This window comes from Heloderma suspectum, chromosome 1, assembly GCF_057233095.1.
Source record: "Heloderma suspectum isolate Gila_16-S chromosome 1, 16-S_ref, whole genome shotgun sequence".
NCBI lineage: Eukaryota > Metazoa > Chordata > Lepidosauria > Squamata > Helodermatidae > Heloderma > Heloderma suspectum.
Window position 1 is genome coordinate 435,703,969 of NC_139458.1, and position 235,096 is coordinate 435,939,064.

The 235,096-nt window shown below is 47.0% G+C and overlaps 2 protein-coding genes across 7 annotated transcripts; one reads left to right on the forward strand and one right to left on the reverse strand.

The window, feature by feature from the left end:
• Window positions 1-3,024: 3,024 nt before the first annotated feature.
• On the reverse strand, window positions 3,025-157,585 carry EXTL3 (exostosin like glycosyltransferase 3). 6 transcript variants are annotated; one of them, XM_084829461.1, is made up of 8 exons: window positions 156,915-157,585; window positions 131,881-132,000; window positions 122,614-122,745; window positions 68,126-70,686; window positions 23,785-23,912; window positions 18,218-18,362; window positions 17,145-17,273; window positions 3,025-12,368 (listed from the first exon to the last, which is right to left on the reverse strand). In XM_084829461.1, exons 4-8 carry the CDS (start codon window positions 70,271-70,273, stop codon window positions 12,159-12,161), a joined length of 2,760 nt encoding a protein of 919 aa, XP_084685587.1. In that variant the 5' UTR covers window positions 70,274-70,686; window positions 122,614-122,745; window positions 131,881-132,000; window positions 156,915-157,585; the 3' UTR covers window positions 3,025-12,158. The 6 variants fall into 6 exon arrangements, with proteins under 6 accessions (XP_084685587.1, XP_084685590.1, XP_084685586.1 ...); XM_084829464.1 differs by lacking the exon at window positions 131,881-132,000 and having other exon boundaries at window positions 122,692-122,745; XM_084829460.1 differs by lacking the exon at window positions 131,881-132,000.
• Window positions 157,586-196,479: 38,894 nt separating this feature from the next.
• Window positions 196,480-225,433, forward strand: LOC146360351 (uncharacterized). The gene is made up of 4 exons (XM_084824312.1): window positions 196,480-196,596; window positions 196,745-196,901; window positions 213,931-214,156; window positions 223,984-225,433. Exons 1-4 carry the CDS (start codon window positions 196,480-196,482, stop codon window positions 224,051-224,053), a joined length of 570 nt encoding a protein of 189 aa, XP_084680438.1. The 3' UTR covers window positions 224,054-225,433.
• Window positions 225,434-235,096: the final 9,663 nt, after the last annotated feature.

The following is a 235,096-nucleotide window of genomic DNA, read 5'->3' on the forward strand; positions in this document are numbered from 1 at the left end:
CCTGGCAGATGGCTGTCCAGCCTCGTCTTGAATGCCTCCAGTATGGGAGAGCCCACCGCCTCCCTAGGTCATGGGTTCCACTGTCATATTGCTCTAACAGGACGTTTCTCCTGATGTTCAGCCGGAATCTGGCTTCCTGTCACTTGAGCCCATTCTTCCGTGTCCTGCACTCTGGGATGTTCAAGAAGAGATCTTGGCCTTCCTCTCTGTGACAACCTTTCAAGGACTTGAAGAGCACTATCCTATCTCCCCTCAGTCTTCTCTTCTCAAGGCTAAACAGGCCCAGTTCTTTCAGTCTCTCCTCACAGGGCTTTGATTCCAGGACATCCTAGGTCTGAACCTATCATTTTTTTCTCCCTGGAGACAGAAATGAGAGCTGCCTATAGAAAACAACAGACAAATCTAGGACTTTTGCATATCTGTGATTGAGCAGCTACATGCTCTCTCACCAAACAAAAGGGAGCAACAGAGACAGAAGTATATGCTCATCCTAACTCCAGTCTTATGTTGATTTTTTTCCTTCTGTTTTTTTTACACTTCAAACGTTGTTTAAAATGGCCCTGCAAATGCCAATACAATCGATTCTCACCATTCTACAGATCAGGAGGAATAAAGTCACAGTACTTACCGGGAAGAGATGATCCAGATGCTGGATTAGATGGACCTTGGTCTGATCCACCACGGCATATTGTATGTTCACTATTGGGGGCTGTGCCTGGAAAAGCATGGTTTGCAACAGCCCTGCAATGTAGCACACTATTAGTAGTAGAGATTAGAGGTGGGTCTGAGGCTGGTTTGGATTTTCAGCCCAAACTCCCCTATACAGAAGATACCTCAGGTTGCAGCAACACTCAGTCTAGTTCAATTGCCCCACTCACACGCCCTCCCATCCCAAATCCAGTGCTCAATTGTATGCAAGTCAGTTGAGAACAAGTCACTTTTACATTTTAAAAAACTTTTTAAAAATTATGCAAAATTAGTATAAAAATTGTTTAACTAACAAATAATTTGCACATTGTGTTGCCTGGATTTCTACACTTGAAATATGGCACCCCTACTGTGCGGTGGATTGGGCCCTTTGTTTGTCAGTTGCTCATCTCTGTACTATTTGTCACCAAAGAGAGAGACATGCAGGAATATTGCCCCTGAGGCTCTTATACAGTCTAGGCACAATTAGATAGTACCGAAATGCCGCAAGCCCCATAGAGAGAAGTTCAAGGGCCCTGCAGCCCGGGCATGGCAATTGCTTTACAGGGCATGAGAAGAAAAGCCATTATTCCTTGCAACAGCTGGCGACGCAAGTTACTTGTCCATCACATTTATGCTAAATTGAAGTAACACAGATGCAAACAAATTGGAACAGCAAGGGGCCAGAGACCTTCCCTGTGGAGAAGCGACGCACAAAAGCCGATGTCTGAAATCAGGAACAAATTTCCCACTGGGGCCCACAGCAAGAACCTGCAATGAGTTGGTAAGCACGGCACACAGTGAGTGAGCAGAGGCGAGGGGCAGAGAGGCTCCCTTGACAGTCACCTCTTTCCCCACCCCAGTCCCCTGGCCACACCGTTCCAAACTTTCCTGGGTCTGCGCTTCCTCCAGAATCTTACTCCAAATACTAAACATGTTTTTCCTCACTTTTCATCGAGTCCAGCCCCCTGCTGAATGCAGGAATCCAGTTCAAAGCATCCCTGACAGGTGCTTTCCAGCTTCATCTTGAATGCCTCCAGCATGGGAGAGACCACCACCTGAGCCCATTATTCCATGCACAGAAATGCAGTATTTAGTTTCCTGGCAATCTCAGCTTGTTATGAGAAACAAGATTCTAGCCCTCATGAGCACAGTGTGGGGATGCTGTCATGCCTCAGAAACCAGAGGCAGCGCTGAATAGGATCCCCAGTGCTTGGGGAGGTTTTCATCGAATCATTGAATCATCGAATAGTAGGGTTGGAAGGGGCCTACAAGGCCATCAAGTCCAACCCCCTGCTCAATGCAGGAATCCAAGTCAGAGGATCCCTGACAGATGGCTGTCCAGCCTCGACTTGAATGCCTCGGGTGTGGGAGAGCCCACCACCTCCCTAGGTCATGGGTTCCATTGTCGTATTGCTCTAACAGTCAGGAAGTTTTTCCTGATGTTCAGCCGGAATCTGGCTTCCTGTCACTTGAGCCCATTCTTCCATGTCCTGCACTCTGGGATGATCGAGAAGAGATCCTGGCCTTCCTCTCTGTGACAACCTTTCAAGGACTTGCAGAGCGCTATCATATCTCCCCTCAGTCTTCTCTTCTTAAGGCTAAACAGGCCCAGTTCCTTCAGTCTTTCTTCACAGGGCTTTGTTTCCAGTCCCCTGATCATCTTTGTTGCCCTTCTCTAAACCTTCTCGAGTTTGTCTGCATCCTTCTTAAAGTGTGGTGCCCAGAACTGGACACAGTACTCCAGATGAGGTCTAACCAGTGCTGAGTAGAGGGGAACTAGTACTTCCTGGGATTTGGAAGCTATGCTTCTATTAATGCAGCCCAAAATAGCATTGGCCTTTTTTGCAGCCATATCACATTGTTGGCTCATATTCAGCTTGTGATCTACCACAATTCCAAGATCCTTCTCGCTTGTAGTGTTGTTGAGCCACGTATCCCCCATCTTGTAACTGTGCATTTGGTTTCTTTTTCCTAGGTGCAGAACTTGGCATTTATCCCTATGAAATGTCATTCTGTTGTTTTCTGCCCAGCGCTCCGGTCTATCCAGATCACTTTGAATTTTGTTTCTGTCTTCCAAAGTATTAGCTAACACCTGCCCAATTTGGTGTCACTTGCAAATGTGATCAGCATTCCCTGCACCTCCTCCTCCAAGTCATTAATACAAATGTGGAAGAGCACTGGGCCCAGGACTGAGCCCTGCGGTACCCCACTCGTTACCTCTCCCCAGTTGGAGAAGATCCCATTGATAAGCGCTCTTGGAGTCCGATCCTGTAGCCAACTGTGGATCCAGGGGATCGTTGTTTCATCTAGCCCACTTTGAGCTAGTTTGCTCATCAGGAGATCATGGGGCACTTTGTCGAAAGCTTTGCTGAAGTCGAGGTATATGATGTCCACAGCATTCCCACAGTCCAGAAGGGAGGTTACTTGATCAAAAAATGAGATCCGATTCGTCTGGCAGGATTTGTTCTTGACAAATCCATGTTTTGGTGCCCTGCTCCTCTACATGACAAGCAGAAGCAGGAAAATATATATCCAAATTATGCAATTGCATGGCATAACACAGAGCACAGGGTTCTGCTACAGTTTTGATTTAGTTTTTCTTTTATTTTTTTTAGGGCAAAGTACACCACATCCTGCTTTAGGGCCATACCTTATTCCCTTAGGAAACTATTGCATGCCTTACAGAGAGTCCACAATCCTTTTGATTCACAAAATGCTTTACAACCTCCTTGACCTTTTCAGGTGAAGTCACCACCACACCACTACAGATGAGGAACTGAGGCTTAGAGGGGACAAAGGCCACCCAGCGAGTCCATGGCCAAGGGAATGTTGGGTGCTTGAACCTTGGTCTCCAAGATGAACAGTGCCCATTTAAGCTTGCAGGACAGACGCATCCAAACTAACAGGCTGCCTTTACATTAAAGAAGAAATCCGCAGTCCTCCCGTCGTGGAGCCTTTCCGTGTTTACTGCGGGCTCCCAGACAGCGACCACGGGATTGCTGGGACCAGAAGCGCTTAATTTCAAGCTTCCACAGAACTCAATGACACAGCGCCATCTAGTGGCTGCTTTAGAAGCATAACAATCCGAGATCTTTTGATACCTCATTTCCTCATTTCTCATTTCCTCCGGTTGTTTTTAACATGGAATAACCAGGAAATACCCCTGGATGTGCCCTGGAGGTTGACGACGTCATGAACAGGACCCGCAAACTTCCGTGAGTGAGCAATCTCAACAGCAGGATAAAAGCTCTGTCTGAAGAAGCCCACAGTGACATAAGAGTATGAAGGACTGTTGTTCTACTCAAAACGGAATGACAGGATTAGGCCTGGTGCCCCCAAGGCAGGACCTGCAGGTGCCACTGCATCCATGAGGCTGTGCTGAGGCACCTGCCAGCTCTCACTGCCTCCTGCTGCCCCCCCCCCCAGAATGCAAGTGAATGGACCTACTTCTCCATTCAATTGGATTGGGGGGGGGGGAGGCAGGTCAGCTGTGCTGTCAAGAAACAGTGGGGGGGGGGAGAAGCCCCATAGAGTACCATTGGGGCAACAGGGCTCTTGGCAGGCATGAGCTTCTCCCAAGCCATTTTCCAGAAATGCAGCTTCCCCTCTCCCATGCAAGTGAATGGAGAAATGACTCCAGTCACTTGATGGGGAGAGGGGCAGGGAGCTGCACTGCTGAAAAATGGCTGGGAGGGGGGGATTCCACCCGCTGCCAAGGAAGTGTGTGTGTGTTTTCTCTGCATCTGTGTTTTTTTCCCTTCAGCCCTCCCCTCTCTCTCACACACAGACACAACACCCAGCAGTTTGTGCCCTACCACAACCCCATTCTGAGCATTCACAAATATGCAGCAGAAGCTTCTGCCAGGCTTCGTCTCGCAGGGCTTGGCCACGCCGAACATGAGTGTGTCTGTGCCATTTTAAGCCCTGCTCCAGTGGGAAGGGTCGACCCCTCCCAATCGGTCCTTTAGATGACGCAGAGAACTCCTCTCCAGCGATGTCGACCTTATTTGGAATATAACCATCTGGTCTTTATTTAAAAGAACAAAGGATGCTTAGCTGGCAAATAAACTTGCTTAAAATAAACAATGTGATTGCAAACCAGCGTAATCTCAGCCTGCATTGCTCAGCCCCCTCTTGCCTGAGTTGCCTGCAAAGCATCCGTGTGGATGTCAAAGATTATATTAACTGAGAGCATTACATTAAATGCCAGCTTCACTCCAAGGAGGTAATTTATGATCCATTTTTAATTTAAGGTCTGTTTTTCCCTACCCCATCCCCTTTTCTTTGGAGCTCGAAAGGAGGGTGGGTTGCGTGGATGCATGCAGCAGGCAGCTAGAACCGCATGTACACCATGAGTGGACCCTGTTGTCTTTGTCACGGACCGAGGCTAGCTTCAGACCTTGGAGGAAGACTCACCATCTGCACAATTATGTCAACAGAGCTACTCGATCATGTTCATGTTTTACAAGGCCCGCTGACTGCCGACCATGCTCTCTACACCAGCTTTCCTCAACCTGGCACCCTCCAGTTGTGTTGGACTACAGCTCCCATAATCCCCACCAACATGTTTTTGCCTGGTTGGTGTAGAGCAGATATTAATGAAGTACTATGAAGATTAGAAAAGGCCATATCAATGTTAAATAGCATTACTGTCTCCTTTTGAACCATTGTGCCCTAAAAGTAACTGTGAGGTCTCTTGGGTATCCTGCTTCTGTAAAAAATTAAAATAACCTCCATGGACCCAACAGACACAACCCTCTTTTGCCATGACTGTTGATCTACAATGAACACTTGCAATGTGGTCAATTGATTCACATTTTTGAAAACCCTGATACTACTATCAGAGGATGCTTCAATTACGCGCAAAAGACCATTGTATCTATAGAGAAATCTAGATTAGGTGGGTCACGGAATAATGGTAACTGATTGACCCTCCTCATAGATATTACAACCATGAAGGGCACAATCCTGTGTGTGTTTGGACAGAAAAAAGTCCTACAGCTCCCAGCATTCCCCAGCCAGCATAGCTGGATTATAGGACTTTTTTCTGTCTAAACGCGCATAGGATTGCACCCTAAAAAGATGGTTTTCAGAGTTGTGTGCTTCATTTGATGTAGCTGGTGTCTAAAAAGGGGTGGTGTCTCCCCCCCCCCTCCCTGGCAATCTTGAGAGAGGATCAGAGTCAGATGTCTGTGGAGATACCTATCATTGTGCAGGCAGATACAAATCAAGAAAACCTTTAAAAAACTGTTAGACCAAAGAATTGCAGGGGGCTGGGGAACAGAGAATAATGTACATGCTTTCGAACGTATGAAAGTAGATGACCAGTTAAAAGCAGTTTAGGTGAACAGAAATATAACCCTTCCAGTGTGGTGTAGTGGTGAGAGTGCTGGACTGGGAGCTGGGAGATCTGGGTTCTAGTCCCCACTCAACCATGGAAGCTCATTGGGTGGCTTTGGGCCCGTCAGAGACTCTCAGCCCAACCTACCTCACAGGGTTGTTGTTGTGAGGATAAAACAGAGAGGAGGAGGATAATGTAAGCCGCCTTGGGTTCCTTGCAAGAGGAAAAAAGGCGGGATATAAATGCAATCAATCAATCAATCAATATAACCCTTCTTCAAATGTAACAAATAAGGTATTGCAAAAACAATGTTTCCACTATGAATATACAACTTTGGTTCCTTCGCCCCAGGATTACTTCATAGAATGGTTCTCAATACAAGTGATGAATCCACTCTAAATTCCTTAAGCCTTTATCCTCCAAACCATTCAATGGCCATGCTGACTGGGTGTGATGGGAGTTGTAGTCTGACATATCTGGAGGGCACCAGATTGGGAGAAGGCTGGAGTACGGATTGCAATGTGAATTACGTAAAGCTTGTCCTTTCTCCAAAATTAGGTCTGGTTGTAGAGGAATATATTTATTTGAAATTACTTTTAGGTCACCCTTAAAGACGGAAGACTAAAAGCTCCCCTGCCTTCTTGATTATTTCAGCAACACCGGAAACCATCCCTACTGATGCAAAGATGGGTTAATCAGGATACATCCGTCCCATTTGCTAACACTTCTTCACTCCCACACAGCATTGTGAATCGCCTTGCTGTTTTCTTGCAAAGGCATCTCCTGCTGAACAGAACCATTTGACACTTTGCACCGAGACTCTGCAGTTGCAAAAAAAATCTCTTTGAGGGCTGGTTTGATCCTCTCCCCCTCCCCTCTCCGTAGTGCTGGAGAAGTTCCATCGCTACAGACAAATGCAGCAACCACTCATGTTTAATACTCCTCTCTCTTAAAAATTGGCTGTCTTGTTTTCAGGTTCCAGGATATGCACTTGGACTGGAATTTTTTTTTCTTCTCTGTAGAGATTAACCACGAAACAAACAAACCATAAGTAGCTGTGTTGGACCATTAGAAAACCCCCCAAAGCCAAAGTGGAATACCTTCCACAAAGTGGAAAATATCACAAAATCCCAGACATGGACCCACCTCCTGGCAAGACAGAACTACTTACCTTGACAGAAAAGGGGCCGATGACATCAGACCTTACAACCCATAACTCTCTAGACGAGGTGTGAAACAGCCTCTTTCGTTATCCAACGTTTTATTTTTTGGTCCTGTGCACTGTTCTTCTGATGGCAGAAATTCTGATGGTGGATTTGTCGTTTCTCACCTCAATCTAGAAAATGCCATCATTTCTGCAGCCGAACACCTCTTTCCCCATTCCATCCCCAGCTCAAAACTCCGCATGTGCGTGTGCGCGCACATACTCGTCTCCTCCAGGTCCTGTTGGGAAACCTTCAGAGGGGTGTCTGTGTTCACCTGTTCCAGCAAAACCTGCTGTTTGGAATTGCTGCAACGGTTAAAGCCACCCATCCTGGGAGTCTTGGAATGTTTTCTTTAAGGGGCTGCCTTGGGCATTTAATGAAAAGCTGAATCCAAGAGCATCTCTCTAGAGTTCTTTCCTATGAAACGTGCCTTTGCAAAAACTCCTGTGAACTGCATTCGCTCTGCCAGCGACAGATGAGTCTGTTTATCAGTAATCGGAGTTCTTTTGCTGCCTGCTTGGTGTAATTTATTTCTTGCAGTCTCACTCTCCATGTCCCTGACCAATAAGCAATTGCAGAGATATGGGTACAACGGAAGGTAGCATCCTCTTAGGTACACTGCAACACACTTCAGGGACTCCTGGGAGGCGGCCGAAATTGCAAAGGGCAGAACAATATTTTCTACCGACATGAAAGCAGATAGACAGATGTACTGTGGCGAACTGCAAGAGACACTTGGATGTATTCTAGCCATTGCCAGTCAGATGGTAGACAATACCAAGCAAGACAATCTGACTCTGTATAAGGCAGTTCCCTATGTTACTTCCCAAAAGTCTATAGTAGACTTTTAGGCCGCTGCCAGCGAGATCACATCACTCCAGTGCTGAAGGAGTTGCACTGGTTACCAGTTGTTTTCTGGGCCAAATTCAAGGTGTTGGTTTTGACCTTTAAAACCCTACATGGTTCCAGCCCAGCCTACCTCAAGGAGCACCTCCAGCAGCACCAGAGAGGCCGCTTAACAAGATCAGCCTCGGATGGCCTTCTCTCTGTCCCATCAGCCAGGACAGCTAGGCTGGTGAGGACGAGGGAGAGGGCCTTCTCTGTGGTGTCCCCCACTCTGTGGAACTCTCTCCCTAGGGAACTCTGCCATGCCCCCTCTTTAATGAGCTTCTGCCACGCATTAAAAACGTGGTTGTTCAGGGAGGCATTTGGGGTGGGTAAGGGTATTCTTAGAAATACGTTTTTAATGTAGAATTTTATTGTTTTAAACTGTTTCTATTGTTGTACATCACCCAGAGTGGCCGGGTGACCAGCCAGATGGACAATAAATAAATAAATAAATAAATAAATGTATCCTTTTAACTTGGTATCTGAGAATTTTCACAATTACTATTGCTATTACCACTGCTACCACCCCCACCACCACTGTAGTAGTAGAAGTCGTAGTCGTAATAAATAAATAAATAGATAGAATAAAGAGAGAACTGCAATGGCTCAACGATGTTCTGAGACCATTTCGGATTAAGCAGCACGGTCAATGTTGGGCAGATGTGGCACCACCGGCACGAGCCTGGCGGTAAGGTCTCGTCCAGCACGATGCGCATGGGCCCAGCACTCCTGGCCTCGCCTCCATAGAGAGCTTCCTTCCACCACAGGAGGCAAACAGTGGGACAGACATGTTCAAGTTAACCTCCGAGTTTATTTTGTCCTTTTACAAAACTCAACATATGAATATTGTGCTCGTGTCAGGGTTGTCGATCCCTCCCTCCCACTCTTTGTTTTTTAAACCACCATTTAAAATTTGGTGCTCACAGAGCTTTTAAACATGTCCCTCGCGGCAGGGGATGCAGGGCCAGTGACGGATGTTGGGAGCTGGGGGTGGCGGGGAACAGAGATAAAATGGGAGGTGAGCACCACACACTGTCAGCTGTTGGGATTCCAGAATGCACTGGAACAGGAGCCCCCCCCCTTGACACAGCCCCCACATCTTCCCATCATCTCCAAGAGACAAAAAGCAGAACTGCCATTTTGACAGAGAATAAAGAATATGGCAGAATTGCGGGTGGAATGTTATTAATATGGATGTTGCAGGTGTGGGGAAACCCAGCGGTTTGCTTCAAGCACAGGGGAAAGGGAGATTCGCACAACCACTTCCTTCTCCTCTTGTCATGATCACTGGAAACACCTTCTAGCGAGGACTGTGGAACGACCAGCCCGAAGGAAGGCTCTGATCATCAACAGGACCGTTTCCCCTGGCAGAAGAACGAGCAGGGGACGGCCTAGCCAGACTCCACCTTAGCCTGCAAACATATTTGGTAAAAGTCATGATTTGGACTAGTCATAAAATCAAGGTGATGAGGAACACAATCCCAGTAGATACTTTAAAAATCTCAAATGCACCCATTTTTAAGGTAGCTGATACCATTTGAAAGGGCATGCGTGCCCATGCGCTTGAACTGTACACTCATCAAGCGAAAAGTGGAGCCTCCGCTCGGTGAGCACCAAGAGGGAAAGAGCGTGGCTGGATCCACGCCTGTATCTACTGCGGGCCCAAACTGGCTTTGCTGCAACCAGCACAGCAAAGGCAGAGCAGGATGAGGAATCGCTGTGGCAGCAGAAACACAGTACCGTTAGAGTAGGCATGAGCTCAACATGTAACAGAGGTGAAAATGCATTAGGGAAACAAGTGGCAGTGCTCGGCCCAGCAGGCAGGTGAGTAACTCAGGATGCAATGCTATGCATGTTTAGACAGAAAAAAGGCCTACAACTCCCAGCATTCCCCAGCCAACGTGCTGGCTGGGGAATGCTGGGAGTTGCAGGACTTTTTTCTGCCTAAACATACATAGGATTGTGCCCTTATGGAAGTACCTTGATGCTGGCGGAGGCTGGTGACTCCAATGTCAGTGGGGTAGTGCATCCGCTCTGGGTTTCAGTCAGAACCAGTCAGAACTGGTTCTGCTTGATGCTTTTTCCCAGCTAGAGTGAAGCAAGATGCCAGATGAGGATGCTAAGAGTTGCAGTCCAAGGCATCTGGTGGGAACCAGGCTGGAGAAGGCGGGTGTGGTGACTGTAGAATGGGACTGTTAGCTTTGATGGATGGCAAGCGAATGCGGGTATTTTATCATCCCCTTTCTCACGGAGAAAAAGAAGAACTGAAGTGAAGCAGGAGGGGAGGGGGAAATCAGCAAACAGCTGCACTTGGTTTTCTAGTTTGGCAAAGACTTCATTGGTGGCCTGTGAACACATGCTGGAGGGAGCACCTTTGAGAAGCGGCACCCCGTGGGCTGAAAGCACGATGGGGTAAATGTTCTCAAGGACGGTGGCAAGCCGTGTCCCATGCTGGGTGCCTAGCAGCTCCCCAAAGGCATTTTTTGTGTGTGTATCTTGGGGAGAGATGTCCCGAGGACAGGCGTGGTCTGCAGGGCTGCTGACAGAGAATGGATTTCGGGCACCTTTCATCAGCAAGCGAAGGACACCTTTTGCCTGAAAGACAGCACAGACCCCTGAGCCCATAAAGGAGGACAAGAAAGCTGTGTGTGTGCACGTGTGCGTGCACACATGCTTGTGTCAGAGAGAATTGTGACAGAATCACTAAGAGGCCACATCAAAAGGATTAAAGCAGCAACACCCCCACATACCCCTTTTGCAGTAAACCTCCTTTTAAAGGGTTGCGGAGTGCAGCCCCGTCGCATCACCATTGCTTTCACACACAAGACAAACATTTTCCACAAGGCTGGCGGATGTGTAGTCCAGCTGCTGGACTGCAACTCACAAGAGTCCCTGCCAGCATAGCCAACAGTGAGGGACGACAGGAGTTGCAGTCCCACAAGGACCGGAGAACAGCACGCTCCCCTTCCCAGGGCTAAGTAACGCGAAGTCTTTTGAGCCAAGACTTCCAGAGGGCAGCAAAGTTTCACCAAGGTTCACATGGGCTGGGAAAGAAGAAACAGCGTTGGGGAGGAGAGAGCAGGAGAAGGGGCTCCAGGCGTTTTCACGCACACACCCCCGCAAGGCATCGGCAGTCGGAAAAGCACCACTGGGCTGGAACGGGGTGTGCAGATGAGCCTTCCCCAACCTAGCGTGCTCCAGATGTGCTGTACTGCACAACTCCCAGAATTCCCGGAATTATGGGAGTTGCAGTACGAAGCATCTGGAGGAAGCTATTTGGGGGAAAGCTGCTGTACACCGACTGTGAAGTCACCATGGAAGGGGGCTGCAGTGTAATCCATCAGCAGGCACGTGGGACAGGCAGGCGGCTGGTCCTGGAGGAGGGACTCTGCTCCACCACGGTACAGGCGGATGCTTGCCAGCAGCAGCGAGCGCCTTAGCAGCCACAGCATGGGGAAAGGAGCAGAGGAGTTTTCCAAAGGAAGAATCCACCATTTCCTCCGTGAAATCCCAATCAAATCTTAAGCATGACAGACCAAGTAGCAAGCATCTAAGGGCCTCTGGGGGCCACCCCCCACCCTCCCAGAGCACACGGGGTCATCCAGGAGTATGGGGCTTCCTTGGGTCTCTCCTTCTCCCCAAGCAAAATATGGGCCGGGTACAAAACAAAAATAACCCCCCCTCCCCGCCCTGTCGAAAAAAATAGAAAGCCTTGCAAGGCATATCTAAAACACTTCCATTTTAAATAATTAATATTTTAAAAACCCCAGCTCTGCCCTTGGATAGCTCACTAGCTGGGGAACTAAGCAAAGTCTCTGTTTCCCACCCACCCCCAGTATGCGATTCCCGGCAGAGTCTGTAAATGGGACCCCGCGCCATACAGGTCCGGTGGGGCTCGCGCGGATGAGGAATCCATGACTGCGTCCCTACTTGGGCAGAGAGAAAGAAGCGCCTGTTCCGGGGAGGGGGGGTCTCGAAGGCACCTTCCTTGCCCCCTGGCACATTCTGGACGTCTGCAGCCAAGGCCTCCAAGACTAGATGAACTTGAAACATTTCGTCTTGTCGTGGGGCAGCCGGGTCTTGAAGAGGACCGAGTCCACACGGAACTGGGTGTACAGCAAGGGCATGTAGCCGTAGACTCTGACAAAGAAGTTGATGCACTTGTGCCGCTCGTGGAAGTGGGAGTCGTCGTGGGAAAGGGCCTGAGGGCAGCCAGGGCAACGGAAAGTCCAGCGGGAAGTCACCTGGGCACAAGGGAGCAGGAAAGAGGGTCAACCAGGAGGAGGACGGAGTCCCTGAGCGCACCCCAACCGAGCTAAGCAGCAGCTCACGCAAGCAGATTCAGTGGCCCAAAGTTTAAAGCTGAGGAAAGGACCCTCCCGTTGTGATCTTCCAGACAACGAATTTCCCCGCCATTCGCTCTAAGCGAAGAAGTCCTGAGCAGGTCAGGCACAAGAGCCAGGATTCAAAGAACTACTCCAGGCCCCACTCAAAGGCTCGTGATGAGTGCCTGGTGGGACGCTTCTGACTTTAGGGCTATGAAAAGCAAATGCACCCCCCTCCCATGAGTGGTGTCCCAGCCTCCTTTGGAAAGTCACAAAAGCAAAAACAAAGGGAGCCGTGCTGGGCCACGAGAAAGAAATCCAACATCCACAGTTGAGCAATACTTTTATTAGGACCAATCCGAATTCCACAAAATGGTGCAGGCTTTTGAGTTCTTCAGAACTTTCAGTCAGGCTAGGTGGTACAAGAGGAATTGTTCTGGAGAACTCAGAAGTTTGCACCATTTTGTGGACTTTGAACCGGTCCTAATAAAGGTTATGCCCAACTCTGGGTTTTGGATCCTTTGGAAATGGTTTACCTCTAGGGTGCGGGGCGGGTGAGAAAGGGCTGATGGCTCTACGGTCTCCTCCATCTCCAGAGCAGCTCCAGAATTCTTTTAAGAGTGTGGACCAGGCCTACATGGGCAACCTTGGATGTGATGAATGGAAAAGGCAGCCAGGCTCCGAGCTGGCCACAGACCAACTGAATCAGCTAAGCGGCCGGCTTTGCTGACATGCCAGCCTCGATGCTGCCGCCCCGGCACCCAGGGCCTCCCCACCCCTGTGCATGTATCAACCAAGCTCTCCCAAGCTGGCTGCCTGCTGCTGCAGCTCTGCTGGGGAGAATGGGATGGTCCTGTTTCTCAAAAGCTTCTGGCTTCTCTTGCCCCTCCTCAGGAGTGTACGTGGGCACACACATACTGAAGCTGTGGCGGGGGGGAGATGCATTGCCCTGATGGTGACTCCCGGAAGCCAAGGGATCGCCTCCCCCTGCCCGGTAATTGCCCTTTCCCGAGAAGACTCGTGTTTAGCGAAGGGAGACAACACGCCTGGCGGTGACCTCACAGACACTCCAGTGCGCCCAGCTCCAGTGCCAAGCCTCTTCTTCTTGCCCGCTCAGGCTGCAGAGCAGCCCTCAAAGGTCAAAGCAGTTACCCAAGCTGACCGAAAGACTTTGCTGGAGAGGAAGGTCAGCGATGACACTGTTGAATGAAAAGGGTTCTGAAGATGCAGCCTGACCCCATGCTTTGGGGACCCTGACCCCCACACCAAGGGCAGCGTGTACCCTGACCAATTCCCCTCCCTGTCCCCAGTCCAAATAAGACTCCAAGGAAGCTCGGGGCTGTTCTCAGGATTGTGCAAATTAACAACATCTACCCGTTCTGGTAATTTTAGAAATATGATGTTTTTAATGTAGAATTTTATTGTTTTAAACTGTTTTTTATTGTTGTACATCGCCCAGAGTGGCTGGGTGACCAGCCAGATGGGCGATTAATAAATAAATAAATAAATAAATAAATAAAACAAAGCTGCATGAAAGGTCAGTATAATTACACCCATATTGCAGATGGAGGGGGAGTGAGCTCAATAGAGAGCAGCTTGCTTAAGGCCAGCCAGTGAGTTAGTTCATGGCAGGGCTGAGATTTGAATCAGGGACATCTTAATGCGTAGCTCAGTCTCTTAGCCACTATCACCAGAGGTGATGCGCAAAGAGATCAAAGATAGGTAAGATGAAGAAGAAGGCAAGGAAAAGCTGTCGCCAGGAAACTAGAGGCATGGAACTGTGCAGGGCAGAGGAGCCACTTACTAGTCTTGCTCAGACAACCTGGGAGGTTGAGAGGGGAGGCAAAGTTGATGAATTTGCTACTAGAAAAGGGAGGAGGAGGAGGAGGAGGAGGAGGAGAAGCTGTAATACCAAAGAGCTAATGGTCCATCATTGTTGACAGGAAGGTTGAAGAATTCCTGCCCCTATGAGTAGTGTCCCAAATTGTTATCCATTTGTCCCACTGAATCCAATGGGAGACACTGAGAACCATATGCAAATGTATGTACATACACCCTTTATTCTATTATTTATATACTTACTATCTACATTTCTATACCACCCAAAAGCCAGAACTCTCTGGGCAGTTCACAAAATAGAGGTAAAAAATGATGTTTTTATATAATGGAGGAATTAAAATGCCTGGGGGAATCAATCACTGTTCTTTGTATTGCGTTCTTTCTATGGAGAGCTCGGGGCAGCTCCCTGTGGCCTTCCATTTCAAGGTGCATCCCTGTTTAATGATGCTGCTCCTACAGAATTAGGTACTCCCAACATCTGCTGAGAAAGAGGGAGGGAAGATGGGATGCAAAGAAGAAATATGTATGCACAGCAGAAGGCTTCATCTGTAGCCAGAGGGGTCTTTCCCAACTATTTTGCAGCTGTGGCTCCCATAGCTGGAGAGGCAAGATGCAAATTGGGAAGAGTTATAGCAAAATTGGGAAGCAACACTCCACGGCTCCCCTGTGTGTGCACACTCCTCCTTTGGATCCTGGCCAAAGTCAGGGATGAAGTGTCAAAAGATGTTTTAACAGGTGTGAACTGGGAGTGAGAATCTGAAACCAATGACGTTGGTTTTCAGTCCCCCTGCCCTGCATTCCTCCTGGCTTTTCAGTCTTAAAACCTTTTAGCAGTTAATGGATCCTTTGGATATTTGTGAAGTTTTAAGATGTGTGGAACTTCGGGTGCTGCTCTGTTGCATAGATGTTCTCTTCTGTTTCAGGATGGTGGTTGTTTTGCTGTACTGGAATTTATGGTCTTATTCGTTATTATTTATTCATTCATTTATGTTATTAAATTCATATCCAGCCTGATGCTAAAAATAGCACTCAAGGCACTTTTGCATTTAACTGTTTTTAACTTTTATTGCAAGCCACCCAGATAACATTTGTTACTGGACTGGAAACAAACACATTAAATAAATAAATGTCCTTTATCTGGGGCTGCCTTTGAACATGGTTCATAAGCTGCAATTAGTCCAGAATAAGGCTGCCAGAGTTTAACTGGAGCCCGGCAGTTGGACCATGTAACTCTGATCCTTTGTCCTCTGCATTCAGGGCCGCCGCCAAGGGTAGGCATGGTTGGGCACTTGCCAAGGGCCCACCCCCAGCAAGGGCCCACTGGCAAGAGCCCCCTGGAGTTGCTCCTCCTCCTCACTATTGCAACCTGCCTGTTCACCTGCCTCTTGCTCTGGCCCAGACAATGGAGGTGGTGAGAAGGACGAGCAGGAGATGCCACTTCCTACCTGCTCCCTGGCTCTCTGCCTCTCAACCATGCAAGTGACGAGAAAGAGGAGAAGCAGCAGCAGCAGCTGGGGACAACGGTGGTGAGAAGGGAGGCTCACTGAGGGAGGGGGCCCACTGACGATGTCTTGCCCGAGGGCCCTCCAAAACCGGGAGCCCGAACTGTGTACACTATTTGTTTCTGGGCTCAGATTAAAGTGCTGGTACTAACCAGCTGGTGGTGGTGCTCAAGGGCTGTCTTCTACCCTGTGAGCCTGTCCCCAGCCAAAGTCCGCTTCAAAGGCTCTACATCCCGTCACTGTTAGAGAGACGGGGCCTTTTTGGTGATGTTGCCAGAACGGTGGAACGCACTTCCTAGGGAGTGTCGCCGGGCGACCTCTCTTCCTGCACCTAGATGGGCTTGGAAAGCTTCTTTTGTTTAAGTGGGGGTTTTAATGCTTGGTGATTTCCTGCTTCTTAAACTGTCATAATAGTTTCTAATGAGCTGCTGCTATTACCATGCTTTTTCCCTCCTTGCATTTGTCTGTCTGAACTTTCTGATAATGTTTTACTATATACATTTGAAAGCCGCTTTGAATATTAATGTCACAGATAAATGGGGTAAAATTGATTAAATAAATAGATAGATAATATCAGCAGATTCAGATCGAAGTGGACTTCTGGGGTTTGCATTACACACAACACGCGCACACAAACACGCACGTGGCTCTAAAAAGTTAACTGTCCGCTAGCGAATCCTGATCACCTGAGCTTCCGTGCACACATTTTGAAGCTTGGGGAAAGTGCAGAAAAGAAGTAGGTCATTCCATCTGCTTCAGGGGAGGCTTTTGTTACACAAACCCTATTTATCTCCTTGTGCTTAGGCTGAGGTTTCAGAGCCTAAACACTTTCTTTTAATAAAAGGCAGAAGCTAAGGGAATTTGGCTTTGACAGATGACTGAATTTCCTTGCCTAAGCTATTCTTACTGGCCTTGACTATTTAGGGTATGTCAGGACTGCGACGCATGTAGCAAGCTGATCCAACTAGTTCAGCCAGCCACACCTAAAAGTATCCCCCAACCCCACCCTGCTTGAAGGACCATTTCAATAAATGTAACTCCCCCCACCCCTCCTTTGGTGTTTGGAGGGGAACCTTACTGGGAGCGCTGAGTGATGGGAGTGTTACAACCAGGGTATCTTTTTAGTCAAGGGTTTTTAGAGCCAATTAATCAAACTCTTTACTGGATTAAATGTTCCACTCCTCTTGGCCGCGTACGTTCAGATGATCACCATTTATTAACATTTCTATACCATCGACTAGCCAAAGTGCTCTGGGAGGTCTACAAAAGATTAAAGACATTAAAATACAAATTCAAAAAAATAGCCTTTTCTTCCAGAAAAACTGAACCTCCAGGTATTCTGCCAGGCACTTACCTTGATAGGTGGCTTCCTAGTGATATGGGAGACCAGGAAGTTCATGGCAATATCCTCACAGTTGATGTATTCGTCTACCATGTCACGGATGGCCTGTGGCATCACGTAGGAATACAGATAGGCATAGTACTGCAAGTGGAAGAAGGAAACATTGGGCACATGTCAAAGGAGGGGCCCAAGACTGTTCCAAATGCTACTGGGGACACTGGACAGTGGACACACTGGAAAAAAGCTCTGTGATTCACCGAATTTAAGATCATTCTGGGCTCAGGGATCATAAGCAGTTTCCTGAGCCCAGTTACGTATGCACTGGGAAAAGGAAGCACAATGGTGCTTCAGGGAACTCAAGAATGTGATTGCCTCAGGAAATGGAAGTTACACTTTGGTTTTTCCTCTAGAGAAGCCTTCCATAACCTGGTGCCTTCAGGTGTGTTGGATTACAGTTCCCATACTCCCACAGCTCACTAACAGCACAAAATATACTACGATTCCTGCAAGTACATTTACTTGCAGGAACACGAAATCTAATGAAAATCACAAACCACTAGAGAGAATTTAAAGGCAGCTTTCAGCAGCATATCTCATATTCATTACAGAAACTGCCATTTCTGGGACCCAATATTCAGGCTTTGAACTCAAAGTCTCAGGTTCACTAAGGAGCCGCTGGCACCGATCCTAACTGGATCCGCATTTCAGACCACACAGAAAATGTGATTCCTGTTTGAGGGCAGCAACAAATATATTACTAGTGGGTGCCTTTGCTTCACCTCCAGCACATGGTGCAACAAGGCAAAACATTCCAACTTGCAAAGCAATACACAGCCCAGAGAAATGCTGAAATTGCAATGGTCACGCTCAGTCTCCCTGGTTGCCCTCTGCCATCTCCTGAGATGCCGAGATCAACCTGCAGACAGCAGCATTTCAGTTTTATGCTGCACTTAGCTTGGCAAACTCAAGACAGAGGGAGCTTTGCTTGTGCAGCTGCTTTTCTTGCAACTTCCCTTATTATTAAAAAAAATTGAGCTAAGCGCCATTCCAAGGGATTGGGTTGTCCCCCACCACTCGCCCCTTACTTTGTGAAAGAAGGCAGCACCCGTCAGCACCATAGACAGTTCACAGGAATAATTGGAGTTGTAGAGCCAGGACTGGTGAGGGATGTCCCATGCGTGGTATCGCCCAGGGAATCCAACAATGCGGTCCCTAGCCTCTCTCCAGACCCTGCAGATGCGAAGATAAGAACTTCAGTGGGCAGGAAAGAGAGGGAGCATGTTGGATAGGCAGGAGACAACGAGCACCGCCCAGCCCCCAAACAGCATGGTCGCCAAGTCAATGACAGCTGCTTCATAAATAGGTGGACATCATGGGGGTTCACCCTCATCAGGCCAGAAAAGCAGCCGTTGGCAGGAGGACTAGGCTACATACGGACCAGAGGCCAAATGCAAAAGTTACCCCATCCAAACATCCCAGCACCTCTCGCTTTCAGCTATAATTAAAGAAATACAAACAGTTCTTTTTCTTTTGGTTTACAATAGTGATGGAAGAAACAGCCCATTAATTCTAAAGCCGCATGCTAAGGCAGGCAGGAGGACTGGGAATCACAATCGCTTCCTTGGAGGGAAGAGGACTTGTGGGTGTAGGAAGGGAGAAAAGAACTGCGGAGAACATCGATATTCACAATTTAACGAATGTTCCTACTACTCACTTTGTTTCTTGATCACAGAATCACAGAATCATAGAATACTAGAATAGTAGGGTTGGAAGGGGCCTACAAGACCATCGAGTCCAACCCCCTGCTCAATGCAGGAATCCAAGTCAGAGCATCCCTGACAGATGGCTATCCAGCCTTGTCTTAAACGCCTCCAGTGTGGGAGAGCCCACTACCACCCTAGGTAATCTATTTACTGATCTATTTACTGTCTCAAAGGCGCGTTCCCGGGATTGTGTGCAGGTTTTTTATGTGTTGTCAATACAAGTTTATCCCTCCAGCAATTTTGGGGTGGAGAAACTGCCTAGTGAATGCTTATGCAAGTATCCAGACTATAATTTGGACATTTCTTGAAAAGTAGATTGAACTGGCCTCAATATTAAATACATTATATATCAGCCTTCCTCAATGTGGTGCCCTTCAAATATTTTGGACTTCAACTCCCATCAGGCTAAGGCAGCATGGCCAATGGTCAGGAATGCTGGGAGTTGTTATCCAAAACATCTGGAGAGCACCAGGTTGGGGAAGGCTATTATATATAGCCTATTACATATAATCATGATAATTCTCACACACACACACACACCTTTCCCTGGGAGAAAGACTTGTTGTTGTTCAGTCGTGTCCGACTCTTCGTGACCCCATGGACCATAGCACGCCAGGCCTTCCTGTCCTGCACTCTCTCCCGGAGTGTGCTCAAGTTCATATTCATTGCATTGGTGATGCTATCTAGCCATCTCATCCTCTGCCGTCCCCTTCTCCTTTTGCCTTCAGTCTTTCCCAGCATCAGGGTCTTTTCCAGAGAGTTTTCTCTTCGCATTAGGTGGCCAAAATATTTCAGCTTCAGTATCTGTCCTTCCAATGAGCACTCAGGGTTGATTTCCTTTAGGATGGACTGATTTGACCTCCTTGCAGTCCAGGGGACTCGTAAGAGTCTTCTCCAGCACCACAGTTCGAAAGCATCAATTCTTTGGCGCTCAGCCTTCCTTACAGTCCAGCTCTCACAGCCATACGTTGCTACTGGGAAAACCATAGCTCTGATTATACGAACCTTTGTCGGCAAGGTGATGTCTCTGCTTCTTACTATGCTGTCTAGGTTTGCCATAGCTTTCCTCCCAAGGAGCAAGCATCTTTTAATTTCATGGCTACAGTCACTGTCAGCGGTGATCTTAGAGCCCAAGAAAATAAAATCTGTCACTGCTTCCATTTCTTCCCCTTCTATATGCCAGGAAGTGATGGGGCCAGATGCCATGATCTTAGTTTTTTTAATGTTGAGTTTCAAACCAGCTTTTGCACTCTCCTCTTTCACCTTCAACAAGAGCCTCTTGAGATCCTCTTCGCTTTCTGCCATTAGGGTGGTATCGTCTGCATATCGGAGGTTGTTGATAATTCTCCTGGCAATCTTAATTCCGACCTGTGATTCATCCAACCCAGCGTTTCTCATGATGTACTCTGCATATAAGTTAAATAAGCAGGGTGACAATATGCAGCTTTGCCGTACTCCTTTCCCAATTTTGAACCACTCGGTTGTTCCATGTCTGGTTCTTACTGTTGCTTCTTGTCCCTCATACAGGTTTCTCAGGAGACAGGTAAGGTGGTCTGGTACTCCCATCACTTTAAGAATTTGCCACAGTTTGTTGTGATCCACACAATCAAAGGCTTTAGCGTAGTCAATGAAGCAGAAATAGACGTTTTTCTGGAATTCTCTTGCTTTCTCCACGATCCAGCAAACGTTGGCGATTTGATCTCTAGTTCCTCTGCCTCTTCGAAACCCAGCTTGTACTTCCGGTAGTTCTCGGTTCGCATACTGCTGAAGCCTAGCTTGTAGGATTTTGAGCATCACCTTGCTGGAATGTGAAATGAGCGCAATTGTGTGGTAGTTTGAACACTCTTTGGCGTTGCCCTTCTTTGGAATTGGAATGTAAACTGACCTTTTCCAGTCTTGCGGCCACTGTTGAGTGTTCCAGATTTGTTGGCATATCGAATGCAGCACTTTAACAGCATCATCTTTTAGGATTTTAAATAACTCAGCAGGAATACTGTCATTGCTAGCTTTGTTGCTACTAATGCTTCCTAAGGCCCACTTGACTTCACTCTCGAGGATGTCCGGCTCAAGTTCAGTGACCGCACTATCATGGCTATCAGGGACATTCAGATCTTTCCTGTATAGTTCTTCTGTGTATTCTTGCCACCTCTTCTTAATCTCATCTGCTTCTGTTAGGTCCCTGCCTTCTTTGTCCTTTATCATGCCCGTCTTTGCACAAAACGTTCCCTTCAGATCTCCGATTTTCTTGAAGAGATCTCTAGTCTTTCCCATTCTGTTGTTTTCCTCGATTTCTTTGCATTGTTCATTTAAGGCCTTCTTGTCTCTCCTTGCTATTCTCTGGAATGCTGCATTCAGTTGGATATATCTTCCCTTTTCTCCCTTGCTTTTCGCTTCCCTTCTTTCTTCAGCTACTTGTCAAGCCTCACCAGACAGCCACTTTGCTTTCTTGCATTTCTTTTTTTTTGGGATGGATTGAGTTGCTGCCTCCTGAACAATGTTACGGACCTCCGTCCATAGTTCCTCAGGCACTCTGTCTATCAGGTCTAATCCCTGAAATCTATTCCTCACCTCCACTGTATATTCATCAGGGATATGACTGAGGTCATACCTGAATGGTTTAGTGGTTTTCCCTACGTTCTTCAATTTAAGCCGAAATTTTGCAACAAGAAGCTCATGATCTGAGCCACAGTCAGCTCCAGGTCTTGTTTTTACTGCCTGTATAGAGCTTCTCCATCTTTGACTGCAAAGGACATAATCAATCTGATTTCGATATTGACCATCTGGTGATGTCCATGTGTAGAGTCGTCTCTTGTGCTGTTGGAAAAGAGTGTTTGCTATGGTCAGCGTGTTCTCTTGGCAAAACTCTATTAGCTTTTGTCCTGCTTCATTTTGTACACCAAGGCCATGCTTGCCTGTTATCCCGGTGATTTCTTGACTTCCTACTTTGGCATTCCAATCCCCTATGATAAAGAGGACATCTTTTTTTGGTGTTAGTTCTAGAAGGTGTTGTAGGTCTTCATAGAACCGATCAACCTCAGCTTCTTCAGCATCAGTGGTTGGGGCATAGACTTGAATTACTGTGATGTTGAATGGTTTGCCTTGGATTCGTACTGAGATCATTCTATCATTTTTAAGATTGTACCCCAGTACTGCTTTTCCCACCCTTTTGTTGACTATGAGTGCTACTCCATTTCTTCTAAGGGATTCTTGCCCACAGTAGTAGATATGATGGTTACCTGAATTAAATTCGCCCATGCCTGTCCATTTTAGTTCGTTGATTCCCAAGATGTCGATGTTCAGTCTTGCCATCTCATGTTTGACCACCTCCAGCTTACCTTGATTCATTGATCTGACATTCCAGGTTCTTAAACAATATTGTTCTTTACAGCATCGGATTTTCTTTTCACCACCAGACACATCCACAGCTGAGTGTCCTTTCGGCTTTGGCCCAGCCGCTTCACTCTTTCTGGCGCTACTTGGAAATACCCTCTGCTCTTCCCCAGTAGTATATTGGACACCTTCCGACCTGAGGGGCTCATCTTCCGGCGTCATCTCTTTTCGCCTTGTGATACGTTCCATGGGGTTTTCTTGGCAAGAATACTGGAGTGGGTTGCCATTTCCTTCTCCAGTGGACCACATTGTGTCCGAACTCTCCGCCATGACCTGTCCGTCTTGGGTGGCCCTGCACGGCATAGCTTATGGCTTCACTGAGTTACGCAAGCCCCTTCGCCACAACAAGCCAGTGATCCATGAAGGGGGGGATAAAGGCTACCCAGCCAAATTTGTCAGGGGGTGGGGGCTGAGTTGCCCTCCATGACAAGACCATGCTGACTTCAATTGTGGGAGCCACAATACCCAAAGGGAAAGAGGGGGAATATGATACACCTCCTTGGCCCTCTTTCCCCAAAATGGCGGCTTTATGCACGTCATTTGGGCTTATTTCCCTCCCTGCAGGGCACTCCTATGACTCATGTCATGCCAGCAAAGAGCAGTCCCTCTCTACCGGAGCTAAAAATAGAGACGTTACTAAAAATAAAAGGGCTGCTGCAGATGAGCTTCTCCATGTGGTGGGAATTAAGAGCAAATGCAAAGATATGAGTTCATGCAGCTAATTTTCTGGAAAATATCCTCTCTTACAGCTGGGGATCATCACACGGGCTAACAGGAAATGCTTTTCCTTGGGAGGCAGGGTGGGGGAGGCAATGGGATACCCAAGCCTGGAAGACAGCTGAGAAGCCCTGCCCCCTGGTCCTTTGCTCTAAACAAACAGTCTTTATTGTCTGCAAATTCAAAGTGATGGGTAAGTTAGGAATGAAAACAGCAATACAGGAGAAAGCTACATTGGGAAGGAAGGAGTTTGGTGCTTCTGTCTGTGGCCACGAACTCGTTGGTTTAAGCCAGGCTTCTCCAACCTGGCAGGCTCCAGATGTGTTTGACTATAACTTCCATCACCCCCAGCCACATGGCCAATGGGAGGGGCCACAGCTCAGTGTGACAGAGCCCTTGCTTTGCATGCAGTCAGTCCCAGGTTCGATCCCCAACTTCTCCAGGTAGGACAAGGAAAGAATCTTGCCTGAAACCCCAGAGAGCTGCTGCTGCCCGTCAGTGTCAACAATATTGGGCTAATGGACCTAGGGTCTGACTCAATACAAGGCAGCCTCCTATGTTCCTACATCTGGAGCCCGCCGGGTTGGAGAAGCCTGGCATTAAAAAACAGGACTTGACTGAAAGAGGCTACCGTGAACAGCACACGGGGAATGGCAAGTGAGGGGGCAGAGCTAGAGAAGATGCCAAGGTCAGGGGGCTGGGAGCTGCTGGGCGAAGACATTAGGCCACATGTGATCCCACTGGTTACCCATGAAAGAGCAGTCCTGCAGGGTTTCACTCACCGGAATCCAAACATGATCTCGTCATGACGAAGGTGAGCATCATCGTCGATGGACAAGATGGCCTCGGTCTCGATCTCATCCCAGGGGAGGAAGCGGTTGTTCAAACTGTTCTTCTCTGTGCGCACAACCTAAGAAACCGAAGTAATAACCTGTCATTTTAATGCTAGCAAGAGCTTATGATGGCTGTAATGGGGCAGGTTTCTCCATTCCAAAGATCTTTTAAAGCAGCCTTCCCCAACCTGGTGCACTCCAGTTGTTTTGAACTACAACTCCCATCAGCCACAACCAGCATGGCTAATGGTCAGGAATTTTAGGAGTTGTAGTCCAAACGATCTGGAAGGCACCAGTTTGGGGAAGATTGTTTTAAAGTATTGTACAAGAATGGAGACACAGAGCCCTGCTACACGTTATGTGGGATACAACAGAACCCTGGTAGCTGCTTTTCCTAGGGAAAACCCCCTACATCCAGTTCCCACTCCAAGTGTAAATTCTTCTCTTCCCCCAATCCCCAAGTTTTTTAAAGCGAGCAAACTCTGCAAATGAGCATAGAGAAATGCAGCATTAGAGCAATAAAATGCCATTAAATAAGATTACATTTGGGTCATATATTAAAAAGGAATCCTGCACTGAAACCATTAACGATGGAAAATATTTGTCGGAAGGAACCGGGTGACAGCTGGTATGATCAAATTCCCACATTAAGCCAACATTAGTACTTTCCCCTGTCAATAGCTAACGGGACAGACAGAGAAAAAATTACGAAACATTCCACAGGCAAGTATTAGAATGTTTCATGAAAGACCAATCAAAAGCAGGAACAAAATTTATGGCAGGAAAACACAGTAAATGCCTTTAGCGTACCAAAGACTCTTTCCATCATTGCTGCAAGGAGACGAAGCCCTTCAGTGTTGCAAGGCAGGTGGGATCCGGTGCTCCTGCTGCTGCCTTGCTGGAGCTCTACCTCCACCTGGGGGACTTCTACTCTGCCTCCCTGCAGACCCAGGTCCAGCCAAGCACCACCCCACTCCCAGCTGCAACACCTGTGGGAGCTAGGGCATAAAACCCAGGCCCCGGTGGGGGCGGGACCGCCACCGGTGGGTGTCGCCATCGAAGGGGGCGACACCAAAGGGGGCCACCCCTTTGGGGGAGCCACTTCTGGGGAACACGAAGGCGAGGGCCTGTCCCCCTGCTTGAAAGGAGGGAAGGGGAGTGTTTGTCTCACTGTGGCCTCCTAGACTGCCTGCACGAGACATGTGTTTTTTAAAGAAGGGGGGGGTCTTGGGAGCCCGGGAACGGCCACTGCGGTTCTACAGGGCAGAGGGAGATACGGAGGGGAAAGACTGTCATGCTCTAAAGGCAGAGTGTGTAACAATAGGGTGCTGACTGTCCCTAAACTGTCCCCCAACTCAAATAACCTGGATGGCCCTGGCAACAGACCCCCTGGGTTGAAACTGCTGCTGAATGCCAGGTCAGTGCTTGATAAAACAACGGCTATCCGGGCCTTGATCCTGCATGAGTGCACTCACCTGGCCTGTATTACAGGGACCTGGCTGGATGAAGCGGGGGGGGGGGGATCTCTCTCAGCTCTGCCCTCCGGGGTTCTCTGTCCAGCAGCAGGCAAGACCTGGGGGGTGGGGAGGTGGAGTGGCAGTGTCTATCGGGATTCGATCCCCCTCACCAGATGCCCTATCCCGCAGTCTGCTGGGTTCGAGTGTGTGTATTTGAAGGTGGGTGCCTGGGACAGAATAGGGATTCTGTTGGTGTACCACCCACCCCGCTGCTCAGCAGTTTCCCTTCCTGAGCTAGCCGGGGTAGTCTCAGGGTTGGTGTTGGAGCCCCCTCAGCTTGTTGTGCTGGGGGATTTCAACATCCATGCTGAGGCTGCCCTGTCGGGAGCAGCTCAGGACTTCATATCCACTATTACAACCATGGGTCTACCCCAGGAGATATCTGGCCCCACCCATGCTGCTGGGCACACTCTGGACCTCGTTTTCTGTGCTGGATGGGGTGATAGTGATCTGAGAGTGGAGAAACTCTCAATAGCTCTGTTGTCATGGACAGATCACTACCAGGGGGAGTTTAGACTTGCTGGCACGCGGAACCTCTGCAGGGGTGGAGGGCCGATTAAGATGGTCTGCCCCAGGAGGCTGATGGATGCGAATGGTTTCCTGATGGCTCTTGGGGATTTTCCTGTTGCCTCAGCAGGCGATTCTGTCGAAGCCCTGGCCGATCTCTGGAACGGAGAAATGACCAGGGCTGTGGACACAATCGCTCCTGAGCGTCCTCTCATGAAGTGGAGCTGCACCAGCACCCTGGTTTTCTAGGGAGCTGGCGGGGATGAAATGGGTAAGAAGACGACTAGAGTGATGTTGGCAGAAAACTCGGAGTGAATCCGATCGAACACGGCTAGAGCCTGTTTGAAGGCCTACTCTGTGGCAACATGGGCAACAAAGAAAATATATTTTTCTGCCACTATTGCATCTGCAAAGAGCCATCCAGCGGAGCTGTTTCAAGTGGTTAGGGGTCTTTTACACACCAGCCCGCAAGAGGATAATTTAAACCTCTCGACAGCCCGTGAACAATTTGCTCAGTACTTTGCAGACAAAATCGCTCGGATCCGCTCTGACGTGGACGCTATAGTTGATACAGACCCAGTGGAAGTAACTTTGTCCCCTGCTTGTCCAGTATTGTTTGATATTTTTCAATTTGTACAGCCTGAAGATGTGGACAGGATCCTGGGAGGGGTGAGAGCCACCATGTGTGTTCCAGATCCTGGCCCTTCCTGGCTCATAGAAGCAGCTGGAGGTGGACTGGCCGAGTGGGTAAGTAGAGTGGTTATGCCTCCCTTAGGCAAGGCAGAATTCCAGCCTGCTTGAAGGAGGCGGTGGTGAGACCTTTGTTAAAAAAGCCCTCCCTGAACCCCACCACATTGGATAATTATCGGCCAGTCTCCAATATTCCATTTCTGGGCAAGATATTGGAGCACGTGGTGGTCTCCCTACTCCAGGGATTCCTGGATGAGACAGATTATCTAGATCCATTTCAATCTGGCTTCAGACCCGATTATGGGACAGAAACAGCTTTGGTCGCCTTGGTGGATGACCTATGCCGGGAACTAGACAGGGGGAGTGTGTCCATGATGGTTCTGCTGGACCTCTCAGCGGCTTTCGATACCATCGACCATGGTATCCTTCTGGGCCGCCTCGCTGGGACAGGACTTGGAGGCACTGTTTTGCAGTGGTTCCATTCCTTCTTGGAGGGGCGGACCCAGAAGGTGGTGCTGGGGGACTCCTGTTCGACTCCCTGGCCATTGGCTTGCAGAGTCCCTCAGGGTTCTGTTTTGTCCCCCATGCTAATTAACATATACATGAAACCACTGGGGGAGGTTGTCCAGAGTTTTGGGGTTTGGTCTCACCAGTACGCTGATGACACCCAACTCTACTTTTCCTTTCCATCTAATTCCAAGGAAGCTGTTGGGGTGCTGAACCGGTGTCTGTCGGCAGTAATGGACCGGATGAGGGCAAACAAACTGAAGCTTAATCCGGACAAGACAGAGGTGCTCCTGGTCAGTCGAAAGCTAGATCAGGGAATAGGGATACAGCTTGTGCTAGATGGGGTTACGCTCCCCCTGAAGACACAGGTTCGCAGCTTGGGTGTACTTCTGGATTCAGCCCTGAGCCTGGATGCCCAGGTTTCAGCGGTGGCCAGGAGTGCATTTGCACAGTTAAAGCTAGTGCGCCAGCTGCACCCGTTCCTTGAGATGTCTGACTTGGCCACAGGAACACATGCCTTAGTTACATCCCGTTTGGATTACTGTAACGCACTCTACGTGGGGCTGCCTCAGAAGAGTGTTTGGAAACTTCAGCTGGTCCAAAGAGCTGCTGCCAGACTGCTGACTGGGGCTGGTTACAGGGAGCATACAACTCCCCTGTTAAAACAGCTTCACTGGCTCCCAGTCGGTTTCTGTGCACAATTCAAAGTGCTGATCATGACCTATAAAGCCCTATACGGCTCGGGTCCAGGTTATCTGAAAGACCGTATTCCTCCCTATGAGCCTACTCATGCCTTGAGAGCTTCAGGGGAAGCCCTTCTCGCCGTCCCACCACCATCACAGGCACGCCTGGTGGGAACATGGGAGAAGGCCTTCTCGGTGGCTGCCCCAAGGCTCTGGAACTCCCTTCCCAGGGAGGCGAGAATGGCACTCTCCTTGATATGCTTCCGTAGGCATGTAAAAACTTTTTTGTTCCAGCAGGCCTTTGGGGATAACTAGTTGGGACCTGTGAAAATATGATGAATGGATACTATTTTTCTTGTTGTCTTTTAATGTTTTGATACTTTTACAATTTTAATATTGGTGATTTAATTATATTTTAAATTTTGCACACTTGTATTTATATTTCTATTTATAGGTTTTAATTGTATAAGTTTTAATGTCATAAAGTCGCCTTGAGTCCCAGTATTGGGGAAAAGGCAGGATATAAATAAAAATAATAATAATAAGACAGACTCAGCAATGGCCATGAACACCCAGAGCAGCCCATGTTGGGTGCTGCTGACCGTGCCTCAAGCGGCGGTTTGCAAAAGGTATGGGATGCGCACCTGGGACTCTCCCTTTCCTTCGCAGCTGCTCTGCAAAACCTGCTAGTAAACACACAAGCCCTCAACCTCCAACTGCCATCTGGCTTTTGTTACCAAGGCACACACACACTCCACGGATCTTAGGATCCTGCTAGCGGCTTCTGCATAAGCTACTGCCATTCACCAAAGTGGAGAGAGCAACACAGTCAAGGATGATGAGAGCTGGATCCAGTAGACAGAATGTACGTCAGGCGTTTAATGGACGCAGAGATTTCTGCATCATCCTTGATTTAGGTAATGATCCAAAGATGCGATAAGGATGCACAGGTGAAGTATTCCCTGACACTAGAAAGCTCTGTGTGTGCATGTCCTGGAGCCTCACTCCTCTTTGGATCATGGCTTTGGATCACAGCTACAACATGTGCATGATATATACCTGAATTACTGGCATCTAGCGTCTGTCTTTGGCAAGGAAAACGGTGATAATGTAGGAACAGAAACATAACCCAACAGTACTCAGCAGTTGTTATTAATCTCAAATCGTCAAGAGGGAATAATTAAGGTTTATATATACAACTAAATTAGCCTTTGTATTTCCTGGATCTTAAATATTAAGCTGTCGAGACTTCACAGCGCATTAAGATAGCTTTTAAGTTCTCGTTCCATGAAGCTTTGATAGTAATCAATAATAATAGAAGCACTAACAATAATGCATCTGTACACATATATAGATTTCTGCATAATGAGCCAATATTTATTTGGAGATATTTAAGATGCAAACACCCTTTGAATCAATATATTCAAAGGAAGTAACTCAAACAGCCACATCGATTCAACTTGCTATTTTCCTGTAACTGTGCTGAAGACCGTAATGCAAATTGCCTCCTGAGGAAAATCATGAGCAAATTCTCTCTTAGAGTATCTCAAATGGACAATGTTGCTGGGAGGAGCAGATTAACTAACACCACAATCCAGAATACATTAACTGAAAAAAAGGTTCCATGCAAATCCATGGGATTTCCTCAGAAGTAATGTTTTTAGGATTTGTGTGTTAGAGGCTGGATGGATAAGGCTGGTCAAAAAGCTTTTGGGACACAATTTTAACTACACTTAACAATTCGGTTGTTTTTGAGATGGAAATCTCACCAACCGATGGATTTTCTCCTTGACTTCCAGGTAGCAAAAGCACCTTGTGAAAGGCTCTCCTTAACTAGAGATGCCAGCAACGCTCGCCACACTTGGGCTTGCACACTCACCTCAGAGAAGAGGTGGGCTTTATGAGGCCACTGAATTCTTCTCTGGATTGGATGAAGACCCAAGCCAGAGAAGACTTCCCAGCTTACATACCCCGCAAACATCCAGCCCTCCACCAAACCCCCTTATTGGGGCTGGGAATGGCAGCTGCAGTAGTTCTCCATCTATGGTGATGGGGAAGAAGGGGGCCTTCTCCCTCCCTCTGTCCATCTCTCTGGAATCCAGCAATAGCGCACTGCCTTGCTGCTGGTTGACCTTGGAGAATATAGTTTTTCCAGGGGCTGCTGCAATGTCAGTAGCCCACAGAACAACTACATTTCCCAAGGGGTTAACAGGGCTTAAATAGTTTGCCAGCACAAGGTGCTGTCCAGACGGGGGAGGGAGACACTTCTGCTTTCTCCTTCACCATGCATAAGGTGCTGTGGCTACCACTGGTCCCAGTAAGTGTGGTTTAATGGGAAGGGAGAGAGGGCACCATCAGGTAAGATTTGGCTTCATTTTTTATTTTTTTGAGTGGGGAGCTGGAACCCTGCAATCTTCCAACTTGGGGGTAAACTTTACTAATCCGATTTACAGTGTGGATATCAAGGGAGGAAAATGTCACCATCACATCAAAGCAACATTTTGCCCTGTTGGTCCCAAGCAATGGCAAGCTGCCAATTTCAGCGAACAAACCAAGCCGCCTGCAATCAGCTATAAGTGATGGAAAATGCGGGGAGCGAGGGGGAGAGAAATGAAGATCCCTCTGCGTGGGCTGGATTTTTCCTATGTGGGAACTGTTTCCCTTTGGAAGCATGGAAAAAAGCTGCCAAGCGAGATGAAATAATTTACTTCTAACTAATGAAAGTGTTTTTTCTAAGATAAGACCTAAAAACCTCAACAGTGATCTGGCTATGCAACTCTTGATCATCTGAGAAGCTTACAAAACTATAATAAGGGGGGAAACTATGGTTGAAAGTAATATAACTCTGAGATGAAACATCTGCAAGAAATTAAAGATTTAGAGACAGAGGTTAATAGATTAGAAGAGCTTCATAAAAATATCTTGTCCAAATGAATTTTTAATGTAATGCAAATGGTACAGAAACAGCTGGATTTAAAAAGCATGGGCAAGGTGGAAATGTATTATTTTATTTTATCTTTCTTGTTGTTGTTGTTGTTCAGTCGTTCAGTCGTGTCCGACTCTTCGTGACCCCATGGACCATAGCACGCCAGGCCTTCCTGTCCTGCGCTCTCTCCCGGAGCGTGTGAAATTTTATCTTTAATCTTTCCCAAAACAAAAGTTATCTGGGTGGATCAAAACAATTGCTTTTCAAAACAATTTATTTCAGAAATTTAAACAGCTGACCACCTATTGCTGAATAGGATTAAAGGAAGAGCAACATAAAAACTTTATTGAACCTATAAGGAAGCAAGAAGTTCTTGCCTCCCCTTGAGATATTGTGCAGGGTGTTGTACAGTTTTATAAGACATTATATACCTCCAAGGAGCCCTGTATGGATAACGTGAAAGGGGTTTTACGAGCTAATAATCTACCTAAATTCATACCAGAATGACATTTAGATCCTGCAATCTCCTGTAACAAAGGAATTGTTGTCACCCAACAATATTTTGTGAATTGCAACTGTTAATCTAATCATCACTGTCTGTACTTTTTGCATTTCGATTCCCTCTGACAACACTATCTCTCTCACTCCCACACCCCCAGCATTTGTGTATCTGATGATTTGAGGTTAACACTTCATGCGGAGTGCGACCGGAGTGTCTGCCAAAGCCTGTGCAGAATAAATTCGTTAGTCTTTAAGATACCACAAGACTCTGTGTTGTTTTTGTGAAAAAGACAGTATCTCAAATTAAGAGTAAAAAAAAGCCTCCAGTCAGGATAATTCCACAGCAGAGTTGGAAGGAAGCAAATGTCTCCCCTTTCTTTTTAATTTGTTTTTAGAACTACTTGTTATGGCCATGAGAATAAATCCCAATATTCATGGGATTACTATCTGGCTACTGCACGTGTTCAGTCTTAATTGGACCGGTTTTTATGCTGCCAGAGGTTTTTTAGTAGTAGCTACTTGTTTTGGACTTCTGTAAGCCTCAAAGTTCATAGAATCATAGAATAGTAGGGTTGGAAGGGGCCTTCAAGGCCAGCAGGTTCTCCTGAGCATGCTGATACCGCCCTCCTATTTCTCAGCAGCCCCATTTTTGCTATAAACAATCTTGGAAGCACTCACCACCTGCATTCACTGTTAAGAGTGATCAGGCCACATGCATTGTTTTCACAGGTATGATGGCCTCTTAGTATTTCTTAATCTAATATTGTTTTTGTTGATTTTATCATTTATCTATGTGTGCATGCGTGTGTGTGAATACATGCACATGCGCACACACACTATGCGTAACTAACTTAGGGTGTAATCCTATGCATGTTTAGAGAGGAAAAAGTCCTACAACTCCCAGCATGCCCCAGCCAGCATGGCTGACTGGGGCAAACTGGGAATTGTAGGACTTTTTCCTGTCTAAACATGCATAGGATTGCGCCCTTATAGAATCTGCTGCTGCGAGATGTGGCAATTGACACTAGTTTAGGTGGCTTTTTAAAAGGTTCCAGTTTACAGAGGATAGCTGTTAGCTGCAGGGCAAGATGCAACCTCAGTGTCCAGAGATGGTCTCTCTCTAAGATCCTGATGTTGGGGACACACAGGGGATGGTGATTACTTTTGTGCCTTTCTTGTCTGATTGCCTCAGGCATCTGACTGGGTACTGTTAGAAACAGATTCCTGGACTAGATAGCTCTCAAATAAGGTAGAGCCTGGCCTTGGAACTACCACGATGACTCCCACAACTCCTCGATCACAACAGGCAAGCGTTGTTGATTCAAACTAGCAGCCCAGAGATTTGCGGCCATGGAAAAAAACACAAGCACCCACCCACACGCTCAACTCTCTTTCCCCCTGGTGACTTGAATGCACTAGGAACAAAGAATATAAGCAAGCCCAGATGCACAATGGTAGGGAAGGCCTCACCCCTTGAAAGAGGTCATGGAGTTCGTGTTCTTCCCGGAGGGTGAAAAAGGAGATGGAGAGAAAGTTCAATGCAAGACCAAGGCCCTCAAGAGTCATTGCTGTGCTGCAAATATGCCCATTGTTCCTGGAGCCGGCAACAAAGATTGTACTGTGGAGCACAGAGTCCATGCTTACAACATCTATGGCTTTGTGCCATGTGCTCCTGTAAGTTGCAATGAGGCAGCAATCTATGCCACAGTGATGTACTTCAAAGAGGTATCCTTGCATTTCGCTTTAGCCTTGCCCTTGGTTAAACTGGCTAGCTGGCTGCCAATAGAATCATAGAATAGTAGGGTTGGAAGGGGCCTACAAGGCCATCAAGTCCAACCCCCTGCTCAATGCAGGAATCCAAGTCAGAGCATCCCTGACAGATGGCTGTCCAGCCTCGTCTTGAACGCCTCCAGTGTGGGAGAGCCCACTGCCTCCCTAGGTAATTGGTTCCATTGTCGTATTGCTCTAACAGTCAGGACGTTTTTCTGTGAACGGTGAATTGTCACTAGCCAGAAACAACCGCCTGCAGATCTTGACAGCTGAGAAGCCCTAGGGAATGGGAAAAATGTATTTCTCTGCTCTGAATATGGAGAACACGCAAGTTGTCTCATAAGTTGTAGCAGATGGCTTAAGATAACAAATACATCTTCTAGTTCTGGGGTGACTAGTCCTGGATTAGGGTGCCAGAGAGAGGGCAATGCAGCTTCATTGCCCTTAGTGGCATCACTGCGAAAACAAACCTGATTGGCTCGGGCACTGTGACATAATCACATTCATTATGTGATCTCTGAATGGCTGGGATTATGTAGTGAAGGAAAATAGTACGATTCCAGAGCACCAGCAGGTCGTGGGAACAATGGGTTGCATCCACTGTTAGTCCTTCTTAGAGCAGACCCATTAAAATGAATGGGACTTAAGCTAGGCAACACTGGATACAACCCAATGGCTGCCAGCAGCAATGAAAACACCACAAAATGTGGAGGACTGGGAGATTTGGGTGTGTGTACTTTTTCAACCCTCAGAAGTGCCTCAAAAATGTTTGAGGACAAGAATTTTCCCCTCTACTCAGCACTAGTTAGGCCTCATCTTGAGTACTATGTCCAGTTCTGGGCACCACACTTTAAGAAGGATGCAGACAAGCTGGAGAGGGTTCAGAGGTGGGCAACGAAGATGATCAGGGGACTGGAAACAAAGCCCTATGAAGAAAGACTGAAAGAACTGGGCATGTTTAGCCTTGAGAAGACTGAGGGGAGATAGGATAGCGCTCTTCCAGTACCTGAAAGGTTGTCCCAGACAGGAAGGCCAGGTTCGATTCTCAATCATCCCAGAGTGCAGGACACGGAATAATGGGCTCAACTTACAGGAAGCCAGATTCCGGCTGAACATCAGGAAAAACTTCCTGATTGTTAGAGCAATACGACAATGGTACCAATTACCGAGGGAGGTGGTGGGCTCTCCCACACTGGAGGCATTCAAGACGAGGCTGGACAGCCATCTGTCAGGGATGCTCTGACTTGGATTCCTGCACTGAGCTGGGGGTTGGACTCGATGGTTTTATAGGCCCCTTCCAACCCTACTATTCTATAATTCTATGAATTTTGTACAACTATGCTTGTATCTGTTTAATTTTAGGTCTTCAATTCAAATTTTATAATTGTATTCACGTTTTTGCAGTGGTCTTGTTCTATGTACATGGTTTTGTGACTGATTTTTGCTACTCTTTTGTTGCAGCTAATGGCCAATTAAAAAAACACACATTACTGACAAACGTGAATCAGGTTATGGCAAATTTTAAAAATGTGTAAAAATATACAATGCTACCAAAGAATAGATATGTTATTGTTGCACCTGTCATTTACTCAAGAGCCTGAGCTATGCCTAGCTGCAACTCTGGGAGGAAAAAACCAGCAGTGGCAGTTAAACAAAAATACATCCGGCCAATTCAATGCCCTGCTCCAGCTGGCTCCATTACCACAGCGAGGGTTTACCCTCATGTTTCAAATTAAATGTCAAATATAATTTGCTCCCAGAAACATGGAGTGTGGCTGTACCCTTGGAGGAATGCAGACAGCACAGCTTCTGTGTGCTGCATTTAACGTCTGACAAAAGGAGAATGGATGCCATGGGCCTCTCCCATCGACACATGAGGGCACCTCGAGCAGAAACACAGGACTGCGAGTATCACCTGGTTAAGAAATCAAGGCAGGCAGGGGTTTACGACCAAAGTTCTAATTCTCCCCATCCTCCTCCCATTGGAACAGGGGTCATGTGGCAAAAGCCTCATGCCTGCCAATGGTTCCAATACGAACACTGTTTTCAGGGAAATGGTGATACGTCGGAGATGCACCAAATATCAAGTACAAGATCCTGAAATGAATTGCTAGGTGGGACTGGGATGCAATACAATAATATTCTTCTAGGACAGTCTTCGTCCAACCTGGAGCCCTCCAGATGTGTTAGACTACAAGTCCCAGCATCCCCCAGCCAGCTATGTTCAGTTGGTGTGGGCGACAGCCTCCCAGGTCATTAAATCAGCTTCCTCACCAGCCCCATATTGTCTCTTGGGAGAGTTTCCATGCAGAAGGCCCCAGGTTTGATCCCTGGCATCTTCAATTAAAAAAAATATATATCAGGGGAAGGAACTTTCCCTGCCTGAGAACCAGAGGACTGTTCGTGTAGACTAACCTTCGCCATGGCCTAGCTATGCTGGCTAGGAATTACGGGAGTTATAGTCCCAACACATCCGGAGGGCACAAGGATGGGGAAGGCTGGTGTAGGCAACACTGGGCAAGGTGGTAGAAAGCAGCTCCCTATGTCCACCAGACACAAAGGTCATGGTATGTCAAGCTACAGAACAAAAAGGAAACCCATGTCCAGAACCAGAGCCTGGAAAGATCGCCACTGCCTAGGCAAAGTCTCAACCTAATAGGAACACTAGCAAAAATATTATTTATTTATACAAAAAAGAAATATGTATGTTTTGTTTTATTATACACATACACACTCCATGACAGCATACACTGGGGGCACAGATAAGTGGAAGTTCAATCCCTGGCATCTCCTGGTAGGGCTAGACAAGGTCTGGCCTGAAACCCTGGAGAGCCATTGTTGCCAATCAGCATCGACAATACTGAGCTAGAGGGATCCATGGTCTCACTTGGTATAAAGTAGCTTCCTATGTTCTTATACTTATTCAAAATCAGAAACCAGAAAAAGAAATGTAAGAAAAATGTTAGAAAAATGCTTTACAATCATTGGACCATACAAAATGACGCTTAAAATGGTAAAACTTTAAAATGAAAGAAAAGAGAATGGGTGTACATCATCTTGATAATTATTATTCCAATAATTGATATAAAACGCGCTTTTCCACAGATTTACCCATCATTATTTCTTCTTTTTTTTTTGTCCTACACTAGCTTGCACATACAATTATCCATAATTTACTGAGCCAATCAAACATGGAAGGCGTGTGTGTGATTTTCCATTGTGCAACACAAATTCTGGCAGCTGTTAAAAAACCTGCAGCCGTTTCTGTGTCCAAAGACAAAAATCAGATTTTTCATGTAGCTGAACAAGTACAATTTTAGGGTTTTACAGTGTTCCACATCTGGTGATACCTTTAATTTCTACAATAATTTTCTTCCAAAACTGAGTAATCACTGGACATTTCCAGAACACATGAAAAATATCAGCTGCTTGCGCCTGACACCTCCGAAACCACCTTGAAAGTTACAAATATGCCTTAATCGCTTGGGAGGTAAATATAACATGAACTGTAATTTGTAAAAACTCTCTCAAAGGAAAATACTTCTTTCTAGTGTTTCGCCACACTCCTCCCCCATTCCTCAAGTATGACTAGTTCTCCCAGATCACTTACCCATTTTATTGTATAACTTAAGATGCTACCTTGCAGAAAATGGTGCCATTTATTTAGGAGATCCTTCTGATTTATATGATCTTATGGAACATTCTGCTTTTGTCAGTCTAACTCCTAAACCATACTTCCAGCTCAAGGCGAACATGATGTCTCCATTCTGAAATTGTTTATACAGCCGTGGTCTAAACCCACCCGTTTATCCACGTGTCTTTCATATGACAGAATGTTGCCTGGATACATCAAATCTGAAACCATAAGGATAAACAGAACCAAGAGGGTACTTCTCCCAATAAATCCTAGGCCAGAAACAGGAAGCCTCTCTAGCCCTCCTTCTTAAGGATAGCCAATGGCCAGCCTGGGTGGGCTGAATCAGTCTACTACCTGGGAATTCTTTGAGGCCTGGGGAGAGGCTCCCACCAGCTGCCTTGGTGACTCACCTCCCAAGGCAGCTGAGCACAGAGCTGTGGGTTCCCAACTGTAGCCTTGGAAGCTCTGGACAATGACCCCCCCAACTGAATGGAGCTCAACAAGCCACCTGTTTTGCTGTCTGCTGGGGGGCGGAGGGGGATTGAGCACCAGACAGACCATAGTCCATGGTGGAAAGCCTGCATTCAGCTTGATGGGTCACGAACTGTGGAGGCCGGTGCTAAATGAACATTAAACGGAGGGTGACAAGGAGCAGCAATTGCTGCCAACCCTGCCACGGTTTTTTTTAATGCAGAGTTCCCAAAAAGGAAGAGAGGCGCCCCCTACATTTGCAGTCAAGATGCATCTGGTGGCAGCAGCAGAGGAAGCCAGCACTCCCCCTTGCGAGAGCTCATCCATATTCTACAAGGAAGCGGGGTTGCAGACAGACTAGAGCATAGTTAGTAACTTCCTATAAAAGGTTCTGCCAAATTGGGAAAGCCTTCTGTAAACGCCTCCACGTCTCTGTGGGTGTTTGCAGCAGTGATGGAAAGGAGCATATTTAGACAGTGTTTTGACACTGTTACTTAAAGCAAGGCTAATGCTGCAGAACAATCATTCATTACAGCTCGTCTTCCAGGAGCCCCACAAGGAGGAACCTCTGCTTCACACACTCAGCCACAGGGATGGGGAGAGGAGGCCCGCACCAACAGAGGCTTCAAGCTCAGAAGGCCCAACAGCCAGTGCATCTCCATGTTTTTTGGCATATTTGGCTTTGCATTGTTGGCTTGGGGATTTTCCCACCTTGCAGAGAACAGGTTCTGCCTTTACAGCAGGGGTGTTGACCTTCAGGCCCCTGAGCCAAATCCGGCCCTCTGGGGCTCCCCAGAGGGATGTGCCTCCTTCATTTCGCCCCCTTTTCCCACCACCACCAATTATTTGGTGGTTTCCTGGCTTTTGCACAGATTTTTCCTCATTCTCAAAAGTTGAAATGCTTCTCCTAAGCCTTAATTACTGGCAAGAGGAGCTTTAAGCTACAACAGGCTGGTATTTTTGGTATTTCTGGTATTTTTGGCCCTGCCCCCTTTTACCTTTGTCCCCACCCACCCCTGGAATGCAGCCCCAAGAGTCCTCGGACTGAAAGAGGTTTCATCCCCCTGCCTTACATGGAGCTTGGAGGAGGCCCATGAGCCACATCGTGCTGGAGGTTGCTGGGGAAAGGCAATTGGAAGGTGACTCTGAGATGGTCTTCTTGCAAAAGCAATGGGGGACGCAGGTCATTTCCCAGAGGTGCTGTGGCAGCACATGAGCAAGGAGAAAGAAAGAGGAAGTAGGGACAGCATGGAATGTGCAGATAAAAGGTTGAGGAACAGTACGGCCAGGAAGGAACCCCGCAGCAGTTCTGCCCTAAACAGAAGGGAGGGTCACAGAAGAGAACAGTAAAGGATGCTTGACAATTTCCTTCTCTTGTCTGAGGCCCCTGTGGTAAACAGAGAGCAAAATAAGACCTGGCAGACCCCCAAATTGAAGATTCCTTCCCCATTCAACCGAAATACATTGGGTCTTACAGACTTCAGAGTCCACCTCCACCCTTCTAGGCTGTAATAAGTCCAGCCTCTAAGATCCAAGGCTTATTTATGCTACCTACAAGCATCATAAGCTACATCATATGGGGTAAGAGCAGGCACATCCCCTCTGAAAAGTTACTTTGCCCCCTCTGCCCCCTCACATAACGTTTCCCTAACTTCTAGCCTGGTGGCGGCAAATGTGTGTCCTACTTGTGGACTTCCCACAGGCAGCTGGTTGGCAGCTGTGTGTACAGAATGCTGGACTAGAAAGGCCTTTGGCCCAATCCAGCATGGCTCTTCTTATATTGTTGGACTGCAACTCCCATCAGCCCTAGCCGACATAGCCAATGGTGAGGTACGCTGGGAGCTCAGGTGCTGATGCTGCCTCCATCACCTGAGGTCCAGCTATCAACACTGAAATCAGCTCACTCTCAATTCAGCAGCCTCTTCTCTTGTTCTCCTCCCCTTCCTTCTGCTTGGTTCGTCAGTCCATCCTAGCACAAGGAGAAAAGCCCTTGATATAAGCAAAAAAGGGAGACAGATACTGCTGCAAAGCTACCACGATTTGTGCAGCCCTGTGAAAGTGGGTAGGGTCAACACTAGCACCCAAGTGCCACCTCTCATTCCACCAAAGGGGTGAAGAATGAGGGAGGTTCAAAAATAAAGCACTCCAGCCCTTCTTCTCCTTGTCAGCTCTTCACCTCTTGAAAACCACTTCCCTATCAGGCATGTCTACAAAACCAAAACCCTCTCAAAAAGACACCAAGAATCCAGGGTGGTTCTGTCACTTCTCATCTGCGTAAGAGAGCACTCCAAATTCCACAGCACCCTCCGACGTGCCCTGGTGCTAGTTCGCTGAGCTGACTTTGGCAAAGCGAGCAACTTCCAAATGCCACTCAAGCAGCACTTATGGAGGAGACTTGCAAAAAATGCTCCATTTGAGACATGACAGCAGTTTTAAGCTTGCTAGGAGGCCAAAGCAGCTGCATGAAAGGAAGTTGTGCGGAGATTTCTCTGTGAAAATACTGCCCTCATTTTCAGGAGGCCCGTTTTGCAACAGACTCTGTGACCGGTCGCTCCACTGTTTTCATGTACACGGGCTTCTGCAGTGCTTTGGTACTGCACCTTCAAGCAGAATTTCTGCTTGGTTGCTGGATATCTAATCAGGCACAATTTCTACAGCAGGAGTAAAGCAAATCTCTGGCATATGCATATATATATATATATATATATATATATATATGCATGCATGCATGCATGCATGCAATTTTCAGTGTGCGAAATGGGTACCACTTCCACCGACTTAAACACATCAAACGTATTCACTCAGCAAGGCAAAATCTAAAAACAGGTATAACCAATGCGTTTTGTTCTTTCTTCAAAATTGCAAGCTAAGAAAATCCCAACTGGCTCGCAGAGAAGTAAGTTGGTGAAACTGGGAACCCTAGATTTTAAATTCCAGATTCCAAGTTCCCACCTAACTTTGGACTACATTCTTCTTTGTGCACAAACTTTGCTTGTGCATTTGAGGGACATGATCAAAGACCCACTGAAAAATTGAGCACACAAGTAGCTCTAGGTAAACCTAACACAATTCAGAAGGCTGTTCTAAAGATACAATGCAGCCTTCCCCAACTGGGTGTCCTTCAGATGGGTTGGACTGCAACTCCCAGCATTCCCAGCCAGGAATAAGGATCGCTATAAGGACCATCAAGGTGTACACTGTACAAATGCTGTGCCGATGAGTGCCTAGAGTCAAGTGGCGTGCTGAAGGTTCAAACACACTTGAGACATAAGCTTTAGTATTATGCAGTGCACCGATGAAAATGAGATAGTCAAAACTGTAGAGCACCATTTCCTTGGTAGAAAGGCGGGGTGTAAATCAAATAAAAAATAAGATCCAATCAGAGAGGATGTGACCCTACCAAGTGGTGCTGGACTGGCAAAGCAAGAACACCTAAAGAGTGAAGTGAGCAAGCCGCTCCCACTCTCTACTTGGCCTGATTGTGTTGAATATGTCAATGAATTTCAAGTACGCAGATGTAAGAGTACAACAAAACAAGAACATAAGCCTAGTAGCCACGGATAGCCTTCTCCTCCGGGAATTTGTCTAACCCCCTTTTAAAGCCATCCAAGTTGGTCACCATCACGACATGTTGTGGTAGCGAATTCCATAATTGTACTCTGCGCTGTGTGAAGAAGTCCTGCCTTTTATCCGTCCTGAATCTCCCACCAGTCACCTTCATAGGATGACCCCTTTGGGTTCCAGTATTATGAGAGAGAGAAAAATGTCTCCCTACCCATCTTCTCCACACTATACAGAATTTTGTACACCTCTGTCATGTCTCCCCTCACCTTCCTTTCTTCCAAGCTAAGCAATCCCAGCTGTTGTAACCTTCCCTCATAAGAGAGACGCTCCGGATCCTTGATCATTGTACTTGCCGTTTTCTGCATTTTCCAGCAGACGGGCATATGGGACTGGGCTCCAGCCTCTCTCCAGCCACATGTCAAGTGTGGATGACATGCATATCTTGAGACACACATGTGAAGCAAGCCAGTGTGACAGAGTGGAGAGGGTGTTGGGCAAGGAGACCCAGTTTCAAATCCCACTTGGTTTGGCATGAAGTTCACTGTATGAACGTGGGCTAGACACTGTCAGCCTAACCTACACACAGGGTCATTGTGAGGCTAAAACAAAGGGAGGTGGAGGTGGAAACCGTGTCCACCACCTTGAGCTCTTTGAGGAAGGGCCAGATAAAGTGAAAGGAAATTGCACATAGCATACAAACTGTAAGGTGTACACACAAGTTAGCATGAGCTCAAACCGGTTGCCCAGATATATGTTCACCACCCCTTGAGAGGGGAAAAAACAGCACACCTATGTAGCCATTGCGTTTGCAACATGAGATGCTGGCCAAACCAAATATTGTAGTCGTCAGCACCCCCTCCCCAAGCCTGCGAAGCTGCCACTCCTCTTCAGGCAAGCCCCCTGCCCTGCCAACATGTGCCAAGGGAAAGGAGACTCAACAAGGAGCATGCCAGTGCGGGTGCTGCGGCATGAAAGCGATCTGGGTGCCTTCAGATAACAGCATCCAACAACCCCTCCCCAAGGAGCGTGTATTGTTAGGTGCTGCTGCCTCAAGACCTCATGTTCCCACCACTCTACTTTTCCTCTCTGGAGCACAAAAGCTGGGGCAGGCAGCCTCTTTGCCATTTTGGCCCTGTGTAGTGAAGGCTCTTTGGGTGACTTGGCCAAGCAGATGCCAAAAAATTCCCCAACCTTTCGCACAACTTTGGAGTAGGGATGGGAGAACCTGGGATGCTTGAGTTCACCGACATTCTCTGCACTACACTTCATAGCTCAGTTCGCCTCTTTCCCATTCTCATTTGCAACCTGTTTTTCTTTTCATTGGAACAGAAAAGGTGTGCATTTATGTGACCTTTCACCCCACTGACAGAAGCGTGAAAATGTGTATTTTTTTTTTAATGCATTCTGAAGTGCACATTCTTCAAAATATGCAGTTTTTGAACCTGATTGCAAGTTTGGGAACTTGCAAACATTTTCTGAAAAAATATGCTCCCATTCACACTGGTGTTCATGTTCAGATGTACATGCAGGGCAAGTCTGAATGATTTGAGAACTGAAATGAAATTCTTGCATGTTCCTACTTTGGAGCTGGGCAGGTAGTGGAGATCAAAGTTGGGAGGAGCAGATTTGTTGACGCCCGCAGTTGAACACCGAGAATCCCATTATAGCATGTACTCCTAATACATGCAACTGGATTTTATTGACCAAAAAAGAAAACAAACATCCCGCAGTGTTATTTAACATGGGCAGTAAAATGGCTTGTATGCTACTCAAGTTTCCAGTGGGCACGGAGGAAGTTACCAAAGTTTTCAATATGGGATTGCACCATTTTGTAGACAGCTCGCTGGGCCTTTTCAAATTCAGAACAGTCTCATATAATTACCTAAAGATATTGTTTAAAGCACCCATCTTGGACTCGGCAAAATAATCCCATAATAATGATCCCATAATAATGATCCCATATTATGATCCCATAATAAGTGGGATCCCAACTTAATACAGGGTTTGGACTAAAGCTAGGTTCTAGGTCTGAAAAGGTGGAAGATGACACTGACAGGCAGAAGCTCTGCAGGGTTTCAGACAGAGGTCTTTCCCAGGCCTACCTGGAGATGCTGGGGATTGAACCTGGAACCTTTTGCATGCAAAGCAAATGTTCTGCCAATGAGCTACAGCCCTTCCCCTACAAATGAAAATCCTATGGCTGTTTCTCCCAAGGAATACCATCTTCCATACAGGTTTTCCAATTCAGAGTGATCCACATTTTCCAATCAGAGGAACATTTCCATGAATGTCTGCATTGTCACTGAAGCAGATGGTAGATCTTGCATTTTCACAGGGGACACAGAAAGCTTCCTCTATCACCAGCTTATTAACCCCATGCTCTCATTCAGAAACATCTTTCTCTCTCTCCCAATCCTCCCCCCCCCACCTTCATTTTAACATTTAGCATGGAGAAGAATTCTATGCAGCCCAAATGGTTGCTCACTATTTTATTAGGGCCAACTGCTCACAAAAGGGATTGTTTTCCCCGTTTTGCATTTTCAGAATTATCAACACAGAATTTGGCAACAAACACAAATTTGCTACTCTGCAAATGAAGTGCTCAAGAAAGACACGGAGGAGTCAAGAGGGGAAATGCGAATTCTTTTCCAGGTGAGCCAGCGTGGTGCTCGCTTGAGCAGTCCTAGCAAGACTGCTAATGGCTTGGGCACACTCAACCTGGCAATCCCACAAACATAATACACAAATGCAACAAATACAGTAACAGCTCTCTAAAAACTGTGGGAACCAACCTGTTCTAACTGCAAAGCTCTTTGGAATCCTTCCAGACTTAAAAGTGCTACAAAATAACCATTCCCCCAAAAGAAATCCTTTTGAAACGGAGCTGCAAGATAAACACACAAAATGTATGCCAGCACTCCAGTCCTCCCCAGAGAATCCTACTGATGTTAGACTGTGGAGTAAAACCATCAAGCGACGTGGACATGCCAGCATTTACCAAGCTACCTTAAATCAGCATTTAATTTGTGTTTTTGGAAGGCTCAAAAGGAAATAAGTGGAGAAAGCTATCTGGGGGGTGGGGAGACGGCAGAGCCTCTCTGCAGAACTTGCTCCAAGGAACAAGGCAGGCATTTTCTCCAATCATCCATCTTCGCCCTGGCAAACAGCCTGTATAAACCAGTCATCTTGGCAGCATCATGGAACAGTTTCTTCTTCTTCAAGAAACATAGCTTGAGATTCCAGTGCATTCAAATAGCTTTCCCTCCTTTCTGCCTAGACCCAAGAGTTTCACTACCTTTTCAAAGCAGATTTGTTCCATATCTAGCACTTGCTAATTACAAGGTGGTTGACCATCAAATCTAACAGATTGGATCTGCCCACTGAAGCTGGCCCCTTCCCATCCACAGACCACAAGGGTGTTTCACTCACGTAGGAGAGGTTGCAGACACCGACATTTTTTTCTCCCCCCGCCCCCCAATCACTGGAGAGAGGAGATTGGCTCCTTCCAATCTGATCCTATGTATCTGAACGATTCTTCCAGGCTAAAATGGGCAGTGTAGAAGCAAATTAAAAAATAACATGCAAGCTTCAGAAATGATAAAAGGGCCAGTCGACCCAGTGTGTTGCAGTACACACGACTGCAGTACTCAGCCTATAAATTATAGACATGGTCATGTTGGCCGTTCACTGCTGAACAAATTGCTCCCTGCTAGTCCCAAAGTGCTTTGATTCAATAATCCACAGTCCCCTGAGATAGGTTTGACAGACCAGTGTGAAGGCACAGGCAGAAGGTCTGACACCACTGATTACTAATAACGTACGTGACACACTCTGAAACCGTAATATACAGCGCTTCAGAAAGTGTCCAAACTCTAAATCTGGCTGGAGTTCATAGAATCATAAAATAGTAGGGTTGGAAGGGGCCTACAAGACATCGAGTCCAACCCCCTGCTCAATGCAGGAATCCAAGTCAGAGCATCCCTGACAGATGGCTGTCCAGCCTCGTCTTGAACACCTCAAGTGTGGGAGAGCCCACCACCTCCCTAGGTCATGGGTTCCACTGTCGTATTGCTCTAACAGTCAGGAAGTTTTTCCTGATGTTCAGCCGGAATCTGGCTTCCTGCAACTTGAGCCCATTATTCCGTGTCCTGCACTCTGGGATGTTCAAGAAGAGAACCTGGCCTTCCTCTCTGGGACAACCTTTCAAGGACTTGAAGAGCGCTATCATATCTCCCCTCAGTCTTCTCTTCTCAAGGCTAAACAGGCCCAGTTCTTTCAGTCTCTCTTCACAGGGCTTTGTTTCCAGTCCCTGATCATCTTTGTTGCCCTCCTCTGAACCCTCTCCAGCTTATCTGCATCCTTCTTAAAGTGTGGTGCCCAGAACTGGACACAGTACTCCAGATGAGGCCTAACCAGTGCTGAGTAGAGGGGAACTAGTACTTCCTAGGATTTGGAAGCTATACTTTTATTAATGCAGCCCAAAATAGCATTTGCCTTTTTTGCAGCCACATCACATTGTTGGCTCATCTTCAGCTTGTGATAGACAACAATTCCAAGATCCTTCTCGCTTGTAGTGTTGTTGAGCCACGTATCGCCCATCTTGTACCTGTGCATTTGGTTTCTTTTTCCTAGGTGCAGAACTTGGCATTTATCCCTATTCAATGTCATTCTGTTGTTTTCTGCCCAGCGCTCCAGTCTATCCAGATCACTTGGAATTTTGTTTCTGTCTTCCAAAGTATTAGCTATCCCTCCCAATTTTGTGTCATCTGCAAATTTGATAAGCATTCCCTGCACCTCCTCCTCCAAGTCATTAATAAAAACGTTGAAGAGCACTGGGCCCAGGACTGAGCCCTGTGGTACCCCACTCGTTACCTCTCCCCAGTTTGAGAAGGTCCCATTGAGAAGCACTCCTTGAGTCCGATTCTGTAGCGAACTGTGGATCCACCAGATCGTTGTTTCATCTAGCCCACTTTGAGCTAGTTTGCTCATCAGGATATCATGGGGCACTTTGTCGAAAGCTTTGCTGAAGTCGAGGTATATGATGTCTACAGCATTCCCACGGTCCACAAGGGAGGTGACTTGATCAAAAAATGAGATCAGATTAATTTCTAAGATTACCTCAGTTAAGTAGGTATGGGGAAAATATTACATTTATTTTAGAATATACTGCTTTATATTTGAATGGCTTTTTTATAGGAACATGAGAAAAGCCCTGATGGATCACAGCAAAGGGCTATCTAGTCCAGCATCCTCTGAGAAGCGTACGAACAGGACACAGAGGCAGCAACTCTTTGGTTTTATCGCACTGCTGGTTTTGCATGTTATTAAGAGAGCTGTGGGAAGGTATATTTGGTAATTTGCTATAGTTTTAATCTACTCAATAACAAATAGTCTCTGGGTGGGTTACAAACAAATTAAGGACTAAAATGCAGCACAAATAGTTAAAAGAAAGAAATATGATGCAAAATGACAAACAGGATAGGAATAGAAAAATATAACTATATATAAAAACAGCCCTAACATCTAAAAACTAAGTCTCTAAAATGCCTGGGGAAAAAGAAAGGTCTTGCCTGGCGCAAAAAAGATAACAATGTAGGTGCCAGGCGAGCCTCCTTCAGGAGAGTATTTCATAAACAGGGTGCCACAACTGAGAAGCCCCCCTTTCTTGTAGCACCCCCCGCCCCCAGGGCAACATTCATCGCGAGAGCAGATGGAGTAAGGCCTCCAAAGATGACCTAAGGTTCTGGGCAGGTTCATATGGGAGGAGTCATTCCTTTAGATACTCTGGTCTAAAGCTGTTTAGGGCTTTAAAGGTCGACCTCAACACTCGGAATTGGGCTTGGAAATGGATTGTAAGCTAATTAAACAGTAAGGAACTGAAATATATTCATATATGTTTTATTTATTTACAATATTTGTATACTGCTCCACTTCCAAAACCCCTTCATGGATCACTGCCTTCTTGTGGCGAAGGGGCTTGTGTTACTCAGTGAAGCCATAAGCTATGCCGTGCAGGGCCACCCAAGATGGACAGGTCATGGCAGAGAGTTCTGACAAAATGTGGTCCACTGGAGAAGGAAATGGCAACCCACTCCAGTATTCTTGCCAAGAAAACCCCATGGAACGTATCACAAGGCGAAAAGAGATGACGCCGGAAGATGAGACCCTCAGGTCGGAAGGTGTCCAATATACTACTGGGGAAGAGCAGAGGGTATTTCCAAGTAGCGCCAGAAAGAGTGAAGTGGCTGGGCCAAAGCCGAAAGGACACTCAGCTGTGGATGTGTCTGGTGGTGAAAAGAAAATCCGATGCTGTAAAGAACAATATTGTTTAGGAACCTGGAATGTCAGATCAATGAATCAAGGTAAGCTGGAGGTGGTCAAACATGAGATGGCAAGATTGAACATCGACATCTTGGGAATCAGCAAACTAAAATGGACAAGCATGGGCGAATTTAAGTCAGGTGACCATCATATCTACTACTGTGGGCAAGAATCCCTTAGAAGAAATGGAGTAGCACTCATAGTCAACAAAAGGGTGGGGAAAGCAGTACTGGGGTACAATCTTAAAAATGATAGAATGATCTCAGTACGAATCCAAGGCAAACCATTCAACATCACAGTAATTCAAGTCTATGCCCCAACCACTGAGGACGAAGAAGCTGAGGTTGATCGGTTCTATGAAGACCTACAACACCTTCTAGAACTAACACCAAAAGAAGATGTCCTCTTTATCATAGGGGATTGGAATGCTAAAGTAGGAAGTCAAGAAATCACCAGGATAACAGGCAAGCATGGCCTTGGTGTACAAAATGAAGCAGGACAAAAGCTAATAGAGTTTTGCCAAGAGAACACGCTGATCATAGCAAACATTTTTTCCCAACAGCACAAGAGATGACTCTACACATGGACATCACCAGATGGTCAATATCGAAATCAGATTGATTATGTCCTTTGCAGTCAAAGATGGAGAAGCTCTATACAGGCAGAAAAAACAAGACCTGGAGCTGACTGTGGCTCAGATCATGAGCTTCTTATTGCAAAATTTCAGCTTAAATTGAAGAACGTAGGGAAAACCACTAAACCATACAGGTATGACCTCAATCATATCCCTGATGAATATACAGTGGAGGTGAGGAATAGATTTCAGGGATTACACCTGATAGACAGAGTGCCTGAGGAACTATGGACGGAGGTCCGTAACATTGTTCAGGAGGCTGCAACTCAATCCATCCCAAAGAAAAAGAAATGCAAGAAAGCCAAGTGGCTGTCTGATGAGGCTTTACAAGTAGCTGAAGAAAGAAGGGAAGCGAAAAGCAAGGGAGAAAGGGGAAGATATATCCAACTGAATGCAGAGTTCCACAGAATAGCAAGGAGAGACAAGAAGGCCTTCTTAAATGAACAATGCAAAGAAATCGAGGAAAACAACAGAATGGGAAAGACTAGAGATCTCTTCAAGAAAATTGGAAATCTCAAGGGAACGTTTTGTGCAAAGACGGGCATGATAAAGGACAAAGAAGGCAGGGACCTCACAGAAGCAGATGAGATTAAGAAGAGGTGGCAAGAATACACAGAAGAACTATACAGGAAAGATCTGAATGTCCCTGATAGCCATGATAGTGCGGTCACTGAACTTGAGCCAGACATCCTCAAGAGTGAAGTCAAGTGGGCCTTAGGAAGCATTAGTAGCAACAAAGCTAGCGGAGATGACAGTATTCCAGCTGAGTTATTTAAAATCCTAAAAGATGATGCTGTTAAAGTGCTGCATTCAATATGCCAACAAATTTGGAACACTCAACAATGGCCGCAAGACTGGAAAAGGTCAGTTTACATTCCAATTCCAAAGAAGGGCAACGCCAAAGAGTGTTCAAACTACTGCACAATTGCGCTCATTTCACATGCCAGCAAGGTGATGCTCAAAATCCTACAAGCTAGGCTTCAGCAGTATGCGAACCGAGAACTACTGGAAGTACAAGCTGGTTTTCGAAGAGGCAGAGGAACTAGAGATCAAATCGCCAACGTTCGCTGGATCATGGAGAAAGCAAGAGAATTCCAGAAAAACGTCTATTTCTGCTTCATTGACTACGCTAAAGCCTTTGATTGTGTGGATCACAACAAACTGTGGCAAATTCTGAAAGTGATGGGAGTACCAGATCACCTTACCTGTCTCCTGAGAAACCTGAACGAGGGTCAAGAAGCAACAGTAAGAACCAGACATGGAACAACTGAGTGGTTCAAAATTGGGAAAGGAGTACGGCAAAGCTGCATATTGTCACCCTGCTTATTTAACTTATATGGAGAGTACATCATGAGAAACGCTGGGTTGGATGAATCACAGGTCGAAATTAAGATTGCCGGGAGAATTATCAACAACCTCCAATATGCAGACGATACCACCCTAATGGCAGAAAGCGAAGAGGATCTAAAGAACCTCTTGTTGAGGGTGAAAGAGGACAGTGCAAAAGCTGGTTTGAAACTCAACATTAAAAAAACTAAGATCATGGCATCTGGCCCTATCACTTCCTGGCATATAGAAGGGGAAGAAATGGAAGCAGTGACAGATTTTACTTTCTTGGGCTCCATGATCACCGCTGACGGTGACTGTAGCCATGGAATTAAAAGACGCTTGCTCCTTGGGAGGAAAGCTATGGGAAACCTAGACAGCATAGTCAGAAGCAGAGACATCACCTTGCCGACAAAGGTCCGTCTAATCAAAGCTATGGTTTCCCAGTAGTAATGTATGGCTGTGAGAGCTGGACTATAAGGAAGGCTGAGCGCCGAAGAATTGATGCTTTCGAACTGTGGTGCTGGAGAAGACTGTTACGAGTCCCGTAGACTGCAAGGAGGTCAAATCAGTCCATCCTAAAGGAAATCAACCCTGATGCTGGGAAGGACAGATACTGAAGCTGAGACTCAAATATTTTGGCCACCTAATGCGAAGAGAAAACTCTATTTGCTGTTCACTGAGAAAACTATTAATGCGAAGAGAAAACTCTATTTGCTGTTCACTGCAGAGGATGAGATGGCTAGATAGCATCACGGATGCAATGAATATGAACTTGAGCACGCTCCGGGAGAGAACGCAGGACAGGAAGGCCTGGCGTGCTATGGTCCATGGGGTCACAAAGAGTCGGACACGACTGAACGACTGAACAACAACAACAACAACAACCACAGCATCCTATGGCAATGAATTCCGCCGGTGCACAAGCTGAAGAGTCACTTTAACAGATCCATTGCTGAGGTTTCTCTGCAACAAGCAGGGAGGTAACATTTTGAATTTTTGTTCCCTTGGCAACTTGGGCTTTTTTGTACTTACCTGCAAGGCGGAATTACATGCATACAAACGTAGATCTCTTTGCATAATATCCGCAAGCATCTTGCACCCTCCAGTGTGTTTGTACAATAGGATGCAGATTAGCATACACATATACACCCCTGAGATTCACAGAGACAGAGACGAAAAACTCCTGGCTTGGATGACAAGGGTAGTTTATCCCTTAGCAATGATGGAAACCCTCCATCCTGCTATGCCTTGTAGCAACTGCAACAGGCTGCTCAAGAATGGAGAATGTTTTTAAAATGTGAAAACCTGCAGCAGCAGGCTGAATATTCATGGCCATGGGATTTAACAAGAAATGCAAGACTGACTTTCTCCTACAGGGACACACTCTTTGCTTGAGTGCAAGCTCCAGGATTCTGCAGGTGGGAGCATCAATCCAAATTTTACATACAACATTCCCAGAGGAACAGCTGCTTTATGTGCGCATGTGTACATATTCATCCTTTGCATAAAAAGACAGTTCCATCTCTGTCACGCCCTAACATCACCAAAAAATCCAATCTAGTGTGAGGTTAAGCAGATGGGACCAGCTTGGTTCGCAATGGCTCCCATTCAGCTCTGGGGGGCAAAGTAAAGCGAAGGCAGAGGGTTCTTAGCCCAGGGGTAGAGCACAAAAACCGCAGGAGGCCCTGAGTTCAATTCATGTTATCTGATGTTAAAAATTATTAGGGGTGCAACCTTAGGCATGCTTAGACAGAAAAAAAGTCCTACAACTTCCAGCATTCCCCAACCAGCATGGCTGGCTGGGGAATGCTGGGAGGTGTAGGACATTTTCCTGTGGTAGAAAGTGGGAAAGGCCTCTGCTAAGCCTCCCGAGAGTCACTGCTGCTCCGAATAGGCAATACTGGGGTATACGGACAAACAGGCTGACCTGATATAAGGTACCTTCCTATGTTCCTAACAAGCCACATTGGGTAATGGGTAACATCTTTTCCTGCCAAGAAACTGGGGTCACCGGTATAGCCCCACCTCATCAGTGTCCCCAAGCACTCTCTTTTATTTTCTCCCATAGAGTTCAACAGGTTCCATTAATTCCAACAGGAAAAAATAGCACTTTGGGCCACTTTTGTGACGAGGGCAAACTCCGCTCTGCAGAAACTGCCTGGTTTCTACAAGCAGGGCGGGGCAGGCAATCATGGCAGGTTGTTTTTCTCATTATATAGAAAATCATGTGACTGTATAAGTCTTCCCTAACTTGGTATCCCCAGTACATTTTGGAATTTAATTCCCATCAGCCCCAGCTAGAATGGCCAATGGTCAGAATGCTGGAAGTTGTAGTCCAAAACATCTAGAGGGCGCCGGATTCAGGGAGGCTAGTATATTTAGTGCTAATAGCTTGCTGGACATTACATCTGACTTTCAGATGTTTTGGACTACACCTTCCATAATCTCTCACAACTGGCTACGCTGGTTGGGGCTGATAGGAATTGCAGTCCAAAGATCTGGAGGGGTCCAGGTTGCCTGTTCTGCATTCAAACACACAATCTCACCTGCATTTTGAAGGGATTCAGTCCAGGAAGGAATGTTTCTCTGCATTTCTAAATGTTTGACTCAGCCCCAAGCTGAGAGAGCAGAGAGAAAATATCTGCATGTCCAGATTGCTCCCCCATCACAGACAACATTGTGAATAAAAATGGATGCCTTGGGGGGGGGGGGGCAAAAAGCCATTTTTAATGCCCCGATTTAGCACATGTGTGCACAGGCAAATGAATAGTTCCAATTACGTTCAGTGGGATTACTTTCCTGGAGAAACCTGGCACAGTCTTTTCCATAATCAGGAGATGCCAAAGCTGGTAACTCTGCAAAGTTCCAAATAAGACTCCGTCATGACTTTATATAGCATCATAAACATACATGGCACTTTACTGAGTATGGCAAGCAGAGACGACTCAGGTCCCCATCCCAAGAAGCTTACAATCTAGATCTTGATCGCGTGGGACGCAACAACTAAGGGAAGGGTATGAAGGGGAGTAGGTGAGCTTGGCTTCATTTTGGTTGGGGATGGAAATGAAGGGCCATATGCAGCCCGCACCGCCACCCAGTGGGGCCACCACCGCACAATGTGACCCCTGCTACTGCCCCAAAACCAGGTTTAAAAAAATTATGGAAAAAACAGCATCCAAGGCTCTACGAAGTCCCAGAAAGGTTAAACCTAGGTTGTTTGCAAGTGGTCCATGGGGCGAAAATGGCCCCCGGACCACCTGAATTGCCCATCCATGACGTAGCATTCCGGCAGTCATAAGGAGCAGCCCTAAGGGAGAATGGTGGAGTCTTTTTAAGAAAGCAGGAAACTTTGGGATGTTGAGGCTGGCAGAACTGGAGAAGGAGAAGTCACAGGGCAAGGGTACGCTGGGAAGAGACGAGCAGAATGGGGCAAGGCCACTGAGAGCACTAAAGATACGAACAAGGAGTTTGCAAGAGGGGCTGGGAAGCCAGTGTGGGATTTGAGTCAGGGTACCACATGGCTTGAGCCAAGAGAAAAATGAATGATTTCTGCAGCAGCATTTTGGATAGGATTGAGGTGCGGCAGGGGAAGGCCTGAGAGAAGGAAGTTGCAGTCGTCAACGCAGGAAATGACCAGCGCGTTATTGGACCTAGGGCATAGTCCTATGTATGTTTAGACAGAAAAAAGTCCTATGACTCCCAGCTTTCCCAGGCCAGTGCCCAATTAGGACTTTTGGTGGTCCGTTCTCCAATGTATGCTTCCAGCTCACTAAGGTAAGGTGCATACTGCAACGTGAATTCCACTGAACAACCTCTTTCTTCTCCACCTCCTTGGAATACTTCACTGTCCAGGACTTTAACTGGCAACTAGATTGGTTTGCATGCCAATCTAGACATGGCCTACACATGCTGCAGAATGGGCAGCACCATTTCAAACCGCGGGGGTGTATGTGTGGAGAGAACTGCACTTTTGCACTGGCTTAATTTATTTTAAAAAGGGATTAGACCAATTCATAGAGCAGAGGTCTGTCAATGGCTATCAATCTTGGCAGCTTAATGGAACCTCCATGATCTGAGACAGTGTACCTCTGAATACCGGTGCTTGGGGCTAACACTTTGTGCCAGACTTATAGGATGTCCCAAAGGCATCTGGCTTACTGCCGTTGGAAACATGAGTATTCAAGAAGATGGCCCTTTGGTCTAACCCACCAGGGCTCTCCTAATATTGCCATAGACCTGAGCAGTGTAATGGTTAAGATACGAGATGCGAGTCGGGAAATCTGTGGTTCAAACGGCACCTCACTGGATGGCCTGGGGCAAGATGCTCGCTCTCAGCATCCCGTGACCAGCCCACCTGAAATATGGGGACAGCAACAACGGGGTTGTGAGGATTGCTGGTGCAACGTGAAGGGTTTCAAGCACTCAAGGAAAGCGTTGTATAAATGGGAAGAAATGTCATCATTACTATTATTATCTACTACACACAGAAAATGTGGTGCGAGGATTGAGAACTAAAATCTTGGGGACCATCTTTCCCTTAGGAAAGAAGAGCACAACAGGAGACCCCAGAAATCTAGCATCTTTGCTGAAGACTCAATCTTGAAAAAGCCATATTGGTGTTTTGGTTCAGGTCTTCTAAGGCAGGGGTGTTGAACCTCCTTCAGCTCGAAGATCGAAGCTCTCAGGGGGTGCATTCCAGAGGTGGGTGGGCAAAATGGGGCATGGCCAAAATACCCCCAATTCCAGCAAAGTTTAGCTTTCAGCTCTTACTGCCAGTCACAAAGCCTTAGGGGAGGCATTTATACCTTTTAGAATGGGAGGGGAATTCACACAGTTGGGAAACCCCCAATAGTCTGGGGAAGGTGCATGGCCTTCAGGGAACCCCGAAGGGCCAGGCCAACCCACAGTCCTCAGGTTTTGCACTCCTGTCCTAAGGGAACCATTCCTGAAAGTACAACTGACTCTCTGAAGGAAGGAGATTGGATTTCACTCCGACACTCCGTGTTAGATCCCACAAGATAGTGATGGCCACCAATTTGGATGGCTTTAAAAGGGGGTTGGACGAATTCCTGGAGAAGGCTATCAATGGCTACTAGTCCTATTGGCTATGTGCTACCTCCAGTCCCAGAGGCAGTGAGCCTATGTACACCAGTTGCTGGGGAACATGGGTAGGAGGGTGCTATTGATCTCATGCCCTTCTTGTGGGTTCCTGGTCGACAGCTGGTGGGCCACTGTGTGAACAGACTGCTAGACTGGATGGACCCTTGGTCTGATCCAGCAGGGCTCTTCTTATGTTCTTAAGATTGTCAAGTAAATGCAAATCTCATCCTAAGACACGGTCTGGGGATCTTCTTCCACAGAGCTAGTTGGCCTGTGCCATTCTGCAAGTCTGAGAGGGTTCATTGCTCACAATGACCTCACAGTGAAGCCATTCTTAGGAGATCATTTCAATAAATAAATAAACAAACAAACAAATAAACAAATAAGATGGGCATCCACGCTGAACAAGCTTCCCAGGTGGGCCTCCGAACTAGCAGCCTGCCACACAGATCAAAAGCTAGCCGAAGGAAAGGATTAGTGACCATACGGAACCAAGTTTGCTGCCCCTGGCCACAAAACCAGCTAACCGGCTCAAAAATGCCTGTGACTGCATCCCCACAGACGTTCACAATTGCACGAGAGAGAGGGGAGGAAGCTGACTCCTGCAGCCGCTATACAGCTGGTGCTCCTGGCCAGTCCATAGCAACTCCCCTCATGTTTTGGTCAAGGGGTCAAATAACAGTTTAGCCGAACAAATAAATAGCGTCTTGTAAAAGATTCCAGACTCTACTCTGTCCTAGAAGCTTTACATTTATCACTAGGCCAGATCCCAGGGAGGCGCCTTTTCCTCACAGCAAACGCAGTTAACTCAGAGAAAGCCCTGATTCCTGGGCGCTTGCAGCCCTGAGCAGCTGTGACGACTGCTTGTGCATGTATCCTTCTGAATCATGTGCATTCAGAGATGCCTGCAGTTACAGCATATAGCCAGGGCCACGCGCTTCATTGGAAGTGGAGAGGGCCGAAGTTCTCTGGAGAGAACCGTGGGGCAGGGGGTGCCTGTCCCTAAATGCACTAAAGTACTTAGAGATATTAGTAAATATGTTTAGCAGTGTATAAACCTATTACATAAATAAATTAAATAAATAAAAGTGCACGAGAGACTCTTGACTTTTGCAGGGCTCAGAGAAAGGTGGCTTTCCTTCCACCATTACTGGCAGATGACCCCATGACCCAGCTAAGAACAGAGTCTGCCATTTACAAGCGGGTGATACAGATTTTATGGAATGCTTGGCCATTATTCGTGCAGAATTAATAGGGTCTCTTGATTCTGCAGAAAAATAGCAGGGGGTATGGGAAAGCAACCTCCTGGTACCCTTCAAATCCATAGCAGGTGAGGATGGTGTATGTACGCTTATGGCCAGGTTAACCCCTGGGAGAAGAGGGTGGCACAGAGTTATTAGCACTCACCCACTGGGGTATGGAAACATTGGGGTATAGGAACAGAGGCAGAATTTGTCTATGAAAATCCCCTTTGTTGCCAAAATGATTCTATAGGGCAGTCTTCCCTAAACTGGCATCCTCCAGATGTGAGGGACTAAAGCTCCCATCATCCCCAGCTAGCATGTCCATGGGCACTCTGGCTGGGGATGATAGGAAGTGCATTCTGACACATCTGGACAGCACCAAGCTGGGGAGGATTGGGTTCCCTCAGAAGCCAAACGCCGTTTTCCAGCACAGTCACCAAAGAAAGGATCACAAAAGGACCCAACTTCTACCTTAAGCATTACCACTTGCATCATTAAATGTGAGTAAACTCACAATAAAATGCAAAAAGAAAAACCAAAATGCTTGCGGCTTCACTCTGTAAATGATATGACACTTTTAAATTTTTGGATTAGCAGGAAAAGCAAGCAGTTTCTGACGTTAGTGCTTCCATTTGGAAGTACCACACTGTGACTTGGACTAAATTAAAGAAAAGGGGCTAATTGGCAGAACAAGCGTGAGGAGGGGGTGGGGGTGGAAAAGGCAATTTGCAACATGTGGCATGGGCCACTGTGTTTGCCACATGTCTTTTCTAAGGCCCAGTAATTACCTCATTCCAATTCTTGGAACTTGCTCCTTGGCAGAGAAGATCCTTTTAGTAGGCTAAGTGCGATGCATGAAATGGATGTGGCTTTTGCGCTCCCTCATATGCGCAAATGCTAAATCCACCCACGTTTTGCCACTAGGAAACCCACATCTTACAAACAAACAGAATGTTACACAATTTCTATCTTAGAGAGAGCTGGTGCAGGATAAGGAGTGTGAGCTGAACCAAGTCTTGCACTCACAAGTTGGCTTTGGGTAAGCCACTCTTGACCTCCCATCTGCAATGTTGGGATCGCAACAACGTACCCTTCAAGATGGTTGTGCTGATGAGTGAGGTAATGCATGTCCCGGTCATGAACTAGTTTGCTGGAGACAGGAAGGCAGGACTGGGGTTGGCTCAGCATGATAGAGTAGAAGGAGCAACGGTGACAGGCAGAGACAGCATAAGAAGGAAGACCAAAGGATTTGGGGCAAGAATTGTGGAGGCAAAGCTAAGGGCCCTTAATTTATTTATTTAAAATATGTATTTATTTAAAAATAAGCCCTCCCACTCTACCATGCTGAGCCAACCCCAACCCTCCCGCTTTCTTAACAGTGACTACCCATTCTTCCTTGGCTGCTCCTTACACCTGAAACCCCCACCCAGAACCCCGGGGTGGCAAAAGGGCTGACCCTTCCCCCAAGCCCAATATTTCCAAGGCAGCTTTGGCTTACCCCATTAGCCCCCATGCCCAACAAAAAGGAAGCAGGCCTCAGAACCCAATGGTCATGTCTCAGCATTGTTGATGTTGCACTAGATGGGCCTTGGTGTCATCCAGCAGGCCTCTTCTTACGACTGAATGATCCTCTGTACAACACACACACACACACACACACACATCTTCCATGTGCACACACACCCTTCCATGGTACGTATGGATAGACCACATTGGGATGATCAGCAGGGGAAACAATGCAGTATGGGCTGCTTCCCCTGTCCCCATGTGTGGCGGTCATACAGCCAGCATTTTCCTAATTACCCGTGCCGCATTGCAGCCTCCATGCTGTCTGAACCGCAAGTGGTGCGGCAGGGGTGGCTTCTCACCTACCCCACAACTGCTACTCCAAGCCATGGTTGTAGGATGATGAGAAGTGACCCCTGCCACACGACACGCTGGGTTCAAATGACAAGGCAATGGGTAATTACCTGACGTGGCGCAGGTAATTAGGGAAATGCCGGTCATGCAACTAGCATGTGGTTGTTTCCCCTGCTGATTGTCCGAAGCCAGTCATTACCTAGACCAAGGGTGTTGAATCTCTGTCAGTCCACAGGCTGAATTCCATTTCTGAGAAGCTCTCAGGGCCGCATTCCAGTGGTGGGTGGGGCCAAAGGCAAAAGGGGGCAGGGCCAAAGTAACAGCATATTTTAGATGAAAGCTCTTCCTGCCAGTCACTAACCCTTAGCAGAGGCATTCCAACCTTTTAGAATGAGGAAAAAACTGTGCAAAAGCCAGGAAAACACTGAACAATAGATGGTTTGGGGAAGGGGGTGGAGCTAGGGGAAAGGGGGTATGGTCATCTGGGAATCTTGGAGGGTTGGATTTGTCCCCCAGGCCTGAAGTGCTGCACCTCCAACCTGGACACAGGGTGGGACCTCAGTGAAAAGTCAGCCCTGCGATCCCTAGAGATCCTTTAAAAGTTGCCGCATGACAACCGACTTGTTTTCACGCTGCATGTATGTTTCTCCTCTCTAAAAAACTAGTCCTGCTCATTTCCCGAGAGCGCAGAAAATATATTTTTAAAAAATTAAATTGCTACTGTTATGATTTTGCAGCTGTTTGGCATCCTTTGCTTTTGAGGCTGCGTCATAATTGCCATTTCCAAAACAAGCATTTTGTGTTCTCTGCAGAAGTATTCCGAGTATGAGCAAAGCTGGCCCTTTTGCTTCCCTTGCCTTTTTTTTTAAAGCAAAATTGTTTCTTCAGAAAACGCTCTCATATGAACAAATCCAACCTGCCGCTTTCTCCCTAGTTTTGATCATTAAAACCAGGCTGGAGAAGGAAAGGCGCAACAGCACAGCCACGCTGGAGCACCAGGTGAGCCAAAGAGCCCCGCACCCTTTTGGAGGCTTGGAGATGGCGCTGGATTGCAACAAGGCCCGAGAGGCTCCAGGTGTTAACCCTTCCATCCCACAAGGCCGGTTTATTTATTTATTTATTTATTTATTTATTTTTATTTATTTATTTCATTTCTATACCGCCCAATAGCCGAAGCTCTCTGGGCGGTTCACAAAAATTAAATCCAAACAACACACAATAAAACAATTTAAAATATACAGAACATTAAAACCACAATATAACAATACAACCACAATAAAACTTAGCAGCAGTGCAGAAGTTTAAAATACAGATTTAAAACAGCAAAGATAAAAATTTAGAAGGCTAAAATGCCTGGGAAAATAAAAAGGTCTTCACCTGGCGCCGAAAGGAATACAATGTAGGTGCCAGGCGAACCTCACTAGGGAGCTCATTCCAGAGCCGGGGTGCCACAACAGAAAAAGCCCTCCTCCTAGTAGCCACCCGCCTCACTTCCTTTGGCAGGGGCTCACAGAGAAGGGCCGCTGACGATGATCTTAAGGTCCGGGCAGGCACATATGGGAGGAGGCGATCCTTCAGGTAACCTGGCCCCAAGCCATTAAGGGCTTTGAATGTTAACACCAGCACTTTGAATCGGGCCCGGAAATGGACTGGCAGCCAGTGCAGCTGGAAAAGTACTGGCGTAATATGAGCTCGCAGGCCAGTCCCTGTTAACAATCTTGCTGCCCTATTTTGGACCAGCTGAAGTTTCCGGACCATTTTCAAAGGCAGCCCCACGTATAACGCATTGCAGTAATCCAGACGAGAAGTTATCAGAGCATGGATAACTGTAGCTAGGCTATCTCTGTCCAGATAAGGGCGTAGTTGGTATACCAGCCTAAGCTGATAAAAAGTGCTCCATGCCACTGAGTTCACCTGTGCCTCAAGTGACAGTTCTGGATCCAAGAGCACCCCCAAATTACGAACCTGATCCTTTAGGGGGAGTGCAACCCCCTCCAGAACAGGTTGAATATCACCTAGCCGGGCAGACGAACCACCCACTAACAGTACCTCCGTCTTGTCTGGATTGAGTTTCAGTTTATTAGCCCTCATCCAGTCCATTACCGTGCCCAGGCACTGGTTCAGAACAGCCACTGCCTCACCTTGTTTTGATGTAAAAGAGAGGTAGATCTGGGTGTCATCTGCATATTGATGGCACCTCAGCCCACACCTCTGGATAACCTCCCCCAGCGGTTTCATGTAGATGTTAAACAGCATGGGGGATAAAATAGAGCCCTGTGGAACCCCATGGCACAATTGCCATGGCACAGAGCAGTAATCCCCCAGCACCACCTTCTGGAATCGGCCATCCAGGTAGGAGCGGAACCACTGTAGTGCAGTGCCTCCAACTCCTAACCCAGACAACCTATCCAGAAGGATACCATGGTCGATGGTATCGAAAGCCGCTGAGAGGTCCAGGAGAATCAACAGGGTCGCACTCCCCCTGTCCCTCTCCCGGCAGAGGTCATCCCACAGGGCGACCAAGGCAGTTTCCGTTCCAAAACCAGGCCTGAAGCCCGATTGAAATGGATCTAGATAATCCGTTTCATTCAACAGTGCCTGGAGCTGTCCTACAACCACCCGCTCAAGCACCTTGCCCAGGAAGGGGATGTTGGCCACTGGCCTATAATTGTTAACATCCTCTGGGTCCAGGTTAGGCTTTTTCAGGAGTGGTCTAATTACTGCCTCTTTTAAAGCGGCAGGCACCACTCCCTCTCTCAAGGAGGAATTTACAACCTCCTGGACCCAGCCAGACAACCCCTCCTTGTTTGATTTAATAAGCCATGAAGGGCAAGGGTCAAGCACACAAGTGGTCGATCGGACTTGGCCAAGCACCTTGTCCGCATCCTCAGGCCTCAGTAACTGAAACTCATCCAATAAAACTGGACCAGACGGTGCTCTGAACGCCTCTACCAATGGAACTGCATTAATGGTGGAGTCCAATTCATGACGAATCTGAGTGACTTTATCCTCAAAGTGCCGTGCAAACTCGTCACAGCGTGCTACCGAGGGTTCCACCGTCTCTCTCCCTGGCCCAGAATGTAACAGGCCGCGAACCACTCGGAAAAGCTCCGCTGGACGACACTGAGGAGACGCAATGCTGGTGGAAAAGAACTGTCTCTTTGCCACCCTCACCGCCACAGAGTAGGCTCGATAGTGGGCTCTTACCTGTGTTCGGTCAGACTCAGCATGAGTTTTCCTCCACCTGCGTTCTAGCCGTCTCCCCTCTTGCTTCATTGCCCTCAGCTCAGGTGTATACCAAGGAGCTGGCCGGGCTCTGCTCAGAGGGAGAGGGCGCTTGGGCGCGATCGTGTCAACCGCCCGAGTCATCTCTGCATTCCACAGAGCGACCTGGGCTTCGACAGGAGCACCAGCCATACCAGCAGGAAAATCCCCCAGAGCCCTCTGGAATCCATCGGAATCCATTAATCTCCGGGGGCGGACCATTTTAATAGGTCCCCCACCCTTGCAGAGGGGAAAGGCCGCCAGGATTCTAAACCTCAGCAGGAAGTGATCTGACCATGATAAAGGGACAGATGTTAATTCCTCCACTTTCAGATCACCATCCTCCTGCCCAGTCGAGAAAACCAGATCAAGCGTGTGTCCTTTTGTATGCGTTGGGCCCATGACATGTTGGGACAGCCCCATGGTTGTCATGGTGGCCATGAAGTCCTGAGCCGCCCCGGATACAACGGCCTCGGCATGGAAGTTGAGATCCCCCAGGACCATCATCCTAGGGGTCTTCAACACCAAGTCCGAGACCACGGTTCGCACATGTAAATTCACCACGTGGGTTTTCATCGCCAGATTACTCGTCCGAGGGCTGGCTGCTCGATTTGCGAACTGACGAGGCCACTGGCCAAAGCACGGTGCCTGGAAGCAATGCAAGGTGAAATGGACACGCGCTCTCTCTGGTGGTGTACGTGCCGCGCTCATTCACTTGTGCAGGGTGTCAAGGGATGTCGCAGTCATCCAGGGTCCTCATATGCATTGTGAATCAGGCTGACGGTATCACCCTCGGCTGCAGCTACAAATAGCCCTTTTGCCACAGGGATTTCTGCACCCCCTCGGCCCCTTGGAACTAGATCTCATGTTCGCCTCTGCCATCTCTCCTCTCCTGATCACCCCTCTCCTATCTCTGGCATTTCTCACCACTGCTCCTCTCATTTTCCTTTTTCAACCATAGCTTCTGCACCCCTAAAGTCCTGTGTCCCCCCCCCAATTTATAGTCCTCTTTCAAGTAGTCCAGCCTGCCTTCTCACACCAGCAACCTTAGGGAGCGCCTTCTCCTACGTCCCAGGCCGCCACCTAAGGTCCTCTGAGGGCTCTCTGCTGTGGCTGCCTAATGTGAGGCTGGCAGCCACGTGCAAGAGGACCTTCTCCTTTGCCGCCCCGCAGTTCTGGAACAACCTGCTGGTTGAAATGCGCCTGCTGACGTCCTTGAAGGTTCTTAAGCAGGCAGTAAAGACTCTTGTTATTCCGGCAGGCCTTCCCTGCAGTGTGATTCCTTTTTGACCAACTGGTTTTACTTGTGACATGAATACCCTGCCTCTTCTCCAAGGAGCCTGGAGCACCAGCAGATGTGGGGTCATTTAATTTTGGCTTCTGAACGACCCTGTTAGATACACCTTCCAGAAAAGCAAACTAAGCTATTGTCCCAGTTCAAACACTCACCAGTACTGAAACAACAGGGTGGAAGAGCAACATGAATCTCCACCACTGCCATACAGACAACCCCCAACCACAGGGCGGGCATTCCCACCAACCCTTGATCGCATGGAGGTTCCACACAACTGGTGTTCCTCAAAAAGGGGGGAGAAATTGAGCAAACCGGCCCTCTGTGTAATCTGGCATTCATGTAAGGACCCCAACTCACACAGGTAATTAATTACATGAGGGAAGAGGCAGAAGAGCCTTGGGGCGCCCAGCCGCTTTGCTATTCCCACACCAGATCCTGAGGGGAATGTATGATCCGGGGCTATGATTTGCCCAAGGGCCAGACAGTGAGTGGGGATTTCAAACTGGGTGTCCTGCATTCAAAGCCAACACTGAAGTAGTGATGTTGGTTTTCCAAAAAAAAAATTGAATTGGATGCAAAAATGTTCTGATGCAACCTGAAAAATTCCCCATACAAGTTAGGGTCATTTGCATAGGGTAATTTGCATCAGAATTTTTTTCTTTTTGCATTGGAAAAATTTCTGATGCCCTAAAGAGTGCTTGAATTTAGCATATTTATTTTAGGGCGCAATCCTATGCAGAACTCGGAGGCGACTGCCTATCCAATGCAGGGCAGGAGAAACACAGAGGGGATCGTTCCCTCCGTGCTTCTCCTGCCCTGCATTTTTGGCTAGACAGCCAATTTCGGCTGCCTAGCCACAGGAGGGCGGAGCGAGGGAGGAGGCTGCCACACGACACATAGGATGTGTCATACCGGTATTTCCACCCTCCCCGCCCCAGAACGCCCTGTTTTGGCCACTTCGTGCTCCTCTTGTGAGCGCAGGGCGCAGGGCTGTTCTGCGCTGCCTGCGAGGCAGCACAGGAAGGGGAGGAAGGTCAGTTCTCCAGGAACCGACCTCGGAGTGCAGGCTCCGAGGCTGGTTCCTGGAAAACCAGATATCCTATGGCTGTGTAGCAGCTTAGCGGCCATAGGATGCTCCCTTACTTGTAATTAGTAAACAAAACAAAAGAAACCTACCCCGTGCTGCTGTTGTTTTGTCGCAGTACACCACAACTATTTGAAATATTTGAGGGGGGAAATTAAAGCCCACTTAGGCTGCAATGCTATACGTGCTTACTTGGGAGTAAGCCCCACTGAACTCAACTGGACTTACTTCTGAGTAGATATGTATCGGGTTGCACTGTCAAGGTGATTTAAAGCTTATATTGTGTAGTCATTTTAACTGGAGTTCTTGTAAAAATGTACTATAGCAATTATTCCCCTTACATTGTTTAAATTTAAGGGAGAAAAATGAAGGTGCTAAAAATTGTTGAAACACTAATACATTTCAGCAAACCAAAAACTATGCATAATGTGCTGATAGCCACTCATCTATTTCAACAGAGTTCGACTCTCCTCCACTAAGGTTGTTGGGGCACCTTCAGTTTTGCTGTCATTAGCTCAATTTCACACTGCAACATAGATGTATTTCATTGACCTATCTGTATTCTCACACAGATCTACTCAGGATAATCACCCGAAAAATATTAATTATAACTTTGAAAATGCCAGGCTCACCTAATATTTCATTTCCAATTGGCATCCGTTTTTACTAACAACATGGAAAAATTTCCACAGAAAAATAAAGCACTGGGAAATTTCCTGTGCAAAATTTTCTGTCCCACTACACTGCACTCAAGTCACTATATCACACTGGCTTGCCTCCCCACTCCACCCTAGTCTGTAGCTTCCGTGTATTGACTGCTACGGCTTTGGTGGCTGCACCTATTCAGAATGCACGACATACTCCATCTCATTACACTTGTAATTTGTTGGAGTTCATTAGCCGGCTGCTTTAGGTGCTTTGATCAGTAATCACTTTGTCACAGTGGCATTATCACTGTTCTGCACCTGGTGGTCCTTATGATGCTTGAAATTGTTTTGGTGCTAATAGAAAAAGCAATTTTTGAATGACGCTGGCTCTCCCCTACCTCCCCCACCCTCAATTAGAGAAAAACCTTGTTTCCCTAACCCTCACACCTCGTACTAAATAGCTTAAAATAAACTAATACCAGGGAAAGGAAGAAAGGCACACATGCGTTGGCAGCCCATGTTATACATAGGGAAATAGTTCATTCCCAGGCTCAGCATCAGGCTTAAAAGCTCATGGGCAATCAGACACCTGGAATCTTCTAGTTTAATTTGTTCAGGATCAATGAACAGGAAGAACAAGCAGGGCTGTGTGTACAAGAAAAGGGGGGAAAAAACCCTCCGCACCATAGAATCATAGAATAGTAGAGTTGGAAGGGGCCTATAAGACCATCAAGTCCAACCCCCTGCTCAATGCAGGAATCTAAGTCAGAGCATCCCTGACAGATGGCTGTCCAGCCTCATCTTGAATGCCTCCAGTGTGGGAGAGCTCACCACCTCCCTAGGTAATTGGACTGTTGGCAAGGGATGGGTTGTACCTCAAAAGGGCTGGGAAGAATGTGTTTGGCCACAGCATGAAGAACTTTATCAGGAGGGCTTTAAACTGAATCCTACCGGGGAGGGAGACGTAAAGTTGGGGTAACAATGGACGAAAGCTCATGCACCACAGCGGACACAACAACAGCTCTAATAGTGTCCAATAATAGCCTTCAGAAACATGTAGGAAGAAAAGCCAGACTATAAAGCACATGGTCTTCAATGTCTATCTACTAATGCCCAGAGTATGGGAAACAAACAGAACAAACTTGAACTCTTAATACGCGAAGGAAATTATGACTTGATAGGTGTAACTGAAACTTGGTGGGATGACTCCCATGACTGGAATACAGCAATTGAAGGATATAACTTGTTCAGAAAGAACAGATGGAACAGAAAGGGAGGTGAAGTTGCACTATATGTTAAAAATACATATCTCTGCACAGAAATATAGGAGGAGGAGCTTGGTAGGCCCATCAAGAGCATCTGGGGTAAGATAAATGGAGCAAAGAATAAAAGGAACATGGTGGTTGGAGTCTACCACTGCCCACCCAATCAAGGAGAAGACAAAGATGAAACTTTTGAAAAGCAAACAGCCAATGTTTCAAGGAAGCATGATGTCGTAGTAATGGGGGACTTCAATTTTCCCGATATTTTCTGGGAGACCAATTCTGCAAAACATGGCCCCTCCAGGAAATTCCTGACTTGTGTTGCTGATAACTTCCTCCTACAGAAAGTGGAGGAAGGAACTAGAGGATCGGCTATCCTTGACTTTATCCTAACCAACAGTAATGATTTAGTGGATAAAGTAGCAGTTACAGGAACTCTGGGGGAAAGTGACCATGTTGTACTTGAGTTCTTGGTTCTAAAAGAAGCAAAAAACAAGTGTAGGCAAACGCGTACCCTGGATTTTAGGAAAGCCAATTTTAATGGCCTGTATATAATTATGCAAGTTAAACAAATTTGCATCTGTAGTGTGTACAACTTCCTGGTGTAGTGCAGTGCTAAGACAGACTGGAGCAACAAATCAGGAAGCCCCAGTTTGAAACTCAGCTCTGTCATGAACCCACTAGTGAGCCGTAGGCTTAGCAACTATTCACTCAGACCTAGTTCACCCACGTGCACTGTGGGGATAATAATGCTGACCTCCCTCATAAGATTGTTGTAAAGGCTTTAAAACAACTCTGTAATGTAAGTCAGCATTATGGGACAAGGAGCTATGCAGAGAACTGAAACTCTATCTTCAAACCACTGGAAATCTGACTCAGCCAACTGCCTGGCTTCAAAGGTTTCACCTGCCATTATTCACACACTCTCAAGCGTACCTGCATAACCATCAAGGACTAGAAAGCTGCTTTTTAAAATCACTGAGGGCCACTACTGAGGGCTGCTGAGGGTTGCTGCTGTAGTTTAAAAGTGAACTGGTATCATTAGAGCGACGTCAGATACGAATCCTGGAAGCCAACAACGACATCATTGTTTTTTGTTGAAAAAATGCAGTCGGGCCCATTTTCACTGGGTATTTTATACTGCCGGCTTTATTGCACACTGCTTTTAATGGGTTCCTGCCAATTAAAATGAGGCAAGCTAAAACTTGCAAATAAATAAAAACAAGTTTCCAGCAACATTCCCCTAATTACAGCAAATTCCAGGTTGGAGGAAGAGCGGGAGTAGTTTGGGTGAAATCAGCTGGCCTCATTAAGAGGCTTGCTCATTTTTATGTAGGCACAGGAGAAGCCGCTTTGCAGCCACCATTCTGGAAGAGAAGGAATAGTTAAGATTTTAAGTGGGCCTTATTTCAAGGACTTTTGTTGTTCTCTTTAAAAACAAAAACAAAACAAAGACTCAATGGAGTTAATGTAACATTCGTTTTACAGTGACATGAGAAATAATAACTCACTTTATTGCTTCAGGGAGGCAAAAATGTTTGTATTCACTTCTGCCTGTGAACAGTTTGATTTACTAGCCAGAAACAGTAAGATGAAATATTAAGAATAAATTATTTTCATCCAGGGCTAAGCTCCTAGATACAAAATGGCAGTAGGCACCTTTCCAGCCTCATGTAAACACTGTACTCTCTTTCTAAACTGTTATCCTTTAAGATGCTCTCTGTTTTAAAGCTTTAACCTTCCATATGCATAAGACTTTGGACAGGCTGAGGTGGGATGAACCTAGGTTCACACCCCATAACTCTTCTCCCCCCACCCCCAACCTGAATTGGAGCCAGGATAAATAAGATGCTTGTCAAAATACACATAAGATGTAGATGCTCTGTACCTGAGTTGCATTATTTTGATGTGCATCCAAATGCCAACAGATTATCTACTCTGGGATGTGTGCCTTTGGATGTGCAGCGCCCCTACGCAAACCACAAAATGTTTTCACAGAGCTACACTTGTACAACATCCAGAGCTAAACCAGCATCTACAGCAGGGATGCTGAATCTCTTTCAGACGAATTCTGTTTTGGAAGCTCTCAGGGGTCACATTCCCGGGGAGGGGGGGGGTTGAAGGCAGAGGAGGCTAAAATAACCAACCTATCAGCATATGTTATCATAAAGCTCTTACTTTAAGTAAGAGTACATGTAGTAAGGCAGTAACAAAGCCTTAGGAGAGGCAGTTCACCCTTTTAGAAACCTTTTAGAATGGAGACAATCTGCACAAAAGCTGGGAAACCACTAGATGATTGGTGGTAGAGGGAAAGGGGGGCGGGGATGGGGGAATGGGGCATGGCCCTCTGGGGAACCGCAGGGGGCCAGAGTGGAACCCTGGCCTGAGGTTCTGTACCCCTGATCTACACTAATCCAGCTCAAATTGCAAAACCCAGGCTTCAGATTTAAACCATACAAACTGCCACCAAAAGGTGAGGGTAGAGAATACCACACTCAAAGAAGAAACAACTGACCTGCTCAAACAGCAAAAACAACCCCACTAGGATTAAACTGCCCAAGCTAATAAGCTACTCAAGTGAAGCAACGAGACACTAACTATATTGCAGAAACTGGATCTGATTCATCTCTTGTGCTACGTCAGTGTTGCAAAGGGCCATTGGTTGATGTGCCTCTCAAGGGCTCTCTTTTAGGAATTCCTTCCTAAGGGAGGTTAAGACTAGCTGTATTTCTGATGACTTCTAAGCTGGAGGCAAAAACAAATTTATCCTACCTGGCTTTTAATGCTTTTTAATTTAGGATTGAGGGTTTTAACGCTGCTCTTCTTGGTTTTGACGCTCCATTTGAATTCTGTTATTTTTTACATTGGGGGGGTTGTAGTTTGTTTTGTAAATTGCGTAGGGGGCACGTGCTAGGGCTAAAAGGCAGTACAAAGATATCTTTACATGTAAATAAGAGCCTACTTGAACCAGCAGGCACATTCATTCCTCAACACCTCCCCTGCTCCCCAGCCAACAACTTCATCCCACACAATTGTGGAGGCCCTATTACAGCAAAGATCTTTCTTCTCAGAAGCAGGAACTCTATTACAGGGGTTGTTCCATGGATAAAGAGATTTGGAGACCTATTTGATCCTGCAATCCGCTTTGCTCCAAACCTTGCAAAGACTCCCACTGGTCCGTTCTAAGGGTTCTACAACACCTCTGTACAGAGCTGGACTGGACTGTCAGAGGGGCAGTGTTGGGGGAAGTTCGATAACACAATTGTTGGTCTTGTTCTCACTTGCATACATATACCCCAAAGGCTGGTACAGCCCCCTTACATCCACCCTGTCTACTGCAAGTACTGGGAGAATCTTACTGAACAGTGAAAGATATAATACATAATATTAAAAATTCACAGCATTTTGTAAGAAAAAATATGAAGCCTGCCCATCTCTCTCCTAGGAGTAAAACAGTAAATATATGAATTGCTCTTACCACAATTGGGACCCCAATGTCTGGCCACAGGAGGTCTTCTGATGGAAGCTTGGGGGAATTCCAGACCACCACCACTTTATTTAAGTAAGGGAGACCATTCAGCCTCTCCAAGGAGTTCATTAATACTTCCTCTCGCTCATAGGTCAACATTACCACTGTAAACTGCTCCCTGGGGACATTGCCACCCAAGGCGGCTTGGAACTCCTTCCCAGAGCCACCAGCTCCTCCTCCAATCGGGCGAAATCCAGTCCCAGACCCTAGAAACTTCGCTTCGGATGGGAGCACAGGATCAAAGGGAGTGTGAGGGAAGAGGTGGAAGGGCCCAGGAGCTGAGTTCCAGTTTCTGTAAATATCCATTGCTGTCAGGGTAAAATTGCGTAGGTATTTGGGAGAGGAGTAAGGGGGCTCTGTTTCAACTGGCCCCAAGTCTAAGTCCCCATTGTCGGCCATGTTGGGATCTGTCCCGGCAGCTTTGCCAGACCGATGGGGAATCTCCACTGCCGTTTCCTCTTGGATGGGGACGGCTGGGATTTGGATTCGAGTCCTTATGATGGCCAAGACTGTGCTGAAGACACTGTCCGAGGTGGAAAAGTAGGTCTCCCACAAGAAGCGGCCCTGCCTCCTCATGGCCAAGAGGTCATTGTCAGAAATGCTCCTCAGAAGGAAGTGCACTTCTGTGATACGTGGCTTTGGTATGATTAAGGCTGCCTCGTTCCACCGGATCACATCATGATAGGGCAGCTGGACTTGCTCTCCAAGAACGACTGGGATAGCTCCAACTTCCAGAGCCTCAAACAGTCTCATTGCACACCCAGCGGAGATCACAAGGTGTGTGTCCCCTGGGGTGATTATCAGTGCAAAAGTAGATCGTTTCAGTAGCTCTAGCCTGTCTTCCCTTTCTCCACAAAGAGCCCACTCAGTGGGCAGGCTTGCCTTCGGCTGGTTCTTACAAGTGAATTCCACCAAGACAAAGTCCAGCTTGCTGTCTTGGACAGCCTTCAGGGTGGTAATGATCCTATCGTCATAGTCCGCTGGGGCGTTACCTTCCATTTCTTCTTCAAACGAACGTACTTCTTGCAAGCTGGATCGGAGAGACTCAACCTTCTCCCCTTGGAAACTGAATAAGTATTTCCGCTTGACTGGCACCTGGGGTGGGATCTCTAGGAAGTTGGGTTCAGACATGGCGTGCACAAGAGGAGACACCACAATGTCAAAACCTGGACGATATTGTACATCATAAAAGGTGGACTGGGCGATCATGGCCCGCCCCGTGCTGACATTATAAAGGAAGTTCTGAGTTTCCGACTTCCGGGATAAGTTAATAATGAGGTGGTTGTGTCCATCAGTCCTCCAGTATGGCAGAGTGTGCAACTGTTGCTCTATTTCAGTAGGTTTTGGCATTACAGGCTCCTGCATTTCCCCCACTAGGACTATGTATACGCAGGCGATGTTTGCATTTTCAGTAACATACACATTAGTTCTGACGGTGGATTCAAAAGCTTGCTTAATTAAAGGGTCCAATGAGTTCCCAAAGTTGAATTGGTCACTGTTGTAGACATACACCGGGAAACCAGAGGTTAATGGGCAACGTGAATAGTCAAAGCAGTTGTGTAGCCGGCAGTGCCTGTTGGATTTTGGCAAGGGGAAGCTGGAGTCGTCTTTCTCTGGTAGCAGCCGGATTGGCAGAGAGAGCTTGGGCTGGTTCTGAGCCATCAGTTCTTTGTACGAATGCTCTGTCTGGCTGATGACGTTTTTCAGCTGCAAGAGATCCTGCTTGGCGTTCTCAATGCTTTTCTTGCAGGCTTCGATCTTGAGGTTCAGCTTGGCAATTTCACTGTTCAGCTCCTGCCTCTTGGCTTCCAACTGAAGCAGCTCTTCACTCACTGACTCTCGGATGCGACACAAGTCCTGGACATGCTTCACTTCGCACAGCTCATTGCCTGTGCGGGGCCCGAAGATGCGCTTGCCCGCATCATCGGCATCATCGATGGTGGTTAAGTAGTAATGGGCGATAAGGGGAAAGAAGACCAGGATGATGAACAACGTGAAACTCAGCCAAGTGAGCCGAATCCGACTGGACCATCGTAACATCCAGGGTTGGCCTCCGTTCCCTACGCCCCCATTCCGCAACATGGTATACCCAGTCATGAGTCCAAGAGTTGGTGCCGCACCCTATCACGTTGGATCAGTAGCCATAACCAAAACAGTTTTTATCGGCAAGTTGCCAGAAGGAAATGTTATTGTGCCAGACAACAAGGCCAATAGAATGGAAATTTCATTTTCTCCTTGGGGTGACGGATACAACTTTTGATCCGACTAGAACCAATCATCAAACTCTTCTCCTTGACCTTCAGTTAACTGGGTGTTGCTAGGAGAGCAGGAACAGTGTCACCATGGCAATCAGATGCCTCCTCTGGGCCAGAAAACGACAAAAGGAGCAAGCCAACCTTTCCTGTCACTTCACACATTCTATATCAGCATCCAGTGAACAAGGCAAGCAGGAAGAGGTTCGCAGTATCAGTATCCCTCGTTGCCATTGTGCTGCTGGTATTCCACTGTTCCTAAAAGACAACAATAATACATCATACAGTGCAAGCAGTGCGTGTTTCATTAAGCCACAAAAACGGAGCCATCTTTTAGATCAGCTACACGCATTAATAAGACCACACCGTTCTACCTTTTGCCTAGATCTCCACCATGGCTTTCAAAGCCAAGCTAACTAGATCCTGCTTGGGAAGTGGTCAGATGTTACTTTTCAAACCTGGTTCAAGATGGAGAAAGTCTCTGGATGCCTCCTGTGCACCCTCGCTATCACCCTTCTTTCCACATAAAAAATATAGCTGCCCTGAACACACTATCCATTCCCGGATCTGGGAAGGGTGACATGTGGGCCCTCTCACAAAAAGTGCAGAACAGAATATTTGCCCAGGCCATGATTTAATACAACTTTAGCCATCTTTTGCAAAAAGTTAAGCTTCCAAATGATTAGAACAGAAGAACAGCTGCAAACCTTTCAGCTTCTGAACTGTATTTTGACAAACAATTTTGACCTTCATGCGCCTCAGTTCCTGCATCTTTATAAACAAGACTAACACTGATGTAGATTTCTGCCAGCTTAGATTCAAGTGATATGAAGAAAGTGAACCGGGGGGGGGGGGATATTTACTCTTCCTCTCTCAATTTAACAGAAATATAAAGAAAATGTCAGGATGATCCACTCAAAGACAGTAGATTTAAGGGGTAGAAAAGTGATTCTTCACATAAGACATAAATAGCTTATGGAATTTATTGCAAGTCAAACAGTTTTTTAAAAGAATAAAAATAACAAATACAGGGAGGAGAGAGTATATCTGGATTGTGCCATCGCAGTGTCCAGTTTAGATAGCAAGGGCACATCAGAGAGCCATTCTTGGGTGGCTGCCCCTCAGTGGCAAAAGTATGGAAATCCTGAACTTACGCAGGGAATTTCTGTTCTCTTTGAGTGAAAGAGGCCAGCTAGTCCACCAGCCCTGGAGTCCCGGGCTAGCTGGCCTCCCTCCCCTTGAAGGGAGAACCCTTCCTTTAGAACAGGGGTGCACAACCTTTCTGGCCTCGAGGGCCGCATGTGATGCTGGCTTGGGGGTCGGGGGGCCGCACATGTGCATGCACACACGCACAACCCCAGCGATCCTGATCCACATGACCATTTCCTTGCCACTGGCAGTGATCTGTATGAAGATTCCTGGAGGCTAGAGTGGAGTGTTTTCTCTCCACTCCATTGCCCAGCATTTTTGAGACAGAGTCCTCTTTCCTCCCTGCTGCTACCAGCAAGGAAAGAACGATCTGGATCAGGATCACTGGGGGGGGGGGGAATACTTGGTGGCTGGGGATTTGGAACACCTTTGGGAGCTGCAATTAAGGTCTTGGGGGGCCCATGTGCCCTCTAGGCTGTGTAGCCCTACTTTAAAAGTTCACCAAAATCTCAGCCTGTGTGCCTTTCGGAAGTATCTGTTTGGGCTGGCTTTTAAATAGCCAGGGTTCAGGCATGCGCTTTTGCTTTAAAAAAAAAAAAAAGATCTTTCCTGCTCTGGCTAATACGAGAGTGGACAATTAAGAAGAGAGCCCTCATCACTGCAGATCATGCTGGAATGAACACCAGCACTGGCAAGCACATTGCCCCATTCATGCACAATGCCACCCAGGAAAGGGCATCAGTGCACATTTCACAAGCTGTCTAGAAGGAAGAACAGACGTGCTACGGAGTCCCAGGAGAAAACAGCAACACAATTAGCTTTCTTGATTCCTGGCAGTGCAAATTGTCTATGTGAGTAGGAAAGGGAAAATAATCTTCACCTCTGTTGAAGGAGCATCTTTCCCCGTAAGCTGGGGAAGGAAGCTGTCAGTCAAACTCAGTTAAGCCTTCAAATTAACGCGTTACTATCATTGTGCCCCCAGGTCCCAGGGCCATCACAACGCCTTCTGGAACAGATGGGGGTTTATCGGATGCAAAATATGTGTGGTGGCTAATTGACTGATGTAACAGAAAGCTTCCAGAGTGTACTTAAAAGCTTGTTGTCATTTTAATGCCCAGCAACTCCTGCAGAGGAGGGCATACCCAACTTCCATTCTGGAATGTGTGTCCATTTTCTCTCCCAGCTGCAGGACGCACTCTCCCACTGGCCTCTCTTCTGCTGTTACTACTTTCAGGTAAAACGCTTCCTAAAGACATATTTCTCTCGCTGCCACCACCGCAACTTTGGTTGGGGGACTGTCCCTTTCTCCTTCCTTATGTGTCCTCTCCAACTAGATCATAAACCTGCTTTTAACTTTTAATTGCTGTACTGCATCCCTAGCCATTTTATAGTTGTTTGAAGAATAATAACTCCAATAAAACAAATCTTCAATCATGTGAGTTTTAGATTAATATTTTAAAATGTGAATAGGACTTTAAAAAAAGTTCCAAATCAAAACGCATAAACTGGCACACCTTTCTTGTAATTCTAGATAATACTACAATCCGGCATCAAACTGAATAGGGATAAATGCCAAGTTCTGCACCTAGGAAAAAGAAACCAAATTACAAGGTGGGGGATACTTGGCTCAACAAGACTACAAGCGAGAAGGATCCTGGAATTGGTGTAGATCACAAGCTGGATATGAGCCAACAATGGGATGTGGCTGCAAAAAAGGCAAATGCTATTTGGGGCTGCATTTATAGAGGTATAGCTTCCAAATCCTGGGAAGTACTAGTTCCCCTCTACTCAGCACTGGTTAGGCCTTATCTGGAGTACTGTGTCCTGTTCCGAGCACCGCACTTTAAGAAGGATGCAGACAAACTGGAGAGAGTTCAGAGGAGGGCAACAAAGATGATCAGGGGACTGGAAACAAAGCCCTATGAGGACAGACTGAAACAACTGGGCATGTTTAGCCTCGAGAAGAGAAGACTGAGGGGAGATATGATAGCACTCTTCAAGTCCTTGAAAGGTTGTCACAGAGAGGAAGGCCAGGATCTCTTCTCAATCATCCCAGAGTACAGGACACAGAATACTGGGCTCAAGTTACAGGAAGCCAGATTCCGGCTGAATATCAGGAAAAACATCCTGTCAGAGCACTACAACTATAGAACCAATCACCTAGGGAGGTGGTGGGCTCTCCCACAGTGGAGGCCTTCAAGACAAGGCTGGACAGCCATCTGTCAGGGATGCTTTGACTTGTACTCCTGCATTGAGCAGGAGGTTGGACTCGATGGTCTTATAGGCCCCTTCCAACCCTACTATTCTATGATTATATAATCCTATGAAGCTGGATGGTGGGAGAGGCAAGACAGATAAATGGAAGGACTTCTTCACATAGCGCATAGTTAAAACTATGGAAGTTGCTCCCCAAAGTGTCGTGATAGCCACCAATCAGGATGGATTTAAAGGAGTATTATGCAAATTCATGGAGGATAAGGCTATCAATGGCTACTAGTCATGATGGCTATGTATTAACTCCAGTATCTGTGGCGGTATGCCTCTGAAAACCAGTTGCTGGGGAACAACATCAGGAGAGGGCTATTGCACTCTTATCCTGCTTGTGGGCTTCCCAGATGCACATGGTTGGACACTGTGGGAACAGAATGCTGGACTAGATAGGACAAGCCTTCCTCAATCTGATGCCCTCCAGATGTGTTGGACGACAACCCCCATCACTCCCCAGCCAGCCCTGCTGACTGGGGGGAGGATGCTGGGAGTTGTTGTCTAACACATCTGGAGGGCACTACATTGGGAAGGGCTTAGAAAGACCTTTGGTCTGAATCAGAACAGCTCTTCTTATGTCCTTGTCTTAGGACAGCCATTCCCCCCTCTGTGAAAAAAAGGAGGGAACTCCTCTCCCAAGCTGCCAGATGTAATTGTTTAACGTGTGTTGAAAGTAATACAATCAAATGAATCAGGCCCACAATTGGGGTGCCATTTTGGATGGCTACCAGTAGGCAGGTCCTGGTCAGTGGTGATACCTCAGTAATGGAATTCCCTCACCTTATATGTCTGCCTGACACCGGATTCTATGATCTTGAGGTTAAAATGATTGCATTTTCTTGGGCTTTTAATGCTTTTTCAAATCTGCTTTTAGTGGCTCTCCATGACTTGTTGTTTTTAAGTGGCTTTTGAAGACTCCACTGCAGTTGAAACGTAGTGCTGTTATATTGTGGTCATTTTAAATTAAATTTGGTATGCTGCTTTGCATGGAAATACTATAATCAAAAGATGGAGGAAAAATATTTTAAATCAAGAGGTGCTTTGTACAAGAGTTTCAATATATATCCCTTTACCTGCTTGAAGCATTTTGCCTACATCGTCAATCTCTTTTTGCTATCTGTGTCTACACCCAGGATTGGGACAAACAAGCATCTTTTTATGTTTGCATCACTGCAGGCTGAAACAGCTTTTGGACATGAAATTGTTTTACACGACTAATCTCCAGCAGGAAACCACACAGCAGAGATTTAGAAGGAGCCCCGGGAGAATTTAACAGTTGCGAGATGCCAGATTTTATAATGCTGTGACATATTTCATGCTACAAAGATGCGCCAAGATTTGCAGAGTGCCTTGGAAACGACAGCCACAGGGAGAAGTCTGTTTGGTTCTCAGCAGGTACAACCCTGGCTAGTAAAAGCTTCCTTAAGATCATGAAAGGAGTAATTTTTGGTCAGGCAAGGGGGAAAAACTCTGACCAAAAAAAGCCTCCCAGATACATAGTGATAATATCATCTTAAACGAGGAACGTACAGAAAGAGAGGGAGAGCTTGAGCAGCACCCTTTTTAAAATCCTTTCTTGGATCCAATCTGGAATTTGTCTGCTAATACACGCTTATGTTGGGTTGGTGGGAACGGTTGCTGACTGGGAATTCTCTCTGTGTTTGGTGCATTAGGACCGCTCACCCAGCATCCTCATCCCACCATGCGCACAACAGCAAGTGTGACCCACGACATACACACATCAGTCCAAAAGCACATATAAATAATGCCCATGAGCCTTCCCTCTTAAAAACAGGAACAGGGGCAGGGGGCAGAAAATGCAGTTAACAAATGTACACAGATATAACCCCTGTCACATGTCACCATGTATGCGCTGCTCAATGTATGCCCACAATCCCATTAGCCAACAACTGTGTGAACCAACCCTTTGATGTCTGTATCTGAACATATATCACCACCCCATTCCCCAAACGTTCAGGGCAGGTGAAGGATAGGCTGAAAACAGAAAATATACTGTTAAAATACCAAGTTAAACTAAAATGGTGGATCATAACAAATTGTGGCAAGTTCTTGGTGGTATGGGGATACCAAGTCATCTTGTCTGCCTCCTGAGGAATCTGTATAACGACCAAGTAGCAACGGTAAGAACAGACCATGGAACAACGGACTGGTTTAAGATTGGGAAAGGAGTACGGCAGGGTTGTATACTCTCACCCTACCTATTCAACTTGTACGCAGAACACATCATGCGACGTGCTGGGCTTGATGAAGCCAAGGCTGGAGTTAAAATCGCTGGAAGAAACATTAACAATCTCCGATATGCAGATGCTACCACTTTGATGGCTGAAAGCAAGGAGGAGCTGAGGAACTACATGACGAAGGTGAAAGAAGTAAGTGCAAAAGCTGGGTTGCAGTTCAACCTCAAAAAAACCAAGATTATGGCAACCAGCTTGATTGAGAACTGGCAAATAGAGGGAGAAAACATGGAGGCAGTAACAGACTTTGTCTTTCTAGGCGCAAAGATTACTGCAGATGCTGACTGCAGCCAGGAAATCAGAAGACATTTACTTCTTGGGAGGACAGCAATGACAAATCTTGAGAAAATAGTGAACAGCAGAGACATCACACTGACAACAAAGGTCCGCATAGTGAAAGCAATGGTATTCCCCGTAGTAACCTATGGCTGTGAGAGCTGGACCATAAGGAAGGCTGAGCGAAGGAAGATAGATGCTTTTGAACTGTGGTGCTGGAGGAAAATTCTGAGAGTGCCTTGGACTGCAAGAAGATCAAACCAATCCATACTCCAGGAAATAAAGCCAGACTGCTCACTTGAGGGAATGATATTAAAGGCAAAACTGAAGTACTTTGGCCACATCATGAGAAGACAGGAGACCCTGGAGAAGATGCTGATGCTAGGGAAAGTGGAAGGCCAAAGGAAGAGGGGCCGACCAAGGGCAAGATGGATGGATGATATTCTGGAAGTGACGGACTCGATCTTGGGGGAGCTGGGGGTGGCGACGGCCGACAGGAAGCTCTGGCGTGGGCTGGTCCATGAAGTCACGAAGAGTCGGAAGCGACTGATCAAATAAACAACAAAACTAAACTCTCAGTGTTTTATCAGCTTAAGTCCATGCCCCCAAAACTCTTGCAGGGCTCCCAAGAGAGTGGTCGCAGTTGGAGAAGCACCAGCAAATTCTATAGTTATGGGGTAACTTCCAAGAACGCCCCTATCCAATCTTCTTACCTTGGAGTCTGTGATAGGCTTCTCCTTCTGGGGAGCAAGCTCCTTCCTCCCCAATCTGCCAAACGTATACAAAAACCTTGAAACCAGGGGTTGGAAACATGCAGCTTGCACGCCATATGCAGCTGCTGCAGTTCCCAAAATTCAGGAGCACCCCACCCCCAAAGAATCTTTAAAACAAACAAACAAAATGGTGTCCAGTGCTACTATGGAGTGCCAAAGGGGGCAAATTAGCTTGTCTGCAAGCTAATTTTGACCCTTTTGATGCTTCGTAGCTACTATGGAGTCCCGAAAGACCCGAAGTTAGCTTGCAAACAAGCTACTTTTGACCCTTTGGGAGCTCTGTAGCAACTCTGGATACCATTTTTGCCTCCCATTTTCAGCACCCACACAGGGGAGGGGGGGGGTTCTAGGGAGGTGAAAATGCCCCCCTGAAGTTGCCCACCCCTGCTCTAAATCTAGATTTTGCACATGACTAGACTTGGATTAGGAGGTGAAATATAGACAGTAGACCTGCTCTTCTTAACCATTGGTATAACACTGTAGCCCCACTTCTCTGTGGCTGAAGACACTAATGGAGCAATTCCCTACTTTTTACTGGAAGATTTACCTCCACTGTAGTCCCTCCATTGGGGAACGCTTCCATAGAACTAGCTGCTCCCAAACCTGAAAGCAACTTTACCAAGCAGCTGGGCTTTGATCTGCAATTGTTAAAATCAAACACTGCTTCTTAAACTGGGGGAATCTGGTTTGGAAATCCGATCCAGCAAAATGACCAGCAAAGCTTTCCTCAGGATGGAAATGAAAAGGAATATAGAAATCTACCTTATATCACGTCAGACTACTTGTCCATCCAGCCTGGTATCGTCTATTGGGACTGGCAGTGGCTCTCCATTAGGGGTTCCCAATGAAGAACCCGCGAAGCCCTCAAATGGCACTGCAAAGCTCTCCACTCCCTGCCCCCTTCAAAAATTTATTTTAATTTTTTTAAAAAACTTGGACTATGGTAGGGTACCAGGTTCTCCTTCCTGTTCCTGAACCTGCTGGTGATCAACTGTTCTGTGGGCAGGAAGAGGGGGCGAGAGTTGCTTTTTGGCCCCACTCAATCTTCTTCTATCCAGGCAGACCTTTCCCCGTTGCCTGCTCTGTCTTTCTAATCCCACCCTCTAGCCTTGCTTTTTCTCTCCACACAACTCCTTTCCTCTCTACTTCTCTCCCTTGCCTTCCCTGTCCCTTGCCATCATCATCATCATCATCATCATCATCTAATTTATATGCCACTTTTCCACAAAAAGTGCCCAAAGCGGCTAACAAAACAGCAACACAACAACAAAAAAGCATACCAGTACATCATTATAATAGGACCTCATTACAATCATAAATAACTAATTTCACTGATACTAACATAATAACATTTCAGTTAATTACAAAATAGGCAAAATCAAACATTGCAACACAATATCAATTATTATCTTTCAGTAGTGTGTAAACCAGAGCCCAATAAACTAATCTTTCCTATGCATTAAGGCTTTAATAAACACTACAAACTGCAACAGCTACACCAGGAAAACAAAATTCAGAAAATAGCAGCCAGGTTTCTTACAGCCTGCAGCAGATCTCTCCCCTATGCTCCACTCTTTCATGCTGGTGAAATTCGCAAGGCTTCAACAGAGATGGGGGGGGGGGTGTTCAGTCTCTTCCCCTCTACTTTCTTTCCCTTCCTAGCCACTAGCCTTGCTTTTTCTCTCCCACTCACTCTGTTATCTTGCTGTTTCTCCCCACTCCCAGCTTCTAGCCTCGTTCCCTCTCTCCCTTCTACCTCTTTGCCCTGTTATTTTCCCCTCCTTCTCAGCCTCTACCCTTGCTATTTCTCCCTCCCACTTCTTTTACTAGCAAGGCCCCCCTGGCAGCTATTATGTGGCCTGCCACATCCTCCATGAGAGCCATTTTGTGGGGGTGCCCACATCAGTTTCTCAAATTCCCAAATGTGCCCACAGGTCCAAAAAGGTTGTGGATGCCTGCTCTCTAGGGTCTTGGGCAGAGAAGAGTCTTTCCCAAGGCCTGCTTGCTGAACCTTCTAAGTGGAGATGCCAGGGATTGAACCTGGGCACTTCTCTATGAAAAGTAGGGGCTCTACCACTGAGCCAAAAGGAACCAAAAGGTGAGCCCCTCCACTGCTCTTCAACTCAAGCCAAACCGAGACTCTAAATGACGGTGCTACGTTTTGCAGCTCGCTCTGCTGCACCACACAGCAGATGTGACGCGCTCGAAATGTCATTGCCACTTACAGCTGTGTCAGGTTTCACTTTTCGGAAAACTCCCCATGGCACAAGCAGAACTGGTAACAAGCATCTGCAGGACACAAGAATTGCCACATTTCCAAGATGTGGGAAGGAGATGGATTGCTCCACTGAACACCTGGCAGACTTTGTCTGGAGCACGACATTCCAGCAACACAACACAACACAACAGGGCAACACAAACTCCACGGAGCAGGCTGGAAATAAATTCGGAGGAGCACTTCGATGATGGCAAAAGGGTCTCAAATCCAAATGCTACGAAAAGTGAAGGAACTGGGAATACTGCCCGAGAGGAATGGACATGAAGGGAGAGAGTTGCTGACAGCTTTCTCATATCTGAAAGTTCTTAGGTAGAACCCAGAACCCAGCAGCAATGGGTGTATACCACCACTGTTCAGCACTAAGCCAGGCAGCTTGAGGAAGCTAGTTTGGAGGTTTGCAAGCAAATTTGGGACACATTACCTCACAGGGATGCAATGTCCCACTTTAGAATAGTGGGACCAGATAATCCCTCAGGATCCTCATGGCCATACAAGGCTATAATTCTACCCATGCAAGAGAAAAGATTGGCAAAGAGTGGCCATCTCACTAAGGAGGGTCCCATAGCATTTGGTTTAAGCTTTCCATCATATTTTGCCATTCTGTCCCTTTACTTTTTAACCATGTCACCCACTTGATTCCACCAACTGCCCTGCTTTGCTTTTACGTTGGAACGAGTCTAGGACACACAAGGAACAGAAGGGCCCACCATTGCTATGTTCCTGTTCCCAGGCCTTCTGAAAAAGAACTTGTGGAATTTAAATGTAAAAGTGGATTCCATAACTGCAGCCTTCCAACTCCACCAGGTCTTTTCCCACAAGTGGTGTCAAGCGCTGTGGGACCAAGAAGTGCAAATCACATTCTCCTTCCCCCATCCTTCCTCAAAACATGCAGGAGTCAAGAGCAGTGGGGTCCTTCGAAACAAGCTCTCCATAAACATGCAAGAAAAGCTCTATCCAGGGCTCTGGATAGGGGTGAATGCTCCTTCCTTGTTCTCCTCGACCTCTCAGCAGCTTTTGATACCATTGGCCACGGTATCCTCCTGGACCGCCTGGAGGGGTTGGGCATTGGAGACACTGTATTGCGGTGGTTCCGGTCCTTCCTCTCCGGCAGGTACCAGAGGGTAGCACTGGGAGAGGAGGTTTCGGACCCGTGGCCACTTACTTGTGGGGTGCCACAGGGTTCCATCCTCTCCCCGATGCTATTTAACATCTATGTGAAGCCGCTGGGGGCTATCATCAGGAGGTTTGGGGTGCAGTGTCATCAATATGCGGATGACACGCAGCTCTACCTCTCATTCAAATCTTCACCAAGGTTGGCCGTAGAATCCCTGTCCAAATGTCTGGAGACGGTGAGTGGCTGGATGGGGAGGAATAAGCTGAAGCTGAACCCTGACAAGACCGAGGTACTTTTGGTGGGAGACAAGAGGAGGCTAGGGGATGTTGACCTGGTGTTGAATGGGGTACGGCTACCCTTGAAAGACCAGGTCCACAGCCTGGGGGTCATTTTGGATTCCCAGCCGGACAGCGCTGTATCAACTCCATCTGATACGGCGGCTGCGCCCCTTCCTTCCCGACCATCTGCTCCCATCGGTAGTACATGCCCTGGTCTCCTCTCGTTTAGACTATTGTAATGTGCTCTACATGGGGTTACCCTTGAAGACGGTTCGGAAGCTGCAGCTGGTACAGAACGCGGTGGCTCACCTGATTAAAGGCAGCCACTGGCGAGATCACATCACTCCAGTGCTGAAGGAGTTGCACTGGTTACCAGTTGTTTTCCAGGCCAAATTCAAGGTGTTGGTTTTGACCTTTAAAACCCTATATGGTTCCGGCCCAGCCTATCTTAAGGAGCGCCTCCAGCAGCACCAGACAGGCCGCTTAACAAGATCAGCCTCGGATGGCCTTCTCTCTGTCCCATCAGCCCGGACAGCTAGACTGGTGGGGACGAGGGAGAGGGCCTTTTCTGTGGTGGCCCCCACTCTGTGGAACTCCCTCCCTAGGGAACTCCGTCATGCCCCCTCTTTAATGAGCTTCCGTCGTGCATTAAAAACGTGGTTGTTCAGGCAGGCATTTGGGGTGGGTTAGGGTATTTTAGAAAATGTTTTTATGGTAGAATTTTATTGTTTTAAACTGTTTTATTGTATGTTGTACATCGCCCAGAGTGGCTGGGTGACCAACCAGATGGGCGATTAATAAATTTAATAATAATAATAATAATAATAATAATAATAATGAAAAGTCATCCTTCACAAGTTCTTCTTGGGCCAAATTTTGGTGACTAAGGTTAAGCCAGCTTCAATTAAATTTAAAGACTGTATATTATATTTTACTGTTCTTTAATTCTTCATCCTCCCAGAGACCTTGGGATAGGCCCATTCAACATCTTCTGAACTAATAAAACATGTGTAAGTGTATCGTTTCTCTCTCCCTTCATGGCCATACACCAAGTGAAGAAATACGACAGCACCAAGCATAATGGATGCAATACACACCATCTACGCCAAGCACAGATGGGCCAGCATTGTGGACAGCAAGCAAGACAACAGATAGGCTTGCCTCCTTACACGTTTTATCCCCAGGAATCAAAAGCGCCCTACCAGCAGACCTAAAACACACAGGGCTGATCCACTGATGAAACTTTTTGTTCAGCAATGGCAACAACATGCTAGATACAGAATGGTCAAGGTTAACGTAAGAAGAGCTGTGCTGGATCAGACTAAGGGTCCATCTAGTCCAGCATTCTGTTCTCACAGTGGCCAACCAGATGGCGATAGGACCAGAAGCATGGCATGAGCAGCGATGTGCAAATCTGCAAAGCTCAAGCTTGTCAAGGCTCTCCCAATTCCACCTTGAAGCTCGTACCGACTCATGTCCATACCATACCAGATGGGAAGTTTTGCTTTTGTTATTTTCGCATGAACATTTGTGTGTATTTCCATGCAAATTTTTCCAAATGCATGCATCAGCTGCGTGTATTTTTGAAACAGATGCATTTTCTCCCATTGATTGAAGGGCTGGTGTGCATTTTTCAAGCAATGCATTTTTCAAATGTATGAATTTTTCAAACACTTTGAATCGCATCGCAAGTTCAAAAATATACAGATTTTGACCACAGGCCATGTTAGGGTTCATGTTAGGTTCTAGGAGATGCAAATTGGATCAGTTCTGGCTACAAACTAATTGAAATGAATTTATCATACTTCCCTAAAAAACAGCACCTTCCCACTCGTGTTCCCCAGCAACTGGTATACATAGTCATACCACCTTTGATGCTGGAACTAAATTGTAACTGTCATCATTAACAGCCTCCGAAGATCTTACTTGTGGACATGGAGAAAATGGGTGAGGACAAGTTGGATACAGATGATGTTTTAAAATTTTATTTTTATCCCTCTGCATTTTAAAATGTCTGCTGGGTGATACTTTTTAGGAGGGGCAGAGGAAGGAGCTTATACCTGCATTAAAAAAAACTATTAGCCCTCAAAAGGGGGGCGAACCACAGTATAACAAAATAAAATAAAGAGCAGGAGAGATTTAAGGACCACACATTTGGAGCCAGGAAAGCTGCCAAAGGGCTTGGCTAATTTTGCTGCTCCTTCTAGTAGCTATCTGAGCCCATTAGCCTTTCATTTTCTGCCTCCCACCTCAGACTTTAAGTAAGAGCCCATCAGCAAATCATTAAAGGGCTTTATACAGAGTTCTTCTAATAGCCTGCAAATACCAGCTGGCTCTGAAGAGCAAGCTAATTTTATATAATGGCCTTCAAAAACTAGGCACAAAAGACATGTAATACTCAGGTGACAAGATGTTCTTGCCTTTTAAAATTAGACCCACGTATTCTCCTGCTACAGAGTCGGGTGGAGAAAGATGTGTCAGCTCACTCATACACAGTGTGTTCTGCTTCAGCTTTTAAAAACACACAAATCCATTCCATCTTTCCCCATGAATCTCAGACATTAAAGAACTGTCCTTGTTTTCATAATAATATGGCAAATGAAATGAAAAAGGGAGTCATACATCTGGGCCAATTGGTAAAGAACTACAGGATGCTTGGTCTGGGACACTCACTACAGCCCCGGATCCAATTGGCCTGGGGAAATCAGGTGACATCGGAGGGCCAATCTGGGAAATAATATAAAGTTCCCAAATCGGCTGCCTTTCATTACTGTGAACAAACTCCCTCTCCACCAAACTGCTAGATCGTTGGTCCTGGACCTGCCCAACACGGAAGGGTTTGGTGAACTGGCCCATAGCCCATGTCTGCCGTTGCCTCCCAAAGCTAACAATCAAAACAGACAAACCAATAGCAGGAAAATATCAGTGCTGTTCTCCCAGTCCCCCCCCCACACACACACACTTTGTTTAAATACACAGAGGGGTACAGAAGGGTAATCTTCATTAACAGATTAAACCTGATTACGCACCTTAAGCTGTGGGCCCCAGCCACCTTCCCTCCTCAACCACCAAGACTTGAACATGCATCAAACACAATACTGCTGCTACCACTTTTACTGCTTATTATTGTGATAGCCAGGTCTTCTTCTGAGTCAGGGCTTAGCCCAGGGGTGTTAAACTTCAGGGCCATGAGCCAAATCTGGCCCACCTCATGTTCCACAGATGGCCACACACCTTCTGGACTCATCTCCATTCCCCCCAACCACCGATTGTTTCATGGTTTCCTGGCTTTTGCATGTTTTTTCCCATTCTAAAAGGCTGAAATGCCTCTCCTAAGGCTTAGTTACTGGCAGTAACAGCTTTGAGCTAAAATATGTAAGTAGTTTTTGGTATTCTGGCTGCACCCCTTCTGCTTTCACAGCCTCACTCTCGTCTGGAATATAGACTCCGAGAACATCTCTGAAACTGAATTCGCTCCTCGGGCTGAAATAGGCTTGACACCCCTGGCTTAGCACTGGGACCTATTTTTCATAATCAGCCCTTTGACATAGGTATGAAATAGTAATGAAGAAGAGTGCCTTTGGCGATGTAATTCGCGTGGCTTTTCCTTCCCAAAGGATAACTACTGTTGGTTCCCCCCTCACTTTGGAGGATTCAGGGACAGGACTCCCAGACAGCCGTGAGTCTCAGGACTCTTGCTTTAAAACTCAAGGACTTTGCTTAGCCACAGCCGGTCAGCACTGCAGCAAGCAGCACACTTCCATTCACCCAGAAGCATTGTGCTGAATTACGTATCGGCCTGGGAATTGTGTGGCGCTGGTAATTAAGAAATTTTGATAAGCGTCTGTTTTATAGAGGTAATCGTAAAAACCTGCTGCAACGGAGGAAAGCCATCATGAGTTGTGCTGAAGCAGCAGCAAGGCACACTTGGGAGTATAGGGGGCTCTTTTCAAAGGTAGTGAGCCCTTTTTGTAACCTGTGTGGTAGCAGGCCTCCATGGAGAAGGCAGTGTGCTGCTTGTTCTGGCAGGGCCCATCTTGAGGACTGGGTCAGGGAGCGCTTTGCAGGCTTTGGTTTTCGACAAAGAAGCTAGAAGGTCAGCCTCAGCCATTAGCATCAATGGACAATGGAACCCATGATCTAGGGAGGTGGTGGGCTCTCCCACACTGGAGGCATTCAAGACGAGGCTGGACAGCCATCTGTCAGGGATGCTCTGACTTGGATTCCTGCGTTGAGCAGGGGGTTGGACTCGATGGTCTTGTAGGCCCCTTCCAACTCCACTATTCTATGATTCTACGATCTCTGCTTTTTGGGGAGCCAGTCATTCAAAACTCTGTATAGCAGCCTGTAACATCACAGGCCTGTGGTATTCAGCCTTTTTAGCAAGTGAGGCACAAGTCAAGTCCAAAGCTGGTCTTTAAGGGAGAGCGAGACCCCCATCCAGACAGGAAAAAGTCTAGGTTTGGGGCCACCAGAAGTTCTCTCCATCCCCTGCACCAGAAGATGTGGTGATGGCCAGTGATTTAGATGGCTTCAAAATGGGATTACACAAATTCATGGAGGATCAGGTTATCAATGGCTTCTAGTCACGATGGCTATATGCTACCTTCAGGATAGTATTCTCTGAATACCAGTTGCTGGGCAACAGCGAAAGGAGAGGGCTATCACCATCATGTCTTCCTTGTGGGCTTCTCACCGGCATCTGGGAGGGGCTGTAGCTCAGTGGCAGAGCACATACTTTGCACGCAGAAGGTCCGAAGTCCAGTGCGTGTGGGCTTTCCACTGGCATCTGGTTGGCTACTGTGAGAACAGAATGCTAGACTAGATAGGGCTTTGGTGTGATCCAGCACAGGTCTTCTTATGTGCTTATGAATTTCAGTTTGTTAGGCTTCATCTAGTCCATCGCTAACTCCAGTCACCACTAAGACAGTCAGTAGAACTGTACTGAGGACACGTAAGAACATCAGAAGAGCCATGCTGGATCAGACCAAGGGTCCATCTAGTCCAGCACAGTGGCCAATCAGCTGCCCATAGGAAACCCACAAGCAGGACACGAGTGCAACAGCACCCTCCCACCCATGTTCCCCAGCCACTGGTGTACATAGTCATACTCCCTCTGGAGGCAGCACATAGCCATCAGGACTAGTAGCCATTGATAGCCTTCTCCTCCAGGAATGTGTCCAACCCCCTTTTAAAGCCATCTAAATTAGTAGCCATCACTACGTCTTGTGGTAGCAAATTCCATCGTTTAACTGTGTGCTGTGTGAAGAAGTACTTCTACGGATCACCTGCTACAGCTTGCCATACTGACAGATTATTACCGCTTCATAGCAGTCCTTGCTGATGCAAACACGAGGGCTAAAAGCTTGCTCGTTTCTGAACCAAATTCTGCATTTGCATGATGGAATGACATGGACGGCACCTATATGCCCTTGCCCTGGGTAAAGGGCCAATCTCTACAAAGCCACTTCGATCCAGCAGAGGGCAGTGACAGGCATACAACTATTGGCACACCACATGCCGAAAGCTACGTTCCAGAGCTTGAGAAGTAATGCAGGTTATTAACTTTATACAAGCTTCACAGGGCAACAATCTAAATCACATAATGTTCTAGTAACAGGCAATTCAATCGTTCCAAACAAGCAGTCACCTGAACAATTGCAGCATTATGGGAAAACACGGACAGGGGAAAATAAAAATCGATAGTCTCCAATTATGAAGTCTAGTAAAAGTAGAGTTTAAAAGGGAGAGCACTATATGGCGTAAAAACAACTCTGCCCCTAATAGCTTCATGGACCTTGCAGAATCCTCTCCTGCAGCCAAAATATGCTGATGGCTTCGTCGGCTGCTGCCTCTGTAACTCTTCCAAACCATGATCAAGTCGCAACTGTGCTCCAGGGTGCAGCGCTAACTTCTCAGATTGAAGTGATAACCCAGACACACCCAATACAAGGCTGTTTGGTGGATTTATTTTAAAGTTGTTGTACATTGAAAAGGTGGCAAGAATATACGGAAGATTTGTATACGAAGGATAATAATATTGGGGATAGATTTGATGGTGTGGTCAGTGAGCTAGAGCCAGACATCCTGAAGAGTGAGGTTGAATGGGCCTTAAGAAGCATTGCTAATAACAAGGTAGCAGGAGATGACGGTATCCCAGCTGAACTGTTTAAATTCTTGCAAGAGGATGCTGTCAAGGTGATGCATGCCATATGCCAGCGAATTTGGAAAACACAAGAATGGCCAACAGATTGGAAAAAATCAACTTATATCCCCATACCAAAAAAGGGAAGCACCAAAGAATGCTCCAACTATCAAACAGTGGCACTTATTTCACATGCCAGTAAGCTCATGCTCAAGATCTTGCAAGGTAGACTCCAGCAATTCATGGAACGAGAATTGCCAGATGTACAAGCTGGGTTTCGAAAAGGAAGAGGAACTAGAGACCAAATTGCCAATATCCGCTGGATAATGGAGAAAGCCAGGGAGTTTCAGAAAAACATCACTTTCTGTTTTATTCACTATTCTAAAGCCTTTGACTGTGTGGATCATCACAAATTGTGGCAAGTTCTTGGTGGTATGGGGATACCAAGTCATCTTGTCTGCCTCCTGAGGAATCTGTATAACGAGCAAGTAGCAGCAGTAAGAACAGACCACGGAACAACGGACTGGTTTAAGATTGGGAAAGGAGTACGGCAGGGTTGTATACTCTCACCCTACCTATTCAACTTGTACGCAGAACACATCATGCGACGTGCTGGGCTTGATGAAGCCAAGGCTGGAGTTAAAATCGCTGGAAGAAACATTAACAATCTCCGATATGCAGATGATACCACTTTGATGGCTGAAAGCAAGGAGGAGCTGAGGAACCTCATGACGAAGGTGAAAGAAGAAAGTGCAAAAGCTGGGTTGCAGTTCAACCTCAAAAAAACCAAGATTATGGCAACCAGCTTGATTGAGAACTGGCAAATAGAGGGAGAAAACATGGAGGCAGTGACAGACTTTGTCTTTCTAGGCGCAAAGATTACTGCAGATGCTGACTGCAGCCAGGAAATGAGAAGACGTTTACTTCTTGGGAGGACGGCAATGACAAATCGTGATAAAATAGTGAAGAGCAGAGACATCACACTGACAACAAAGGTCCGCATAGTGAAAGCAATGGTATTCCCCGTAGTAACCTATGGCTGTGAGAGCTGGACCATAAGGAAGGCTGAGCGAAGGAAGATAGATGCTTTTGAACGGTGGTGCTGGAGGAAAATTCTGAGAATGCCTTGGACTGCAAGAAGATCAAACCAGTCCATACTCCAGGAAATAAAGCCAGACTGCTCACTTGAGGGAATGATATTAAAGGCAAAACTGAAGTACTTTGGCCACATCATGAGAAGACCGGAGACCCTGGAGAAGATGCTGATGCTAGGGAAAGTGGAAGGCCAAAGGAAGAGGGGCCGACCAAGGGCAAGATATTCTGGAGGTGACGGACTCGACCTTGGGGGAGCTGGGGGTGGCGACGGCCGACAGGAAGCTCTGGCATGGGCTGGTCCATGAAGTCACGAAGAGTCGGAAGCGACTGACCGAATAAACAACAACAACAACATTAAAAGAGTTAGCAAGTCCTGTCAAGCTGACTAGTTATTAAAATACACAGAATCCCCATAGAGAAGTCTCCATGACAATTGGGCCAATATGGTGCCATTAGGAGATGGAGACTTGGATCATGGTTGAAGGCTCCCCATGGCTATAGACGCCCCGCATGGCCGTGAGTGTATGAGGTTTCCACATCACAAAGACTTTTGAGGCTGAATTTCATAAGAGCCTGACTGCGGGATCAGACCTTAAGGGCATGATTCTATACATGTTTTGACAGGGAAAAGGCCTACAATTCCCAGCATTCCCCAGCCACCCTAAGTCCATCTAGTCCGACATCCATTTCTGACAGTGTCCAACAAGATAGAAACATCAGAAGATGTCTTATACTAAGTCAGACCCTTGGTCCATCTAGCCCTGTATTGTCAACACTGACTGATAGCAACTCTCCGGGGTTTCGGGCAAGAGTCTTTCCAGCCCTACCTGGAGATCTAACGTGCTAGGATTGACTTCTAAACCCTTAAGGGCACAATCCTATGCATGTTTAGACAGAAAAAGTCCTACAATTCCCAGCATGCCCCAGCCAGCATGGCTAGCAGGAGGGATGCTGGGAGTTCTAAGCCTTTTTTTCTGTCTAAACATGCATAGGATTACACTTGAAGTGGTTTGGGATCAGCCTTGCCTGTACCTTGAAATCAGCAATAGATCACTCACCCACCTTTGAGGGATGTAGTGATGGCCACCAACCTGGATGGATTTAAAAGGGGGTTGGGCAAATTCCTGGAGGAAAAGGCTATCAATGGCTACTAGTCCCGATGGCTATGTGCTCCCTCCAGTACCATGGCAGTGAGCCTATGTACACCAGTTGCTGGGGAACATGGGTGGAGGGAGCTGTTGCACTGCAGCAGAGGTTTACTTGCAGCAGTGCCAGGTTGCAGCAGGGGTTTACTTGGAAGCAGAGGGGCTCCTCATGAGTGGAGGGCCTCCTCATGAGGAGGACTCTCTGCAATCAAAGAACACAACTGCAGCTGGGACTCAGGTGCGGCTCTGGCAGCTCTAGGATAAAATGCCCAGTAGAAGCTTACAGGAACTGCTGGAAATAATATCTGTGTTTGTCTCTGGCTCCAGCCTGCCATCTGCTTGAACCCCTCTCTCTAAGTGACCTTGGCCTGGGTTTGAGTATTCTCTTTGCATAACCCCTTTTTTCCTGTACTGCCTGGCTTTCTATTTGTTACTCTGAATCTGACTTGGACTGTTTGTGGACTCTGGCTCTGCTTGCCCCTCTGCTGTACGTTCAGCCACTGATTTGCCAGGCCCAAGACCCACCTGAGCATTGGGGGAATTAGGACACTGCCTTGAGTGGGGGACAGACTAGATGACCTCCAATTTACCATCCAACTCAATGATTCTATAATCACAGTTTGAATGGAGATGGAGAGGTTAAGGATAGAAGTCATGGTATCTGATCTTTGAGAGTTTTGCCCTCAAGTTTTACTGCAGTGCAACTAATAGAGAATAGGGAAGTCTGCCTCACTTCAGCCCAGTAGACATCCAGTGCAGTCTTATGTTAACTTCCATACGCTGCTCATGTAGACAAGACAAACCCTCCAGGCTGGCTCTTAATTAGGAAGCTGGTTAAGATTTTGCTATATAGAAAACCATTTGCTGCTGACAATGTCTGGCCCGCTTTTAGTTATCTGCTGTTTTGCTGGGTTGCTTTACTGCATTTATTATAGTTTTTATTGTGTTTTGTAAGCAGCTCTGAGAGCCTTTCGGCTGTGAACATAGGGTAGAAAATTTAAGATAAGCAAAACAAAGCTTTTTTTAAAGAAGTTACCAGCCTTACAGTGAACACCAACCTATGTCATTTATTTCGGTTTAAATCCATCAGTAATAGAAGTTACGTCAGTCATTTGTGGCCTTAAAGTGACAAAGTGAAAAAAGGGAGTGGCAGCTTTCGGTTTGCTCGGTGGCTTCGCAGCTGGGAGGCAGCTGTCCTCACCACAGACAACGAAGTGTGGCGCTACCTGCAAGCCCAAGTTAGAAGCGCCGTGCAGTTCAGCTCTGGACAACAGGAGTGTGGTCCAAATAATATGAGTGAGTCCTACATGAAGATGGTTAGGAGAGCAGTGAAGTGAGAGGAGGTTTGCCAAAGGTGAAAGAAAACTAATGATAGGGAAGGGGTAAGTAACTTGGGGCTGACACTACAAAATAGAAATCCCCCCCCCCCGCAAGAAATGGATTTTGAAGAACAATTTAAACAAACATAGAGGACATAGGCTTAATGAATGGGGGAGGAGGGCTGTCCTAAAGATGCCCATGGGGGAGAGGACAGAGAAGGGATCACACAGACCCGAAACTGAGGCAGAAAGCCAAACAGGAAACCAGAGCAAAGCCAATATCTTTCCACACCAAGCCCCTTCCAGCAGCCCTTTTCCTTCAAGGAGCTTTTGCTGTTTCCTCTAGACCAGCAGTTTGCACCCGGTGAAGGTGAAAATTGGTGGTTTGGCCCCACTCTCTTTACACACAGTTTCCAAAGTGCACATTTCAACAGCTTGGCAGGTGCTTGACTTTTCCTCCAGCAGGTAGTTTATCAGCTTGGCCACAAGACAGTTTCGAAGCGGAGGTCAGAACCCCTCTCAAAGGAAGAGGGAAAAAACCCTCACTGGCTGAATTTATGAAATAAATATGAAACTAGTCATACCGCAGGGACAGTATCTCCCCCTCCCCAGAGCTTTTCATTTTAAGGCTTTTAATGCCAGATCCACTAATAATGTCTCTCCCCGGCCCCAACCCCGTACTTGTCTCGTTTTGCCCCTTGCCTCTCCCATCTGCCACTCCACTGATGCTTCCCACCCTTCCCATTTCAATCCATCTTTTTGTTTGTTTGCTTATATTCTTTTATAAACCACTTTGGGATTTGTTTCAAATGTTAATAAATGAATAAGTCAAGAAAAAGGATGGGGGAGGAAAGAGGTTTAGGTGGGACTTGTTGGGCACAGGTGTATAGAACAAAAGTCATTATGAGGGACTCTGGCTAAATTTCAGAGCTGTTGACAATGGCTCAAAGAGCTGCATTCCCCATTCGTTTTTCGGTTTCAAGTGGCTGAGTCCGAAATTCACACGGCACATATTCTCATTCAGCATCATCCCTGGCATTTCTCAGTGGACCAGAAGTGTTTGGAAGGATAGTATCTTTCAACACAGTAATGTCTCTCAGTTTAACTTTGGAATAAAGGGTACCTTAATCCTTTGGCTGTTTGCCTTAAAATCAAACTCACATAAAGGTTTTCAGAGCGGGGGAGAAGAGAACTAGTGACTTCAAGTCCCACGGGTTACATCCAGCCCTCTTGGATTACCAACCCAGCCCCACAGCTACCAGCTTAGAGGTGAAAGACGGGTGTAAAACCGCTCAAGTGGCTTCTTTGGCAAAGGAACTTGCTGGCGGACCTCTTGTATGAGAAAGCAGAAGAGTCTGGCATGTCATTATGGACCTCTGAAGCTGTCTCATGGCTGGGGATTCTGGGCGTTGTACTCCAACACAACTGGAGAACATCAGGTTGAGTAAGGCTGCCCTGCTGGATCAGACTGAGGGTCTGTTAAAGGCCAGCATCTGTTGTTAACATGAGCAGGATAGAAGCCCACAAGTAGCACATAAAGGAGACAGCTACTCCCTGATTTGTCTGACATTCCCAGTGCAACCCAACTAGCCACTGAAACTACTGGGAGCTTCTTAAAAACTCTTTCATGTCAATGAGATTGAATTTTGATTTCCAGCTCCTCCGTACCCCTCCCTGTTATGATTGACACAGTGCTAAATGTTTTCTCCTCTACCCCCAACTCCCAGATTAACTTCTCTCCTCCCCACAACCACAAATGGCTCAACAGAGGCCTTTGGATGCACGACTTTAAGCCTAGCCCCTGGGAGGTCAGAGAGATGGCCAACACCATCCACTCTGCAAGGGTAATTTCCCCAAAGAGCGGTAAACTAGCAGATAAAGAGCAACAGAGAGAAATTAACCAGCACACCTAGCCTGGGAGAGCTATAAAATGTGCTAATGCATGGGAGCAGGGGGCTAAATTATGTACAGAGGCTCCTGCCAAGTGCAAGCAGAAAGGGTTTTTTTACCACAAAGCAAAAGAGGGTTTAAAAGAGGTCCCGTCGCAGCATGTTCCAAGCAGACCCAGGGAATGAAGGGCACCCTGGCAGGCGTTTTGTTTCCCTGTCCTTGCAAGGTAACCTTGTCGTGGATCATGTCCAATTCCCTTTGCCACCAGTTTTCCTTGAATCTCAACTCTGATTTATTTCTTAATTCTCTGGCTACAAGATCCTGACAACGAAGCTTATGAATGACGACGACAGGATCAGAAAGCTGACAGAGCAACCCACCGCTGTGATATGGGACCACCCAACTACCAGCCTACTCCCCCTTACCCAATTCACCTACACAACAAAGACCACTATTGCCAGCCCAAGATCCTGTTAAGTTAGGACACAAGCTAAGGAGAAGCAGAGATAATCTCTCAAAAGGAACCCAGAACAGAGACCCTTTAATAATCAGACCAGTGAGTAAGCCTGACCTAAAAGCTTTAATGGGAATCAGGGCCACATGACCTGTTAAGAGACTCTCTGGCTGTTATCACTGGTTTTGCTATAGCTCCACTTATTGAACAGAGATAGGTGGGAGCGGTTAGGCTGGATCCCCCCACCCCAACATCCAGACTATATAAAGCTGCCTCATATAATGTCAGACTACTGGCCCATGTAGCCTTCCCTTGCCTACTCTGAGTGGTAGCAGTTCAGTTTTTCCCAGCCCTGCTGTCTGGAGGTGTTGAGGGTTGAACTCAAATCATCCTGAAGGTAAGCCTATGCTCTACCTCTGAGCTATACCCTCCCCCTGCCCCCCGCCCATTGGTATAGGTTCCACGGTGGACTTGAGTTCCAGTAACCTCCAACATGCCACAAGCAGAGAGAAGCAAGATTGCCGAAAGGATCTTGGCAAGGAAAACAGCTCCGGGGGGGGGGGGGACTCACTCGGTATCACATTTGTTTGTTCCATCATGGAATGTGGCATTTGAACCATTTTATCATTTCTCTTATCTTGGTTGTGCAACCCTGCACAGCCAAACACATGGGTCCACACCGGTACTCCAAGGAGAGTGGTCATAATGTGGTAGGGCAGAACATCTGCTTTACACATATAAAGGCCCTAGGTTTGAATCCCCCATATCTCCAGTTAAAAGGCAGTAAGGCTGGAAAAAGCTCTGCCCGACTCGCTAGGGAGCTGAGCCAATCAAGGTAGGCAGTACTGGGCCAGGTGAAACATTGTCCAGCAGTAGGCAGTGTAAATCTAAACAAACAGAGCTACGGTGGGGGAAAATGGCATATAGAAGAGCTGGTATTGCAGGGGGAGGCCCATGTGCAAAGTGCCAAAATCCGGGCACCCCGGTAGGCACTGGAATCACTAAAATTGGACCTGGCGCATCACTGTCACTCAGATTGCTGCAGGGGTCAGAAAGAAGATCACACTGGCACCTCATTTTACAAAAATGTCCACCCCCTCTCCATATGTACGCAAAGCCCCAAATCAGGGGTGGGCAGCCAATCTTGGGGTTCCTGCCCCACCTCTGCTTTGGACTTTGCCTTTCTTTTCCTTGTGCCTGGGCCCTATTCTCCCCTAAACCTGATTCTGCAAGGTTCTACAGTCAGAACCTATAAATGCACCTGCAGTTTAAGATGCCAGACCAATTCCTGACCATCCAAGCCGCTTCAGCATAAGGACTGTTATATGTACTGACTGTGTAACCACACTGGTAAAATAGGAAGGGAAGCAACACATATGTCCAGGTTATCTGAAAGACCATATTCTCCCTTATGAACCTACTCGTGCCCTGAGATCTTCAGGCGAAGCCCTTCTCGCCATCCCGCCATCATCACAGGCACGCCTGGTGGGAACGCAGGAGAGGGCCTTCTCAGTGGCTGCCCCAAGGCTCTGAACTCCCTTCCCAGGGAGGCGAAAGTGGCACCTTCCTTGATATGTTTTCACAGGCATGCAAAACCTTTTTTGTTCCAGCAGGCCTTTGGGGATAACTAGTCTGGACCTGGGAAAATGCGATGTATGGATACCATTTTTATTGTTCTGGCTGTCTTTTAATGTTTTAATATCTTTACAATTTTAATACTGATGATTTAATTATATTTTTAACTTTTATACAGTTGTATTTATATTTCTATTCATAGGTTTTAATTGTAGCAGTTTTAACGTTGTAAGGCCGCCTTGAGTCCCAGTATTGGGGAAAAGGCGGGATATAAATACAAGAAGAAGAAGAAGAAGAAGAAGAAGAAGAAGAAGAAGAAGTAGTAGTAGTAGTAGTAGTAGTAGTAGTGAACCTGATGGGAAATGTACTGGGGTGCTGCAACCAGTCTAGGGTTCCCTGGCAAACCACTGGAGCACGCTGAGGAACTGGTGCCTGCCTTCCACATTTGATGCATTTACTGCAGGAAACATTAGTGCAGCCACAACTGACATGTACACTGTGGCAGGTTTACGTGGCAAGGCCAGGCACAGGACAGCTCCTGGCAAGCACACAACTTATTCATTTTTGGTCCCCCTCTGTGGCCAAATCACTTGGAATTTAAAACACGGGAGAGTGGGGGAGAGAGACAGGCTCAAGGTGGCCAAAGCAGCAGTTCCTGGGCTCCAGCTCTGTGCTTCTGCTGCATGTCTTTTGTCCTTCCCAATATAACCACGTTATAAAATGCTTACTTCAGGGCAGATCAGCTGCTGGAGCTCAGCCAGTTGGCAATGCCAGCTCAAAAGCAAGAAGGAGCATTTATCTCTATGCAACACCTCCCACAGCAACACATTAAATGCTTAAACATAAAACCCCAGCCAAGGCAGCAGCGGCAGCAGACTTAAAAATCCAGAATGCTGTGCACAACTCACCTCCATAGCCAAAGCCGCATTTCTCTTCTCGCTTTACAAACCGTACTTGTTTGCCTCCCCCCCCCCCTCCTTTCAGCAGACCGCAACCTGGCCTCAAAGCAGCAAAATCTTTTAAACCAAGAGCGTGCCAGGACCTCTTGCGAACCAAGCTTCAAGGCTTCTTCAGAATAAAAAAGAAGAAAAGGATGTACTATTTTGGTGGGGAAAGCAGAAGATGCAAGGACCTGAGTACAAAATGGCTCATGAGGATTGCAGTGGAACTTATATAACGCTTAATGCCTCTGGGATGGAGGGGGATGCTGCTCATCAGACCTGGGCTTGCACGCAAAACAGAACTACCAATCTCCTGCCTATGAGACACCTAGACGTACCCTGTCAATTAAGTTGGCACCACTTGAAGACTTGGCTCAAACATGCAAGCGCATCACCGGATTGTCCAGGGAGAAGATCTGAAAGCTCTGCCTGTGGTGACTCATTCAGACATGCAAGCCATCAACTGATGTTGCAGTCATCCATGTGATGAACCATACATGTGTGAACCAGACCCAAGACGCTCTTCCTTCTGCAGGGAGGAGAATATGACTAGGTCCGATTAATCACTAGGCTAAGCAGTCTGTGGGGCTCGCACGTGTCGGCCAAACCAAGATCTTTGCTACGGTGCAATTACCCGGGATGCTTCCCCAGTGGAGTGGAAATGTGGACCCACAAATCCCTACCTGTACTTAGAACCTTTAAAACAGAGGTGCTGAACCTCTTTCAGCTTGAGGGCCAAATTACATTTCAGAGAAGCTCTCTGGGGCCACATTCCAGTGCTGGCAGGGCTGCAGGCACAATGTGCCAAAGGCAAACAGGGCAGGGCCAAATTACCAAAAAGACCAGCATGTTTTAGCTTAAAGCTCTTACTGCCAGTAAATAAACCTCAGGAGGGGCATTTAGAACTTTTAGAAGGGGCAGGGGGGAAGACACAGGAAAGATGGGAAACAACCAAATGATTAGCAGTCAGGGGGAAGGGGGCACAAGAACATAAGAAGAGCCCTGCTGGATCAGACCAAGGGTCCATCCAGTCCAGCATTCTGTTCACACAGCGGCCAACCAGTTGCCAACCAGGAACCCACAAGCAGGTCATGAGCACAACAGCACCCTCCCACCCATGTCCCCCAGAAACTGGTGTACCCAGGCTCACTGCCTCTGGTGCTGGAGGCAGCACACAGCCATCAAGACTAGTAGCCATTGATAGCCTTTTCCTCCAGGAATTTGTCCAATCCCCTTTTCAAGACATCCAAACTGGTGGCCGTCACTACATCCTGTGGTAGAGAATTCCATAGTTTAACTATATGCTGTGTGAAGAAGTACTCCCTTTTATCTGTCCTGAATTTCCCATCAATCAGCTTCATGGGATCACCCTTTGGGTTCTAGTATTTTGAGAGAGGGAGAAAATATCTCTGTAGCCACATTCTCCACACCAGGGATAATTTTGTACATAACCATCTGGGAAATGCCAGAGGGATGGACTGGGACCGCAGGACCTGAGGTTTTGCACCCCTGCTTTAAGAACTATTATGGGAAGGGTTGGAGACTTGACCTGTCACTGGTCCCTCACCCATCCATGTAGCAGATGAGGAGGATCACAGGACCAGAGCAGTCTGTATGGTCCACGTAGAGTTCTCTCCCAACAAAAGGTCCCTGCCTTCTTCAGAGATGAAGTTGGCACAGCTGGAAAGTGAAGAACCAGACTGAGCGCAAGCCGCTACAGTGCAGAGACATCCTGAGCCGAGCCTTGGAATACACACTGGATATATGTTTGCTAATGAAAAGGGCGTCATCATTGCAGTTGCTAGGCAGACCAGCTACCCCCATCCCAAACACCTGCTGCTCACCATGGCTGCCAGTCCCAGCTGTCATGCTCCTGTACAATGCTGCGCATACTTACATGCACATTTGTGCAATCTGTAGCAACATGGCATATGGGTGATGGCAGCCACTGCAAAAAGCAGAGAGAAAACCTCATGGGAGTCTGGGGGTTACTGCCTCGTTCCCACTATCATCCATACATTTCCATTCTGAGTCGCTATGTGCCCACCATGCGGTCCTGAGAGCTCCAACTGAATTGAAAGGGCGTAGTCTGAGTACTTCTAGCAGCTGTATGGGCAGGGAGTTTCAGTCTGTTTCCTGTCCCCTAGCAGAGCAGAGGAAGCTGCTCCAGCTGGTCTAGGGGCTATACAAGCAAGCAAGCTCCCAGAGAGCAAGCGATCAGAGTGAGCAAACAGAGGCAGCAAACAGGAGTTTGGCAGGGGAGGTCAAGGGGGAGGCCCCTAACAATATTTTTTTTACTTTTTTCTTTTTTATGTTTTTAATTTCTTTTTCTTGTAACACACACTTCTACACCAGCGGGACTCTGTTGTTAACCTCCAGTGAATAGAGGACAAAGCACAGGCTATCCCACTACAACCAGAAAGCTAGAAACATAAAAACGAGCAAAGGGCTGGATATGCCTGATCTCGTCTGATCTCAGAAGCAAAGCAGGATCAGCCCTGGTTAGTACTTGGATGGGAGACCGCCTAGGAATCAGGCTTCCTACACTGAGCAGGGGGTTGGACTCGATGGTCTTGTAGGCCGCTTCCAACCCTATGTTTCTATTATTCTATAAAGTGAATACAGACTATGGAAGGAAAAGACTCTCCAGTGGTGGTGACCTGCAAGGTCTGTGCAACGTTTGTTTTCTTGCCTGAGATCAACATGGCCTACACCTGCAACAGGTGCAAGTTGATCATATTGCTGGAAGAAAAAGTAAGAGGACTGGAGCGGCGAGTATCAACCCCCCAAGGAATAAGAGAAGACAAGGAGTTCTTAGACAAAACGGTGAAACTACAGCAGCAAAGTGAAGTACAGAAGCCAGAAGAGCAACAGCGAGCTGAGGCAGAAAAGGAAAATGCTGTGGTGAGGAAAAATGGAGTAGAGGATACTCCTTGGAAAAGGGTGACAGTTAGAAGCCACTCCACACCAGTGGAAGCAGTGGAACTATGGAACTGTTTCCAGGTAGTTGAGGACGAGACTGGAGGACAGCCTGCAGAAGAAGAATTACAGGGGAACCTGCATGAGAGTGACCAAGAGGCTGAAGGTCAGTCAAGCAGAGACAGTGAAACCAAGGCCTACAACAACAAGAAGAGAAGAGTAGTAGTAGTGGGAGACTCTGTGCTGCATGGGATTGAAACCCAGGTATGTCGCGAAGACCCATGGACTCACCAAGTATGCTGTCTCCCAGAAGGATGGATAAGAGACGTGACTGAAGGGTTGCCTACACTCATAAAGCCCACTGACAGGTATCCCTTTCTTCTCATCCATGTGGGAACAAATGATACCTCCAAACGCAGCTATGAAGAAATCACATCAGACTTTGAAGCTTCGGAAAGGAAACTCAGGAACTTTGGGGCCCAGATAGTTTTCTCATCCATCCTTCCAGTAGTTAGAAGAGGGATAGAAAAGGAAAGAAAAATACTCCGGGTGAATGACTGGCTACGAAGGTGGTGCCGGCAAGAGAGATTTGGATTCTGGGACCATGGGCTATACTTCCTGGAAGATGGACTGTTGGCAAGGGACGGGTTGCACCTCACAAAGGCTGGGAAGAATGTGTTTGGCCACAGCATGAAGAACTTCATCAGGAGGGTTTTAAATTGAATCCTATGGGGGAGGGAGACGTGAATTTAGGGGTAACAATGGACGAAGGCTCATGCACCACAACAGAGAGAACAGTTCTAGTAGCGCCCAATAATAGTCTTCAGAAACATGTAGGAAGAAGGCCAGAATATAAAGCACATGGTCTTCAATGTCTATATACTAATGCCCAGAGTATGGGAAACAAACAGAACGAACTTGAACTCTTAATACGGGAGGGGATAGGTGTATGACTTGATAGGTGTTACTGAAACTTGGTGGGATGACTCCCATGACTGGAAATTAGCAATTGAAGGATATAACATGTTCAAAAAGAGCAGAAGGAACAGAAAGGGAGGTGGGGTTGCACTGTATGTTAAAAATACATATCTCTGCAAAGAAATACAGGTGGATGAGCTTGGTAGCCCCATCGAGAGCATCTGGGTTGAAATAAATGGAGCAAAGAATAAGAGGAACATGGTGGTTGGAGTCTACTACCACCCACCCAATTAAGGAGAAGACCAGGATGAAACTTTTGAAAAGCAAATAGCCATTGTTTCAAAGAAGCATAATGTAGTAGTAATGGAGGGCTTCAATATCCCCAATAGTTCTTGGGAGATAAATTCTGCAAAACATGGCCCCTCCAAGAAATGCTTGACTTGTGTTGCTGATAACTGCCTCCTACAGAAAGTGGAGGAAGGAACGAGAGGATCAGCTGTCCTTGACTTGATCCTAACCAACAGTAATGACTTAGTGGATAAAGTAGCAGTTACAGGAACTCTGGGGGAAAGCAACCATGTTGTACTTCAGTTCTTGGTTCTAAAGGAAGCAAAAGCCAAGTGTGGCCAAACGCGTACCCTAGATTCTAGGAAAGCCACTTTTCAATAAACTCAGAACAATGATCAGGAAGGTCCCATGGCAAGCGACGCTAACGAGAAAAGGAGTCCAAGATGGGTGGGAGCTTTTAAAAAAGGACATTCTCAAGGCACAATTACAAACAATTCCAACAAGAAAAAAAGGTGGAAGACAACAGAAGAAGCCAATGTGGCGTCACAGAAAGCTTAGAGATGACCTGAAAACAAAAAAGGACACATATAGGAAGTGGAAAGAAGGCCAAGCAACAACGGAAGAGTACAGGCAGGTAGCACAGAATTGCAGGGATGGCGTCAGGAAGGCTAAAGCTGAGAACGAGCTGAGGTTAGCGAGGGATGCTAAAAGCAACACAAAGGCTTTCTTCAGATACGTGCATAGTAAAAGGCAGAGGAAAGAAATGATGGTTCAACTGTTAAACAAGGATGGCAAAATGATAACAGATGACAAAGAAAAGGCAGAGGTGCTCAATTCCTACTTCGGCTCGGTGTTCTCCCAAAAGAGGGTCTATGATCCTCCCTGGCAAAGGCGAAGTACAGGCAGAAGGGGCAGGATTGCAGCTTGAGATCAACAGGCATATGGTCAAGGAACACCTAATTACTTTGAATGAGTTTAAATCGTCAGGGCCAGATTAACTGCATCCTAGAGTAATAAAGGAACTGGCAGAAGAACTCTCAGAACCGCTTTCTTGAGAAATCACAGAGGAGGGGGGAAGTGCCAGATGAATGGAGGAGGGCTAAAGTTGTCCCTATCTACAAAAAGGGCAAAGGGAGGAACCTGGGAACTGACATCAATCCCTGGGAAAATTCTGGAGCAGATTATAAAGCAATCAATCCGTAAGCACCTTGAAAACAATGCAATGATTACTCAAAGCCAACATAGTTTTGTCAAGAACAAGTCCTGCCAGACGAACCTGATCTCAGTTTTTCATCAGGTAAGCCTTTGATTGTGTGGATCACAACAAACTGTGGCAAATTCTTAAAGTGATGGGAGTACCAGACCACCATACCTGTCTCCTGAGAAACCTGTACGAGGGTCAAGAAGCAACAGTAAGAACCAGACATGGAAAAACCAATTGGTTCAAAATTGGGAAAGGAGTACGACAAGGCTGCATATTGTCACCCTGCTTATTTAACTGATATGGAGAGTACATCATGAGAAATGCCGGGTTGGATGAATCAGAGGTCGGAATTAAGATTGCTGGGAGAATTATCAACAACCTCCGATATGCAGACGATACCACCCTAATGGCAGAAAGCGAAGAGGATCTCAAGAGCCTCTTGTTGAGGGTGAAAGAGGAGAGTGCAAAAGCTGGTTTGAAACTCAACATTAAAAAAAAAACTAAGATCATGGCATCTGGCCCCATCACTTCCTGGCATATAGAAGGGGAAGAAATGGAAGCAGTGACAGATTTTACTTTCTTGGGCTCCAAGATCACCGCAGACGGTGACTGTAGCCATGAAATTAAAAGACGCTTGCTCCTTGGGAGGAAAGCTATGGCCAACCTAGACAGCATAGTAAGAAGCAGAGACATCACCTTGCCGACAAAGGTCCGTCTAATCAAAGCTATGGTTTTCCCAGTAGTAATGTATGGCTGTGAGAGCTGGACTATAAGGAAGGCTGAGTGCCGAAGAATTGATGCTTTCGAACTGTGGTGCTGGAGAAGACTCTTACGAGTCCCCTGGACTGCAAGGAGGTCAAATCAGTCCATCCTAAAGGAAATCAACCCTGAGTGCTCATTGGAAGGACAGATAATGAAGCTGAAGCTCCAATATTTTGGCCACCTAATGCGAAGAGAAAACTCCCTGGAAAAGACCCTGATGCTGGGAAAGACTGAAGGCAAAAGGAGAAGGGGACGGCAGAGGATGAGATGGCTAGATAGCATCACGGATGCAATGAATATGAACTTGAGCACGCTCCGGGAGAGAGCGCAGGACAGGAAGGCCTGGCGTGCTATGGTCCATGGGGTCACGAAGAGTCGGACACGACTGAACGACTGAACAACAACAAACCTCCCTTATGGACTGTGGCAATGCTGTGGACATAATATACCTCGACTTCAGCAAAGCTTTCGACAAAGTGCCTCATGATATCCTGATGAGCAAACTAGCTCAAAGTGGGCTAGATGAAACAATGATCAGGTGGATCCACCGTTGGCTACACAATCAGACTCCAAGAGTGCATATCAATGGGATCTTCTCAAACTGGGGAGAGGTAATGAATGGGGTACTGCAGGACTCAGTCCTGGGCTCAATGGTCTTCAACATTTTTATTAATGACTTGGAGGAGGAGGTGCAGGGAATGCTGATCAAATTTGCAGATGACACAAAATTGGGTGGGATAGCTAATACCTTGGAAGACAGAAACAAACTTCAAAGTGATCTGGATAGACTGGAGCGCTGGGCAGAAAACAACAGAATGACATTTAATAGGGGTAAATGCCAAGTTCTGCACCTAGGAAAAAGAAACCAAATGCACAGTTACAAGTTGGGGGATACGTGGCTCAACAACACTACAAGCGAGAAGAATCTTGGAATTGTTGTCAATCACAAGCTGAATATGAGCCAACAATGTGATGTGGCTGCAAAAAAGGCAAATGCTATTTTGGGCTGCATTAATAGAAGCATAGCTTCCAAATCCCAGGAAGTACTAGTTCCCCTCTACTCAGCACTGGTTAGGCCTCTTCTGGAGTACTGTGTCCAGTTCTGGGCACCGCACTCCAAGAAGGATGCAGACAAGCTAGAGAGGGTTCAGAGGAGGGCAACGAAGATGATTAGGGGACTGGAAATAAAGCCCTATGAGGAGGGACTGAAAGAACTGGGCCTGTTTAACCTTGAGAACAGAAGACTGAGGGGAGATATGATAGCGCTCTTCAAGTCCTTGAAAGGTTGTCACAGAGGGGAAGGCCAGCATCTCTTCTCTGTTGGACTCGATGGCCTTGTAGGCCCCTTCCAACCCTACTATTCTATGATATGATACTCGATTCTGGCTGAACATCAGGAAAAACATCCTGTTAGAGCAATACAATGGAACCAATGACCTAGGGCGGTGGTGGGCTCTCCCACACTGGTGGCATTCAAGACGAGGCTGGACAGCCACCTGTCAGGGATACTTTGACTTGGATTCCTGCACTGAGGGTTGGACTTGATGGTCTTATAGGCCCCTTCCAACCCTACTGTTCTATGATTCTATGACTCTACCTATGCTCAAGGTCTCTGCACAACCAACATTGCTGCCACCATTTTGTTGGGCCCACAACCCCAACAGATCCCCGCTGTACCTTTTCACATCCTGCTCTTGGGCTCAGGCCCACAGAGCATCATTATCACAGGTGCAGGTTTCCCTTGTCACTCAACAACTCTGTTGTCAGAATGCCAGTTGCCAGGGCTTCGCCTCCTGTTTACCACACCAACAAAATGACACTTGCTTAGTTGCAGACCGGAGGCTTTCTGCAAGGAAAGCTGTGCCTCAGCACACTGGATGGAAAGAAGCCTGGCAGTCGTCCCATCAGTAAAGGGCGAAGGGGGTGGGAAGAGAGGAGGTTGAGACACAGAGGCCTTCCTTCAGGGACTGAACTTATCCAATGACACAGAGGCTAAATAAATTCAGAAGATCACGTGGTATCTTGGAGGGAAACACGTTTCCCCCTTCCCATATCTGACTGTGTCCTGTGCCATGTACTGTGGGCACTCACCCGTTCCGGCAACACTGGAGGGCATCTTGCAAGTGATTAAAAACAAAACTGCACCATCTTAATCAGTTCGAACTGCAGGGGGGTGGGAGTGGCATGTTTGAATGCTCTTCACTTAATAAAAACAAAATCACACACGGAAAGCTAAAACAACTGGGCCACCAACTTAGATGGCTTTAAAACAGGATTAGGCAAAGTCATGGAGCCAGAAGCCTATCAATGGCTACTAGTCATGGCAGCTTTAAATTACCTCCAGGCACCATACCTCTAAATACCAGTCGACAGCAGGAGAGAACTATTGACCTCACATTCTGCTTGTGGGCTTCCCAGAGGAATCTAACTGGCCACTGTGGGAAAAACAAGGCTGGACCAAATAGGACTTTGGTCTGATCCAGTGCAGCTCTTCTTATGTTCTTAGGGAGAACATAAGAAGAGAACATAAGAATGTGAAAGGTTTTCACAGAGAGGAAGGCCAGGATCTCTTCTCGATCATCCCAGAATGCAGGACACGGAATGATGGGCTCAAATTATAGGAAGCCTGATTCCGGCTGAACGTCAGGAAAAACATCCTGACTGTTAGAGCAATATGACAATGGAACCCATTACCTGGGGAGGTGGTGGGCTCTCCCACACTGGAGGCATTCAAGACAATGGGGGGTGGGCTCAATGGTCTCATAGGCCCCTTCCAACCCTATGATTCTATGATTCTATGAAAGTTTGTAGCTTTCACCCTGAAATGCTAGCTTTCTATAAGCAGGGAAGCTTCTAATATTGGGGAACATTCAAACACGCAATCCTGCAGCTTGCATGATAGAACCAGCAAGAGCGGCAGCCTTTAGTGCTCTTGGCCTGGAAGACAGTAACAGTGGGCTCAGCATGGCATCTTCAAAGGCAGCCCCACACAGAGCTTACCCAGCTTAAGTAAGCTTACCCAGGTGTGGATGCCTGTCTAGTTCTCAGTTCCCCAGCCTCCCTATTGGGAGGATGCGTAGCTCAGGGGCAGAGAACATGTTTTCCACACAGAGGATCCCAAGTTCTAATGCATCATCTCCAGTTAAAAGGACCGCAGAGAGCTAAGCAGGACACTGCACCACTTCCAGCCAAAGAGAGCCGACCAAGAGCAAAGTGGACCAACGGCCCAGCACATGAACAAGAGCAGATTCTCTCCCAGAATTGATGGGAGGATGGAGATGAGAAGCCTCACGTGGGCTGCCCAGAGATCACCTTCCAAAGCAAGGCTCCCTAAGCAAGGGCTGCCCAGAGATCGTCTTCCAAAACAAGGCTCCTTTTCCTTCCATCGCCGATAGTCAGAGCTCTGCAGCAGCAGGTACCATCTCTTGGATCACTATCAGTGGCTGCAAACGCAAGGATCTTCAGTGCTCCCCATCTGATTCACACTCTCCTGAGTGCATCACATTTAAGAACAAGACATCAAACATTCCAGCCCCAACATGCTAATCCAAGTGCAGCTGATGAAGCACGTTTGGTTGCAGACTATTTTCCCCTGTGGCTTTACTGCTCTGATTGTAAAGAAAGTGCAGCACCGGTAGCATGCCCTGCTTTGAACAGGCACTGCACACATAGCTGGGGATCAAACTGGGGCTACTCATCTTCTCTGGACAGGCAATGAGACTGGATGACCACCCGGCATTCCTCACTGGTTGTCCCTGTGATCACACCTGATCAAGTGAAAGGAAGTTGGATGTGTTGCCACTACTGCAAGAATGGGCAACCTGTGGCCCTGAGCCTAATTCCAAAAGCCATCTGCTTGCAATCAGTTCAGACCTCTGGCAAGAGTGGTCTGTCCCTTCCTTGGCAGCCTGCAGGAAGGAAGAGGGAGAGAGAAATGGGGGTGGCAGAAAGAGAGAGGGAAAGACAGAAATGGGGGTGGCAGGAAGAGAGAGAGAAGTGGTGGTAGAGAGAGAGAAAAAAGAGGTGGCAGAAAGAGGGAGAGAGAGAAAAGTGGGTAGCAGAAAGAGGGAGAGAGACAGGGGTGGCAGAAAGAAAGGAAAAGAGAGAAATGGGGGTGGCAAGAAGAGAGAGAAAAAAGGTGGCAGAGAGAAAAAAGGGGTGGCAGAAAGAGGGAGAGGTGGGAAGGCGTGGCAGAAAGAGGGAGAGCAAGAAGGGGTGACTGATGCACTTTAGGGTCTGTCCCTGCTCAACACTGGCTTCATCCCCACTTGCATCAGTGACTGAAGATCAGTGATGCAACTCCAGTGTGGCGCAATGGTTACACTGTTGGTTCTGAAAGCAAGGAAACCCTTGTTGACCTTCTCTGGGCAGTCTACAGCAAGTCACAGTCTGATAGCAGAACTGCTAACTGGCAGGATTGCTGGGAGCTTAAGATGAGACAATGCCACAAATAGCTTGTTGTGATAGCATTTCACAATGTTTTGCTTTCAGGAAGTGGTATACAGGGCAGCAGAAGATGACTCCCTAGATGCACAGGAACGTTTTCTTGGCAATTATTCACAGGTAAGATTTACAACAGTCTTGCTCACCATCCGTTCCCTGGGGCTAGGCCTTTTTTCACAGTCCTCTTCCTTTTCTCTGTTGCCAGGAGTCTTTAAACTGCTAGGTAGCCACCCCAACCATTCCCCAGCCCTTAGTACCCCCAGATAGCACTGTGCATACAGGACCAGCCACCCTCACCAATGGACTCCCTCCATTTGCTAGCTGCTGGTCCTTCTCAGTTCTAGCAAGAGCCTGGCAGGCCACCCAACCACCTTCTCTCCCCTTCCCCCTCCCCACTTGCCACGGATCCATCTCTCCGCCCAGCAGTCAGTGGCTCTCCAAAGTCCCAGGCAAAGAGCAGGGCTCCATAAATCTTGGTTTGGTTTACTAGCTAGCCATTATTTGTGGTTGCCATCAATCTCCTCCCGCCAGCATCCTCTGACATACATGGAGGACTTCGGAGATAGGCAGGGTCTTCTCTCTTTTGGTCACGGTAGGGCAAGTAGGGAACAGTGTGAGTCTCTCCCACGGCTCAGAAGGGATGCTTGCCATTCCTCACCTGCTTCCAAACTGCAGCAGAAGCGGGACTTCCGGGAGAGGGAACTGTGCGATGCCAGGCATCCTGCTCACCAGGGAACTAAGGGCACCCGCCACTGATGAGCTGGCAAGAGGGGTTGTGGATTCCTGGCTGTCTTCCCTCCCCAAGCAGACTAAGCTTGTTCTCAAGTGAGTCTCTCCTCAGATGCACCCGCCACGGAGGGGGTAGTTGGCAGGAAGGTTGCCAGCACGGCAGGTCTGGGCCTAACCTTGTCCACAACACTCCTTTGGGCTCCAAATGGCAGCAGCTCTCCAATGCCTCTCCAAGGGCCCTTCCCAAGCCCTGATGCCCAGAGAACCTTTTTTAAAACTAGGAGCTGTACCTAGGACTTTCTGCATGCCAAGTACATGCTGCAGCTCCAAGCTATGGCCCTTCCCCATGGTTTTCCCCCATTCTAAAACACTGAAATGCCTCTTCTAAGACTTAGTTACTGGAACGAAGAGCTTTGAATTAAAATATGCTGGCATTTTTATGTGTTTGGCCCTGCCCCTTTTGCCCTCAGTCCCACCCACTGTTGGAATGCAGCCCCCTTCTCCAAAATGCAATTCAGCCCTCGGGCTAAAAGAGTTTCTGTACCCGTTTTAGGGTCAAAGGCTCCCAAGACAGCTTCCAACATACGAATTCACAATATGAAATCAACAACAAATTTAAAACCATGAAACACCATAAAGATACAACTAATAAAATAATTAGCAGCAGCACTAATCACAAACATTCAGCTTAGTAAGAACAGTAAAATCAGATAATTATTAACTACAGAAGCACCACCTATAAAGTATCCCAATAAAATCTTCATTTAAGAGAAGGCAGCTATAAACAGATACTTATTTAGGGCCCACTTAGAGCCTTGCTGAATGGTATTTAAAGTCATTCACAGAATGGCTTTCGATAAGAACGTAAGAAGAGCCCTGCTGGATCAGACCAAGGCTCCATCTAGTCCAGCATCCTGTTCACACAGTGGCCAGCCAGCTGTGGACTGGGAACCCACAAGCAGGGCATGAGTGTAGCAGCACCCTCCTGCCCATGTTCCCAGGGCCTGATGTACGTACATAGGCATACTGGCTCTGATACTGGAGGTGGCATGTAGCCATCAGGACTAGTAGCCATTGATAGCCTTCCCCTCCAGGAATTCATCTAGCCCCCTTTTAAAGCCATCCAAACTGGTGGCCACCACTACAGCTTGTGGACGTGAATTCCATAGTTTAACTCTGCGCTGTGTAAAGAAGCCCTTCCTTTTATCTGCCCTGAATCTCCCACCACTCAGCTTCATGGGATGACCCCGTTGGGTTCTAGTATTATGAGAGAGGGAGAAAAATGTCTCCCTATCCACTTTCTTCGCACCATGCAAAATTTTACATTCTTTTCCCGCTTGCACAAAGGCAAGGTAAAAGAGATGGATAAATAAGATCACAACAATGCCAGCATCCATGTAGCGATCAGAGTACTCTCTAATTATCCTGCACTACAGTGTCTCACAACATAACATTCATGCTGCCCTCCTGCCCACCACCACCAACATACAACCCCTCTCCTGTTACATCAGGGCTGCTGCAACGGTAACAGACATAACCGACTGTGCTCCACATCCACAGGTGGTCCACACCATCCCACTGCTCTGCAGTGAAATAAAAGCAGACATCTGGATCGTCAGATGCTTATAAAACGGTGACCAATATGAGCCAATTTTATTTTTTTTTTAAGAAAAACTCTTTTCAGACTTCCCACAATCAAAAGTATTAACTCAAGGAATGCACAGTGGCGTGAACCTAGCCCTCCCTTTTATTTTTTCTCTCGGCAAGCTCATCAGTGTGGCAGACTTCCAAGTGAGCAAAGAAGACAATGAGTTTGCAGATCTGAAAGGAAAAAGAGTGTGTGCGCGCGCGCACACACACACACACACACACACTTTTTAAGACTGAAAGATGTTCAGAGGTGCCTGAAGCATCAACAATAGAATTTTGGGGTGACAAAAGAGAGACGTTACAACACAGGATAAGGGGGGGGAGGACATGGCACATGGTACAGGATAAGGGGACATGTTGCAGGGAAGAACATGATGTGGAGATGTGGATTTTTGGTGACATGACAAGCATAGCTCAATAGTTAGCAGGGTAGCGGTCAACAGCATGATTCGGTGGTTAACAGTGTGATCCCATTTCAACTCTTGTCTCAGCCACGAACTCTCTAGACAGTTTTCAGCAAGCCTCTCTCTCTCTCTCTCTCTCTCTCTCTCAGTCTCCATATCTGCAGAATGTTGATAACACTGGTACAACAACGTAGGAGAGTAGCAGCAAACACAGTGGGAGAGGGAAAGAGAGGGAAACCCCAAATGAAGTAAGCCAGGCCTTACACTTACTTCTGTTTGGATACCTAAAGGCAGCCTTCCCAGCCTGGCACCCCCAGATGTCTTGGACTTCAGTTCCCATAACTGGCCATGCTGGCTGGGAATTTTGGGAGTTGCAGTCCAACACATCTAGAGGGCGCCATATTGGGGAAGGCTGCCTTAGAGTTGTAAGGTTTACCAAGATGTAAGCCCTCTGAACACTCAATAAGTGCCACATAAATGCTGTTTTCGCAATCATTCTAGATCAGGGATGCAGAACTTCAGGCCTGGGGGCCACATCTGGCCCTTCTGGGGGCCACATCTGGCCCTTCTGGGGGCCACATCCGGCCCTTCTGGGGGCCACATCCAGCCCTTCTGGGGGCCACATCCGGCCCTTCTGGGGTGCCCCAGATGGCCACACCCCTTTCCCCAAACACCAATCGTTTGGTGGGTTCCCAGCTTTTGTGCACATTTTCCCCATTGTAAAAGGTTGAGATGCCGTCCTAAGGCCAAATTACCGGCAGTAAGAGTTTAAAGCTCAAATAGGCAGGTATTTTGCCCCACCCCTTTTGCCTGCAGCCCTGCCCACCACTGGAATGCAGCCCCCAAGAGCTTCTCTGAACTGGAATTTGGCTCTTGGGTTTAAAGACGTTCTGAACCCCTGTTGTGGATATACCATAGTCCCGCATCAGAAGATTTTTGTTGTTGTTTCTTTAATAATAAACAATAAGAAGAAAAAGATGTTTAGGCCACACATACTTAAAAAAAATAAAGCCAACCTCAGCAGAGCCTTCCAGATGTTTAATCTGCTCCCTGAGTGTCAACTTTGGCACCCAGGGCCCTCAGAATTCTTGGCAATCACCATCTGGATGGGCCAGGCTGAGTTCCATAGCCCCAGAATGGCTCCTTTGATGCAATATTGTTTTGGGAGCTGCAGGCCCCGGTGGTCTTTAACAGGTACGGGAACTGTGTGGGAAGAAACACTTTGCTGTTCTCCCCCCACCCCTCCCATGAAGGGGCCAATTTTTAATCTTCATCCAAATGCTGTGGTCAAGGATAGAAGAAGAAATACATCATCTTTCCCTAAAATAATATGAACTTCCTCAGAAGGCTTAACAGAGAGAATGTCTGGAATCAAGAGCTTCTTCATGTAGCATAATCATGTCGATAACTGAGTCCCCACCCCGCCCCGGCCCCATTCACTAGAATCAAATCATGCCAGCATCCTATACGTAGAAAAGGCAAATTCACTACTATAGTCATTTAGTCATACTAGACATTTGATGTCATATATCCTCCTATCCAGCAGGGGGCAGACACGTTCGCAAGAGGAAGGCTGAAGCAAGGCTCTGGGGAGGTTGGTTCGGAGGGTCTGTTCACGTAGCTATGGCCTTCCTTGCGTGGAAAGCAGCTGGGAAAAAGAAAAACGGGCAAACCAGATGGAAGAGAGAATGGAGGAAAGCTTCTTGTGTGCCCTGCCGATCCAGGGGCACAACATGGGGGCACAGCAGATGCAGAAGGTCCGTAGTTCAATCCCTGGCATTTCCCATTTCCCAACCCAGCCTCATACAAAGCAGATTGCCAAGGATCTTATGCATGCAACAGAAAAAAATGTCCATTTCTTTTTAAACTTAAAAATATAGAGAGATCCACTAGCACTGAGAACCATGCTCAGAAGAAGAGATAATGAAAGGCGCTCCAGAACTAGGGGGTACAAGGAAAAACAGGTAAAAGGAGGCAAGTGGGAGAAAAGAGTTATGATGGTCTGAACAGCAGCTGCTATTAATATTTAGCAAGAGTAACTGCAGAACAGCCACCAGCAAAAGAAAAATGTAAGCTTGGAATTGATTTCCGTTTTTACCAAAACTGGGATTTAACGTTTCACACAAATGATACATGGAGGCAGAGTCACAGAGCGGAGTATCAAGGCCAATCATAATCAATAGGCAGGAATGAATGCCAGGATGCATAGCATTCCTCTTTGCCTGGGAGTTTCACCTCAGATGACCACCATAATCCCATCAACACAATTTAGTTTGCATTACAAATCACTGCATTTGCTCCTGAAAGTGCTCCATGGGGATTCCGGTTCCTAGATGCAGCCATGTATCCTCGTTCTTGATAGTGCTTTTAATTTGCAAAATGCTTTTCAATCTTTACTGCATTTTCCCTTACTGCAATGGTACAGGGTCACTCTTACTATTACTGTACAAATGGGAGACAGAGGGTGGTTGCCCTTCTGAAGTTAGCAAAATAGCAGAGGTGAAACCCCAGGTGTTCCAGTTCTCCATCTTCCTTCACCACACTCATTCTCCATATTATTAAATTTATCCATGGAAGATCCTACCATAGTTGGGAGGATCTAAGCAGCCTAGCACCCTCCACACGTCTTGGACAGCAACTCCCATAATTCCCAGTCAGCATGGCCATTGCAGGGCTAATCTAGGGGAAGGGGGAAGATAGGGGGAGGCAACAAAAACTGGGGGCAACAGCATTTAAAAAAGAGATAGTGGCAATGTTTTAACCTTCCAAGAGGAAATAGTCCACTAGTGTTTCTTTATCAAAATGTGCAGCAGCCTCCCATATTTCTGTGGTTCCCTGCAATGCAAAGAGTCAGCTACTTCCAAAATGCAATATGGAGAATAATTACTCCTGGGGAGTAATACATGTCAAGGGTTAAAGATGCAAACAGAGAAATGGAACCTGAATCAAATGCAATTACTGGGTGATAAAAAAGCAGTAAGTGCAAATGCACCTGCTACCCACTAAACCAACTGGAATGATAAAGAAAAGGTTAGGATTAAAATAGGAGATTTGCAACTCAGAGCAGATTAGCTTTTTTAATTAAGGGGGGGGAGAAACCCACAGAGGCTGACTGCTAAAGACCGTCTCCTTGTGAATGCCTTTTCTAATGAGAGGGAAAAAATAGAGAACACACTTAGAAGAGGAAAGACACAAGCAATAATGTGCCATTCTGATTGCTAAGAACCAAGGCTACGCATATTCTACCACCACACAACTGCTGACATTGGCAGCTGGAGATCCTCACAGACTGTATCCCTCCCTGCTATAAAAAGACACTTCTGTGTTGGCGCAAGAGGGACCTGCAAGAACATTTTGCAGTGTGGAGAGCTATCAGAGTTCCAGCCAGCCATGCCCTTTTCCAAGAGATTCCATTCCTCTTCCTCCAAGTTTTCCTCCTGGCACCGCAACCCCACAACAGACACTCATCAGTCCTCATTGGGCTATTTCGTTTCTCCCGACCCTTAGGGTTTTCTCCGTAAAGATTTCTTGTACTTCGGTAAAGCTTGGGGCTTCCCCGAACCTGCCGATACCTCTGCCTTGTGCTCGGCTGCTGCTGTTTTGTCTTCATAAGGATCAGAGAACAAGTTCACTATTAGTATACACAATTTCAGGGTGGAGGAACTGAACCTTTGAACTGAACAAAGGCTCATCCTGGTCGACAATATTTGAGCATATTAGGGACACTTCTTCGTTTAACCGATCCTATGCATTCAACCTAGCATTTGCCTGAATCAGAAGGCCCCACATGATGCCACGGGGACAACCACTTTGTGTCAGATACCTTAAAGAAGGGACTCCTAAAGCTGGACCACAGCCCTCTTTGTTCAGATTTAAACCCAGTCCTCCCCAAGGTGGTCTCAACCTGTGTCTGGACTGTACCACTTGGGACTGCAGTTAAGGGCTGACATGATCGAATACTCCTTGAAAACTAAAGGTCAGGGGAAAATGTTCTAGCCTAACCTTCTCTTTAATGTCTTAAGTTTCCAATATGCAGGAATATTGGGGGGGGGGGGGTATGAAGAAGCATTCAGCCAGAGGACAGTAGGAAGCTGCCTTACAACTGTTTGTCTGTCTAGCCCAAGCATGGACAAGCAGCAGCTCTCCAGATGTTTTGGCCTACAACTCCCATGATCCCTCACTTTTGGCTATGCTATCCAGGGCTGTTGGGAGTTGTAGGCCAGAACATTGGGAGGGAGACAAGTTGCACACCCCGATCTAGCCCAACATGGTCTCCTGACAGATTGAAAGTGGCTCTCCTGGGTCTCCGACATAGGGAGGTCTTTGACGCCACCTGCTACTACCAGATCCTTTTAACTGGAGATGCCGTGGGTTGAACCTGGGATGTTTTGCATACAAGGCATGTGCTCCACCATACCACAGAGTTACGGTCTCTCCCACAAGGTAGACAGAAGTGGTAAAGGCCAAACACAGGTTGACCACCTTAGTGAGAACTTGGCCACAGGGTATAGCTGTTCTTCACCAATGGCAGAGTTCTCACCAGGACCAGATGTCTGTAAAACAGACCTTAAGAACATAAGAGCCATGCTGGAGCAGACCAAGGGTCCACCGAGTCCATCATTCTGCTCACACAGTGGCCAAGCAGCTGCTTGTGGGAAGCCCACAAGCAGGACATGAACCCAACAGCACCCTCCCACCCATATTCCCCAGCAACTGGTGTACATAGTTGGTGTACATAGCTGCCTCTGATACTGGAGGTAGCATAGAGCCATCAGGACCAGTAGCCATTGATAGCCTTCTCTTCCAGGAATTTGTCCAAGACCTTCAAACTTCAGCTTGTTTAACTCCAGCCTATAAGAAAGGAACCCTTCTCCTGCTCCTCTTTATATATATATTATTTATTTATTTATTTATTTATTTCATTTCATTTCTATACCGCCCAATAGCCGAAGCTCTCTGGGCGGTTCACAAAAATTAAAACCAAACAACACACAATAAAACAATTTAAAATATATAGAACATTAAAACCACAAAATAACAATACAACCACAATAAAAACCTAGCAGCAGTACAGGAGTTTAAAATACAGATTTAAAACAGCAAAGATAAAAATTTAGAAAGCTAAAATGCTAAAATGCCTGGGAAAACAAAAAGGTCTTCACCTGGCGCCGAAAGGAATACAATGTAGGCACCAGGCGAACCTCACTAGGGTGCCACAACAGAAAAAGCCCCCCTCCTAGTAGCCACCCGCCTCACTTCCTTTGGCAGGGGCTCACGGAGGAGGGCCGCTGATGATTATCTTAAGGTCCAGGCAGGCACATATGGGAGGAGGCGATCCTTCAGGTAACCTGGCCCCAAGCCGTTAAGGGCTTTGAATGTTAACACCAGCTCTTTGAATCGGGCCTGGAAATGGACTGGCAGCCAGTGCAGCTGGAAAAGTACTGGCGTAATATGAGCTCGCAGGCCAGTCCCTGTTAACAATCTTGCTGCCCTATTTTGGACCAGCTGAAGTTTCCGAACCGTTTTCAAAGGCAGCCCCACGTATAACGCATTGCAGTAATCCAGACGAGAAGTTATCAGAGCATGGATAACTGTAGCTAGGCTATCTCTGTCCAGATAAGGGCGTAGTTGGTATACCAGCCTAAGCTGATAAAAAGTGCTCCGTGCCACTGAGTGACAGTTCTGGATCCAAGTGACAGTTCTGGATCCAAGAGCACCCCCAGACTACGAACCTGATCCTTTAGGGGGAGTGCAACCCCCTCCAGAACAGGTTGAATATCACCTAGCCGGGCAGACGAACCACCCACTAACAGTACCTCCGTCTTGTCTGGATTGAGTTTCACTTTATTAGCCCTCATCCAGTCCATTACCGTGCCCAGGCGCTGGTTCAGAACAGCCACTGCCTCACCTGGTTTTGATGAGAAAGAGAGGTAGAGCTGGGTGTCATCCGCATATTGATGGCACCTCAGCCCACACCTCCGGATAACCTCCCCCAGCGGTTTCATGTAGATGTTAAACAGTATATATGCCCAGTTTCTCCTTTTCTGTGTGCTGCCTCGCCTTTTAGGATGGGGGCAGGGGTAGTGGCTCTGCCACTGGCACAGCCCACCATGGGCCAGGGTACAAGCAACCAGGGAAAGCCAGTGGTACAAGAGACCTGCACGCCACAGAAATCCAGAAGTCTGAGAAGCAAAAAGGCCCTGACAGTTATGCAGTCTCCTGCCCACTTACGCAGCCCCTCCATTTCAAAATGCCGTTTCATGTCAAAGCTTCCCTTCAGCTCCTCCTCGCTTCCTCAGGGCACTTTCTCAACAGGTGCGGGAGGAATGAAAGCGCTCATCATTACTGAAGCCTTACATTAGGGGCTTCCATATTCATGGCTTGCAAACTTTTTGAAAGCCGCTTCTTAGATGGCAGGAGCACGGATGGCCTGAGGGAACGGGGAAAGAGATGGAACGTGGACAGGTTTTCCTGCTGACAAGGCTTCTGAAGGGAAAGTACGGGCGAGGAAAAGCGTGTCAGGCTTCTCCAGCTGCCTCATCCCTCTTTACCCCGTCCTCACACAGCGAGGAAAATCCCAGGGCAGGCTAATCAGGAGCCACCCGCCTCCGAGGGACGTCCCCTGCAAAAGACAAATGGTGAAAGGGAAGCAGAACGAGCCACTCGGGATGTTGATCTAAACTGACACCACTTGTCATTTCGGCTCATTAAACCTGGCAGTTCCTCTTCCCTGCCAAGGAGAAACAACTTCATCAAGGGAAAATTCCACTGTTGCCACCTCAAACGAGGGGGGAGACAGTCCCACTGAGTTAGATGCGTGGGGGGGGGGAGAAGGAAGCGAGGGGAGGGGAGGGAGGGGGAGAAGAAAAGTGGAGAAAGACCCTTTGCTGAGCGAGAGGCGAAGCATAAATTATTCTTGGGAAGCAGCAGAGACTGCTGGAGAGATATGTCAGCAGAGAAACTCCCGACCAAACAGAATCAATATGGCAAGCAGGACTCAGAGATAAGGCCGTCTCTATGTTCACTGGAACTAGTGTCAAAAGTTGAGTTGGGGGAGAACAGGTCTCTCAGCCAGGCTGAATTTCCCAGCCACACATGAGTTCCAAACAGAGTTTGCAACTGCAGGATTCATCTCCCGTGTGCCATTTCTCAGTTTTAACATATAGACACAAGCATTATTGTCCTGAACATCAGAACAGCCATGCTGGATCAGACCAAGGGCCTATCTAGTCTAGTGTCCTGTTTCCCACCACAGCCAACCAAATTCTGGGAAGCCCACAAGCAGGTAGCCCTCTCCTGTTCTTGTTTTTCAGCGACTGCTATTCAGGTAACACCAGCTGTTCTGGAAACACAAGCCGGAGGAAGAGTTCCTTCCCTCACTTCTCTTCCCAAGAAAGACCCCCTTGCAGTCGACTCCACGGTCCCATGGGCCTGTGATTCTCTCCTGCCTTTCCAATTATAAAAACTCTCTGCATGGGAAGCCAGCCATACACAACTGACGCGGGTCCCAAGATGGCTCCTGTCAGCCCTATGAGTTGATGGGGGTGACGGGGAAGAATCATATTAAGGGAACATGTCAGCGTTGCGTCAGACGTGCGTTTCGGGTCGACAGAAGAACACCGATCGCAGTCATCTGGGGGCTGGTCTGCTGTGGGCCGTGACTGTGCCTGGCTTCCATGGAATCAATCTACGCATCTGCCAACATTTTCACCCATGACAGCTCTACGGCGCCGGGCCCACATTCGTGCGTCCTTTCTTCGCAATAGTAAAACCAAGGGCAAGGCCGCTGAAGAGCTGTGCACCCGTGCTCAGAGTCATGTTAGCCGTGGCTTGGATTTGTGGCACCGTGCGCACACCGCATAGGCAAGGAGCAAAGAGGCTGGCGCTTTGGGGAGGGAGGCACATGCTGGTGGCCAGGTGGAAGCGGGAATGAGGAGGCAGGGGCACCAGTGCAACAAAAGAAGTGGAAGACAGAAAGGGGCTGCTTGGATCCCATCCAACCCTCCCCATGGCATAAAGTAATTTCAGCCTTCCCCAAACTGCCACCCTCCACATGTGTTGGACTGCAAGCTCTGCCTAGCCTTGACTTCGGGGGGGGGGGGGGAATGGGCCTGGAGACCCAACAAGAAGCTGCCTGAAGCACCTTCCGCGGTCTCCACCCCTCCCCACCCCCAGGAGGCGTTTCCAAACGCAGAGACGGTGGCAGTGTGGAAAGAACTGTGCCGGCTACAAGGGGGAGGGGGCAGGGGCAGGGAAAGCGGTTTCTGGAAACCAAGGTCAGACAACCTCAGTTTCGGGAAACTGGAAAATCCTATGGTCGTCTAGACGGTGTCTAGTGGCCACAGGATTGCTCTGCCCACTAAATTATCTACGTCACAGGAGCACCAGAATTCTGGATCTTCACCTCCCTCTGAAGGACACACACAGCCTTGGTATTGTGTGGTACACTCCCACAGTTTTAATGGGGTGCACCCTTTTGCAGCCCGTTCAGTTCCCACAAGGCACACAGGCAGAATGCATCTGCCTAGGCAGATCCCAGCTGGGGAAAGCCATTTTAAATACACAGAACTGAGGGGAGGGGAATACTTTGTCTGATGAATGTGCTGCATATCCAGTGTAGCACTGATCCTGGAGAGTGGGAAGCAGGCCCAAAAAACAACAGAAGCCATCTGAAATGAAACCCATCGGATCTGCAGCAGGATATCCTGTGGAAGCTAGAGAGTGCACTGTACGACACCCTAGGGAGAACTATAAAGAGAAAAGACAAGGATGTTTCCCTTTCCTCCAATTCAGACTACTCAAGAGCGTCTCTTGCTTCCACTGTATCTGGGTCTGTTTCCTCTCCTAGGTCAGTCTTCCTCAGTCTGGTCCAATGCTTCACACTCTTTCCCCCACCCCATTAAGTAAGACCATTCCTTTCCCATCCAAACTCCCAGACCACCACAAGAGACTCCAACTACACAACCTTTCTTTTTACAGGTTTCAAATTCCCGTGTTATAACATCAGCAGTAACTACTTCATTTTGCGGCATATGAACAGCTAGTCCAAACCTAAAGGCACACTTCGTGTTTGCCATCCCAGTATTACTGTGCAGTGAACAATGCTCCCATTTCAAAAGGGTATCTTACAAAATTTGGCCTGTGGTTAAAGCAGTTCAGTTGTAGTTACTGCGCCTTCCAGAATATCCCAATACTTGTCCTTCCAACTAGACATTATATTTGGGGTTGGGTAAGAATTTTCCCTTACATCAAAGTGGATGGCTTCTTGGCCTTTACATCTATGTCTCTGCCACAGCAGAGGGAATGATGCCCAGTCTAATGACTAAAAGACTGTCCCAAAGGCCTGCATGCTCTCGCTCTCTCCCAATCTCTGGGCTGGTTGGCACAATCAAACAGGCCACTGTAGCTTAAATAAGCCACAGTGGTTTGTTTTAATCAACGGCGCATGCCGACTGCCGTCTCCCTAATCATCCGCCTGGGTGCAGCTTGTCGTATCGCCCATTCCGAGGGGGAAGCAACCCTCAAATAACCCTACAACAGGCCATGGGTTATTTGAAGGATTTCCTCCCCTCAAACAAGCCATGCTGCGTGGGTTCAGACGGCATGGTATGCCATGCCCAGGCAGGGAATTAAGGAAATGGCAGCTGGCACATACTGCAGATTAAAACAAGCCACCATGTTTTAAACCACAGTGGCTTAATCTGAGCATGCAAACCAGGTCTCTCTCTCTCTCGTACATATTCTGCCTCCCTTCCCAATATTAACCATAGTGTAGTGCTATACCTGCACCAAGAATAGAGCTAACCAGGGTTAGCATTAGCTAGAGTTTGCAAACCAGTTTCTAACTCTGGTTTCAGATTACAGTTTAAAGCTAACCATGGTCAGCATAAATTCTGGTATAGATGCAATGCTCCACTGTGTCTAACACAGAAAAGGGGAATGAGGAGGGAATTTCCATGAGCATGGAAAAGTGTAGGATACTTATCCATCTCTTGATCATGCTTGAGTGATAGGTAATTTACAGCTGCACCAATCTGTGTAGCTTGGCTCACTTGCCTGAGTAGCCTGAAGGAATCTGTTCTGCAGGTATCTCTCTACAGTATACCTGCTCTCTCTGCTTGGGATCACTATGGTCTGGATTGTGGAGGTCCATCTACTGGGAAATGGGGTGGTGGTGGATGATCCTGCCACTAGAGTACCGATCAGACCAGACGTTTTTCTGAAACTCCGATTCTGTGAAGAGGACCAGAGACCTGTTGCTTCCTTCTGTCTTCAGCTTTCTATAATATGTGGCAACAGTGACATCTAAGAACAGAGCAGAGCACTGAGGGTGGTGGGTTTGGTCGTCTCTATGGGACCATAAGTGAAATACAAGAACAATATCCATTTAGCATTGTTGGATCACAGCTAACAAGCCTGAATTTTAAATCTGGAAGCCTTTCAAGCATCCTCCCCAAGGGCTCCAACAAAGGACAAGAAAACCAGGAAAGGGCTCCTTAACACACAGAGTCTAAGAACCACTGATCTAGAAGGACTCAAGACCTTTTATCAGGCTTGGCTTTCTGGTCCTCTGTCCCATTTCCTAGCTCTTCTCTACCTTCTCCCCAATGTAAATTGGCATTCCAACTAAGTAACACTGTTACATGAAAAGCGTTAAAAGAAACCCAACATCTTTCACCCTAATCTGTTATTCCTCCCGTTCAATCAAGGATTACTTCAAACGACAGAAAACCACTGTGGGCTGTTGAGGTCTTTGTCCAAAGTCACGGCTCTCCAGGGTGCAGTTCCTGTTTCTGCACCCGCAGCCTACGTCTTCTCTTCAAAGGTGTGGCAGGACGGCACTTTGGCTCTAATGAGTTCTGAAGCAGGCAAAAACCAAACAAGGAACAAAAGCGTATGGGGTTTTCGTGTGAATTCCAGCTTACCACAGAGCCCAGGATGCAGCCCAGCCAGCTCATAATGACTCCAGGAACAGCTATTTAACACAGCAGTTTCAAGCCCAAAGAATATAAATGAACCTCCATCTCTCCTTGGAAAAAATTATTATCAGAATAATAGAGCTAAAAGGTGATGGGCTGAAACGTTCTGAACAATTCACAGTGTCCAACGGTTGTGGAGAGAGATGGGAAACTATGCTGAGCATCACCCACCTTATCACTAGACATCTTACTCTCCTCCACTGTCCCGACTTCTGAGAATTACCCAGGCAGCCCATGTACTTTTGTCAGACTTACTCCTGCAGGCATGAGGACTAGCAACCTTATACTACTCAAAAAAATTAGGGTAATTTAGAGGAGAGACAGAGAGGCTGGATAGCAATTTCATCTGCCTAGCACACTCTTCCCCAACCTGGTGCCCTCCAGATGTTTTGGACTTCAACCTCCATCAGCCCCAGATAGCATGGCCAATGGTCAGGAATGTTCAGAGTTGTAGCCCAAGACACCTGGAGGATACCAGGTTGGGAAACGCTGCTCTCGCATCAGCACAAATCTGGCATGTATTACCATTCCCTTCCGTTGTGTTCTTCTCCCTTCCCTGTCGACCCTTTTCTAAAATTTACAGTGTTAACCCTTTGGGGCCAGAATAATCTCTTTGAAAGCAAATTCCTCTGAAGTCTAAGCTCACAGGGTGTCCAGTAAAACAAGAGAGAAAACTAGGAGGTCATTCCAACATGCTCTTGCTTCTGACCTGGACCAGCTGCCTTTGATGACCAGCATGCAGCTGGCAGCCAAAGCCTGCAAGCTGAGACAGTTATTTTGAGGCTGGGAGCGCAGGGGTAGCGTTCGGGCTTCCTGCCCCGGATAGAACATCTGGATTCTACATGGTCATTCAAGGGTTTTACTTTCCTTACAGTTCTCAGAATTTCATAGGAACAGAGGGAAGGAAGTGGGCAGCTTCCTTTCCAAAATCATCAACAAGGGACACAAAGCCACAGTAAACAGCCACAGATGACATTTACTTGGTGGCAGCAACCCTGTCTTAGCACAGAAGCAGACCAGCCAACAACAGGGCATGGCATCCTCATAAACATCAACCAAAATCAGTATGAGCAAAACAGACCAACGAACTCAAAAGTGAATGGAGAGGAGCCCAAGGCCACTCCTAATGTTCTATAGGGCATCCGGCATACTTAAGTCCACAACAATGGTCTAACAGTAGTCACTGGCACCTCCGTGTTTAAGGTGCTACTTGGTCCTGCAGCTTCTTTCTCTGTTTCCTTTCCAAGTTCTTTCAGCTCTCCCCTTGCTGCTAAAAGCTACCTCCATAAAGACCCTGATGCTGGGAAAGACTGAAGGCAAAAGGAGAAGGGGATGGCAGAGGATGAGATGGCTAGATAGCATCACTGATGCAATGAATATGGACTTGAGCACGCTCCGGGAGAGAGTGCAGGACAGGAAGGCCTGGCATGCTATGGTCTGTGGGGTCACAAAGAGTCGGACATGACTGAACGACTGAACAACAAAACATTCTTTCCTCTTTTTCACTATCCCTCTACTGTTTAGCCTCTGATCCACCTTGGAGACCCTTCACTTCACCACCACAGTGTCCCACTGCCTTCTCCTTATTCTCTCCTCTCCAGACAAGTTAACCCACAGCCTGTTCCCATGCCCACCTTCACACATTCACCATGCTGCTCACTACACCGGAACATCCTCCTCTCTGTGTCAGTCCTGTTCCCCTCCTTATAAGCTTGCTGTCCTAAGCAACTCTGCCTTGACCCCTTCATCTCTGCCCAATCCATTTTGTGCACACTGCGATTCTCTGGGTGGGGAACAGTGTCTGTTCTGTGCTGCTATATGTGAGAGCAAGGGTCTTCCTCTGCTCTCTGCCCCCAGCATCTGATATGCTGCTTCTGAATATAGAGGTTTCATTTAGCTGTCATAATTCCCTCTACTTCCAATGTTCAGGCTATGAGTGCCACTGCTTATGTAGCCAAAATGGTACTACCAATACACAAGAGGGAGTGATCAGTCCAAGGTTTGCAGATATATAGCAAATCTTTAGGGGGGAAAACCTAAGAAGGGAATTTACCCAGTGAACACAGAAAGCTGACTATGGGGGGAGGGAGGAAAACAACAACAGAAAACTGGGTGGGAGAGGAAATGAAATGGAGTGTCCCAAACTGAAGTACTCCACACTGCAACATTTTGTTGCAGTTCCACCTATTACAGCTAATAGCAGTTGACATGCTTCTCCTCCATGAATATCCAATATTCACCTAATTCTTATTTTTATTTACTATATGCACCTGCTGAAGTGGACACTAGTCCACAAAAGCTTATGCCACAATAAACCTGTTGTTCTTTAAGGTCAATATGTTTATTTTGTTGCAAAATACCAATGAGCTACCGTTCTGAAAATACTTATTTAATACATTTATATCTTTTCAATCAGTTGTCTAAGAAGACTTACATCAAAAATCATTGTTTTAAAAATTATACCATTTAATTATATAATTAAAAAATTATAGCCTTCGCAACTCTCCTACCCACAGCAATGTTTCAAAATATAAGGACCTATATAACAGTTTCATGCAATAACTGTTGCATGGAGGGAGGGAAATTGCACAGCCTTCAAATTAAGTCTGAACACCTTTGTGAGAGACAGAATGCAAGTAAGTAGCTATAAGAACAAATGGAGGACTTTAAAAATGATCATGGTAGAATTGTTGATGATCCAACAGAAAGGCACGCCATTAGGACAGGAAGGCCTGGCGTGCTATGGTCCGTGGGGTCACAAAGACTCGAACACGACTTAACGACTGAACAACAACAACATATTTCCAGAACGCGTGTTCATTTTGTTTATAGAGATGCAATGGCTTGGAAAAGGCAGTCACATTTCTGCATAAAGACAGATAAACTAAAGAAAACTTCAAGCATTGGCTTCGTCAGCACAAAGAACTGCCACCTTACCCCCAATTCTGTGGCCAGCCTGCAACCTGGATCAGCCGCCAATCCGTAAATTGGGTCAGTCGCTGTGCAGTTTAATACCTTTAGACTCCTTTGTCACCAGAAAGAAGTTTTACAGATGATCCACGGGAACAGCTGCAGAAGGGTGAAACAAAGAAGAGGGGGAGAGATTATGAGAGGGTTTTACCTAAAAAATGCCTGTGACAAGTAGAATGAGTTGGCAATTTTGATTGCTTGACCGGTAGTCACAACATGTGGTGGGTCTTCCTGGAGAGGCAATTGTGGATGGAGTATCAAGCTCTGCCCAGAGCCTCCCCCAATTATATTTCTTGGTGATGATGGTCCAAATTATTATTATCTCCTTAAGATACAAACAAAGTCACACACTTTGGGCAAGAAAACAAACCAGATTATACATTTGGGTCAAAGAGAAACCACTTTAAGGAAAAATGTTTATACAAAAATAATATTAAATTAGCAGTGACTGCTAAATCTCTCATTCCAGGAGGGAAACAAAAATGCTCTTTTCCATATGCCCTTCTCTCTGTTTTATGCAGTGAAGTTTTCCTTGTCAGTACTGAAACTCTCCCACACACTGTGAAACTATTCATTCACTGGTAAGTGACTCCTGGATTTCCAGTATTTAAACGACAGTCAATCTAGCAGCTGTTAACAGAATGAACACTAAGCCTACATCCCTTTAGGGAATTCTTCCCTCTATATCTCCCAGAAGAAATCAGTATGCACGCTGATGGTAGCTCTACGTATCACCACCACATCCTTTCGTAGCAGACTCCAATGGCGAGTGGTGACAGAACTGAAGCCAAAACAAGGCCTCCCGAGAAAACAAGGAGGTTTTAGCATGCTATGTAGCAACCTGAGGTTTGCAGAAGTACAACAAATATTTGTGCTTGTGAAAGCCAGATGAAATCAGTGCCTGTGTTAGGGTGGACACTGAGCCCATAGAATCCCAGAGTAGTTCTGATTCGGAGGAAGAGCAGTTGCTCCTGGGAGAGGAGCGCGCCCCTTTTTCCCAGGGCCCGCAGCTGCCAGAGATTCCTCCCACCCACATTCCTAGATTAGAAAGCAGTCCAGGGAGTGACCCAGCACCGACAGCAGACTGGTTAGATGCGCAGCGCAGACGCAGAGAGCGGCGCCAAATGGAGAGCGCGGAAAGGAGGCGTAGCGCCCGGTTGGCGCTCAAAAAACGGTTGCGCCCAGAGGATCCAAGGGAAAAGGGGAGGGATTCTCCCTAGTCCTTATATTCAGGGGTCTGCCAGTAATTGCTTTTCAAACGGGGACCAACTGTTCTAACTTAGGGCACAGGGATGCTGCTGCTCAGATCTAGTTGCTACCTGTAGAGCTGTTAAGTTGTAAAAGAAGAATAAAGCTTTGAAAAGAATCCCTTTGTCTGTGTCTGGACTTGGCTACTGGATTAGACTGAGAGCCCTCCAAGGAGCCCTTGACAGCCTGTTGGCCATCCGTCATTCTATCCACCATCACCCCTTCTCACTATAATGGGATTTGGGCAAGGATTGGATTTTTTTTAGCCCAGCCCACTTTTGCCTGTGCTCCTGTGGACCACTGGAATGCAGCCCCAGAGAGCTTCTCCAAAATGGAATCCAGACTTTGGGCCAAAAAAGGTTCCCCAGCCTTGCCCTAAGTATTGCCATTTCATACCCCCCATTTCATGGGGGTTGGACTCAATGGCCTTGTAGGCCCCTTCCAACCCTACTATTCTACTATTCTATGATACCCCATGTATTGTACGATAAAGGAGGGAATTGTTCTATGGTGTTATACACACCATTATGGGGTTCTCATTTGTTGTGTTTTTTTAATTTTACTTTTTACTAAAAAGGGCACTGGGGTCAGTTAGACCTTTGTCAAAATAAAAAGAGAGATCTATACCCCAACATGGTGAAAAGTCATAAATACACAACAGCTATGTTATACTGATGAAAGAGTCAAGACAAGGAACAATAACCATTCAGTATTTTTTTATGCATACCTCCAAGTGGTAAAGTGCAAGAATTCCTGCACTGAACAGGGGATTGGACTCGATGGCCTTGTAGGCCCCTTCCAACCCTACTATTTATTCTATGATTCTAAAGTATCCGGGGTCTGCAAGACCCTCTGGGAATTAACATTATGGGTAATTACAGACCCCAAATATCACCTCTGCATGGCTATACCCAGTACTTTAAACGATAATCATTAATGTCTACTTTTTAAAAGTTTCATTGGAGTAACTGCCAAAAAAAAAAAATGGTGTAACTGAGGTATATTTTCCCCTAAGATCAATCAGATCAAACAGAAGAAAGTAAAGAAGCAGGTTTAAAACGCAGGTTAAAAGAAGGTTACACGCAGAAGAAAGTAAAAAGTAATTAGGGGGGATGCTTACAATAACTTCAGTGCATTGTTAAGTGCACACATGTTTGGCAGCAGATCCCCATCTTAGAGCATGGGTTGTTGGAACAAGTTTAAAAAAACATGGTAGGGGACAATTTCACCTGGAGAAGCTGTAGGTCAGTGTCCCCCAATCTGGTGCCCACCAGATGTTTTGGACTACAGCCCCCATCATTCCTGACATCAGCCAGCCTGGGTGGGGCCAGTGGGAGTGGTATTCCAAAACATCTGGAGGGCATCAGGTGGGGAAAGGCTGTGGAAGCTAAAGGGTGCTGAACCTTCCCCTTTTCCACCATTTTCCTTCCCCCAGCCAGGAAAAGGAGGCTGGCTGGGAGGTGGGGGTGGCTGGAGAAGGGCTGCTGAGGAAACATGTTGGGCAGAGGAAGGTTTTGGGATTTATCCGATGAAAAAACGTCAGCTGCACCACTGTTCTACAGCTGTTCAGAAGCAACATGTATTGTAAGGCAAGGCACAGTGTCTAGCTTGGCCTAAGAGATTAGAACAACCTTCCCCAACCTGGAACCCTCCAGATGAGTTGGAGTGTAACTCCCCTAATTCCCAGCCAGCAGAGCCCTCCCCCCCGCCTCCCCGCTCCATTTTTTCCTCCTAGTTCAGAAACAAGGCACATCTATTTGCTCCCTCTCTGGAAGTTCTTCTAACATTGTAGACACAGCAGACATCTACAATATCTAGAATGTAATAGAAGTAATAGAACGGCAATACATGTTTCCAATGTAATAGATGTTTACAAAGCTGCCTTGAGTAGAAATGCAGGGTACAAATAAAATAAAATAAAATAAAATAAAATACATTTGATTTAATCATCAACCAGCCACAGGGGCAGATGCACAACCCTTTTTGATCCTATCTCAGTGTTATTCCAGTAACTGCATGGAAACCAGCCATGCTTTAATGGTGGAGGGTGTATCAGTTTGGGATCTTTAAACTAACTCTGGCAGAAGCTCTCCAAATATTTAGTCATATGCCCTCTAAAAGAAAAGAAACAAACAAAACCCTAGAAACTGATTATTACACAGTAAGTCTGAGAATAAGAAATAAGGAACAGGTTCTGAAAGCAGCAGAAAAAAATCAAGTACATGCTAGGGATGCAGAAAGTGGAAACCTACAAGACCGAGGACTAAAATATTCTATATGCACAGACTGGTTAGCAACTGAGCAAGAAAAAGGCTTTTTTTGGACTGAGCAGAGAAACAATCCATCCAACACTGTAGAGGCCAATCGGTGGAATAAAGATGACACCTTTGCCTCAAAATACGGTCAGTGCATCTAAATTGCTAAGCCTCCACAGGCAATCTGAGTGCCTAACAGAAATCTAAAAGTACCATCAGCAAAATGATTCAAAAACAGCAGAGTAGCATAAAAAGAAGTTTAAACACAAAGCCAGTGTCACACAAGATAATACACAATCCTAAAAACAGGACATCTAAAAGGCCTGGGTAGAGGAAACGCTCTCCAGCTGGCCCCTAAAGTGAGGGTCTCAGAGGCAGATTGTAACATCCAGGCAGATTTGTATGAGAGGTGGGTCCCACACCCTTTAGGGCTTTAAAGAAAAGGTTAAAACCAGCAGTTGGAATTAAGTCCAAAAAAAGACTGGGACCCAGTGTGGTTGTTTCAAAACTGACAAAAATATGTTCCTTATGCCCATCTTGACTAGTAGCCATTGACAGCCTTCTCCTCCATGAATTTGTCTAATCCTCTTTTAAAGTCATCCAACTCTGTGGTCATCACTACATCTTATGGTTTTTGTTTGTTTGTTTATCAACCATATTTATATACTGCTCCACCTCAGAAGATTTCTGAGTGGTGAACAACACAGTAAAAGAATAAAATAGCAGTTTAAAAGAGTGATTTTTTTTTAAAAAAAGACAAACAATTTAACAAACCAGGGCTGGTCATGCAAGGAAGGCCTCTTGAAATAACAATGTCTTCAGGAAGCACTGGAAGGAACACAGTGTTGGCGCCTGCCTGACCTCTAAAGGCAGGGAATTCCACAGGAATGGTAGCAAATTTCATAGTTTGATTATGCTCTGTGTGGAGAAGTATTTCCTTTTATCTCTCCTAAATCTTCCACCATTGAGCTTCATGGGATGACCCCACTGGCTTCTAGTATTCCGGGAGAGGGAGAAAAACATCTCCCTATACACCTTCTCCACACCATGCATCACTTCGTAGACCAAAGTTGTAACCTTCGCTCATAGGGGAGATGCTCCAGCCCTTGGATCATTTTGGTTGCCCTTTTCTGCACCTTCTCCAGCTCCACAATATCTTTTTTGAGGTGCGGTGACAGTTGCCAAGTGCGGTTGCACCACTGATTTGCATAAGAGCATTATGATATTGGCAGTTTTCTTTTTGATTCAGTCTGACCGCGCGCCCAATCTGCTGGTTTCTAGATTTCCAGGTTTTGCTTGTGGCCTAAACCATCCCTTGAAAGCTAATCAATATGGGGTGAATCAACCTAAGCAGGGAGAATTGGTGACGGGACTGCAAAGCAGAGCTTAGTAGCTCAACAGATATGAACATACCAGCTGGAATCCTTGCTTTTCCTTTAAGCCCAGCTCCAGATGCCTGATCCATGTACTAATCCCTAATTTTGTTGTTAAAGAGCTTCTTGACCCAATAGTTTCCTTCCACTCCTTACAGCAGCCCTTGTAATCCTGAAGTAACAGGAACATGTAGAGTGTACTGCGCTTTTCGATAAGGAGAAAATCAACCCCATCCCCTTTCTTTGATGGAATTCACTCCCCCTCCACCCTATAATGAGATAAAATTCTTAAACCATTCCAGGCTGTTGGTAACCTAGAGTTAAGGCTGCCTGTGCTCTCCGCACAAACAGATGTGAAGAAAATAAACTAATCTAAACCAAACAATTCAAGTTCCATGACCTGAGCACCATTTCCGTCACAACTGCAATATGCCCTCTGTTTGCTCTTGGTTTAGGGTCCTTTGTCTGAAATCAAAGCCACATATTTCTTTACTTCATGAGGGCTAGAAGCCTGAGTTATTAACGAAGGAATGAACCAGGCCCCACACTGAGAGCCAGCGTTGTACAGTGGGCAGAGTGCTGGAGTAGGACCAGGAAGACCAGGGCTCCAGTCCCCACTTGGCCATGACTTTGGACCAGTTACTCTCTCCCTCAGCCTACCCTACCACATAGGGCTGTTGTGAGGATGAAAGCGGGGGGGGGGGGGGAGAGCATAACCTTTGGATTTGCTAGCCTGCCCTCTCCAATGAGCAGAAACCTTCTCCAATCCATCACTTGGGCATTCTTTATTTAGACCATTTATACCCCACCTTCCATTCCTTAGAAGGGCTCCCCAGGGCAGCTTGCAACCATAAAAATGCAACTGCAATAAAAACAGAGCACTTCAAAACATAACTGTTAATACACACTCAAGTAGCAAAGGAACATTCAAACCAAGCCAAAAGCCTGGTGACCATAAGAGGGGTTTTCTACTCTCTACACCTGGCACAGCCTCTCTCTTCAAGTGGCCATCAGCCAGATTTCCTATCCTCCATACAGCCTCTGCTTCCCCTCAAGGGGATCTTTTTATAAAGCCCGATGCCTATCTATCCCAGTGCAACTCCTCTACCAGTGAGAGGGAAATTGACCTGGTTTGCACATAATAGCAGCAAATCATAGGTTAATTAATTAACCCACGATTTGCCAAATGCTGGGCAAGTTCCATAGTCATTTTGAATATTCAACCCCCAATCGGGCCAATTGGGGGTTGCTATGTGACATCTGAATCCGGACACTATGAGTTATTTGTGGGTTAAACAACCCACACTTAACCTAACTACTAATTGAAGGTTAACTGTGGGTTGTTTAACCCATGATTAACCTATAACATCTGGGTTCAGACGTCACATAGTAATCCCCAATCAGGAGTTGAATATTCAAAAAAGCTGTGGAACATGCCCATAGCACACCATGGCAAATTGTGAGTTAATTTATTAACCCATGATTTGCTGCCATTACATGCAAACAGCCCTGTAAAAAGGTCAGAATAAAGATGGGTGAGTATTTCATTTCAGTTCAGTTTTGATGAGAATTTATCAAAAGCCAAAAAGTACTCCATATTTGGAACAAAAAGAATATGAGATTTTTTTAAAAATGGAATATGTGAGAAACCGAAACTGACAGGTTTGTCCATCAAAGCCCAGGGCTGTGAATGCTTTGCTCTTAAAAGTCTGGATTTGAATCCCTGTGTATTCAACCATGTTAGTGTTGAATTAGGGTTGCCACCTCTTTTTTCTGATAGTCTCCTCATCTTTAACAGCTATGCGGCAGGCAGGTTCATCATGATCCCCTCTCCATGTGAATAACTGTCCCTGCTGAATTTGGCTGGTGCAGATAGATGAGAATTTTGTTTCAGTTTGTTTCTGATAAAAACATTTTCTGACATTTGTAAGGGTTTTCAGATTCCAGGGAGAAAGAACTTGAGATTTTAAAAATGTGAATATGGGAGAAAGCAAAACTGACAGATTTGCCAGTCCTTAGGTCAGCCGCATAATGCTCAAAAGGCAAGAGGTGTTAGTCTCGGGGAGCCCTCTCCTACAGGCCCGGTGTTCTTCCACCCTTCAGAGCTGGGTTTAGGATCACCCTGTGCATCACCTTTACAAGGAATCCCACATCTTTCATGCACTATGAACCACAATGGAGTCCTCACTTCCCTTGGATAGCTTTTAGACATCAATGCTGCTTCTCCCCTTTCCCATCGCCTACTTTCCTTTTAGCTTAAATTCCTCCTTGTGAGAACAAAAGCTGCACAGCAAGAATCCCATTCCCTGTCAATGCTTTTCAGGGTATTCAAGGGTCAGACTTAATTTTTTTTAAAGAAAAACAGACAAGTACTTAAGAACAAGAGCAGGAGAGGGTTGAGAATGGATGAGAATGTGGGAAGCAGGTCAGTTCCACATTTTTGTGGCTCCTGGTAATCCCTTTGTTTTGGCGTGGCTTGCACAAACAGTTTCAGCAACACCACCTCCAAAAGTATCCAGATAATGTCTGCAGCAGTTCAGACCCAACACAGTGAATTATGACACACAGGAGAGAAGAGAGAGAAATCCACTCCCAGAAATACAGTGTTTGTTCTTGTTTCCTGCACCATTTTTGTCTTTCAATCAAGAAAAACTTAGATTTAGAAGGATTGTTTTGTAATTTCTTCCCACCCAATGCAGACACTTGGTAAAGACATTTACTCCACAACAGCAGGGGCTCTCAGAACAGACCAGTACCAGGAAGTTTCCCTGGGTCAGTTTAGACATTCCTAAATGGCCTCCGCCCTCCCCTTGACCTATCACAAGCTCATGTCCAAAAATTCACATGCTCTCCACACCAAAGAATCACTCTGGTGAAATACAGAAATATAGGGAGCTGCCTTAAATCAGGTCAGATATTTGTCCATCTAGTCCAATACTTTCTACTCTCACTGGTAAGAGGATGATAAACTAGATGAGCCCACAGTCCTTTTGTTTCATCAGCTCAGAGGAATAGAAGAAAGACATTTAGAGCCCCAAATCGGGGATTGAACACTCCATCCTGTGGCTGTGCACAAACCAAAATTCAGCACAGGATCATTCAAAGGGATGCTCATACTGTCTTGCTGGATTATATCAGCATTGTAAGCAGATAGGTGAGTGCAACTGTTTTTTAAGATCTGGGACGCCAGCTAAGTTTTTTAAAAAACACAGATGAAAAATGATACTTTGGTACTTTTGTCAGTGTTCACAGCCTGTCTCTGGGCCACAATTTGGAACCTCAAAATAGAGTTATTTTTTAAAAAGCTCTTCCACCCAGGCTCCGCTTCCTTTTAAGACATTCTGGAGCTGCTGAAAGCGTACAATTCTGTGTCTAAGGCAGATGCATCAACCTCCCAATTTAGGCCTATTAAGCAAAGCCCAGCTGTTCAATAGCTGGCAGCCACTTTCTGCCCCATTTTCAAAATCATGACTCAAGATGTGCAAATTTACACAGTGCTGAGGTGAACAGAAAGAGATGAAGGTTAAGGAAGAGATGGACAGAAATATGCAGCTACATTCCTTACAGACAGGTGGTCTTTTTGCAGTTCTACAAGCGCAGAAAAAGGCAGCAAGTGTGGAATACAACATCCTGAGAAAGTTTAGTCCCTAAGGCCAAGAAGATAAATGTGGAAGCATGTAAGTGCTATCTGATGAAATCTCAGAAACCAGGAATTTGAGAAGGCTGATGAAATTCTGAACCAAATTTCCAGCAGTCAAGATGTGAAACTTTAGTGCCATATAAAAATCTTTGCCCCCTCCCCATGACTAGCAGAGGCAAAATAAACTAAGCATATGTATAAACTAAGCATGACTTTGCCCCCAAACAAAAACATGCAATAACATTTCCTTGCATTCAGAGGCCGTCAGTCTGTCGTCAGCAAGGACTGTTTTTTTCCCTGTACATGAATACGTTTACAATTTTCCCCATCTGACATTTAATTCCCTTTCACAGCAGCATCTAACTCAGGGGCTCGTCAACTCCTTCTACAATCTCTTTAGGACCCTCTGGGGAGTTACCAGCGGTAGAAAATTGACATTCAGCTGTCACGGAATGCATCATCCCTTCCTGACTTTCTAGGATGTTTAACTTCCGCAAGCAGACATAGTTAGTTAGGGACATTACTCATTATGAGGATTTCTACTGTCCATGGGCCAAATTTCTGCTGTTTGGGCTTTACCTCTCCATTGGCTTTTTCTTAATATGTCTCCAATGACTTGACCTGATGTAGCATCTTTCACCTGCAAGGACACCAAGTCACTTCCACTACATTCTGGGATGCAATACAACAGCTGCAGCTTTGCACACACGAGACCTACCATGACGAGACACACCTTCTACCCAGCACGTCCCTGAGCAGGGACTATAGCTTAGTGGTATAGCTCTGTTCACATTTGGGGGTAAGGTTCAGGTACACTGGGGACAGAGGCCTACAGGAGCTGTGGAATGGAAGAGAGGAAAAACTCTGGTCAAGAAAAAATTTTGGCTCATGGCTTGGTTTGCAAAGCAGGCCTGCCTTTCTTGAGGACAGACATCTGCCTAGTTTTTGAGATGTGAGAAAGACAGAAAACAGGGATGCTGATAAAACTGAAAGCTGGGCTGAGACAATGGACCAGCATGGATGAAGATACAAAGTGAGGTACCCCCTATATCCACCTGCTCTGGCTGACCTTCATGGCCCTCTCGTGCACCCTGATAAGTCTTGAAAACACACAGTTCCCCCCAAACAATGGAAAACTGTCTCTGCAGATTTCTGCCCCCCCCCACCTGTTATTAGCCAGCACTGAACCAAATTTTTAGTGAGATAACTGAGGAAACAGAAAAGAACCAATCAAAAAGCAGAGATGTTTTATGTATTTATTATTATTATTTTGTTTATTTGCTTGTTCTGTTTTATTGTATTCCCCATTTATTTCTTTGTGAGGCTCAGGTTTCACTATTTTATGTTTTCCTCAATTTTCTTGGATCCTGCGTATTAGATCCTGGATCAGTCTTCCTCAACCTTCACTTGAACCTTCAGGAACCTGCCTGTTGGAATATGTAGCTATAATTTTTCTTTCCACTTCTTCCCCCTCTTGATCTTCAGGCTAAATTGCTGTACAGTTGGTAATGTAGTATGCTTTAACTAATGTGGACTGGTGGGCGTTCAGGTGGTGCCAGAAATAGAGTTAAGCCATAATTAAACTTGCTGCTAGTCTTGTTGGCTAGAGTTTCTGCATGTAAAAGTTATATTACAGCTAAAGGTTATAATTCACTCTCCTGGTAGAGTGTGGTTTAGTAAGAGTTAAATAGTAGTTCATTTTGTGCTTTACAATCCTTCCATGTAAACTGCCCTAATTCATAGCTGCCCAAACAAATGCTGTAATTTATGTTACTTTTCCATGTAATCACCGCATTTTACTTTAGCCTCTATGCACTGTTCCTTCCATTTTTCCCCTCCCTCAGAATTCATTGACATATAATGTTCTTTTGTTTTCTCCTATTGCTGGTGTACTGTCCTTTCACCTCATAAGTCTGCTTATCTGCTGTAAATGTTAAATTTTTTTTTTAATGATCAATTTCATTTAAAAGTGGTTTCTGGTCCTTCCTGGTTCAGCATCCTAGCTCACTCGTGCTTTTAAGAAACCCATCATAGAGCACATACTTTGCATGCAGAAGGTCTCAGGTTCAATCCCTGGCATCTCAAGTTAAAGCATCTGGTAGGCGATTCATTTTCATTTATTTCATTTATTGTATTTCTATACCGCCTCATAACCAAAATTCTCTGGGCAGTTCACAAAGATTAAAAATCATTAAAAAAACAGTATACAAAGTAACCATTTACATAAAAACATATAGACAGGCAGACAACATATATCTAAAAAACTATTTTTTAAACAATGAGCCAAAGACAATCCAGGACCTGATTATGAACTCATTATACGTTGCCAAAGGGCAGTTTTAACTTGGTTTAAGATAATGATGTTGGCGCCAGGCAGGCCTCGTCAGGGAGATTGTTCCACAATTGGGGGGTCACCACCGAGAAGGCCCTCTCACTTGTGCCACCCTCCAAGCCTCCCTCAGAGGATGGCCTTAGATGCTGAATGTAGCATACAAGTCAGTTCACACCGAGAGAGGCACTCCATCAGGTTTTGTGGTCCTGATCCGTGTAATGCTTTTAGATCAAAACCCACACCTTGAATTAGGGTTGGAAACATACAGGCAAGAGCCTTGGAGGAGCTGCCTCCCATCACGAGGTAGGAAATCAAACTGGGGGGCTTGGGGAAGGCCTGGCCTCCTCCGGAAGATATAATCGGAGACCGCTTTCCCGGTCCCAGAGGTAGGGCCTTCCCTATGCATATGGTGGGAGAAGGGGAGAAGTCTACTGCTTTCATGCTGCATTTGCGAGATGCTCACGAGCATCCAGCTGGCCAGTGTTGGGAACAGAGTGCTTGATGACGTGGACCCTTGGTCCGATCCAATATGGCCCCCCTAAACCCTCCCTGTCTCCCTAGCAAGGCCCATGGTCCACTTCAAGAGCCACCAGAATCCCTCCCACCAAACATCTGCTCCCACAGTAATTACTGTGGATTAGAATCCTCATCCCATGCTTTAGGGAAGCAATTCCCCAAATCAGAGAAGCCTCCAATATTTCTGTATTACCCTGGGAGCATCTGTCATGGGTCAGCACTTGTAATTCCTTAACTTCTCACACCACAGTCAGTAGCCCAAAGAGGCCCTGTCTGCCGAGGCTCAGACAGGGAGATGAATAAAGTTGCAGAAAGCATAGAAAAGATGGGGGGGGGGGAGCAGGGAGCTCTCCAGAGAGGGGTGGGGCAGGAGGGATCTGGAAGAAAGGGGGAAATTACATTCTGTTCACACGGTGGCCGACCAGCTGTCGACTGGGAACCCACAAGCAGGACTAGAGCGCAACGGCACCTTCCCGCCCATGCTCCCCAGCAACTGCCTCTGAGACTGGAGGTGCCACACGGCCATCAGGCCTAGTCGCTACTGATAGCCTCCTCCTCCAGGAATTTGTCCCAAAACATCTGAGGGGCACCAGGTTGGAGAAGGCTAGTCTGGATTCTCAGAAGCACTTCACATGCATTATGCCATTGTAATATTCGCAAACAGCCCTGTAAGTTAAATCAGCATTATTATCCACCGGGGGGGGGGGGGCACACTGAGGTTGACAGACTGACCACTGGGCCCAGCCTCCCAGCTTGTACCACGGACTTCCTGATGCCCTGCTAACTCTTAGCCACTTTGCTACACCAGCTACCTCAGCTTAGGCCAGGAGTGTTGAACCTCTGGCCCACCTGGGGGCCGAATCTAGTCCTCCGGGGTTCCCCAGAGGCCCACACCCCTTCCCCAGGCCACACCCCCTTTCCCCTGACTGCTGCTCATTGGGTGGTTTTCCGGATTTTGCACAACTTCACCACCACCACACCACCACCACTCTAAAAGGTTGAAATGCCTCTCCTAAGGCTTAGTTATTGGCAGTAAAGAGCTTTAAGCTAAAATAGGCTGGTGTTTTCAGTATTTGGGGCCCAACCCTTTCCCCCCTTTTCTTTTTGGCCCTGCCCACCACTGGAATGCAGCACCCAAAAGTTTTCCGAAATATGCCTATGTACACCAGTTGCTGGGGAACTTGGTTGGGAGGTTGCTGTTGAACTCATAGGCATAGAATGGAAGGAGTTGGAAGGGGCCTACAAGACCATCAAGTCCAACCCAGCATGGCAGCCAGTGTGGTGTAGTGGTGAGAGTGTTGGACTGCGAGCCAGGAGATCCGGGTTCTAGTCCCCACTCGGCCATGGAAGCTCATTGGGTGACTTTGGGCCAGTCACAGACTCTCAGCCCAACCTACCTCACAGGGTTGTTGTTGTGAGGATAAAAGGGGGAGGAGTAGGACCATGTAAGCTGCCTTGGGTTCCTTGCAAGAGGGAAAAGGCGGGATATAAATGCAATAAATAAATAATAACCCCCTGCTCAATGCAGGAAGCCTGATTCCCAGGCATTCTCCCATCCAAGTACTTACCAGGGCTGACCCTGCTTAGCTTCCAAGATCAGACATGTCCTGCTTATGGGTTTCCCACAGGCAGCTGGTTGGCCTCTGTGTGAATAGACTAGATGGACCCTTACGGACTAGATGATCCAGCAGGGTCCTTCTTATGTTCTTATAGAATTTGGTCCTTGGGCTAAAAGAGGTTTGTACCTTAAGCACAATATGGCTTCCCCTCCCGTAAATTCCTCAGCCCTTGCTGAAGATGACTGCAAGCCTCAGTCACTGAAAGAGAAGAAGTCAGGCACAGCTAGGGAAAACCAAGGCAAAGCCATGGAATTTTCATAATTAATTCTGGCTACCAGGGTTAACAGTTTCATGCACATGGAGTATGCACAGGGCCGCCACGTCTTCAATCTGGTGCTGCAGAAAAAGGAAGCATTTCCCCCTCTTTCAGCTTTTAGCCAAATACCATCGGGGTGAGGATAAAGAGGAGTGCTTGCTTTACCTGCAGATTGTAAATCTTTACATGCCAGAGGCAGCCTTGCTCATAAAGCACGGTATTAAATATCTCCCTGCCCACACTGCTGCAGGGCTAAGCGCTCATCTCCAGCTTTGTAACAAAACTGCAAGCAACACCAGCACCTCAGCCACAGTCAGAAGAATCCTGCCTCAACAACACAGGAGCGCGACTGCAGCAGTGCAGAAGTCCAGTTTTTTGCTTCTGCAACACTATTGTACACTTGTAAAAGGAAGACTTCTCACTGGAAAATTAAACTGAAAGGGATGCCTTTCATACTTATCATAACAGAGTGACTGGTTCTTATGCAAATGGAGGCCTGATTTGCAGGGGGATCGCAAGGAGACGCAAACTAGTTGGCCTCATCTTTCACTGTCCAAGTTACTCTCCCTTCAAGCAGCCAGTCTAAATGCAAATTTTGAGAGGAAAAGAGGCCACCAAAATCTCTAAAATATTTTGGAAGAATAGCAGAGGAAATTTTAAAATTGCAGAGGAAGTACTTTTAGACATAATCCTGCATAGGTCAAAAGATCCTGACTGGCCTGGATTAATCATCATGCCAACTACAACAAAGAGCAGGAACCCTACTATAGCAAAATTATCTAGGCGTTAAGTCAGTGCGAAGGGCCACCCAGCCTGATCTCCTTTGAGCATGGTGATCAACCCACAGAAAGTTTCCTATTCATTCCTACGTTGCTCCAGACAGCCCCACTCCTGAGGTTCCCATCTCCCCACAGAGACTTCTGTGCACATACAAAGAATTCTGATAAGGTTAATGACCACTGTCAGCCTTTGCAATTCAAAAGAAGGGACAAAATAACTCCTCCCCACCCTTCCCGGTTGCACAGACACACTGCTGCAAGGCATTCTTGGATGTGCAGTTGCATCTAGATCTTCACTGGGGCCCACACATTTTAGCTTGGCAGAACTGGTGGTTGTCATGACCTGATTCCTGCATTGAGCAGGGGGTTGGACTCGATGGTATTGTAGGCCTCTTCCAACCCTGCTATTCTATGATTCCTTGGAGGCCCTCCCCAACTAGGCAGAGAAGCAGGTGTGACGATCCTGAGCGGGGAAAAGAACGCCATGGAGGAGGGCGGCTTACAAGAAAGAGTAAGGTTGCGAGGGAAGAGACGTAGCACTGGAAGTACCACAGAAGACAGATGGGCTCTGGGAAGGATTAGGTGGTTTCTAGGAGTGAGGGACAGTCCCCAACCCTCCCCTATGATGAGCTGGGGCTCCTAGGTCCAGGAACAGAGACTGGGCATGTTTCCAAGCCCTGTCCTAGAATCATAGAATAGTAGGGTTGGAAGGGGCCTACAAGGCCATCGAGTCCAACCCCCTGCTCAATGCAGGAATCCAATTCAGAGCATCCCTGACAAATGGCTGTCCAGCCTCGTCTTGAAGGCCTCCAGTGTGGGAGAGCCCACCACCTCCCCAGGTAATTGGTTCCATTGCCGTATTGCTCTGACACTCAGGAAGTTTTTCCTGATGTTCAGTCGGAATCTGGCTTCCTGTAACTTGAGCCCATTATTCCGTGTCCTGCACTCTGGGATGATCAAGAAGAGATCCTGGCCTTCTTCTCTGTGACAACCTTTCAAGTACTTGAAGAGTGCTATCATATCTCCCCTCAGTCTTCTCTTCTCAAGGCTAAACATGCCCAGTTCTTTCAGTCTCTCTTCATAGGGCTTTGTTTCCAGTCCCCTGATCATCTTTGTTGCCCTCCTTTGAACCCTCTCCAGCTTGTCTGCATCCTTCTTAAAGTGTGGTGCCCAGAACTGGACACAGTACTCCAGATGAGGCCTAACCAGTGCTGAGTAGAGGGGAACTAGTACTTCCCGGTATTTGGAAGCGATGCTTCTATGAATGCAGCCCAAAATAGCATTTGCCTTTTTTGCAGCCACATCACATTGTTGGCTCATATTCAGCTTGTGATCGACAACAATTCCAAGATCCTTCTCGCACGTAGTGTGGTTGAGCCACGTATCCCCCATCTTGTAACTGTGCATTTGGTTTCTTTTTCCTAGGTGCAGAACTTTGCGTTTCTCCCTATTAAATGCCATTCTGTTGTTTTCTGCCCAGCACTCCAGTCTATCCAGATCACTTTGAATTTTGTTTCTGTCTTCCAAAGTATTAGCTATCCCACCCAATTTTGTGTCATCTGCAAATTTGATCAGCATTCCCTGCACCTCCTCCTCCAAGTCATTAATAAAAATGTTGAAGAGCACTGGGCCCAGGACTGAGCCCTGCGGTACCCCACTCGTTACCTCTCCCCAGCTTGAGAAGGTCCCATTGATAAGCACTCTTTGAGTCCGATTCTGTAGCCAACTGTGGATCCACTGGATCATTGTTTCATCTAGCCCACTTCGAGCTAGTTTGCTCATCAGGATATCATGGGGCACTTTGTCGAAAGCTTTGCTGAAGTCGAGGTATATGATGTCTACAGCATTCCCAAGGTCTACAAGGGAGGTGACTTGATCAAAAAATGAGATCAGATTTGTCTGGCAGGACTTGTTTTTGACAAATCCATGTTGGCTTCGAGTAATCACGGCATTGTTGTCAAGGTGCTTCCAGATGGATTGCTTTATGATCTGCTCCAGAATTTTCCCAGGGATTGATGTCAGACTGACTGGTCTGTAGTTCCCAGGTTCCTCCTTTTTACCCTTTTTGAAGATAGGGACAACGTTAGCCCTCCTCCAGTCATCTTGGACTTCCCCGGTCCTCCATGATTTCTCAAAGAGAATAGACAGCGGTTCTGAGAGTTCTTCTGCCAGTTCCTTTATGACTCTAGGATGCAGTTCATCTGGCCCTGGAGATTTGAACTCATTCAAAGTAATGAGGTGTTCCTTGACCATATGCCTGTCGATCTCAAGCTGCAATCCTGCCCCTTCAGCCTGTACTTCGCCTTTGCCAGGGGGGTCATAGACCCTCTTTTGGGAGAAGACTGAGCCAAAGTAGGAATTGAGCACCTCTGCCTTTTCTTTGTCCTCTGTTATCATTTTGCCATCCTTATTTAATAGCTGAACAACCATTTCTTTCCTCTGCCTTTTACTATGCACGTAGCTGAAGAAAGCCTTTTTGTTGTTTTTAGCATCCCTCGCTAACCTCACCTCGTTCTCCGCTTTAGCCTTCCTGACGCCATCCCTGCAATTCTGTGCTACCTGCCTGTACTCTTCCTTTGTTACTTGGCCTTCTTTCCACTTCCTATATGTGTCCTTTTTTGTTTTCAGGTCATCCCTAAGCTTTTTGTGAAGCCACATTGGCTTCTTCTGTTGTCTTCCACCTTTTCTTCTTGTTGGAATTGTTTGTGATTGTGCATTGAGAATTTCCTTTTTTAAAAGTTCCCACCCATCTTGGACTCCTTTTCTCGCTAGCGTTGCTTGCCATGGGACCTTACTGATCATTGTTCTGAGTTTATTAAAATCAGCTTTCCTAAAATCCAGGGTACGCGTTTGACTACACTCGGCTTTTGCTTCCCTTAGAACCAAGAACTCAAGTACAACATGGTCGCTTTCCCCCAGAGTTCCTGTAACTGCTACTTTATCCACTAAGTCATCTCTGTTGGTTAGGATCAAGTCAAGGATAGCCGATCCTCTAGTTCCTTCCTCTACTTTCTGTAGGAGGAAGTTATCCGCCACACAAGTCAGGAATTTCCTGGAGGGGCCATGTTTTGCAGAATTTGTCTCCCAACAAATATCGGGGAAATTGAAGTCCCCCATTACTACTACATCATGCTTCCTTAAAACATTGGCTATTTGCTTTTCAAAAGTTTCATCCTTGTCTTCTCCTTGATTGGGTGGCCAGTAGTAGACTCCGACCACCAGGTTCCTTTTCTTCTTTGCTCCATTTATTTCAACCCAGATGCTCTCGATGGGGCTACCAAGCTCCTCCTCCTGTATTTCTGTGCAGAGATATGTATTTTTCACATACAGTGCAACCCCGCCTCCCTTTCTGTTCCTCCTGTTCTTTTTGAACAAGTTATATCCTTCAACTGCTGTATTCCAGTCATGAGAGTCATCCCACCAAGTCTCAGTTATACCTATCAAGTCATAATTTCCCTCCTGTATTAAGAGTTCAAGTTCGTTCTGTTTGTTTCCCATACTCTGGGCATTAGTATATAGACATCGAAGACCATGTGCTTCATAGTCTGGCTTTCTTCCTACGTGTGTCTGAAGACTATTATTGGACGCTATCAGAGCTGTTCTCTCCATTGCAGTGCATGCGCCTACGTCCATTGTTACCCCCAACATTACATCTCCCTTCCCCGTAGGATTCAGTTTAAAGCCCTCCTGATGAAGTTCTTCATGCTGTGGCCAAACACATTCTTCCCAGCCTTTGTGAGGTGCAACCCATCCCTAGCCAACAGCCCATCTTCCAGGAAGTATAGCCCGTGGTCCCAGAATCAAAATCTCTCTCGTCGGCACCACCTTCGTAGCCAGTCATTCACCCGGAGTATTTTTCGTTCCCTTTCTATCCCTCTTCTAACTACTGGAAGGATGGATGAGAAAACTATCTGGGCCCCAAAGTTCTTGAGTTTCCTTCCCAAAGCTTCAAAGTCTGACGTGATCTCTTCGTAGCTCCGCTTGGCGGTATCATTTGTTCCCACATGGATGAGAAGAAAGGGATACCTGTCAGTGGGCTTTATGAGTGCAGACAACCTTTCAGTCACGTCTCTAATCTGTCCTCCCGGGAGACAACATACCTGGCGAGTCCACGGGTCTTCGCGACATACTTGGGTCTCGATCCCACGCAGCAAGGAGTCTCCCACTACTACCACTCTTCTCTTCTTCTTCTTGTAGGCCTGGGTTTCATCGCCTCTGTTTGACTGACCTTTAGCCTCTTGCTCACTCTCATGTAGGTTCCCCTGTGATTCTTCCTCTGCAGGCTGTCCTCCAGTCTCATCTGCAAGTACCTGGAATCGGTTCCACAGCTCCACCGCTTCCACTGGTGCAGAGTGGCGTCTAGTTCTTCTTCTCCTAACTGTCACCGTTTTCCAAGGTGTATCCTCTACTCCATTTTTCTTCACCTCAGCATTTCCCACTGCCTCATCTTGCTGTTGCTCTTCAAGCTTCTGGTCTGCCCTTTGCTGCTGTAGTTCCCCCATTCTGTCCAAGAACTCTTCGTGTTCTCTTATTCCCCGGAGGGTTGACAGTCGCCTCAGACAGAAGAGGGAGCTGAGAACGCTCTGAGGAGCTAGGACCTTATGGAGAGCCCAACAGCAGCAAGGCCTTGCTTCTGATGTCACGCTGAACATTCAAGGCCCTCAAAGAGCCTCTGAAGCACACTGCAAATGCAGTTGGGACCAGTCCGCTGCCCCAAGCTCAGGCAGATGGGGGATGCTCCATATCGCTCTGTCTTTCTCAGCTCTTCCAGAGTGCAGTGCGACTGTATGGGCTCACCCCTACCCTTCTCCAGAGTTTTGAGCTGAGAAGGGGGCACAGGGGATCACCCCGATCTCACTCCAAGCTCAGGCAGGACCTCATCACAAGGGCAAGGAACACTCACCATGGTGAGCAAATTCCTGGACCCCCATATTATTATTATTATTATTATTATTATTATTATTATTAAAAATTCTTCTGGTTTCAATGGTGATCAGGAGCACCGCATGGCTGTCCCAGCCACCACCTTTGGACTTAAAAGGGCCTGTAGAGGAGGCTGAGATGGTTCCACATCACCCTTTCAGTTGAGGAAACAGTGTGCCGTGGGGGGGGGGGCAGGGAAGAAGCATGGTGTGAGTAGGGACAGAAAAGAGATCGTGAGAGAAGAGAGGACAACAGGACAGGAATGGGGCAGGAATGCAGGCTAGGTTGCATCAGTTATTTGCACCATTGTTGTGGCACAAGAATCCCGTCAACAGTTAATTGACCCTTGAAAATGTGTTGTGGACAGGGGCCCACTTCTTCAAGCTCCCTCTGCCCCCGTGAGTTTCTCATTTGCAAGACCTGTGTAGTCAGATGGTTCATCACACTCCCTACGAAGTCAAAGGGAGAGGCATATCCAGCATCATGACCTGAGAATAGCAGAAGGGTTTCAGCTGGGCCCACGCTTGTGGCTAAACAGTAGCCAGATCCAGACATGAAATTGCTATTTGAAAGAAGGGTGGGGAGACGTTAACTGCATAATTCTTAAGCTGCTGGAGAATTTTCCCCATGGATGCCTCCAAATGTGCCTCATGCTGGGCGATATTAAAAACCCGAATCCGTGTTCAAAGTGCTTTTGAGTTGGAAACTATAAGAGCATTTATAACTGAAGAATAGATTGTACAATGAACACCCTTTTCCCAAGGATCCAAACTCTGTCACAGACCAGAAACCAAGTCTCTGCACAAAAAACCCTTCAAGGACTCAAGGAAGATGTTTGTTGGAGCTGCATTCATACTGGCAGAAGTTAAAACCAAACCCTCACTGGGCATTTTCAGTGCTATTCCCTGCAGTTATACAGAAATGACCAGCAACAACCCAGGAACTCAGAAGGAAAGGGAATAATCAGGTTTTATCGTTCCTGTTTGTACCAAGCAGGGCTGTCTCTGTGGATGGAGTATCTTCCCAGTTGCTGCCATTGAAGTCCAGAGTTAATTCTGGCAGGAGCCGGTCCAACTGGGTGCAGCCCATCTGGGTGTGTCAGCCTAAAACTGGAAGCTGGATCATGTCAGTGGGATTAATCGTTTCTTAAAAACAATTTCAGGAATAAAGCCATCAATGGGGTCTACTCACATAGGCTAGGATTTGGTCTTGGACTCCAGGAAAGCAGACTATAACAGAGGGCAAGGAAGGGCAGGAAGTCGAACATGTGGGTTTGGCCAAGGCTTGCTGATTGCCAACCGCAGGGTCTTCTAGTTGGAGTGGGAAAGGGGGGGAGGAAGTAGAGAGAAAATAGCGGGGGGGGGGTGACGCGACCCAGGAGTTGGTATAAGACTCCACACCAAATCATAAGGCTGACCTGAAAGTCAAATTAAAGCCCTCTCATACTCAATAGCTTTATTTAAAAGTATATTAGTTGTGTCTTTTAAATAATAGTTTTGGGGCATGCTGGGGGGGATGATGGGAGTTATAGTTCAACTTATATGGAAGGTAGCAAGTTGGAGCACAGTATACTTTTTATTGTTTTAAATTAAATTCTTGTACACCACCTTGATGGCCTTTTAGCAGATAAGGGGATATATAAATGTTAATAAATAGAATACTTCCAGTCCATGCAGAGCAACGGTGACGCTCAACAGGTCTGGCCAATGCTACACTTCCCATAATCCTCGGCAACATTCAGAACTTCAGTGACAGACATGCAGGCCTTCCTTGACATTCAAGTCAACGTGGAAAGGATTCCTTGAAGCTGGGAAAGTTTGAAAACCACTCTTGTAGGAGCATGATTCATCCTGCCCAGATGTGTCATCTCTTCCAGTTCAGATGACATTTTGCCCAGTGTGTATTTGTCTGTCTTGGACTAGGCCCAATACACGCTCATCAGATCCCAATGCTGGCTCTCTCCAGGGCTTTCTGGGTGTTGCAGACAGACACATTCAACTTCTCTTTAATAACATTTGCACTCGTTGAGCACAGGGGCAGGCATGTGCTTTGCACTGGAAAGTCTGAATTAAAAGCCCCAGGCAAAATCATTGCCTTCTCAAAGGAGTAGGGGAGGGAGCTCTTCTTTTTGGCAAAAGCCCACCCATAATCCTGCAAAATGCAGTAGAATAAATGTCCAAATCCCTATCTGCAAATCTCATAAATGAAAGGTCTGTTACATGCCTGAACTGTTAAACAGAGCCTGATCAAGAGCAAAGGTACAGGCTGGCCAAACAGCACCATGGCTGCCACAGAGCTGGAAGTGCCACCTCAACAACCCGCAGGATACGCACACACGAGTTTCTTCCCATCAGCGTGCTGGGCATTCCACTTCCAGGTGGGAGATCCTTTAAAAAAGGGAAATAAAAATCCTACAGAGTTCCCAGCACAGCTGGGTGTACAGATGCTTCTGCAGCATCAGGAGATGACAACTGTACTTACTAACAACAGCTGTTTGGGGGCAAATGGATGAGCCCTCCCCCCTTTTAACAGAGCAAGGATCAGAGGGGAGGCTTCTGCCAAAGATGCAAGTGCAATCCGTGAGAAAATACAGCCAGAGGAGGCTTTACTGCAGATGAGAGGGAAGGCAATAAGAATTTTTCTTTAGGAAGCCTTGGCATTCCATCTTGGGAAGCACAGCCTACAGCTGCAAAGGTCAGGAATGTAAATGCACTGCTGTGTGGTTTCCGCAATTCCATGCAGTCACTTGGTTTTGGCACAGAACCTGGATTCTGAGAATCTGAACCAACTCTGCCTAGCCTGGTTCCCTCCAGGTGTGCTGAACTGCACCTCCCATCATAATACTCCCAACACATCTGGAAAGGCGCCAGGTCGGGGAAGGCTGATTTACCCTGAAAAGGGCAGAGTCAGTCCCTACATTGGTAAGATGCACTGGTACATCCCACCCACTGCTGGGTCATTAACAAAGTGCAAAAACTCTACTGAGAAAGTGTTGCTAGCCTTGAGGAAGCTTTGGCTTTCCTCAAAATTCCTCCGATGGTTTGTCCAAGGAGAAGCCCAGACATTTATTTAACATCAGCAAGCTGCTACCATAATTTCTTCTACTCATTCTGCACCAACGTAAAGCAGCTACCAAAACTTTGATCACCACCCATTCCATCCTTGCTGCATATTCATGTCCCTCTGCAAAAGCCACAAGGAACACGGCCAAACCTAAAGGAATAAGGCCAAGCTGCAGTGAAAAACAAGTCCTTGCTTTTCCAAAATAAATAAATAAATAAATAAAGAGAGAGAGAGAGAGAGAGAGAGAGAGAGAACAAATCAACTCAAAACACATGCAAAAGATCATTGAGCAGTTTCCTGCTGAGATGGTAAGGTAGAGAAGGGCTCCTGCAGCACAAGACACCCAGATCACAAGTAACCAAGACAGCAAGGAAAGAAAGCTAATTTTACTTGTTTGTGGATACATGCTGGGATAGACAGCTGTGGTCAATTACTGCTAGGAAATGGCACAGAGGAAATAGACATGAGACAGAATTAAGCCATGTATGAACTCTAAATGTGAAAAAAGCAGCAGCGGACATTGTCGGTGAAGGACAAAAAAAAGCAAAACCAGAAACAGAAGGTAAAAGAATGTCCCCACACGACTACAGGAAACTGGCCAGAATTTACCTACAAATGCCAGCAGTCACTGTGAGCAAAGTGAACCAAGGGAAAAAAAGAAGTATCTTGTTTCTCAGAACTAGCCATAGTTCTAGAAGAAAAATAGTTGAGAAGTACTGGGAACAAATTGGGAAGGCAAGGAAGGGAAGACCGGGTGGGATAAAGGGCACAGAGAGGACCTTTTTTGTCCCTGCCCCCACCCCAGTTCCTCAGCTGGAGAGTGAGCATACCATGGTGTCCTCAAAGCCCTCTCTCCCAGAGGTTTCATGCAATCTGATAGGCCAAAGGACCTTGCCAAGACCAGCATAACATCCCAAGAGCAACTGGGATGTTACGTCAGGTCTGCTAAGAGTCCCCAGTGGGTTTCACAGAACCTAGTGAGAAAGGATCTCGGAGGAGGCCAGAGAATTCCCTGAGAAACAGGGCCAGGACTCCTTGGAGACCCCAGTCCCTATAATCGGCTTGGAGCCAAAGGGGTGAGAGATTATGTATTTATTAACATTTATATCCAGCACTCAGGGCGGTTAACGATAGTACACAAGATAAAATAAAAAAACTATAAAAACGAAACATAAAAAGCATATCAATAAAAAAAACACATCAGTAAAATTACCCAGAGGGCTCTGCATTGGACTTGGAGAATGCAGCCACATTTGTTAATCCACTTCAAATAGCAGGGACCTGTATGGGTCTGGACAGCAGGTTTCCAAAGCGCCAAAGCAGACTCCCAGTGCCCCCAGTTTGAGCCATCCAGAAGGGCCCTCGGCACCCTGGATTACATGCCTGCTTTCCATAAAGCACAACAGACTCTCAGCCCAACCCACCTCACAGGGTTGTTGTTGTGAGGATAAAATGGAGGAGGAGGAGGAGTATGTACGCCGCCTTGGGTTCCTTAAGGAGGAAAAAGGGCGAGATATAAATGTAATAAATAAACAAACAGTATTCTTCCTGAATTTCCAGTTTTGTCTCAGGTTTTCATACAGCCCAAGGTTCAAACCACAATGAGGAATCAGGACTGCATGTTGAAGGCACAAACGTACCTGTCAGAGAGTCTGGTGATGCAGGTTGCTTCCTCCTCACAGTCTGCAAGAGGAACTCTTCTTGGGGGGCAACAGGCAGTAAGGTTCCTCTTCTGGGCACAGAGCCAATTTGACAAGCCCATGTTACAAATACTTTTGGACTATTTTACCAGCATGAGAAATTATCCCAGTCATACTAATCAGCTGGCCGCAGAAATGCACAAGTCAGCTGGCTGGCAGAGAATGCTAAAGCCCACTATCCTAGTTGGAAAACTCCCCAGAGCAGAGGTAGAGTTTTCAGAGGGGGTGGGTCCATCCACTCAGATTGTATCTGGGAAGGGAGATGAGAGGGAGCAATGCACTCTCGACAAACCGCTTGGGAAGAAAGGGGCCAGAGGTGAAAACGGCTTCGCTAAGGTCACGTGAGCAATTTCACTCTCAGGAGTCCCTGTGTGCAGATAAAAATGCAGCCCCCCAAATGGTTTTAGACTATTCAGTTTTGGTAGACACACAACTAGGGCTGCTGCTAGTCCTGAAGGGTCATTCACGTGTTGTTGTTGTTGTTGTTGTTGTTGTTATAATCATTATCACTACTACAAAGACGAAGGGGGCGTTGGAAAATACGTATTTTGCCATTTTGGGAAGCTGCACAGCACATACCATCATCCCAACATGTCGTATGTGGGGCAAAATGAATGCCTTTAGAGCAGCCTTTCCCAACCTGGTGCCTTCCAGATGTGCTGGGCTACAACTCCAAGCACCAGGTTGGGGAAGGCTGCTTCAGAGGAACAGGCTACCCAGCCATTTCCTAACCCTTGGCAAGAGCGCTGCCGAGCCAGATCCCATCAGCAAAGTCAGGGATTTAGTTTGGTTTTTAATGTATTTCTGCCCCAATGTGTATCACTTCACATTTACTATGAACTTCCCTAAAGTGAGCTTCATGGCCAAGCAGAAATGTGAACTGATTGTCCCCAGCAGAAGCCCAATGTACTGCCCGGTGAACCACACTGGCTCATGGCTTAGTTTTTTAAATGGACTATTTAGAATGGCATGCCCTGCTCAAGTAGTACCCCATGTCACCATGCTATGGGAAGCAGAAGATGCTTATGCAAATGGATATGGGAGAGGCTGCTGCATCATAGGTTTAGCCTTCAGCTCCCTGTGTTGCATACCCAGGGTATGCTATTTTGGAGGTAAAATGGCTATTTTACCTCCAATATCAGAGGCGGCATGCCTATGTATACCAGTTCCTGGGGAACATGGGCAGGAGGGAGCTGTTGCACTCATGTCCTGCTTGTGGGTTTCCCCTGGGCATCTGGTTGGCTACTGTGTGAACAGAATGCTGGACTAGATGGACTTTGGTCTGATACACCAAGGCTCTTCTCGTATGTTCTTAATTCTAGAGTTTACATGAAGATAAACTTCACATGCTGCTCCACAAGTACATATTACATTTGCCACACAGACTTCATGTTTCCAGTTTTCCATGGAAACTTCATGTTTCCAGGAAGAGCTACCATTGGGTATTCAATGTTTAGATTAGAATCACAGCTACCAGGGTATTTTTTATGCACTTCTGTTATTCTTAGCTCTTCTTACCTCATTAATTTGGTTTAACCTGTAACATGCCTCAACCCACATCCGTCTATAGCTTCCACAAATTATTTTTGTACCAAGAGCTGGAATTTAAGAACCTCTTAGTAAATAAATGCAAAGGCTTTTTGCTACAGAACATTCTAACAATACAACCTCTCCAATGAAATGTAAACCTCTTAACCCAAAACAGCTGCATTTCATGAAGTACTGCTGTTCCAAGACAAGCCCACCAGCAAGCGGTGTCAATTCCTTGTCAGTTAGTGTGCAGGGGAGGTCAGAGCGGGTAATTATGACAAGAGCAAGCCTACAAGAAAAATCAAGCCTCTGAAAGCACATAGAAGGCTACGAGGCATTCGCCTAAAACAAAACTCAACTAACAGTACAATCCTATGCATGTTTATTCTGAAGTAAGTCCTCGTATGCTCAATAGGACTCACTCCTAAGTAAGTGTGAACAGGACTGCAACGTCAAAGTGTAATTTTGTTTACTGAGCTCATTCCTAGAAAGCTGCCAACTAAGATGATAGAATTAATGCTGGAACACTTGATCAAAGTCTCTCTTCTTGATGGGGCAGCATCTGCCATCCAGGGCAATTGCAAATATTACCATACATTTTCTACCTATGTAACCAAAAGACACTGTCGGCCTACAAAAGGAACAGCCCAGGTAAGGCCACTTCACATCAGCGCTATTTATTAATGACACAAGGCATTATTTATTTCTGCATACCCACCCTTTCTTCAAACACCTCCAATGGATCTCTGAGAACTGGTTTGCTGGTTTGATCGCAGCCAGTAGAGGGAGCCCCGAACTGGCACTTGTGCTTTACACAGGACATTTCACACACATACACACCTGCAGCTGAAATGATGGAAAAGCCAAAGCTATTGGAACTAGTGAAAAACAACACCACCACCTGACTATTCTCTACAAAACTGTAGCAGTCTGGAGTCATTTCAAATATTGGCCCACAAGCCACTAATTTCCCCTCGTTTATTCAGAATTGAACCCATTTGCAGTGGATTACTTAGACCACTAAGCCACTCTCACCAGGAGGAGACTTCAATTCGCAATGATTTCTGAAAGATTTCACGTTGCACTTCAAAATGAGTCCCCCTCCTCCTCTGCTTTGTAATAAAACGACGCTACCTGCAGGTTTACCTGGCCAGACAACAGCCAAAGCTTCTGACTCCTACATCGCGTGCAAAATGATTAGCCATAGTAGACAAGACAGTTACATGCCTTCTCCCCCACTCCATCCCGGTCTGTTCCAGTCCTAACAAAACCTTAGTACCCAGATTGTCAGGCAAATGAGTCAGGTTGTCAAGAGATCAGGCCCCAAAGCCAAAAATCATCAAGAACCAGTGTCGAAGCAGCCAAATGTGGATACAATCACTGCATAAAAGCAAATTGAAACTACCATTTAAAATACTTTGCACTGGATTATTCCCTGTACTGCCAATTCCTCTGGCACATCAGAAGTTGCCACAGAAAGTAAATAAATATGGGTAGCGTCTTGTGCCCCAGTTACGTTTTTCTTGATGAGAGACCTTCCACGAGAAGGCACTGTTCGTGTGAACCTGTGCTCCCTCAAGGATAACATGCATGCAATCACTATGACTTCCACGATGGTGGTGGTACTTCTGGGAGCGATCACAGAACTGAAATCACAGTAGCATCTATAGCACACACACACACACCTGAAATCAGCAGCTTACAAATAACTTTATTCATTAAAGCGTTTACACACCGACTCTCGGTCCAAATTAACAAGGAAAATCAAATCAAAACCAGCTTCAAAGCAAAACAGCAGCAGCAGCAGCACTAGAAAAGACCAACCACAAACACTCAAACATTCACCCAGGTCAAACACACATCTAAAAAGCAGCATTTCAGCTTGGTGGCAGAACGGGAGGGAGTCGAGTGAGCCCCCTGGCTCCCAGAGGGAAGTATCCATTACTGCCACTGCGCTAGCAGTAGCGGCTGCTAGCACAATGGGGAAGTAGCACTTGGTAGCGCAACTGGAAACTACCCAAAAGGTCCACTGACTTCTCCCATTCCGGAAGTGATTGATGTCAGCCAAGGCCACAGTCTAAGTTCCTAAGACATCCCTACGTGAGCACAGCCCAGCTGCCAAATGGACAGCAGCACCATGGTCATGATATGAGTGCTGCCATGTGTAAACTAACCGTCGGGATCTAACTGACTGCCATCACGGAAGTCAGGAAGGCATTATGCCCCCCACATGCCAGACAGGCTAGCCTCTCCCTCTCCTTTCCTTCCTCCCCCTGACTTTATCACTTACATTACTCCACGAAGCCTCATGTACACAACAATGGCGCTATTTAATAGCAACAATTTGCCTCATATCCCAAAGTCAGGAAGCAGCAGAGGAACAGCTGTAGATTTAACACAGTTAAGGAAATGGCAAAGCATGGGAGCTAGGGTGCAAAATAATGAGAATCGCTGTGGTTGAAAAGCAGTGTACAAGTACTGCAAATACAATACTGACAAACAAAAAGTATTCTTCTAGAATCTGAAAAGAGCAAACGTTTCAGAATGAGGCTCCAGAAGAAATCTTGAATTAAAAATGCACCTGAGCATTTTTAAAACCTGAGTTTTACAAAACTGCTATTACTGTCAAGATTTTACAGGAGCCACAAACACTACTAAGCTTTTTGCAATTTTCTGTTCACTCAGTCATTGGTGGAATCATCCAAATGGGGAAGACCCACAACAGAGCGAGTTCCCTTTTCCTTTTGCTCTTAACATGCACCTTGGCTCCTCTCGCTCTACAGCCAAGACAGGCGCCCATATCGGGGCATCACAGTTCACATTTCCAGTATTTCTTCCCACCCTATTCTTTCCCCTCCCAAAAAATAAAGATCAGGAGTGCTTCAAAAAGTTGTTTAGGCAGATCTTGTGCAACAACATGTCTAACAGTTCACAGACTCTTTGTACCATCGTTTCACTGCCAGGACAATTTGGCTGGATGCAGCTGAACTCTGAATGAAGATAAACTGTACTTGCTGGAATGAAGAGACGTTACAGCTGAAAACAAAAGCAGGACTTTGCACAAATTTACTGAATGATGAGGCTTTCAGCACTGTGTAGCTGAGGATGAGGATGATGAGACTGCTAAAGAAAGAGGTCAAAAATGCCCCCCACCCCAGCTGATTGCAGTAAATACCAAGAGACATTAGTCATCACTCCCACACAGGATGCCTTGCTGAACGCTGCATTTCCCAGTCTAGGGCCTTTGGCTGTCATTATAACTCTTGAAACTGTCCATTTAATATTGATTTCATCCAACAGCAAAGACAGTCAACAATAATAAATTATTTGATTAAATCCTGGCAAAAGTGCAAGACAAGGCTCCAGCCCAAGGAAATATAATGGCACAAAACACTGGAGAGGCTACATTTATCTGGTTAAAGGTTAGGTCAATCGATTAACAGTGCAATCCTAAGCACATTTACTCAGAAGTCAGCCCCACTGAGTTCACTGGGTCTTACTCTGTTTAGGACTGCAGTTTTAAAACCTTTTGACCAAAGTGATCCAAATTAATTTGGCAGCAGTTTTTTTTAATGTTCATTATTTTTAATACGAGGGAATTATTATTTTTACATTCGAGGGAATGCCTCTTCAAAGATGGTGCCTGTTCTGATGTGTGCTCACATCAAGGAAATTTCAGGGGGGCAGCTGTGTTAGTCTGTTGCAGCAAAAACAACAGAGACTCTTGTGGCACCTTAAAGATTTATTATCTTTAAATGTAAAACTTATTCTGGCATAAGTTTTCATGGACTACAGCCCACTTCATCCGATGCATGGGCTATTGTAGAGTTTCCGGTTTATTTACAATGGATATTGGAGCAGGGGTTAGAATTGTAAGCAATGACATCAGAAGAATATTAAATGCAGAAAATAACTACCACATTATTCACAGTAGTCATTCACGGTGCAGTTGTTGCTGATAACACAACCAATCTAGAACTAGGTAAGCCAATTAACACATGTAATATGATAAAAATCCTCTATCCCAATTTAAGCTTCTGGCAATAGAACTAAACCTGTTGATGAATACTGACTCAGCAGTCCCTCACTCCACTGAAATTTCTTTGTTCCACAAGGGCTGCTTTAAGGTCAGTGATAGAATGTCCAGGGAAGCTGAAGTATTCTACCACTGGTTTTTGAATATGGCTTCTTCTTCTTCTTTTCTTCAGAAAGACGGCTTTTATCCATTTGCAAGTATATGTCAACTTAGGGTGAAATCCTATGTATGTTTAGACAGAAAAAAGGCCTACAACTCCCAGCGTTCCCCAGCCAACCATGCTGACTTGGGAATGCTGGCAGTTGTAAAACTTTTTACTGCTTAAACATGCACAGGATTGTGCCTTTAATCTAATCAACTAGAGCTCGTGTGATTCACTGAATTATATTTAACTGTATGACCGCCCTACAAAACAGACCAGTCAAAATCAGACAACCAGAGCAAACGTTTACCACACATGTGATTTTGAGTACTGTATCCGGTTCTGGGCACCACAATTTAAGAAGGATGCAGACAAACTGGAGAGGGTTCAGAGGAGGCAACAAAGATGATCAGGGGACTGGAAACAAAGCCCTATGAAGAGAGACTGAAAGAACTGGGCATGTTTAGCCTTGAGAAGAGAAGACTGAGGGGAGATAGGATAGCGCTCTTCAAGTCCTTGAAAGGTTGTCACAGAGAGGAAGGCCAGGATCTCTTCTCGATCATCCCAGAATGCAGGACACAGAAGAATGGGCTCAAGTGACAGGAAGCCAGATTCCGGCTGAACATCAGGAAAAATTTCCTGATTGTTAGAGCAACACACAATGGAACCAATTACCGAGGGAGGTGGTGGGCTCTCCCACACTGGAGGCATTCAAGATGAGGCTGGACAGCCATCTGTCGAGGATGCTCTGACTTGGATGCTGTCAAGGATGCTCTGCCTTGAGCAGGAGGTTCGACTCAATGGTCTTGTAGGCCCCTTCCAACCCTACTATTCTATGATTCTATGGTTTTAAACACAATTGTCCCAAACTCTGCTAAGCCACATCAAAGGTGGAAAGTAGTTTAGGATATGAGGGAGCCACAGCATTGCAAGGACATAATTCTGTTTTACCTTTTATGGACACCAACCTCCCACAACCAGGTGGCTGACTGAGAATGATGGGAGTTGTAGCCCAACACATCTGGATGGTGCCAGGTTGGGGAAGGTTGGTGTACACCATTGCTGGAGTCAAGGACATGCAAAAGTGCTGCTGGAGGTAGCAATCTTTTATAAAGAGAAGTTCGGTGGTCAAGATTGGCCTTTTCCCTTAATTTCAAGCGCGGTTTCCTGGCTACGAGGTTGGAGCCCTGTCTTTGACCTCGTATCCAGGAAACCGAAAAATCCTATGTCCCCCAGCCATGTCCAGGAGGCATTGGATTGCTCTCTAAGGGAGCGATCCTATGGCCACTATACCCTGTCTAGAGGGCCATAGGATTGTTCGGTTTCTGACTGCTCCCAGAAACTCCCCTCCCCACTCCCTCCCCCACTGCCTCATAACCAGCATGGTTTTCTCTGCACCGGCGATGTCTCTGCACTCAGAAACGAGTGCAGAGACAGGGAGGAAAGGGGCGGTCCCAGGGGCGGGGACGGGAGGAAACCGCGGAAGCTGCTTTATGCAGCTTCCTATCAGGCCTCTAGGCCCCTTCCCTCTCCCTCCCCAAACCTGCGCCTAGATGGGTGAAATCGCCTGTCTAGGCAAAATGTGGGGTGGCCAAAACATGGAGGAGAGGGTCCCCTCTGCGCTTCAGCCACCCTGCATAGGATAGTCAGCAGCCTCCGATTTCGGAGGCTGGGGATTATCCAGATAGGATTGAACCCTAAGCCTCTTACAATGCCCTTTGATTCTGTGTCATGGCACAGCTAGGGCCGGATGGACCTCCAGGCAGAGGTCCGGGGTCCCCACAGCCCCGGGGCTGGTTGGCCACTGCGTGAACAGAATGCTGGACTAGATGGACCCTTGGTCTGACCCAGCATCAGGGCTCTTCTTACATTCTTGTCAAAAAAAAGTCAAATATATAATTTTTATAGATTGACCATTACTTTCAGAGCCAAGGAATGAGGGCAGCAGGAGATGGGAACATATGTCTAAATACTGAAACACAGAGCTATGCTCACAGCCCTTTTTTCATAAGAGCCATTGTGGTGGCTAGACTGTTAGACTAGGATCAAGGGGACCCAGGTTCAAATCCTCACTCAGCCATGAAGCTCATCAGGTGACCTTAGGTCTGTCACCATCTCTCAGCCTAACCTACACCACAAGGCTGTTGAGAGAATTACATGCTGGGTGGGGACAATGGGAGTTGTAGTCCAACATGGTTCAAAGGAGGGCAACAAAGATGATCAGGGGACTGGAAACAAAGCCCTATGAGGAGAGACTGAAAGAACTGGGCATGTTTAGCCTTGAGAAGACTGAGGGGAGATATGATAGCACTCTTCAAGTACTTGAAAGGTTGTCACAGAGAAGAAGGCCAGGATCTCTTCTCAGTCATCCCAGAGTACAGGACACAGAAGAATGGGCTCAAGTTATGGGAAGCCAGATTCCGGCTGAACATCAGGAGAAACTTCCTGACTGTTACAGCAATACGACAATGGAACCAATTACCTAGGGAGGTGGTGGGCTCTCCCACACTGGAGGCGCTCAAGACGAGGCTGGACAGCCATCTGTCAGGGATGCTCTGACTTGGATTCCTGCATTGAGCAGGGGGTTGGACTCGATAGCCTTGTAGGCCCCTTCCAACACTACGATTCTATGCTGGTTGGGGAAGGCTGGTTTATACTACCCTGAACTCCTTGGAGAAATAGCAGTCTAAAAATATAATCAATCAGCACATAGGATCAGAACTTTCCAAATGTGAAACCAGAGATGTGGGTCAATGCTTTTGGGAGCCTATCGTGAGACTTTTGTTATGTTTAAATCAGCAGGATATACTTAATAGCAGTGTGTTTGTGCTGCAGTTAAAACTGGCCATAACAAACATAGGAAACTACCTTTTACCAAGTCGGAGTATTTATCCATCTAGCCCAATATTGTTTACTCCGACTGGCAGCAACTCTCCAAAGTCTCAGGTACAGGTCCTTCCCATCCCCCGCTACTTGAATCCCTTTTAATTGAAAACTAACAAACAGACAGAATCTGGGACATTACACATGCAAAGCGCTCTATACCACTGATCATCCAAGTACACACGTTTAGTAATGCTCTTACACCTATGTTCAAGCAGCTTCATTGGCTCCCAGTTTGTTTCAAGGAAGAATTCAAAGGGTTGTATCCAATGTTGGTCTAACTTAAGTCCATTTCATTTCAATGGGTCTAATCGAAGTGGAACTAACATTGGATACAAACCAAAGTGCTGGTTTTGACCATAAAAGCCCTAAACGTTAAGGGTTCTACTCGTAAAGGCAGCCTAAAACTCATTTTAAATAAATAAATATAAATAAAACAGTGGGCACATGAAGGTCCATCTGTTCCCATGTGAACCTGGCTGGCAGCCAATAATCAGAGACCTTTCTTTGAGTACCTTCTCTCTACAGGGGTTAGGTGGGTAGCTACTACAGTACCAGGGAAAGAAAGGACCTTTGCTGAGCACCTCCCTTCCAAGGGAGATCAACATGACACTTTTAATATTATCCTTTAGGCAACAGGCAAAGTCTGTCCCATTTGCTCAGACTTTGGTGAGTAAACTGATTTGTTGTATTTGCTGTTTTGTTTCGTTTGCTCAAGTTGGTTTGCACACTAGTTAATATAACTCTGTGTTCTACCACAGTCAGAAGTACCTGTGGTGCGAATGAGACAGGGCCTTCTCCATGAACCCGGAATGTGGAACTCCCTGCCCCAAGAGATTCATCTTCCTCCCTGCCCTGAGAGAGTCTTCCCCTGGCATCTGAAGTCCCCCAATATGATTTTATTTTGTCCACCATGTTGTTTATGTTGATGTTTTCTATTGTTTTTTTAATGGACGTTGCTGCAATTTTAATATTAGCAAGCACTCCTTTTGAGAATCTCTTTTTAGATACAGAGCGTTGTATAAATTCTGCAAATAAAATAAGGTCCTTCTCAGTTGCCCGCCACCAAGGGCCGGCAAGTACAAAGGAGAGGGCATTTTCAGTGGTGGCCCCGCAATGTCCGGAATCAGTTTCCATCAGGGGTTCATCAGATCTTCCAGAAGGCTCTGTTTTCGCTGGCCTTCCTATAATGCGTGGGCTACAGGCTTTATTGGTGCAATGTTTTATAGTGTGTTATTGTGTATTTGTTTACTGCCTATGTGTGTACTTTTGAATGTGTGCGTGTGTGTGTGTGTGTGTGTGTGTATATATATATATATATATATATATCTTGCACACCGCCTTGATAGAGTTCTACACTCAAAGGCAGCCTAAAAATAATTTTAAATCAGTCAAATAATTGGCAGAGGTGAACATGATAACAGTAAACGGTTTAATATGTAAGGCACAGAACTTACGTGTCAGTGATCCAAGGGGAAGGAGGCGAGGGAAGCAGGGGAAATGGAGGCTTAATAGATGCCTTGCACCGTCAACTGTGTAAGTGGGTGGGTGGGAGGGAGGGGGGGTCTTTTATTGTTTAACCCCTTTTCAAAAAACATTTCAATAAAGAAGACCACAGCAGCAACACTGACGCGCGACCCCTGCGCCGGTAACGTCAACCACGGAGACCCCCCAGTCCCACAGGGGATGCTTCCCCCCCCCAACTTCAGAGGTAGGGTCCCTGGCCTCACGGTGCCCCCCCTTCTCCACCAGCCCCCCAGTTCCTCGGGGGCCCCCAGAGTCCCAAGCACCCGCCCCCCAGTCTCCCATTCCGGAGCGACCTTAAAGGGGAGGGGGCTGCCTTCCCTCAGACTGTACCATTCCGCAGGAAAGGGGGGAAGCCCCCCCAAAGCCTGCGTCCAAAAGGTCGCCTATTTGCGCATAAACACACCCCCTTCCTCGCGCGTGGTACGACCCACCTCCCCCCCACTTACCTCCTGAGTTTGACCCTCCCGCCCGGCGGGCGCCGCAGCCTCCAGTCGGTCGCTCCCGGGGTCGGCAGACAGCCACCATTCGGAGAGGGAGGGGGGAGAAAGGCGGCGGAGCGGGCGCCCGCTGTCTTCGCCTCCGTCCGATCCTCGTTTCCTCCGTTCCCCCCCTCGAGGTTGGCGGCGGATGGTTCGCTCCACGGGGCGAGCGGTCCAACCCGCAGAGCCCTCCCAGCGCCTCACCTCTCGCTTTCTCTACTTCACCTCGCCCGCCGCCGGTTCTTTCAACGCGTCTTCGGTCATTTCCGAAAGGAGTCGGCGGAAAGGGCCGAGGGCGGCGCGGGAAGGGACGAAGACGAACGAAGATTCCCGAAACGGAGGGAGGGGGAGGAAAGGGGAGAACCACAGGCCGGCAGAAGAAACGCGAGAGAGGAGACGACTCGGGGGAGGTTCGGAAGCAGACGGAAAGTGCCGACTCTCTCTCCGATGCGAGCCCCCCCGCTCCTAAATTCTACGCATGCGCAATCGGCGAGAGTAGCTTTCCCGCCCAAACTAGCGTTCGCCTCTAGTCAAGTTATATGCTATATTTATTTTGTCATTATTTTAGGAGTTACTTGGTTCAAGCCAATCATTGATATATTTTATATTTGGATTTAAACTTGAGGCAAACTTTGAGAATTTGTAAAAAAAAATATGTATTTTTTAATTAAAAGTAATGTCATTTCCCCCCTTCGTGGATCGCTGCCTTGTTGTGGCGAAGGGGCTTGCGGCACTCAGTGGAGCCATAAGCTATGCCGTGCGGGGCCACCCAAGACGGACAGGTCATGGCGGAGAGTTCTGACAAAATGTGGTCCACTGGAGCAGGAAATGGCAACCCACTCCAGTATTCTTGCCAAGAAAACCCCATGGAATGTATAGGCTAAAAGAGATGACGCCGGAAGATGAGCCCCTCAGGTCGGAAGGTGTCCAATATACTACTGGGGAAGAGCAGAGGGAATTTCCAAGTAGCGCCAGAAAGAGTGAAGCGGCTGGGCCAGAGCCGAAAGGACACTCAGCTGTGGATGTGTCTGGTGGTGAAAAGAAAATCCGATCCTGTAAAGAACAATATTGTTTAGGAACCTGGAATGTCAGATCAAAGAATCAAGGTAAGCTGGAGGTGGTCAAATGTGAGATGGCAAGACTGAACATCGACATCTTGGGAATCAGCGAACTAAAATGGACAGGCATGGGCGAATTTAATTCAGGTGACCATCATATCTACTATTGTGGGCAAGAATCCCTTAGAAGAAATGGAGTAGCACTCATAGTCAACAAAAGGGTGGGAAAAGCAGTACTGGGGTACAATCTTAAAAATGATAGAATGATCTCAGTACGAATCCAAGGCAAACCATTCAACATCACAGTAATTCAAGTCTATGCCCCAACCACTGAGGCCGAAGAAGCTGAGGTTGATCGGTTCTATGAAGACCTACAACACCTTCGAGAACTAACACCAAAAGAAGATGTCCTCTTCATCATAGGGGATTGGAATGCTAAAGTAGGAAGTCAAGAAATCACCGGGATAACAGGCAGGCATGGCCTTGGTGTACAAAATGAAGCAGGACAAAAGCTAATAGAGTCTTGCCAAGAGAACACGCTGACCATAGCAAACACTCTTTTCCAACAGCACAAGAGGCGACTCTACACATGGACATCACCAGATGGTCAATATCGAAATCAGATTGATTATGTCCTTTGCAGCCAAAGATGGAGAAGCTCTATACTAGGGGTCTCAGAGAATTTCTCGCCGAAACTTCGGGGGGCCAAGTGCCAACGTATTCGGACCCCCGAAGTACTTTCGGGGAGAAATTCTCCGCACGCCCCCCGCACCACCCCCCGGGATGGGACTTACCTTTCCCGAATGTCGCTCCCGGTGGCGGGTCGCAGCGGCGGTTCGGCAGGGCTTCGGCGGGGGCGGCGCTGCCGCCACCATTCCAAGAAAAGTAAAAAAAAAAAAAAAACGCCCCCGTGATAGGCTACGTGACGATTAGCGTAGCCTATCACGGCTAGATCTGCAAAGTCAGCCGTGATAGGCTACGTAAATCGTCACGTAGCCTATCACGGGTGACTTAAAAAAAAAAAAAAGTGCGTACAGCTAATGGCGGCCCCCATAGGGAGCCGCGATTCGCGTTCCTTATTTGGTTGCTGTAGTCTACGTAAAGATTACGTAGACTACGGCGAAAATACGGGCAACGCTATTTGCGTTGCCCTTATTTTTGCCGTAGTCTACGTAAATCTTTACGTAGACTACAGCAACCAAATAAGGAACGCGAATGGCGGCTCCCTATGGGGGCCGCCATTAGCCGTACGTGCTTTTTTTTTTTTTTAAGTCATCCGTGGTAGGCTACGTAACGATTAATGTAGCCTATCACGGCTGACTTTGCAGATCTAGCCGTGATAGGCTACGCTAATCGTCATGTAGCCTATCACGGGGCGTTTTTGTTTTTTGTTTTAGTTTTCTGTGGAAGTTTGCGGCTGGGGAGACGGGGCGCTTCTCCCCGGCCTGAATTTCAGCCGGGGGCGAGGCAGGAAGCCTCCCCCCCGCCCTGAATTTCAGCCGGGCGAGGCGGGAAGACACCCCCCACTCGCATGAATTTCGGGGGGGAGAAGCGAAGCGCCTCCCCCCCACCGCAAAAAAAGCTGCGGGACAAGGTAAGTCCCTTTCGTACATCCCTACTCTATACAGTCAGTAAAAACAAGACTTGGAGCTGACTGGCTCAGATCATGAGGTTCTTATTGAGGAAAACAATAGAATTTATTTATTTATTCATTTCTATACCGCCCAATAGCCGAAGCTCTCTAGAATGGGAAAGACTAGAAATCTTTTCAAGAAAATCAGAGATATCAAGGGAACATTTTGTGCAAAGACGGGCATGATAAAGGACAAAAAAAGCAGGGACCTAACAGAAGCAGATGAGATTAAGAAGAGGTGGAAAGAATACACAGAAGAACTATACAGGAAAGATCTGAATGTCCCTGATAGCCATGATAGTGCGGTCACTGAACTTGAGCCGAACATCCTAGACAGTGAAGTCAACTGGGCCTTAGGAAGCATTATTAACAACAAAGCTAGCAGAGATGACAGTATTCCAGCTGAGCTATTTAAAATCCTAAAAGATGATGCTGTTGAAGTGCTGCATTCAATATGCCAACACATTTGGAACACTCAACAGTGGCCACAAGACTGGAAAAGGTCAGTTTACATCCCAATTCTAAAGAAGGGCAATGCCAAGGAGTGTTCAAACTACCGTACAATTGCGCTCATTTCACATGCCAGCAAGGTGATGCTCAAAATCCTACAAGCTAGGCTTCAGCAGTATGTGAACCGAAAACTACCGGAAGTACAAGCTGGGTTTCGAAGAGGCAGAGCAAATCGCCAACATTCGCTGCATCATGGAGAAAGCAAGAGAATTCCAGAAAAACGTCTATTTCTGCTTCATTGACTACGCTAAAGCCTTTGATTGTGTGGATCACAACAAACTGTGGCAAATTCTTAAAGAGATGGGAGTACCAGACCACCTTACCTGTCTCCTGAGAAACCTGTACGAGGGTCAAGAAGCAACAGTAAGAACCAGACATGGAAAAACCGAGTGGTTCAAAATTGGGAAAGGAGTACGACAAGGCTGTATATTGTCGCCCTGCATATTTATTTTATATGCAGGGTAAATCATGAGAAACGCCAGGTTGGATGAATCACAGGTCGAAATTAAGATTGCCGGGAGAATTATCAAGAACCTCAGATACGCAGACGATACCACCATAACGGCACGAAGCAAAGAGGATCTAAAGAGCCTCTTGTTCAGGGTGAAAGTGGAGAGTGCAAAAGCTGGTTTGAAACTCAACATTAAAAAAACGAAGATCATGGCATCTGGCCCCATCACTTCCTGGCATATAGAAGGGGAAGATATCTGGGACCACGGGCTATACTCTGGGACCACGGCCTATACTTCCTGGAAGATGGGCTGTTGGCAAGGGACGGGTTGCACCTCACAAAGGATGGGAAGAATGTGTTTGGCCACAGCATGAAGAACTTCATCAGGAGGGCTTTAAACTGAATCCTACGGGGAAGGGAGATGTAATGTTGGGGGTAACAATGGACGTAGGCGCATGCACTGCAACGGAGAGAACAGCTCTGATAGCGCCCAATAATAGTCTTCAGACACATGTAGGAAGAAAGCCAGACTATGAAGCACATGGTCTTCGATGTCTATATACTAATGCCCAGAGTATGGGAAACGAACAGACGAACTTGAACTCTTAATACAGGAGGGAAATTATGACTTGATAGGTATAACTGAGACTTGGTGGGATGACTCCTATGACTGGAATACAGCAATTGAAGGATATAACTTGTTCAAAAAGAACAGGAGGAACAGAAAGGGAGGTGGGGTTGCACTGTATGTGAAAAATACATATCTCTGCACAGAAATACAGGAGGAGGAGCTTGGTAGCCCCATCGAGAGCATCTGGATCAAAATAAATGGAGCAAAGAATAAAAGAAACCTGGTGGTCGGAGTCTACTACCGGCCACCCAATCAAGGAGAAGACCAGGATGAAACTTTTGAAAAGCAAATAGCCAGTGTTTTAAGGAAGCATGATTTAGTAGTAATGGGGGACTTCAATTTCCCCGATATTTGTTGGGAGACAAATTCTGCAAAACATGGCCCCTCCAGGAAATTCCTGACTTGTGTGGCGGATAACTTCCTCCTACAGAAAGTAGAGGAAGGAACTAGAGGATCGGCTGTCCTTGACTTGATCCTAACCAACAGAGATGACTTAGTGGATAAAGTAGCAGTTACAGGAACTCTGGGGGAAAGCGACCATGTTGCACTTGAGTTCTTGGTTCTAAGGGAAGCAAAAGCCGAGTGTAGTCAAACGCGTACCCTAGATTTTAGGAAAGCTGATTTTAATAAACTCAGAACAATGATCAGGAAGGTCCCATGGCAAGCGATGCTAACGAGAAAAGGAGTCCAAGATGGGTGGGAGCTTTTAAAAAAGGAAATTCTCAAGGCACAATCACAAACAATTCCAACAAAAAGAAAAGGTGGAAGACAACAGATTAAGCCAATGTGGCTTCACAAAAAGCTTAGGGATGACCTGAAAACAAAAAAGGACACATACAGGAAGTGGAAAGAAGGCCAAGTAACAAAGGAAGAGTACAGGCAGGTAGCACGAAATTGCAGGGATGGCGTCAGGAAGGCTAAAGCTGAGAACGAGCTGAGGTTAGCGAGGGATGCTAAAAACAACAAAAAGGCTTTCTTCAGCTATGTGCATAGTAAAAGGCAGAGGAAAGAAATGGTTGTTCAGCTATTAAATAAGGATGGCAAAACGATAACAGATGACAAAGAAAAGGCAGAGGTGCTCAATCCCTACTTTGGCTCAGTCTTGTCCCAAAAGAGGGTCTATGACCCCCCTGGCAAAGGCGAAGTGCAGGCTGAAGGGGCAGGATTGCAGCTTGAGATCGATAGGCATATGGTCAAGGAACACCTCATTACTTTGAATGAGTTCAAATCTCCAGGGCCAGATGAACTGCATCCTAGAGTCATAAAGGAACTGGCAGAAGAACTCTCAGAACCGCTGTCTATTCTCTTTGAGAAATCATGGAGGACGGGGGAAGTGCCAAATGACTGGAGGAGGGCTAATGTGGTCCCTATCTTCAAAAAGGGTAAAAAGGAGGAACCTGGGAACTACAGACCAGTCAGTCTGACATCAATCCCTGGGAAAATTCTGGAGCAGATCATAAAGCAATCCATCTGGAAGCACCTTGACAACAATGCAGTGATTACTTGAAGCCAACATGGATTTGTCAAAAACAAGTCCTGCCAGACAAATCTGATCAAGTAACCTCCCTTGTAGACTGGGGGAATGCTGTAGACATCATATACCTCGACTTCAGCAAAGCTTTCGACAAAGTGCCCCATGATATCCTGATGAGCAAACTAGCTCCAAGTGGGCTAGATGAAACAACGATCTGGTGGATCCACAGTTGGCTACAGAATCGGACTCCAAGAGTGCTTATCAATGGGACCTTCTCAAACTGGGGAGAGGTAACGAGTGGGGTACCGCAGGGCTCAGTCCTGGGCCCAGTGCTCTTCAACATTTATATTAATGACTTAGAGGGGGAGGTGCAGGGAATGCTGATCAAATTTGCAGATGACACAAAATTGGGCGGGATAGCTAATACTTTGGAAGACAGAAACAAAATTCCAAGTGGTCTTGATAGACAGGAGCGCTGGGCAAAAAACAACAGAATGACATTTAATAGGGATAAATGCCAAGTTCTGCACCTAGGAAAAAGAAACCAAATGCACAGTTACAAGTTGGGGGATACGTGGCTCAACAACACTACAAGTGAGAAAGATCTTAGAATTGTTGTCAATCACAAGGTGAATATGAGCCAACAGTGTGATGTGGCTGCAAAAAAGGCAAATGCTATTTTGGGCTGCATTCATAGAAGCATCGCTTCCAAATACCGGGAAGTACTAGTTCCCCTCTACTCAGCATCGGTTAGGCCTCATCTGGAGTACTGTGTCCAGTTCTGGGCACCACACTTTAAGAAGAATGCAGACAAACTGGAGAGGGTTCAGAGGAGGGCAACAAAGATGATCAGAGGACTGGAAACAAAGCCCTATGAAGAGAGACTGAAAGAACTCGGCATGTTTAGCCTTGAGAAGACTGAGGGGAGATATGATAGCACTCTTCAAGTACTTGAAAGGTTGTCACAGAGAAGAAGGCCAGGATCTCTTCTTGATCATCCCAGAGTGCAGGACACGGAAGAATGGGCTCAAGTGACAGGAAGCCAGATTCCAGCTGAACATCAGGAAAAACTTCCTGACTGTTAAAGCAATACGACAATGGAACTAATGACCTAGGGAGGTGGTGGGCTCTCCCACACTGGAGGCATTCAAGATGAGGCTGGACAGCCATCTGTCAGGGATGCTCTGACTTGGATTCCTGCATTGACCAGGGGGTTGGACTCGATGGCCTTGTAGGCCCCTTCCAACCCTACTACTCTATGATTCTAAGAAATGGAAGCAGTGACAGATTTTATTTTCTTGGGCTCCAGGATCACTGCAGACGTTGATTGTAGCCATGAAATTAAAAGACGCTTGTTCCTTGGGAGGAAAGCTATGGCACACCTAGACAGCATAGTAAGAAGCAGAGACGTCACCTTGCCGACAAAGGTTCGTATAATCAAAGCTATGGTTTTCCCAGTAGCAACATATGGCTGTGAGAGCTGGACTATAAGGAAGGCTGAGCGCCAAAGAATTGATGCTTTCTAATTGTGGTGCTGGAGAAGACTCTTACGAGTCCCCTGGACTGCAGGGAGGTCAAATCAGTCAATGCTAAAGGAAATCAACCCTGACTGCTCATTGGAAGGACAGATACTGAAGCTGAAGCTCCAATATTTTGGCCACCTAATGCGAAGAGAAAACTCCCTGGAAAAGACCCTGATGCTGGGAAAGATTGAAGGCAAAAGAAGTGGATGGCAGAGGATGAGATGGCTAGATAGCATCACCGATGCAATGAATATGAACTTGCTATGGTCCATGGGGTCACGAAGAGTCGGACATGACTTAATGACTGAACAACAACAACAATGTCGTTTTCATACACAATCTGGTGAGCCCAGGAGCCTCCTGTGGATGTTTTTCCCCCATTTTCCTTCCCATCAGGGTCATTTGGCTTTATTTCCTTTGCCTCATAGAGATATGGAAGCACAGTGAAAACTTGCTACCTTCTATCTAAAATGCTAATCTAATGGGCCTGAAGAGTGATCTTTATGTCATATTTTCCAAGATTTTACACCAGCCATCCCCCAAAATGACACCTCTTACAGAAAACGACATTTGATTTGTGCCAGTCCTATGAGGCAAGTGTTAATTGGCCCACTGCATGGCCATTAAGAGGCAACAGTCAATTCTTAAAGCTGCAATCCTATGCACCAGCTTTCCCCCACCTGCTGCACTCCAGGTGTGTTGTGCTACAACTCCTAGCATGCCTGGGCACCTGGGAGCTGTAGTCCAGCACATCTGGAGGACACCAGGTGGGGGAAGGCTGCTTACCTGGGAGTAATTCCCATTGATTGAACACCAAGTAAGCATGCACAGGAGCGTGCTGCTGTTAGCACATTTGTAACGCCACGAAGGGGGGAGATGTCATTTGGCTTTTCTGCCTCAAATACACAAACAACTTAGGCTATTCCATAAAAGGTACTTCCGCCAGAAACACCAAAGCAGATTGCCAGTCTTCAATCGAAGGGGGGGGGGGGGACCAGCCACCAATGGCTCCCATCTTTAAAATGTCAAAACATCTTCACTAGCATCTATAGCGCATATATGCATAAAGCACATATCGGGGGTGATTTAAACATGACTAGTCACTTGGACTCCCGTGTAGGTGTTCGAGACACCAGCATCACATTTAAAATGCTCTGACTCTGTGCACTGATCTATATGACATACATACATACATACATATATACAGTTCCAAATACACATGGGCACAGGGTAAAAGTTGTCTTGGGATGGGGGAATCATCCCTCAGTGATAGTGCACTTGCTATGCATGCAGAAGGTGCCGAGTTAAATCTCCAGGTAAAAATAAAGAAACGGTAGCAGGTGATGCAAAAGACCTTTCTCCATCCGAGACCTTCGAGCAGCCTTCCCCAACCTGGTGCCCTCCAGTTGTGTTGGACTACAGCTCCCAGCATGCCCCAGCCAGCCTTAGAAAGCCACTGTCAGTCAGTAGCCAACACTGGGCTAGATGGACAAAATATATTGATATAAAAGCAGCTCTGTATATTCCTGTGACACCTGTCCATTTTTCACCTGGACAGTCTAGGAATCAAAGATCTATGTCCTGAGCAACTTTTGCGCCAGGCTCCCAAAATCCAGACAGGGCTGGGGAGAAAGGAGCAGATACTCTCCCACACCCCCTCTGCCCAGCCTTACTTGACCCATTCCAACAGGTCTCATACACTGCTCAGCTCCACTTGGGAGCCTGAGAAAGGGAAGAGAGAGAGCCTGATTGCTGGAGAAGAAGGGACTCGTCAAGGCAGTGATTCCACCTCATGCTTCTCACCCCAGAACTGACTTGGCTCAACTAAATATCCTCACGTTGCACCGCTTGGAGAAAAAGATGAACCATTCCAGCACAAGTCCACAGACAGTCAAATGACAGCAGAAGAGTGCAGAGAAGGGTAGGAGGCACTGGCCAAACAAATCCACTCCTTTCTCCAGCCATGTCTGTCTCCCCACTAGGGCCAGATGATGGTTAAGGTCATAAGAGACCAAGGGTCCATCCAGTCCAGAATTTTGTTTGCAAAAATAGCTTCATAGATGGTTCCAGAAAGGTCCCAAGCAGGATATGAAGATATCCTTCCCTGCTTGTCCCTAGCATCTGGTACTCAAAAGTTCACTACTTCTGAACATGGGGGTTCCATCTAGATATCCTAGCTAGTAGCTCCTCATACATCATCGATATCTAATCCCCCTTTTCAAAGTAATCTAAACTATTGTTTTATGCATTCCTTTCAAGAGATCATTCAGTTTCCCCAATCACATCAAAGATGACCAGCTCCCCTCCTCCTCATAGCTGATTTGCACAGTTAAGAATGTCTCCAGAATTTGCATTTAATCTTATAGAACCAGTCATAGGGATAAAAGTGGCACCAATCCCCTACAAAATTTGCTTCTGTAAAACAGTTATGTCTATGATCATCACAACTGAAAAACTTTCTGAAAATAGGTGAAGGAAGCATTGGTAGAAATGATTCTGTACCAAACCTTCACGAGGGTCTACAGTATATGTCATTTCCTTGTCAATAGTTATCTGGAGTTTGTCTTCCTCAAAATGGACAATATCTCAGCAAATGAGAGCCAGTGTAGTGTAGTGGTGAGAGTGATGGACTGGGAGCTGGGAGATCCGGGGTCTAGTCCCCACTCGGCCATGGCAGCTCACTGGGTGACTTTGGGCCAGTCACAGACTCTCAGCCTAACCTACCTCACAGGGTTGTTGTTGTGAGGATAAAACAGAGAGGAGGAGGATAATGTAAGCTGCCTTGGGTTTCTTGCAAGAGGAAAAAAGGTGGGATATAAATGCAATCAATCAATCAATTGCTTTGCTTTTACTATATCAAACCAAGATACCAGAACACATTTAAGTTTTGATATGTCTTGTGGTTACTTCCATGACTTAGGGCGCAATCCTATCCAGACAGGTGGCCGCCTCCGAACTTGGAGGCGACCGCCTATCCAAGGCAGAGCAGGAGAAGCACGGAGGGGATCGTTCCCTCCACGCTTCTCCTGCCCTGCATTTTCAGCTAGACAGCCAATTGTGGCTGTCTAGCCGCGGAAGGGCTGAGCAGGGGAGGAGGCTGTGTACAGGCATTTCTGCCCTCCCTGCCCCAGAACACCCCCAGACATGCCCCTTTTCGGCCACTCCGTGCTCCACTTATGAGCACAGAGGATGGGGCTGTTCTGCACTGCCTCAGAGGCAGCGTGGAAGTGGGGGGAGGTCAACTCCCCAGGAACCAACCTCGGAGCGCGGGCTCCCAGGTTGGTTCCCGGAAAACAAGATATCCTATGGCCGTCTAGCCACTGTCTAGCGGCCATAGGATTGCTCCCTAAGCAAGCCAGAAACCAGCAGTTTCAAACAAAAAGATGTATTTGAAGTCAAATGAAAACTTCATGGAATATAGTTCGTGAAATTCTTTAACCTGGCACTTTTTCTTTTTTAATTAAGAAGTTGTGAATTTTAGTGGTTGGAGGCATGATCCATCACCCTCCTTGTAACAAAACAAAAAAAGAATGAGGGGGAGAGTACATAGCCAACACATATAGGGTGGAATCCAACTAAAGTCCTACTTAGAGTAGACCCATTGACTAATGTGAGTCTCATTCATTTCAAATGGGTCTGCTCTAAGTAGGACTTTAGTTGGATTCTACCCATAGATAGGAAACTAGGAGTGAAGTAAGGCTACAGTTCGAGGGAGAAGCTTGAAAAGGATTGCCAATTCCCACCTTCCCACAATCGCACTGTCATTCACCCTGTAGGTCACATTCACCCAGCTCCTCTCTGCTACTGAGCCAGACACATTAGAAGCACCCTACTGGATCAGACCAAAGGCCTATCCTGTTTCCAACCAGATCCGTCTTGGGAAGCCCCCACAAGAAAGGCATGAGAGGAACAGCCCTCTCCCACTATTCCCCAGCAACTACTGAAGGTAGCTATCCTGTCTAGCATCCATTGATAGCCTCTCCTCCATGAATTTGTCCAGTCCCATTTTAAAGCCATCTAAGCTAGCAGCCGACATCACATCTTGTGACAGCTAATTCCATAGGTTAACTACACACTGTGTGAAAAAGTAGTTTTTGCATTTCAATTCTCTCCGACTGCAACAGTTTACATTCCTCTGCCCCCCCCCCCGCACATGTATATAAATCTGCCAATTTGATTTGCATCAGATGAAGGGGACAGTGTCCATGAAAGTGTAAGCTAGAATACATTTCTCAGACTTTAAGGTGCCACAAGACTCTTCGTTGTTTTATCTCTCCAATCAGATTCACTGGGTGACTCCTGGTTGTAGAATTATCCACACCGTGTATAATTTTACAACTTCCATTATGCACCCCCTTACTCGCCTTTTTGCTAAACTAAAATGCTCCAGACACTGTAACCTGACTTCAGGCAAGGAAGAGGAGGACATTTCCTGCAGTGGACAACTTCTCTTTTTTTCAGCCTACATCCTTCCCCACACGCACCTTTAATCCTGCCTTTCCGGTGTCTGTATATCCAGGAAAACTTGGAGCCACGAAGGTGGCAAGAGCCTTTTTCATGTCAGCCTTCACTAGTAAGTGCTTTTCAGCAACCTCTGCATAGCTGTCATCACATTAAGTTCAACCCGGAGGAACAGAGTCTCGAGAAAGCATACAGGACTCCTGTGCTATATTGAATCTGGCAAGCCTATTATTATACCGCTATTAAAAGGGATTAGGGGGAAAAAAGGCCTCAACTGAAACCAGGGTGGAACTCCCCCTCCACTGGAAAGCCCAAGGCTGCATACGCAAGGGCAGTCAGCAGGGACTACTTCCGTGTAACACCCTTCAAACACCATGTTGTACTCACGGAGTGGTTACAGAATGGATTTTACCACATCCTTTCAACACAGGCTTACAGAAGAAGTGGGTGTTTCCAAACCATTTAGAAATGTGGGGCACTTTCATTCCAGTGGTAACCGGCAGGGGGAGATATGGTGGTGCGAGTCAGAGAGGGCACAAAAGGGGTGAGACTATTACGTTCTGGGGCCCCTTTCAATCCTCTCCCCTTCCTTGGTAGTCCAAGTAGTCCTGCCCACTTGCCCTCAGGCCACATGATGCTATTACGGATCGCCTCACCCCTTATGTCCCTGTCTTGTTTTTTGTGATAGTACTTGTAATAGGGCATTTAGTGTTGCAGCACCCACCCTCTGGGATGCATTCCCTATTAACATCAGGCAGGCACCTACAGTTTCAACTTTCAGGCACCCGCTTAAGACCTACCTCTTGAAGCAAGCCTTCCCTGAAATATGACCCAGTCAGTTATATATTTTTATTGTTCAACAGCGATTATTTTATTGTTATATTATGTCAACCACTTTGATACTTCTATTGGAAAGCAGTATACAAATCTGTGTAATAAATAAATATATACTGCTAAATGCCAGGTTGGCCCATAATAAATCAATTAATTATCCATGATTTGGTCTTGGAAGCGAGGGTTGACCCAGTTTGCATTACTAAGACCTGGGTGGAGTAGTTGGTAGAAGTTGATCTTGTGTCTGCCTGGGCTCTTGTTATGGCACCAACACAGGCTTCAGAGTTGGGAGGGGGGCGGTGGAGAGAATCTCTGATCTAAAGGGATTCTATCTCCCCCACTAGGTGACCTGTCAAGCTGAGACCCAGATTAGAGTATTTGTACCTAATGTTCAGTTTTAGGGACAAATGTCGACTGGGGGGGGCCTGTTTGTGAAACGCCCACCCCTCTGCCCAATGGTCTCCCTATCTGAGCTGTCAGAGGTAATCTCAATCCTGGTGTTGAGGACCTGCCCCCCACCCCAGGTGACCTCAACATCCATGCAAAGCCTGCCCTATTAGCAACAGCTCAAGATTTCATGGCCACCATGACAACCCTGAACCTGTCCTAATACAGCAATGGACCTCTGCATCTGGTGGGTCACATGCTGGATCTGGTTTTTGCAATGGAGAGGAAGAGGATGGTGGTCTGATACTGGAGGGGTTTGCTCTGGCCCCATTGTCATGATTCAACCATTTCCTGGTGAGGGTCATAGAATCATGGAATCATAGAATAGTAGGGTTGGAAGGAGCCTACAAGACCATCGAGTCCAACCCCCTGCTCAATGCAGGATCCAAGTCAGAGCATCCCTGACAGATGGCTGTCCAGCCTCATCTTGAATGCCTCCAGTGTGGGAGAGCCCACCACCTCCCTAGGTCATTGGTTCCATTGTTGTATTGCTCTAACAGTCAGGAAGTTTTTCCTGATGTTCAGCTGGAATCTAACAAACTGGGTCAGCCCTCCCCTCCAAGATCAAATCATGGATAATCAATTGATTTATTACAGACTGACCTGACTCAGGGTGCTACCAGCCCTAGAGATCAAGTGAGTGGCAACAAAGGAGACGGCGTTTTCATCTGTGGTGTCCTGGTTATGGAACTCCCTCTCCAAGGAGGCTGGCCTGGCATCCAGTGTGCTATCTCTTAGGCATCAGGTTAAAATATTTTTATTTCCTCAGGAATTTTAATGGTTTGCATTTTAAGTATTGAAAGGATGCTGTATATTAAACTAGAAATGAAGCTTTCACTCTGCCATTTTGATAATTAATTGTGCTATTGATTTATTTTGCATTGTACCCTGCCCTGAGATAATTATAAAGGACGATTTATAAATGCCTTATGCAAATAAATGAACTTTAAGCAACTGGTAGTAGGGAAGCAAGTGGCAGGTAGCAAGGAATAATGAATGTAGAACCTTCCATATATATGGCACAAGGTAGCAGGGAAAAATTGCCTCCAGCTGGACTGTTCCTCTTTTCCCCCACAGGGCTTTCTGCCATGACCTGCCCTGTGGGAGAGATCCTTATAAGCTGTTCTTTTTAATTTTGTTTTATAATGGTTTTTATTAATGCATTGTTGTTTTACTTGTAAACTACCTTGGTAGGATTTCATCCTGAAAGGCAGGATATAATTGTAATAAATAAAATAAATAAAATAGTGGCAAGGCGAACTGGAGGGGGGTATGGTAGTCTAGGAAGCTGACTATCAAGCTGGGAGAGGCCATGGCTCTGTAGGGGCCAATCCCCCCGATCCCCAAGACCCTGCCTGAACACAGCCTTTAAAATCCTCTACTTTCTGTGTATACAATGTCAGTGCCTGCCATACTCAAATTTCAGGCAGTTCACTTCAGTGCTATTGAAGAGTCCCTTGTGTACTGCATACCCCATAAGCTTCCAAGGTTTATATATTGTTCTGCCACCCACCCATTTTTACAGTCCTATTTTATTAACAGGAATGTTTCAGATATTTTAAACCTAGTCTGCAAAAGAACGTGGTGGAACCAGAACATTCACAGACATGAGAGAACTATTACATTATTATTACTACATTTATATCCCACCTTTCTTCCATCATGGAACTCAGGGTGGCTACATGTGGTTCCCAGGTGGTCTCCCCTCCAGGCGCTGACCAGACTCAAAGCAGCTTAGCTTCAGAAAGGTGGCTGTCTCAAGTGCCTTCAGACTATGCCCTGGGATGACAGCCAATTCACACAATTCGTGCCATAGAAGGTGACGGTTAACAGCCATCTTGTGGTGCACTGGACACCCAGTGTTGTCAACTGGTTCACCACACACTTCAGTTACCCCACCACCAAACACCCTGCAACACAGTTTGGTGTTGATGATGGAGCAAGAGGTGCCTGGTGGACCATAAGATTATGTTAGACATAGATGTCAAGCAAAGGATGCCTGCTGGCCAGGCATTTGGAATATTTCTGTAAGCCACCAGGAGAGTGGCAACACTGAAGAGGATGATATAAATCTTTATAAATAAATAATAAAACAAGAAATCCGTTGGGAATTGGCCCTTAGAGCAAGAGGAAGCTCAAGTGAATTGTTGCTCAGTGTTCTATTGCTAATTAAGGAGGTCCAAAGCATCTCTCTCCGTGGGAAGATGTGTGTGCAATCTCTGCATTTGAAGCATGCATATATGCAAGCGTGCACACATGCACACACGCCTCCCTGTAGGGAGAGATGCAAAGGCTCAGCTTTGGACTTTCTGAACAAGCGTGGGAAGCAGCAATGCAACCCACTTGAGCTTCCCCTTCTTCCTTCCCCTCACGGCACCTGGTTAAAACATCCAAAGCCACACTCAATTCCCTCTTTGTTAGGTGGCACGCTATTCAGGATCAAGAACTGGGTAACCAGCTGCTGTAGAGAAAGACAAAAACAGTATTATAGGTGCACACCTACAGAGAGCAAATGGAAAATGTACATCAAAGTGCATTTCCCAAAGAGACAATTACCGCATTATGTAGGACTTAGGCAAAATGTCATTGAAACTACTGAATACACCCACGCATCCTTTCCTCTTAGAAATATAAACACCTTTGCCCACAATATTTCACTCCTCTTATCATTTTTAATGCACCCAACAACAGCAGGCACAGTGAATATTACCTTGGGGTGGGTGTGTATGTGTAAAAAAACTTATCTACAGCTACAGAAATATTCTATATATTCTACATATTTATTTTATAAACATTTATTCCACCTTTTTTTTTAGACAAGGATGGGTTGTTACTTTTGCATGCTTTCACTAAAGCTTTCTTGTAAGCCACATAAGAAGAGGCATGCTGGATCAGACCAAAGTCCTTTCTTGTCAGTATCTTATTTCCCATAGTGGCCAACCAGATTCCTACAGGAATCATAGAATAGTAGGGTTGGAAGGGGCCTACAAGACTACCGAGTCCAACCTGCTGCTCAATGGAGGAAACCTGATTCCCTGGCGGACTCCCATCCAAGTACTAACCGGAGCTAACCCATAACCAGGGCAATAATAGCAGCCATCTCCCACTGTTGCTCCCCAGCAACTGGTCATGTGAGGCATGCTGCCTCTCATCCTGGAGGTAGCAGAGAGCCATAGTGACCATTAACCACAGATAACCTTATCAACCCCTTCATGGATCACTGCCTTGTTGTGGCGAAGGGGCTTGCGTAACTCAGTGAAGCCATAAGCTATGCCATGCAGGGCCACCCAAGACGGACAGGTCATGGCAGAGAGTTCTGACAAAATGTGGTCCACTGGAGAAGGAAATGGCAACCCACTCCAGTATTCTTGCCAAGAAAACCCCATGGAACGTATCACAAGGCTAAAAGAGATGACGCCGGAAGATGAGACCCTCAGGTCGGAAGGTGTCCAATATAATACTGGGGAAGAGCAGAGGGTATTTCCAAGTAGCGCCAGAAAGAGTGAAGTGGCTGGGCCAAAGCCGAAAGGACACTCAGCTGTGGATGTGCCTGGTGGTGAAAAGAAAATCTGATGCTGTAAAGAACAATATTGTTTAGGAACCTGGAATGTCAGATGAATGAATCAAGGTAAGCTGGAGGTGGTCAAACATGAGATGGCAAGACTGAACATCGACATCTTGGGAATCAGCGAACTCAAATGGACAGGCATGGGCGAATTTAATTCAGGTGACCATCATATGTACTATTGTGGGCAAGAATCCCTTAGAAGAAATGGAGTAGCACTCATAGTCAACAAAAGGGTGGGAAAAGCAGTACTGGGGTACAATCTTAAAAATGATAGAATGATCTCAGTACGAATCCAAGGCAAACCATTCAACATCACAGTAATTCAAGTCTATGCCCCAACCACTGATGCCGAAGAAGCTGAGGTTGATCGGTTCTATGAAGACCTACAACACCTTCTAGAACTAACACCAAAAAAAGATGTCCTCTTCATCATAGGGAATTGGAATGCTAAAGTAGGAAGTCAAGAAATCACCGGGATAACAGGCAGGCATGGCCTTGGTGTACAAAATGAAGCAGGACAAAAGCTAATAGAGTTTTGCCAAGAGAACATGCTGATCATAGCAAACACTCTTTTCCAACAGCACAAGATGCGACTCTACACATGGACATCACCAAATGGTCAATGTCGAAATCAGATTGATTATGTCCTTTGCAGCCAAAGATGGAGAAGCTCTATACAGTCAGTCAAAACAAGACCTGGAGCTGACTGTGGCTCAGATCATGAGCTTCTTGTTGCAAAATTTCGGCTTAAATTGAAGAACGTAGGGAAAACCACTAAACCATTCAGGTATGACCTAAATCATATCCCTTCTGAATATAGTGGAGGTGAGGAATAGATTTCAGGGATTAGACCTGATAGACAGAGTACCTGAGGAACTGTGGACGGAGGTCCGTAACACTGTTCAGGAGGCAGCAACGAAATCCATCCCCAAGAAAAAGAAATGCAAGAAAGCCAAGTGGCTGTCTGATGAGGCTTTACAAGTAGCTGAGGAAAGAAGGGAAGCAAAAAGCAAGGGAGAAAGGGGAAGATATATCCAACTGAATGCAGAGTTCCAGAGAATAGCAAGGAGAGACAAGAAGGCCTTCTTAAATGAACAATGCAAAGAAATTGAGGAAAACAACAGAATGGGAAAGACTAGAGATCTCTTCAAGAAAATTGGAGATCTCAAGGGAACGTTTTGTGCAAAGACGGGCATGATAAAGGACAAAGAAGGCAGGGACCTAACAGAAGCAGATGAGATTAAGAAGAGGTGGCATGAATACACAGAAGAACTATACAGGAAAGATCTGAATGTCCCTGATAGCCATGATAGTGCGGTCACTGAACTTGAGCCGGACATCCTCGAGAGTGAAGTCAAGTGGGCCTTAGGAAGCATTAGTAACAACAAAGCTAGCGGAGATGACAGTATTCCAGCTGAGCTATTTAAAATCCTAAAAGATGATGCTGTTAAAGTGCTGCATTCAATATGCCAACAAATTTGGAACACTCAACAGTGGCCGCAAGACTGGAAAAGGTCAGTTTACATTCCAATTCCAAAGAAGGGCAACGCCAAAGAGTGTTCAAACTACCGCACAATTGCGCTCATTTCACATGCCAGCAAGGTGATGCTCAAAATCCTACAAGCTAGGCTTCAGCAGTATGCAAACCAAGAACTACCGGAAGTACAAGCTGGGTTTCGAAGAGGCAGAGGAACTAGAGATCAAATCGCCAACATTCGCTGCATCATGGAGAAAGCAAGAGAATTCCAGAAAAACGTCTATTTCTGTTTCATTGACTACGCTAAAGCCTTTGATTGTGTGGATCACAACAAACTGTGGCAAATTCTTAAAGTGATGGGAGTACCAGGCCACCTTACCTGTCTCCTGAGAAACCTGTACGAGGGTCAAGAAGCAACAGTAAGAACCAGACATGGAACAACCGAGTGGTTCAAAATTGGGAAAGGAGTACGACAAGACTGCATATTGTCACCCTGCTTATTTAACTTATATGCAGAGTACATCATGAGAAATGCCGGGTTGGATGAATCAGAGGTCGGAATTAAGATTGCCGGGAGAATTATCAACAACCTCCGATATGCAGACGATACCACCCTAATGGCAGAAAGCGAAGAGGATCTCAAGAGCCTCTTGTTGAGGGTGAAAGAGGAGAGTGCAAAAGCTGGTTTGAAACTCAACATTAAAAAAACTAAGATCATGGCATCTGGCCCTATCACTTCCTGGCATATAGAAGGGGAAGAAATGGAAGCAGTGACAGATTTTACTTTCTTGGGCTCCAAGATCACCGCAGACGGTGACTGTAGCCATGAAATTAAAAGACGCTTGCTCCTTGGGAGGAAAGCTATGGCCAACCTAGACAGCATAGTAAGAAGCAGAGACATCACCTTGCCGACAAAGGTCCACATAATCAAAGCTATGGTTTTCCCAGTAGTAATGTATGGCTGTGAGAGCTGGACTATAAGGAAGGCTGAGCGCCGAAGAATTGATGCTTTCCAACTGTGGTGCTGGAGAAGACTCTTACAAGTCCCCTGGACTGCAAGGAGGTCAAATCAGTTAATCCTAAAGGAAATCAACCCTGAGTGCTCATTGGAAGGACAGATATTGAAGCTGAAGCTCCAATATTTTGGCCACCTAATGCGAAGAGAAAACTCTCTGGAAAAGACCCTGATGCTGGGAAAGACTGAAGGCAAAAGGAGAAGGGGACGGCAGACGATGAGATGGCTAGATAGCATCACCGATGCAATGAATATGAACTTGAGCACGCTCCGGGAGAGAGCGCAAGACAGGAAGGCCTGGCGTGCTATGGTCCATGGGGTCACGAAGAGTCGGACACGACTGAACGACTGAACAACAACCACCTTATCATCCACAAATTTGTCTAATCCCTCTTTAAAGCCATCTAAGCTGGTGGCCGTCACCACCTCTGTCTCAACTGCTAACCAAGAAGCTTCTGAACTAAGTTCTATCATGTTCAAAGGGACCCACTCCTAGGTAAATGTGCATTGGACTGCAACCCTGTCAGGGTTCCCCTTATGTCCTGGGCCCCCTGAGCAACTCCTTACGGATCTCTTGCCTCCTTAAGAGTCCCACCTTCCTTCTTTTACTTTCCCCTTTCCAATAACGTGGGGTTTAGGCTGTAGATGTGGGGTGACTGACCCTCTAGACACAGAGTTTAACCACAACAGTTTATTGGTAAAACTAGCAAATCACAACTAAAGGCATTTACACAATAGAGCAGAGTGATACAAAAGGCCTTAAGAGAAAATAAAAGTTGCAAAAACACAAGTTCCTTTACCCTAGCTATACATTGACTTCTCCAGGCTGCTGCTTCTTGCTCTCTCCTCAGGCTCTGGTCTTCCGGACTCTGCTCGTACTGGCTCTCTCGCTCTCTTTATATACCCTCCTCCCTCAAAACCAAAAGTACTGCTTCAAACATGAAGAAATGAAACTTAACTGGGGAAATGAAAGTGAAACGTAACAGGGGAAATGAAACTACTCCTCTCAGGGATACCCCCTCCCAACAAAAAAATCTAGGCCTCTAAGCCTGACCTTTTTTCCCTTTGCCTCCGTAGGCCTTAAACCTTCACAAATCCAAAAGATTTAATTTTCTTACTGTCCTCATCCCAAAGGCCACCAACTAGGTTGCCACAATTAATATTGAACACTTGACCAGCAGCTCTCTCCTTGATTGGACAGTAATAGGGCAATGCATTCTACACATGGTTAGAGTCACGCTTTTGCTTATTGTTACTTGACAAGTTCCAGTGCTCAGGCATAGTCTGAACTGCACAGGCAATTCATCTGTGCGGGCTGATGGATGGATAGATAGGCCTAGTTGTGGGACAAAGGTTGGACAAGATTGTCTTTGGGAGCCTTGCAGCTAGCTATCTCTGTGACTTGGAACACATTCCACAGCCGAGCCCTATAGTGACCAGCTTATGAACAAGCTAGCATATTAAACCAACATCAAACTGTGGTTTTAATATACTGGATTGATCCAACGCCGATAACCATAGTTTCCAGGTTTGGACAGAACAGGAAACTATGGTTAAGCAAAGGCTTCCTGGTTTCATCATGGCTTGTGCAAGGGGTAAAGAGGCTCTGTGCAGGAGCGAAATTCTCAGGCACATCTCTGCTTAACAGGCAAAGATATGATCACCCGAACCAGCTGAAGTGTCAAACAAGTTGACCTCCCAAATATTATTGCTTTGAGAACTCAATAAATAAACTAACTAAAAAGTTGTTGGCTCTGATACTGCAGAAATAAAAATGGTATTCTACCAGTTCCTAAGTGTTGAACATTCACATCAAGCCATTGCTTACAACTGAAATCAAGCCTTTACATGCAGGAAGGACTTTAGAAATATCAAAATTTCTGACAAGCAAAGAAGTTATTGCCCCCAAACTGCTCCACTTTGCAATATTGGTTTGGTTGAAAACTTTAAGATGACTCTTTGGAATATTTAATTATTTATATTTTTAAACCGCCCATAGTTCTCTGGGTAGTGTACATCTTAAAAACATAAACTACAAGGTTGTTGAAACTGCATTTTATATAAGGCTCTTTTTAATGCTTGGGGCAGTTTCACTCTCTCTCTGGATCTGCTCCATTTTTTGTAGATACTGGATGCTACCAACTGCAGGCCATTTGTCTTTTTTTCCTCTCTACAAATCAACCCATTTGAGGTTTCCCACGCTCGCTATAATTTAAAAGGAATGTCCACCAGGGAAACCCAAGTAACTTCCCGCCCTCCAGAATCCACCATGCAGCAGATGGCAAAGTTATAAATATCAAGGCATTCAGTAGCTAGCAGTACTCAAAACAGACATGCTGGGCGTTCAGTCTGCACAGCTTAAAATACCACAGTGCATTCTATGAGCAGCATTTATTTCAATTCTGGCGGTCGCACAACCAAAATGCAAACTCCTGAGCTGCTGTGTGGTAGATGTGCAATGGGAACTGCCAGCTCCAACAAACCATTTATCTGTCATGCTCAATCCATGCTTCTACAGCATTAAAGGTTGGACCTATGGAAACAATTAGGTGCTCTATACATGTGTTTAAACTCAAGTACATAGGGTGACAACAAATAAAGATGTTGAATAGTGATAGGTTCAGGACAGATAAAAGAAACTATGATGCCCAGGTTCATGGTTTCAGCAGCTTGGGTAGCTCCTTTAGATTCTGGCTGGTTCTGACGGAAACCCAGAATGGATTCACAGCTCCATTGAAATTGGAGCCACCAGCCTCCACTGGCTGTAAGACAGCCTTCCCAAACCAGGTGCCTTCCAGATCTGTTGGACCAACTCCCATCATAGGACTTGTAGTTCAACACTTCTTGGGGGAGCCTGGTTGGGGAAGGCTTGCTATAGGGGTGTAGTGGAACCCATTCCAGAAGACTATCATGAGATCATTTAGCCTTGAGAAGAGAAGACTGAGGGGAGATATGATAGCGCTCTTCAAGTCCTTGAAAGGTTGTCACAGAGAGGAAGGCCAGGATCTCTTCTCGATCGTCCCAGAGTGCAGGACACGGAAGAATGGGCTCAAGTGACAGGAAGCCAGATTCCGGCTGAACATCAGGAGAAACATTCTGACTGTTAGAGCAATATGACAATGGAACCTATTCCCTAGGGAGGTGGTGGGCTCTCCCACACTGGAGGCGTTCAAGACAAGGCTGGACAGCCATCTGTCAGGGATGCTCTGACTTGGATTCCTGCATTGAGCAGGGGGTTGGACTCGATGGCCTTGTAGGCCCCTTCCAACCCTGCTATTCTATGAGGGTAACAGCAGCATATGACAATAGTTCCCCCATGTTCAAATCTCCATGCCTGAGTCTCCCCTTTCTGGAGGCCTCTGTGCCTGAACTTTCTCCCTTTCTCATGGGAGAATTTAGGGCGGATATTCACGGAAACATAGCCAGGTGTAACAGATGAACCAATCAGGGATACCAGTTGTAAGTAAGAACAGATCACTCATGATTAATGTATATAACCTTGAAACTATGTATTTACTAGATAGTCTGTCAATTCTTGAGAATGTAGCCAAATCACAAATGTAGTTGATAGTTAATTAGTGATGTGAGCATGAGTTGGCAAGACGTATTGGAACCTATCAGAGAAATACAATATAAAAAGCCTCAAGGGAGCTCATAACAAAGAACCTCTCCGTGGGCAAGGATCGTGACATGCGCCACGGCTGACCAGCTCTGGAGCACATCTGTTACTACAGTGGGGCTCTTGGTAACGGAAGGGACATAAGCTTCCTGCACTAGTCTTTTCCTTCCCATGTTCTTCTGCTGTTAATATCATGCCGCTCCCTCTAAAAAAATCTGGGAAAGGAACAAACCTGGTGTGTTTATTGCCTCATTCAAATCCTAAAGAACCTCTGCCCTTGGTGGAATGAGGGGAAAGGGTGCCCCCTAGGCTGCAGTTCTAACCTGAAGAAAGTCAGCTGACCTGCCAACTTGAATACCGTCAGCTGATTCTCCAAGCCAATTGGGACACACCAGACAACTATAAAGCCCTTACAGCCGAGCCAGATCATCAGGTGCCCCTTCAACCCTCTATTGCTGCCTTCGAACTTGACCTCCTGCCTGACTCCAACTCTGCGCTCGCCTTTGCTCCTCATCTACCCAACCTCCAACCCTTCCATGACTACATTTATCGCAGCCTTCCTCAACCTGGTACCCTCCAAATGTTCTGGACTTCAATTCCCATCATTCTCAGCCAGAATAACCATTTATTTGTCATGCTCAATCCATGCTCAGGAATGCTGGGGTGTGTGGTCCAAAACATCTGGAGGGCACCAGGTTAGGGAAGGCTGATCGATTGCCTCTGGCCCTTTTCACCTCATCTGCCTGATCTGATGATGCTCAACTTCCAGCCTGTCTGGCCACATCTACTACCCTTCTGATCCTTGTCCGCCCTTCATCTGAACTGGATGGATCCCAACTGCAGACTATTTTGACGTCTTCACACAGTGCATAATTTAATTGTGGAATTCACCACCACAAGATGGATGTCATGATAGCTACAAGCTTAGATGGCTCTTTAAAAAAGGAATTAGACACATTTATGGAGGATAAGTCTATCCATGGTTATTAGTCATGGTAGCTCAGAAGAACCTCCATTTACAGAGAGAGTATTGCTCTGAATATTAGAAGCTAAGAATAAAGGGGAAGTCCATCACCTTCATATTTTACTTGTGCGGTTCCAGAAGTTGCCCCTGGCTGGCCACCACTGGAAACGGGCATGCTGGACTTGTCAGACCCTTGGAATGATGGGCAAGATAATTATATTCCCAGAGCCAGGTTTAGTGGCAGATGTTCCTGTGCTGCCAAGCTGCTTGGCACAAAAGCATGCACAGACAGCTCCCCTCAGCATTTGGAAGAATACGGTGTGTTCACTTCAAGGAACCTGGCCTAGAATGAAAGACGTCAAGGCTTGGAGACGTCGCAGGACAACTGAGCAAGCGATCTTCCTATGACGGCAGCAACATTAAGTCACGTACTTAGGTCCAGATTTAGCAACACCGTGCGATCAAGCAGCACTTGATCAAGTAAGTGCCCCATGATTAGATCAGGCACAGGAATCAGGGAGGAAGATATGCAAGCACAGCCAGGCACGCAGTGCTTTCTCTCCAGGTGCAGCACAGTCATTGAGAGGGAATTTTCCAGTCTTAAGCAAGGCAACCTCAGGGCACAGCAACTGTCCTGATTAGATTTGCCCATCTGGAGATAGCCCTTTCAGGACCCTTCAGCGATGAGTCATGCCGACCTTCTGTCTGTCTGGTTTAAGAAGATATACGGCAGAGCCCAGGGGCTTTGAAGTTGCCCATCCACAGTTAACACCTGGACAGCAGACGGAGCAACTGCATACAAGTCTCGCCCTTCCCCACTATGGTGAGACAGATGGTATTTCTACTGAAATTTTAGTTATGATTTCTAACTGTGCATCTGTACATATGAAGCAGCACATGCACATTTCATGCAACCTGCATCCTATCTTGTCCTCTTATTTGGAAATGTGTAAGTGGGTCACCCTATTCAGCATTCAGAGAAATACCTGTATTGGCCTAGGGTGCCTCCAGATGAGGCTTGTATTGTGCAACTGCCCTGCCTCACTCATGGAATGCAGCCCTCCCACGGTTCCCACAGCTTCTTCCACCTTTTTCCATACCAGAAAAAAAATACGTTGAGGAGGGAAGACAGAATAGCTGCGCAATGCCTTTCGACGGGCACCGCTAGGTGCCATCTGTGCGGATGCACTCCCAGAAGTTGCAGTCCTCTGCACTGTTACGCTACTTAAATCCCACTGGTTTCCAACAAACCACAGTCTCCTTGCCCAGAGTATGAAGTTTGCTACTAACATATGAAGCTACTTTATATTCAGCCATTAGTCCATCTAACCCAGTATTACTTACCTTGACCAGCAGCTGCTCTCAAAGTTCCCAAGGAGATGCCTTACCCTGCAGTAGAGATGTGGAAATTTGGAAAAACCTCGAACAATTAAAAACACACACACACACACCCATTTTCCACAAATCCCTGGATTATTCCCATTTTTTCGGGGGGGGGGGGTCCAGGCCTTCACATGACTACTCAGAAGTAAGTCTCGCTGTGCTCAGTGGGGTGTCCTCCCTAGTACAGGAGTGGGCAACTTAGAAGCAGAGGATGCTGCCTTATACCGAGTCAGACCATCGGCCCATCTAGCCCCAAATTGTCGACACTGACTGGCAGCAGTGCTCCAGGGTTTCAGGCAAGATTTTTTCCTAGACCTACTTGGATCGAATCAGGGACCCCCTCACTTGTGGTCCTCGAGATATTGCAGCCTTCACTGGAGATGCCAGGAAATGGGCCTGGAACTTTAACTCATATAAAACTATGTGCTCTCCCACGGAGCTATGACTGCTCTCCTCTATTATCCCCCTTATTAATAAATTAATATTATTAGTGATCAGGGCATTAAAGTTGACTCTAGTGAATTAGGTACAAATTGTGTCTTTTACTGGTTGTTGTTGTGCAGTCGTTCAGTCGTGTCCGACTCTTCGTGACCCCATGGACCATAGCGCGCCAGGCCTTCCTGTCCTGCGCTCTCTCCCGGAGCGTGCTCAAGTCCATATTCATGGGATCGGTGATGCTATCCAGCCATCTCATCCTCTGCCGTCCCCTTCTCCTTTTGCCATCTTTTACTGGACAACTAGTCAATTCAAGGAGTGAAGTTCAGCTCCGAAGCAATCTTCCTTTGAGTTGTATTTATTATTTCTCCATTTTACATTTGGTTTTCGTAACAAGAGCAAGTTCAAACAGCAGCCTCATAATCTGAACTGATGGGAGGACTCTCAATCGGTTTTAGTGCATCATAAAATGAAATGCCGATGGGATCATTTAAGACCCACGCAACTGAAAATGTTTATCATCAAGAAGGAGCCAAAACATAAAACTGGATTTTACTTGGTGTGCTCCATGACAGAACATCAATAAAAAAAGGAATCCCATAAAACTAATAGGAGATCTTGCTTATTGAGTCAGTCAGCAAATAAAATACTCCTGGCTTGGCTTAACCTCTCTCTGAGTAAATCAGCGTACCTCCACTGATAATCAGCAGAGCAACAGCATAAGACCTGTGGAAGACAATGGAGGCATGGATCCCCCTAAAGTCAATCAAAAGCAACACAAAAATGTATAGAAAACCCAGAATCCGTAACCTAGTGCTTTTCACTGTAAAATACATTTAAGCAACAACTTTTGGCTGGACTATTAGTATGTTGGGAAGTGGGAACAGGACGGCGGAGTGGGGGGCAGAAAGACACTACTCAACCCACCCACAGATCCAAGACAAAGCAATGTCAAAATCAGAACTCTAGAACATGCATTTCTAGCTTTCAAGTTACCCCAACAGGAATTATCAGAAAGGTACGTTTAAAAGCATCACAACTATCCCTGCTCTGGGATCACATGATACATCAAGAAAAGGCAGCGACATGTGCTCACTATGGCCCATCCTTGCGAGGTGGGGCTGCCAGCATGGTGCTCTTGGCACCCGCCACGCTCCCTGTCCCTCCTGATCTTTTAAAAAAATCTTAAGGTTTTTTAAATTATTTTTTTTACTGGGAGGCTGGCATACTGCAAAGAGAAGTGCTGTCGTTCAGCGCCATCTTTATATGGATTCAAAAGAGTAGCTGTGTTTTAGAGCTCAGACCCCCAACTCTGCCTTGCATTTAGGTTTTGCGGCAAGTTACTTTTCTTTTAATCTCACTAATTTTCCTTCTGGGAAATGAGTGCTTTGCAATCAGTTTACTTTCCAATTCCAAAGAAGGGCAACGCCAAAGAGTGTTCAAACTACCGCACAATTGCGCTCATTTCACATGCCAGCAAGGTGATGCTCAAAATCCTACAAGCTAGGCTTCAGCAGTATGCGAACCGAGGACTACCGGAAGTACAAGCTGGGTTTTGAAGAGGCAGAGGAACTAGAGAGCAAATCGCCAACATTCGCTGCATCAGGGAGAAAGCAAGAGAATTCCAGAAAAACGTCTATTTCTGCTTCATTGACTACGCTAAAGCCTTTGATTGTGTGGATCACAACAAACTGTGGCAAATTCTTAAAGTGATGGGAGTACCAGGCCACCTTACCTGTCTCCTGAGAAACCTGTACGAGGGTCAAGAAGCAACAGTAAGAACCAGACATGGAACAACCGAGTGGTTCAAAATTGGGAAAGGAGTACGACAAGGCTGCATATTGTCACCCTGCTTATTTAACTTATATGCAGAGTACATCATGAGAAACGCCAGGTTGGATGAATCACAGGTCGGAATTCAGATTGCCGGGAGAATTATCAATAACCTCCGATATGCAGACGATACCACCCTAATGGCAGAAAGCGAAGAGGATCTCAGGAGCCTCTTGTTCAGGGTGAAAGAGGAGAGTGCAAAAGCTGGTTTGAAACTCAACATTAAAAAAACTAAGATCATGTCATCTGGCCCTATCACTTCCTGGCATATAGAAGGGGAAGAAATGGAAGCAGTGACAGATTTTACTTTCTTGGGCTCCAAGATCACCACAGACGGTGACTGTAGCCATGAAATTAAAAGACGCTTGCTCCTTGGGAGGAAAGCTATGGCAAACCTAGACAGCATAGTCAGAAGCAGAGACATCACCTTGCCGACAAAGGTCCACATAATCAAAAGCTATGGTTTTCCCAGTAGTAATGTATGGCTGTGAGAGCTGGACTATAAGGAAGGCTGAGTGCCAAAGAATTGATGCTTTCGATCTGTGGTGCTGGAGAAGACTCTTACGAGTCCCCTGGACTGCAAGGAGGTCAAATCAGTCCATCCTAAAGGAAATCAACCCTGAGTGCTCATTGGAAGGACAGATACTGAAGCTGAAGCTCCAATATTTTGGCCACCTAATGCGAAGAGAGAACTCTCTGGAAAAGACCCTGATGCTGGGAAAGACTGAAGGCAAAAGGAGAAGGGGATGGCAGAGGATGAGATGGCTGGATAGCATCACCGATGCAATGAATATGAACTTGAGCACGCTCCGGGAGAGAGCGCAGGACAGGAAGGCCTGGCATGCTATGGTCCATGGGGTCACAAAGAGTCAGACACGACTGAACGACTGAACAACAACAACAATGCCCACCATGGTAGCCATTTTATGAATGGGCAAGCCCCCCCACCCATGGCAGCCATTTTGTGAGAGCACACACAAGTCTCTCAAAATTTCAACTGTGCCCACTGGCCCAAAATGCTTGGGATCCCCTGCCTGACAACCACATATGCCCTGACCGGAACCTATGCTGAGCATCACAGCAGGGGACCAGAGAGGGGCAGGATAGCACTGAGAGCTTCCAACTGTCAGGAGCGCCCTACCTGCCTCTTGCAGTCCCCTCCAATAGCCAACTCAGGACACAGACAATGAGGATTCTTTCCAAGACTTTATTCCTTTATTACTTTATGACTCTTTCAGATACTAATCACTAGCAGCTAAGCAAGGAACAACACTGGGGAAAGACAGCAGAGTAGCCTAAGCTCCAGGTAAGGCAGTTGGTCCCCATCTGAAGGGGAACCACGGGAAGACTCTGAACTTATGGGCTATGGAAAGATCCTCCCTCTTTCCCTTGGGTCCTCGGGAAGCGACCGTTGTTTGACCACCAAATGGGCGGAGCGCCTCCTTTTGGCGCCCTCCATCTGTTGTCGCTCCCTGCGTCTGCACCGAGCACCCAGCAAGCCCCCCTCCAGCGCTCTCTCACTGCCAGGGTCACTATCTATCTCAGGAATGCCGGCAGGAGGAATCTCTGCCAGCTGCTGTGCCTGTGAGGGATGAGTGAGCTCCTCTCCCACGGATTGCTGTTCCTCCTCAGAATCAGAACTGCTCCGGGGCTCTATGGGCTCAGTTTCTACCCTGACACCAACAGAAAGGTGGGGTGTTCGTGCAGGTTTCATGCAAACCACATTGAAGCTCTGTCTTCCAGGCTTCACATTCAATGCTAGATGCGCAACTAGAAATAGGGAATATTTTTGTGCAGACATCCCAGAATGGCACTCGGCTCAGCTGGCGAGGTATAAAAAGAGTCTCTTCCCTTTTAACAGCAATCCAAAGAAAGAACACCAAAGGGCAAAAGAATCACAGGACTTCATCTTGCTTATGGACTGCAGTCACAAAGCAAACTTTGAAACGCTGCTTTCTTTCCCCTTCTCCCTCTCCTCAATGGCACAACAGATGCTGATGCTGGAGGAAAAAAACAAAGCCCTGACAATGGAAAGGGCTGTCAGTCAGTGGAGAAAGGGGGAATCTCAATGGCTCAAAGTGTTTCTTTGAAAAGAGAAATAATGGGGAGTCTTGATGACTGAATGATCTGGCAGTGGGATGCAAAGGCACCAGCCAAAGAACACGCACATCATGAAATATCACTAGGGTTATTTGCTCATGCGTGCACCCTAGCCGTCACCATTGCCGTTGTGAGACCCCCACCTCCAGCCTTTGGCCTGGATCCATAGCGCTACTTTAGCACCCGCTCAAAGGCTTGACCATGCCGGCCGGAATTTCTGACTTTTCTCCTCTTTGAATAGAAGCTGCCCACCCGCCACCCCCGCCACTGCATGCCATATCACAAGTTCCCCTCATTTTCAAAAATGGTTTGATATGTAGAAAGGCTGGCTGCTCTTCCAGAACATGTGGACCTACCCATCTACCACGCCAGACCACAGATCTAGCCCAGGCCCAGTGGAGACTGGTGGCTCCAATGTCCATGGCCCAGCAAATGTGCTCCGGGTTTCAGTGGGAACTCTAAAGCAGTCCTTTAGATTTCTGTGCTTCACACCTTGGAGAGCTCCTTTAGAGTTCTGACAGGTTCTGAATGAAACCTGGAGTGGATTCACTATCCCACAGATATCAGAGCCACCAGCCTCCACTTCCCACTGCTGTCAACTCTGACTGGTAGCAATTCTAGGGTCTCGGCCCCCGCTTCCTTGCTTATTTAAAATAATTTTTAGGCCACCTTTAAGGGCAAAACCCTTTCTTAGCCCTGCTGCTTGAGATTCTTTCAGTGGGAGTTGCTGAGGTCTGCACCTGGAACCTTCTGCATGCAAAGGTTTATTTATTTATCTGATTTGATTTGCACCTTTCCTTTCTACCAAGAAAAATGGCACTCAAGCGGCTTACATAGCTCAGCATTCTACCACTGAGCTATGGCCCAAGAATTAACTCTGCGGTTCTTTGGATCCCAGTCCATCACTGCAGTTACATCCTCTTTGGGCCAAGCATATAGTCATCTATATGTATATTCAGTAAAACAAGACAGACCCTATCTGCAGTCTAAAAAGAAAAGACACATAAGGAAAAAGGAATGGGGAGGAAATAGGGGAGGAAAATTAAGTATTTCAGCAGGGCCCTGCTTCCCATTCTCATTTCCCTTAGTACAGCCTGGCAGCCTATTTGCTGCCAGGCCAGGTTTAAGGTTCTAGTACTGGTATACAAAGCCCCAAACAACTTGGGACCAGGATACCTGAGAGAGCATCTTCTCCCTTACCAACCTGCCCCGTTACTGAGGTCGTCAGAGGGCTTGCTCCTGGTGGTTCTACATGGGCCTATGGCCTGACGAATCCACCAGAAGATCCTTCAGCGTGGTGGCCCCCTTTCTTTGGAATTCCCTGCCCCTGGAGGTCAGGCAGGCACCAACGTTGTGTTGTTTTCAGCACCTCCTGAAGACATTGTTATTGTTTTGTTATCAAGTGACCTGTTTATCAAACTTGGTTTTATCAGAATTCTGTCTCTTTTTAAACAATTTGAAATTATTTTAGCATGGTGTTTTTATTCTTTGAGCCTCGTGTGGCAAAGAGTGGTAGGCAGCGGTATTGCAACTGAAACTCTCCGCACGACCTGAGTTCGATCCCAGCGGAAGCTGGGTCCCAGGTAGCCGGCTCAGGTTGACTCAGCCTTCCATCCTTCCGAAGTCGCTAAAATGAGTACCCAGCTTGCTGGGGAAAAGGTAGTCACGACTGGGGAAGGCAATGGCAAACCACCTCGAAAATGCCATGAAAACGGCAGCGAAAGCGGCATCCCTCTAGGAGTCAGCAAGGACTCGGTGCTTGCACAGGAGGAACCTTTCCTTTCCTTTTATTCTTTATCATGTTTATTGCTCACCGCTCCAAGGTCTTTGGATGTGGAGCAGTATACAAATACTGTAAATAAATAAAGACTCTCTGTGGTACCAAAGAACAAAGGCTGAGGTTCAGAGACATTGCTTTCCTAGTTGTATATGGGAAAGATGGGGGGGATGGGACAATTCTATATGCTTCCCCTTTGCCTTAGATCAGAGTAAAGAAAAATATTGCATAGTGTTCTGGGAAGCATGCTTTAACCAGTGCCTAGGAAGGCAGATGGAACATGTGGAGTTCCCCTTTTTTTTTCTGGAAAGAATTTGAAAAATGGTTGCTCTCTAGTCTGGATGGCATTACCGTGTATGTACCAAGGGAGGGATGGGAAGCCATCATTTAATTTCTGGCTTTCGAAAATGCCCTTCCTTCTTGCTGCTCATGCAAAACAAACACAGAAACCTGGCGTTCGTTCATTACAGACTGGCATTATATACTTACAGAGCAATAAGGGTTGCAAAAAAAACCCTGCCTGGACAGATGTATATTGTTATTCTTCATGCGATATACATGCCTTTCATCTCTCATTATATACGTGTCTGTGAGCGTGCGCATGCCACTTCCTAATGTTCCGTCACATTCTAGCACAGCCTTCCCCAACCTGGTACCCTCCAGAAGTGTTGTATCAGCATGGTTGTGCTGGTCAGGGTGATGGGAGTTGTAGCCCAAAATATCTGGGGGGCACCAGATGGGGGAGGCTGAGCTACCATGCGACAGAATGCTGTGCTGTGCTACCATGGCTAAGCCTTCATGCTCACAGAAGAGATAAGCCAAGCCTGGGCTAAACCATTCAGGTGGGGACTCGCCTGACAGAACACTCTCCTCTCCCCACCTGAAACAAGGATTCTTCCACACAGGAAAATGTTCATGTCAAGAGAAGGCTAAGTGAGAAGCCTTCTCCCAAACTTGCTAGTTTTTGTTTGTTTTTATGCAGAGGGAATTTCTTTGCAACCTGGATCATGGACGGAGCAATCCTAAGGCCACCAGACAGCGGCTAGACGGCCATGGGACATCTTGTTTTCCAGGAACCGACCTCCCCTGACTTCCACGCTGCCTCGGAGGCAGCGCGGAACATCCCCATCCTCCGTGCTCACCTCCGGGGCAGGGAGGGTGGAAATGCCTGTACAACACATCCTGTGTGTCATACAGCAACCTCCTTCCCCGCTCTGTCCTCCCGTGTCTAGGCAGCCGCAATCGGCTGTCTAGCTGAAAATGCAGAGCAGGAGAAGCGCGGAGGATCCCCTCCATGCTTCTCCTGCCCTGCTTTGGATAAGTAGTCGCCTCCGAGTTCGGAGGCAGCCACCTATCTGGATAGGATTGCGCCCTAAATCTTACAAGCATACACACACACCACATTCTGAAATGGTACAGTCTAGACACAGGTCAGCCAACATATCTGCCATTTAGGAAATGGACTAAGGAACAGAATGCAGGATCAGGTAATGCAAATAGGCCCAGGTTTTATTCCTAATGGTGTGGGTCACTAAGCGTTTAGCCCACCCACCCAACGGTATCTCTAACTGCTCCCCTCTACTGCTACACGTTCTCTAGTTCCTACAGACCATGCACAAGCACGTACATCTCCGTTTGATACCCTGGGATGTTTTACTCAGCCAGTTTTTGCTTTCCAGAGAGACAACACGTTTGTTTGTTCATCTGTTACATTTATACCCCATCTTTCCTCCAAGGAGCCCAAGGCAGTGTACATGGCCCTCCTCCACTCCATTTTATCCTCACAACAATCTTGTGAGGTAGGTGAGGCTGAGAGTCAGTGACAGGCCCAAGTCACCCAGTGAGCTTCATCACCGAGTGGGGACTAGAACCCGGGTCTCCCGAGCCTCAGTCCAACACTCTAACCCCCACACTACCCTGGCGCTTTTTCTCCCCCACCCAAGTTCTTTTGTGCCTCCCCGCTGATGTCACTGCCAGCCCTGGCTCAACAGGAGCGGCTCAGTGCTGGCAAACTATTACTTCCTTATTGCAGATGAACAAAGGCATGAGGATATTTTGGAGAAGGGGGAGGGAAATTCCCGATGATCATCCCAGCCCATGTGACTGGAAGACATTTTTCAAAAAATGGGTATAATCAAGCTATTGTCCCCTTCCCTCATCAGCCGTGACTTAATCACTGCAAGTAAAATGGACATAGGGAGCAATGCTATGCATGTCAGGCAGAAAAAAGTCCTACGACTCCCAGCGTTCCCCAGCCAGCATGGCTGGTTGAGGAATACTGGGAGTTGTAGGACTTTGTTAGGTCTAAACATACACAGAATTGCGCCCACACTGATCCTATGCATGTTTGCTCAGAAGCAAGTCCCACCACATTCAATGGAGCCTGATGCCATTATGAGCGTCCACAGCATTGGAGCCCAACAGGAATGGCCAATATCCGCCAGTGGGCCATGGCGGGCTGTTGAGATGAATTACTTTGGCCCCTGGAAGCCAGGGGGATTCTGAGCCATCTTTAGACAAGCCTATGTTGGCCTCTATTAGTGAAAAGTTTTCCCTGCTTTCAGCTTTAACCATTTCTAGAGATGTGAGGGCTTGGCAAAAAACAAGAAAAACTACATTTTCTGGGGGGTTTCCAAGGATTTGGGGGAGATTTGGGAGAGAACAGAGTTTTTCCCCTCATTGTTCCGTTTCTCTCTCCCAGAGTTTCCTGTTGTTTCCTGAGGCATATCTCCAACCCTCCCTCCATGCCTAGATAGCCTCAGAGCTCCCTTTTGGCACAGAAGGGCACAGCAGTGTGCAACATCAGCTCACGTGATTGGTAGGCAATACAAAGCCCTTGCTTGGACTGGTCAGCATTTATTTATTTTTATGTATTATTGCATTTATATCCCACATTTTTCCTCTGCAAGGAACCTAAAGTGCCTTACATGGTCCTCTATTTCATCCTCACAACAACCCTGTGAGGTAGGTGAGGCTGAGAGTCAGTGACTGGCCCAAGGCCACCCAGTGAACTTCACAGCTTCACTAGAGCCCAGGTCTTCCGAGCCCCAGTCCAACACGCTAGCCGCTACACCACTCTGCCTTTCAGAGCTGTCTTCGCAGAGTTGACCAGATGGTTAGCAGCGGACTGGAGGAATCCATGGGTTAGAGAGCACACCAACGCACCCTTGGTTACACCGCACTGCCCACGCCTTGCCCAGTCCTACAAAAATTACAAACTGGAGAAGAAAAAGCCTGTTCCCGGTGGGAACAGGAGGTGTGATGCCAGTGAGTGACTGAGAGTGGTGGTGAAGATTAACATCTCCCACCACTGCAAATGGTGTTTGATCTTATTTCCCCCTTTACAGGCTGACTTTCAGTTTCTTCTGCTCCTTGTTGCGTGCTCTCCTTTTAAAAGTGAGTTTTGATCAATTATTAAAGGCTGTGCTTGCCTCCCCCTTTCCCTAACAGCTGCTAGAAAGACAAGCTGTTTTGTGTTTTTTTAGTGCGAGTCATGGAATGAAAGCCTGACTTTTAAAATTGGATTTGGGTACCTGTTTTAAGGGCTCAGAGCCTCGTGTGGCGCAGAGTGGTAGGCAGCAGTATCGCAACCGAAACTCTCCCCACGACCTGAGTTCGATCCCAGCAGAAGCCGGGTCCCAGGTAGCCGGCTCGGGTCGACTCAGCCCTCCATCCTTCCGAGGTCGGCAAAATGAGTACCCAGCTTGCTGGGGGAAAGGTGGTCACGACTGGGGAAGGCAATGGCAAACCACCCCGCTACAGTCTGCCATGAAAACGCCAGCGCAAGCAGCGTCCCTCTAGGAGTCAGCAAGGACTTGGCGCTTGCACAGGAGGAACCTTTCCTTTCAGGGCTCAGCTACACCATGTGCAAGTGGGGTTACTAAAGGGCAATGGCTACCAAAGGAGAAAAATGCCTCCAGGCCTAGGAATGCCTTTTCCTGATGTTGGTACCCACAGCTCAGCAGCACATGCAGAGCGCCCTAGATTAATTCCCTGGCATTTCCAGACGGTAGGGCAGGGCTGGGAAATACCTCTGCCTGGAACCCTGGAGGGCTTCCATCCAGGTAGATGGTACTGCTGAGAAATCTGGGCCAATTAGCCCAGGGGTCCGACTCCATATAAGATGGTTTTCATATGTACTGTGCGATGTTACTGCACAGAAATAAAGTTAGCGATTCTCCTGACTGCTCACTTCCCAGGGAGTATAAGAAATCGTTATTTCTTATTTTCACAGCAAGAGCAAACAGGAGGACTTTCTTCCCTAGAGCTACATCCTGCAGACGACTGAAACAGAAATCTATAGGAGGACTCTCAAACAGTGTTTTAAACATTATTTAGGAATTCGTAACCAGCTTCTTGCCTCGAGTCTTCAAACCAGTTCAGGACAGATTAAAACGCCAAAATATCACAGTGTCTCTGTGTGTGTATAGAACGTTCTTTTTTAAAATCCATTTAAATCCAACATAAAATAGGAAGCAACATATGAACAACAACCCCACCGCCACCCCTCCAACAAAAGCCTATCTTTAATACATGAACAAATACTATTTCTCTCTTTTGCAATACACATAAGAACATAAGAAGAGCCCTGCTGGGTCCATCTAGTCCAGCATTCTGCTCACACAGTGGCCAACCAGCTGCCCACGGGAAACCCACAAGCAGGACAGGAGCGCAACTGCACCCTCCCACCCATGTTCCCCGGCAACTGGTGTACATGGGCATACTGCCTCTGGCACTGGAGGGAGCACATAGCCATCCGGACTAGTAGCCATTGACAGCCTTTTCCTCCAGGAATTTGTCCAACCCCCTTTTAAAGCCATCCACATTGGTGGTCATCACTACGTCTTGTGGTCTTTTTCAAAGTACCTGGGAGAATGAAAAGGGCTTTGCCTGAAAAGATAACAGTATGGGCACCAGGACAGCCTTCTGGGGAAGAGCATTCCAGAGGCAGGGCACTACAACCGAAAATGCCCTCAGAGGAGCACAGCCTCACAGAGGAAGAGCTGGAATGCCAGAATGAGTGACATGAGCGTTGTGACAACGCTGTCTTACAAGAAACATAAGCAATACACACAGACCCAGTTCTCACCAAGATGACATGCCAGGGTCTGGGCTGTGCCAATTCAGACTGTATCGAAGAGCTAACATAGCTGAATGCCCAGACATAGGTTTGCCACCTCAATGGGAACTGGGTCCTTGGCTCTCAGTTACTATACTACACCAGCTTTATTTACACCACTTCTACCTGCCTTTGAACCAGGCAAGAAGTGCTGGTCCTGGTTAGGCCACAATGGCAGCTTAAGGCCTCTGGTGAGGGCCGTAAGTGTTAAGCACTACAGAAATTATATATACTTTTTTTAAAACTTTGCAACTTTCGCCAAAATGTTTGTGAGCCATCTCGGTGAGACCAGTGAGGAATTGAAGCTCAGCTGTCCTTTGGATGAAGGAGTCAACTGCAAAGGGGATCCTTTAGGAAACTTCTGGATGTCTTCACTTCCTAACACAGTCAACAACTCAACGGTTGAGAAGCTCGCCACATCAAGGGGAGGAGGGGGAACGTGAGGCTCGGGACATAGTCCCTGCTGAAGCTAAGCACCTGTGGGTATGGTCAGTAACTGGAGGGCAGACTGCCTAGCAACCCCCATGTATTCCACCCTATGTGCCATCATGGAAGAAAGGTGGGGTGGAACCTTAGTTCAGGGGCAGAGCACCTCCTTGGCATGCAAAAGGTCCTCTGGCACCTCCAGGTAAGGCTGGAAGAGACCCTGGAGGAACCACTGCCAGCTAGTTACTGTAGACCAGGGGTGGGCAACATGTGGCCCTCCAGATGTTTTGGCCTACAAGGCCCGTCATCCTTCACCATTGGCTATGCTGGCCGAGGCTGACGGCAGTTGTAGGCCAAAACGTTTGGAGGGCCACAAGTTGCGCACCCCTGCTGTAGACAGTACTGAACTAGATGGATCAGTACTCTGACATGGCAGGAAGCACTTTCCTCAGTGTGATAAATAAAGTGCACAGGCGTCTCGCCAGACATAGTATGTGACCAAATGAACCATCCGTGAACTTCAAAGGTGAGTAGCACACTGCTTTGCAGAGGACACGGGCGTGGATTCGTGGTGGCGTTGGCAGCAAGGTGGATTCAGAGGGAAAGGAAGTCTCTTGCGCTACCTAGAGAAGCGAGTATACAACCTGGGCTGGTAGAGGAGGTGTCCACAGGTGGAGTGAGGGAACTAAATCCCTGGTCTCCTTCCCACATTGCTCTTGTACCTAAGCCCAGCCTTTAGGAAATACTGCAGGAGTAAATTATTTCAACAATAATTACAGAAGGTGGGCAAAACGGACACAGAGCAGATACACTGGGAGTTACCACAGGAATAAAGAAACCAGAAGTAACAGGCATCTAAAGACTAGAGGAGAAGCACATTCCACCAAAATCAAGAGCAATCCCGTCCAAAACAAAAAATAAATAAATCCGGGAACAGAAAAACAGCTTGGAATGTCTGTGTTTGTGCAAGGCACCGGCAGCCCTGGTACGTTAGTGAGAAAATACAAGGCAAGGATGTGTTTGTTTTAACTTTGGCCTAGTTTCTCTCTTAATTCACTCTTCCAGTTCTATTCACTCCAGTTATGTTGCAAAATAATTCCCTCATCTACAGACAGTGAGGACGGCATGAAGTATCAGGAAAAACGTCCTGTTAGAGCAATACAACAATGGAACCCATTGCCTAGGGAGGTGGTGGGCTCTCCCACACTGGAGGCAGTCAAGATGAGGCTGGACAGCCGTCTGTCAGGGATGCTCTGACTTCGATTCCTGCACTGAGCAGGGGGTTGGACTCGATGGCCTCGTAGGCCCCTTCCAACCCTGCTATTCTATGATTCTATGTTTCTATGTATTATCCCCAGTCATCTCCATGAACCAAACTAAAGATGTGCTAAAAAGTCCACATTTAAAGAGGGCATGCCCACATGTGTCGGAGGGTTTTGATGTGCTCCAGGCAAATGTGCTACAGGTAGCTCCCACACATGTGTTTTTGTAGGTGACATGCATAGTTGTGAAAATGTCAAGTGTTTTAGTGTAATGACATATGATGCCATTGCGTATCTCTACCACTGAGATGGGAGCCTAGAGAGAACATTTTCTGGGCTGTCCCCTCTCTGGTACTCTCCTATATTCCTTCCTCACCAGGGAAGACGTGAACCTATCTCGGAGTAGGGCTGGAAAAATCCCTGCCTGAAACCCCAGAAAGCTGATGCCAACCAGTGTCAACAATACTGGACAAGATGAAACCATGGTCTGACTCACAGTAACCTGGCTTCCTAGGTTCCTATTTCTTTTATCAAGGCTTCCTCATTAATTTCCTGCTCTAATTTGAGGGTGAAAGGAGAGTTGAGAGGGGGAGAAATTCAATAAAATGTATTTGTTTGGGCAAAACATTTCTGTTCTGTGTGTACATTTTATTGCATCTACTGTATTTTTACGTTATTTTGCATGCTGCTGTGAAAGCCATGACGGAAGAGCCACTGCTAACAAATAATTAAATCAATCAATAAAATATTTGTCTCTACTGAACTGTGTGGATGATTGCAGGAGGAATAGTTGGGGGGGGGGGACACGCTGCCACCAATATATCCCTCTTGGGTACTTCAGACAACTAAGTAATGAGAATTTTATTTATTTATTTATTTATTTCTATACCGCCCAGTAGCCGAAGCTCTCTGGGCGGTTCACAAAAATTAAATCCAAGCAACACACAATAAAACAATTTAAAATATAATATAACAATATTATATATTATATTATATATAATATAATATATAATATAATATTATATGTTATATTTACAATATAACAATACAACCACAATAAAACCTATAAAATAATAAAATTTTGATGGAGAATACTACACACTGAATATGAGATGCCCACGCCCCAGCAACACACCCTAGGGAGTGTGCAATCCACAAGGAAGAAGTGGATTCAAATATCTGCTCAGCCTTGAAGCTTTCTAGATAGCCTTTAACAGGTCACAGTCATAGTGCCTCTGCAGCTTGAGCCCCGCTGCAGTGCATGGCTTTCGCACACCACAACATTGACTCCAGAAACCTAAGATCATGCGGATGAGTCCCCCGAGAAGGCCAGCGCGGTCCAGAAACTGAGGTGATTCTAACGAAAACGCCGGACAGCGTCGCTTAAGTAAAAATGGGATAAGCCCATCCTGAGCTCCACAAGGGAGCAGCAGAAAATAAATGAAATAAACATGAGATTTTCCCGCTGTCAAATAATACGCTCACAGCCAAACATGTGAATCCCCCCACCCTCAGATACAAAGGTGTGAGCAATGCGGCATCAACACATGCTTGTAAACAAAACTACTTCGCCGCAACTCCTATTGCCAAGACCAGGAAGCCACACGGAATCGGAGCAGAGGTTCAACAAGCGGCTTCTGTCCGGAAAAGTAGGACACCACCCTAGATATTACACCCGGCATTTCTGAGGGTACATATCGAAGTCTGCAGCCCTAAACTGACTCACACGCCAGGGGTCGATGGGGAAAGGCGGTAATCCTGCGGTAAAACAAGTTCTTGGCACGTAAGACACCCCAGGTTCGATTCCCGACATCGCTTGCCGAGAGATTTCGCAAGGCGAAGCGGCGACGGCGGGTTCAGAAGAAATCGCTGTCGCTCCGGCTGGAGCGCGTGGGGCCGGGCAGAGCAACGGTCTGCCTCGGGGTGAAGCGGCTCCTTCCGGCGTTACTTCTGAGTAAGCAAGGTCAGAGCGGCAGCCGTGAAGCTCGCAACCGCGTCCCCGCGCGCTCGGGGACCGCTTCGCGCGCCGCTCGAATCGGCGGCACACCATCCCCGGCAGGGCCGCTCCGCGGTTTCGCCTTCTCCACCGGGGCCAAAGGCGCGCGCGGCCCAGCGCGTGAGGCGCCCTATCAGCGCGCGGGACCCCAAGGGGCCGCCCGGCAGCGCGGGGAGCTCGCGCGGCCTCGGCTCCGGCAGAGGCGCGCCAGGGCGGCCGCCGCCGCAGGGAGGCGCTGGTCCGCCGCTGCGCTGCGCTCCGCTCCGCTCCGCTCCCCACGCTGGCGGGCAGCGCCGCGGCGCCGGGGCGCGGCCGGGAAGCCACGCGGGCCGGCCCGCACTCAGGGCGGCACGCGCCCGCCGCGTCGTTTACTTGGGCTGCGGCGGCGGCGGCCCTCGCTCCCGTCTCCCACGCCGCTCCCGGAAGACGGGCGCTCGGCGGGCGCGCCGGCGCCCCGGTGCGCGGCCAGCCCCGCGCGGCGGCCAGCAGCCGCCCTCCCCGCCGCAGCCGCCGTGCGCGGCCCGCCCAGGAAGGGGGCAGGCGCGCCCGCACCGCGCTCCGACGCCGCCGAGCGCACGCGGAGCGCACGCCAGCGGCCCGCCGCGGCGCCCCGGGCGGAAGCCGGCGGCTGCGCGGGAGGCGGGAGGCGCCGCGGCCGGGCCGCCCACGCCAGCCGGCGGCGCGGCGAGGCCAAGCGCGCCCGGGCCGCTGGAACGCGGAGACCCAGCCGCGCTGCCCGCGCCCGCCGCCAGCAGCGTCCCGGAGCCTCTTCGGGCAGAGGGCCCTTCCCGGCTGCCCGGCCCGCTTGGCCGAGAGAAGCTGGAGAATGAGTCCTGGGGAAGAAGAGCCATAGAGAGAGGGAGGGCCGTGGCTTGGGGCAGAGCGCCCTGCCCGCCCGCGCTTGGCCTGTTCAGACTCCTGCTTCAGGGACCTGAGCGGCGGGGTCGCCGCGGTCGCCTGCCGCAGCACGGGCAGCAAGGCTTGCCGGGCTTTAGCCAAAAAGAATGAGGGCGCAACCCTACGGGGATAGTCGGCCACCACTGAACTCGGGGGAAGCTGACTATCCAATGCAGGGCGGGCAGAGGGCAGAGGGGATCTTCTCCTCCGTGCTCTGGCCGCCCTGCATTTTCGCTGTCTAGCTGGGGGCTTCGGAGCGGAGAGGGAGGCCACACAGCACATAGGAAGCATCATAACAATGCTTCCACGGTCCCCTCCTCGCCCCGGGACGCCCCCTTTATCACCCACTCCACGCTGCAGTTGCGAGCATGGAGACGGGGAAGAACCATGCCACGAGGCGGCGGGGAACACGATTTCTGGGAACCAAGCTCAGAGCCCCACCAAGCATTGCGGAGACTGCAGAGGCGTTTGAGAAGACCACCTGTGCCACAAGGGATGCCTCCTGGAACAATGCTTTTATCACTGAAACACAGAAACAACACCGTGTTGGTGACTGCCTGACCTCCAGAGGCAAGGAGTTCCAAAGAAAGGGGGCCACCACACTGAAGGCTCTTCTCTGGGTGGACTCCAGTCGGGGCATAGGTCCATGTGGAACCACCAGGAGAAAGCCCTCCAATGACCTCAGTGACTGGGCAGGTTGGTAAGGGAGAAGGCGTTCTCGCAGGTATCCTGGTCCCAAATTGTTTAGGGCTTTATACACTAGTACCAAGACCTTAAACCTGGCCCGGTAGTGAATGGGCAGCCAGGGCAGTTCTCTCAGCGAAGATGTTGCATGCTGAAAAGTGGCAGCTCCCGACAACAGCCGAGCTGCTGCGCTCTGCACTAGCTCCAGCTTCCCGAGCAGCCTTAAGGGCAGCCCCATATAGAGTGCATTGGAGTAATCTAGTATTGAAGTTACTGCGCCTGTACCACTGTGGCCAAGCTATTCCTGTCCAGGAGAGACGATACTTGGCGAACCAGCTGAAGCTGGTAAAAGGCACTCTGAGCTGCCAGTTTTGTGACCATTATCACGGGGTTTTTTTCCTATTGAGGAAAGTGTGGTATTTTTTCTGCGTGGCCTCTATAACACCATAGCAGTCCCATGTCATTGCACAATTCTGCTGTACCACAGCACCCCACAGTGGCTGTATAATGAAACATATAGAAACCGTAAAGGAGCCAGAGCCGATCTTAATCCGACAAAGTATCTGGGAGCAGAAGCCTCATTAAAGCTGTGGGTTAAGACCCTCATGTAGAAAAGACTCCATCCTCGGGAGACTGCAATATTTTCTAGTAACTCTTGAGATACAGCAGCTTCAAAATCAGTTTTAGAACAGTAGAGCAATGTGTTCCATTGTCTTTATCATTCATGAAAAGCCTTTGCATCCCAAGTTTTTTTTGTGGACCAGAGTCCACGTTGTCAAGTAAAACTCTGCACAAACTCAGAGGTATGCAGCCCTAGGTCTTGCCCACAATGCTGTTAAAGACGCGGCAATGTTCCATCTAGCTTCTACCCACAGTTGTTGTTGTTGTTCAGTCGTTCAGTCGTGTCCGACTCTTCGTGACCCCATGGACCATAGCACGCCAGGCCTTCCTGTCCTGCGCTCTCTCCCGGAGCGTGCTCAAGTCCATATTCATTGCATCGGTGATGCTATCTAGCCATCTCATCCTCTGCCATCCCCTTCTCCTTTTGCCTTCAGTCTTTCCCAGCATCAGGGTCTTTTCCAGAGAGTTTTCTCTTCGCATTCGGTGGCCAAAATATTTCAGCTTCAGTATCTGGCCTTCCAATGAGCACTCGGTTGATTTCCTTTAGGATGGACGGATTTGACCTCCTTGCAGTCCAGGGGACTCGTAAGAGTCTTCTCCAGCACCACAGTTCGAAAGCATCAATTCTTCGGCGCTCAGCCTTCCTTATAGTCCAGCTCTCACAGCCATACATTACTACTAGGAAAACCATAGCTTTGATTAGACGGACCTTTGTCGGCAAGGTGATGTCTCTGCTTCTGACTATGCTGTCTAGGTTGGCCATAGCTTTCCTCCCCAGGAGCAAGCATCTTTTAATTTCATGGCTACAGTCACTGTCTGTGGTGATCTTGGAGCCCAAGAAAGTAAAATCTGTCACTGCTTCCATTTCTTCCCCTTCTTTATGCCAGGAAGTGATGGGGCCAGATGCCATGATCTTCGTTTTTTTAATGTTGAGTTTCAAACCAGCTTTGGCACTCTCCTCTTTCACCCTCAACAAGAGGCTCTTGAGATCCTCTTCGCTTTCTGCCATTAGGGTGGTATCGTCTGCATATCGGAGGTTGTTGATAATTCTCCCGGCAATCTTAATTCCGACCTCTGATTCATCCAACCCGGCATTTCTCATGATGTACTCCGCATATAAGTTAAATAAGCAGGGCGACAATATGCAGCCTTGTCGTACTCCTTTCCCAATTTTGAACCAATCGGTTGTTCCATGTCTGGTTCTTACTGTTGCTTCTTGACCCTCGTACAGGTTTCTCAGGAGACAGGTAAGGTGGTCTGGTACTCCCATCACTTTCAGAATTTGCCACAGTTTGTTGTGATCCACACAATCAAAGGCTTTAGCGTAGTCAATGAAGCAGAAATAGACGTTTTTCTGGAATTCTCTTGCTTTCTCCATGATACAGCGAACGTTGGCGATTTGATCTCTAGTTCCTCTGCCTCTTCGAAACCCAGCTTGTACTTCCGGTAGTTCTCGGTTCGCATACTGCTGAAGCCTAGCTTGTAGGATTTTGAGCATCACCTTGCTGGCATGTGAAATGAGCGCAATTGTGCAGTAGTTTGAACACTCTTTGGCATTGCCCTTCTTTGGAATCGGAATGTAAACTGACCTTTTCCAGTCTTGCAGCCATTGCTGAGTGTTCCAAATTTGTTGGCATATTGAGTGCAGCACTTTAACAGCATCATCTTTTAGGATTTTAAATAGCTCAGCTGGAATACTGTCATCTCCGCTAGCTTTGTTGTTAGTAATGCTTCCTAAGGCCCACTTGACTTCACTCTCGAGGATGTCCGGCTCAAGTTCAGTGACCGCACTATCATGGCTATCAGGGACATTCAGATCTTTCCTGTATAGTTCTTCTGTGTATTCTTGCCACCTCTTCTTAATCTCATCTGCTTCTGTTAGGTCCCTGCCTTCTTTGTCCTTTACCATGCCCGTCTTTGCACAAAACGTTCCCTTGAGATCTCCGATTTTCTTGAAGAGATCTCTAGTCTTTCCCATTCTGTTGTTTTCCTCGATTTCTTTGCATTGTTCATTTAAGAAGGCCTTCTTGTCTCTCCTTGCTATTCTGTGGAACTCTGCATTCAGTTGGATATATCTTCCCCTTTCTCCCTTGCTTTTCGCTTCCCTTCTTTCCTCAGCTACTTGTAAAGCCTCATCAGACAGCCACTTGGCTTTCTTGCATTTCTTTTTCTTGGGGATGGATTTCGTTGCTGCCTCCTGAACAATGTTACGGACCTCCGTCCATAGTTCCTCAGGCACTCTGTCTATCAGGTCTAATCCCTGAAATCTATTCCTCACCTCCACTGTGTATTCATAAGGGATATGGTTTAGGTCATACCTGAATGGTTTAGTGGTTTTCCCTACGTTCTTCAATTTAAGCCGAAATTTTGCAACAAGAAGCTCATGATCTGAGCCACAGTCAGCTCCAGGTCTTGTTTTGACTGACTGTATAGAGCTTCTCCATCTTTGGCTGCAAAGGACATAATCAATCTGATTTCGATATTGACCATCTGGTGATGTCCATGTGTAGAGTCGTCTCTTGTGCTGTTGGAAAAGAGTGTTTGCTATGATCAGCATGTTCTCTTGGCAAAACTCTATTAGCCTTTGTCCTGCTTCATTTTGTACACCAAGGCCATGCTTGCCTGTTATCCCAGTGATTTCTTGACTTCCTACTTTAGCATTCCAATCCCCTATGATGAAGAGGACATCTTTTTCTGATGTTAGTTCTAGAAGGTGTTGTAGGTCTTCATAGAACCGATCAACCTCAGCTTCTTTGTCCTCAGTGGTTGGGGCATAGACTTGAATTACTGTGATGCTGAATGGTTTGCCTTGGATTCGTACTGAGATCATTCTATCATTTTTGAGATTGTACCCCAGTACTGCTTTTCCCACCCTTTTGTTGACTATGAGTGCTACTCCATTTCTTCTAAGGGATTCTTGCCCACAATAGTAGATATGATGGTCACCTGAATTAAATTCGCCCATGCCTGTCCATTTGAGTTCGCTGATTCCCAAGATGTCGATGTTCAATCTTGCCATCTCATGTTTGACCTCCTCCAACTTACCTTGATTCATTGATCTGACATTCCAGGTTCCTAAACAAAATTGTTCTTTACAGCATTGGATTTTCTTTTCACCACCAGACACATCCACAGCTGAGTGTCCTTTCGGCTTTGGCCCAGCCGCTTCACTCTTTCTAGCGCTACTTGGAAATACCCTCTGCTCTTCCCCAGTAGTATATTGGACACCTTCCGACCTGAGGGGCTCATCTTCCGGTGTCATCTCTTTTAGCCTTGTGATACATTCCATGGGGTTTTCTTGGCAGGAATACTGGAGTGGGTTGCCATTTCCTTCTCCAGTGGACCACATTTTGTCAGAACTCTCCACCATGACCTGTCCGTCTTGGGTGGCCCTGCATGGCATAGCTTATGGCTTCACTGAGTTACGCAAGCCCCTTCGCCACAACAAGGCAGTGATCCAGAAACACAAGGGCACACGAACACTGGCATTTTGTATCACCTGTTAATTCCCAGCATCTGGTAAACACAAAGGGAACCTGCCTCTAAAAACTGAGCCTGCATTTTTGCAACCTTAGCTAACAACCACCAAGAGACCCCTTCTTAAGAGCTGCCAACTTTCTTATCAACCATCCACCTGTGCCTTTAACAGAAGCACCACATGTAGAAATGATGCAGATTAAGTCTCCTCCATGCCAGGAAAAGCTCACCTGCTACATTTCTGTGTTATACTACTGACAACAGCAGGGCCAATTAAGAAACTGACATCTTCAGCCATCAATGTGTGGATCACATGACATCTTCAAATCCCACTGCTGGGACCAACTCACTGGGTGGCCTTAAGCAAACCATAACTTCCCACCTGCAGTATCACATAGGCTAAACATCATCATCCATGCACAAGAGCAGCGGTGAGCAACCTGTGCCCCCGTGTTCTGCCCCCAATTCTCCCTCCCAGCAGTACCATTGCCACCACGCAAAGCATACAAGAGTCATCTCTGCACACCCTGTTTCCCAGCGGAATACTGTGTCAGTGCACGCACATGTATGTGTATGTGCAAATGCATATATGTGCATCCAGTCTAGTCAGCAGGAGCAAATCATGCAACACTAAAGGCTTGTTGGAATAAGACAGCCCTCACTGAACTTCTAAAAGGTTAATATGGAAGGGGCTAGGCAAGTTTCTCAAGGGACCAAGTTCTCAGGTCTGGGTGCTACAACTAACCAGGCCCTGTCCTGAGTACTCACCAGCTGTGCTTCAGAGGACAGAGGGATGTAGAACAGAATCGCCCCCTAGGATCTCAGTGGATGGGCAGAGTCATTAGGAAATTCCTAATTCCGTTCCTGCTGCTGCTTCAGTTCCTCGGCCCCAAGCCTTTGAGGGCTTTAAAGGTGATGAACTGCACCTTAATTTGGGCCTGGAAACAAACTGAAAGCCAAGGCAGAACCAATAATACCAGCATGGCCTGCTCTGCATGACGCACTGCTGTCAGCACTCTGGCTAGAGCATCCTGCCCCAGCTGCAGTTTCTGAAAACTCTTCCGAGGCACCTGACACAGACTATTGTATTGCATTCTAACTAAGGCACGTGGCCCTGTACAAAAGGCTCCTGGCTCCTGACCTCCTTCCCCTGCTGAGGATTAAACCCAGAACTTTGGGTCAACCCCAGGACCGGCATCAAGGGTAGGGGTAGTCAGGTTCTGCCAGGGCCCACACCCCAGCAGGAGCCCCCGGACAAGAGCCCCCTGGAGTTGTTTGTCCTCCCCCCTGCAACCTGCTTGTCCCTGTGCCCCTTGCTGTAGGCGAGACAACGGTGATGATGAGAAGGAGGAGCAGCAGATGCCACGGCCTCCTTACTTCCTGGCTCTCGGCCTGGCAAGTAGGCAAGTGGGAGCCCCAGTGAGAACGAGGAGGGGGCACAAGAGCAGCTGGGGGCCATGGCGGTGAGGAGGGGGGCTCCCCGAGGGAGGGACCCATGGAGCTGGCTGTGTCAAACCTCAAGACTTGGCAATCCTATAAACCTGGGCAAAGAGGAGTGGATTGCTTCTCTGGCTGTGCAAAGTGGATTGCAAGTTAATGCTAGACAAATTAAGAAGATATAATCAAAGACTCACAAAATACATCCATGGAGCACTGAGGTGTGAATTGCAGTTCTGTTCTGACCACATTTAGCAGCTGGCTCAGAGCCACTAAAATGCAATTTAAAAGAAGTGTAAGTCATCTTTTCGTGGTCTGCTAGGTCTTTGACACTTAGGGAAAGACCTGTCGTTCAGTGGTAGAGCTCTGCTGTGTATGCAGATGGCCTTAGATTCAAATCCTGGTGGCTTCCATTTTTTGTAGGTTTTTTGGTTAAAGGATCAGAGCTAACAGGGACATATGGGAAGGACCTTGGTCTAATACCCTGCCTTAGGCTGCAACTTTGTTCTCATTTACCCAGGAGTAAGTCCCATTAAACTCAATGGGCTTTCTTCTGAGTAAACATGTAGAGGATTGGACTGTTATTCCCCAAGAATTTGTCATAAAGAACTATGCAAGTGAAAATAGGGTCATTCATGACTGCTCGGGTCATCCTTATCTTTTTACAAAGGATAACTGCCAGAATATTTGTTTCTTACATTTGTATCCCAACTTCCCACCAAATGGCACTTATGGCAGCTAACGGGAAATGCAATGCAAAACACAGAATTACAGTGAAAATGTAAAAAAATAAATCAGTAAAACATCAATAAAACCAATTTTAAAAAACAATCAGTTGACCAAATTGCAACATTTACAGTGGCCACAACCATCAGCTTACAAGACTGAAGTCTATTCTGAATAAAAATGTCTGCCTGGCAGCTGGAAAGTCACCAGAGATGGGGCTGGATGGGCAGAGGCTGGAGTACCCACCAAGAAGGCCCTTCCTCCAGGTCCCGCCAAACATGATTCAGATGTTAGCTGGACAGAAAAAAGTGCCTCTCCTCAAGACTTTGGAGGGATACCTTGTTAAAAATCTTGGGAGTGTGAGTGGCCAGAGCTGTCATTCTTTAAGATTCAGCTCCTGCCCCTGAGTTTCTAGAACTTAAATCTCAGTTTGAAAGGGGGTAGATACACCTCCTCTCTAGCACACATGAATGTTAATGTGCATGCCTGAGCATTAAGGCTCCATGCAATCCACAGTCTGCCATTTCACCCACCACTCATTTCACATCGCTGGTGGTTCTTCTCTATCTGCTGTATGCGCTGAGGAGGATTCCACAACAATGGGAGGAGAAGCAAATGGAAGATTACCCGGATTTTTCAGGGAATTGGCTTTGGTCCATGCAGGGGTTCACAAGCGAGTGCACCATACCATTCTAAGTCCCTTCACAGTAATGTACTTCCAGGTGGGGTGTGGCGGTTGGGGTGAATGTCATCAGACTGGCAGGGGCTGATCAACCAATGCGAGAGGCTTCCCCCGCCCTCCAATGCGAGAGGCTCCCCCCCATCCTTCCTTACAGCTAAGCAAACGGAAACACAGCTGCAGCCTTCTCGCTCCCCTGAAGCTCCCGATGTTCCGAAGGAGCGAAGCTGCGAATTACTTCTGAGAAGCAAGGAAGCAGACATCAAAGACATGCAGCTTCAACATAGCTTTAAGGCTCCTAAATGCGTTATTTCGATTCATGGGAATCTCAGTAACTTCGGGAGTGCGTGTTTCGGGAACAAGCCTCATTGACCACAATGGGAGTTACTTCTGAGTAGACACACCTATGTTTGTGCTAGGAAAGACAGGGACAGGAAACACCCCTTGACTTAGGTCATGGTGAAAGGCACATCCCTGGGCAGGGCTAGCATACCCAAAGTAAATGCGGGGGTTGGAGCACACAGGAATGATAGCATGGAGAACCCGACTTAAGGAAAAGAATCGGACTTTAAGCAATCTCAGGAAATCAGGTTTTCCTGTGAAAAACTCCAGGGTGGCTGCAGGATGGCAGCCTGCACGTGCCCTGGATGACCTCCAAACGCAGCCAGCTCACAGCAAATCGCCCATGGAGACAACGCCCTGGTCATTCACTCTACAGTAGCTTGCCCTGGACTGCAGAAAGCAAGGAGGTTGTTTTGCTCTTGTGATACAGATACACTAAAAAGACATTTTTGTTGTTTATTTGGTCAGTCGCTTCCGACTCTTCGTGACTTCATGCACCAGCCCACGCCAGAGCTTCCTGTCGGCTGTCGCCACCCCCAGCACCCCCAAGGTCAAGTCCGTCACTCCAGAATATCATCCATCCATCTTGCCCTTGGCCGGCCCCTCTTCCTTTGGCCTTCCACTTTCCCTAGCATCAGCATCTTCTCCAGGGTCTCCTGTCTTTTCATGATGTGGCCAAAGTACTTCAGTTTTGCCTTTAATATCATTCCCTCAAGTGAGCAGTCTGGCTTTATTTCCTGGAGTATGGACTGGTTTGATCTTGCAGTCCAAGGCACTCTCAGAATTTTCCTCCAGCACCACAGTTCAAAAGCATCTATCTTCGTTTGCTCAGCCTTCCTTATGGTCCAGCTCTTGCAGCCACAGGTTACTACGGGGAATACCATTGCTTCAACTATGCGGACCTTTGTTGTCAGTGTGATGTCTCTGCTCTTCACTATTTCATCAAGATTTGTCATTGCTCTCCTCCCAAGAAGTAAATGTCTTCTGATTTCCTGGCTGCAGTCAGCGTCTGCAGTAATCTTTGCGCCTAGAAAGACAAAGTCTGTCACTGCCTCCACGTTTTCTCCCTCTATTTGCCAGTTCTCAATCAAGCTGGTTGCCATAATCTTGGTTTTTTTGAGGTTGAACTGCAACCCAGCTTTTGCACTTTCTTCTTTCACCTTCGTCATGAGGTTCCTGAGCTCCTCGCTTTCAGCCATCAAAGTGGTATCATCTGCATATCAGAGATTGTTAATGTTTCTTCCAGCGATTTTAACTCCAGCCTTGGCTTCATCAAGGCCAGCACGTCGCATGATGTGTTCTGCGTACAGGTTGAATAGGTAGGGTGAGAGTATACAACCCTGCCATACTCCTTTCCCAATCTTAAACCAGGCCGTTGTTCCGTGGTCTGTTCTTACCGTTGCTACTTGGTCGTTATACAGATTCCTCAGGAGGCAGACAAGATGACTTGGTATCCCCATACCACCAAGAACTTGCCACAATTTGTGATGATCCACACAGTCAAAGGCTTTAGAATAGTCAATAAAACAGAAAGAGATGTTTTTCTGAAACTCCCTAGCTTTCTCCATTATCCAGCGGATATTGGCAATTTGGTCTCTAGTTCCTGTGCCTTTTCTAAACCCAGCTTGTACATCTGGCAGTTCTCGTTCCATGAATTGCTGGAGTCTACCTTGCAAGATCTTGAGCATGACCTTACTGGCATGTGAAATAAGTGCCACTGTTCGATAGTTTGAACATTCTTTGGTGCTTCCCTTTTTTGGTATGGCGATATAAGTTGATCTTTTCCAATCTGTTGGCCATTCTTGTGTTTTCCAAATTTGCTGGCATATGGCATGCATCACCTTGACAGCATCATCTTGCAAGATTTTAAACAGTTCAGCTGGGATACCGTCGTCTCCTGCTGCCTTGTTATTAGCAATGCTTCTTAAGGCCCATTCAACCTCAGTCTTCAGGATATCTGGCTCTAGCTCACTGACCACACCATCAAATCTATCCCCGATATTATTATCCTTCCTATATATTCCTTCCTATATATGGAATATATCTTCCATATATTCTTGCCACCTTTTCTTGATCTCTTCTGCTTCTGCTAGGTCCTTGCCATCTTTGTTTTTGATCATACCCATTTTTGCCTGGGATTTACCTCCGATGTTTCTAATTTTCTGGAAGAGGTCTCTTGTCCTTCCTATTCTATTATCTTCTTCCGCTTCCGCACATTGCTTGTTTAAAAATAATTCCTTATCTTTTCTGGCTAACCTCTGGAATTTCGCATTGAATTGAGCATATCTCCCCCTATCACTGTTGCCTTTTGCTTTCCTTCTTTCTTGGGCTGCTTCCAGTGTCTCAGCAGACAGCCATCTTGCCTTCTTGGTTTTCTTTTTCTTTGGGATGTTGTTTGTTGCCGCCTCCTGAACAATGTTGCGAACTTCTGTCCATATTTCTTCCGGGACCCTATCTACTAAATCTAGTCCCTTAAATCTATTCTTCACCTCCACTGCATATTCATGAGGAATATTAGTGAGCTCATATCTAACTGATCTGTGGGTCTTCCCTATTCTCTTTAGTCTAAATTGTGCAATAAGAAGTTCGTGATCTGAACTACAGTCAGCTCCAGGTCTTGTTTTTACCGACTGCATAGATGTCTGCCACCTTTGGCTACAAAGGATGTAGTCAATCTGATTTCGGTGTCGACCGTCTGGTGAAGTTCATGTATAAAGTTGTCTCTTAGGTTGTTGGAAGAGAGTGTTTGTTATGCACAGTGAGTTGTCTTGGCAAAATTCTGTCAGCCTATGTCCTGCTTCATTTTGTTCTCCCAGACCATGCTTGCCTGTAATTCCAGGTGTTGTTTGACTACCCACCTTAGCATTCCAGTCTCCTGTAATGAAAATAACATCTTTTTTTGGCATACTATCCAGTAGGTGCTACAGATCTTCATAGAACTGTTCTACTTCTGCTTCTTCAGCATCTGTGGTTGGGGCATATATTTGGATCACTGTGATGTTAAATGGCTTGCCCTGAATTCGAACTGAGATCATTCTGTCATTTTTTGGATTGTATCCAAGCACCGCTTTAGCCACTTTATTATTAATTATGAAGGCTACTCCATTTCTTCTGTGGTCCTCTTGTCTACAGTAGTAGATCTGGTGGTCATTTGATGTGAAGTGGCCCATTCCAGTCCATTTCAGTTCACTGACACCCAAAATGTCTATATTTTTATTAATCTTAAGATTAATCTTGACATCTCCCCAATAACCACATCTAATTTGCCCTGGCTCATAGATCTGACATTCCAGGTTCCTATGGTGTGTTGATCTTTAGAACATCGGATTCGTCGTTCATCACCAGCACCATCGGCTGCTGGCCGTCCTTTCGGCTTTGAGCTAGCTGCGTCATCACATCTGGGGCTAGTTGAACTTATCCTCTGTTCCTCCCCAGTAGCATTTTGACCATCGTCCGACATGGGAGTCCCATCTTCCGATGGTATACCGACATATCTCTGGTTGTACTGATCCATTTAGTTTTCATGGCAAGAATACTGGGGTGGGTTGCCGTTTCCTTCCCCAGGGATCGTATTTAGTCTGACCTCTCTGCCATGACCTTCCCGTCTTCGGTGTCCCTTCACAGTTTAGCTCATGACATCATTGAGGTGCTCAAGCTTCAGCACCACCACAAGGTAACGATCTCCTTTGCTGGAGAGAAAGACATAATTGTCCTATAATATGTCGCCAGTAACTCAAAACAAAACTCGCCTGCTACAGTGTATGAAATGGCAGGCCTTGGGTTATATGCGCTAAGCTCAAGATGCAAAGAGATTTATAGCCCAGAGCTATGCAGAGAAAAGTCTGCAAAAAATTAAGCGGCGCTTACCCCCAAGTAACTTGGGGGGGGGGGGAGTTAGAAACAGAATCTCACAGAACTGAAGCCATAATTTCAGATCCATACCTTGGATCTTTTAAATCAAAGATTACAGCTGGCATCCAGGTAAGGATTTGGGGTGGCTCTTGTAAGGATTTGGGGTGGCTCTTTTCATCCTTTCCAAAAGTAGCTTGTAAAATCAGTTCCCCAAAAGAAGCATGGGAACATATCTGGATTTTTTAAAGCATCCACCTATTATTTTAGGAAGATCAGCTGCTTCCTTTTTTGCACAGGTAAAGAGGACAGTTTTGTGTGCCTCCCTGAGGAAGCTAGAGACCCCCAAGGAAAGCCAATGTGTCACTGGCCGTCTGGTGGGATAATCCCCTGGTGTGAGACACGCACAAGCCCTTGCTGTCCTGACACAACTAAATAAAGAAAATCTCAATGCCTGAAAACAGAAAAGGAGCTAAGGAGCCAACAAAGCACATCCAATGCGAGCAAAGTCTTTGGTTATCTAATTGGATCAGAATATACGCAGGTTAAAAGCTAAAGAGGCTGGAACATAATATAGGAAGGAATAAGCTGAAACTGAACCCCGACAAAACCGAAGTACTTTTTGTGGGAGACAAGGGGAGGTTGGATGATGCTGACCTGGTGTTTAATGGGGTGTGGCTACCCCTGAAGAACCAGGTCCGCAGTCTGGGGGCCATTTTAGACTCCCAGCTGTCCATGGAGGCTCAGGTGTTGGCTGTATGCTGGGTGACGCTGTATCAACTCCCTCACCATCTGCTCCCATCAGTAGTTCATGCCCTGGTCTCCTCTCGCCTAGATTACTGTAATGTGCTCTATGTGGGGTTACCCTTGAAGACGGTTCGGAAGCTGCAGCTGGTGCAGAACGCGGCAGCCCGCCTGATTAAAGGCAGCCGTCGGTAAGATCACATCACTCCAGTGCTGAAGGAGTTGCACTGGTTGCCAGTTGTTTTCTGGGCCCAATTCAAGGTGTTGATATTGACCTTTAAAACCCTCTGCGGTTGTAGCCCAGACTATCTTAATTTGCGCCTCCAGCAACACCAGGGATGCCGCACAACGAGATGGGCCTTGGAAAGCCTTCTGTCTGTTCCATCAGCCAGGACAGCTAGGCTGGTGAGGACTAGGGAAAGGACCTTTTCCATGGTGGCCCCCACTCTGTGGAATTCCCTCCCTAGTGACCTTTGCCATGCCCCCTCTTTGATGAGCTTCCGCCGGGCTTTGAAAACCTGGCTGTTCAGGCGGGCATTTGGGGTGGGTTAGGGTTTTTTAGAACAGTGTTGTTTTGTTCAGTTGAGTTGTATTTTGTGCTGTTATTTGTATAGTGCACCACCTAGAGTGGCCAGGTAGCTGGCTGGCCAGATGGGCAGCTAATAAATCAAACAGACAGACAGACAGACAGACAGATCCCCACACACACCAGCTGAATTGGTTTTACTTTGTGGTGAGGTGGCCACCCTAGGCAGTCAACTGTGGCATCATTAAGTGTGGCAGAGAGTGGGAGACACACAGATCTGGCCCATGTGGCATAATCCACTGGGAGGTTCTCCTGCACAGGCCCCATGCAACTGAGAGCACTGCACATATGCATCCCAACAGTTCCATACAGCAAATCCCATATTATAATGCGATACAGATAAGGCAACACTAAAACCAGGTCTAAAGAAAACAACAGTAAGCATACAGGCTGGGTCACAGATCAAAGAAAGCTGGCATGAAAAGAAATGTTTTGAGCAAGCAACAGAAACTCAACTATGACGGCGCCTGCAGAATCCTAGCTGGTTGTGCAGCCTTTCCTTCAGGGAAGCTTGTCTGCCAAGAACCCCGATCAGCTTCCAAAGCACACCAGGAGTTGTCTAGAAAACAACTGAAAACCACTGCCCTGCAGGAAGGGTGTTTTAGCCCCTTTCTTTGCCATTTTTAATTTATTTTTTTTGCCTGTCTACTGCAGTACAGCTAGACAGTCTTGGAGCCTGGGCCTTGTTGGGTGGGCAGCTTGTGGCCCTCTAGATGTTTTGGCCTACAACTCCCATCCGTCCCAGCCAGCATAGCCAATGCTTGAGAGATCATGGGAACTGTAGGCCAAAGCAACGGGAGGGCCACAAGTTGCCCAGCCCTGCATTACAGCAAAACAAAACCCCCAAAACCTATTTGCCAATTTAATTAAGGAAAAAATACACGAAATGCATGTACAGTTTCACATTTTAAACACGTAAACTACAGCACCATCAGGAATAAAATGGAGCTTGCTTCTGCTGGCCTGATGCGAAACACATTCACTTGGGGAAAAGCACCACTTTGTTGTAGAAAAGGTTAATATATTTTAAAAGTAAAAATACTAGAATGAGCATCTGTAACAATGTTGCGCATCCCCCCCCCCACGAATGTCACCCTTCGAAAAGGTAGGTGACTTTCGGACATCCCTACCTACAAGACCATCGAGTCCAGCCCCCTGCCCAATGCAGGAAGCCTGATTCCCAGGCAGACGCCCATCAAAGTACCAACCAGGGCAGACCCTGCTTAGCTTCCGAGATCAGACGAGATTGCGCACATCCAGCTTAATTTGGGGGGCCTGTACTGTGGGGCCCCGGAGCATGGCCCCAGTGTCCAACCCTAACTGCACCACTGCCTGTCCCCTCTGCAGCAGGGTTGGGGGAAGAGCATCACTCTTGCTAGGAGTGTAAAAGGCTTGAGGCTAAGATGTCCCTGTCTTTCAACCTGGCACTGCCCATTTCCTGAAAAAGCAAACCCTGCCAAACTCACTCGTTAAAGAATATTAACAATACTGCAGTAGGATGCGGTATTGCCAGCTCTTTATTTCAAGCACGCAAGCTATTTTTATGGGGCTTTCTATAGGCTGTTTTGTTTTCACTTTAACAGGCAATTAACTCTGTTTTAAAGAATTAGTGTCCATGCCTGAAACGAGGCCTGCCCCCCTTCTCTCCTTTATGCCGTGGCTTGTAAGGCTGTGTGGAATATAACTCCTGCATCTTGGTCCTCCAGCTCCTATCCATCACTCGGATCGCATGCCAAACTCCGGCTGCGCTGAACAGAGGAGAAATTAAAAGGCATAAACTCACCTCCACGTTTGCCTGCGAAGAGCAATGCACCAGATTATGTTACAAGCGAAATGCCAATTAAGATGAATCATTAAAGATCACCATCAAGGCCACCGCTAGACAGCCTATCCTCTCCATCATTAGAGCTTAAGTAGTTCTCCCTTCTTCACTTACCATTCCGATCTTCACTAACATGACACCTTTCTTGGAAATGCCATTTTTGTCCCATTGTGACACCTCCAAACCAGAAGTCTAGTATTTCCATATGACAGCTGAGATGCATGTCTGCGTGTAATTCATACCAGAAGAATGCTTCTGCTTCAGAGCCAGAGTCAAGCAGCAGGGTTTAAGTTATTCAGCGATGCTTGACCTCATCAAGGTTTTCCAAGTGCCACCTCAACGCTTGGACCACCATGCTCCCATTTCCAACTGGGGTCTTTCTTTTAGTGTGAACGGAAAAAGTGTACAGTTTTTAAAAATGCCCACCCAAATGCATTCTTTCCTTCCGTTGACCATTAAATCCAATGGAAGAAGAAGAAGAGCCCTCTTGAAGCCACATTCCTCTTGTTTGGGAGTTGTGCTGCAGAGTTTGACCTTTCCCAACTCTCTGGATGCAGCTCCTTATTACCCCAAAACTGTTACCGTTCCACTAAACCCTTCTCAAGTCTTGCTTGGCAGCCTGCAGAATTCCTGGTATTAGCCTCCATGGAAGTCATCCACATGGCTGAACCAAATCATGGAGTCCACTAATGATGACCATGTCACTAGCCATGTGGAGTCCTCCATCATGTCTGAATTTGTCCTTGATATCCAGAAGGCAAATAGCTGCCTTGCACATCCTTACAATTCTAGATTGGGCACAGGTGAAGCATCTTTTGGCAAATACTGAGTTCTTCAATTAATGGGGGCTCCAGGCCAAAAAGGCCCCATGACCGCCACCTACTGGGGGGAAAAACAGGGCAAAACCCCCACAACTAATTCTTACAAATGGGCATAGATGCCTGTAACACTAACAAGTCTCCATAGCACTTTGAGTACTGCACTTTTAAGATACTTAATCTGGAGAACGAACCCCAAAGAAAATGCTTCAACACCCAAATTCTGGCGTTCATTGAAAAGAAAGCCCCATTCAGTACTGTACAGCAGACGAAGAAGACGGCCTGTTGTTTCATCTACTCCACAGACCTCGCTGCGAGTGAAATCAGAGCTCCCCCAGACAACCAGATTGCTACACAAATGCTGACTTTCTGCAGAATGCCCAGAGGAAACAACTCCAGCCCTCCCCGTCCCGCTGACCCCACCTCCTGCTCATCCCTGGCACAGTCGCTGGGACACCGACCAAGCCTCCACGGTATCAGGACGACATCCTGTGTGTCATCAGACAAAAGAGGTGATGCCACTTCTGCCAGGTAACAACTTTAATTGAAATCCCAGCAGGAAGGGGAAGGTGGCAAACATACAAGCTGTCTGAGCTAGAAAAACTGGTTAAGAAAAGAGGTTCCTGGTCGACAGCTGGGTGGCCACTGTGTGAACAGAATGCTGGACTAGATGGACCCTTGGTCTGATCCAGCAGGGCTCTTCTAATGTTCTTAACCAGTTTGGCATTTTTAAGAAAATAGCTGTGTTCATACATAACACTATGCCATGGTTGATGTTAACCACGGTTTGTTGCTTTAGCCATGAATTGTTGCACATGCTCAGAGCATTCCTGCTGCTCCACAGCCTTTCCCTGGCCTGGAAAGACTTGGATGGCTTTCAAAGGGGGTTGGACAAATTCCTGGAGGAAGAGGCTAGCAATGCCTACTAGTCTTGATGGCTGTGTGCTACCTCCAGCACCAGCGGCAGTGAGCCCAGGTACACCAGTTGCTGGGGAACATGGGCGGGAGGGTGCTGTTGCCCTCCTGTCCTGCTTGTGGGTTCCTGGTCGACAGCTGGGTGGCCACTGTGTGAACAGAATGCTGGACTAGATGGACCTTTGGTCTGATCCGGCCGGGCAATTCTTATGTTCTTAGACAAACAAAAATGAACAAGTCTTGTGGCACCTTCAAACAGCGGTGCAGAACCTCTTTCAGCCCAAAGGCCTAATTCCATTTCTGAGAAGCTCTCCGGGGCTGCATCCCATTGGTGGGCAGGGCCTAAGCCAAAAGTGTCGGGGCCAAAACGTCAGTACATTTTAGCTTAAGAGAGCAACCCTAGGCCGTGCCTGGGGGACATAGGATTGTTCGGTTGCCTGGCTCTGAGCTCAGAGATGGGAAACGGCACTCCCTGCCCCTCCTCGTCATAGTCGGCGCGGAGAGAACTGCGCCGGCTACTGATCCGGTGCAGGTCTTGGAGTGCAGAGAAAAGGGGCATTCCCGGGGCAGGAAGGGGAGGACACCAGGGTGGCACCATACAGCAAATCTTCTGGCCGCCCCTGTCTCCTTCCCTCCCCCTCCTTAAAGCCTCCACTAGATGGGTAAAAACGTCCATCTAGCTCTTCCCATTTTGCATAGGATACTCATAAGCCTCTGAGTGTGGAGGCTTACAAGTACCCAGGGTGGATCACATAGGACTACTGCCAGGGCCTAACCTCTCACTGCCAGGAACTCAGCCTCAGGAGAGGCACTGCAACCTTTTAGAATGGGAGAAAATGCACAAAATTTGGGAAACAACCAAACAATCAGGAGCCAGGGGGAAGTGGTATGGCCTTCTGTAGAGGAAATGCCCCGGAAGACTTTTGTGTACCGAGGAGACAGTGTGACGTGCTACAACTGCTTCTTTTATGCCTGAAACTCCTGTGAGACCTTAAAAATGAAGTCTCTTAGGCCTCTTTAAGAACCTTCTAGCCTCTTGGCCTGACTCCTGGTTTTTCTAACCAGTTAGGATGGTATGGCCTCGGAAGGCAGGGAGGATCTCTTTGGCTGTGGTCCACCTGCCAATTTAACTGAAGATGAAAATAATGCTTAGACATCATGAGACCATCATAGCTTAGGGAGCTGTGAAAGACAGCATGTAGCCATGGGAGACTCTGGGTATACAAGGCCCTCCAGAGCGTCACTGTGGGCCCCATCTACACCAGGCTTTTACTCCGGGGCAGGTGCGAATCAAGGTCCCTCATGATAGATGACGCAGTCGTGACTTTGCAGCCATCTGTGGGTTTTACCCGGAAAAAGAAGAGTTCCAAGTTGTTTTACTGTGATTTTGGGGGGTTGCTGCGGGTTGGTTGTGGGCCATCTGTTCCTTCCCCGCACTGACTTCAGATCTTACAGTGGGCATGTTGTAGGTGTGCATAGTGCCTGTGTCACTCTGTGACACCCCTTTGTTCCCCCCATCCCTTTGCAGCTGCATAGTTACAAAGGCACAGAGGGACGTTTTCATTTATTTAATCACACTTTTGCACATTTTTGCAGCTTCGTATCTTCGCAATGGTTGCTTTTGGACTCAGTACCCAAGGGCCGGGGGCGGGGTGTCTTGGGGGAGGACCAACATCGCTCCAGCCACCATTTCAGAGTGATGGCTAGGCACATAGCGCTCACACTTGTGAGTGCGAACCATCACAAGAGTCTCAGGCTGGGGAACTGACAAACTGATGGTGCGGAAATGAAGGAGAACCAAATACCCAATTTTTACCTAAAACAAGGTCAGAAAGACACAGCAGAGCCCCTCAAATATAAAACAGCCATTGAAGTTTAATATTTTTTTAATTATTTTTATTTTTTATTTTAACTAACTTTTTTCCATTTATTTGTCTTGTAAGTTGTAACACACACTTCCACACCAGTGGGACTCTTACTGAGTAGAGGAGCAGGCACAGGCTAGTCTAGAACAATCACAAAGCTAGACAAAAAAAGGGAAAAGAGGCTATGGGAGGACAGGACTCTCCAGTGGTGGTGTCCTGCAAGGTGTGTGCAATGTTTGTTTTCTTGCCTGAGAACAACATGGCCGACACCTGCAACAAGTGCAAGTTGATCACACTGCTGGAGGAAAAAGTGAATGGACTGGAGCGGCGACTGTCGACCCTCCGGGGAATCAGAGAACATGAAGCGTTCTTGGACAGAATGGGGGAACTACAGCAGCAAAGGGCAGACCAGAAGCTTGAAGAGCAACAGCAAGATGAGGCAGTGGGAAATGCTGAGGTGAAGAAAAATGGAATAGAGGATACTCCTTGGAAAAGGGTGACAGTTAGGAGAAGAAGAACTAGACGCCACTCTGCACCAGTGGAAGCAGTGGAGCTGTGGAACCGATTCCAGGTACTTGTGGATGAGACTGGAGGACAGCCTGCAGAGGAAGAATCACAGGGGAACCTACATGAGAGTGAGCAAGAGGCTAAAGGTCAGTCAAACAGAGGCGATGAAACCCAGGCCTACAAGAAGAAGAAGAGAAGAGTGGTAGTAGTGGGAGACTCCTTGCTGCGTGGGATCGAGACCCAAGTATGTTGCGAAGACCCATGGACTCGCCAGGTATGTTGTCTCCCGGAGACGTGACTGAAAGGTTGCCTGCACTCATAAAGCCCACTGACAGGTATCCCTTTCTTCTCATCCATGTGGGAACAAATGATACCGCCAAGCGGAGCTACGAAGAAATCACGTCAGACTTTGAAGCTTTGGGAAGGAAACTCAAGAACTTTGGGGCCCAGATAGTTTTCCCATCCATCCTTCCAGTAGTTAGAAGAGGGATAGAAAGGGAACGAAAAATACTCCGGGTGAATGACTGGCTACGAAGGTGGTGCTGACGAGAGAGATTTGGATTCTAGGACCATGGGCTATACTTCCTGGAAGATGGGCTGTTGGCTAGGGATGGGTTGCACCTCACAAAGGATGGGAAGAATGTGTTTGGCCACAGCATGAAGAACTTCATCAGGAGGGCTTTAAACTGAATCCTACGGGGAAGGGAGATGTAATGTTGGGGGTAACAATGGACGTAGGCGCATGCACTGCAACGGAGAGAACAGCTCTGATAGCGCCCAATAATAGTCTTCAGACATATGTAGGAAGAAAGCCAGACTATGAAGCACATGGTCTTCGATGTCTATATACTAATGCTCAGAGTATGGGAAACAAACAGAACGAACTTGAACTCTTAATACAAGAGGGAAATTATGACCTGATAGGTATAACTGAGACTTGGTGGGATGCCTGTCATGACTGGAATACAGCAATTGGAAGGATATAACTTGTTCAAAAAGAACAGGAGGAACAGAAAGGGAGGTGGGGTTGCACTCTATGTGAAAAATACGTATCTCTGCACAGAAATACAGGAGGATGAGCTTGGTAGCCCCATTGAGAGGATCTGGGTTGAAATAAATGGAGCAAAGAATAAAAGGAACCTGGTGGTCGGAGTCTACTACCGGCCACCCAATCAAGGAGAAGACAAGGATGAAACTTTTGAAAAGCAAATAGCCAATGTTTTAAGGAAGCATGATGTAGTAGTAATGGGGGACTTCAATTTCCCCGATATTTGTTGGGAGACAAATTCTGCAAAACATGGCCCCTCCAGGAAATTCCTGACTTGTGTGGCGGGTAACTTCCTCCTACAGAAAGTAGAGGAAGGAACTAGAGGATCGGCTATCCTTGACTTGATCCTAACCAACAGAGATGACTTAGTGGATCAAGTAGCAGTTACAGGAACTCTGGGGGAAAGCGACCATGTTGCAATGACTTCTTGGTTCTAAGGGAAGCAAAAGCCGAGTGTAGTCAAACGCGTACCCTGGATTTTAGGAAAGCTGATTTTCATAAACTCAGAACAATGATCAGTAAGGTCCCATGGCAAGCAATGCTAGCGGGAAAAGGAGTCCAAGATGGGCGGGAGCTTTTAAAAAAGGAAATTCTCAAGGCACAATCACAAGCAATTCCAACAAGAAGAAAAGGTGGAAGACAACAGAAGAAGCCAATGTGGCTTCACAAAATGCTTAGGGATGACCTGAAAACAAAAAAGGACACATATAGGAAGTGGAAAGAAGGCCAAGTAACAAAGGAAGAGTACAGGCAGATAGCACAGAATTGCAGGGATGGCGTCAGGAAGGCTAAAGCTGAGAATGAGCTGAGGTTAGCAAGGGATGCGAAAAACAACAAAAAGGCTTTCTTCAGCTACGTGCATAGTAAAAGGCAGAGGAAAGAAATGGTGGTTCAGCTATTAAATAAGGATGGCAAAACGATAACAGATGACAAAGAAAAGGCAGAGGTGCTCAATCCCTACTTTGGCTCAGTCTTCTCCCAAAAGAGGGTCTATGACCCCCCTGGCAAAGGTGAAGTACAGGCTGAAGGGGCAGGATTGCAGCTTGAGATCGACAGGCATATGGTCAAGGAACACCGAATTACTTTGAATGAGTTCAAATCTCCAGGGCCAGATGAACTGCATCCTAGAGTCATAAAGGAACTGGCAGAAGAACTCTCAGAACCGCTGTCTATTCTCTTTGAGAAATCATGGAGGACGGGGGAAGTGCCAGATGACTGGAGGAGGGCTAATGTTGTCCCTATCTTCAGAAAGGGTAAAAAGGAGGAACCTGGGAACTACAGACCAGTCAGTCTGACATCAATCCCTGGGAAAATTCTGGAGCAGATGATAAAGCAATCCATCTGGAAGCACCTTGACAACAATGCTGTGATTACTCGAAGCCAACATGGATTTGTCAAAAACAAGTCCTGCCAGACAAATCTGATCTCATTTTTTGATCAAGTAACCTCCCTTGTAGAGCGTGGGAATGCTGTAGACATCATATACCTCGACTTCAGCAAAGCTTTCGACAAAGTGCCCCATGATATCCTGATGAGCAAACTAGCTCCAAGTGGGCTAGATGAAACAACGATCCGGTGGATCCACAGTTGGCTACAGAATCGGACTCAAAGAGTGCTGATCAATGGGACCTTCTCAAACTGGGGAGAGGTAACGAGTGGGGTACCGCAGGGCTCAGTCCTGGGCCCAGTGCTCTTCAACATTTTTATTAATGACTTGGAGGAGGAGGTGCAGGGAATGCTGATCAAATTTGCAGATGACACAAAATTGGGTGGGATAGCTAATACTTTGGAAGACAGAAACAAAATTCCAAGTGATCTGGATAGACTGGAGCGCTGGGCAGTAAACAACAGAATGACATTTAATAGGGATAAATGCCAAGTTCTGCACCTAGGAAAAAGAAACCAAATGCACAGTTACAAGATGGGGGATACGTGGCTCAACCACACTACGAGCGAGAAGGATCTTGGAATTGTTGTCGATCACAAGCTGAATGTGAGCCAACAATGTGATGTGGCTGCAAAAAAGGCAAATGCTATTTTGGGCTGCATTCATAGAAGCAGAGCTTCCAAATACCGGGAAGTACTAGTTCCCCTCTACTCAGCACTGGTCAGGCCTCATCTGGAGTACTGTGTCCAGTTTTGGGCACCACACTTTAAAAAGGATGCAGACAAACTGGAGAGGGTTCAGAGGAGGGCAACAAAGATGATCAGGGGACTGGAAAGAAAGCCCTATGAAGAGAGACTGAAAGAACTGGGCATGTTTAGCCTTGAGAAGAGAAGACTGAGGGGAGATATGATAGCACTCTTCAAGTACTTGAAAGGTTGTCACAGAGAAGAAGGCCAGGATCTCTTCTTGATCATCCCAGAGTACAGGACACGGAATAATGGGCTCAAGTGACAGGAAGCCAGATTCCGGCTGAACATCAGGAAAAACTTCCTGACTGTTAGAGCAATACGACAATGGAACCAATTACCTGGGGAGGTGGTGGGCTCTCCCACACTGGAGGCCTTCAAGACGAGGCTGGACAGCCATTTGTCAGGGATGCTCTGACTTGGATTCCTGCATTGAGCAGGGGGTTGGACTCGATGGCCTTGTAGGCCCCTTCCAACCTTACTATTCTATTATTCTATTCTATGATTCTATGAAGTGTTGCACCCCCACGCTCACGGGACTGCACAGCTGCGCATTTCAGTGTAATGGCAAAAAAAAGGGCACGGCGAGTCTCTTTGGGAAGCGCGCAGTACATCGCGAGTATATCGTAGGGCATGGTGATTCGAAGCTGCATTGCTGCGAAGTTGCGATGGGGTGGGGGGCCAAAGCGGTGTAGACGGGGCCCAGGTGAAGCTTCGGCTCAGACTGGGACCGTGGAGGTGCTGCGCGTCAGCCCACTGGAGTCTCTCCGCTGTCATTATCTGGGGCTCTGAACAGCAGAACAGAGGAGTAAGATATTTTACTTAGTTTTGCTTTATAACATCATATGCTAAACTGTAATTCTCTGCCTGCTCTAGTTAATAAAGCTTTTTTACTCTTACTCCCTTGTGTAGTCATTGCTCTGAATCCAAGAAGAGCCAGTGTAGTGTAGTGGTGAGAGTGACGGACTGGGAGCCAGGAGAGCCGGGTTCTAGTCCCCACTCGGCCATGGAAGCTCACTGGGTGACTTTGGGCCAGTCACAGACTCTCAGCCCAACCCACCTCACAGGGTTGTTGTTGTGAGGGTAAAACGGAGAGGAGGAGGATAATGTAAGCCGCCTTGGGTTCCTTGCAAGAGGAAAAAAGGCGGGATATAAATGCAATCAATCAGAAAGAAAGAAAGAAAGAAAGAAAGAAAGAAAGAAAGAAAGAAAGAAAGCACCTCTCTGCCTTTGGCAAAACACCTTCTGGGGAGCCGCAGAGGGACAGATTCGGACTCCGTGGAGTGGACTGGCACCCGGGCATATGGTTCTGCACCCCTGCCTTCAAAACTAACAGATTTATTCAGGAGAACAGTTTGGTGTTACAGACAGACAGGTGACAGAGTGCCTGACTGCAGACATGCAGGCATTTCCTGCCTCTGAATGGAGTTCTTGCATGAGTAGCATCAAGCCACAGTATTAATAACCATAATAAAGCAAGCCTCCTTCACATGGTAGGCAGCATATCTGTCTCATGAAAAGAAATTAAATCAATAAAGATAACCTGAAGGTCCTGAGTTGGAGCCTCAGAAGAGGCTGCGTGAGCGCGACTGTTTGGGAGACGGCGTCGCTCGGTAGCAGAGCGCAAGCTCTGCGAGCGCAAGGTCAGTTCTTGGTTTCTCTAGTTCTAAAAAAAGGTCTCAGGTAACTGGACACAGAAAACTTCTGCATGAGACTTTGGAGGGCTGCTGCCAGTCGCAGTAGACAATACTAGCTAGGCTAGATGGATAAAAGAGACTTCCTGGAATAAGGAAGCACCCTCTGCAAGTCCTTATCTGTACCAATTTTTTTTTTTTTTTAAGAGCAGGGTGGTGTTGTTTTTATGGGTTGCCATTTTAAAACATAATATTTAAATGTTCTGCTCTCAGCCTCGAGGGAGAGCTAAAAATGCAAAGAAAGCATAAGGTTAAATAACAATTAAATACAGACTTCCAGGCCCGAGTGGTGTAACTGGGCTTGTCCGGAGCTCTGGATGTCCTCTTCCAGTTGCACATCAGGATATGGCCCAAGCACAGCCTGTCTGTGATCAGTTACAGACCACACAGGTGAGCTAAGCACTGCTGCACAGCTGATGTTCCCCTGCCAATACAACAAAAGCAAGTTCGGAATCAGATATACCCTGGGAATCCATTCCAGCTTATAGACCAGGCAGAGACAGAACTTGGGCAGTTTATTCAGCAGATGCCCACGCAGTGCAGACAGGATCAATCAATACTTCTCATTACAAGTCTCACTGCTTTGATTTAACAAGAAACCAATAACCAGATACCCAGGCTATTTTTGAAGTGCACGTATCTTTCTCCTTCCCCAGTTCTTACTTTATTCCTTTTTCTACTCCCTTGACGTGGCACAGTAGAGATATAAACTGCGGAAACTGCTTGGCTGGACATTCCTTGGCTGTCTGGACATTTAAACTGCCTTTACCTTATCTTTGAACAAAAAGGTTTTTCCCCTCTGATTTTTTCTGTGCTTTTGAAATGTAGATGCTGTAATAAAGTCCATAGAATCATAGAATAGTAGGGCTGGAAGGGGCCTACAAGGCCATCGAGTCCAACCCCCTGCTCAATGCAGGAATCCAAGTCAGAGCATCCCTGACAGATGGCTGTCCAGCCTCGTCTTGAAGGCCTCCAGTGTGGGAGAGCCCGCCACCTCCCTAGGTCATTGGTTCCATTATCGTATTGCTCTAACAGTCAGGAAGTTTCTCCTGATGTTCAGCTGGAATAATGCTTTGCTGGATCATCACGAAAGTCAACCTGGGCCAATAATCTAGCTCCAGCAGCAGCCAGCAAGATGCTTGGGAAGCTCACAGAGGCGGGAAGGGCTCTGGTCCGGCCTTATTGCTTATTCCAAGCTCCTTGGATTGTCTCTGTCACAAAGGCTCCATTCAACTCTCATGGCTAGTAGCCGCTGAGAACATAAAAGAACCAACAATGCTGATTCAGACCAAGGGTCCATATCGTCCACCATTCTGCTCATACAGTGGCCAAAAAGCTACCTGTGGGACTGTGCTGGCTCCAGGCTTTTGAGGGCTCTGGAGCAAAACACCCTGCATGGCCCCTCCCTCAATGAGTCTGCCTTCCCATTGCCGTTAGCTGCTCTTCCTCTCATCATCGCTGCCACTCGCTTGCTTGACAGGCCGAGAGCCAGTCAGCAAGGAGGCCGCGGCATCTCCTGCTCCTCCTCCTCACCACCACCCTTGTCTGGATCAGAACAAAGGCAGGTGAACAGGCAGGATGCACGGGTGAAGAGGAGCAGCAACTCCAGGTATTTCTTGTCCATGGGCCCCTGCTGGGGTGTGGGCCCTCGGCAGGTGCCTGATCATGCCTATCCTTGACGCCGGCCCTGCTGTGGGAAACCCTCATGTGGGACACGAGCGCAACAGCACCTCCCAGTTGTCTTCTCCAGGAACTGCTGTACCTGGGCATACTGCCTCTGATACTGGGGGTAGCACAGATCCACCAGGACTCGTAACCATTGATAGCCTTCTCCTCCAGGAACGCAGGTGTCCTCCCACTGCTGTTTCTAGCCTGTTTATTAAAGCCATGGAAGCTAGTGCTCATCACCACATCCTGAAGCACCGAACTGTAAAAGTTAATTATGCGAAATAGTACTTGGTTTTGCCTCCCCTCAAGCTAAAAAGTCAACAAGAGTATAGTTCCCAGGTGATGCCTGTGACTAAGTGGGGACATTATTCCGAATCTGGGACAGCACGTCCCAATGCAGATGTGGCTTCCCCTTTGTTTAAAGTGAATGATGATGTGCTCTTCTGCCAGGTGCTCTTCTGCCAGGTGCTCTTCTGCCAGGTGCTCTTCTGCCAGGTGATGTGCTCTTCTGCCTTCTCTCCACTCCAGGGCAGTGGCTTCCCCTGTGTGTCTTCTGTCTTGCTACTCGGGGGCTGTCTTCACGAGTGATTTAGTATGAAGTCGGAGCAGCTTGAGTTCCTCCGTGACAAATGACGTCGTCACCAACCCACTGCCAACCAGCTGCTTCCCTCTGGAAAAGCAGCATTTTCTGAAACTCCTTTTACTCTGACTTTTTTACTGAAAGCGGCTCCCTGGCAGTTTTACCGCAGTGTGCCGTGTCCTGTTCTCCCCATTAAATCCTGGGCGTGCCTCTTTGACCTGGCAGTGACGTGGTCCAGGGGGTGGGACGTCCCATTACCTCTTATTTCCTATATGGAAGTAGTTTTTCCCATTCCCATTGAAAAAATCCGCAGGAGCAGAGCAGCAACCCCCCACATTGCTGCAGTACTGGGGGCACACAGTCACCTTAGGTAGCCCGCTTTTAATCTTGAACACATCCCCCCTTCTGTGCATGTTTACTCAGAAGTAAGAAATAAATTTTGCTCCTCTTCAGTGAAAGGCTTAAAGGCTAACTGCAGTAACCTGCCCTAAAGCAAGTTACTCCTTTGCTCTCTTAAGAGGCATATTGTAGGACCTTTTCTGTCTAAACATGCATAGGATTGCGCCCTAAGATGGGGTTGGCGCTTATCTCAGGAACCACCTGCCTCCTCTTATGAGTTTGCCTGAGAGCTCCAGCATGGAGGCTCTGCCCATGTTCTCCCACCATCACAGGTGAGGCATGCATGCATGAGAGAGCGGTGCAGCAACAGCCTCCTAAGAGAGGTGCGCCTGCCCCCCAACCCTCAAGTCTGTGCTGTTTCAGCAAGCTTCTAAGGGGTTCTGCCCTGATGAGATATTGTGCTTCTTTGATGTTCTGTAGTTTCTCTGTTGTTATGTAAAGTCCCTTCTCCCTTTATCGCTTTAGGTTTATGGGAGCTTCTCATTGCAAGCAGGGAGAAGGAGAAAGGGAGAAGGGGGGCTGGAAGGGGGGGTTGGAAGCAATAGGCAAAAGTGCACACATGGGGGGAAATGGGGTGGGAGCAATAACTCCACAGCAGATTGCTAGGATGGGGCGAAATTGGGCCGTGGGGGAGCTCTCAAGTTTCTTCAGATGCTGCACTGGAGAACTGGGGATTTTGGTTTCTTTGGGGAAATCTGCACACACAGGGAAAATTAGTTGCTCTCCATTCATAACGTAGTAGCAGCGGGGAGCCTGGACGGGGTGGGAAACATGGGTTGAGCAGCCCTTGCTGGCTGGATGACATTCAGTTCTAGTCCTGCTCGTGACTTGGAATTATGTTCCTTTCTAGCACAGAAATCCAGATTTTAAAGGTACGGCACACTCAGCTTATCTTGCTTTGTGTGTGCTCGATGGACCAAAGCCGATTCCATTAAAATCCCGGTAATTCTCCAATGCACTTCCCATTCCGTTGTCATAAAGATCCCCCCTTGGATCCCCTTCCTGTTGGTAATCTGTATACATAGCTCCTTAAAAGAAACTCAGCTCCCCCCCCCCAAACACACACACACACACACACAGAGGTATCTACCCAAAGGACATAGTGACAGCACTCACAGCTCTCACACACACTCCCTAGTTATTTATTTAAAAGTTCTACCGTAAAAAAAAATCCTCAAGGCAGTCAATATACTTTTTAAAAAACATACACGCACACAAATCCACAAACCAAGCCATAGTGAACTTAGGCGGCAGCACCATTTTTTAAAAGCCAGAAGGATATAAACCAATAAAAACCAGAGTCAATTAAGGGCGCAATCCTCTGCACGTTTAGATAGAAAAAATCCTACAACTCCTAGCATTCCCCAGCCAGCTATGCTGGCTGGGGAATGCTGGGAGTTGTAGACCTTTTTCTGTCTAAACGTGCAGAGGATTGCACCCTAAGATGGTGTTGGCGCTTATCTCAGGAACCACCTGCCTCTTATGAGTTTGCCTGAGAGCTCCAGCATGGAGGCTCTGCAGCTGCCCCACCTTCTCCCATCATCACAGGTGAGGCAGGTGTGCATGAGAGAGTGGTGCGGCAACAGCCTCCTAAGAGAGGTGTGCCTGCCCCCAACCCTCAAGTCTGTGCTGTTTCAGCAAGCTTCTAAGGGGTTCTGCCCTGATGCAACTGTTTTTATCTGCTGCTGTTTTTGTCTGGTCAGTTCTTGTATCTGGCAGGTCTGGGTTTGGTCAGTGTGTGGTTGGTCAGGTGCCTGGGAGCCCCATGCACACTGCCTTGACTTCCATAACAGAAGGAAGAAGGGATGTAAATGTGCAAAATACCTTTATTGTTTTATAGCAGGCAGGAAGAGGGATGGACGAAAGGGCCATGGAAGAGGGATGGACGAAAGGGCCGCAGAGGAAACAGGCAGGAGGAAGCACAGCTGCCTAATTCAGTGGAAAATAGGAAGGGGGTGAGGTGGGGGGAATCTCCAGGTTGCAAAACTCTCCAACCCCTTCCCATCTAGAAAGTCCCTTAGTTCAACCTTCCTCAACCTACTGCTGACTGGAGATGATGGGGTTTAGTCCAACACATCTGGAGGCATCAGGTGGGGCAAGAAGTGACAGACAGGGGCAAGCCTCCCACCTCCAGCCACTCCCCCCCAACACACACACAATGCAGCAAAAAAACATCTGGTTGGGGAGAAAGCAGCCGGGGGTGGGGGATAACAGTGCAAAAGTGGTGGGTTGTAGAAAGGTTAAGCGCCACTTCTCCAGCATGAATTGTTTTATTTAGTTTGGAGATCCTGGTTCCCAGATCCAGTTCTGACACCAAATATCTAGTTTGGCCCACCATTTTAATTGAAAATGGTACCAAATGCAAGAAGAGAGTAATCTGGCCAATGCACTTCTAGCTCTCTACCATCCCTTCAGTAGGCTAGTGATTGGTCCAAAAAGTCTCACCGGTCACAATTTGTTGATACTGCTGATTTTTAATTGTTCCTCAGAGTGGTGAGATCATGAAAGCAGGTTCTAACTTAACATTTCGGCTGGTTCTCTCTGCAGCCTTGCAGTACAGAGCTCATGAAGAACAGTGCCTTTTGTGCCACTTAGACTCTTCGGCTTTGCATCAGTATCCAATCAATGTTGCAGCAGTGTATTATTCTGCAGTCAGGAAGGCAAAGGGAAATGGTCTGCAATTATCTCTAAGTTGTATTTATATTTCCCCCCCTCTCCCCAGCTTCCAGAGTGTGTTTCTGACAGCAATTGCAGGGGTTTAGAATGGGTGCAATGCATGTTGATGGGCAATAAACCCAGGGCTTCTCCACACGGCTTTTATCCCGCTATTGAGATTGGCTACTCACAGAAGTTTGTGGGTCCTTTACATGACGTCGTCAACCCCCAGGGCATCTCCCGAGTTAAATGACCTTCATCCGATTTTTTAAAAGATCACAGATAATGTGCTATGAAATTACAGCGCATTGAATTCCTTCATGAAAAGAGCAAATAAGAGGAGCTAGACCATGGCGCCATCTAGTGGCTGTATAATGAAATATATAGAACAAGCAGGTAAGGGGGGAAGAGGGGGAGGGAAGTGTGTCTAAAGGGAGCCCGTCATGATCCTGCATTTAAAACTGAAGCAGAAAGCCCTGGTAAAGTTGCAGCATTGTAGGCTGGTATAGAAATGTTCACAGACTCTCCAAAGAGCAGCCCATCAGAGGTTTGCGATGCTCTGCATTGCTCCAGTCATAGCCTTGCTTTTTTTGCTAGGTTTAGGAGAAGGGAAGCAGCCACGATGGCTTGGTTTGGCTTGGCTTTGCTCCCGCGTCCAGCCCCTGCGATATCCAGTGAGAAGGATCTTGGCTAGCGTTACCAGTGCCACCTCCAGGTTTTGACAGCCCTTGGGCAAGACACCCTCCATGGGCACCCATGGACACCCTCATCCTTTTTCTCATCATTGGTACCACTTGCTTGCTTGCCAGGCAGAGAGCCAGAGAGCCAGGAGGCCGTGGTAACTGCAGCTCCTCCTTCTTACCACCCCTGTTGGGTTGGTCAGAGCGAGAGGCAAGTGAACACACAGGTTGCCATGGTGAAGACAGGGACCAGCTCCAGCAGGCTCTTGGCAGTGGGCCCTGCTGGGGTGTGGGACCTCAGCAGGCGTGTGACCATGCCTACCCTTGATGCGGCACTTAGATGGCTCTAAAGGGAATAAAGCAAATTCATGAAGTAAAAGGATTTATTTATTTTCTATACCACCCAATAGCCAAAGCTCTCTGGGCGGTTCATAAAAATTAAAACCAAAAAGTACACAGTAAAACAATATAAAATACAAAAGCATTAAAGCCAGTGGCTATTAGTCATGATGGTTTTCTGCAACTTCCAAGATCAGAGGCAACATGCCTCTGAATACCACCGCTATGGAACAGCACAAGCAACTGCCATTGAGCTGGCCCAGAGGTGGTTGCTTTATAGGACTAGCTCAAACCCTATTGGGCTCTTATGTCACCTGATGGTTGCTGAGATGGTAGCTATCAACTGGCATTTGCGACAATGGACTGGATGAGGGCTAATAAACTGAAGCTCAATCCAGGCAAGAGTGAGATGCTGTTGGTGGGTGGTTCTGCTGACTGGATGGAGGGTGCTCAACCTGTTCTGGATGGGGCTGCACTCCCCCTGAAGGAGCAGGTCCACAGCTTGGCGGTTCTCCTGGAGCCATCTTTCTCACTTGAGGCTCGGGTGGCCTCAGTGGCACGGAGTGCCTTCTACCAACTTCGGCTGGTGGCCCAGCTATGCCCCTATCTGGACAGGGATAACCTGGCTTCCATTGTCTACGCTCTGGTAATCTCCAAGTTAGATTACTGCAATGCACTCTACGTGGGGCTGCCTTTGAAGACAGTTCAGAAGCTGCAGGTCGTGCAGAATGTGGCGGCCAGATTGATATCAGGGACCAGAAGGTCCGAACATATAAGACCGACCCTGGCCCACTTGCACTGGCTGCGTGTATGTTTCCAAGCCCGATTCAAGGTGCTGGTTTTAACCTATAAAGCCTTACACAGTTTGCGACCACAATATCTGACAGAGCACCTTTCCCGACATGAAACTACCCATACACTACACTCAACAACTAAGACCCTCCTCCGGCTGCTTACTCCGAGGGAAGCTCAGAAGACAGTGACAAGTGAGAGGGCCTTCTCAGTGGTGGCCCCCAACGAGGTCTGCCTAGCGCCAACATTGTTATTTTTTCGGCACCAGGTTAAAACTTTTCTCCCAGGCATTTGGCAGTATATGATAACAACTAACTGCACAGTTATAAGATAACAAATAACTATATGATAACAAGTATAAGTATATGATACTATAATTATAAGTATATGATAACATTTATAAGTATATTATAAGTATAAGTATATAATATAAGTATATTATAAGTATAATTACAAGTAGATAGTAAGTCTATGATAACAAATAACTGCACAGTTACAAGATGGGGGATACGTGGCTCAACAACACTACAAGCAAGAAGGATCTTGGAATTATTATCGATCACAAGCTGAAGATGAGCCAACAATGTGATGTGGCTGCAAAAAAGGCTATTTTGGACTGCATTCATAGAAGCAGAGCTTCCAAATACCGGGAAGTACTAGTTCCCCTCTACTCAGCACTGGTTAGGCCTCATCTGGAGTACTGTGTCCAGTTCTGGGCACCACACTTTAAGAAGGATGCAGACAAACTGGACAGGGTTCAGAGGAGGGCAACAAAGATGATCAGGAGACTGGAAACAAAGCCCTATGAGGAGAGACTGAAAGAACTGCGCATGTTTAGCCTTGAGAAGAGAAGACTGAGGGGAGATAGGATAGCGCTCTTCCAGTACCTGAAAGGTTGTCACATAGAGGAAGGTCAGGATCTCTTCTCGATCGTCCCAGAGTGCAGGACATGGAATAATGGGCTCAAGTGACAGGAAGCCAGATTCCGGCTGAACATCAGGAAAAACTTCCTGACTGTTAGAGCAATGCGACAATGGAACCAATGACCTGGGGAGGTGGTGGGCTCTCCCACACTGGACGTGTTCAAGACGAGGCTGGACAGCCATCTGTCAGGGATGCTCTGACTTGGATTCCTGCACTGAGCAGGGGGCTGGACTCGATGGCCTTGTAGGCCCCTTCCAACCCTGCTATTCTATGATTCTGTAAGTTTTAATTGATCCTGGAATGGCTTACGGTTATGGTTGTTTGCTTTCAGATTGCTTGTTTGAAGTTGTTTTAGATATATGTTCTTGTGTATATTGTCTATTCATGGTTTGTTTATGGAATTGGCTTTTAAAATCTGTATATTGTATTTTTAAATGTTTTTAATCTTTGTAAACCGCCCAGAGAGCTTTGGCTATTGGGCAGTATAGAAATGTAACAAATAAATAAATTTGTAGGGGTGGGACTGCAACACAGCAGAGAGTAAGCCAATGACTAGCTCTGCATGACACAAGGGCAGTTAATAAACCAGAGTGGTTAACCACCCACACAAATATCGGTTGATTTGTCTCATTCCTCTCGCCAGGTGCAGGTTGTCATGACATTAGAACTCAGCGTGGCTGGGGTGGGTAACAAACTGCGCAGAACCCACAGTCTGTTGTAGGGCTGCTGGGTGGTTTGTTAACCACCCCAGCCACCCGTCCTCACCGGGTTCGGACATCACGACAACCTGCGCCCAGCGAGGGGAATTAGGAAAACCAGCTGGCACGCACATGGGTGGTTAACAAGCCACTGTGGCTTATTAACTACTGTTGTGTCATGCTAACTGGCTCACTAGCTCCTTCCTCTGTCAAGCTGCACACTCGGACCATAGCTCAGTGATAGAGCCCCTGCTTTGCATGCAGAAGGTTCCAGGTTCAATCCCTGGTATCTCCAGGTAGAGCTAAGAAGGAATCCTGCCTGAAACCCTGGAAAGCCATGGCTGCCAGTCAGTGTCGACAATATTGGACTATTTATTTACTACATTTCTATTCCTCCCATAGGTGAAGCTCTCTGGGCACTTCACAAAAACTAAAACCACAAAGTATAGCATGGACAAACATTCTAACTCAGCATAAGGCAGCTTCCTATGTTCCTATGAGTTTAACGTTGTGTAGGAGCTACACTACTCTGGTTAGCGGCAGGTCTAGGTCAGTATTAGGCAGCTCCATACATAGAGTAGGGAGAAGGAGAGTTGTAGGAAATGTGCTCTGGATACACTCAGAGGCACTCTTGTTTGTTATGATAAATATTGATTCCAGATTAGTACTGATATTGATCCCAGATCAAATTAACTTGGACGACATGAAGTTCTTTAGGAACATTACTGCAGTTGGTTCATTCATGTTGGCTCATGAATGAATTAAGGCTTGATATTTCCAGTTTACGTATCCGCAAGCTGCCTGTCTTTTTTGCCGGCACAATATCTGAAGGAAAGCTCCACCCCACCCCATCTCTTCCCAACACACATCCAGGAGGCCCAGTTTGGATGTGCTGATTAGCACTACTGACGAAGAGTGCCATCCCGCCACGTAATTAACACCATGTAGTCATCCATCTACCCTTGCCCCTGCCGTTGCCATAACTACACCTTGATGCAACAGCTTGATGCATTGTCATGGCGTTAAAAACCCTCTTATTCTGTAAGCATTTGGAATAATTGCTTTTCCCTGGCCTATACCACAGGACACCACAATAAATGGCTATAAATAAATAAATGTCAGAACATTAGCACTCCTGCCCTCCGGAAGCAACGCCACCATCTCTGCAGAGTGGTTCAAAGAGGCTGAGAGAGGAGAGAGAAGCGTCAGGTGCCTCTTAGGCCTTCCCCTGCTGAAGCGGCGACCAGAGGGTGGAAGGACTGCCACAGAGAAGCTGGAATTAAAACCCCAGCAAGAGCCGTGGGTACCTCCCTCCCTTTCCGATGCAGACTCCAGATGCAAGAGGCGTGACTTGTGGCACACTTGCGAAAAACCTTTACTTGCCTCTGTTTCGAGACCTAAGGATGTGATCCTGGTGTGCACAACCATTATTATTATTTTGAGTTTCTTAGATGCCTTTCTGAAAAAAGACTCAAGGACATTACAAAACTGAAACATCCAAAATTTAGAACAGCTAAAAACAATTATCTATATTGTACTAAAACACAGCCACCCCATAAAAACAACTAGATCATCACTGACAACTACAGACAATTAAACAGCACGACTGAAAGGATGCATTAAAACACCCCAACAAATGCTTGGGAAAAGAGAAAAGCCTTGACCTGGCACTGAAATGTTGGCACCAGGCAACCACTAGGGAGAGGATTCCATAATCAGGAGGCCACCACCACACAGACCCTCTCCCTTGTTACCTTCCTCCAAACCATTCATGTACAGCTGGGAGTAGATAGGGCCTTCACTGTGGTGGCCCCCATTCTGTAGAACTCCCTCCCTAGGGAACTCCGCCATCCCCCTCTTTAATGAGCTTCCACCATGCATTAAAAACATGGTTGTTCAGGCAGGCATTTGGGGTGGGTTAGGGTATTTTTAGAAATATGTTTTTAATGTAGAATTTTATTGTTTTAAACTGTTTCTATTGCTGTACATCGCCCAGAGTGGCTGGGTGACCAGCCAGATGGGCGATTGATAAATTTGATAGATGATAGATAGATGGATAGACAGACAGACAGAGGTCAGGAGGGGCTGGCAGCTGTTGCCTCACTCCCTTGGTCCCCTGATAGGTCCCTATAGAAGGGGTCTCCAATGCAGCACCCATGGGCACCATAGTGCCCGTGGGCACCTCCAATGGCGCCCACAAAGGAATCCTTGGCATGGCACCAGCAACTTTTTATGTTATTTTTTTCCATTTTTTAAATGTATGTACATGGATTTGTATGAAATGCATACAACTTTCTAGCAATTATACATAGGCTTCAACAAAAGCAAACCAAATATCCAAATTAGCATCTATTTGAAGGTGGTATCTATATGCCATCTGTTCAAATATTTTATTTATTTATTTATTGTATTTTTATCCCGCTCCTCAGCCAAAAAAGGCTCCCGGGGCGGCTTACAATCAATGAACAAAGACAACAGTCCCTGCCTGCAGGCTTGCAACCTAAAAAAGACACGACACGCAAGGAAAAGGCAATGGGGAGGGAAGAGGGAGAAAAAAGAGGCAGACTGTCAGCAGGGCTGGTGGGATGGCCCTGTTCCCCGCTCTCATCTCCCAAAGGAGGGACGGTCCAGCTGGAGAAGGCCCTGATGTTCCCTTTGCCTGCTCCCTCGCTCCTTCTTCTTCCCCACAGGGCCACGGATTGAAAGCACTGTAAGGTCCTCAATGCATTGCATTATAGGAGGTGAGTGTTTATGCTTCCAGTGTTGTAATATCACTCCTGTAGCTGTCAGTAGGACACAGAGAATCCATTTACACTGACCCTTTGTTAATTTCCATGAAGCAGGGAAATTATTTAAAAGAGCATGTACATCAGTGCATATTAAAGAGTGCTCCAGTACAAAATTTATCTGTTTAATAATCTCCCCACCCCCCTCCAAAAGCAGCTACTGGATATTGCGAAAACATATGTTTTAACAGAAGCACTAGCTGTATTGCCCTGCCAGCAATCAGCCAAATTAGACAATCACTTTCTTAGAGATGTTGTGGTGTCCAACAGACACGAAACAAAACTTGTTGCTGAATAAAACGCAGCGTAAGATTCACAGATGTGCCAAAGCAATGGGTGATCCACCGATTAGGCATTTTGTGGTGGTGCCCACAGCAGTTTCTCACATTCCCAAATGTGCCCATGGGTCCAAAAAGGTTGGGGACCCCTGCCCTATAGCTTCAGACAGAGTGGGGGGGGGTGAATACCCTTTGTCCTTCTCTTCTTCTCAGATTGTCCCTTCACTTCCAGCCAGTAGAGCTGTGAAGTCTTCCTCTTCCTACACCTTTTATCAGCAGCTCCCAAGCCGTGCTCATTTCCTCCCTCCCTTTCCTTCCCCACAAGGACCATCCTGTTCCCACCTCCTCGCTCCTGAGTAGCCTGTTCTGCCCCAGGCAGTGATCTGGACCAGGGGAGGGTTCTAGCCCAAGTGGGGAATGGATTCACAGATTCACAGCCACATACTGCTTGTCCCAATCCAGGATCCAGTACACAAAGTCGGATTGAGAGGCCAAATGCAGGAGGGCAAAGGCACCAAGCAGAGTTCAGATCCAGCAGGGCAAAGCCCGGCAAAGCAGAGGTCAGATCCCAGTGAGGCCAGTCAAACAAAGCGGAGGGCAGGTTCAGTTAAGCAAAATCAGAGGCAAACACATAGGCTGTGTCAGGATCTGCTCAGTCTGGGAAGCTCTGCAGCTCCACCTGGGGGCCAGACATAGAAGGCAGCCCGGCTCATGGTATTTGCAGGATTAGGCCCTGGCCCATCAGGTGCTCCCAGGTCCAACTGGGAGCCTCAGGGAGGCTTATCAAGTGCTTCCTCTGCCTTTCAAAGCTGGCCACAGCAACACAGGCCATTGTGGTGGCAGCATTGTGCTCAGTTGCTTGTTCATGATCTTTGCTATGCCTTGCTGGCAGCTGACCCCTGCCTGTTTGGATGCTGCTTTCGCCTCTGGCCCTGCCATGCCTTGCTAGAGTTTGGCCCTTGCCCAGGGAACCTCTGCTGTCCACCCACCTCTAACCCTCCTGCTCCTGCTGTCCATGCCCCGGACCTGACAGGCTAGAAGTCAGAGGAGGCTGCCTGCATGTTCCTCCGATAACCACAAACCCAGGCTGAGCCTTTGGACCTGTCACTTCCATGCTGGCTGGGGATGACAGCAGATGTAGTCCAACACATCTGGCAGGCAGCAGGCTAGGGAAGGCTGGACTAGTTGAAAAGCTAGGCCCCAGGCCTGACCCTCCGTCACGGCCAGGCCCCAGAGGGCTCCGTTGCTCCTGCTCAAGACAGAGAGCCGCATCGTCATGTTACCTCTAGCAGCTGGTACAGAACGCGGCGGCTTGCCTGATTAAAGGCAGCCGCCGGCGAGATCACATCACTCCAGTGCTGAAGGAGTTGCACTGGTTACCAGTTGTTTTCCGGGCCAAATTCAAGGTGTTGGTTTTGACCTTTAAAACCCTATATGTTTCTTAAGGAGCGCCTCCAGCAGCACCAGACAGGCCACTTAACAAGATTAGCCTCGGATGGCCTTCTCTCTG

Excerpts from the sequence above, each read along its gene's own strand:
- EXTL3 (XM_084829464.1), bottom strand. The coding sequence starts at position 70,273 with ATGACTGGGTATACCATGTTGCGGAATGGGGGCGTAGGGAACGGAGGC. Across the intron at positions 23,913-68,125 it reads ACATTGGGGTCCCAATTGTG|GTTGTGCGCACAGAGAAGAA; the intron begins GTAAGAGCAATT and ends TCGGTTTCTTAG. Across the intron at positions 18,363-23,784 it reads GAGATCATGTTTGGATTCCG|GGTCTGGAGAGAGGCTAGGG; the intron begins GTGAGTGAAACC and ends TCGCATCTGCAG.
- LOC146360351 (XM_084824312.1), top strand. The coding sequence starts at position 196,480 with ATGCGGCATCAACACATGCTTGTAAACAAAACTACTTCGCCGCAACTC. Across the intron at positions 196,902-213,930 it reads CCTTCCGGCGTTACTTCTGA|ACCTCGCTGCGAGTGAAATC; the intron begins GTAAGCAAGGTC and ends TCTACTCCACAG. Across the intron at positions 214,157-223,983 it reads GGTGATGCCACTTCTGCCAG|GGCAGTGGCTTCCCCTGTGT; the intron begins GTAACAACTTTA and ends TCTCCACTCCAG.